This window comes from Pinus tabuliformis, chromosome 7 (assembly GCF_031772625.1).
Source record: "Pinus tabuliformis cultivar Carrire ecotype Pingquan chromosome 7, CPIR1, whole genome shotgun sequence".
In the NCBI taxonomy this organism is placed as follows: domain Eukaryota; kingdom Viridiplantae; phylum Streptophyta; class Pinopsida; order Pinales; family Pinaceae; genus Pinus; species Pinus tabuliformis.
In genome coordinates, this window is record NC_142293.1 from 1,783,689,742 (window position 1) to 1,783,978,099 (window position 288,358).

General features: G+C 38.4%; 1 protein-coding gene and 1 pseudogene across 4 annotated transcripts; both read left to right on the plus strand.

The window, feature by feature from the left end:
• Positions 1 to 16,807: 16,807 nt before the first annotated feature.
• Positions 16,808 to 169,531, plus strand: LOC149255493 (uncharacterized). 4 transcript variants are annotated; one of them, XM_089460498.1, is made up of 11 exons: positions 16,886 to 16,961; positions 24,505 to 24,831; positions 45,674 to 45,909; positions 46,010 to 46,114; positions 46,379 to 46,457; positions 46,569 to 46,644; positions 90,336 to 90,419; positions 98,949 to 99,097; positions 99,461 to 99,713; positions 144,044 to 144,107; positions 168,352 to 169,531. In XM_089460498.1, exons 3-11 carry the CDS (start codon positions 45,699 to 45,701, stop codon positions 169,101 to 169,103), a joined length of 1,773 nt encoding a protein of 590 aa, XP_089316624.1. In that variant the 5' UTR covers positions 16,886 to 16,961; positions 24,505 to 24,831; positions 45,674 to 45,698; the 3' UTR covers positions 169,104 to 169,531. The 4 variants fall into 4 exon arrangements, with proteins under 4 accessions (XP_089316623.1, XP_089316626.1, XP_089316624.1 ...); XM_089460497.1 differs by lacking the exon at positions 24,505 to 24,831 and having other exon boundaries at positions 16,808 to 16,961; XM_089460500.1 differs by lacking the exon at positions 24,505 to 24,831 and having other exon boundaries at positions 16,808 to 16,961; positions 46,016 to 46,114.
• A 28,158-nt stretch (positions 169,532 to 197,689) lies between these two features.
• LOC149255494 (COP9 signalosome complex subunit 1 pseudogene) lies at positions 197,690 to 198,118 on the plus strand (annotated as a pseudogene).
• Positions 198,119 to 288,358: the final 90,240 nt, after the last annotated feature.

The window sequence follows — 288,358 nt, forward strand, 5'->3', positions numbered from 1 at the left end:
CCTTGGCTTGGTGACCACATGGAATTATTTGATCTTGACATCCTTGGACACATATGACACAATGTAGCAACCTTGGAGGTGGAGGAATGCATAAGACTCGGTGATGGGCACTGGGTTGTTCGAAATTTGTTGGCGTGACACCTCTAGACCTTGGAGCTAAAAGACGAGTAGTTGAAACAAATACATATATCATTAGAATCAAAACCTCGTCGTGCAGCCTCTCTAGATCCATTGACATTGATTTTTCGCTCGTGGTTGCAATCTCCATGTTGTCAAGCTCTCTATAAAGGTCTAAATACTAGTATCCCACCCACTAGCCTCGTTCTCCCTCTCCCTCCATCATCCTGGCTGGTGATGGGCATGACAGAGGCTCGTTTGACCAGGGGTTCCTAAATCAACAATCAGTAGCCAAGGAGAGTAACTCGAAGCCGCTCCCCACCATTGTTGCTAAACTTGTCGATATGATGCCCTCTCCACAAGGCACTAACTCCTATGGTTGCCTCATAGTGGAAGAGACACCAGATGTTAAACCTCCAGGCAATTGGAGAGACGATGAAGTAGGTCCTAGTCCAATGAAGCTAGCTCCTTCAAGCTCCAAAGGCAAGCATGCAGCATGAGCATGTTCTCTTTTTTGTTTCATTTGCTATGGTCTTTCCTATGTTCTCTCAATGGCATATGCATTGACAACCACATTTGCAAACATTTTGGCAGAAGATTTTCCTATAATCATTTTTATTTATTTTAATTTCTGCATGGTTGATGACATTGTATCAAACTTCTATTCTCCTTAACAGACCATCTGGTTTCCTCTTTTGGAGTAGATGGCCCTCATTTAGTTATCGTCAGTTGGTCCCTAGCACTAGGCCTCACAATGATTCTCTGAATGTAACTTATGTACTATATTTTTTCTAATATAAAGTTTTTTGGAATAGGGCTTCTAAGTGATAGGCATGTCTATTTTGGAATAGGGCTTCTAGGCGATATGCATGTCTATTTTAGAATAGGGACTATATCAAGGTGTTTATTTTTTAATAAAGCTTTTAAAATTTCATTTTTATTATCATTGAATGGTAGGGATTTAATCTCCACGAAATATTTTATAATATTCTTAGTAATGGTAAAAAATCAAAGGTTGAGATTTATCTCAAAAGTAATTATGCCCTTTTTGTTCTTATTTAGTCAATTTAACGTTTTTAAATTGTAAGCATAAATTATCGACCAGGGTAGGTAAACTGATGAAGTACAAGTGCACTATATGTGCTAGAAGTTGTTTATGTCATTAAGGTGATTATGTTATTGTTATCTAAATTAATGTCAAACTCTAGAATTAGTGTTGAGATGATGTTATTATCTATACTAGGATGTTATTTCTAAGATTTGTTAATCGATTACTCTAAATGATATTTCTAGAATTAGTTCTGATTGAATTGAGCTTTTAGAATGGTTGGATAATGATTTTAACTCTTTTCAATGAATATGTTAAGTTAATCTTCTTTTCAACTTATCAATTGTTTTTGGATTTTTATGCTGCAGCTAAACAAAGCTAATTATGAAAGCATGAAATGACATAAAGAAAATCCTATTTTATCAATTTGGGAAAATGAAAAGTGCTTGAATTCAGATGCTGAGAAAGACTGTCACTCTTATCTTCTGCAACTTTATTTCAACGCAAAAAAAAAAAAACAAAAACAACAACAACAACGAGATTACTAAGCTATGAAATAATTAAGTTATGAATGAAATGAAATTATTGAGCTATGCTAGGTATCAAGCAAATGAAATTAATGATAAATAGATTAATCAAGTGAACCTAGTCGTGAACTTCATTGAACTGCATCTTAAAAATATGAAAACAGAGCATCCATGAATTAAATCTATGAAACAAAAGAAAATCTAATTTTAGTGAATCAAAGACCTGATCTGCGCGCAGGGACCCTCCACGAGGCAGTCAGTCTCCTTAAATCAACAACACATAAAATGTATGAACCAAGATCTTTGCATTAAGCGAAAAAGAGTTATACAAGATGCTCAAAATTACATACGGTGGCGCACCCATTACACAGAGCTACCATTGTTTTCTAATTAACAATATGAGAAATTCAAGCCTACACGACTTCGCTCCAATCCTTATCAAAACGAAATCATATCGCTTATTTGTCGATTTGCTATTGAAAAACAAATCGATGAAATCTATGGAAACTTAGACTCTATTCCAGTGCGTTGTCTTGCAGTTAACTGTCATGGTTGACTGTGTTGTAGTGTAGATATTCTGATGAATTAGCTCGAGTAAACAGGAAGAAATCCATGAGAGGATAATTCCCTATCTACCCATATACTCCTTTGTTGAGCTGACACATTCGAACCCTGCCAACAATGGAAGTAGCTGCGTATTTGTGGATTAGCTGCAGAATCAGGTCAATTCTATAGCTGCATATAAACTGTAATAAAACAATAAGGCATATTGACAAAATATGAAAAATAGGACATATGAATGTTTCCCTTATCAAAACCTTATGTTTATTCCATTTATTTGGATGATATCGATAAGAAAAAGGAGGTAAATATGGACAAAAAGAATGTCAAGATAAAGTAGTTATTGGACTCTACATTCCCCCACACTGGAGGTTTTATATGTCCTCATACAACATAGAATTGTCATTTTCCTGTATACTTTTGCCAGCACATCTAGGTTTCACTTTTTTCTTCTTCTTCTTGGCAGTCACTTCCATCCCTAGTTTCCTCATAAGGATCTTATACTTCAGGTTAATAATTTCTCTTTTCATGGCCTTGTTTTCTTTCTTCAATTTCTTGTTCTTTTTATACCATAGACTTAAGTGAAGAATGAGGTTATCACTTTTGGCAATTTGATATTTTGTGCCTTCAACGTTTGATTTTCAGTTTTGAGGTACCTGTTTAATGTCTCCAACTCAAAGATTTATTGTTTCAAGACATTAGATGATGGAGGTTCTTGTGGCTCATTAAATTGGTTACTTCCTTCTTCTCGGCTCTAAATTGATTATTTGGTTGATGGTTCCTTTCTCTCCAATGATTCTATGCAATCATAGATTTCTTGTTGAACATGATCAATACCTGGGCTTTGTATTCGACTCCTTGGAGATGAAATGAAGGGAGGTGGTGATGCCCTTGGTGACAGTCTCAGTGATTCTTTCAGAGAGTTCTCAAGATCTTTAGATTGCTCTTTTGACTCAAGATCAATATGTTCTGCAACTTCTGAGGATGTTTCTTTCACTGTGTTCAATCTAGTGCTTCTTCTGAAACGTATGGTTGGCAACCCTTGAGTTTTCTTTTCTTTAACTTTCAGATTTTATTTTCAAAGAAGGATTTTTGTTTAGGATAAAACATATGTTTCCTTGTTGGATTTCTTTCTTCTAAGACTTTCTCTGTTCATTTTTTTCAAAATTTCTACATTTGGTAGATCATCCTCTGACAATTCTTGTTGATGCTGTGGTTCTTGTTCTATTACTGTCTCAATTTTTCTCTTTCTTCCCCTTAGGATTTTTCTACCACTTGGTTGTTCAGGAGTTTTCTCTTCAAAGTGATTTCTTACTAGAAAATCTTCCCAATTATAACATATGCTTTGAAGATGAAACTTAATCACGATTTTTATTAACCCATGATGGTACATTGTGTTGTCTATAAGATGGATTTTCTTCCGAACATTTACTGACATTTTCTGAAGGCTATGCAACACAATGTATGGAAGATTCATTTGATGCTCTTCAAGGAAATTCACCGATAGCCTAATGTGATAGAAAAACATACACCAAAATCGGCCTTCACAAGTAACAAATTTTTGAAGGACAAGGACCATATTTCTCCATTTACTTTTGAGGGCAGAGCTAGGAATACTTTTTCTGAAGACAATAATATCCATGCTTGGGTTTTTCAAGAAAAATTTCCAATTTTCCCCTTCAATTCCTCTGTTCTTGAACCATTTTTCTCCAGCTCTAGGCAGTCTAATGGCTTCTGCAATCAGGGATTCTGTTACTGCGAACTTGACATCGCCTATTTCAACTTCTGTCCCATCAAAAGATCGTGAAAAGGTTTTTGTCACCTCCTTGTGGAAACCATCAAACTTTTCTATGAAATCTAACCACTGGACTTTCTGTAACAATTCTCTAGTCTGGGGGTATCCTTCCAAAAATTTCCTCCCTGTTAGTTCTATTCGAACAATAACGCCCATGGTGAGAGATGTTTCGTCTCAAGAAATGTTTTACTTGACAGGGAATGGTCTCTGTAGGGTTTCACTCTAAGATGGAGAGACTGCATGAATTGGAAGAATGAGAGAATGAGCAAGTATAATGAAGGTTTACGAGAATGAGTTAGCCGTTTGAGTGCATTTAATTCAATGATTCGGCGATCAAATCGATGGATTCGAAATGAGGACGCAATAGGAGTTAAAATGGTGGCAGACTATAATGGGTTTCATAAGGGATTATCATCCATGAACTGCAATGATTTCGATTTTTTCAGGTAATGTTATGTCCACATAATTCATATATGCAATATGTTAACCCCTATTATAAAATTAAAGTGTTACATACCTTAGATTTATTTGCTAACCTTTATTTGTCCTTTGATGTCATTTGCAGGTACTTTGCACTTTGAAAGTAGTCAATTGTTTCTTCAATTTGAGCCACCAAGTGTCCCTGTTAGATTGGCTGCATAAACTTGCTTGAGCTGCAGAAAGTCACTAATTCTGTAGCTAAATTTTTTTCAAGAAAGGGATGTTTAGAAAAAGGGATTTTTTTTAGAAAAATGATTAAGAGAAAATTTAAGGTGCCAACAAGAGTTGGTTTTCACTTTAAATTTTCTGCATAAGCATGCCAACAACTTGTTGGTTTTCATGTTTATACATTATTATATATTATTACTATTATTATTATTTATTTATTTATTATTATTATTATCATCTCTTTTTTTATATGAAAATAGAGAAAAATAAAATTTCTAAGGTGGAAAAGAATAATTCTTCTCAACCACCTTCAATTCTGAATTGTCTTGGAAAATTTTGACAAATTCTTCTTTTGTCAATGGATTTTGATAAAGTCTAAGTCGATGTCCATTCACTAAAAGAGGAATTTTCTCTTCATCAATAGTCTTGATTCTGACTGCACCATTGTCAAAGACATTTTCAACTTCATAAGGTCCAAGCCAGTGAGTTTGGAATTTTCCTTGGAATTTTTTGAACTTTGAATCAAAAAGTAATGCCCAATCTCCTGGATGAATTTTTTTTCTTTGATGTATTTGTCATGCCATCTGGATCTTTGTTGTTGAACTAGGTTGGTCTTTTGGAAGGCTTCTTGTCTTATTTCATCAAGCTCATTGAGTTGTCCCATCCTTTGCTTTTGTGCTTCTGATAAGTCAAGATCCAATTGGACTGTTGTTTTATATGTTTGGATCTGGAACTCTATTGGAAGTAAGACTTGCTTCCCATAAACAAGTTCATAGGGAGTATGTCCTGTAGTGCTTCTCCATGTAGTTCTATAAGCCCACAAAGCTTCTGAAAGATTTTATACCTAGTCCTTCCTATGTAAGTGTATAATCTTGGTGAGAATTGCTTCAATCACCTTGTTTGTAGATTCAACTTGTCCATTGGCTTGTGGATGGTATGGAGTAGATTTTTGATGCTTGATTTTGTACTGTTCCACGAGCTTTTGCACTAATCTGGATGTAAACTGTGTTCCTTGATCTATTACAATTTCTCTTGGGACACCAAAATGAGTGAAAATATCCTCAAAAAGAAATGAAACTATTACATTTTCATTAGCAAAAGGAAGTGATTTAGCTTCTACCCATTTAGTGACATAATCAGTACATACCAAAATATACCTTTTTTGCTTTGAAGGTGGATTGATTGGACCAACAAAATCTAGTGCCCATTTCTCAAAAGGTTCAATGAGTACCATAGGTTGTAATAGAATTTCATTTGAAAGAGTAGGTTTCCCCATCCTTTGATAATTGTCACATCTCTTAACATATTCCTTGGTATCCTTGAAAATGGAAGGCCAATAATATCACACGAGAAGGATCTTATAAGCAATTCTTCTGTTAGAGAAATGCCCTCCACATGGTTCATCATGGCATGCTTTAAGTATCTTCGGTATCTCATCTTCTCGAACACATCTTCTGATGATGAGATCTGGTCTTGTTTTATACAATTCTTCATTTATCCATGAGTAAGATGTGTTGGTGTGGATTATCCTCCTCTTTTCTCTAGGAAACAAATCAAATGGTAATTTTCCTGTAGCTAAATAATTAGCAAAATCTGCATACTAAGGTGATTTAGTAGATACTACAAAAAGATATTCATCAGGAAATTTATCCTCCACAGGTTTATCATTGTTATCATTCTGAATTCTAGATAAAAAGTCAGCAATTGTATTTTGTTTTCCGGGTCAATCTAGAATGGTGATGTTGAATTCTTGCAACAGTAAGAGCCATCTGGTTATTCTGCCATTAGTGATTGGTTTATTCATTAGATATCTAATGGCATAATGGTCTGTGTGAATGAAAGTTTCATAGCTAGTTATATAATGTCTGAATTTATTAATGGCATGAACTACAACTAAAAACTCCTTCTCAGTTACAATATAATTTAGCTCTGTTGGAGTTAAATTTTTACTGGTATAATAGATTGCATAAGGAGTAAGGTCTTTTTGTCCTAACACAACTCCTAAGGTTGTGTCTGAAGCATCGGTTGATACATGGAAAGGCAAATTCCAATTAGGTCCTTTTAAAATAGGTGCTTCAGAGATTTCCTTTTTCAAATTTTCAAAGGAATTTTGACAATCAGGATCCCAACTGAATTCACAATGTTTGGTAAGTATTTTGAAGAGTGGAGATGCAATTTTTGTGAAGTTTTCTATGAATTTTCTATAATATCCAGTGAAACCAAGAAAACTCCTAACATCTCGTTGACAATCTGGCACTGATAATTTAGAAATGACCTCTACTTTAGATGAGTCTACCTTAATTCCATCTCCTGAAATATGGTGACCTAAAACAATTCCTTCGTTGAACATCATAAAACATTTCTCATGACTTAATGAAAGATTTGTTTCTTTACATCTTATTATAATTTTTTTCTAAATTTTCAAGTGCTTCTTCGAAAGAATTTCCATAAACTGTGAAATCATCCATATATACTTCCACACAATCATGAATAAGATCAGAGAAAATTCTGAGGACAACTCTTTGGAATGTTGTCGAAGCATTGCATAATCCAAAATGAAGTACTCGGTAAGCATAAGTTCCCCATGGACAGGTAAATGTGGTTTTGTCTTGATCCTCAGGTCCTACCTGTATCTGATTGCATCCACTAAAACTGTCCAAAAATGAAAAATACTTTTTCCCTGCTAATGTGTCTAAGACTAGATTTATGAAAGGAAGTGGAATGTGGTCTTTTAATGTTGCTTTATTCAATTCCTTGTAATCGATACATACTCTCCATTTCCCTTTTTTTGAGGAACGATTACTAGGGGTGAAACCCACTAACTATCTGATATTGGATAGATGAAGTTTACATTTAGTAGTTTTTATAATTCCTCCTTAACAATTTCTTTCAGATATGGATTCATTATTCTTTGTGGTTGTCTAACTGGTCTCGCACTCTGTTCAATGTGAATATGATGCATACAAGTTTTGGGATTAATTCCTCTCATATCATTGTATTCCCATGAATAAGCAACATAGTGTTTTTGTAAAATTTCTACGAGTTGGTTTTTCTGTAATTCTTCTAGGTTTTCATTAATGTTAAAAGTTTTGCCTGGAAAAATTTCTATTGAAGAGTTTCCAAATTTTTCCATAGAGAGTAGAGACACTTGTCTAGATGATAGATATTCAATTCGACTACGGTCATAATGTGAGAAGGATTCATTATTTTCTATTAGATTTAAAATTTGGTCCTCCTCACTTACTTGTTCAGTAGTGAAAACAGGTTGTATATCATCATCATCATCTATCCATTCCTCATTCTCTATTTCTATTATTGTTTTTGCAGGTGGATACAATGTAAATTTATTTGTAGAACTTCCATATGAGATAAACATGTCACCTCATCTACAACCGATGAAAGCATCAACCGCAACTAACCAAGGTCTTCCTAGGATTAATGGATGTCCCCCTAGATTATTCTTGGGTTTTAAAACCATGAAGTCGACAGGATATTCCCAAGAATCCAAGGATACACAAACATCTTCTAACACACCATCAGGTTTAATTACAGACCTATCTGCTAATTGCAACAATATTGGTGTGTATTGAAGATTATGAAGCCTTAGTGAATCCATGATTTGTTTACTCACTGTGTTTATGGTTGCACCTAGATCAATCAATGTGTTTAGTATTTCAATTCCATTGATGTGAATTTTCACAATGGGGCTCCTTGGATCTAGATATTTTTGTATTGTTGCTTTCCCCATCACGATGTTTGCAATTTTCCCAACTAATTGAATTTTTCTTATGTCTTTTCTTTTTTCTTCCTGATCTTTGAGTACTCAATTCCTTGATTGTTTTTGCAAAAAATGTTATTTCTTTTATAGCTTGCAATAAAGGAATTTTTATACAAACATTTCTTAATTCATCCAGCATATTATAATTAAGTAATGTGATTTGTTTTTCTACTCCTTCATCAATTTTCAACTGTTCAGGAAAGGGTGGTCTAATGGATATTGAGGGTTGTTCTATAATAGGAGTATTATCATTTTCTGTTTGATTATTTTCTTTCTGAGGAAGAGATATTTCTCCTTCTTCAGATTGATTTTTATCTTTTTGAAGATTTGTCCTTGCTTCCTAAATAACAACAGGAGGTTTTCTTTGCAATACTCTACCAGACCTTAATTGAACATTATTGAGATATAATGGAGTTATTACATAGGTCTGAGGATTTTGCCCCTCCATATTATAAACAGGTTGTGACATTTTATTATTTGGATTCAGAAGTGTTTGAGCAGGTAATTGATTTGGTTTTTGTGAAAATGGTAGGGAGAGTTGTGGATTTTGATTTTGGATTTGGACTTGAGGTAATTGATTAGCTTGAGGAATTTTATTAGATTGAGGAATTTGACTAGATTGAGGTAAGAATTATGGTGGAAAATTAGGATAGGATGGTGAATATTGTTGATATTGAGCATAAGCCCCATAAGGATTTTGCCATCCTTGATTCCAAGATTGTGATTGTGGCTGAGCTCAAGGCTGCAAAAATGGATTCCAATTATTTTTTGAAGACTGAGCAAATTGTTGTGATTTAAAACCTTGTAGTTGATTTGCTTGAGAATTTTGCCATGGTCTTTTAGCAATAAAATAAAGAGGGTCTACTTGTTCTGGTATCCCTTCATCATTAAATACAACCTTAAGACTTGGTAGAGAAGGACATTCTTTAGTATCATGGTTATCTGCACATATGGCACAAGTTTCTATGCTTTTTAGATCTAAAGGACATTCTCTTAGAGCATGCTTCTTTCTACATCTGGGACAAAAGATGGATAATGCAACATTTTTGGATTTTTGCTTGTTTTGTATTTTAAGGGTGTCAATTTGTTCACTCAGACTCCCTAAAATATTTGTCTTAAAAGTATCAAGCAAACTTCCTAATTCTGCCCTACTGACTGTCCCAGCTGCAGATTTATTGATTCTTGATAAGAGAGGGTCCCTAAGACTTTTTCCATTCATCTCTGATAGATTTGAGTAGGAGGGCTTCAAAGTTTCCTCATCTAGATTATCCATTTTTTCCCTTTTAAGATTATAAACAAATCTCTCGACTAAGTCTTCAAGATTCTCATCTTCTTTCTGTGTCATTTTGAAGACTTCGTCCCTAATGTTGTGAGGCATACAATAGTCCATATATTTATCTAAGAATGATTCTTTCATTTGTGTCCATGTCCTTATAGAATTCGTTCCTAGACTCATGAACCATTTTAATGCCGAATCCTTTAAGGTAGCAGGGAACAATTTTAATTTCTGAGCATCATGTAGATAATCATATGATCTGCATAATACTTCAAATTCAAAGAGAAATGTCTCTGGGTCTTCACTTCTTTTTCCATGGAAATTAGGAAGAATAGAAGGTGAAATATTTTTCATTGTGAGGGTTGTATCTTCATCAAAGATAGGAAATCCAAAAGGGTCTTGATCTCCCCTACCTCTACCTCCTCCTCTGCCTCTATCTCCACCTCCTCCTCTACCTCTACCTCCTCCAATCCTATTTTGTTCACCATTGACATTGTGTACCTCTCCTCCTCCCTCTTCAACCATGATAACTTCTTCAGAACTAATATAAGGATCTTCTAATTCTTCTAGTTCCTCTATCAATGGATAATCAAGATAAGTTTCTTGTTTTTCTTCTTCACTCGGAATTTCTAATTCTTCTCCTAGAATTTGTTCACCAGTGGAAGATAAAAAAAGTACTCCTGTAATTGGGGATGTAGGATCTTCTGATTATAGCCTCAGTAGATGAAGTAGGTGAAGTTCTGGATTGGATTTCAGATCTTAAGATTTCAAGAAGTCTTTTTTGACCTACGAATGGAATTCGAGTTTAAGTGGGTGGTGTGGAACTTTGAAGTCGTGGTGGAGTGAGAGAATTTGTAGGATTTAAGATTCTTTCTCGTCCTACAAATCTACATCTAGAGTCTCTTTCCCTACGCATATCATGTTTTTATATGATGATTTTTTTAACTTCTATTTGCACTTCCCTCACAACGACGCCAAAATGTTTAGTCAATTTAATGTCCTTAAATTGTAAGCATAAATTATCTACCAGGGCACATAAACTGATGAAGTACAAGTGCACTATATGTGCTAGAAGTTGTTTACGTCGTTAAGGTGATTATGTTATTGTTATCTAAATTTATGTCAAACTCTAGAATCAATGTTGAGATGATGTTATTATCTATACTAGGAGGTTATTTCTAAGATTTTTTAATCGATTACTCTAAATGATATTTCTAGAATTAGTTATGATTGAATTGAGCTTTTAGAATGGTCGGATAATGTTTTTAACTCTTTTCAGTGAATATGTTAAGTTAATATTCTTTTCAACTTATCAATTGTTTTTGGATTTTTATGTTGCAGCTACAAAGCTAATTATGAAAGCATGAAATGACATAAAGAAACTCTTATTGTATCAATTTGGGAAAATGAAAAGTGCTTGAATTCAGATGTTGAGAAAGATTGCCACTCTTATCTTTTTGCAACTTATGTAAAAACAAAATAGAAACGATATTATTAAGCTATGAAATAATTAAGTTATGAATGAAACGAAATTACTGAGTTATGCTAGGTATCATGCAAATGAAATGACTGAGTTGTGCTAGGTATCAAACAAACAAAATTAACGATATAGAGATCAATCAAGTGAACCTAGTTGCGAACTTCATTGGACTGCATCTTAAAAATATGAACACAGGGCATCCATGAACTAAATCTATGAAACAAAAGAAAACCTAATTGCGGTGAATTAAAGACCTGATCTGCGCGTAGAGGCCCTCCACGAGGCAGTCAGTCTCCTTAAATCAACAACACATAAAATGTATGAACCAAGATCTTTGCATTAAGTGAAAAAGAGTTCTACAAGATGCTCAAAATTACATACAGTGGCGCATTTGTTACACATAACTACCATTGTTTTTATAGAGTTCTAATTAACAATATGAGAAATTCAAGCCTACAGGACTTCGCTACAATCCTTATCAAAACTAAATCATATCGCTTATTTATCGATTTGCTATTGAAAAAGCAAATCGATGAAATCTCTTGAAACTCGGACTCTGTTCCAGCGCGCTGTCTTGCGGTTGACTGTCATGGTTGACCATGTTGTAGTGCAGATATTCTGATGAATTAGCTCGAGTAAACATGAAGAAATCCATGAGAGGATCATTCCCTATCTATCCATATACTCCTTTGCTGAGCTGGCACACTCGAACCTTGTCAACAATGGAAGTAGCTGCGGATTTGTGGATTAGCTGTAGAATCAGGTCAATTTTGTAGCTGCATGTAAACTTTAATAAAACAATAAGGCATATTGATAAAATATGAAAAATAGGACATATGAATGTTTACCTTATCAAAACCTTATGTTTATTGCATTTATTTGGATGATAGTGATAGGAAAAATGAGGTAAATATGGACAAAAAGGATGTCAAGATAAAGCAGTTATTGGACTCTACAGTTCTTTTAGCTGAATTGATTAATTCAAAAGTTGGGGTGAATCTCCATAATTAAGAATCTTGTTACATGTTTTTTTAAATGTATATACTTAACTCGTATATTGATTTTTATAATTTATAATTAAGTTATAATTTTTTTTTTGGCAATGTGAGTGTATCATGAGGTAAGTGCTTTGATGCCTATCCATTTAATTTATATAGTTGCGCTAGTTATATCGGAATTTTGTTTTTATTAATAAAATTACAAACAATTTTTTTTGCCATAACTACAAATTAAAATTATTTTACCATATAAATTAAAATAATAATCCACCCCCGCGTCTAGGAATTGGTTAATGGGTAGAGAGACGTGTATTTGGTGTCCTACCCAAGATAGAGATCCAAGTCCTAGTAACTTTGCTAATTGATGGTTCAACATGGATTCTACATTCTAGACAATAAGAGAGTTGAACGAATTGTGCTCTAGCATGGATATCTCCGAAAAAGAGATAGATTACTAGTTCAGTGTCTAAAAAAATAAAAAACACACATTTCTCAATTTGAATCAAATTTGACTTACAGTCATAATCTCCTCAAGAATGAATTTGGAGATCAAATCATTGGACAATCGGGGTTTATTCACTTACAATATTTGGCCTACCTGACCAAAATAGATAGATGAATCAATTTGTTCTCTCCCTCTTCTTTGCTCATATTGTCCCTCCCTGTCTGTTCTGATTGAATCCCGATACTCTGTACATATAAAAAAGTAGGAAAGAGAACTCAAAGGACAAGTTTTGATAGTTGGACTAAGAATTCATATATATATATATATGGTATTACAACAAAGCCTATTTAAAGAATATGAAACTCTATGGTTGAAAAGATTGTATGTATTACTTTAAAACTATATATGTTTAATTCACATATTAATTTTTTTTATTATAAATAATAATAATAATTTAAAATAAAGTTATTTATTTAATTTTTGATAATTTTATAATTTATTATAAATTGACGTGTATCTATGGTCATCAACCATAATTTATATAACTACACCAATGTTTAAATAAGGCTTTTGAAATATTAATTTAATTATAATAATTATTAGGTAGATGAGAGAGATTTAACCAACACATAATCGTGCACATAATATTCTAGAATATTTTTGATGATGATGATGATGATGATGGTGGTGGTTAACGTCCATTGAGACCAAATTGGTCTATCGGGCCTATAATTTTCTTAGTTTTTAATTATCTGGCTCCTCGTCTTTCTTGGTGAGATTGGTGCTATAGCTTTCTTTTTTTTCTCTACGGTCTTCCAACTTCCTTTATCTTGCATCTCCTTCATCTCTTTTGGTTCTTGGGACATTGGTGTCTTAGCTTCGCGATCTATTGTGTTCGTCCTTTTGAAGATAATCAGAGAAGAAGTTTGGTCTACGAGATCTACTTTGCTGTTAAATGAAGATTTATTTTGTTCAGTATTCGAATCCTCATAACTGTTGATTTGTTGGGCGGGGCTTTCTCCTTGCTTGTCTTGAGATTTGTTTCTTTCTTGCCCGATTTCTTGTGATTCAGAGTTTTCTCTAGAGTATTCCTCTTTGATCACAGTGTAGTGTTCTTTTTGTGCTTCGTCCCACCATGTAGATCTGTGGTAGTTTTTTCTAGCAGAATTTTTCTGGGAGGCTTTTGGGCAATTTTTGGCTAGATGACCTGTCTCAAAGCAGGATCGACATCTGAAGAGGACACTTTCATAATCGAGTTTCTGGTTCCACGCATAGTCTTTACTTGTTAGGTTTATTTCAGCTGGGAATCCGACGCTGAAGTCCATTTCCACACAAATGCGTGCATAGGTGGTTCTGGCATATTCCTCTGTTTCTGGGCACCTGCAGTAAAATTTCCCAATTGCATTTCCAATAGCTTTTAGCGAGGAGAGATTCCAGAGATGCAAGGGTAGGCTTGGCAATCTCACCCAAACTGGTGCTGAGGTTATGACTACTGTAAAGGGATCGAATGATGGGTTCCATGGCTTCTTGAATAGGCTTGATTTTTCCCAAAACCAAGGGCCGGAATCTAGAATACATTGTCTGCTTTCAGGATTTTCAAAATCTACTATAAAGAAACCCCTAGCACAGGGGTCGATATTAATTTCATCAGAAATGACAGGCTTCCATACCTCCGAGATCCAATTGTGGAGGGCTGTTAGCCGTGGCCAAAAACCATTGAACCTGCAGATTAGGGCACTTTCGGAAAACTTCAAAGCCTCGTCAAGTGATCAAAGGTTGATATTTATCTCAACGATGATGATGATGGTTAATGTCCACAAAGACCAATTAGGTCTATCAGACCTTAAGAAGAATAGGTGATTACCTGAAACTCTTTAATATTGTATTTCTATGCGAAAAAAGAAGTGACATATATGTTCCAAGATCATTGTAGTTTGGTTGACTTAACAAGTCATGAAAATTGGTAATGCGACACATGTTTTGGAAATTGAACATATGTAAGGGTTGGGCATTCCAAGAGAAAGTGCTTCTCATCGTCAACTCTCCTAGTATCACAAAGGGGGCAAATTCTTCCAACACGTGGTTTCACTCCCAAGTTCATGAGAACTAGTTCTTATCTTAGCAATGTTCATTTTCTTCTTAGCACTCGTCAAGACCGAAAGATAATTCTTGTTAGTAAAAGTGAGGCTTATCTCCTCCTTATAATATTTAACTTTCTTTTCCCCATTTCTCCTTATCCTCCCACTACTTATCCATAAATTTGGATAAATTGTATGAATATAAGTTATGATTTTTTACGCATGTGATATTAGTAAGCCATAATATAACTAAGTCAATTTCCAAATTAAAAATCTCGATGATAAAATAGAAATAAATCTATATACTTAAAATTTTTATTACATATTTTTTTAAATATTTATGTATTTAAATTATATATTAATTATTGTTATCATCCATTATAATTAAAATTAAAATAACAATTAAATTAATTTTTAAAATCTTAATAACGTAAATAAATTGTTGAATTGAGGCTTTTGTGATCCATATCGTTTATGAAAAGAAATTTTCAGCGTAAATCACACTAAGATTTTCGGCGTAAATCACACTAAGATACATTTGTCGACGCGTTTCGAACCAACGAGTGTGGTTCATCGTCAGGATAAGTTGAAGAATCAGATCATGGCTACATGTTAAATAGGGAAAGCAGATACCCCAACAACTAGGTTTAACTGGAAAACGACTATATTAGATTAGGTTGGACAAAAGGTTATAATGGACCCAGAAAACGGCTAGTTTTGACCAATTGAATTATTTAATAATATAAATAAATAGTTATCAAAATGTTTTGGATTTTTAATTTTTTTTTTAAATTGAGTGTTATTAATCTAGGGATATAATGAATAATAAAGATTTAATATTAACTAAAATAATAGTAACATAAGATTTAATATTAACTAATATTAAATCATTATTATTCATTATATCCCTAGATTAATAACACTCAATTAAAAAAATTAAAATAAAAAATTAAAAATCCAGAACATTTTGATAACTATTTATTTATATTATTAAATAATTCAATTGGTCAAAACTAGCCGTTTTCTGGGTCCATTATAACCGTTTGTCCAGCCTAATCTAATATAACCGTTTTCAGTTAAACCTAGCCGTTGGGGTATCTGCTTTTCCTATTTAACATGTAGCCATGATCAACTTGTCGTGACGATGAACCACACTCGTTGGTTCGAAACGCGTCGACAAATATATTATTATTATAATAATAATATAATAATAGTTATTACTATTATTTTAGTTAATATTAAATCTTTATTATTCATTATATCCCTAGATTAATAACACTCAATTAAAAAAATAAAAAAAATTTAAAAATCCAGAACATTTTGATAACTATTTATTTATATTATTAAATATTTAATAATTCAATTGGTCAAAACTAACCTGTTTTGTGGGTCTATTATAACTGTTTGTCCAGCCTAATCTAATATAGCCGTTTCCCAGTTAAATCTAGTCGTTGGGTATTTGCTTTCCCTATTTAACATGTAGCCATAGTCGTTTTCCAAGTTAAATCTAGTCGTTGGGTATCTGCTTTCACTATTTAACATGTAGCCATGATCTGATTCTTCAACTGGTCCTGATGATGAACCACACTCGTTGGTTCTAAACGCGTCGACAAGTGTCTGTCTACATGTGATTTACGCCGAAGTTATTCTTTCAACTATTATGGATCACAGAAGCCTCAATTCAACAAATGTATCTTCGTGTGATTTACTTTGAAAAATTCTTTTCATAAACGTAAATAAATATTAAAATATATTAAAAAATAAAATACTCATAAACATTTACGGACCATCGAATTCTAACCACATTAGTTTACTTATAAAATTAAAATAATAACCATGAAATTCTACAACTATAAATCGCTCACTCAGTGTAAACCAACCATTTATACAAAACTAATATTTTCACTTAGTCTAAACCAACCATTTATACGAAGCGAATATTTTCATTTTGATTTTTACTTTTCTAACAATCAAATTTCGCACTTCAGAAGCGCGTGTTTTATTCGTTTCTGCAAAATTTCAAATCGCGTCCATATTTGCCACGTCAGCGACCGAGCAGATTGTTTGACACGTCATATATCTATCGTCACACGGTTCGGACAATTTATTCACTTTGTGGTAGAAGCACTATATTGCATTGCCGGATCGCTGCTGATGAAGTAAAGGCAGTGATAAGCGATATAATTTGCTGAAGCATCCGTTTTAACCGGGTAAGCTTCATAACGTACCACAATTTTTTTCCTTACAATCTCAAACTGTAATTTTTAGCTTGCTTCATTTCGACAATTTCTGGTCATATTCAGTGGTTAGGGGTTAAAACACTTTCTTTTAGGGTAACAGACTTTGTTTAGGATTTTATTTCGCAATGTACTTGCATTTCACAGTGCCTATTAACTCAATCAGCGGTCTCCTCAACAGTTTTTATTACCGGCAATTACAGAGATAATCTCTGGTTAGGGTTTCGTTTTATGTGTTCTTTTGTTGGTTTCCTCAAATTTCATTTCCCAGATTTTGTTTTTACGAGCTTACATTTTATCCCAATGCGGCAACTTCACCCTTGCCCAATCTGGGAGTATTACAGTTAATGTAGCCAGTTCCAAACAATACAATGGGAATCTTTCGGCTGAAACGTTTTCTTTTTCCCTGGCATGAATTTCATTCAGCCACTGGTATAACCCTTTTTCAGTGGTCTATATAAGACTTTTAAAAAGGCATTCAAGGTAACTTTTAGTCTGCTTAGGTTATTGAGGGCGTTTTTAACCGTCGATTATTCGTGTTACGGAAGATTAAATATCTGATTTAATAATTGCTAATTGAACCTGGATTTAGATTTGTTTTTGGGTAAACAAAATAGAGCACAAATATTTTTAAGATGCTTTTGAACATTATGCGCTTTTAGTTTTTTTTTTAAATGGTAACTGGTGTATTGGTAACTTCAAAGGAGTAATCTGGGCAAGACCCCGGATCAAATCACACTGGGCAAGACCCGGGATCAAATCACACTGGATGCAACTATTCACCTCAATTTCAAGAAATTCAAAGATTTCAAGAAATTCAAAGATTCCTGCCCCTTCGGGCTTATTATAAGATTTTTTCTTAACACGAATGTTCACAAGAATGTTCAACTTGTACAATTTGTCATGCGGGCTAACATGTCTCCGGAGAATAGAACCCGGATGTCTCTGGAGAATAGAACCCGGGTGGAGGGGGAATTAAACCCGCTACCTTCCACTTGAGCTATTGTCCTTCGACAAAATTATGTGATTTGCAACATGTTTCTGTTTTGAGTATTGAGCTGAAATTTTTGGATCAAATTTGAAATTAACATAGTATTTGTAATTTGCTTTTCTGTTTGAAAATATGAAGTTACAACTAAATTCACTTAGTTCTTCTTCTTTATATTCCATATGAGGAATGTACATTTTCTGGTCCTCTAGGGGACTATTCGTTCTCAACAACAAGGCTCTAAGCCATTACATCAAAGTTCATCATGTCTTATAGGAATTGAACATTGGTGGGGAGGATCTCAATCATTCCTCCCAACCACTCAAGATAAACCCAATTGACACACACACAAGTTCTCAACAACAAGGCTCTAAGCCATTTATCAAAGCTCATTATCTCACTTGCGGTAATTGAAACGTGGGTGGGAAGGATCTCAATCATTCTTCCCAACCACTTTAGATAAACCCAATTGACACACACACATGTATTTTTTTTGCATTCATGAAGTTTTTTCTGAATTTCATTGTTGCTGATCTTGGACATGAACACAACAGATGACTTTGACCTTAATTAAGAGATAATCTTCCTTGTTAAGTGAAATTAGATTAATGAAAAGGTGGTTAACAAATCTCATGACTCAAGATGGCTTCCTCAAATAAAACATAATATGAGCTTCATATAGTAGATTACTGTCATTGTCCACTTGGGCCTTTGCCATGATGGATGCTTTAAATGTTCATGTGCATTTCCAACCTATGTAATTCACTTTTGAATTAAGAGCTACTTCACTAGCTAATGATTTTGGTCATCTCATGTGAATTTTAGGAGAGCATGCACATTCTTTTAAGAACCTCGTTACCATCTATACCAAGCAACCCCTGCTTGGGAGCTTATTTTGATCGTTTTACAGAGCATTCCTAGTTTCGATTACTGCCATTGGTTGCTTGGGATTTTTCCATGATAGATGCTGTAAATATCCATGTCCATTTCCAACCTGTGTATGCTATAATGTTACTTTGGAATTAAGAACTACTTCACTAGCTAATAGTTTTTGTCATCTCTTGAGGATTTTAGTAGAGCATGTGCATTCTGTTAAGAACATTGTTACCATCCATATCAAGCAACCAACGCTTGAGGGCTTACTTTGAGTCGTTTTACAGAGAATTCCTAGTTTTTATTGTGTAGTTGTAGGCAATAGCTTATCCTACTTGGTTGTTCTATGCACCGGAATCTCCAATTGGCGATTAAGGAGGGCATGATCTGATTGTGTAGCATATGGTTGTAATATGGAGGTAGTTATTTGCGAAGAAACTCTCCCATAATTTTCAAAGTTGCTAGTATTATGTTTCTGTTTGTAGTTTCCAGAAAGCCTTTCATCACATGTTGCATTATTCTTATTGTTGGTATTATCTTTAAACATGACCTGCCCCTCTGTTGAGCATTGAGAGCTACATCCAAAGAACTTGTGACCCCTGTGTATTGTCCCAAGGGTATTTTTATCCTTAGGGTTGTAGAATTCAAAGAGAAACACTAACAATTCCCACAGTATTCTTTCAACTTTCAGCAAAGATAACAGAGTACCCAATGATGATGATAAGAGTAAACTTTTACAACATATCAATGTATCAATCTGCCACTAGGGCTGCTATACCAGTGGTTTTGTTTGTCCAACACAATTATAAATTATCCACAGCAGTAATCAACAATAATAATTCCACAACTACTAAGTCAACTTACAACTGATCTGTTCTACTGCTTAGCTTGATCTCTGTCTACTGAAAATCCTACTTCCTAACGATGCCCTAGCTGGGCTGCTGTCTGCCTTTCAAGCTTGTTAGGCAGTGCGTACCCAACAGTCTGTGGGGTAGTGTGGGTTGTAGCTTCCCCAGCCCCCTCTGCAAGATGATCTGTCACAGAAACTGTTCCACACAAGCTTGTTGTCAAAGAGTAAACTAGATTCCGCTGGTACAGGAGGGATTCCGTGGTAGGGATAGGGCTTTGCTGCCCCCTGGTGATAAATTTCAGACTCCCTGCTGACTTTCTGAGAATATTAGCCACCCTGAGTGATCTTGATTGACACCGCAAGCCCTTGCAAGGAGGCCGCTGCCTCACTCAACCTCAGAGATGCTGCTGTCAAGAGCTTAATCCACAAATGATGTCACCGAGGAGCCTCAAAGTATGACCTAGTGAGTGTGGATTGTTTGGACGCAATTCTGAGTGGCTTTAGGAGAGAAACCTGGCCGCAGATATGCCCTGGATGTACTGCCTGAGGTATGATGTCCCTCCGTGCCCTGGATGGAATGTCTCGGATACCCACTGTTCTGTTGAGAAATAGGGCATCAAGATTAGGTGGTTTCTCTGTTAATGATAACTGCTTGTGAATGCTTTTTACTTCAATAGATTAGGATCTTCTCTTTAGTTAGATTAATCATTATTATAGTGTTCTTTTTCATCAAACAACTACCAAAGCATAAACAATAAAGAGACAAGAGACACAGAATATAGGCGATCAGCCAGGGCCAAAACCTCTCCTACTTGAGGGGAAAACCCAAACGAATTCTTCTTCTTATAGAGACTTCAATTGACGAATACCAAGACCAAGACCCTTGACCTATTTGCTACTCCAAGACCAAGACACAAAGCTTCCTCTTCTTCCTTGAGTCAACGATAGTCAAACTCCTTTTTTCTTCCTCCTTTTCGGCTATCTTGAAGTGCTTCGGTTCCTTATTACAATTCTCGGCCTTATTTCAGAAACCCTAGTTGCAGCACCTTGTTACCACTTCGCTTGAATGGGGAGACTTCCTTCTACACTTCGGCTTGATGGTTGCAATGTCTTCTCCTTGATTCGGCTTCTAGAGTGAACTTACCAACCTCGGCCCTTCCTTGCAGCAGACAGTAATACTCTCGGCCTTTCCTGCAGCAGATGATGCCTCTCTTCTTTGCACGTGTGACAAGAAATAGCCCTAAAACAGATCCAAAGTAACACCAAAGACTTCGCTCTTCCTTCCCTTATCTTCGCTGGTCACAAGGCTCCTTTCCAAGTGCTTTTCGCATTCCTTATTGCAGACTTGCTTGACCGAAATCTTCTGCATTCAAATGAGAGTTGAGCTGCCTATTTATAGTGTTTTGTCCATCAAATAAGCCGACTTGAGTTGTGGGTGAGCCGACATGTCCTTTGGTGTAGTTCCATTATTTCATTTAAGGCCGACTTGTTGGAGGTGCTTTTGCTTGGTCTTGGAGGGCCTTTTTACTCTTTTAATAACTCATACAAATATGTAACATGCCCAAGAAGGGTCCTTCATATATATGACATTGACTCAATTTGACTTTATGACCAATCCTAAGGGCTCACAATGGGATCCATAATTAAAAATAAAATTCTTTGATCATAAAACTCATGATCCAAGCATTACAAAAATAATTTTATTTTCTTCTTTACATCAATTACATAAAATTATAATTACAGATGTCATTATGAAGACCGAACCTAGTTACACTTATCAACATGTTCAGCGTGATACTTCAATCCTTATTGCCAAAAATCCAGAGATAAATTTTTGGAAACTGTGCCAGACAATTGATGAGAAGGGGTGACTGACTAGTGTGGAATCTTTCACCGCTGAAATCAGTTGGAGAAAAGGGGATTAACTAGGGTGGAATCACCTCCCACTAGAACCGATCAAAGGGAAAAGGGGTCTTAAAACCTTCAGAGCCTTAGGGTCAAAGAAAACAGAGATAATCCAATCCAATTCAATGATAAATTGATTCTAACTCTCTTATTTATAGATTTCCTTGAGGGGGTTCTTATCCTTAAATTAATGTGAGGGTTACAAGTGTAGCCCCCAGTTTGGGCTTTTTGCCCCTGCTACCCCGAAATTTACCCAATGTTGCCCCAACATACCGGATAATGGGTCCCCCCTTTTATCAATGATTATACCCTATGGGGTTGGATAAGCTACTTTGTCCTCATTATGTAGCGTTGTAGGGTAATTTTAACCTAGAATCTTCTTATAAACACGGGGGGTTTCTTCAATAAACCTTTTTTTTTCCCAAATTGAATAATTCATGAACAGTCACCTAATCCATTCAATAATAAAGTCAATGTTCATAATTGAACTAACTGTATGCCACTTTTCATAAATTTAACCAACTGCACACCAATGTCATAATTCAACCAATGATGTTATGGTTTCAAAGACCTGTGTTTAATCCTAGATTCAACAATTTACAACTAATAAACTGTCTACAGACATCACACTTCTAATACTCCTAAAAAAACTAGTAATAATCAACAATTTGTTCAGCTCCATGGACTTCTTCAGCAAAGGAAAAAATAACCCTGTCACCGAGGATTATTGCACAGGTGACTTAATCCTACGCAGGAGCCCTTCAGCTGGACTTAGGTACTTCAGAAGACTTCTTTAACAAACATCGGTCAGCACTGTAATGCTCTGGTAATCCTCACACTAGTTCAGATGTCTCGTTCTTCTGCGCGGAGGGATTCTTGCTTCAGAAACTCAATGTACCAATTCTAAAGGTCAAGTCGGGTTCAAGTGACTTGTTCTTTTCAGACAATGTGCTGTTCTGCCACACTCAACTGTGTTTATTACTGCAATTCGAGTCTGCTACAGGTTTACACCAAAATGGTTAATTCCGGGCTTTCGCCAGAACCCCTGTTATTATGTTGAGGGACTTGCACCTTCCTTCAGGACATCGGTCAATATGTGACTATCACCGAGATACACTACGGGACCCACTAGATTTGTATTCGCTCAGCCAGAGAAAAATATGATTTCCGCTTGATTTTGCTCAGAAAAAAAATAACCCACTGCGGATCTGCGATACATTACCATTAGTCCCTTGCCTCATGTTGTTCCTTTCTTCATTCACAGAACAGAATTTAGTAAGAGTGAGGCTGCCTTTTTCACCGGAAATCCTGAAGCATACAGGACCTGTAATTGGACTGTAAATCAACCACTGAATCGCTAAAGTAGAAGTCGATCCGCTACATATCTCGCTGCTTCTGTGGCCAAGACAAGAAATTGGAATAGAGAATTTTACTGCCTTTCAGATAGCATTTCCTGTGCCAGAACAAAGAAACAAGGGCAAACAAATCTTCGTTGTCTCGCCAATGGTATTCCTGTGCCAAAACAGAGAGAAGAAAAATAAAAAATATTCTTATCAACTAGGGTGGAATCTTTCACCACTGAAATTGATAGGAAAAGGGCTCTTAAAATCCTTAGAGCCTCAGGCTCAAAGAATACAGAGATAAATGATCCAATCCAAGATGATTAAAATGAATTCATCCCACACATATTTATAGATTTTTTAGAGGGGTCTCTCCTCCATAAATGATTGAGTAAATTTCACTTCAAACCCTAGTTTTTTCTTTGCCCAGCTGCCCCAAACTTGCCCAGAATTGGGAATTTTGGGGTTTTTCCCCTTTATTGAGGACTGTAGCCTACGGGGATCCGTAGGCTATTTCGTCCCTTAGGCAATTAATTTCCTGGGAACATTACAGTCCCCCCTTCCTAACATTGCTTGTCCTCGAGCAATGGCAAGTTCTGTTGATGCCCTTTTTGTCTCCCTTCTTCAGTAACTTTCAAATTAGTGACACCTCCTGTAAATAAATAATATTTGATATTGTTCAATGCAGCTTCATACAGGGCTGGATGAAGGCTTCTAAAAATCTGAAGGGTATTACCACCTCCAAAGCATTTTTGAACAGAACGATTCTTATTGATGACCTCACCCATTTGCTTGTACTATGCCCCAAATTTGGCATGAGTCCCACCACAGCCTTAACAACTACTGACTTAGCTGAGTTCATTGCTTGTTTAATCTCATCTTTCTCAAATGAGATAGGGTCAACATCACTAAAGTCCTTAACATCAATCGCTATAAATTTCCTTCCAAATCTACCATCCAGAATATTAGTTTCAACAAGAACATGCAATTCAGGGATTTTTTTCTGCACCTTATTCTGTTTTACCAGCTCCTTTGCAAGTTCATTATCTGATTCCTCAGAATCAACAATTTTAACTCCATATTTATCACATAGATAAGTATTGCAAATGAGACCTCCCAGAACCAAATTACCACCTTTCTTGTATTTCTGTTTTAATGGACCAGTCTTAATATCATACTCTGCACTAGCAACAATTGCAACAAAGGGCTTGTTGGGATTCAAGACAGACTGCACATGATAAAGTTTGCGCTGCATGCATGGTCCCGCATATGAGGGAAGGTTTCTCACAGTATGGTATGTGGAACCATGAAGCTGCCATGAGTCAAATGCGTCATTAACATATACACCAGCTGGGGCAGAGAGCTGAATGACAATTCTGTTAAGATTCTTTCCTTTGTTTTCCTGTATTGTAGTAAGCACTGGTTTCTTAGATGAAGGGAATTCCATTTGGCTGGATGAGCATGCGGGAACAAGATCTTGCCCTTGCTGATAGCTCGACTTTGATTCAATCACATTTGTCATTGTGAGCTAATCTGCACTAAAATCGTCTTGTGTTACAGAAATAGAGGATGACGAAACCACTTCCGGTGAGATGTTTCCATCAACAATATGTCTGTTCTTGCTTTCCTTTTGCATAGGTGAACCAGTTGGAGAGACCTCTATTGGGCTAAACTTGACCAACTTCATCGATTCTGTATAATTTATCATCCACATTTCTTTCAGATGAGGATTTGTACATACATCTACAGCTTTAACATTAGCATTTGTAGATATGCTACAAGAAATATCAGTATCATGGTCTTGCTCTGACGTAAATTTCACTTCATCAATCACGACTACGGAATTTCCAATTCCACCAGAGTCCACCTTCTTGACAACCATGCAAGGTATCTACTGAGTTCTCAGTCAATTTCATAAGATTATCTATTGGATTGTATACCTTTTCTTTTGTACTGTGACTACCTATAACAAAGTTCCTTTTCTTGCATTTAATATTGCATAAATAATCATTGACATACATCCCTGATATGTTTTCTTTGTGCTCACTGGAAATAACATGTATATCCAAATTAGAGTCTGGTATGAAATCAAGTGAGTTGTAAACACTTTTTCCTTGCAGTTGATTTGATTGAATTTCAGTTTGATTTCTCTGAGATGTTATACTTGTCGAAATATTAGAAAACATGTCTGGTTTATTTTTTCCCACTTCCTTGGTAGCACAAGGATTGTTTTAAGGTTAGCATTTGTAGATATGCTACAAGAAATATCAGTGTCATGGTCTTGCTCTGACGTAAATTTCACTTCATCAATCACAACTACGGAATTTCCAATTCCACCGGAGTCCACCTTCTTGACAACCATGCAAGGTATTTCTTCAGAGCATACATAAATTGTATCTACTGAGTTCTCAGTCAATTTCATAAGATTATCTTTTGGATTGTATACCTTCTCTTGTGTACTCTGACCACCTATAACAAAGTTCCTTTTCTCGCATTTAATATTGCATGAATTATCATTGACATACATCCCTGATATGTTTTCTTTGTGCTCACTGGAAATAACATGTATATCCAAATTAGAGTCTGGTATGAAATCAAGTGAGTTGTAAAAAACACTTTTTCCTTGCAGTTGATTTGATTGAATTTCATTTTGATTTTTCTGAGCTGTTATACTTGTCGAGACTCGAAATATTAGAAAACATGTCTGGGTTATTTTGTCCCACTCCCTTGGTAGCACAAGGATTGTTTAAGTCTCTCTCATTTCCAACATTCTCTTTTCTTGAAGGCAGTTTCTCACCAAGGTCAATAGTCTCCTTCATATCAATATCATCACAATAATCCTGTGCATTCAAGTCCGTAACTTGGGTTATGTCCTTTGATCCTGAAACATTGAAATAAACTCCCACAGCTGATTCACAAGGCAGAGGACCAACCTGTGATAATATCTGGGGTTCCTGGGAAGAATGGCATTCCACATGATTCTCCTCTGACTGCTCTCCACTTGAAATAAGATTGCCTTTACAATATGATAGTGAGGAATCTGTGCACTTTACAACCTTTTCACTTTCGCCAATAACATTTTCCCCATCTCCTTTTTCTGTTTCATGGTCACAATCTGAACTGTTACTGGCCAAGTCTCCAATATTTGACTTAAAAGGCCTTGGTCTCTTTAAATGATCATGTCTTCTTCTGCTGACACTCACTAGAGTTTCTTCTATTTCAATCGAACCTTTTTTAGTTGAATTTCTTGTATTGCCTTTATCAGACATGTCCTTCCCTGTTATCTTGCCAGTTGACGGTATGACAGATGTGTTATCACAATCAACAATAGTGTCTAAAGTTTGATTATCACACTCCAGAGCAACATCTATTTCTGTAGCACCCGTGTGCTCAGTTGAGCTACCTACCAAGATGCTGTTTCCATTGTTGTCCACCTTTTGAATATGCATGTGTTAAAATTGGCAACTAGGGTCAAATTCCACCTCGGGACAGCTCATTTGATGGAGATGATGATTACATTAAATTCTCCTTTTCGAGAGGACCAAAATTGATATAAATATCATCTCATTTGGATGAACATAAGTGTGATTTTGAATTTATGCTCACATGTGCCAATTGTCAAGGTCGGCCACATCATCATGTAGGCTCAGAAAGCCCAATGGATTGTCACTTCACCCTTAATGACTTGTATAAATACAAGTGAACTTTTTCCTCATTTGGCATCATCATCACTCACACATTCTCTCTCCTCTCATTGGTTCATACAACTTTGGACATTCTCTCTCTCTCACACGTGTGGAACAGGAAGGACGAATTTCAGAGCTAAATTGCAAGGCCGAAAATCTCAGAAAACTCTGCAGTTTGACCAGTGTCGACATTGTTGACATTGACCTTCCAAGGAGAGTTTGACTTCGATTTTTTTGGGAGATTATCTGTTGGGGCAGGCTGCATCTTTTGGCACAGAAATCGAGGTATTCTAAGCACTTTTTGAGCGTTGACCAAAATTGCAAGTTGACTGCAGATTTCAGGACAGCAGTTTGACTGTTGACTTTGTCACTGCTTTGGGCTGACTTTGACCCCCTGATCAAGCTGAGTTTGACTGGGGAAGACCGAGCTGTTTTGAGGACATCTTATTGCTGTTTTGGCCATCTTTGACTTTCTGGTCAGGGCTGATTTGACCGCAGCTTTTGACAGGGATGTTTTGACTTTTAATTTGGCAAGTTAATTTGACTTTTGCACTCTCCCTCTCCGATGAACATTTGATATAATAATAAGAAGATTTGATCAAAGGGTTTTCCCCATCTTGGGGTTTTTCACTGGTATCCGCCAAATCTGGTGTTATCTTGTCTTGGCTTGTCTTCTACATATTGTTTCACGTTCTATCTACTTTTACTATCAATGTGATTAATGGTTAATGCGATTTCTATTGGAAATCTAAATTGGAAATTGTCATTGGGCTGCTAAAGAAACATTGAAGTAATTGTGCTCAGCATAGAACATACCATTGTTAACTAAAGTTAATTAAAGTTAACATCATGCCTAGCGGTACTTCATTTTCATCTGATTTCTTCACTTTCTCTTTCCATTCCTTCAAATCATCACCATTACTGCGCAAAGGATTTGCGTTCATTCTTTCTAATGATTGCAATTCTTTTTTAGCAGATGAAGAGGACAACTTAGGATCCATGCTATCATAAGTGTTAGGCCAGGAGGTAACTCCTCAAACTGAATTATATTTTTGCATTGAGATAGCTCATGGATATATATACAGGCAAGGAGAGACTCTTGGGCTTCACCTCCCAGCGTATCTTCATATTCCTATTCTCCATTATTTACTATTTACATATATTTACATATATTCACCCAATCCCAATGATTAGGTGTCAACATTCCCCCCCTTAATCTGAAGGGATGTTGGTGAGTCCAAGCATTGTTCTGAACTTTTCGAACTTTTCTCTTCCAAGTGCTTTGGTGAAGATGTCTGCAATCCGCTCATTAGTGGAACAATGGCGTAGATGGATTGTCTTGGCCTCAACATGATGTCGAATCAGATGGTTTTGTTTATTGATGTGCTTTGTTCAATCATGGAACTTTGGGTTCTTGGCCAATTTTATTGCAGAGGTGTTGTCAATCATGAGGTGAATGCACTTGTTTTACCTGCAAATCTTCCAGAATTTTCCTGAGCCACACAATTTCCTTTGTTGCTTCACCTGCTGCCACATATTCTGCCTCTGTTGTGGAATCTGCTGGAATTGATTGTTTGCGTGATCTCTAGGAGATAGCTCCTGATCCAAGACTCATAGCATAACCCGAAGTAGATACCCCAGTTACTTTGTCTCCATTGAAGTATGAATCAGAGTATCCAATCACGCTGAAGTCCCCCACATGTCTATACTTGAGTCCAAAGTCTTGGGTTCCCTTCAAATACTTTAGAACTTTTTTGTAGCAGACTAATGTCCCTCACAAGGCTTTTGCATAAACTTGGAGAGGATTCCAACAGAAAATGAAATATCTGGTCTGGTAGTAGTCAGTTAGTTGAGACTTCCTACAAGCTGTCTATACCTTGTTGCATCCTCAAATTCTTTTCCTTCAATGGATGTGAGCTTTAAGTTCTGTTCCATTAGAGTAGTCAATGGATTGCACTCAGCCATGCCAAACCTCTTCAACATATCTCCAATGTACTTCTTTTGAGAGATGAATATATATTTCAGATGTTGAGTTACTTCAATACCAAGATAATAGTGAACATAGCTCAAGTCAGTCATTTCAAAACCTCTCCTCAATTCCTTCTTTATGGATGCATTGTAGCTCTCATTGTTCCCTGTCATAAAAAGATCATCTACATATACCATAATATATGCTACTGTTTTGCCAACTTTCTTGACAAACAAAGTTGCATCATCAAGATAATAATGTTTGAAGTTGAGTTTTAGAAGATGTTCAGTTAACTTTTCATATCAAGCTCGCGGTGCTTGCTTGAGGCCATGCAAGGATTTCACAAGTTTGCATACTTTATGTTCATGTCCCTTCACAACAAATCTTTTTGGCTAGGACATAAAAACGTTTTCTTTCAAATCTCCATTCAAAAAAGCAATTTTTACATCCATTTGATGGATTTTCCAATTGTTCTGAGCTGCCAAGGCAAAGAATGTTCGGATGGTAGCCCATTTTGTTGTGGGGGTAAAAGTCTCCTCATAATCGACCCCTTCCTTCTGTGCAAAACCTTTTGCCACAAGCCTGGCTTTGTGCTTGTCAAGTGAGCCATCAGCTTTATACTTGTTCTTGTAGACCCACTTCAAGCAAATTGTTTGGTTCCCAATGGAGGATCAACCAGCTTCCAAATGCCATTCCTTATCAAGGCATCATACTCCTTTTGCGTCGCTCCATTCCATTCATCATGAGAAGCAACTTCTTTGAAGGAAGTTGGCTTAAAATCTGTAGACAAAATTTAGTTCACAATCATAAGAAACATCCATATTAACGGATGAATCAGAATCGTCTACATCACCTCCATTTTGTCTGGTTGAATTTCTTGTTCTTGTCTTTCCAACCTCATCAGGATGAACACTTTCAAGTGTCTTTGTCAGCCATTTTGGGCGACATTTCTGGGATGGTCCAGGCTACTCAGTTGATTGAGTTGGCACTGAATCAAGATTGAGTCTCCTAATTCTATCAATCAAATCACTCAAAGTATCATCAGCGGCTGAAGCTTCATGTGGGGGAGAGAGTGCTTCAAAAGAAGATAACGTTGATTTATCCAGTATAGGAATCCCCCCTTCAAGATGTGGAATCTGATTATCAAATTCTTGAAATGATTTTGCATGTCCGAATCTAGCCAAGCGATCAAGCTGCTGCTCAACAACATTGTCATCTTTGGAAGATTCAAGAAAAATTACATCTCTAGATACAACAAACTTCTTATTAACTTCATCATAGAGACGGTATGCTTTGAAGGTATTTGAATACCCCAAGAAGATACACTTTCAACTCCTTGCACCAAGTTTGTTTCTTTGTTCCTTTGGTATCAAGGCATAATAGGTGGAACCAAAGACCCTGAGATGCTTTACCGAAGGAATGTGGCCATACCACATTTCATAAGGAGTCTTGTTTCTAATAGCATTAGATGGACATCTATTCTTTATATACACAACACATAACACTGCATCAGCCCAAAACATCAATTTTACATTCTTGAAAAACATCATGGAACGTACCATATTTAAGATTGTCTTGTTCATTCTTTCAACTACTTCGTTTTGTTGGGGATTATAAGGCATAGTTGTTTGATGTTTGATCCCATGCTGACGAAGATAGTTTTCAAATTCATTTGAAGTGTATTCTTTTCATTTCAATCCATGTATGAAAGTTCTTGAATGTTTGAAAAGCATCAAATTTGTTCTTCAATATATAAACCCAACACATTCTGGTGTAGTCATCATATATTTATTTCCATTTGCAGAAGGAATAGGCATTGGACCACATAAATCTGAGTGAATGAGTTCAAGTTTTCTATGTGCTTTGGAATGTGAATCATGAAAATATTGTTTGCTATGCTTTCCTAGAATACAAGTATCACATTGCTTAAATTTCCTAGGAATTGTAGGCAAACCAATAACACCATTTTTCTTCAACAAGCAAAAGCTGCTATAGTTCATGTGTCCAAATGTAGCATGCCATAAAAGATTTGATGGAAATGTACCTTCATCATAATGATAACTGTATGAGAAATTATGTGCACAAGTAGAGATACCTTGCTGCTTCAGAAGTCTTTCTTCTTCTATCCCCGTCATGACAAGTGAGTGATCTAATGCTTTTCTGACCTCAACCTTGCCATCAAACATATGAATGGAGTGTCCTTACTGGCGGATGTGGACCAAGGACAACAAGTTTCTCCTCCGCTATGGGAGATATAAAATATCATGCAGAAGAAAGTCTGGAAGACTAGGCAATTTGAGCTTGATTGTGCTAAGCTTTGATTGCTTGAGTTTTGATTTGTCTGCAAAGTATACTACTCCATCAACATTATCAGTAAATTCTTCAAAAAAATCTTTTTTAAAAGTCATGTGGCAAGTTGCTCCTGAATCAAGCAACCAATCATTTTTCCAAGAAACAAGTGAAGCATTAAACAAGTCTTTATTTACTCCAATATTTCAATGTGCCACAACATAGTGAGCGGATTCAGGTGCTTTACCTTTCTCTTTGTCATTGGTTTTACCTTTGGCTTGATTTCTTTCTTGCTCAATTCTGTCCCAAGGCATTTACATGTAGATGCATCATGTCCATCTCTATTGCAACGTATGCAATGAAGATTAGGCTTTTCTCCTTGAGAGTGTCGGGCCCCCTTGCCTCTGAACTTTCTTCTTCCTCTTCCTCTTCCTCTTCGGCCACCTCTTCTTCTAGAAGAATCTTGAGCATGATTCTTCTCTATATGTGCAAGACACAAAACTTCTTCAGAAGACTGAGGAGTTGTCTTCTTCCTAAAAGCTTTCTCTCTCTCAACAAATTTCTTCACAAGGGAGTCAAAGGTAATCTATTTGAGGTTGCCACTTGCTTGCAATGACTCGAGATAATTTGAATAAGTGGGATAAAGTGCCTTGACAAAAGCTATAAGAGGAATGTCTAGTTCAACATTAGTGGCTTTGATATCATGCATAATAGATCTTACTTCTGATGCCAAAGAAAGATGATCATCGTTTTGTAATTCAAGATCGAACAATTTAATCATCAATTGGACAACTTCAAGTTCAAAGTGTGAGTCATAGAGTTCCTTCAACTTTTGTAAGGCTTCAAAAGCATTTGAAAATGGTGAAATGTTGCGACTCACCTCTTCATTTACAGATGCTGCATTCAAGGCATAGGCCTCGTTGTTCTTGTTTTCCCAAATGACGAACTCCTTGTATGAAGTGGGCTTTTTAGGTGCATTGTCTCCTACACCTTCATAGACTCTTTTCCACAACTCATTGAAAATGAGAGTGTGTTTGATCTTCCGAGACCACTCAGGATAGTTCTAATTGCTAGTGAGAACCACTCCAACGATAGATATTAATGAATGCATTTTAAAATCTGTAAACTGTAAAAAAATGTACTTCTGCTACAAATATATAAAAATTTGTACTTGTAGTGGTAAAAAAAAACGCAGTTCTAGTGGCAAAAATTGCACTTCTGATATGTATAGAACAGAGGTATTATTCGGAGAGGGAGTATATGGGGGAGAGAGTATTATGGGAAGGTGTATATGGAGGAGGGTTCATCAAACTGTGAATATTAATCCTTTATTGCAGTCAACATATTGAAACTAGTCTGCAACAGATCACAAATTCGTAACTCAAATCTATGCACATATTAGTGATAACACAAACATTTTAATATTCAGTCTGCCCTACAACATAGATGTACTCAAATATGCAGTTTATTTGTATTTGGACTTTGAAGGCGGTTTATGCAATGCCTGATAACTTCAAAGAGTACAAGCAACGGTGAGTGCGATTTGGGTGAAACGCAACTCTGTTGTCGATGCAACGCAACACAACTCTGGGAGTAATGGGCCAGCATATGGGAGCAATGGGCAATCGTATTAACTGGTGGAGGTATTAACGTATACCAACGCAAACTGGAGCAAACACATGGAATGGAGGCCAGGGGCGCAAGCCGTGGGGAGGAGTGACTGCTTATAAAGGCGACAGTGTGTAATGGAGCTGATGCAGTGGGGAGATGGATTGTTGAATAGTCTCACAGTAAAAATCAGGAGCGGTGAGGGGTGTGAGGGCTGTATACGGTTTAATGGAGTTGAAAATCAGGAGCGGAGAGGGCCGAGAGGCCGAGGCCCTAAGCAATGGTAGGAGCAACATTGAGTTGGAGCAACATTAATAGAAGGTAACGTTCAACATTAAAACAAGTGCAGGCCAAGACCAATAGCGCAACCGAGGTGCAGGCATAACGTATGGGGCGTTATACATTAAAATGAAAACTAGTGACTGTTGTCAGCGCATATGACAACATTCAAAAAACAAAACCTCAACCTTCACAAAAAAATTACCCACAGTGGATATTCTTTGCAACCTTGAGGAATATAAATGCACAAAATCTGGGAATATAGGAACAAAATATGGAAGAGAACTGACAACAGGTACAACACATAAACTAATTTGGGCGCTGGCTCTGATACCATTTCAGGCCAGGAGTTAACTCCTTAAACTGAATTATATTTTTGCATTGAGATAGCTCATGGATATATACAAGCAAGGAGAGACTCTTGGGCTTCACCTCCTAGCGTCTCTTCATATTCCTATTCTCCATTATTTACTATTTACATATATTCAACCAATCCCAATGATTAAGTGTTAACCTAAGTCATATGACACGAGGACACGAGACAAGGAGCACTTGTAAATACGAGTATTTGACACGAGACACAACGACCCTGGAAACAAGACATGAGGGACACGTTTTATATATATATATATATAAAAAAATACTAAAAGATAGAACCTGATCCATATACCATTTAGTAATTTACTAGTTAGTTTATTAATTTACTACAGCGATGATGTTCACAGTTCAATGTTCATTATTCATGTTATAACTTCTATTAATAACTTCAAACAGTTTCGATCATGTTCAAACTTCACATAAGGTAGTTTATAAATTATAACTTTATATTTGTTCAAACTTCGCTATTGACCAGAGCATTAATCGAGCTTTCCTTCCCTTTAGACCTCAAAAGTGTTGTGAGGAGTGAGCACATGATGGGGAGCTGGGCTTTTTATTTCAACACACGATCTATACGTGGTCATTGGTCATAAAATGTGGTCACTAGTGTATAATATAGTTAAGTTCCATAGTCTATAACACAACTTACAGGAAATTTAAATGCTCCACACTCTCAGCAAAGCACGTGAACTCTCGTTTCCTTCATCTCCAGGTCTAGGTCGATGTGAAGTTGTGAACTGTGCTTTCAATGTGAAGTTGTGAGCATTGCGCACAAATCTTATGGAATACCTCACATTGCACAACAAATTTGATTTCGGCAACAAGCAAACTCGACTTCGGCGGGGAACAATGACAGAAAAACCCAAAAATAAACCATGTTGCAGGTTTTAAATGTCACCTTTCATGGGACATGTGTCCTAAGAGCCAAAAACGTTAGAGAGCATTTTTGCCACATCCAAAACACGTGTCTTGATTGGAGGACACGAAGAAAAATGTTTCTAACATGTTTTAGGGCACGTTTCGTGTCTGACACATGAACTACGGAACACGAGACCCTGAGGGGCGTGTCCTGTGACTTACGTGTCAACAATAAAGGACTGTTGGTGGCTCAGAAATAATTTTACCAAGTGCACCTGTCATAAAGTCACACCCCTCTTTATGATCATCTACAAGGAATCAAGGATAATATCATTAACTTCAATTGAGTGGTGATCTCCTCCCCATGGACCTTTATCAATATATTCCTCTTGTTGAAGCTCTACACCAGACTCTTGCTTGCCACCATCCCTGCCAAAACTTTCAAAACTGAATGTTCCTTGTCTTTTTTGATAGAACCCTTAGTAGTTTTATGATCCCGATTAGAGACCAAGTTCATAAATTCGACACCCATATTTTCTTGATGTTTTTCTCCATTCAGTGGCCCATCCTCTGATCCAACAGAAAAGTCACTGCCAACTGTATGACCTTCACTGTGAAGTTGGCATTCCATGATTGGATAATCCATCACTATCTTCATTTCTTTCAAATAATTCTAATTGATTGCTTGCCTTCTCTTTAGGGGGATACAACCATGTCCATGCTTTTGTCTTTGCTTCAACTTTTCTTATACCCTGTTTTTCAAGCTTAGGCTTATGATCAGTGTCACTTCACTTGTTTTTCTTGCCATTATTCCAGAAATTGTCCCAACTTTTCTTTCTTATATGTCAGAGTATTTTACTATTTTGTTATAATCTTCCAGTCTTCTATTCCATTCTTGCATCTTGTTAATATTTCTGGCTTGCTACTCTTCCATTTTCCTAAAAATCTTTGCTTGTTGTTTGTCTAACTTTCTCCAAGAGTCTGCATACCCGTGCCAAAAATCTGGTATTGGTGGTTCCATTTTTAAATATCATCCAGGTTGGCAAGATCTCTGCTCTGATACCATTGTAGTGTTGTAGGGTAGTTTTAACTTAGAATCTTCTTATAAACACGAGGGTTTCTTCAATAAACCTTTTTTCCCCAATTGAATGATTCATGCATCAGTCACCAAATTCATTCAATAATAAAGTCAACGTTCATAATTGAACTAACTGTATGCCACTTTTCATAAATTTAACCAACTGCACACCAGTGTCATAATTCAACCAATGATGTTATGGTTTCAAAGACTTGTGTTTAATCCCAGATTCAACAATTTACAACTAATGAACTGTCTATGGATGTCACACTTCTAATACTCCTAAAAAATAGTAATAATCAACGATTTGTTCAGTCCCACAGACTTCTTCAACAAAGGACAAAAATAACCTTGTCACCGAGGATTATTGCACAGGTGACTTAATCCTATGCACGAGCCCCTCAGCTGGACTTCGGTACTTAAGAAGACTTCTTTAACAAACATCGGTTTGCACTGTAATGCTCCAGTAATCCTCGCACTAGTTCAGATGTCTCGTTCTTCTACCACGGAGGGTTTCTTGCTTCAAAAACTCAATGTACTAACTCTAAAGGTCACGTCAGGTTCAAGTGACTTGTTCTTTTCAGACGATTTGCAGTTCTGTCACATTCAACTGCGTTTATTACTGCAATTCGAGTCTGCTACAAGTTTACACTGTTGACCCTGCTGCCTACACCTACCTACAAGTCAGTGAGAAAAGCCTTCAATCCCACAAGGTGTGGTTCGTGGTAAGGAACTTAGAGAAGGGGCTGTCACACTAAAATCCCTTCACTCTCCGTTCGAGTCTGCTACAGGTTTACACTGTTGACCTTGCCGCCTACACCTACCTACAAGTCAGTGAGAAAAGCCTTCAACCCCACAAGGTGTGGTTGGTGGCAGGGAACTCAGAGAAGGGGCTGTCACACTAAATCCCTTCTCTCTTCGTTTAAGCTATCTCCTAGGTTAGCTAAGGGGGGTGGTCCCTAATGAAAAGTTAAGTTAAAAAGAGATGTGAGTTTCTAGGAGAATTGTTAGAGTTAAATAGATTATTTCTTTAAGATTTATAAGCAAAAATTGATATGAGCAATAACCATCATAAGATAAGCATGAAATACATAAACAACCAGTGCCTTCCAAGTATTTGCTCTTTAAGAAATGAAATTGTATTTTGCTTAAAACAAAAGTAGAATGCTTAAAAAATTGAAAGCAAAGCAATCCTGAAATGGAGACAAAGATGACATGAAAGAGTCAAAATGATAATCTACAATTAGTGTACAAGAACTAGATCAAGACATGCAAGTAGAACTCCATACTTGTCTAGTTAAAACAATGCTCTAGGTAGCAAATAAAATCCTTGAAAGCACAAGATATTGATCAAGAAAAATATTTAATTTAAATTTATGTGATCTTAGTAGGCTAGAGGAAAGGAAACTCCTTTCAAAATCGTGTGATGAGATCTTTGAGGCAAACAAATTGGGTCCTTCTATTCTTGCTCTTGGGAGTTAGTTCGTCTATTGGAGAGCTATGCCACACCCAAGTAAATCCTTCAACCAACTCTAAAGATCTCTACACACTTGGAAAAAGATGTCAGCAATCATAAGGGATTAAATTATACAATGGAGGAGAAGGCTAGAGATTTCACCAAAAATCTTCTAGTGCTCCTCTTCCTAGAGTATTTATTTAACCCCAAAACCATACAAGATAGCTTGCATGTGTTAATTCAAACAAGTGGCAAAATGATATCTAGCATAATCCAACATACATGTAGAATGTAAAGCACAACAATTGAAATAACATCACCTCAAGAAATGGAAGGAGAACACCGACACAATAGTACCCCAAAGTCTCTTTTATTATATGAAAATGAATACAAAATCTAGCAGAGTCTCCTTTAGCCCCAATAGCTCCTAAAAAAAATGAGAGTTCAAGACTCATTAAAATAGAACTATGGGAGCCAATCCCAATGAAAGATGAAATGACAAGTGTAGCAATGGAGATAATCCCAATGATAAACTAAGTTTCCAAGTGGCCACATGATTGAGATCCCAATGAAGATGAGAAATGGCAAGTGGCATGTTGATGATGATCCAAAGGAAATTCGAATTTGCTTAATGGCTGTGATATTTGACCAAGTGTCCAATGAATCTCTGAGTGTAGTAGTGAAAATCTCCTCTTTGGCTGAGCATAGATCCCTGTGGAGCAGCTGTGTAACAAGTGTGAAGAAACTAAAGTAAATTGAAGACAAATCATCCACCAAATCTGGAAATAACAGCCACTTCAAATTTGTGAATAAACTGTTGTGCATGTTCCTTCCTCCTTGCTGTACGTATCTCTTTAACTGCTGGTGACTGCGTGTTGGAATATGAACATGTGTTTAGAGGAGATGAGATAAGGGGAGTTAACTCCCACATAAAACTGCTGCTAACTTGCCACGTAAAACTGTTGTTAACTCCCACGTAAAACTGTTGTTGTGCGTATGGCTGAGGTAGATAACAACGTACAGGTGGATAGTAAAGTGGATTGTTGGTGGAAGCCATTCTCCACAAAAGTCTCAGCAAAATCCTTAATCAAATCTTTGATACTTGCGTTGATTTCCTTGCTGGCAGCGTTGACCACTTAATTCTGTTGCGTGGAGTTTCCCTTTAGCATGTGCGTGGAGCTCTTTTAATTTGCATGTGCATATTTGCCTTTGATAAACCATACGTAGAGTAGGAGGGTGAGGTGGGGTCCACTCCCCACTCACACTTTTAACATAAGACTTTGGCTTAAATCAAATCCATTATATTTGAATTAAATCACATGTAAATTATTAGCCATACGTAGCATTTCATGCACCTTACGTGATGCCTTTGACCATCCTTTTGAATTGCTTTGACTTTAGCCTGTTGTACCTTATGAGGTGGGCCTCACATGCTTGCCACATCACCTTTGACTCTCCACATAATTTCCATGTCAAAATTTGACCTATTTTGACTTTGGAAAAGTTTATAAATTTTTCCAATTATTCATTTTTTTCAAATTTTTTTCTCACTTTTGCTAGTATCATTTGAAAAATTGGCTTTTGAGGGGCTATAAGTCATTTTTGACCCCAAAAGTGGGTCTTAGGATGATGCTAGGCCTTTGAGGATGAATTTCGAGTAGTCACATGCCCCAAACATTTCCTAAGGCCACTTATTTATACCATTACATAAAAAATATTCAAAAAATCCCATTTTACAGGAAATTTTTAATTATTAAAAAATCCTACTTAGACGTAGCCAAATTCCACGAAATTTTTTGTGTGATCTAGTATGGTAATATGCATCGCCTCTAGACACTAAGATGTGTTAGGGGCTCAACCTTCAAACCCTCACCCCGGATTTGGGGTAAAAAGTGAGTGAAAAAACCCAGAAAATTATCCGCCTCTGAAAAAGAAGGGATAATTAACCAGATAAAAAAAACACTCCAAGGTGTACTTGTTTGCAACTTTGCTGATCGAGTCCCAACATCTTAGGCCTGTTACAGACTCAAAAACTCATCATTACTAGTATCACTTATTACAATTCCCCGCAGGGTGTGGAATTTGGGTACAAGAAAGATGATGAGAAGATAGAAGTAGAGTTAAAAAACTCTGTTGACTGATGATATATGATGGTACAAGTGTCCTCTGGATCATCTTTGGGCATGGAGTTTTCATATAATCATCAGGTGCCACCCCAGTGGTCAACATACACCAAAATGGTTACTTTCGTGCTTCCGCCGGAACCCCCGCTATTATGTTGAGGGACATGCACCTTCCTTCAGGACTTCGGTGAATACGTGACTATCATAGAGATATGCTACGAGACCCACTAGATTTGTTTTCGCTCAGCCAGAGAAAAATACGCGATTTCCGCTTGATTTTGCTCCAAAAAAACAAACCCACTGCGGATCTGTGATACATTACCATTAGTCCTTTGCCTCACGCTATTCCTTTCTTTAATCGTAGAACAGAATTTAGTAAGAGTGAGGCTGCCTTTTTCACTGGAAATCCTAAACCATACAGGACCTGTAACTGAACTGTAAATCAACCTCTGAACCTATAGTAGAAGTCGATCCGCTACAGATCTCGCCGCTTCTGTGGCCAAGACAAGAAATTGGAATAGAGAATTTTACTGCCCTTTAGATAGCATTTCCTGTGCCAGAACAAAGAAACAATGCAAACAAATCTACATTGTCTCGCCAATGGTATTCCTGTGCCAGAACAAAGAGAAGAAAAATAAAAAATATGTTAAAATTGGCAACTAGGGCCAAACTCCATGCGGGTCATCTTATTTATGGCAGCTGATATTTTTCTTGGATCCCTCTCATCGAGAGGTGTAGGATTGATCTAAAGATCATCTGATTCCGATAAGTGTTCATGGAGATATGGATTTATTTGGGTTATGGGACAATTTGTCGAGGTTGGCCAGCAACCAAATAACCCCCACGTGTGCTCAACGTTTTAGTATAAAAGGAGGTGACTTGATAGTCATTTGAACACACACTTCACTCTTGATTTCTCTCCACTTGTTTTTGGGTTTTAGTGGAAGAGAAGTCTAAGAGGAGGAAGCCCTAGATGTAGGAGGAAAGGAGACTAAACAAGGAGCCCTAGCCACAGTCTGGCCGCAGTCATGAAGAGGTCCAATACTGCCCTAGCCGCAGTCCTAAAGAGGGTGGTTTAGCCACAGTCCAAGAGAGGAGATCCCTGCTCCTATACACTGCCCAAACCTGCCCTAATACGCTGCCTAAAGGGATACCCTAACCGTAATAAAGAGGCATGCTCTAAACGCAGTCCTAGATGATGACCTAGCAGCTCTTCGCATGACCTAGATCTAGGACGCAGTCATATTGTGAAGAAGACAACCCTAACCAATACGCTGTCAAGGAAGACACAATCATATTGTGAAGAAGACAGCCCTAACCAACACGTTGTCAAGGAAGACGCTGTCATATTGTGAAGAAGACAACCCTAATCCTCTACGCTGTCAAGGAAGACAACCCTCACCTAATACGCTGTCCCAAGGGTGACCCTAATCGCAGTTATGGAGATGGCACCTAAACGCTGTCTTAGAAGAAGTGCTCTACACATGGAATGCCCTTGCTGTCATGAAAGGAAAAGCCCTCATCCTATACGCAATCATGAAAGGAATCCCCTTGCTGTCATGGAAGGAATGCTCTCACACTTGAACACTGAGATAAAGAAGCCACACCTTCAGCTATCCTTAACGCTGTTCTAAAGTAACATTATAGACAGTGTAGCAGGATGTATAGTGTAGCATAGTGCACATAGGAGCAACAAGGGTTACAGGATGTATAGTGTAACATTGTGCACATAGGAGCAGCAAGGGTTACATGATGTATAGTGCAGTATTGTGCACATAGGAGCAACAATGGGTACATGATGTACAGTGCAGCATAGTAGCAATGGGTACATGATATACAATGCATCATAGTGCACACAGTAGTGGTGCAACATGATGTAGCTTAGTGTTGCTGGACATGGTATGGTGCAACAATGGGACAACATGGTAATGATGGACATATTGCGGTAGCAAGATGATGAGGTACTGCAGCAGCATGATAATGAGGTATTGTAGCATGCATTTGGGTGCAGCATAGTGTAATGAAGAGCTCAGCGTAATGCAACAGTACAATGATGGGTACAATCTGATGAGATGCAACATAGTGATGATGGGTGCAGCATGCTGCATCATGATGATGAGGTGCAACACAATGATAGGTGCAGCAAGGTGATGGGGTCACCTTGGAGAATCAGTTGAAGCAGCATGTCTTCAACTGAGTTCAACTACCTCATGTATCATCTTCTTAGAGATGATATATGCTCTTATTTAGATAAGTCAAAGTGTTGACTTCTATTTTATATGTACTATCTCTCTCTCTCTCTCTCTCTCTCTGTGCTGAACTATGAAGAACATATAAGAAGAATTGATCAAGGGTTTCCCTACATTGGGGTTTTTCCTTGGCTAGCGCCACATCTTGTGTCATCTTGTTTTGGGTTGTCTTTTGCGATTTATGTTTATGTTCTATCTGCAATTTACTATTATGCTGATGTGATTGCTAATCTCAAAAAGATATTGAGCTAACTGTGAAAATTGAAATAAATTGCTCTAAGCATAGAACATACCTAAACTTAACAAAATATTTCTATCTACTAGGGGGGAATCTTTCACCACCAAAATTGATAGGCAAAGGGGTCTTAAAACCCTCAGAGTCTCAGGCTCAAATAATACAGAGATAAATGATCCAATCCAAGATGATTAAAATGAATTCATCCCTCACATATTTATAGATTTTTTAGAGGGGTCTTTCGTCCATAAATGATTGGGTAAATTTCACTTCAAACACCAGTTTTGGGTTTCTTTGCCCAGCTGCCCCAAAACTTGCCCAGAATTTGGAATTTTGGGGTTTTGCCCCTTTATTGAGGACTGTAGCTTACAGGGATCGATAGGCTATTTTGTCCTTTGGGCAATTAATTTCCCAGGAACATTACACCTTAGGGCAATTAATTAGAAAGGGACATTACACCCTGTCATCATATTCCTGCCCCAACCTAGCAGTGACATACTGGTTGTAGTATTGTCTATATTTAAGTGGAGAGTAGTTGCATAGCAATTTGGTGCACTTCATTTTATCAGCAGACAAATGCCAGGTGAGAGTCCTCATAGTTTTATGTCTGTTTCATGTTTACCCTGTTACCAGAAATAGGAAACAGGAAATGGAATGGGAAAAGGGAACAGAATGAGAGATGGTGCTGGCTGGGTTTTTGGGGAGAAAATTTGATTAGGAATGTGATGATGTAGTGTCAACATGGGTATGGCATAAGAATGAGAAGTGTTGCTAGAATGCTTTTCCTGGTCCAATTTCAGGTAAGATAGTTTTGCATAGAAATGTTTGTAAGGAATTTACATGCCATAAGGAGCATGTTTTTGGAGATTAGATAAATTACTTTAGAGTCAACTAAATAACTCCACCAAGTTAAGTGTCTGGGATTCTGACATATTTAACTTAAATCGATATACATTTGATACAACCTTCCCACTCAAGAAAAAATTTGTGATTTGATAAGAGGACAAAGATCATTTAACCAGTTGTGATTGATGAATGCACATGACCTTGTATAGAAAAGTTGTTATTCAACTACACCGCCTCGTTGAATAAGGGGCAAGTATGTTATGCTTGATAACATGGTTGCAGAACTACATACACCCTTTCAACATCCAACAGAATAATACTTGCGCCAATATAACATAGTGGATACTGGTCACAATTTGTGTTGAATGCTCATGTCAGACAATATCACTAAACCAAGTATTCTAATAACAAAAGTATTACATAAATTATCATATATCAACTTTTTTAAGAACATTATAAAGCAGTTTGATGGATTGATTTCGTCTGAGAATGTGAAAAAGTTAAAAAGTAAAATGATGTATGCCTAGAACTTAAAAGTTTCATTCATGGTTTTAGGTCATCAGAGAATCCCATTGCCACATAAATATGAAAATAAGATACATATGTAAGATGTCTAATATGTCCAATCATGTACATCATATGTTAACTGTTGCCGATTGGTAGCTGCTAAGCACCAAGAATCGAAATTGAAGAGTCCGAACAAAATTGCATATTAAACAAAAGGTCTAAATTTATCTACTACCCTCTGGCTCTTTTAGGGAGCCTAGTACTAGTCGTAGGTCCTCCATTAGCAGTGGTCTTGGGGCTGGGGCCTCGGTTTTTTTGGACTTGTGATGGTTGGTGTCAGTCATGCTCACTGGTTTCTACTCTTGGTCCTCCTAATCTATCCAGTCTGGTGAATCCTCAAAAATGTCTCTAAATTATCAACAATCCAAAATTAAGCCTCAACATCGGGTGGTTTCTTTGTCCACTCATACACAATCTAAGATTGGAGTAGGTATTTCATTTCAAGCAGTGTTTGATACTCCAATTACACTTGAAACTGCAGCACTACTAGTCTGTCTTGACTCTTAACACCCAAACTGCAAATTTTTGAAGACTTGGTTTTTGTCCATCATAGTTAGCCTATTGACTATCTACATAAAAGAACAAGGAAAAAGGAGAACAAATAAAATTACATATTTCTCCACCACTATATAAGAATAAAAAATCAAATAAAATTATATTGCATTATGCTTTCACCCCCCTCTGCCATTTCAGACCCAAATTATTTGGCATCTCTCGGATACAGCTGTAGTTAAATCTGTAAATGATGACATACCTTTGTAACTGGCAACATCTTGTGAGCAAAAGTAAAGAATTAAACCACATCCTCATTTATCTAAGTTAAAGCCGTGAGTTATAAATAATGCGTTCAAGGAAGGCCCAAAGTTCCAAGTACCAACTGCATGAAGTGGGTGATGGAGCATGTTGTTCCATTACAATCGAATCCTAAATCATGATGTGTTTGAGTTCTCCTTCCTCACTTTGACCCTCCACCTTGTAAATTCTTGGACAGCTCATTTAGCCCTATCCATGGCATCATTGAGGGCTTGTCACCATCAGTAAATAAAAGAACTTTTACCAAAGACTCACTGACCACATAAACCTCTTGTACTCCAACACAAAAGGAATCTCTGTAAATGGGTGAAGCAATAGGCTTCACTTTCTGTTTCTTGTTGAATGGATGAGTGTACCACTCAGCTAAAACAAACATCCCCTTGAACTCCATTTGAAAATTGAGGATGGGTTGAATAGAAATGAAGTTGGTAGTAAATGGCTGATGGCAGTGCAAATCTATTTAGTATTTTCCATTTTCTGTCAATGTTCTCAGAATGCTAAGTGTTGAGGCATGGTTATAAAGGAATTTTGTGATGTTTTTGCCTCCTCAACTACGCAATTAACAATGTAAACTTTACCAAGAGGCTTTAACATCATATCAAATCAATGGGCTGCAGATGGAGTCCAAAATAATGTGGATTGGCTGTATATTAACATTTTTCCACCTGCCATATAATATTAGTTGCACTCTATTATGACCTAGAGGCTAGGATATTAAATAATGTGAATCGGATTGTGAGCAGGTGTTTCTTGTGGGGTGACATGCTCTTGAGCATTGCAATAAATAATCAACCTGGATATAAGGTCCTTACTCATCCAAATAGGAAAGAAAAAAGAAGATTTGCATGACTAGATAGGAGTTGAAGTACAGTTTGAGAAAGGCAGGACCCCGCTAAATTTTCTAGTTTTTTATCCCAAGGAGGCAATGGATGGAAGATTGTGCCCCAGATTTTGCTTCAGAATGGAGAATAATAATGTGGTATTAAGATCAGGAAAAAGGCATGCAGAAGGCAAAGCATTTGAGGCGATATCAGTTACCATACCTCCTCCCCGCCTGGGTGTGTTGGTCTCCTTGCTATTCCACCTGCTGTAAAATCAACATATATTGCTTTTCTTCCTTTTTCTTCTTAACTTCATCAAGAGCAGCAATAGCTTGTGCTCAAACTTTAGGGTGACATGTGCACATGGCTTGGTATCTATGCCAGGGAGTTGTGCTTGGTGGGATTTTAGATGGTAAATCCCCTGAAAAGACATTGGGAAAAGTTTGCATTGGATAATCCCCTGTAAAAACCTTGGGCAAAGTTTGCATTTGATACTGACACAGCGTCCTTCAATAGCCATCCCACATGCTTAAAACATTTCCAATTCAATCAACACTAACAATAGTTAATCTACTACAAATAAACCGTATACTTATTGCAAAAATCTGCAAAATGTTGAGCAAAATTATTCCTGGGATATGTTTGTGTTAATAAAGTGGGAAGAGTTCCGTGAATTTTTGTGCTGAATCTAAATAAGCGTCTTTGTCTTTTCTTTGACCACGGCTAACTGCATCACAGAAAACAGGAACATACAGATTAAAATTTCCCAACAAAATGTGCTACTTATCCACAAAGCAGGTCAAAGCTTTTTGATATTATCAGTTAAAATAGATGAAACTTGCAAGATTTTTTTTTTTGTCAAATACATAATTCTGTGTTAATCATCCCTGCTTGCTGCTAAGAGATGTTCATGGACTAGTTAAGATGCCAAAAGACATGCTAAAAATTTAGGATGCTGGAAATTTGGGAAAAACTTGCTTGAATAATTATATGAATTTTCTACGTGATTTTGCTCAGGAATGCTCTTTAAACTCTTCATGACATGGATTAAAAATGCATGTCTGAACTAATCTCTAATTCAAGGGTTGGTTGCCTTGAGAGTGTTTGCAAAACTTGTTCAATACAATTTGTGCAAATTTTGCAATTTCTGGGTATTTTTGGTAAACTTTGTTTGAAAATCAACGTTTGCAGATAATGGATTTCTGTGCTAAAATCTCTGCATACCTAGTGGGTTCTGCAATTTTTTTTGAGTACCTAGAGGGTCCTGCAATTTTTCTGAGCAATAATTTGTAGAAGGGCCATGTTATGAGTCACACAGTCTGTGAGGAAAGTGAAGTTCTACAAATATCTGTTCACATATTTTCTTATACATAAAGATGAATAGATGATTACATTTTAAGAGGTTTTGTTTATTGTCATTGTTCATTTTATTGTTTACTTTTCTGATAAAGCTTGTGGGTGTTAATTTTTGCAGATTAACATTACCAATTGATAGCAAAATGGACTCTGAAGACTATATTGAACTTCCACCCATTCCGCCATCAGATAGTGAAGAAGGGTATGATGGGGATGGGGCTTCTATTTTTCAGAAAGTGAATAAAGAGGATTCCAATGGAGGGGAAGGTGATGATAAAATTGATCTTCATGAAGATAGTAATCAGTATGAGAGGAAGAATAGTCCGTATGTGGAGGACGTTGGCAAAGATGGAAGTAAGTAAAACCATGATATTTTGAAGATAGCAATCAAGGTGTTAAAACTTAATAAGATGCAGCAGAACATGAATTTGTGTCTTTAACCATTTCCCAATAGTTGCAGCTGGTGATTGCAAAGTGGACCATGTGAAATCTGGCTTAGTTGGAGAGAATGGAAGCCCATTTGTTAATGAGAGTGAGAGTGTAAAGGTTGACATAAGTCGTATCCTCTTTCCATATGCGTGCCTTTTTCATATTTTTCTCAGTTTATCCTTTAATAAAATTTTAATTTCTTAAAATGTAAAATATATTTATGAAAATTGAGAGCATCTTTGATGCACCCAATAGTTTAAATAATAAATAACTGTGTGCGTGTTCAGTTGTTTTCTGAAAAAGTTCTTATGTTTACATCTTGATTTTCACACTAGGTCTTAAGCCAGTTCTGATTAAATATGAATTAAAGAATTTCTTGACACAATTTAAATAGCTAGATCACTTAAACGGCCTCGTTTATCATATAGTGATGATCAGCCTTATGTTCATGTTGTTTATAACTATCTATCAAGGTTAGTGACTTCCATCCAAGCCAACAACAATATTTGCTTCTTTACTTGATTATTTATTGTGTTTTTTTTTAAGCAATTTGTTTGCTCTTTGACTTGTTCTTTTCATATCAGTGAAAGCAAGAAGAAACTATCTGAGCTGTTGCAGAATTGGTCTGAGTGGCACGCTCAACATGCTGCTAAAGTCAAGGTATGGCCGCATTGCAGTCTTCTATGGTTTCATTATGTTCTAGGTATCATCATTTTTATTTTGTTATGATTGTTTAGAGGGTTTATGAGATTCAGAGATTATTGGTATGGTTGGTGTTCTTACCTGGCAATTCCTAAGGGAGTTTGGATAACATCAGAAATGAAGCCACTGTCAGCTTGCTTGATCTTTCTCTCTTTGGAGTTAATGCTTGCTAATTTCTGGGGTATCCTATTTTATTTAAGGTATTAACTGCAAGTCAGTAAAATATTAGAAGTTCCGTTAGACCAATAATAGATTGCTGTTCTGTTTGTAATATCTGATTGAAGTATAGAAAACAGCAAGCCAAAAATCTCTAAAACTATCCCAAATGCATGGACATCAATGCAGAAAGTTAACAATGTGTTGTGCATGTAACCCAATTGAAATCTAAAATAAAAATGCTGAATCTAAATGGTCCGGATTGGATCAATATATTGCTTGTCATCCATCTCGATGCTTTGAAAGTGGAAAAAATGGAGGAATCAGCTAAGGGGACTGTTTTTACCAGCGGGACCCAGTTTGGCAAAACAGGGTTTGAAGCCTTCCGGGAGTGTTTTGAGGCATCAAACGACATTTTTTGGGGGCAAAACTTTGTTGCTTTAGCATAACACCTTTTTCATGCTATTCTACACACAGATCTTTCCAACGACGCAAGAAACACGTCAATTGGAGTTCGTATGCAAAAAGTTATGCCATTCAAAAGTTGATCTTCTTGTTTTCACCACCATAGTTCGACAGGTTGTCGCGTCAGCCCCCATTATTCATGGAAGAGGGGCTAGCCATGTGATTATGATGTAAAAGACTCTAGAAGAGTCTATATTGTAACTCTGGTTAAGAGTTGAGGTAGTTAAACCTAACCACTAGTGGGCTATTAGGTTGTCTTATAACCAGACCACTAGGAGGAAAAAAGATTCTATTCTTTTGAGTGCATTTGTTCCATAATTGGGCAAAAATAGGCAAGAGGGATAGCAGGTAGAACACACAAAGAGGATTTGTGCACTGTAGTAGCCCACGGGCTACATGCCATACTTCTTTGTACTCGCAACGATATTTCCAGATAGAGAAAGAGAGCGTAGTGACTTCACCTTCCAGTTGGGTTTTCTCTCGAAAGGGTTTCCCAGAGCATATCTTGTGTTATATGTGTGTGCAAGCTTTTATTTTTCTGTTCTCTATTTTCTGCATAATTTTCATTTGCATGCATGCACTATTAACAATACATGTCCATAATTTTAATAAAATTGTAATAGTGTAGAATTTTAGATTTTAAATATAATTTTAATAGATCCGTTGTGATGAATTGTCCAGTGGAATATCCACAACAGTTTATGGATCATATTGGTACTAGAGTAGGTTCTTTGGGTATTTTGTGGAGATTTGCAGAGGATCTAAATTGGCGGGGCCAAAAATCGTAAAACCCTAATCATGGCTGATGAATCCGTTAATGACCCTCGTGATCCTACAAAGGTGAGGTTTTCGCGGCTGGAACAACAAGTTGCAGATATAAATCGTAATGTAAACCTACTCATGGCGGCTGTGAGCAATAAGCTTGGGATATTTGGAGAAGATGTGGGTTCAAATGCAGAGGACAAATCGGAAGGGGGATCGAGAGATCGAGAAGAAACAAAGAACCAACCGAAGAAAGAACACGGAAAAGATCAACCCATTTCGAGTGCTGTGAACCAATCACAATCCCTATTTAAAATGGAAGCGAAGGTCGATATCAAGCCATACCATGGCAAGATAGATGCTTTGAAGCTGAATCACTGGTTGCAACAACTAGAAGTTTATTTCAACATCCATCAAATTGAGGAAGAATAAAAGATTTCATTTACGCGGCTTAAATTAGAGGGCCATGCAATGACTTGGTGGGAAAGCCACATAGAGAGCTTGAGAGGTTGGAGAGAGAGCCTCTAGTGACTAAGTGGGAGGACTTCAAAACCCTCATTAAGTCACAATGTTATCCCATTGGGTAGGTAGAGGACCAGTGGATCTGGTGGCATTACTTCAGGCAAAAGTCGGGCCAAAGTATGTAGGAGTACACCATGAAGTTCAAAAAGATGGCCATAATGTTGGTTATCTCCCCAAAGGACCTAGATGAACTCCTCAAGTATTTGGAGTGTTTGCATCGCCATCTACAAGAGCAACTGATGTTGTTCAAACCCAAATCAGTGGACGACGCTTGTGTGCAGGCACAGTATGTGGAGAACATAGGCCTAAAGAGAGCGCCATCAAGTGGATCGAATTAGAAGGAGCAACAAGATTCTTTTAAGGAGGGGAAGAAGAACCAAATCGAAGAGAAGATAAAAAGATGACAATCACAACACACCAGTGCAAAGATCCCAACAACCGTTGCAACATTGACGACCATATAGAGGAGAAGTGCTGGAAGTTGCATCCAGAGCTAAACCCGAAGAACAAAAAGAAAGATAATAAGAAGAAAAATCCCATGGCCACTGATTCGAGCAACCAAGTTGAAAGTAGCTCAGATGTGGATGAGAAGATCGTTTGTACATTAGTGCAAAAGTAGGTGAATCTAAGTAGCTTTCAGCAACAGGAAGAGAAAGAAATGACCAAATTCTTCCGTATAAATATGTAGGTCAAGAAGACAAAGATTGATGCTCTGTTTGACTCAGGATCACAGGCGAATCTCATTGCAGCAGAGCTGGTCAAGGAGTTGGGGCTGGAAGTTCGTGATCATCCAAACCCATATCCACTGGGATGGGTAAATAAGGATGCAGAGATGAAGGTAACAAAATAGTGCAAGATTAGATTTTCTATCAGTGCTATTTTGATTGATGAAGTAGAACTAGATGTGGTTCCCCTTGATGTATTTGGAGTCATGTTTGGGAGTCCCTACATGTACATGCAAGATATAATATTCATGCGGAGAGTCAACCAATACCGGTTCCTCATGGAAAATTGTTCATCATCAACGTGCACAAAGCCAAGTTGAAAATCTCACTAGTAAGTGCCAATTAAGCCAATAAATTGATCAGTTCCAACAAGAAGTATGTTTTATTGTTTTTAAGAGAGTCAGTCTGTAAAAGAGTTAGTAAGAGGCAAGGCATCCTTGGAGGGGAACAAAAACAACAACTGGAAGAGTTGCTACTGGCATACATGGATGTGTTTTGTGAACCTAAAGGACTACTACCTAAGAGGGAAGTGGAGCTCGAGATGCAGCTTTTGACAGACTCCCCATTCCCAAACATTGGGTTGTACAGTGAGTTTGTTATAGAAGCAAGTGAGATGAAGAAATAGTTGTAGCAGTTACTGGAACAGGGTGTCATTCAACCAAGGATGTCACCATGTCGGTTACCCATCATCATTGTGCCAATGAAAGACGAGACTTGGTGGATGTGTATAGATTACAAGGTGTTAAACAAAATCATGCTCAAGAACAAATACCCCCTCCCACGATAGATGATCTATTGGATCAACTGCAGCAAGCCAAATATTTTCACCACACAAGACTTAAAGTCTGGATATCAACAAGTTTGAGTCAAAGAAGAAGATACCTAGAAGATTGCCTTCAAAACCAGGCAAGGTTTGTATGAGTGGTTAGTCATGCCATTTGACCTATGTAATGCACTAACTACATTTATGAGATTAATGAATGATGTATTGTGCCCTTTTATAGATTCAGTTGTTATTTTTTATTTGGATGATATGCTGGTATATAGTGATACCTAGGAGGAGCACATCTCACATTTGACGCAGGTGATGGAGACATTAAAGAAGCACCGTCTGCTTGCAAATATAAATAAGTGTGAGTTTCCACAACAACCTTTGGTGTATTTGGGGTATGTGATAGGTGGAGAGCTGAAGATAGATTTTGCCAAGATGGAGGCCATCATGAAATGGCTGGTGCCTATTAATGTTTCTAAGGTCAGGAGTTTCATTGGGGCAACAAAGTACTTGAGGAAATTCATAGCCTCATTTTAAGCAGTAGCAACACTGCACCACGCCATAACAACAAGTAGCAAGAATTTCCAGTGGCGAAAGGGCCAGCAGAGGGATTTCGAGGAGCTAAAGAAGAAGATTAGTCAAGCACCAGTTCTGACATTGCCAAACTTGCAGGAGCCCTTTGAAGTGGACATAGATGCGAGTGGGTATGTTATGGGAGCAGTCTTGATGCAAGGAGGAAGGACTATATGCTACCATTCTAAAGTATTTCATGGGGCAAGTTTTAACTACCCTACCTACGACAAGGAGCTCTATGCCCTAGTGCAAGCTGTGAAGAAGTGGAAGCACTATCTAATGGGAAATGAAACAGTTATCCACACAGATCACCATTATAGACCCTCACAGACTACCCATTTCTGTGACACAAATATAATTCAGCAGACCAAGTAATTTGTAATAAAATAACCTAACCAAATAGTTAGGGTTATTCCCAAATCACATTTACATAGATTCGATCTAGAACACTAAGACTCGCCTAAGATGCTAGCGACAAAATCCATTCCAGCTTTGGGGTAAGACTGGAGGGGAAAACTCTGCCGACCATCCGAGAATGGATTGGTGAGACAAAAAACCTCCCAGAATGGAGATCGTCACTAGAAAGATAAGTTTACCTAGGTTGTTACATACAAGACACAGTTCTGCTAAGATTATTTACATCATATACATGTAGAATGGGTTTACATTATAACATGATGATCAAGTTGATGATGATAATTGGACGACACAGACACATCGATCAGGCGATATCCTTTTGCAAAAAAGGGGGTGTACTTGCTATGGGGTCATTAACACAGAGTGGTCAACAACTACCATCTCCACGCTGGATAAGCTGTGTTCTTAAAGGTGAGCGATTGCATGCTGCAACTGATCAGAGAGGCTCACACCTCCAAGGTTGAAGGGCACTTTGGTGTAGGAAAGACTATGGCCAACTTGCAGAGGTATGTGTATTGGCCCTAGATGGAAGAGCAGGTAGTTAGGTTCATAAGAGGATGCATGCTTTGTTGTACCAACAAGCCTATCTAAAGGAAATAAGGTCTATGTCATCCCTTACTTGTACCTACTCATCCTTGGGAAAGCATTTCGATGGACTTTGTGGGAGGTTTACGAACAACTAGGAAGGGACATGACTACTTGTTCATGGTAGTTGACAGGTTCAACAAGATGTGTGTTTTGATGCCTTGTAAAAAGACCATCAGTGGGCAAGAAGCAACAAACTTGTTCTTTGGACAGGTCTGGGTGCACTTTGAGATACCAAGGAGCATTGTTTCAGATAGGGATACACGATTTCTCAGTGCATTTTGGACTGCATTGTGGGAGATGGACACGAAGTTGAAGATATCTACAACATTCCATCACAGACAGATGGAGAGACAAAAGTAGTCAACAAGACTTTGGTGCAACTTTTGAGGGGATACAACCAAAAGCGTTGAAAGACTTGAAATGAAAATATGGTATATATACAACATTCTTACAATAGAGCAATCCATACTTCTATAGGAAAGTCCCCATTTGAAACTTGTTTTGGATATTTGCCGCCTTCACCTTTGGATATTGCATGTGGGCAACAAGGAGGAGTGAGGGAAGATCTTATAGGAGACGCCTTGAGGGCTAAAAACTTTATAGAGAAGATTAGGCCAATCCATCTACATGTAGAAGAGACATTGCAAAAGTCATAGGAGAAATATAAGGCCAGGCATGATCAACATAGAACAGAGAAATTGTTCAAGGTGGGAGACAAAGTATGGCTACAGTTGAACAAGGAGAGGCTACAGGGGCTTGGTAAGAAAATCAAGGCTTTGAGGTATGGTCCTTTCGAGATACTGGAAAAGGTGGGTGATAATTCCTATCGACTCAGTTTACCACCATATATGCGCATTTACTTAGTTGTGTATGTAGAGAATTTGAAACTCTATGAGCTTTCCATGCTAGATCAAGAAGAGGAACAAGTCCTACCTTTTGTGGAGGATTTAGAACTAGATGCTAAGGCAAAGTTGACAGAAGATACAATTTTGTAGAAAAAGTCTAGAACTACAAGTTTTGGCAGATTGGGTTGAAAGTACAGCTTCCAGGCAAAGCTAAATGGTACACTAGAAAAAAGGTGGAGGAAAAATTTCCTCACCTCATTCAGTAGAAGCTTTTGGAGATCAAAAGCCTCCCAAAATGGGGAGGTGTGATCCAGATTGGATCATTATGTTGTTTGTAATCTATCTTGATGCTTTCAAAGTGGAGAAAGTGGAGGAATCAGCTCATAGGGCCGTTTTTCCCGGCGAGATGCAGCTTGGCAAAATAGGGCCTGAAACTTTCTGGGAGCGTTTTGAGGCATCAAACGACGTTGTTTTCTGGTAAAACTTTACCGCTTTAGCATAGCACCTTTTCGTGCTATTCTATACACAAAGATCTTTCCAACGATGCGAGAAGCATGTCAACCGGAGTCCATATGCGAAAGTTATGCCACTCAGAAGTTGACCTTTTTGTTTTCACCACCATGGTTCGAGAGGATGCTGTGTCAACTCCCATTATTCATGGAAAAGGGGTTAGCCACGTGATTATGATGCAAAAGACTTTGGAAGAGTCTATATTGTAACTCTGGTTAAGAGTTGAGGTAGTCAAACCTAACCACTAGTGGGCTATTGGACTGTGTTATAACTGGGCCACTAGGAAGAAAAATGGATTCCATTCTGAGTCGAGAGGCTCATTCTACAACCCAGTGTGAAGGCGATGTGTAAGTATGTCTGTACTCAATGTGGATTTGACACATGTCCCTCTTAACATAAAAATAGAATTTTCTTTAAATAGAGAAACAATGTCAGCTATAATAAAAAACAAAAAAGAATATGCTATGCATGTTTAATTAGTTGTCCATATGACCTAATATAATTTCATGTAAAGTAATTAGAAGTAAAAAAAATATGTGAGTAAGATGTTTAAACCTTATACTTTTCAAAAATATTTTAACATGTGATTTAAATAAACTATTTGAAGATCTATGTTAACTAATTTATGTTGATATCAACTTCATATATATCTATATATAGAAAATAAATGCTAAAAGAAAATATTTTATTGTTATTTTTTGTTGTTGTTCTTTATTTTATTATATGGTTGGTCTTCATATTTTACAGTTTAGTTCTTTTTAAGGTATATGTTTTTTTTGGCGAGATCCAACAAAGATTTTTTAGACTTACAAGTTTAAGTTATGTAATTTTTATAGTATTAAAAAATACAACTTAAACAATGAAAAATTATACATTGTTTTTTGCACTTGAAAAAATTTGATCCCTCTCGGCTCATGTTAGATCCGTACTTAAGATGGATTTATGTTGGTTTGAGTGCATTTGTTAGATAGCTAAGCGAAAATAACTAAGAGGGATAGGAGGTAGAGCACACAAAGAGGATTTGTACACTGTAGTAGCCCACGGGCCACAGGCCATACTTCTCTGTACTCGTAGCCATATTTCCAGATAGAGAAAAAGAACAGAGAAACCTCACCTTCCAGCGGGGTTTTCTCCTGAAAGGGTTTCCTAGAGCATATCTTGTGATATATGTGTATGTGTGAGTTTTTATCTCTATTTTCTGCATAATTTTGATTCACATGCATGCACTGTTAACAATAAATCTACAAATCCAAAATTTTAATAAAACTGTAATAGTGTAGAATTTCAGATTTTGAATATAATTTTATCAAATATGTTGTGACAAACTGTCCATTGTCCTGTGTGTTGATTTCTGGTAGCATCAGATGTAAGTTTCAAAATTTGTAGGGAGGCTTAGACACATGCATTCTCCAATACCCAGAAATCGTTTTGGGAAATTCCACCCGGAGATAGTTTTATTAAACAATTAATTATTTTTAATGGGACCCTAAGTCTAAACTTAGGAAATTGAAATAATTAATGGGTATTAATCTAAACTGTGGGTGTAACTTCTAAAAGAAGACGAGGATCAAGCCAAAATGATCTAAGCCATTGATTAGAAGTTAATCTGGGTCGTTGGTTGTCCAATAGAAAGATATAAGAAGAGGTTTGAGGGGCACTTGAAGATACATAGAGGGGAGATCAGAAGTTTGATTTTCTGAAGTAGAGCTGTCGGAGAGATTTTCGATAGTGATCTTCTGTAGTGAAGGGCAGGGATAGTATCTGAAGGGAAATCTTTCCCGCTCGGAGAATACTCAGCAGAGAAGAGAGAGAGAGAGATCCAGTAGAGGCAGCCCAAAGCCAGAGAGGCTAACGCAGAGCCATGCAGAGGCAGCACAGAAGCCAAGAGGGAATCCGAAAATTTGCTGAAGGAATCGATTGCAGAAGCCAGAAACTGGGGTGTGAGACCGGGAGGTGCAAATCGAAGTTCTTGGGCAGCAAATCGATTAGTTGAAGGGGTGATGTTGGGCTGACGCAATGATTGCGTAGAGGCAGTTCATTTAGTGGTTGGATTAGCGAGGATTTCCGGTGATAGTGTGAGGTAACCTCACTTATCTCTCTGTCAGTGATATTATCTGTAACTGGATTGTCGGGAAGGCATCCAAAGATTGTATTTAGAAATTACTACTGCGTAATAATAAAACCCTCAAAGCTGTTGCACCGATTTTCCCGCATTGGGTTTTTCCGGGGACATTTGTCCAAAATTTATTGTGTCGATGTGTTGTATTTCTTTCTTGTTCAGTATCTTGTTTCCGCATTTTATTTAAATGGTGAAGGCTGTAGTGTATTTGTTTCAGTGTTTACTGTAGGAAACAATAAATAATTTTGTTCAGTAATTAACAAATAGGACAAACGTAATCAGTTGCTGCAGCAGGAATTTGGGCATCCAAATTTTCACACAGTGGAATATCCATGGCAATTTACAGATTACTAAATGTGGAAAACAGCATGTACAATGGGCTCTTTAGACTGTATTTATGACTTCAAGTGCAATTTAAAGCATTGTCTTTTAGTAATTTTGGAATTCTTATGATTCTTAGTGTATGTAAATTGAAAAAGAAGTATAATTTCTCTCTTTCTGCACAAAGATCGAAAATATGCAAGCTAATCTTTCTGTTTTATGATAGAAAAGTGAAAAAAATAAATTAAATATGTTTAATTTATATATCTTGAATGCACTCAAAATCAAGGTAAATAACTAGTTATTGGCTTTTCTTTACCAGTAACTTAATAGCTCAAGTGAATTAACCATACTTATTGGAGTTGAAATATGAAGGAAAGAAAAGTGCATGGGGTGAATGTTAGTATCTAAATCCTATTGATTAAGTAGCAAGTGTCTAAAGTACATTAGGAATTCTTACACATGAAAAATAAGGGATAGTCACCAAGAAAATGATTGAATGCCTTTATTACCAAGGGTTTTATCATTATTAAAGTCATTGATAGGCCCATACACACCAATAAGTCTCCATGATCTTTGGGAAGCCATGATGTGCAATTCCTCTACAAGATGGGAGAGGTACAATCATGATGTTGCAAAGATGTAATTCAACTATAACAAACACTTGAAAGTTGATGCTAGCTCTTAATCACTCTCTCAATAAAAGAATACCGGAAGCAATGAAAGGTACAAGGCAATAATCAATAAACTCTTGCTCTCACTCACAAAATCCTCAATAGTCACTTTCACTCACATTGCTTTTATGATATATAAATGATGGAAAGAGAGAGAGAATGTGGATAGAAGTGATAGAAAATAGAATAGAAGTAAGAATAGTAGTTTACCTACTTGGCTGAGTTGGTATTCTTCCTCGCCATAATTATTTAGCAAATATATGCTTGGACTAACATCGCCCACATTGTTTTACAACCATCGAAAATACCTGGTTCAAAAACTTAAATCATTCCAGTGCAAGTAAACTGTGAAAATAACTCACATAATGCATTTCAACACAAGCATGTCATTGTCGGTCTTCCTTTGTTCATGAAAACATATGCATCGACATCACATTAGGCCAAAGTTCCCATTGCTTGTGAGAGATTAAAGAAATGTGAATCTGGGCATCATTCACTATTGATTAGTTACAAACATCTTTATTCTTTTACAAACCAATTTTTACTTTCAAAATAACAATGATTGTGGCCCTACAACATTTTTACTCTAGAAATTACTACATGTTGATATGGTTCAAATTTAAATCAATGAAAACTAATGATTAAAATTTATAAACAAAAACCAAATTAAACAATCTACCAGTATAAGCTAGTCTACATTCCTAAGTAAGCATTAGTATGATGAAGTCCAGTTCTGCACCTAATTCTATCGAGCAAACTGAAATCACTACTACACTACCAGTTACAACTTACAACTAGTGAGCTTGTAGCATGTTTTTTTGGGCTCTAGAGGCCATCTCGAGCCTGATTGATTATGTATTTTGTTTCTGATTATGTTTTTTTTTTTCTCCTTCCTTTCTTAAATTTATTTATTAATTTTTGTTTAATTTGTTCTGCAGAAAAAAAAGCGTACTTTTCATTAAGAAAATGAACAATTACATTCTTTTGATGCACTAGGTGCATTCTGATAGTACGTACTGGCATATGCCCATCTGATAAAAAACTGGCAGTAACTTGCCCTAAAACTTAAACCTGTCCACTGTGGACAACATGCAGATTTTAGAACATTATAAAACAATTCATCTTGTGTGAGCTGATCTAACTATATCTATATGCAGCAGTACATAAAGCCTAACTGCATACAGCATAAAAACCCCACAAAAACAGATCCATCAGTGATATATACCCGAAAACAGTTTGTTACTGTTGCTGTAGGATGCTTTCATTGAAAGGCCCGTGATATTAAATATGTGATGTGTCCTCTAACTGTTCAGAAATCCTCCAAGATCCCAGAGACTGTGAAGTGCCTTCATTAGAGAGCTTGCCGGCCTCAGTGTTCTGTTGAGAAAAGGTACCAAGGAGGTGTTTCCTAGTGCTTTTGCCTTTTTTGCCTAGGAAAACACATTTGAACACCTTTTTAGTAAGTAACTTTATGATTTTTTAAAGTCATGCGACTTAAAGTCACTTTATGAGGTACTCTAGTACTATGTACATTATATTTTTAAAATCACTTTATGGTTTTAAAGTGACTTTATGTGGAAAAAGTTAGAAGGTACAAAAACAACAGTAAAGTGACTAGAGAGCTCATTAATGAGGGGGGAGACATAAAAACTGGGTCAAGTGAAGATTAGATCTCCACCATTGATTTATGAGAGCTGAGATCTAATCTTAGCCATAGATCAAAGGGTTAGTGTTTTCTCATCATAATGAGACTAAAAAGGTGGAAAAAGGCTAGAGAGCATTCATTCTTCAAGTGCATTTGTTGGAGAAGAGGAGGAGAGCAAGAGAAAGGAGGAGGCTGTGAATGCTAAGTTCTGCTGAAGGATAGGAGTACCTACAGCAAGGACACACATCATCTAAGGGCCGATTTTCTAAACAAGAGGTGACTGGTTTCAAACTCCAGGTTCTGTAGCAAATCCTGCGCAAATTTCGGGGCAGATTTTTAGGAGGCTCAGGCCCGAGATTTAAGGTGATTCTGGCCTGCATTTTCAGGAGTTTTCCAGCATGATTTTTGAGGTGACATTCAGGCCTAATCTTCAGCAGACACAACATGTCTCTGGCTCATTTTCTCATGCTGGAAACTTGCTGGCAGTGACATGCAGACTGAGAGATTCAAGTCTGTTTGACAGCTGTCTTGTGGAGCGGTGTTTGCTGAGTATTGGCACAAGGTTTTAGTGGGCAAAGCTGAGATTTTCCTGTGATTATCTGAGCGTAAATCCCAAGGCAGAAGTCTGATAAAGGCACTGCGAAAAGGTCTGACAGAGGCACATTTTTCTAGAAGGCTGAGAACAAACTTCAAGGGAAAGATAAGTACTTGAAGTGTATTTTACTGTGTAAAAATTTCTCTGAGAATTAGTAAATAAAATCCTCCTTATGACTGGTTTATCCCTTGTGGGTTTTTCCAGGGTTGGTGTTGACCAAGAATTCTAGTGTCTCATTTATGTGTGTGCTTGTTAAATGTTTCTATTAGCTGAAAAGTGTAATGGTAGTGGTATCTTGTTATGTTTATTTTGAAATTTGCTTTAAGTTTATATAAATCAGCATGATGATGTGGGGCTGTGGGCATTGAACCATATGCAAAGAAAACTGAAACTGGGGAGGGCTACAGGAAACTAAAATTTAGACATGGTATCAGTGCAGCGAACCTTCAGTTGATATAGAAAAGACAACAAGCATACCTTCTGCTAAAAACAGTGAGCAACAAACCAAAAAGCCTACATATATCCAGAGAATCATGGTTGATTGGGAGGCTAGTTGCTGATTTTCAGATTTGAGAAATTGTGTTATTGTGGTGATTTGATGGCTACTGGTTAAAGGGTGGAGAATAGGCTGAGTGGGGCTGAAAATTTTGGCCCATGGAAGGAGAGAATGATGTTGCTGCTTGAGGAAGTTGAGGTGTGGAATATTTTAGATAGTGTAGTACAACCTCCCACTGATCCAGTTCAGTTGGCAGACTTAACAAGTGTATTGGCAAGGCAAGGAGAATCATTCTTGATGCTATTAAAGACCACCTCTTCCCTCATATGACAGGGAAGAAATTTGCCCATGAGATGTGGGATTCCCTAGTAAAACTTAACCAAAACACCACTGAGAATAGGGAGATGGTGTTGTGTCAGAAATTAAGAAACAGCAAGATGACCAAGATTGACACGGTGACCTCATACCTCACCAAGATCACACAGGTGAGATGAGTTGGCTGCAGTGGGAGAGATTACCCCTGAGGACTAGTTGGTTAGGATGACATTGGATGGTTTTCCCAAGCAGTGGGATGGATTCATAGATGGCATTGTTGCCACAAAGCATTTACCTGATTGGAGGAGGATATGGAATGACTTCATCTAGGAGGAGACTAGGAGGAGTGCCAAGAATGACAACCTGCGTGGTGGGGTAGATGAGGAGGAGAATGTTGCGCTCACAGCTAAGGGCAAGAAGAAGGTCAAGAAGGGGTCTTCTAGTGTGCCCAAACAACAAAAGGGGAAGCAAAAGGCCAAAGAGAAGGACATGAGCAAAGTGAGATGCTTAGCTTGTAAAAAGATGAGTCACTATGCCTTTAAGTGTCCTAATAAGAGTGGGAAGAAGAAGGGCGTAACAACTTTAGTAGAGGTGGATAAGTTTTCCGTTAGGTTTGACTCTAAGTTTGCTTTAGTGGAGTCTTGCCACTAGTGTTTTGTCTTCCAGTGTTTGGTTTGTAGATAGTGGAGCTTCTTGCCATATGATTGGAATGAGGGAGCACTTTACGAGTCTTTGAGGATGATGTAGGCTTGTAGGTGTGCTGGGAGATAATTCCAAGGTTAGAGCAGTAAGAGTGGGGACTGTATCATTTTAGAGGGAGTCATCGCCTCCCTTGTAAGTCACTGAGGCACTATATGTTCCAGGGATGAAGAAGAACCTAATTTCAATATTGAGTATTAAGGACAAGGGATATGTATTGGTATTCCGAGATGGACAGGTGCTTATTTATCCTAAGGGATCCAACATCACTTGTGCTAGAGTGATTGGAGTCCACAGTGGGAGGCTTTATAGGTTCATGTATCGACCTACTAGAGCCTTAGTGGCACAAATTAACAACTGTGAGTTGTGCGAGATATGGCACAAGAGGATGACCCATGTCCTCTAATTTATGAATAGAAGCGAACATTTCTTGAGCTGCATCCAACAAACTATCGAGCACTATGCTTGCATTGACGTTCTCTTGTGACACCAAATTACTTTGCCATCTTTACACATGGTCCCAATTCCCCGCTATTAAGCACCGTAATATCAACTCCTCCCACTTCGAAACCTAAGTGAAACATTTGAATAAGCTAAGAAGCCATGAGCTTCAATATATAACCAAGGTCGAGACCTTGCCACGAGCTAGAATACAACGAATATACCAAAGTCATCTCCAAAACCTCACCAGGATAGGAAAGCGACACCGGAGGGATGTCCAAGACAGATGAAATAACTCCATTTCGTTGCACAATAATTTGGACATCGCGACTGAGGAGATTCGCCATAGATCCGTCCAAAAGTGAAATAAATAGACAAGATTGCCAAAGAGGAAGACACAAGAGAAACACTGCCACTTATTGGTCGCTTTAAGACACTAAGGGTACTCCATGCAGATCCGAGGTTGGAAAAGGATGGGTTGCTGGATCCTAAGGCCCCTCCACATTTGGAGGAGAGCCGAGAAGATGAAGAGGGCCAATCTCTTCCCGTTTTGACATGAATTATATTTGGTTTCCACTTTAATTATGTAATGATTACTTCTAGGGATTCCAAACGTGCTTGAAGGATGGAGAGAGATGACTGGATCCATCCCCCAATTAATCAGAATGCATGTTATAAAACCCAACATAACTAAGGGATTGGGAAGAAGCCTAGCCTGGTATCCAATTCTATTATGCCTTAGCCCAGGGTGACGCCTTTTTTAGCCAACACATTAGCAATTGAGTTCAAATGTTTGTAGACATGGAAGAATTCCAATTGTTCGAATTGAGAGGTGGAGGCGAGGATCCTTTGATTTAGGATAGAGGATTTAGAGCAAATCACCTTCTTGACCTTGGTCAATTGGTGGATGACTAGCATGGAGTCTCCAAAGACTAATAATTTGGAAATTTTATGGTCATTAGCTATTTCCAATCCCTTCCATAAAGCAAGATACTCCGCTTGATTATTTGTCGCTAATCTAAGGCCCCATGCGAATTGGGAAAGAATTTTTTCACCGGGGCCAAATAGTTCCCCTCTTGCTTTTGCCTCCCCCTTTTAGAAGGGGGCCAGATGCAACTCTAGGACTTCCTTGGAGGTCACCAATCCTAGTACTACTCTAGCCCAAGTGCGCTTAATTGCAGAGTTCTAATAGGATCCAATGCATTAACGCTAGTGTGATTGCACCCATTGAATCTGTCTTCTTAACTGCCATGACATGTGTGTATTTGGTTAGTCTATCCACGACAACAAATATTTTGTCCTTTCTGTCAAACATAGGCAACCTTTTGATGAAATCCGTCGAGATTTCCTCCCTTTTCCGATTTGGGATATGTAAGGGTTGAAGTAATCCTGGGGTTACAACATTCTCATTTTTATTCCTTTGACAAACATCCCATTTGGCGATGAATTTCTAGATTTATTTACTCATTCCCTTCCCATAGAACAACTGACGAGTGTTCTAGTATGTTTTGAAGAACCCAACATGTGTTGCTGTAGGGTAACTGTGTGTTTCTTTTAGAGCCTTCATTTTAAATTTGGATGATGGAATTAGATAAATTCTACTTTTATACCATAATATGTCATTTTTCCATTCAAAGTTTGGATGTTGATTGATGTTTTTGATTATAGAACAAGAGGTTGGATCCTTGGCATACTCAGTTCGAATTGCATCTAACTAGTCAAGAACTACTACCAATGTTGCACATGTTGTTATGTCTTCATTTTTTTTGTGAAAGTGCATCAACGGCTACGTTATCCTTCCCTCTTTTATGTGATACTTCCATGTCAAAAGTGGAGAGTTTCTCCATCCATTTTTGTTGTTCTGTAGATAATGTCTTTTGTTGTAACAAAAATTGAAGACTATTGTGATCTGTACGAATTGAGAACTTGCTTCCCAAAAGGTACTAACGCCATTTATTTATTGCTTGTACGATTGCAAGCATTTCTTTATGGTAAGTATTCTTCAAGCTTTCCCTTTGTTGAGCTTTCGACTTTTAAAAGCTATTGGGTGGTTGTCCTGCATTAATACTGCTCCAATTTGAAACCTTGAAGCATCACATTCTACTGTAAGGCGCTTGGAAAAATCTGGGCTTGCTAGTACTAGAGTAGATGACATTACTTCTTTTAATGTCTTAAAACACTCTCTTGTTTTGCAATCCTATTGAATGGAATTTTTCTTTAACAAGTTCCTCAGGAGTCAGGGGTTAGGTCAAGTGCACATAGTTTTGGATAAATCTTCTATAATATCATGTTAATCCCAGAAATCGTCTTAGTTTCGATATATTTCTTGGTTTTGGCCAGTGTCACAGGGTTCGCCGAACTTGAACCTTGAGGTTCGAAATTCGACGAACCTCAAAAAAAATTTCAGGTTTGGATTAAGTTCGATAAATTGCGGTTCATGTTCGATTTTTTTGCGTGCCTTATTTTACGTGTTAAGTTCGATAAATTTATGCGCATGTTCGATTTTTTGCTTGCCTTGTTTTGTGTTGCAGGGTACGTCGTATTTCAACTTTGGAGTTCCAATCTCTTCGTATTACAGGGTTTGCCTGCCATATAAGAAAAGACTGACCTTCGTTTAGGAAAATCTTGTTTCACTATTTCTAGGGTTTGACGTCATTCATTGTTACTTCAAATTCACGGTTTAAAACCATATAATAGAACGTTGGCCGTCGTTTGGAAATACGGCATTTTATATAAAGTAGTTTTAGGGTTTGACGTCATTCATGATTATCTCAAACTCACGGTTTTGATAAGCGGACTTGGATGCATATTGATAGCCTCGCTATACGCAGGCTTGGCCCTGTCACATAACGTATAAATAAACAATCACTGATATTTAATTGTGTTGGCGTGTCTGGTATGTAGACTGTCTTGGAATCTTTAAAATATCATATTAATATGATCCATCTGCATAAAAATTATATAGAAACATTATTTATAAAATTATATATATATATGTATTCGAATTTAATGGCGAACCTCATTCGAACTTTATCAAAAAATTCGAACTCGAATCGAACTTAATCATTGTCGAACTCGAATTCGAACTCGAACCATGTGACATTGGAACTTTTGGCCACTTTTGCATTGCCTTGATTCTATTGGGGTCTACCTTGACTCCTTCCTTGGATATGACATGACCGAGGTATTCGACTTCCTTTTTACCAAAAGTGCACTTCAATAATTTTGCATAGAACTGATTCTGTTCTAGTAAGGAAAGTACTTCCTCGAGGCGCTGGAGGTGCTCCTTCCAAGTTTTGTTGTAGACAAGGATGTCATTAAAGAAAACTAACACAAACTTTCATATGGATGAAAAGGCTCATTCATAGTTTCTTGGAATGTAGCTGGGGCATTTGTTAATTCGAATGGCATCACCTTGAATTCATAATGTCCTTCATTAGTTATGAACGCAATATTCTCGATATCTTCCAACCTTACTTGTATATGATAATAACTTGACCTCAGATCTAATTTTGAGAAATACTTTGCGCCATGGAGTTCGTCTAACAATTCATCTATGAACGAAATGGGAAATTTGTTTTTTATATTTATTTTGTTTAACCCTGTATAGTCTATACATAGTCTAAACGAGCTTTTGTTTTTTGTAATAACTCCATATTTTAGCAAATCTTGAATTAGCCTTTCTATCTTTGTTTCGTGATGATGAGGATAGTGGTATGGTTTGATATTAACTGCTGCTGCATCTAGTTTGACATGTATAATGTGTTCTATTTTCCTTTTTAGCAATAACTTCATAGGCAATTATTGAAATACTTTGTTATACTTTTGGACTAGGGATGCAATCTCTGGTTGTTGTGATTGAATTACATTTGTAGTTAATAATTCTATTTGTTGACATTGTGCAATATATACTGCTGCTCCTTTTCGAATAAGTTTCTTCATTTGTTGTGCGGACACAATTTGAGTAGGAGGTGGTTGGAATCCGAACAACTTATATCTTCTACCAACCCATTTGAACTTAATAAATTGCTTTTGATGATTTGTGGAATATGTTCCCAATGTACGACATCTACACCTCCCAGGGGTATTGTGTAGAAACTAGATTTCAATTGATAATCGCTTAATTGTAATTTAACCTTCTGACATTTCCCAACTCCATCTATTATTTCGCCGTTTGCCACCATGACTCTTATATCCGTTGCTGGGTACACAAATAGGTTTAGTTTCCTTCTAATGTTTACATCTATAAAATTATGAGTGATTTTTGTGTTTACCAACACTATGCCGTTCTCCTTTTTAATATGCCCTCTTAATTTTAGGGTTTGTGGTTGCGCTATTCTTGTGATTGCAGCTAGAGAAATCCTAGGCATTGCGTCTTCTTCTGGTTTTGTGTTTGGGGCTTCATTTTCCTCATTAGTCTCTTCATTTAAGTCACTGCTAACTGAGTCCTCCTCCTGTTCAACTTCATAATTGTAGAGTTTCTGTTTGTTGCATTTATGTCCTAGTGTATGTTTGTCTCCACATGTCCAACATTTGCCTTCCTTCTTTTTCTCTAGATTGGGGTAACAATTACCTTCTTATCATAATTGGGGAGGTATATACTTGTTAGATTTATCTGTGATTTTTTTTTTTTTTGATTTTTCTTTTGAATATTTACTCGATTTCTTGGCACTTGTGAATGATGTATTATTGAATCTGTTTTCTTATTCAATAAGCCTTGCCACATGTCTAGCATCTTCAATAGTTTTTGGCTTGCATAGTTTCAATTCAACACAAATAAAGTCCTTTTGTCGACATATATACATCTTTAATAGCTGCTGATCATTGAATCCACTATGTCGTATTGGTAATACTTCCCATTCATGGGTATAATCACTTACAATCCCCTTCTAAGTTTTGCTTGAGATGTATAAATTTATTGTATAGGTCGTCATTGTCCTCATCATAAAATCTCTTTAATAATGCTATAGTGAACCCTTTTCAATGAAAATAATGAACATCACACTTTTTCGTCCACTTGAGGAACTAGTCATAAACTTCTCCTTCTAAGGTGTTGGAAGTGGTCATTATCTTCACTGTTTCACCTAACTATGGATTTTCTTAAAAATTCCTCCCATCTTGTTGACCCAAACAATTGCTCCTCTGTGATCTTTATTGTCATATTTTGGTAGTTCATTCTTAATTTGCTGATGGCTTCTGTTTGGAATTCTAATGTGATATTGACTATCTGACAAGTATGTCTTAGGTTGCTTTGGTGAGTCATGCTCACTTGCGTTTTGTGGGCTAGTCATCGTCCTTTGATAGGGAAAAGTTTGAACCGTTAACATGTCCACCTTCTCCATTAATTGATTAAGCTATTCGCTATGGTCGTTAAGTCTTTTGGTGGTTTCGTTGGTTTTGTTCTCTCTGTAGTATTCTGTCCATCGTCTCCATCAACTTTTTTTGTCCTTCATTTAAGTCTATTTGCGAGTTTTCCAAGTTGCTGAGACAATATTGTATGCTATTGACTTTGTCTTTGCAATGATTTATGTAGGCGTGTAACTTCATCATTGTTCACCTTCTTGTTCCATGATGATGTTGGGTAACACGGTGACCTTGGCAGAGGAAGCGAGGTCTGCAGAGGAAACTAGGTGACAGTCGGTGGAGGAAACAAGGTGATTGTCAACCATGATACATGAAGGTGGTGGCTTAGTGGTGTTGGAAAGAAATGAAGCAATGGTTGACCGATACAGAGAATATGGAATGGTCAGTTGGTTGGATGGTGAGGAACAACAATAATTCAGATGGCGAGGACAAGGAACAATGTAGAACAGTGCGTAATGCGACGACTTGAAGGAATTGGCATATACCACAATGCAAAAATGTGTATGATGGACGTGGAGCTGGTAACAAACGTGGCTTTTATGGCTGTTCTATTCAAATAGACATGATAGAAGTATGATAGAACAGGCGACCAACAGATGGAATTGTGAGGGTTACAACTAAACATGGATGATGATGAATCGAGAATCTATCTATGCATGTAACGACGGACGACGGGGACAGGGTGAAATGCCAGGTACAGAGACAATGTACAAAGAGAAGCAAATGAGGAACAAATCAATTGGACGATGCAATGATCTGGCCAGAGCATTGAACCGCTCTTATACCATTGTAGCGAAAGCCATATGCAACTGTGTAGAACATAAATAGATATATAAATTTTATTATTTATTGAATAAATGACTAATGATTACATGCCTTCATGACGGTGTGCCTAACTAGGCATGGAATGGTCATGTCTAATAACTAGTAACTAATTATTAATGCTTGTTTATTAATTAATTAATGATTTTATTATTATTTATTAATTTTTATTATTTGTTTAATTTATTATTTTAATCATAAAATTGCTGTAAATAAGTGACAAGAAATAATTTATTGGTTAATAGTACTTTCTGGGTAACCATAATTTCATATTGTATCAGAGCACTGAAGTGTTAAGGTTATTTTTCTCTAGATATATTCATATATATCAGGGTTTATTGTTTGAGGGTTTCAAAAATGGCTTCAATTGGATTGAGGGATCAGGACAGACTTGATGGTGCCTTGAACTTTGGTGCCTGGAAATCCATAATCTTATTATTGCTGGAGGAGCATGGATTGAAGGAATGTGCTACTACAACTGTAGCTATACCAGCAGATTCGACGTAGTCAACAATTTACCAGAAGGAGGATGCCAAAGCTAGGCGTATTATTCGGGTTGGGGTTAAAGATCACATCGTTCCCCATATTGCAAAATTGGATACAACTAAGAAGATGTGGTATGTCATCTTGAAGTTGTTCTAGAATGCTATTGTAAACAAGAAGTTAATCCTCAGAGAGAAGCTAAGAAACACTGGGATGAACAAGGGAGAAGGCGTAGTCAGTTACCTCACCAGTATCAGATTTGTGAAGGATGATTTAGCAGTTGTCGGAGAGAAGATAAGTGATGACGGGCTTGTGAGAACTGCCTTAAATGGGTTCGCAAAGTAGTGGGACGTGTTTGTCCAAGTGATTAATGGACAACAAGACCTACCTGATTGGGATCATTTGTGGAGAAATTTCACTTAGGAGGAGCTTACGTTAGTCTTGTCAGTGGCAACAACAATTTTCCTATAAACATGAGGAGGATGAGAGTGTTGCTTTAGCACGAAAGGGTAAAGCCAAGAAGGGCTCAAGCAAAAGGCCTAACTCCAAGGAAGCAAAGAAGAAAAAGGACTTGAGTAAAATCAAGTGCTTTGGACGCGGTCAACATGGTCACTATGGCAGTCAATGTTTGAATAGAAAAAAGGGCGACAAGAAGAAGCAATTGACAACAACTTCAACAGATATTGACGAGCTATCTTCAAGACTTCAGATGAGTTCACTCTCATAGCTTGCTTATATAGCTTTACCTCCACAGGGGTCTGGTATGTTGACAGTGGGGCGTCGTGTCATGTGACAGGGGTTAGAGATTTCTCGAGCTATAAGGAAGAGGAGACTGGCTTCCAGATTCAGAGGGGAAATAAGTCCAAGTGCACTCCAGTTGGGAGTGAGACAGTTACCTTTCAAAGGGAGTTAGGCAAGAGTGCTCATGTTACAGATGTGTTGCATGTTCCAGGTTTAGGAATGAATCTGATTTCAGTTTTTGCTCTTCAGGATAAGGGATATGATGTCTACTTTCAAGGACAAAAGGTGTACTTAAAACACCAAAATTGGAAGTTAGTGATTCAAATTGGAGTTAGAAGCAACAAGTTATACAAATTATAGTTGGACGCTCTATTAACGCTTGAAAAGTTTCTCTTGAATGTAGGAGAGAAATTCCCAAGGTAACCTTTTCACTCCAACTTGTAGATTGAAGGCTAATCCCTTCAATCCAGAGAGGGATCTCTCTGACTTTCACACTATGGCTAGATCTTTAGATAGGTTGCATTGATGTAGGGTTTGGTTGGACCTGAAATCAATGGCTTATTGGATGATGGAGTCAAATAGTTAGGGTTTAGATAGGTTTACCAAGATAACTAGCTATCTGATCAGGATTGATAAAGGCAAGGTGGATAGCAGATCCTAAACCTTTGCCATTTGGTGTAGATGGATGAGGAAAAAGAAGAACAATCCACCACTATAGGGCATACACAATGAATCCTATGGTATTTTTAGAGGATCAAAATGGGAACCTTTGAAAAACTTAACTTAGAGCATCAACACAAAGTTGAATTTTGAATCAATTAATCTGTTCCAAACATTCAAAAGGAATACATTCATGAGATTATAAAGAAGAAACTGAAAAAAAATAGAGAGAGTACATACTAGAATCTACATGGATCTTTATATCACTAGTCAGAATCTATTGATCTTGGCAAATGAAATGAATAAAGCATTCAAAACACATAGACAATGACTATATCTTTTCAGAAAACCAACCCTTTCTTCATATTCTTGATGAAATATATAGAAAATACAATAGAGTTCAGCTCCTTGAAGTATGGTAGCAATAATTACAAAATATTTACATAATCTTTGAGAGTTTAATTGAAAAAAATCACATAAACCCTATCATTTGAGCTATTCGGATCCCTAATCTGGTACATAATCCCTGGTCAAAACAGAGTACAAGGCTGTTATATGCTCCTTGTGCTAGTATCCTGGAAGAATAACGAGCTATCTACTGCAAGATAGGATATGGAACAGTTTGCTGCTTTACATGCTTGATCTTTGAAGATAAACTTGTATTCCCTCCTTGTAGCCAACTAATGCATGAACCTGGAAATGATGCCAAAATTGTGTAACTGTCTGCCTTCTTTGTTGCTTGCTTTCCTCATGTTGACTCGTACTCCTTAGGCCACAAAAATATCTGATATCTTACCACAATATACTCAAAATAATTACTGCTTGATGATTAACCATGGGTGAACCAAAATGTTAAATATCTATTAGGGTTTGGTGCAACAAAATTAGGGTTTATTGTAACAAAAACTAGGGTTTATACTATACCTTGCCTCTGAAATCAATTGATCACCTTCCTATGTCTTTTGCAACTTGATCAAGGATATCTAACTTATCTTGACTCTTGGTCACCCTTTTGGTAAGTTTCTGTGGGCTTTTATCAATTTTTAGGGTTTTGCCTTTGTCCTTCTCAGCATACTTTGTTTTTCTCTGTCTTTTTCTACTCTTTGTAGTTTGCTCTGTCTTTTCTTCTTCATTAAGGATGACAATTGTTTCTTTAAATTTAGGATTCATTCTAGCTTTGAAATTCAACCTCAATTTGTTAGTAGGACGAGTGTGAGGTCTTTTACCCTGGACCCTAACCTCTGTCTTGGCTTCCTCATTCTCTATTTCAACTTTCTGTTTACCCTTTTTTCTCTTTGAGATTTTCTGTTTTGCTTTTTTCCAACCTGGGGTTGGCTAGATTCTCCTTTGGTCTCATGAGCTACAGCTTGAGAAGGAACTCTGTTTTGGCCTCTTTTTGATCTTCTAGGTACAAGTGGGTTTGGGTTCCTTTGCCTCATTTGCCTTAATTGTTCTACTTGCTTATTCAACTCATGGGTATATAAAATCTTAATGAGATTGTGATGACAAATATCATGAGCTTGTAATTCAGGTCTCTTCCTTGCTTAGTGCACATTTTCAACAAATTATGATGTAGGAAATATGGCAAATTCATTTTCCTAAAACCTGTTAAGTGACAAAGAAACCTCATGTGGTATAGGTAAGCTTTGGAATACCTACCTTCACAAGTGAAGAAAAGATAGACAGTTCTAAGTGCAGTAGCCCATTGAGGTTTCAGTTTGCTTTGGAGGACCCTTGCATCCCAATCTTGATTTTGGTAGTCTTCTTTCAAGAAGAAATTTAAATCCACATTCAACAACCTCTGCTTCTTGAACCACCTTTCACCTTCTGCTGGCAAATCCGTTGCTTCAGCAGTCGACTCTTCTGTGACAGGGAACTGTAATGTTTAGATTCTAGCTGTATTGCCATCGAAAGATAAGACAAAATCATGACACCAATTGAGGTTGTACCCATTAAAACGTTGAAAGACCGGTTCCCACCCTACACTTCTGAAAAGATCAAGCATTTCATGGTAAACTTCGAAGTACATGTCGTTAGGTTCGAACCTCTTCATGTGTCCAAACCGACCCATTTGCAATGCTCCAAGACCTGCAATACCTTCACTGACCTTGAAAAACCCTATAACAGAGGATTGCAAGACAACTAACACCCTTTTCGCACTGGAAAACAACAAAACTAGGTTTGTTGAAAAAACCGTTTTTAAGAAAAACAGGACAAAGTATGGTTTGATTTAAAACGAATCAAATGGGCTCAAAAATGCTAGCAAATGTCATATCATGTAGGAGGAGGACCATTATTTTACAAACCACCACTTGACACTCAAAAAATAATGACTTAACAGGTCGAAAAGTGAGCTTTAAAATTTTCCAAAAAGTGCTACGAAAACATTTCGTAGTGTCACCCGATTTTTTGCTATAAGTCAAATCACTAAGCAAAATTTTGCAGACTTAGGGTTAGGTAAAAGAGTTTTAATGACACATTTCCCTAGGCTTAGCAAACCTTATAATGAATACAACACCCCCCTTTACATTATTTATGACTTGCAAAAAGATGGATTGACATCATTGACTTGAAATGAAGGTGTAAACCTGATGCTAACACGCTCCAAAGGCACCGGTAAGCAACAATAGTAACAAAGATATGGGAGAATTATGGCATAGGGACGAAATCTTCAGTCGCTTCCAAGAGTTCAAGACTCTTGTGGAGAATTTGACAGGCATGAAGATAATGGTTCTTCAGATAGATAATGGAGGGGAGTGCATCAAGAAAGGCTTCAAGGATTTCTGTGCAAAAGAGGGGATCAAGAGAGAATGGACAACTCCATATAAACCACAACAGAATGGGGTTGCAGAGAGAAAGAATATGAAAATAGTTGGAGCAATGAGAGAAATGCTATATGACTAGGACATGTCGAGATATCTCTAGACAGAGGCATGTAGTGCAATTGTGTACATTCAGAACAAGGTCCCATAGAAGGTGTTGGGAAAAATGACACTCGAGGAGGCATTTATAGGGAAAAAGCCCGAAGTTGGATACTTCAGGAATTTTTGCAGTATCGCATACTGTCACGTTGCAGACAAAAAACACACCAAGTTAGATTCAACTACAGAGACAGAATATTTCGTTGGTTATAACGAAATGTCCAAGGCATACATGATATATATATATATATATATTCTAGGTAGCAGAAAGATTATCATTAGATGAGATGTAAAGTTCTAGGAGGAAAAGGCCTTCAGGAGATCTTGCGAGTTGCCAACAATTGATTACAGTCGGCCAACAAAAGCTTCAAGGTATGAACAAGGATCTCAAGCTCAGTGGACTAGTACGAGTACATTTACTAGTATAGGGGAAAGGAGAATTCACAACAGGTGGAGCAACTACAGTAGGATGAGGAGTTTAAAGCAACACCCACAACTAGTGGGAAAAGGAACAAAGAGGTGCATCAGACATTGAGAGATGCACAGGAGTTTGTGGGAGCTCTTAGATCGAGCACCAAGGATAGGAGATCACCAGAGAGATATTCAAGATATAAGGCGTTGATGAGTGAGCTCATTGATAGTGAACCTTCCAGCTATCAAGAGGTTGCGTAACACTAGGTGTGGCAGGATGCAATGGTGGAGTACAACTCCATCATGCAGAACAATGCTTGGGAGGTGGTGCCTAGGCCGTTGGATAGGGTAGTGATTAGTTCTTGTTGGATTTATAAGATCAAGCACGTTGTAGATGGCAATGTAGAAATATTCAAGGCAAGGTTCGTGGCCAAGGGATTTGCTTAAAAGGAGGAAATATATTATGAGGAGACTTTCACTCTAGTGGCCAGGTATGCTTCCATCATGACTGTGATCTCACTTGCAACACAAATGGGATGGTAGATCCATCAAATGGATGTCAAGACGACTTTTCTGAATAGAGTGATAGAAGGGGAGGTGTAAATTGAACAACTAGAGGGATTTGAGACGCATGGGAACGATACCCATGTATGCAGATTGAAGAGAGCCCTATACAGACTCAAGCAAGCTCCCAAAGCATAGTATGGTTGTACTGATAGTTACTTATAGCAAATGGGCTTCGTGAAAAGTTAGACGGACTCGAATCTCTACTATTTGATGGTAGGAGGTGAGCCTCTCATTCTTGTGTTATTTGTGGATGATCTATTCTGACTGGGTCCCCAAGGCTCATAGAGGTTTGCAAGAGGGACTTGGTAGTAGAGCTTGGGATGAAGGATTTGGGGCTGATGCATTATTTTTTAGGTCTATAGGTATGGAAAACATATGGGGAGATCTTCCTTGGTCAAGGGAGATATGATATGGAGATCTTGAAGAAATTTAGTATGCTAGACTGTAGACCCATGTACCCATTATTACCAATTGGAAAAAGATTGATGCATCTAAGCAGGAAGCATTAGACCCCACCTTGTATCTTATTGACTCTCTCATGTATCTGGTCAACATAAGGCTAGACATTTGCTTTGTGGTTAATACTTTTAGTCAGTTCATGGTGGAACCAAAGAGGGTGCATTGGACAACAACGAAACATGTGTTGCAATATCTACGAGGTAAATTCGAGTATGGGTTGAGATATGCCCGAGGTGATGGTGTTAGTTTGATGGCATATACAAATGTAGATTGGGCAGGTAGTGTAGTGGATTGGAAAAGCACTTTAGGGTGTTGCTTCAACATTGGATCAGGGTTTATATATTGGTACAATAGGAAGCAAAAATCGGTTGTGTTAAGTTTGTAGAAGTGGAATACATATCAGTGAGCATGGCTACATGTGAGGCTATATGACTTCAGAAGCTGCTAGTGGCACTGTTTGGTAATAGCATGGAGAAGATCAATATTTATTCTGATAACCAGAGTTGCATCAAGCTATCTGAGAATCTAGTGTTTCATGATCGGTTGAAGCACATAGACATCAAATATCATTTCATCAAAGATTGTGTACATGGTAGATGAATTTGATTACATTATGTTCCCACAGATTAGTAGTTTGCAGATATTCTGACGAAGGCCTTGGGTAAAGCGAAGTTCATTTTCTTCAGGGATTAGTTGGGTATTGTGGAGAACACCTTCCTCGTTAAGAAGGAGTGTTAGTTTGTGTAGTTTGGATGGTCTTTTTAGTCTTGAGAGGTGTCATTGAGGCTAGAGACATAGAGGAGTTAATTATCTCCAAGCCCATGTAATTTTTCCAAGGGAAATATCTTAATTAAGTTAATTAGTGTTTTTTTTAATTATTTCCTAAGTATAACTTAGGGAAAGTGAATAATTAATTGATATTAATTGGGATAAGGTCAAATTTTCTCTCGAAGCTCGTAGAAAGTTTCTGAGACAATCTTAGCCATTGATTAGATCAATTTTACTTCTAATCGTGGCCATTCATTCGTGAAGAAAGATTATAAAGGAGATTGATGGGTAGCTTTGGAGAAAAACATACATAGAGATATTCCAGTGGGTAATTTTTAGAAGACACTAGAGGGTTTCAACAACAATGACTGAGGAAAGATTTTTCAGAGATTCTTGCTATTAATATTTTCTGCAGGAGGCCGAGTTTTCCTAGTGATGCTGTGAGTTTTAGGAAGAGTTTGAATTGCTTATGTATTCGCAGGAGGAGGCCGAGATTATTTTTCGTAAGGCAGTGTGAGTCTTGTAGAGGTCAGATCGAGTTTTCCAGTGCCAATGCAAATTCACTAGAAGCCAGTGCAAATTTGTTGGAGGCCATTCGAGTCTTCTAGAAGACAGATCGAGTTTACTAGAAGCCAGTGTGAATTGCCAAAGGCAGTGTTTGTTGCTGGAGGTAGTGCGAATTGTAGAAAAGGGAAGACGTGGGGTTTTCTAGATTAGCAGAAATAAAGAAATATTTTGCTGGATCTTTGCTAGTGAGAGGCAAGCAATTGTGTTTCTCAAAAAGCCCTCAGATCTGAAAATTGGTTTTCTCCACATTGGAGTTTTTCCATGGACGATTTATCCAAAAATATTGGTGTAAATTGTGTGGTTGGTTTCTCACATTTTTTCTTGCATTTTCAGTTTGCGATTGTTGTTGTGTATGTTGTTATTTGTTACTTCCAGTAAACGAATTAATTTTTTGTAAATAAGTGGTAGGAAATGATTAATTGGTTAATAGCACCTTCTGGGTAACCAGAATTTCGCACTCCATGGGTGGTGTTATAGTCATGTAAGGTTATGTACGATATTCATCCTCATGAACACTTAGGCAATGAGTTTCCCTTTCCTCGAAACTGCGTCATTCCAAACCCTTTTTATTTTTTCTTTATTTGAAGCATAAAAATTGATAGCTTGTAGACTTTAAAGTAAAAATACATGAGGTATTTAAAATAATAATTTATATATATATATAATTGTACAAGTGATGAATGTTACAATGAGGACCCACATGTATATACCTAAGCAGGTGTCCTTTCGTGAATGGGCATGTCTTTTAGACATGCCTTTTCATTTAACTAATGACTTCTTAACCTAATCACTACTTGATTACTTAGTATTTATATTTATTTATTTTGTTATGAATTATATTTATAACATAGCCCCTTCTTTCAGAAGCTTTGTCCTCAAAGCTTGTTAACAAGGTTGCACGAAACGACGAAACGGGTACGAGTTTCCGAAACGGGCATGGGTACGAAACGTGACCTCCCCAAATTTTTGAAACGGGGAAACACGAATATATATATATATATATATGTGTGTGTGTGCAATCATAAAGCATAAATGATACATTATAATTTATTACATTTAAACATTATGATTAAATTTACATCACATTTACTCATGAATGATCACATAATGAAAATAAAAATATCGGAATATCCAAAAGCAACCTTTATTATATATCCAAGTTTCAAAATCAGCCTTTATTGATATTAATATATGAGGCTTCAAGTACAATAAAGACTATAAGGCTGAAAGAACTATAGAGACAAAAGACTAATCCTCATAAAAAATAGAAGCAATACAATGCTCAATAGTGGATGGTGGTGCTAAAGAAGATGATGCGCCAATTCCACTTCCAGACTCGACCTCAATATTCAGGGCAGCAAGAGAGATCCAAATTAGGATTTTCTTCATCCACATCCCATTCTTTAGAAGGACCACTGTTGTATTTTGGACCCCTACGAGATGCAAGGCGAAGGTTGGAGTGCGCATAAACAAGATCCTCTGCCTTCTGTGAGCCCAACCTATTGCGCTTCACATAATGAATAAAACCATAAGTGCTCCAGTTCCTTTCTGTTGATGAAGAGCTTGCCACTTGTGAAAGAATACGAATGGCAAGGTTTTGCAAATGTACACCATTTGCCCCATGACAAATCCACCACCTAACTGGATTCATGGTGCTTCTCTCCTCCAAAGCTGATATATTTGCATAATCATCTATTCCTGCCGCAACACTGGCAAATTCCTCCTTTACCTCCCTATGTAGATGAGAAGGAAACATTCTCATAAGGGCTTTTTTCACCCCATTAGCCACCTCTCTATCCTTATGGGGTGCCTTCCTCTTCCCATTGCTTTGAGCAATAAGCTCCTCATCATAAAATTTGGGGTTCAAAGCATGTGCTAAAGTGTGCAATGGAGTATTGAAATTGTTCCACCTATCAACAATGATTTTCTTGACTAAACCAACAAAATGATCATCAACAAAAAAAAGTTGTGGAGACTCTTGCGAAATGATTTCCATAGTTTTCTCAACCATGGAATCCATGCCATCATATACCTCTCCTAAGAAAGGTTGGTCAGTGTTAGCACTTTGGAGAAGCTCAAATGCAGGGGTTGTGAACTTTAGCAAGAAATCTACCTTGCTCCACCAATCCTCATCAAGGCACAATCTACGCACCATAGATCCCCGCTCTGAATCTGCTTGTCTCCAGTCAATCCAAAGTTGACTCACCACCATAGAAACTAATGCATGCTTAACCTCAACAAGGTGGCGCAACATGAGGAAGTTTGAGGCATATCTTGTCTCAACAACTTTTAACAACTCCAATTTGGAGTACTCTCGAAATATGGCTTGAGATTGGTGGTGGTTGGTGATGAATTTGACAATCTCCCTTGCTTCCCCTGTGAGTTCCTTTATCCAGGAAACTTTGTTGTCGATCTCCTCTAAGATCAGATTCAGATTATGGACAGTGCATGGTGTCCAGAAGATGTGGTCATACCTCCCTTCAATAATTAAACCTGCAGCTTTGCAAACTGGTGCATTATCTGTGATAACTTGCACCACCTTGTTAGGCCCTATTTGTTCAATAGCTTTTATAATAACATCAGCGATGAACTGTGCATCATTCACCTCTCCTGAGCAGTCTTCCGCCTTGATAAACATTGCTCCTTTGGGGGAAGTGGCAATGATATTTATCAATGGTCTGCGCCTTGTATCTGTCCATCCATCTGAGACTATGGTAACCCTAGAGCTACTCCAGGAAGAACGAATTGGGGATAAAATATCCTCCACAAGCTCCTTCTCATTTTTGAGAAGCTGAGTTCTGACTTTCTCATAGTTGGGCCCCTTGTACGCTTGAGGAGCTTTGTTAATTGCCCTTATCATATCTTGCCAGTAAGGAGAGCGAACAACATTGAATGGGATACCACATGCATAAATGCACCTAGCCTCTTTGGAATCAATTTCTTCTCTTGCTTGCACATTCATCGATTTAGCAATTTTGCTATCCTGAACTGAAGGGGATGCCCCTCTGGTATTTTTGGGTGCTGGTTGTTCATGTTGTTGAGTGGCACCGACTCTCCTCTTTCTTTCTTCAACTACAATCCTCTTTCTTGCTTCAACTACAATCCTTGGCTCAATGTTAGATGGAGCTTGAGGAGTAGCTTGAGTAAGCTCATCATGCTCTCTTTTTAATTTATTTTTGCAGCAATGGCTTCCAGCCAAAGTGCAGCTGCAAGTTCAAGCCCTAGGGCCAACCCAAGGGCTGAATATTATCCTCTTTGGAGGCATGTGACGAAGCTTCAAAGATGTGGAGGTGGTGGCTCATGGGAATGGCGATGCAATCTTTGCAATAATACGTACAAGGGCTCCTACCCAAGAGTGAAGGCGCATCTATTGCATGGAGGAGGACAGGGGATTTCAGGTTGCACAAAAACATCAGATCCGTTGGCAAGGAGGGCATATCAAAGAGAGCAAGATGAGGTGGATGGTACCAAGAGAAGGCATGATGAGCTTATTCAAGCTCCATCTAACATTGAGCCAAGGATTGTAGCTGAAGGAAGAAAGAGGAGAGCTAGTCACACTCAACAACATGAACAACCAGCACCCAAAAATACCAGAGGCCCAGGGGCATCTCCTTCAGTTCAGGATAACAGAATTGCTAGATTGGTGTATGTGCAAGCAAGAGAAGAAACTGATTCCAGAGTGGCTAGGTGCATTTATGCATGTGGTATCCCATTCAATGTTGTTCGCTCTCCTTACTGGCAAGATATGATAAGGGCAGTTAACAAAGCTCCTCAAGGGTACAAGGGGCCGAACTATGAGAAAGTCAAAACCCAGCTTCTCAAAAATGAGAAGGACCTTGTGGAGGACATTTTAGCTCCAATTCGTTCTTCCTGGAGTAGCTCTAGGGTTACCATAGTCTCAGATGGTTGGACAGATATGAGGTGCAGACCATTGATAAATATCATTGCCACTTCCCCCAAAGGAGCAATGTTTATCAAGGCAGAAGACTGCTCAGGAGAGGTGAATGATGCACAGTACATTGCTGATGTTATTATAAAAGCTATTGAACAAATAGGGCCTAACAAGGTGGTGCAAGTTATCATGGATAATGCACCGGTTTGCAAAGCTGCAGGTTTAATTATTGAGGGGAGGTATGACCACATCTTTTGGACACCATGCATTGTCCATAATCTGAATCTGATCTTAGAGGAGATCGACAACAAAGTTTCCTGGATAAAGGAACTCACAGGGGAAGCAAGGGAGATTATCAAATTCATCACCAACCACCACCAGTCTCAGGCCATATTTCGAGAGTACTCCAAATTGGAGTTGTTAAAAGTTGCTGAGACAAGATATGCCTCAAACTTCGTGATGTTGCGCCGCCTTGTTGAGGTTAAGCATGCATTAGTTTCTATGGTGGTGAGTCAACTTTGGATTGAGTGGAGACAAGCAGATTCAGAGCGGGGATCTATGGTGCATAGATTGTGCCTTGATGAGGATTGGTGGAGCAAGGTAGATTTCTTGCTAAAGTTCACAACCCCTGCATTTGAGCTTCTCCGGAGTGCTGACACTGACCAACCTTTCTTGGGAGAGGTATATGATGGCATAGATTCCATGGTTGAGAAAACTATGGAAATCATTTCGCAGGAGTCTCCACAACTTTTGTTTGTTGATGACCATTTTGCTGGTTTGATCAAGAAAATCATTGTTGACAGGTGGAACAATTTCAATACACCATTGCACACTTTAGCACATGCTTTGAACCCCAAATTTTATGATGAGGAGCTTATTGCTAAAAGCAATGGGAAGAGGAAGGCACCCCATAAGGATAGAGAGGTGGCTACTGGGGTGAAAAAAACACTTATGAGAATGTTTCCTTCTCATCTACATAGGGAGGTAAAGGAGGAATTTGCCAGTTTTGTTGCAGGAATAGATGATTATGCAGATATATCAGCTTTGGAGGAGAGAAGCACCATGAATCCAGTTAGGTGGTGGATTTGTCATGGAGCAAATGGTGTACATTTGCAAAACCTTGCCATTCGTATTCTTTCACAAGTGGCAAGCTCTTCATCAGCAGAAAGGAATTGGAGCACTTATGGTTTTATTCATTCTGTGAAGCGCAATAGGTTGGGCTCACAGAAAGCAGAGGATCTTGTTTATGTGCACTCCAACCTTCGCCTTGCATCTCGTAGGGATCCAGAATACAACAATGGTCCTTCTAAAGAATGGGATGTGGATGCAGAAAATCCTGATTTGGATCTCTCTCTTGCTGCCCTGAATATTGAGCCCGAATCTGGAAGTGGAATTGGTGCATCATCTTCTTCAGCACCACCATCCACTGTTGAGCATTGTGCAGCTTCTATTTTTGATGAGGATTGTTATGATGAGGATTAGTCTTTTGTGACTTGTCTCTATAGTTCTTGCAGCCTTATAGTCTTTATTGTACTTGCAGCCTCATATACTAATATAAATAAAGGTTGATTTTGGATTTTCCTATATTTTTATTTTCATTATGTGATCATTCATGACTCATGAGTAAATGTGATGTAAATTTAATCTTAATGTTTAAATGTAATAAATTATAATCATATAATGTAAATGTATCATTAATGCTTTATGATTGCACATATATATATATATTAGTAATTTTTAAATATTTTATATATATATATATATATATATATATATATATATATATATTATTCGCGTTTCCCCGTTTCCAAAATTTGGGGAGGTCGCGTTTCGTATCGCTTCCCGTTTCGGAAACTCGTTTCTGTTTCCCCGTTTCGTGCAACTTAGCACTGAAGCATAAAAATTGATAGCTTGTAGACTTTACAATAAAAATACACGAGGTATTTAAAAATAAATAATAATATATATATATATATATATATATATATATATATATATATAATTGTACAAGTGATGAATGTTACAATGAGGACCCGCATATATATACCTAAGCAGGTGTCCTTTCGTGAATGAGCATGTCTTTTAGACATGCCTTTTCATTTAACTAATGACTTCTTAACCTAATCATTACTTGATTACTTAGTATTTATATTATTTGTATTTATTTATTTTGGTATGCATTATATTCATAATATTATTCATTTAACCTTTTATGGCCTTTGCTTTTCATTTGCTAAGTCCTTTTTAGATATGCATCTGTTGCACAGGGCTTGGGTGATGTCCTCATAATGAGGTGTCATTATTCTCTTTCTTTGTAATAATTACATTTTTCTCTTTCCATTATTTTATTCACAATGCTGCATCAACCTCAAGCATTGAATTTTCTCTTTCTCATGGGATTTTGAACAATGCTGCGAACATTGTGATTGGGATTAAATCGGCGAGTGGAAAAAATAGGAAAAATCGGTAAAAATTGGGAAAAATTCAACAAATACAAAAATATTCATTGTTTTTCAAAATTTTTAATATCTAAAGCATCTACAACATACATTAAATGCATTGGCACCTAAATATGATAAAATAACTAATATATAAGATGCGTAATATCATTTCTATGCTACATCACACATAACAATGAATCATGTCCTGAATAGTAAGCCCTGAGTCCCAACTCAACCTCAAAATATCAACAAAAAATATAATAATGTAATTCATATCACGAGTCATAATGTTATATACTAAGTTGCATGAAATGGGGAAACGGGTACGAGTTTCCGAAACGGGCACGGGTACGAAACGTGACCCCCTAAATATTGGAAATGGGGAAACGCAATATATATATATATATATATATATATTAGGACATTTAAGAAATATGTGCAATCATAAAGCATATATGATACATTCTAATTTATTACATTATGGTTAAATTGTCAATGCATAAACTACAAGTCTCTGAATTTACATCACATTTACTCATGAATGATCACATAATGAAAATAGCAATATCCAAAATCAGCCACGAGAAATTACTAATTTCTTGTCTCGTGCTTGATTGGGAGTCTCCTCCTACATAATCGAACGACCTTAGTGCTCTTGATTTAATACAAGTTCCATACCCTAGTATCCTACGTGCTCTTGATTATTGGGAGTCTCCCCTGCATAGAGGGCTTGGTTCTCTTGATTAAATACAAGTTCCATACCTTAGTACATGACAAAATCCAATGGAAACATTGCAATCCCCCCAATCCTGAAATCCTGAAAAACAGATAAGTTTGCTGGATTTTGAGTGAGATCTAAAATTCTACTTTCTCCATATGAAATCTAATGAGAGCAAAACCACTCTCAAACATCCTGACTCATTTCATGGTAATGTTAAAAATTTAAGCAAAAGGATGAAAATGAAAAATAAAGGAGAATGTCGCTTTTACTTTAAAAATTTAACATTACCATGAACTACATATCAACACTAGGGCCATAGGCTTCAACATTAGGCCGCCCCACTCAAAAAAATCCTCTTTTTTATAACTTGAGAGGCATCCAGAAGATATTTTAGTCACCCAATAAAAAATTAGAAGCGAAAAAATAAAAAAAATACAAGAAAAAGTCAATTTAGAAGAGGAAACTTTGTCGTACGACTTGGAAACGTGTTTCCGGCCGTACTGGCCATGTTTTGTTAAAATTGGCAACCAGGGCAAAACTTCATGTGGGTCATCTTATTCATGGCTAATAATATTTTTATTAGATTCCTCTCGTCGAGAGGTGTAGGATTGATATAAAGATCATCCAATTCCGATAAGTATTCATGGAGATATGAATTTATTTTGATTATGGAATTATTATCAAGCCGACCTACAACTCATGTAGGCTCAGAAGCCCAACAGTTGCATCTATTCACTCACCATCGTTGTGTATAAATATAAGAGGACTTTTCCTCATTTGGACTCACTCATCTCATCACATCTCTCTCTCTCTACTGCGCAGATATGAGTCTCTTCTCTACTGCGCTGAAATGGGTCTCTCTCTCTCACACATGTGAAGTCGGAAGCTGTTGAATTTGAAGCTGCAACTGCAGAAGTAAAGATTGACTTGCGTGGCCTAGAAGATCTCCTCATTTGAACTGCGCTGTAGGTTCATTTGAACCTCCTTTGAAAGCCACAACTTTTGGTGGTGGAATGAAGTCAATCCGACGAACGGTTTGCAAGATATCGACTGCCCTAGTTTGAAGCCGGAAACTGCTGAAACTGAAGCTGCAACTGCAGAAGTAAAGATTGACTTGCGTGGCCTAGAAGATCTCCTCATCTGAATTGCGCTGTAGGTTCATCTGAACCTCCTTTGAAAGCCGCAACTTTTGGTGGTGGAATGAAGTCAATCCGACGAACGGTTTGCAAGATATCGATTGCCCTAGTTTGAAGCCGGCTGAAGCTGCAACTGCAGAAGTAAAGATTGACTTGCGTGGCCTAGAAGATCTCCTCATTTGAACTGCGCTGTAGGTTCATTTGAACCTCCTCTGGAAGCCGAAAATTTTGGTGGTGGAATGAAGTCAATCCGACTGTCGGTTTGTGAGATATGGTCTGCCCTAGTTTGATAATGAAGCCGCTAATGCTGATGCTACTGATCTAGGGTTTGCTACTGCTGATATGAATCAGATTTATTGTACTATTTCTCTCTGCTGAATTATTGAAGATAAAAGAAGATTTGATCAAAGGGTTTCCCCACACATTGTGGGGTTTTTCCCTGGCTAGCCGCCACATCTTGTGTCTCTTGTCTTGGCTTGTTTTCTGTCGATCGTTTAATGTTCTATCTGCACTTTACTTTATGTACATGTGATTGCTAATCGGTGGAATATAATAAGAAAAAGAAGTAAATTGTTATAAGCATAGAACATACCATAACTTAACATGTTTCCTCCTCGAGAAACGGGCCAATACGGCCGGAAACACGTTTCCAAGCCGTACGGTACGAGTTTCCTCTTTTCCATTTCGTTTGTGGCCGGAAACGGACCCTTCTCCAACGTTTCCTGCAACTTAGGTCATATACAATGAAATGACCCAAATAACTAATACCACTGATTTCCTCTGCCCCTCTTGCGATAAAATGTAATAGCTTTCCATCTAGATGTAGATGGCGAAGGAGTTGGCAGTAGACTTTGCTGTGCTCTAGAAGTTGAACAACTAGGAGCTACAGGAGGTAGACCACGTCCTCTACTGGTGACAGGAGTAGCCTAGGTAGGTGGTGTCACCTCCTCCTCCTGTTGCTCCTCTTCCTCCTCTTCCCCTTCCACTACCTTCTGCTCTAACCAATCAACGACAAACTCCATGAGAGGCCTCTCAGCCTCAACTCTCCATGCAACAATGGTGTCAATCACATCTAATGAGATGGCCTCCATATCAAGTGTCCTCTCAAATTGCCTCACCCACAATCGAAGATTGTAGTAGACGTAGACCATGTCATTAAGTTGCTAGGACTCCAACCTGTACAAGGGTCATAAAATAATAATTATAAAAAATATTATTTAATGAATTCAAAAAATTATTTGGAAATTTGGAATATTTTAAGTTTTAACTTGTTGCGCTTCTTGGTGTGTATTTTTTCAAATACACTCCAGTTGCTCTCGCATCTTGAGGAGCTACATGTTTGGCTGAGCACTCGAATGGCAAGCCTTCGCAGATTGGGTACTTTGCCACCATAGCTTCTCCACTATGCATCTACAACAAAATTACAAATAAGATAAACATAAGAAATAATGAAATTTGAAAGTTGAAGCAAAGTAGGAAGTTCTGAATTTGAAGAGACAATGAAATTTGAAACAAACTAAAACATACTTGGCATTTTATTCTTCTTATCAAACACAACCATGTCAAAGCTAAATGTGCCACCTGCCATCCTGTATATCTCCATTTCTTTGGAGATTTCTGCATGTTTTGTTGGAGATGGCACTGTCCTCTGAACATAGGTGAAGAATCCATCCATGACCTCAACATCAAATAAGAATCCACAGGGGTAAGCAAATGTGGGGTTCAAGTAGATCCATGTAGCATGAATGGGACAATGGAGTGTGTTGTTCCATTGTTCATCAATCACTTCCCATAGGAGGAGTTGTTTCTAAAACCCCTCATTTCCCTTATCATCATAATAGGTCCGAATGGGTTCTTTGGCCCTGCCCATGGCCTCATACAAGTAGCCCATTGTGGGCTTGTAACCATCAACTAATCAAAGAACCTTTACCAAAGGTTCAGTAATGCTGCACACCTCCTGCATTCACGCCCAAAAGCTTTCTTAGTATGAAACTAATTTGCATATGGCCTCTCCCTCCGGTTTGTGGCTAAATGCCAAAACACGCCACTCATCTGAAAGAAACATTCTCTTTACATCCCACATAGAATTCAAGAGGGATTGAAGAGATATGAAACTGGTGGCAAACTGTGTAAAGGCGGGGCACACCAACTCCTTGTTGTTAGTGAATGCTTCATCAAATGAAGCACAAATGCATGATTATATATCAATTTTGTAATGCTTTTTGATGAGTCAACAATATCATTGACAAAAAGAAATTTTCCTATGTCCTCCAACATCAAATCAATGCAATGCACAACACAAGGTGTCCAAAATAAGGTAGGATGTCTCTTCATAAGCATCTTGCCAGCATCAACATAATTTGCAGCATTGTCCATTATGACTTGGACAACATGCTCTGGACTCACCTCCAAAATAAACACATCCAACAAATCACATAATAATCATGCATCTTTGATATGTGCAGCTGCATCAACAAATTTCATAAACATTGTCCCCTTGGGACAATTAACCAAGAAGTTTATAAGGCTTCTACCCTTTTGATCGGTCCAACCATCTGACATCACAGTGCATCCTGTGTGTGCCCATGATGCTCTTAACTCCTCCAATCTCTTGGTGCAGTCAACCTTTTCATTTTGAAGAATGTGGCCTCTAAGGTCATCATAACAAGAGACTTTGTACCCTGGGCCAACAATTGCAATAGCATCAACAAGCTGGAAAAATGGATTATTCCTTGCAACACTGAAAGGAATATCACTCCAAAGAAGAAACTTGGCCAATAACTTGTCAGGTTCTTTTTTTTTTTTTTTTTAATAATTGAAGAGATAGATGATTGTGAACCAGGCGTGGTTCTATGAACAAAATATGATGAGGTAGCTATAGGGTTAGTTATAGATACTAATGCTGAAGTAGAACTAGTGCCACTCTCATATTCACCTCCTAACACTCTACTCCCTGCTAGTTGATTCTTTAGAGTTGACTTGGACAGTTTGGTTTGCTCTATTTCTTCCAATGATGAGGGATTTTCCGATGATTTCCGGATTTGTATTGGTGCAAAGCCCTACCTCATGTCTAGGGATTTGTGCAAGGTGATACTTCAATTTGTATACCTCCCCTGTCATATGATGCCCACACAACTTGCAAGTCAAGTTTGATTTGTCAAACCCTCCTTTAGGTTCACCAAATTCCCGTAGAGGGTCCAATTTTCTTGGCATGTTTGTCACTTTGTTGAACACTTGAGTTTTAATGTAAGATGAAGTTTGAAGTTGAACCTAGGGCACAAGAAGAATTGCAAGTTAAAAAAATAAAAATAAAATTTACATACAACACATTGAATTTTTGACAAAGAAAAACCTCAACTTAATGCAACAATAATGGAAAAAATGCACATTCAAACCCAAGCAAAAATGATGCAAAAAACTAGGGCACAAGAAGAAATTAAACATAAATCTAACAATCAAGTTTTTGCATTTTTGACTAAAATGAACCCTTTCCACTCTATGCAACAAAAATGAAAAATAAAACTCAATCAAATCCACTCAAAAATCTTTGAAAATCAATGGGTTATAGAAACCCAACCAAAAACAAGAAAAAAACCAAAAAAAAGGGGCCAAATTTGATGCCCATACCTGGAAACCATGCTTTGTTAAAGAAACTTGGTCCAAACTTGAAATTTTTTTGCTTGGGATGCTAAATTCTTTTGCTTTTCTTCTCTCTTGCCCTTGTAGATGACTTCTTCTCCTCCTCAACTCTTAAACTTGCCCACTGTTTGAAAAAAATGACACAAAAAAACCCAAAATCGGCCCTTTAAACGCGCTATTTCTGCCCGTCACGATTTTTTGGATCGGATTGCGATTTTTTTTTTTTTTTCTATTTATATCTTATTCCCGAAAAAATCGTGATTTTTTGCGAATAAAAAAATCGCCGAAAAAAATCGGCGATTAAATCGTTTATGCGAAAAAATTGTGATGTTCACAACACTGATTCTGAAGCATGAACCTATTTGTGTGACATATGACAACCAACCCAAAACGTGGGATACTGGGAATGGGAAAGATGGAGCATGTTATGTTTGGATCATAGTTTTCAAAACCGTTTTGAAAAACCGGTTACCGGTCTAACCGGTCGGTTAGCAAGGCCGCCGGTCTAAACCGGCCAAAAAACCCGGTTGGGAAGGCCATTTCGCCAGTTTTTTGCCCTAACCGGTGAAAACCAGCCGGTTTAGGACGGAACCGGCCGGTTTTAGGCACACCCACCGTAAAGTTAAAAAAGCATGTTTTTTTACTGTGTTTTAGGGGTTTTGGGGGGAAAGTAAGGGTGTTTCAACCTTAACAATGTTGGCAATTAATGGTAATGTTAAATTCTTAAAGTAAAAGTGACATTTCCTTTAATTTTCATTTTCATATTTTTACTTAAATTTTTAACATTACCATGAAATGATTCAGGATGTTTGAGAGTGGTTTCGACCTCATTGGGTTTCATATGGAGAAACTAAAATTTTAGATTTCGCTCAAAATTCAGCAGAGTTAATGGTTTTCAGGATTTCATGGTTTGGGGGTAAACAATAAATGCAATCGGAGCTCCAAATGATAAGCAAAACTCCTGATTTGGATCCCATTGTGTTGGACGATATTGATCCAACATCAGAATGGGTGGAGGAGACTGAAGAACCTGTGTTTGAGGCTGATTTTGATATCGACATGGCTTTAGCGGGGGATGACGCAGATTATGTGGTGGCATCAAAACTAGGATCAGTAGCGGCATCAAGGAAAGGCAAAGAACCAATGGAAAGCACTAGTCATGCAGGTCGACAAACTCGTGCTTCCATTAGGTCCACTTCTATTGTTATTGGTGGCATTGATACTGAGGTTGCAGATCAGGCTGAGGCATCGTCAGACTCTGAACCAGATGATGTCTATGTAGCTCCTAATGATGATCCTGTGTCTAGTAGTGGTGATGAACTTGATGATTGATCATGTGTACACTGTAGACTTGTAGTAGGCCAATGGCCTCATAGCTTGCAGCATTGTTTTTGGACTTTATCGGCCATTTAGAGCCTCATTTCTTATGTATTTTGCTATTTTGTCGATGATATGTATTGCACTCGGTGCCATTTTGATATATTCACCTTTACATGGTATATAAATGAGCAAAATTTTCATATTTTGTCTCTATTGGCTTGGAATCATGGTTTAGAATCTTAAAAATAGTTTTGTTTCATTAAAAATTAATTATTTAATGTCTTTTTTTAAAACTGGTTCGTTTAGACCAAACCAATCTCAGTTAGACTGGTTCCGGTCGGTAAACCGGTTCATTAGGTGGACCGGTCCGGTCACCGGTTCCAGTTTTAAAAACTATGGTTTGGATTGGGACATGGACACTTTATCTCGATCAAACTTCCCAGTAGAACAACTCTACCCAAGAGTGAGAATGCTTCACTGGGAGATGATGATGACTACCAATGTCACAGAGTTTGTCGAATTTGAATCATGAGGTTTGAAATTTGACGAATCTCAAAAAATAGTTCAGGTTCACTACAAATTCAACTAGGGTTCGATTTGAGTTCACTTTCCTCTTTCAAAATTGACCTTGGGCCTTTGATGAACAATCAAATGTGCCCTACGATAGGTTAAATGATGAATTGCTCATCATTGTCGTTCTGTGCAGGCTCTATGGCCTTGCCGAAACGAAACCCGCTTGAAGAACTGTTGCATTGACCTGCTGCGCGCCCGAAGAAGTGGTGCGTTAGACATTGGACATACAATCAGTTACCTAAGTTGCCGACTGTGAAGTGCAGTTTTAGTTTTTTTATATATATATATATATATATAGGTTTTATATAAACTTTTTATTAGATGTTTTATATATTAAATTTTCACATAAAAATATGAGAATGGGATTAGCATTATTCGAGTATATATATATATATATATATATATATATATATGAATGGGAGTGCTCCTTCAATAAAAAAAATATAATATAATATTTATATAAACTTATTATTAGATATTTTATATATTAAATTTTGTTATAAAAAATATGCTTATGGGATTAGAATTATTCTAAAGTAATTGTGTGTGTATATATATATATATATTCTCGAACCTAATGGCGAACCTCATTTGAATCTTATCAGAAAATTCAAATTCGAATTGAACTTAATTATGGTTGAACTCGAACTCAAACCATGTGACATTGATGACTACCAAGGTGAAACAAGACAAAAGGCATACATTCAAAGCATCATGATTCATTTCTAATTCAACCCATGATCAATACTTTCTTGCCAAATACATTTGGTATTAATGCTTAATATGAAGCAATGAACTGGTGCACTTCATGTGTATCAGGCACCATAATCATCAAATGATTGAGCTCAACATAATGTGGGAGGCATCTGTGGTCAACTATCTGTGGAGGACCCTGAATTTGATCATCAGGGCTGCTGTCTGTGATGGGGATCATCGAAGAAAAAATATCTGATCTAGGTATTCCTAGATATGAGGGGATAACAGTGTTATCTTTCTGTTCTTTGTTTCCTTAGCCATTAAAGGGCACATTGTAGCTGAATGGCCAGTTCCATGTCAAGCTATGCATCCAAATGTTGTGTTTTAAAAGTATAGCACTTTTTATCCATTTATTAGACTTGGACGTCCTCCGTTTTTACCACCAGTAAACTTCCATAGTATGGTGTCTTCTGCTTCTGCGGGATGGAAGAGCCGTCGTACTGCTTGAACGTCTCAGAAAAATAATGGCTTTGATGGAGTAGGGGTATCCATAGAATTGGGAGGCAGTGTGCCTGGAGGTCTAGGGTTTTGAGGTGGCCCAAACTGAAACACAGTGGTGAAATGAAATGATCTGCCTGGGAGTTGCATTGTGTCTGCTATAGCAGATGGAGCAATGACTGCTGTGGGTGTGGGGAGGGTGGCCTGGATGTTGCAACCACAGAATCATTGGAGCTTCAGTTACAATGCTGGAAGTGATCGAGATAACCTTTCCCTTATGCTTGAGGTTTCTCTGAACCAATCACAAAGAGTACACCCTGAGCTTCTGCATATGCCTTTGCTACAATTAAACCAGACATGTGAGAAATTGGAGCAAAGGCATATAGACCAGACACGTGAGAAGATGGACAACTTGTTGATGGATTGTTCTCTTGACTGCATTGACACCTTACAAGCCACTAGGCATCTTCGGACAATGAGATGAACCTTTTTAGAGCTGCTAAAGAGACAGATTCATGAACTAAAAAGTCATTGCACAACCAAATTTTTTGTGCAATATTTGCTTTTATTTATTAAATTTTAGGTAGAGAGGAAAATATATTTATATTTAAAATTTAACTTTTATCCTTATTTCCTAGGCTATTTAGAGGCAAGCATAGATATATAGCTACATATGCAAAATGTCTTATCTTCATTTATTTTATTGCATCTCTTCAAGTTCTGATATATCAGTATATATGTGGCATTTCCAAAACATGTACCTGTTTCAAAAACTGTACCAATTACCATTTTTCGTGTAACATAATTTTTTCTTGATTTTTTTATCTGTAGCTGATGTATGAGGTGCTGCTTAGGCAATCACTAATTTGAATTGTGTAGTCTGTCGGTCATTTCCAAGTCCATGGAAATCAAAGTATACAAAAAGTAATTTCTGTTAATAAAGGAAACTTATCAGTGGATTTTTGCCTTGGTACTCAATATAATTTTGTATGTTAATTTATATCCTTGGCATTTTCTGCCAGTTGAATTTGTCTCTACTCTTTGCAGTATCTCCATGAAAAATAGAACATAAAGAAATCATTCCTGTCAATAAGGGAAACTTGTTAGTGGATATTTACCTTGTACTCCATATGATTTGTATGCTAATTTATATCGTTGGACTTTTCTGCTAGTTATTGTCTATTACTCTGTTTGCAGTATGCATTCTTGATGGATACTCATTGCTGTTCAAGACGTACTACTGCCTATGGCTTAGTGTAGATATGCAGCATGGTTCGCCCTTTTTTACTCAATGGAACTTAATCTAATTGACCTTCATTGTCCTTCACAGGAATCAACTGAAGAGCCCTTGGAGAGTGGCGATGACATTTATTTCCCAGCATTGCATGTTGGTGAGGGGAATACATCAATGATGGTAAGGTTATTTGAATGCTCTTTTCCTGTCAGCAGTGCAGTTTATAAAGTTTAGTGAGGTTATAATCTGAGAAATAGTTTTTTATAAGTTCAAATATCAGACATCAGGTAAGAAGCTAATATTTATTAAATGGTCAGATAGGAATCACTATTCCTGGAATTCAACCCAATAAGACCGTCTCAATAATGGAAGACATGCTATTGGCTTTTGGGTTGGAATTTTTAATGATTGGGAACAGCAGTTGCTAATCTGTTTGGAACTGAGTTTTGAATTGTTCACGACTTACGAGTTGAATGGTTTTACTAGATTAAGTTATATTAAATTAATTTCTGTTCCTTGGCTGGTTTTTTCTGATTAGTTAATGGTTTTGACTTTTATCCTACATTGGCAATGTTTTTCATCCTTTTTGATATGAGCATGTGTGGACTTCTTGCCTGCTTCAACATTCTCCGTTATGCTTCTTGTCACTTGTGTCAAGTTAATAACTTCATCTTAACATATTCCTTGCAGATTCTAGTTTTTTAACTAGCTAAAATCTCTTCTTTGTCACTGCCAAAACCAACCCGTTTTCACTCTATGTTCATTTTATCTCTGATATCTGTCTCTAAGGTATGCTTGTTCCTATCCTTGCATGAGGCAGATTGTAGATGCTTTCTTACACACTTTGGTTCACACTAGAATGAGGATGTACATGTGCAACCTAATACTGAGTATATTTTATACTGGTCATATCTTGAATCATATAGATTAGGACATTAAGTTTTAGGAGTCCTAATAAAGTGAGTTAAGTATTATAGGCAGTGAGTTAAGTATTATAGGTTAACACATCATAAGTAAGATTGGGTCATAAAGTAATAATTTGTCACAAGTTATGTCTTAGGTTGAGAAGCCTTGTCTCTGTCCTCTTTCAACCTCAAATTTTGTTTCCAACATGCCTTATGGCTTTGCTTTTGCACTCATTTTGTACTTAATCTAACTATGTACTTAGCTTTTTTCTTGTTCTTGATAGAGTAGCAAAGGTGTTGAAAATGTAGTGAGCAAGGTCTTCTGTCCTGTGCCTTAGCCATAAAGACCACTAGTTTGTCTTTCTAGTATGAGCGCATCCTCATGCGTTAGACTTCAGTTAGGATGAGTTATTTCCAGTTTATTGGAATAATCATCAAGTTAGCATGTGTAGAGTTGGAGCTTCAGTTAAGTGGAAGGTTTCATCAGTTTGACTACAGAACGAGGTGGTAGTTACAAGTTCAGTTAGAGCGAGTTAGTCTTTAGTCTTTATTGAAGGAAGAACGAGTTAGTCTCCAGTGTTGATTAGAGAGAGAACACGTTAATACTCTAAGTGTTGATTGGAGTAAGGAGAAGAACTCTCAGTAAACTCCAAGCATTGATTGGAGCAAGGACGAGAAGAACTCTCAGTTAGTTTTCAATCAGAACACGAGTACTAAATTTGAACTAGGCCTCCTTGCATGTCTGAATTGGGTCTATAAAGAGGACGAAGGCACACGAATTAAAAAAAGATGTTTTGTGCGGAAAGGTTTGTGACAAGACAAAGCTCATGAGTTTGTGAGAGAGCCTTGATTGTGGAGAACGTAGGAATTGTGTCGTAAGAAATAGGAGGCACAAGTGCGCTAGGATTTAACCATAAATACGGAGATGCAACAGAAATAACACTTCATTTCATTAATATCAAATACTGAACTATCCTTACAAACAAAATGGAAATAAGGCTAGCTTGGGCAATGGTAGCTTGTCTCTTAGAAGAGATGTGGCGGCTACATGCCTCTGAACTGTGTTACAATGAGGCTCAAGGGAGTATTTATTATTGAAAACATGAGAAAGCCCTAGTCAACCAAAATCCTTACCCCAAGAGATGAAACGCCAAGAGCTTGTGGGCCCTGTTGGGGTTAGTTGGGAAACCAACTCCCTAGGGTCATAACTTGGTCATATTATCCCCGTTTGGCGCGTACGATACCCTGTTGGAAAGGCCTCTCCGAGTACGACAGGTTTTGCCTCAGGCCCCTGCCTATGGCTACAGCCTACAGCCTGCAACGAGCCTCAAAAAAACACTGTTTAGGGGGTCAAAATTGCTTTGGAAGTTCGAGATCCAAAAAAACTGCTAAAAATAGTAAATGCTGAAATAAACAAGGAAACAAATGAAACCCACTGGAGGTCTAGGTGGAATAGGTGGGTGGCCACCAATATCCACTTGGATCACAATAATGGAGCAAGATTTCAACATAAATTTAGCATTTAGTCATGGCATAAGCAAAAAGCCTACTTCAAACATACAATATGCAAAATATGAAAGATAAAGCATTAAACTTACAAAATATTCCAAAGAATCATTTTTTTTAATCTTAGAAAAACATCTCCATGCAAAAGACAATCTCCTCAAGAAATTCGTACAATAACAAATCACATCTTGCCTAATGTAGGGAAAGACTAATTCACTCTCTTAGACGAGAAGAGTGAATTTGTGATGATGAAATGAAATGAGGGGGGGCCTCTATATGTTTGAGGCTTATCTCCCTCATTTTTACCATAATACTTGTAAAAGCCTTAATTACAAGTTTAATTTGAGTGTTCCACAAGTGTGAGGTTACAAGCCAACCTCATAGCTCAAAAACATAACAATTAATGCCAAAAATGCCCACAATTGTAGGAGAAAAAACCCCTCCACTATGATGTCATCCTCTAAAGGAGCTCTAAGTGCCATGAGCGTCAAATGTGCTAATGAGTGCTCCATACTCTAAGAAGTAGCTCTAAGGTCATGGCCATGCCTCCAACGTGTCTTCATACCAAGATGCATAATCATAATCTGCTACATCAACCTCTAAAGGGGAAGAGAGGTGACATGGCACCAATCTATTCAAGCTTTGGATTTAAAAAGTGATGTGCAAGTCCTCCCTTGTCATCTCATGGATAACCATCATCATTCGGTCTCCAAAACAAGCAATGCCCATGAAACAATGTCAAGGCGAACTTGGAGGTTGTTAGGATATTCCGACACATAGGATATAGTTAAGTTCAACTTGGTCTAGCTTTACCGTTGTACATATTGTAACTTACAATCCGACAGTCACGATATGTAGTGATCACGGTCACTCTCACCTCGGTATTATCGACACTTGATCCGTGGCTTGACACCCGATTGGTCCATGAGTTCTCGCATGGAGGGTCATTGTTCGTGTAATCCGTGCATGAGAGAAGCTTATGTAAATTTTCATTCTTTGATTAATAAATTGTCTGTACCCACGTTGGGACAACTGTTTCCCTCCTTGCACTCTGAGGGTTTTAACCACGTCAAAAATACTGGTGTATTGATTTGAGATCTGGTTGTGAGCGGTGTCCTTTTGGTATTCTTTCTGAGGAACTTACCCTGTAAATTCCTACAGAGGTGTCCTGGGTTCAACACGTCATCACGTCATTTATAAATAGAACACCAAGTTTCACAGACTCAACGATTCAACATTTAGTTGTACCCCAGAGTGTCAAATACCATGTGGAATCATCATATAACCTAATGCTTTTCTTTGGATGGGCAATGTTGCTTCAAGAAGGTCATATCTACTCTTTGGAATGGGTAATGCAACCTCTAGTATGCTACGAAATGGAGTGTTAATCATATCTCCAAAAGCCTTTGCTGCTATGACAATACCGCTTGACAAAACCTTGCTCAAGATTAAGTGAAATCATTAATCATTAGGGACAATATTAATAACCATAAATGCGTCATAGTGGATAATACTTAATGTCAAGGGCACAATAATACTTCACACAAAGCTCACCTTCGAATGTCTAATGAGATCAAGTTCCGTAAACATGTTACCTCCTTATGTTAGGGATGGTTAGATAGATAACCCTATTAGGTGTTTCCAGCCCTGAACTTCATGCCAAGGTGCCATAGCCAAGTGACCAACTAATGGAGGTCCAACATCCAGAGTGTATATATGTAAGGAGGGAGCAATCATGGAGGCATGAGTTATCCCTTTCCTCAGCCTACTTTTTCCACCCCTTTGGTACTCCTTTTACTTCTTCATGATTTGCTTTGATTTGGGTGCATAACTCAATAGCCCAAGCTTGCTTTTTGAAAATTTTCATTAGCCCTTAATGATGAGTCAATTTATCACTCATTGGGGTGGGGACAATACAAGATGTCCTTTTATGGGTGAAGCATCATTTGCTCGAGGAACTGAGTGGTGGATAATGAGGGGAGTAGAGCTCATGCTAGGCTTTTGCCCATGCGCTAATCAAATGTCACAACCATCTTTTGCGTTTTATCATTTTCTTTCATTATGGTTTTGTTAGAAATCCACGCAACCTATGTCTGGTCTTTGCTCTTAGCTAGAAAACATAAACACATTAGTAGTGCCTAACTTCAAAACTTTTGCATAATGGAAACACACCCCAGGTCTGGTCTATTCTCTTAGCTAGAAAGCATAAACACACTGAAAATGCCTAACTTTAAAACTGTTTCACAACGGAAATTATACCAACAATTAGGTCAATGATAATACACAAGAATTAATGCCCAAAACTTGTTTTATTATCATTCCATTAACAAGAAAACCTAGGGCTCCCATACCAGGGAAAATGGCCCTTTACAATTCCTACAATGCAAATATCAGGTCTATCCTTTGAACAATACCCCAAGGGATGAGGCCAAGTCCCTTGGGCTCTCATTTGCCCAAAATACAATACTTGCAACTCGCAATTTCACTACTATAGCAAACTAGGGATTTAATTAGCCTTCCTTAAATTACCAAAAGAAAATCAACTCACCCGGGCATGATCCTTTAGCCCACGATCTTCTACTGTCCTTGCTGTTAGCCCTTTGGTAACACTACTGTACCTTGATGTTAGCATTTCCTTGCATGCAACAGGCCCAAACAAACTTCTTCTCTCCCTTACTTTTCTCTTTCAAACCCTTGGTTGTCCTTATCTTGTTGTGGTAGAGCTTACCAACCATCTTGCCTTGCTGTACTAGGCCTCGGCTAGGCCTCCCTCGCCACACCAACCTTACTGACAACCCTGACCAAGCCTTTGACTGCCCTATGGCCTTGCGAGTCGCGACCTTCTTTCCTCCTGGGTACATGCTCCTCTCAGTAGTTGCGACTTGATTTCTCCTCGCAATGACCTTTACTAGCCTTCAAACCAGGGCTACACGACTTCCAAAACAAAAGATACTCCACTCCTCGCTATTGTTGCGGCTATACTCTTCTCCAAGGCTTGCTGCCTGCGACTAGGTCCTTTAGCTTCCTTACATAAGAAGAATGTCGTTGTCCTTCATGTCAACTAGCCTGCCCTTTGGCCTTATTTATACTTGTCCAAGGGGTGTGAAACCCCAAGTGGTGTGTCCATTGGCCTTGCTAGCCGACCTAAACCGACTTGATCCTTAAGCCAACTCATAGTAAAATTATAATTATAAATGTTTTTCCTTGGATTCCAAGCCTACTCCTTTGGGTAAAAGCCCCAAACTCAAAACCATAAAACCCCTAGGGGTTTTCCACTCAGAAATGCCTTCCAAGGTACCAAATTTAAACAATGGGTCATTAATCTATGTAATATATGAGTATCAAAGATCTTCAACAGTAATATAATTCTTCAACCACACTTCAACAAGCTAGGGTTGATCCCCAATGAACAGTTGTAATCTATAGTATAGTTCCAATTTTCCAAGTCAATTTTAATAAACAATCAGTCAGTTGTGACTCATGCTAGTACTATCTAATTCTATTGCTATTATACTAATTGACTCACTGTCTATTTTGCTGCCACTGAATGTGTTTGTTGATGAGGGAGTGTTTGTGGTAGCCCTGTTCAATTCCAAGCATACACTGCTGTTGGAGCGAGCTTCTTAACCTTGCCTGTACCGACCCTGTTGCTGCCTTACTTAATTGCCCATTGGATGCTAACTGAACTCACATCTGTTGTGGGCTTCAAGATTCGATATAATTTGTAGTCAACTAAGATGGGTACCCGCAGCTGGTTCAGGAGGTAGACCATATATGATTGGAGCCCTTCTTTAGGATGGACCCTTAAAGACCTGACAATGGATTTGGGGTAGGCCTCACTGTCACAGATAGGATCTTTTTGCAACACTGCTTCACTTCAATCAGAGACTCAAGCTTCGATGGTACCATGGGCAATCACAAGAGGAAACCCTAGCGATTTGAATAGAACTCAGTGGCAGGGTAAATACAAAAATAATGTTGCTACCCGGATAAGGTCTCACTGGCCTCTACCTGCCTTAATTACAATCATTGTCCAGGTTACCTTCTCCTGCACAATATCAAATTGAACTCGGTCATAGTACAATAATAAGTTTACAAATGGGGCTGCTGCCTGTATTAGATGTCTATAGAGCCTCGTTCTGATCAAACAGACCCTAGAGGTTCCTCGTTGCTCCAATACTATCCTCATAACCATCAGCGACTAGACTTCCAGACCAAGGGAGGTCCTCGCTTGCATTAGGAGGAACTCATTGCCTTGCCCAACACTTCGGAAACCATTAAATTCCATAGAGGTAACCCTCGCTACTTGTGGAAGAGAGTCTTTGGTAGCCACAAGAAAAGTGTTTGCCTTCACTGTTCTTTGATCAATGAATTGCCACAGAGAGACCACATCCTTACATCCAACCGGACCAGAGTTGCTTCAGATTCTTCTTCCCTGCAATCCAAAACAAATTCGAGCTACTCCCAAGAGAATATATTGTGCCAGAATAAAGAAAGATGTGACTAGCTAGGTTGGGATCACCTCCATTGAAACAAGACAGGGGGATTAGCTAAGGTGGGATTTAATCTAAACTAATCAAGACGAAGGGGTCTTAAAACCCTCAAAGCCTCATGCTCAAGAAAAACAGAGACAATTCAAGTGAATTCAATGATGAGAAAGTGAATTCCAACTCTCCTTTATTTATAGATTTCCTCATCGGATTTTCAGCTCCTTAATCAAATGTGAGGGGTTCATGTGTAACCCCGAATTTGGGCTTTTTGCCTCAGCAACCAAAAAATTTACTCAATGTTGCCCCGAAACATGGGATAATGGGTTACCCCTTTATCAAAGACTATAACCTATGGGGTTGGTTAGGCTATTCCATCCACCCTAGGGCCATTAATCAATAGGGGATATTAGAAAAACACTCCCTGTAAGGCACCTAAGTTGTCACAACTTACTTTGACAAGTCAACTGAAGTCCATCAATGGAATCCACAACTCAACACTCAACATATTGTTGTGCACAGAGTTCTCCACCATTTCACCAAAACTCCCATCCTGCCACCCCAAGATGAAATAATCCACAACTTGTTGTCTGAACATTCTACTCCGTGTCTCACAAGGGATACCTAGCCAACTCTCTTGGCAAAACTGTTGCTTCTTGCAATAATCTCATAGCTCCCTACTTAAGCTGACACCTTTGCACACTTCTGACCTAATTTCTCTTGAAAGTAGCTCTGATACACGCCAGGTTTGGTTTATGCTTTTAGCTAGAAAACATAAACACACTAGCAGTGCCTAACTTTAAAACTTTTGCATGACGAAAATTACACGGGGAATTAGATCAATGACAGTACACAAGAAATCTTAGGGCTCCTATACTAGCGATAGTGGCCATTTACAATCCCTGCTATCCTTTGACCAATACACCTAGGGCTGAGGCTTTTGTCCCTTAGTCTCTCGTCTGCCCAAAATACAATACCTACAACACTCAATCACTATAATAGACTAGGGATTTTATCAGCCCTCCTTAAATTACCAAAAGAAAATCAACTTACCTGGGCATGATCCTTTAGCCCATGGTCTTCTGTTGTCCTTGCTGTCAGCTGAAGCATAAAATCTGATAGTTTGTAATAATAATTTATTATATATATAAAATGTATAAGTGATGAATGTTACAATGAGGACCCACATATATATACCTAATCAGGCGTCCTTTCGTGACTGGGCATGTCTTTTAGACATGCCTTTTCACTTAACTAATGACTTCTTAAAATGACATCTTACGTCCATTTGGTGATACATTGGCTGTAACTTCAAAGAGTTACAGCCATTGTAGTTTGTTCAAAGGTCATGTAGCTTAATGTGGGTTTTGATGTTTGAAATTGGATATTGCCTATTTGAGTTCTTTTTTGCAAACTAGGGTATTGAAATGACATGTTACATCCATTTGGTGATACATTGGCTGTAACTTCAAAGAGTTACAGCCATTTTAGTTTGTTCAAAGGTCATGTAGCTTAATGTGGGTTTTGATGTTTGAAATTGGATATTGCCTATTTGAGTTCTTTTTTGCAAACTAATGAACAATCCCTACACAGGTCCAAATTTAGTTTCTGGAGGAGATGCCATCTGGCATCTTACGCTTGCATTCAGGAGTGATTAGTGTTTGTTTAGTTATATTTGTACTGTTACTAGAATGTGGGATCCTAATGTGGATTTTAATTGCAACCATATTTCATCATCATGAAAATTTGTGTCATTTTACAAGAGATTCTTTATAGGATCAGTCATTAAAATACTTATTTTCCTGTCACAGACTTATTGGATGGACAAACCGGCAAAACAAATTCTGAAGGATCAAACAAAAGATTATTCTCTTCAAGGAAAGGAAGCCAGCATTCCGTATTATGATCGTGCTTGTGCGGCACCCTTGACAATTCAAGATGGATCAACGAAGTCAGAATGGTATCTTTTTTGTGTATTACTGTTTTCCTGGCAGTTGCTGACTTGACATGGGCTAGGATATTTAAGTTTCCGTTCTTACTCAAGTGAAATTCTTGTTTAGATCATTGTAAGCAATTTGTTGTGATGGAATGAATTGTCTTATTTTTATATTGTTGTAGTAAACAAATCTGCTGGCATGAGATATCTGCACATTAATTGAGCTATTTTGTGTGGTCATTGATGTTTAGTTACCACTCGTGTTTTATTAAATGTGATGCATTTGGCCAGCTCTATGTACATGTGCAATTGTTTAACTCATTTAGTTCCAAGTATTCATTCTTTGGCTGCTATTACTCAATAGTATTTGATTTACTTATTTTGCAGCAATGAAGTGCCCCCAAATGAAGCTTCTAGATGCTTTAACTGTGGCTCATATAATCATTCTCTGAAGGATTGCTCAAAACCTCGTGATAATGCTGCCATAACGAATGCTCGCAATCAACATAAGTCGAAGCGAACACCTGCTTCTGGTCCACGTTGCCCTCAGAGATATTACCAAAATTCTCCGGGGGGCAAATTTGAGGGAATCAAACCAGGAATGCTTGGAAGCGAGACCAGACAATCCTTGGGAATTGGGGTAAGTGGACGTGAAAACCTATGTTTCATGCATTTTCAAATCAAAGGAACATATCTTTGTGCTGGTGCTTCTATAATTCTAAATGTTTGAAAAAATGTGGTTTACTTTTAATATAATAATTTTCCCAAGTGCAAATCTCCAGTTGTGCTATTTTAATTAATACACAACTATCATGTGTAATTATTACTTTGGGGATAGATTATTATCTTTCCTCTGCTTAGGACATGACTTTGACACTGAAGAGCATTTTTCCTAGACATATAGCAAGATATTTTACCATCTAAAATTTCGTTGTATTATATTGTACATTTCTGAATTTTCCATGACAAGAAGGCATTGAATATTTTATGTTTTTATTTGATTTTACTTTTAACTTCTTTATTGGCCTTATTGTCTTGCATTATTCATAATCTTTTCTTGGTTGATGTAATGTTGAAAAATTCAGCCAAACATACAACTCCAGACACGTGAGTATCAGAGTTTTACTCTGGTCACAAGCCAAACGAGCCAAAATGGCATGGGGCAAATAAATGCGTAGAAATTGCCCTGTAGAAATTTTAAGAATCCGTTGCTCAATGCAAATTCAGAAATTTCACCTTGAACATGGGGTTTCCCAGATCTATTTCCTTTGGACTTTCAGCGTTGGGGTTGGATCTGAAATATTAAATTACAACAGGAAATACTTCTCCTCTTGAACTCAAATCACAAGGCAACCCATGAAAATAAATACCAATTAAGTAGACTTCAATACAAACAATGCTTCAGCCTATGTCACCTGGTTTGAATTCGAATTCGAGTTTGACGACCTTGAAGTTCAACAAAAATTCTCGGTGAACATTTTCATGATAAAATTCGGCATTGAATTTGACATATTTGTGTTGATTGGAGTAGAGAAGGAAGGGTTCTGCCTGCCTCAGTGCGAAGGCTACCACATGAAGGTTTTGTGTAGGGTGTTTGTGCTTGAGAACACTTGGTGGATTTTCAGAGCCTCTGTGACACATTTTTCGAAGAAGATACAAGGCAAGTAACAATGTCAATAGAGTAGATGAAGTATAAGACCTAGCTTTAATCTGTAAGACGAGGAAAGGTGGAAAGATTGGAGGATTTGTGAGGGGTAAGAAGGAAGAGTCGTGTTCCTTTGGTCATGATAAGGAAGATTTGAGTTATGTGACATATTTCAAGTGTCATAAAGAGTGTACTTTTTAATCAGTCTATTAAAAAGGAAGCAAAAGGCAAGCAATAACGGATGCAATTTGTAGGGAGTGCATAAGCTTTAGCTGGATTGCATATGTTAACACCTAAGCTTGAAACTGCTTTCTTTTAATTCATTCCTTTACACCTGTTGTCCACACAAATTGCACACCCAAAAATGTGTTCATTGTGGCAACGCTCAGAGAAGGGGCTGTCACCTATTCCCAATTCTCTTCGTGGCTTTCTCTTAGCTAAGCGAAGGGGGATAGACCCTAACGAAGATTCTAAAAGGAAATCTTGTTAAATCTAACAAGTTCGAGGAGATAGTTAGTAAACAAATTAGGCATTCACCATTCAAATAACTTGAATTATAACTTAAAATGAAATTGATTAGCAAGTACAAATAACTATGAGCATATAGCACCAATAATGTATATAGATCAATTATATTCAACAAGATATCCCACAAGGCAAATTGTAAGCAGACCAGTGCCAGTAATAATATACTTGCAAGAAATATATACTCAAAATGAAATCACAATACTTGCAATAAAATATAACTTTCAAGTTGCAAGAATGGGAAAGCTGCAAAACAAGTGTTAGTAAATCAAGACAAAACCACAATAGAAAAAATTATATATAACTTTGAGACATGAACAACTAAAATAGAAATAGAGCTTGCAAGTGAACAATATCTGTACTTGAAAGAGGGATTGCTCAAATATGATATAATGACATCAAAGAAAGCTTAATATGAGCGTGTAAATAAAATGGACAAGTAAAGTGCTTGCAAGTAAATGTAGATGCTCAGAATTCAACTTGTATGTATTTGAGAAAGAGCTTGAATAATAATCAATTACATGCAAGGTGAACCACAGTTGTAGGTGAATGTGTGAAGAAAAGTGTTCTTGGTTAATTTTATTAATGCCTATTTTAGGGTGTTACTTCCCATCAATTCTTTGAACTTGGTAAGTACTTGAGGTGTTTGCAAGAAGGATAAGTGAGGAAGCTAGGACTTCATTAACTATACCAACCTAGTTCTTCAAGACAACCCGCATGCCTTTGTTTCAACAAGGGACTTAGCCATGTAAGGGAACTGCGAGGTCATGTGTTTTAACTTTTACCTTTCCTCCAAACTCAAATTTTGGGAAATTGAATGAAAGTTAAGGAATATTTCCTAAAAGAAAATCAACCAAGCTTATGCTTGGAAGCAGTGTTACTTGGGTGCGGGAGTGACATTTTCAAAATCTCCCGGTTTGGGAGCGAATCCCGGAGCGATTTTTATATGATATATATATTTTTTATATTTTGATACATATATGTCAACAAAAACATGTAGAATGATGAATTAGATATAAAAAACATAAAAAAACATAGATTGATCATTGAACCATATAACAACAATCATCTAGAAGTTATAATCTTCATCAACCACGTCCACAAGTTAGTAACATACAACATATTGAGTCTCATGAATCATGATTCATCAACCTTAAAGTTTCAACTTCAAGCTTTCAAAATTGAAAATTGAATCTATAACATTTATCACCATTGATCACCAAAGTTGTACTTGTAAGCTAAGTTTAACCATTACAAGAAATAATATCTAACATGAAATGAAATGTTATAAAATGAAATGAAATGAAACAACTTTCACAAAGCATCATATTCATAATTCAGAATCATTACCAATGAGTTATAATTGCCAACTTCAAACTTCAAACTTAAATTGTCATATATTGTTTACAAAAAATATCATAATAAATATGAAAGAGTCAACAATTATGAAAACTAATAGAAACTAGAAAAGACAAGTAAACTGTAAATCTATTATCTACTACTTCATGTGGCCCTTGCCACGAGAAGTGTCTGATGTATGAGCAGGTTGTGGTGGTATTTTAGGAGTCTCCTCTCGCACAGACCAACGACCAGAACCAGAAGGAACATGCCCTCCATGTGAGGGTGTAGATGGAGGCGGCGACAACAAAGGAACAAGATTTGGAACTCGAGCACTGCTACTGGATGGTGGAGGTGGCATGGTTGTTGCTTCATCTTCCTCTCTCATAAGTTCCGCTTCCAGTTCTTCAAGATGTATAGTGCCATCCTCCAAATTATCATCCTCTGGGTGGTTGTCCCAAATTTTATATGTTGGATCCTCATAAGCCTGATCACATTAATGACTCAACAACCTCAAGTTGTAGTGCACATAAACCAAGCTTTCTGCCCGGTTTTCATTGAGTCTGTTTCTTTTCACATTATGTATGAAGCTGTAGGTGCTCCAACACCTCTCTGTAGAAGAAGTATTTACAACCTGTGAGAGAACTTTTTTTGCCAGTTTTGGCAAAAGTCCCTGGCTGCCATATGCTTCCCACCATCTGAGAGCATCAAATCTATCTCTATCTTCCATTGCATGAAAGGTACCAAACAAACGACAACTGAAGTATTTGCCTAATTCAAGACGCAGACTAGCACATTCCTCCATGTCAGGTATCAACTTGTCTAATGCTTGCAAATATCCTATAGATACCTCTTCATCTATATGCGGTTTGACCCTAACCCCACCCCCTGGTGCAGGTTGGCCCAACCAAGATGCAGATTAGTATTTTGGCGTAAGGATATATGCCAAGCAATGTAGTGGAACATCAAGTTTATCCCACAGTATACACACACAATTGTGAATCAATTTATACAAGTTGGGATCATTTTTATGAACAATATCTTTTATTCGCCCCAACATGGTATCCATTTGCTCATACACCTCGCCAATCACTGGCGTATCTGTATCTGCAAACAAAATCATGTGATAAACAAGCTTGGTGAAATCCAATACTTGCCTCACACGTGCCCAATGTTAGGGTCCTATAATTATAGGAAATTTGATGATTCAGATATTATTTGTTGCTCTCATGATGAAGCTTTTGGCTTGCTGACTCGCCCTGCTTCCTCTCCATTTTCCATCATCCTTTACTCAGCTTCCTGCTTTATCACCCACTTTCCTTGTTAATTCATCTGAATATTACCCCAACATAAGCCGAATACTTGCTTTCAAATCATTAAGAATAGGTTTGTGTGACAAAAAGGTTATATATTGTAGAGCTTCTGGTTTTAAAGCCTTGGATTTTATTGAAATTTGCATAAAAAATAAGCCTGAAAGCTTAGCTCCCGCTCCATCTCCATGCGACCTGCATTCACAATACCTAAGCCTAGCACACCTAACACCAAGCACAAGTGGGTAGCCTTGGGCTTATTTTGTTGAAACACAATGTAACTATGGGCTTATATAAACCATCATGAAGAATGTTCCCTTGTGAATGTGGGATAAATCCCATAAAGTATATATATATATATATATATATATATATCCCTCTTTTTACCCCTTACTTCACAAAACCCTATTAATATAAAGTTTTGGACTTTATATTAATTTCTCCCCGCAAGCCTATACTACCTCTTCCCCCTGCAAAGTCAACCAATGGCCCACCCCGCACTAAGAATTAAACCCCCTTCATTTTTATTTGCCTCGAGATTCGTAAAAATAAATGAACGGTTAAAATTCCATATCGCGCGCTCAGCTCATCCAACACTTAACACTCAAAAAGCACGCGAGATTAGTGGTTTTCCCAGCCCACCTTTTTGCTACATGGCAGCCCCACGTTATATCGCATCCTCCAAAATAATACCACCTACCACTTTAAAGCGGTGCGATAAACCATTAACTGTTTTGGTTTTGAATCTTATAAATGTTACGGGAATATAGGGTGGATTAATTTCAAGTGAAATACAGAGATATGAGAATGCAGTAATATTTCAGAGCTATGGGTGAAACCATACTTGAGGTAAAATTATATAGCTACAGGCAATATGAGACTAAGGTTGTGGAATGAGATTCAAAGGTAAAATGGTTTTACAGCGACACATGAATTTATCAGAGAAAATAAAAGGGAAAAGTTCACATGAAATTAATGTACAGGAGAGCAAAGATAACATTCATGTAAATGCATTTCACGATAGAAGATTAAGGTGAAATCAATTTACAGGCATGGTGAAATCAATTTACAGGTGTAAAATCATGTTGCAGGTGAAAGTAAAAGAGTAAAGTGAGAATACTCTTCCAACCATACAAATCAACACATGGTTTTGTAAAACCATCCAGGTATTCTACAAGGGTAAAAGGAATTTACATACAGATAAAATGAATTTATAGAGGAAGGAGTAATAGAAACAAAACTACACATGGTTTTGTGAATTCATGGAAAGAGAAAACAAAACCACGGATTGGAAACAACACATGGTTTTGTAGAAATTTAATTATAAATTTCATTTAAAATATTTTGGAAATATTATTCAAATATATATATTATTATATATTTTCCAAAATATTTTGTGACACTAATGGATGATAAAACAACAAGGCAGTCACAGGATCAACCATCAATGAGGGAAGTCTCAGATTATCAAGTCAGAGGATCAACAAGCAGTTGAGTGAATTACTAAGAAAAAGGGAGATACATTTGCATCTGCTAGTTCATCTTCCAGCACAACCACAAATTTGGGTCCACATCTTTCCTGCTCCCACTTCCACAGCAACAACATTTGCACAACACATTCCACCGGAACTATTAATCTGCAATAGTTAGAGCTTTTTAGTTCATCTGTAGTCTAAAAATGTCCTGTCTGTTAGAGACAACATTTATTGTAAACAATTTGTATATTTTGTATAGATACTTCTGCTTTTGAAGTATTAGGTGTGGATTGTTTGAGATCAAAAATATTAGTGAGCTGTTGGAGCATTGTAAGTTTTTTTAAAAGCACTGGAGCATCAATACTAAGCAGACCATTCATAGGATTCTTGTGGCTTAAATACTAGTGATGTTTTTCTTATGTTAAAGTGTTTCACTGTCATCTCTTCACTGTAATCATCTAAATTCCAATTGCAAAACAGAAATGTGATGAATAGGATTTACTTTTGAGTACCTTATTCTGGCTGCTTTTGCAATCTGTATGTTTTCTACTGAAGGCCACACTAAAGAATTCTTGATTGCTCTTTAGTTCTGCTTGATTGACTGAATGCCACACTAAAGAATTCTTAATTGCTCTTTAGTTCTGCTGAAGGTTTTCATTGTTCTGCCATCATCCACTTATTATTCTGAAAGATCCAGTAAATATTCCTAACTTGCCCTGAGTTTACTTTGTGAAAAATTGATGCAACCATCCAGTTTACCTTTTGACTCCATTGCCCAATAGATGCTAATTAAATTGAATACAATCAGTCTTCCAAAACCCAAATCAAAACCCAAAACCCAAGTACAATCATAACTAGTCTAAGATTTTCAAGCAACAAAGATAAATTTTACAGAGAGAGCCCTCTCTGGGATTGGAAGGGCTAGATTCCCATCCCGAAGTTGGTTTGATGTTACATTCTTGTGATTTGTCCTACAACCTTCAAATTACAGGGTGATAACACCCAAAACATAACATCAAGAGCGGTCTTCTCCACCTGTTCAAAACCTTGCCTGTCAGCTGCATTGGTAGCCCTTTCCTTTAATGCCTGCCAGTGTGAACTTGATACCATGCTAGCCAATGACTCTCTTACCTTCAAAAGGCGCCTGAAGGTGAGGTAATAGCTACCAAATCTAGTCCTCGCAATCTTCAACAACTCCAATCTTGAGTGACTGCGGAAAAGGCCATGGGTAGTGCTATGATTTGTAATAAATTTGATCATTTCTTTGCCTCTCTTGTACAAATCACCAATCCGTTTGTATTGTTCATTTTTGTTCTTAACAATATCATGCATCAAAAGGTTCATTGTGTGAACCAAACACCTAGACCAAAATATGTTGGGGTATTTATCCTCAATAATTGCTTCTGCTGTCTTACAATTAGGAGCATTATCAGTGATGACTTGGATGACATTGGATGACCCAATACGGTCAATTGTTTCAAGTAATGGTTCTGCAATGTTGATGTCAGTCTTGAACTTGTCTAAGTAATCATATGTTGAAAGAAAGATGGCACCACTAACAGACACAACAAGAACACTTATCAATGGCTTGCCTTTTACATTTGTCCATCCATCAGATACAATGGACACCCCATGGTTAGTCCAAGAACTTGTCATTCTACTCAAAGAATGTGATATTTTTGCTTTTTCATGATCAAGTCCAACGGTTCTAGCCTTGTCATACCCAGGGGCATCATTTATGGCAGAAACCATTTTGTGCCAATAAGGTGAGCGAAGAACATCGAATGGTATCCCACATGCATAGAGAAACCTGTAAACTTTTGAATCCACATCATTCCTACACCCTTCATCAAGGAAATCTAATATGCTTCTACGCCTTAAACTTGGTGACCTTGTGCCTCCATATTCACTGCCTTGGGAGGATGCTGAAGGAGTTCTTTATGCATGTGATTGTGAGCTTGGTTCAAAGAAACCCTTTGATTTTTTAGATTTGTATTGGGCTTCCTCCTCTTCTCTTATGTATTTGGCTCTATCTGCTGCTGACACACCTGTACAAGTTTTGATTCCTATTTGTTTATCTCCATCCCATGGCCTTTTCCCGCAGAGGTGCTTTCTGGCACAGGTGTATGACCCTGTGTAATTATCGTTGCAATGGGGGCAATGAAATTTAGTGGTTCCACCTCCTTTCCCTGCTTTAGGCCTATTAACATATTTCCACAATGGAGTTTGGTCTTGTTTATTTTTTTGAGACTCATGTTCACTCTCTTTTAGTTCCTCCTCTCCGAGGTTTTCATCAAATCCACTATGACCCACTTCTTCATATCCTTTTTTGATTTTCAACCCTCTTTTTTCTACTCTCCAACACCATAATAACAAAAAAAGGAACCAAGAAGAAGAAAATGCCAAGAAATATAGCCATGATGTTTGAAATTTAAAGTTTTGAATCTGCAAAAAAATGGAATGGGAATGGGTCCATGGCCTCCAATCTCTCCTTGCTCCTTGGAACTTGCTCTCTCTTTGCTCCTTGCTCTCACTCTCACTCACTCTCTCTTGCCCCTCACTCTCTCTTGCTCCTCACTCTCTCTGACTCTCTCTCACTCTGACTCTGACTCTGACTCTCACTCACACAATTTCTAAAATAATGAATTCATTGGAAGGAGGGTTTATTTATATTCCCTCCCTTCCTCCCTTTTCTCCCTTCCCTCCCTTTTTTTTCCCAACGACGTTTTTTTTTTATTTGTTTAATTCATTTCTTTCCGGCATAATTTTTTACTTTTATTTTTATTTTTGTTTTTTGTTTCTTTATTCCGCGCGACTTTGTTTTCCGCCCAATTTTTTGGCCGTCGGGAGCATTTTTTATAGCTCGGGAGTGGTTGCTCCTCGACCGCTCCCGGGCTATAAAAATCGCTTCGGGAACGATGGGAGCGACGCTCCCGAATTCGATCCGACAAATGGCAGGGAGCGAATTTTTTTGTTGTTTTTTTTTTCTTCCCCGGGAGTGCGCACCTGAAATCGCTCCCTTTTCGGGAGCGATTTTGGGAGCCCGCTTCCCCCCGGAGCGCGGATTGGGAGCGGGATTGAGGGGGGGGGGAGCGCTCCCCTACAACATTGCTTGGAGGTAAATTTTAGAGAAGCGAAATTGCAAAATGAGATGTAAGTCAATTCAAGTGCTTAATGACAAGATTGCTTATGAAGCTCAATAAAATGTCACACTTGCATAAAATAGTAAGATCTAAGATGCGAACAAATGAAGGATGAAACAAACGATGTACCGACAATATAATGAGTCATATTAGCAATGAATAAATCATATCTCATCTAGTAAATCAACTATGGGAATGTTTGACATTCAATGTGCTAAATAACCCAGTGCAAAATGCAAATTAGGGATTAGATCTAGAATGTAAATGAGCAATTAGATGATGAAATGAGCAAGAAATTAAAATAAATGAAACAAATTAGTCACCAATCACCCAAAGATCGTCCTTCCAAATGAGGAGACCGAGATGCCAAGGGGGGAAGACCCCAAGCTCCCTCAAGAAGAAAAGTTTTTTTACTATTATTATTATTAGAAATGCTTGCTTATAGAGAAGTGAGGGACTTAGATCCCGAGGAGGGTTTACAACAAGGAGCTTCAAGGATCAAATACTCCTCCTCAAAATACAAGATGTAAAAAAGTAAAATGCTACAATACTTATGTGTTACAATGAAGGGGTTCCTCAAGTGAGGAAACTCACTTTTCCTCCAATGGATCTCGCTCTAGGGTTTGACGTCCAAGAAACCCTCTTTTTATCCACGACCAAGGGTATGAAGAGGCCTAAAAAATGTTGATTTGATCCTTCAAGCCTCCTTATAGAACCCTTTAAGATGTTTTCAAAACCCTAGTCCTCAAGGCTCCGCAAAGAACTACGCAAGGATAAAAGTGGAAGATCAGATCGAATGCCAAAAAATTTAGTCATAAAAATAATGAGAATATACACAAAAATACAATGCAAGGCACAAGAGGATGAGGACACCTCTGCTCTTGCGCAAGCAAGAAAGGGAAAACCCTTCAAAAAGCTCTGAAAAGGTAGATCTTATTCATTAAAAGTGCATAAAATAAGCAAGTGGATTTAGATTTAATCATAAAACGTCTTAGAGAGCTAGGGTAAAAACTCCCTCTTAAATCTTTAGATCGACCTTTGAGAGAAATAACTTGATGTGGGTTCTTGCTTCTTTCCACTTGAGAGTGAGTTTGTTTAGCCAAAAACTTACCCCACGCTCAAGATCTGCTTCAGAAAATAAAATCTTCTACACACTTGGCAAAAATTTGTCAGATCCACAAGGAGCTAGATTACACAATGAAAAAGAAGGCTAGGGGTTCAACCAAAAACCCTCTAGTGCTTCTCCCTCTAGAGTGGTCCTCTAACTCAAATATCAATGCAAGATAGCTTACATCAATAGATCCAAACCTTGACAAATGGAAATAACAAATTGATTTAGCACAAGTAGAGCATTAAGCAAAAATTGAAACAATTATACTTGGAAAGAATAAGAATAGCACCAGATAGAATAAACCCCAAAGTCTTTGCTTTATTAGATCATGAGAAAATAGAGTACAAATTTTGTAGAGCCGCTAGCCCAGTAGTTCGTTTATGCATAACATAGAATGATTACAAATGAGGAGCCAAGGCTGTATTTATAGAGAAAAGGGAGTAGATCTCGATGATACCACACTTCTCCAAGTGATCCCAGGGCAAGACTTCTTTATCCCTTTCAAACGAATTGAAACCCTTCTTGATGTCTGTGCAGTCTTCAAGGGGAGAGACGTTGGAACAAATGGAATGATGGGTGGAGTGGTATGGGATCACCCTAGACGTTTTCCTTTAATTAACCTTGATCCAGCACCAATTGAATCTCATCAACTAGCCCTGTCAAATCAATTAAATCAACCCTCCTTCCTTAAAAATGTGAATCAATTTTTTTTTTGGTGGTTAACTTCCTTGATCAGTGGATTCCACATCACCTTTTTGACTTGATTTTAACCCTTGTGAATTTCCACCTCATTTCATATCATTTTTCACTTGGAGAGAATTTTTATTCTCTCTCAATTATTAATTTTTGGCTAATTTATTTGCCATTTTTCCCAAAACTTGGAAAAAATGGGTTTTGAGGGGTAGATAATCATTTTTTGATCCTCAAGGTGTGTTTTGGTAGAAATTTGAGGTGTAGAGGTGTAATTTTGAGTACTCATACCCCCTTAAACTTCTCTAGACAACACATTACATTTTACATCAAAATTTATTAAAAATCCTGTCTTGCAGGAATTTTTTAATACTTAAAAACTGTCACCTAGACTTAGCAAATTCCACGAAAGTTTAGAGATGATTTAGTATGGTAATATACATTGACTCTAGACACTAGGACTCAACTAAAACTCTACCATCAAGTCGCACTCCAACTTTGGGGTATATGTGGGAGAAAAACTCAAATAATTATTCATTGTTAAAACACACAAATAATTAGCTAAGGTAAAAAACTCCCTAGAGTGAACTCACTTGCTAGTAAAGTCCTAAGCTACCTAGGCTTATTACATGACTCTAATTTATCCTACTAGCATCATTTTTACAATGTCCCCGCAGGGTTGCGGAATTTGGAAAACAAAATGATGAGAAGAAGAAGAAGCGACTTAAAAGCCTTGATGAAGTTTGGATTTCTGACTGATTTGGTGATGCTGAAATGCTCTAAGTGTGCTTTGATCATGGAGTTTTTGACAAATCTTCAAATGCAACTCTAGTGGTCAACACCAACAACACCACTTCTTGTGTTGGTGGGTATGTGGATAGTAGAGCTTTGAAACATCCTACTTTCAACAAGATCTTTAAAAAATTTCAAGAATATGATGCTAACATACAAGTGTAGTTGGGTGGCAATATCATATGCATGCTTACTAAAATGGGCTCCATATTTTGACGGATGCCTTCATGGTATGTTTTAGATAAGCAAGATGTTCTATTTGTATGTAGTTTCACAAATAATCTTTTTTTTTTTTGTTTCAATAATCCTAGATTTAGGTGTATAGTTGAGTTCAATGATCAACATTACTAGAGGTTCCATCCAAGAATGTGGTCGAGTTTTGATTAGTGGAGTGCAAGAAAGGGGGATTTTATAGTCGATTCTTCGAAACATTTGTCAAAGTAAATGTTCAAGTAATAATAATCAATTAGATACTAGACATATGCATTAATAAAGTCATTTTAAATTTTAGGTTATATTATCCTTTTTTGTTTTATGACACTTTAGTGTGTATTTTGATCTGTCCTACATTCATAAAATGGATTGACTCAACTGGTATATAAATCTTTATAAGAATGGTCTCACTTCTCATTTGGTTAATGCAATACAAAGAACTCTCTTGAGTTATCTTGGTTTTCTGTATGTGTTCAATTTTCATGTTATCATTATATGGTATTAAAGCAAGGTGAGAGGTATGGAGTTGTGAGAGAGTGAAGACCTAGGGATTTGTTTTTCAATTGAAAATTATTAAATTTTTTTAGAAGAACCTTGCAAATCATGGTTTACACACACCACAACCCCCTGCAAAAAAATAATAATTGAAGGTAAATACATTGCGAACCAATTTGTATGACCATACATCCACCAAACGTAGTTACGAAGAGATCCACTAGGAGAATCAAGCTATGATACAAATGAAACTTTTGTTAGAATTTTGAGAATATGATTAACGATAACACAAAACACCAAATAACTTTACTAATCAAACCTCATATGCGTAATAACAATACTCAGTCATAAAATAAAGGAGATGGGACAAAATGAACATAGCAAATTTACGTGGTAAAACCCCTATTAGGGAAATATCTACGGGAAGGTAATAACATTTTATTATCTTCAAAAATCTCCAATCTCACAAAGAGCATCTTCATAAACACTGAACCCTTTACAAAGATAATAGTTTTATCTGCACTGCGTTGTGTGTTTAAGGAACTCCCTAATGTCTATTATATACCAAGAAATATGGAGGAATTACATCCCAGTAATACATGTGGGATAATGTGATTTCACCTCTTCATTTAAAAAATTATTGCAAGGGTATTTTACTCCATGTTGAATGTGTGGCATATACCTCTTTTACATAAAATTGGAGCTTCTTCTGACATAACCTAGACATTATTACCTTCCAAAGGGACACATCCCAATACTCCTTAATGATGACTAGTGAGATGGAACACTTTTGGAGGAAGATGTCATTACATCAACACTCCCCCTTGATGACAACTTCCTGTATTCCCAACATCTTAGGAAGTGTTACAAACTTCGCTTGAAAAAATAAACTTTTGAAGAAGTCCGAACACTATCACCAACAACAAGCAATACTCCTAGGAAGTTTGAACATTGTCACCAGTAACAAAGCAACACTTTTGAGGAATGTTGAACAATTAACACTCCTGAAGAAGTCTGAATATTGTCACCACAACAAGCAATACTCCTGAAGAGCATTGAACATTGTCACCAATATCAAAGCAACACTTCTGAGGAAGTTTGAATAATGTCACCAATAACAACCAATACTCCCGAAGAAGTTTGAACATCGTCACCTGTAACAAAGCAACACTTCTGAGGAAGCCTGAACAGATAACACTCTTGAAGGAGTTTGAACACTATTGGTAGCAACAAACAGTACTCCTGAAGAAGTCTGAACATTTTCACCAATAACAAAGCAACACTTCTAAGGAAGTCTGCATAGTTTCACTCTCAATGGGTGATCAACACAATTTTATAAATATGTAGACCTATATTTCCCAATAGTAGTGAACAATACATAATGGTATGAAGTCCTCAAGCATCTATGAAATGCATACCATGACCATTCATCACTACAACCATAGTCGACCTTGATAGTCAACATTGTTCCATGGTTCTGTCTTTTACGTCTTCGCTACAAAGATCTGAAAGCATGGCTTTCATGTTTCCAAGAGTATCGATTCCTCTGATTCTTGCAAGGATGGTGACGTGACCGTTCATAAAGGGACACCTGCTTGGTATATAAGCAACCCCCTCACTCTCAATTGTCATATATTCTCATTCATACATTTTAATATATATTCTTGTATCTCAAGGAGATCTACATATTCCAAGTCTTCTGGAGTATTTAATTTGAAGAACGAACTTTGTTCGTTCCGTTTGGTATTAGAGCTGTTCGGTCCTTTGGTTGCTCAACCGCTGCACAGAGCCAGTTTGACCCAGGTCTTTGACCATTGAAATTCATCAACTTCGTTGTCGTTGAAGTGTTTCGCTACAAGCTTTTGAAGGTTCTCCAGGTTAACGTCAGGCCATTGGCCATTAAAAAAAATGTCAATAAAAAAAGTAAAAATAAAAAATTAAATAAAAATAAAAATAAAAATATTATTAAAATAATATATATTTTAAAAAATTATTGAAAAAACAAAAGAGTGAGTAGTTATATATAGCAATTAGATAAAAAAATTTAAAAAATTATTAAGATAAAAAGGCTTATATATATATATATATAAGAATTATAAAAAAAATTCAAATTAAAAAGGAAATATAAATAAAAAATTAAAAAAACCACAAACCTCACTACCAACCAACCGCCATACGCCCGCTCGACAGGGACCCAAACTTGCACAACAGGCGAGGTTCTGACCAACCGCAACTCGTGCACAGAGACCCGTAACACTGTTGACTCAGACAACACCACCTAGCGTCGACCAGCGATCATGACGACCGCCATGGTCACAAGTCGCTACTGCATATTTCTCCATTGCTGCTATACTGTCGCCACTATTGCGAGTCCCTGCCACCATTGACGCAACTGCAGTTGCCCAGACATCGCCCACACATTGTCGACTACACCGTTACAGGGGCCGCACGACTCCCCACCGCCATCGCTGACGTCGCTTGACGAGAAAACCTTCCAGTCGCTCATCAATCAGCTACTCTTCCAATCCCATAATTCTGTGCCGTCTTCGCATTGCCAACTTACCGCCATATCTATCCGCCATTGGTTCCATCTGTGCCATTGCTTCTACACGACCACGACTGCACCCTTTCGAGCCGCCACATTCATTGTCGCGTTCCACAATCAACCACCACGAAATCGAAAACTAAATCGAATTCCAAACACCGCATCTGTGCTCTGCCACCAACATTTCCCGACCGACCTTTGTAGCTGCTAGCCAACCGTCCCTTGTAGCTGCTAGCCTGACCTCGTTTCTCAGCCACCTGACACTACCCAGCTTGATCTCATCTTCCCTACACCTACACGACCACCGCCGCACCCTTTCGAACTGCCACGTTCAGTTCGTGTTCCATTCATGCCACCATGAAATTCAAAACTGAATCGAATTCCAACCATCGCATCCGTGCTGCACTTCTGGAAGCCACCATCACGGTGCAAAAGACAACCCGTCCAAACCACTGCCGCTTGACTCTCTAAATGTCGCTCAACGTTGGCGTTATAGTCAACAAACACTACAGTTGTCGACCCCAATTCAGTTGTCGAACGACGAAAGAGAAACTGATTGCAAATTAATTACATAGAAGTGGCATTGTTGTCCATTGTTAGTAGCTCCAACTGCCAGGAGCTCGATTTTTTGCTTTTGACATGTACAAAAAATTGATGCGTACAACCCAAATTAACATAAAGTAATAAAAATAAATCTGGAAGGGCGTTGACCACAGGTCAAAGGGACGTGCCTTGTGGAATCTCAATGGTATTAAGGGATAAGTGATAAGAAGCTGTTAACATAAATAGTTAAAAATAAATGAGTGCTATTATATAAATTTATGAAGGTGCTTACAACTTAAATTGTCGCTCAACATTGGCGTTACAGTCAACAAACACTACAGTTGTCGACCCTAATTCAGTTGTCGAACGATGAAAGAGAAATTGATTGCAAATTAATTACATAGAAGTGGCATTGTTGTCCATTGTCAGTAGCTCCAACTGCCAGGAGCTCGATTTTTTGCTTTTGACATGTACAAAAAATTGATGCGTACAACCCAAATTAACATAAAGTAATAAAAATAAATCTGGAAGGGTGTTGACCACAGGTCAAAGGGACGTGCCTTGTGGAATCTCAATGGTATTAAGGGATAAGTGATAAGAAGCTGTTAACATAAATAGTTAAAAATGAGTGCTATTATATAAATTTATGAAGGTGCTTACAACTTAAATAAAAGTGAAATCGAAGTAGCATTTAGAGTTCTAAGTTTTTAAAATTGAGGAAAAAGAAAGTCAAGCATACTTTTATATTAAAAAAACAAAAACTATTAAAGAAATAGTTTTCAAGAAAAAAGTCAGAAGTCTGAATTTGAGAGGTTTTTATTTTGGGGTTAATTAAACTTATTTATACGCCAAGTGAAGCATTAATAAAAAGTTCAAGGATTTTATCTTTAAAAACCCTAAGCTCATTTCAACCAAGCAAAATAGAATATAGTTCAGAAATGAAAGAAGGAAGATTTTTGGAAACTTCATGTAATTATGCTTTAGTGCTATTTAGAATTAAAGGGCCTATTGCGGGAAAATATGTCACTATTGCTATCTCACCTACCGAAGATAAAAATTATATAACGCCTAAAATCGCAAACCAATTAGTGATTCCAGAGTCAAATATAATCGAAAAATTACACTGTTTTGGCAACAAAAAATATCACATACCCAATTTGTAGTTAAACATTGAGGATTATACATTTATATCGCAATTCTCAGTTCAAACCCTATGGAGCAATCAAGGTGACATTATTTTGGGTTCACCCTGAATGGAAACCTTAGGTTCCTCCATCCTGAATACGAAAAATAAATTTTAACATTTTCCTACAGGAAGAAGAAAATAACACTCCAGGATGTTGAAACCAAATTCAGTAACATAAGAAGACATACAATATATTTCAAAAATAATTTTTCAAGAAGGTAAAAAAGTACTGCAAAATATGCAAAGAGAAATTGACAAGATTGCCACTGACAAAAATGAAGAAGTTTCTCGGCTTAAAGACCATAGTGAAAAATTATTGACGCAAATTAAGAAGCTTAAGAAGGACAATGAGTCATTAGAAAACAAGGTACAACAACTCATCGAGAAGGAAGCATCAAATGTAGAAATTCAAGTTGACGAAAAGACAACAAATACCAATCCAATGAATAACACAACTCAAGAAGAGGACAAACTAGTTGAAGTAAAGATGCACTTAGAAGTTGCAGTTCCAACAACAAAAGGTTCAAGTGAAGATCCAGAAATTAACCATTCAACTTCCATAACTAAAGGAAATCAGGGGTTTCAAATAAATCAAGAAAACGACACAAACAAGATAAGAGAAAATCACTAGAATTCCGTATTGACACTCGAATCACAAGAGTAGACAACTCAATCAAGCTACGTATTTAGAACAAAAACAAGAACTGATGTTCCAAAGAATACTAATGTCAGTGCAATCCACTCATGTGATAACAATTCATCACAAGTTTCCAGTAATCAAAAGATTTAACAAAAGATTAATTTAGGATGGTCAGATCCTTCCTTTGTGCGACAATTTTATATATCACTCCAAGGATCATATCAACTTGTATCAACAAAGATGATTGTCTCGAAACTAGAAAACATTCGTAGCAAAAAAAAGATCAAGTAGAAGACATTCATAGCAGAAAAAGAGTTCAAACCCTTTCATCAACAAGCTTTGAGGACAAAGCTTTTTGAAGAGAAAGGCAATGTTATGAATATAATCATGTAAAAGTAATAAATATAGATAATAAATAATAAACATAATAATATGTAAATAAGTAATAATTAGTTAAACGAATAGGCATGTCTAAGTAGACATGACCGTTCATAAAGGGACACCTGCTTGGTATATAAGCAAGCCCCTCACTCTCAATTGTCATATATTCTCATTCATAAATTTTAATATATATTTTTGTATCTCAATGGAGATCTACATATTCCAAGTCTTCTGGAGTATTTAACCTGAAGAACAAACTTATTTCGTTCCACACTCTGTGCATTAGCAATATTTCTAAGGAAGTATGCAATGATTATTTCAATCATCTCATTAGTTTGCTCAACACAGTGGACAAAGGGTAACTTTTCCAACAACCCAGTTGGAACTCCTACAATTAAGACCTGCCGAGATTTAACATGACTAGATGTAGGCAGTGACGCAATAGTAGTATCTAGATGTGTGTATCTCAAGGGGGATAGGATAAATATGCCTTGTCCATTCTTCACAAACCTCTAGTACAACTCATCTTGCTCAACAGTCAGGACTCATACTTGTAGTGTGCTTTTTAAAGCTGGGAGAAACAACATGAGTAGTGTTCAATAAGCCATGCAATAAAAGAGAAACATAAACATCAACAGTCTTATAACGATATGGAGTACAAGCAATATCCTTAGTAGACGAGTTTGGCTGCTCAACATCATCAGTCTTTGTCTCAACACTTTGCAGATGACTAACTTCTATCCAAAGGTTATGTTTGCAGTCTTGCAGGTTTAGAATAGTCTGATCCTTTTTAGTCAATTGCATCAACAAGGAGTCATGATTGCCTTTCAAAGCTTGATACATATTTTTCAATCTTTCTTGCTCTATCTGTAATCGAGTAATAATAAACTATAAGGTAATGAATTCTTGACAAAGCAGATCAACAACCTTCCTTTCAGGTAATAACATCGTCAATCTTGTCATAGAGAGGCCAAAGGTTTCCACACCTCAACCGGGTTATCTTCAACTACTATATGTACCTATAGATTGTTTGAGATAAAATTTCCCAATGAGTTCTCCTGCATGTTTACAATGCTCCTCCCATACAACTAAATCTTTGACATCAGTTGGTTTCTTGCTAGCACCATTGACTATATGCTAGAGGTTCTCACTCCTGAGAATATCTATTACCTTTATTTTCCATGGAAGATAGTGCAAATCAACTTAGGAACTGAGACAACCTCTGAAGTCATGAGGAGTAAACTAAGAAATTGAGAATTTAATGTAAAGAGGTAAAAGAAAGAGAAGCCCAAGTAAGTTCAAAATTTTAATGAAGAACCGTTGATTGGGAAAAATATGTTTGTGCCAATGTGATTGAGATTGGTTATGTGAAATTTTGCTTTTGCTAATTTTCTAAGCTGAGCCATTATCCCGTAGTAGGAGCCCAGGTAAATTCAGAATTTTAATGAAGAAATGTTGATTGGGAAAAAATTGTTTATGTCACTGTGATTGTGATTGAGATTGGTTATGTGAAGTTTTGCTTCTTAACTAAGTTAAGAATTTAGTCGTGCTTTCATTTAGTAGATCAACAATCTCCCAGGTTAATGAATTGTCAGGTGCTAGGTTCATAGGAAAATTCACAATTATTTTATATGGTTCGTCAAAATTCATATATTAATATTATATGGGATTTAGACCAATAAACTTTGTTGACATCAACAATTATATATATATATATATAGTGGTAATATTATGATAAATATATGTAATTTGTGTAAAAACAGAAAAAAATAATGTTAAAATATCATACCATACCATATAACATTAAAATATCATAACATTAAGAGGTGTAATGGAGAAATAACCTTAACCCGACATATATTTGGTATTATTCAAATATTTATTATGATATAATAAATTTATTATTATAATAAAATAACTATATATGGACTTTAAATATATATGTTGTATATCAAGGAAAGTCGTTTATACCGACTAGGGTTAGTATATACCACAACGAATGTATATAAGCTATATTAATATTATATTAATAGATTAACACAAAATATATTATACCATGTATTGATGTGGTTATATGTTAAAAAATGAAACTCCACATATGTAACACTTCTTCCCATCCCTCTGTTTTGTCTCGGGTTGTGGGAGATGTTGCTTATGACTTAACCCGATCTCCAAGGTCTATTATGAAGACAGGGTTACAAAAATCCTTCTTTTCCAAAGGTTTTAGAATTAAATTCTAATGCCACAATCACGTCTGGCTCGTCGAGAACTTTCCTGCGATAGAAATTTTATCTTATTTTGATTCCTAGATTGAAAGTTTTGCCTAATTGAAGTTTAACTAATTAGATAATGACATGTTAGCAGGGGATCCCCATGTGACATCCAAGTGTATTCCATATGGCTTTAACACGTCATCAGAGGCAGATCCATGTCACTTGGCTCACCTACGTGGCATCCACGTGACTGCTGCTAGGTACCCGTGGTGCTTGCCACGTCAATCCCGGTATGCGGGTTCCACTAGACTAGAACCTTCGTGTTATACAAAGGTTTAACGTTATGTTCGATTTTACTTTTTGTAAACGAGAGTGGTTTTCACAAGGAGGTTCTTCAAAGGTCAACAACCAAGGGTGGTTTCCTGGGGGGTGTATACCCGATTTAGCAAAAAAGGTAGGGGGGCCCTGTGATAGATCAGGGTCGTCCATGTACCCCCTAGCATTAACCTAGGCGGTTTCCTCTGTGGCCCTAGTGAGCGATAATGTACTGCAAATTAGTGGGGGTCCATGATTTTGTTGGACTATAGATCTGATCCATACTCACATAGCACTGCTCAAAGCTGCGTGCTTGATAATGTAGGCCACCTTCGAGGTGAAGCCAAACATATTCGATGAATATGCTCCATGGTGTTGTCAAATGATAGAGAAATTGTTGTCTTCATCCCCGTACTCGGCCTGGCTATCGTGGAATTCGACGTGCATCGAGAGGTCTCAGGAAGGCCGATACATTAACTAACGAGCCTAATGAAGAATGTTTTCCCGTCTACTGTCGTGAGCGCTCAGTTGAAAAACATAACATTTCGATGGCGTCGACAACTACGGGCGGTCTTGTCACTAAATCGACTCGAAAAACAAAATCTTTGCGTCGACTGTTGCCACCACCCAAATGCAAAACACAACATTTTGATGGCACTGATGACAACGGGTGACCTTGTTGCTAAATGTACCCGACATATGGTAATTTCTTTCCAACATGTGCAGTCCCATGTCTTGGCCTTCGGACTTTGGAATAATACTAAGGTTTTGGAAGTTCAAGGAAATCTTCAGGGCCGATCCGAGTGTCTTAGTGTTGACGCTATTTATTAAGCGCCTTGGGCCATGTGATGGTTCTATGCAAGGTGAGAAGGCTAATGCCTTGAGCTATCATGATACACAATTGGGTATTAGCATTGTTATCGCCCAAACTAGTAGGGGACCTAAGGGGGATCCCTAAAGGGCGAATGCTAGACTAAGGGCAACAAATGGAGACTTAGCCCACCATCACCTCAGCTAAGGCTCCCTTCTATTTATGGACTTTCACTGATGGGAGGAGACTTGGTATATTATGGAGTCTTCGACGAAGGATAAGTCAATGAAAGGATGTGGAGTGACCCAAATAATCCTTTTTTCAAAAGAGTTAGAAAGATAGAGCTTGCTTTCTTTTTAAGCAAGGTATAATGTCTTCTAGGGAAAGGAAGGGAGGATTTGAGGGTTAGGTTTATGGGATATGACTTGGGAAGGAATTTCCCAATCCCTAAAATCCTTATTGAAATTGGTATCCTGAATGGTTCTTGAAGAATTGTCTTCTCGAAGGAACGGGACCACACATGACCAAGTGGACCCAGTCTAGGGTAGGGGAAAAGAGTATGGCAACCAGTGATGTCCTTAACTTGGACAAGGTATGGAAATGGATCAAAGAAAGAATATCCACTTAAAAGTTTGAATTGATGTACTAGCGTTTGGGGATGCTAGGGCAAAGTTTGATCCCAAAGCTAGGGTTTGGATTTTCTCACAACTCCACAGTCAAAGTGGCCTCATTTGGAGGAGGTCTTGAGGAAACACCAATGCAAGAGACCCTAAGAGATTGAGCTTTTTGGATGGGTAGTTCGTCGGGAAAATGATGCCCTAGGTGACCCAACTTGGATAGACTTGGGAAAAGGTGAAAATATATGATTTTAGGTGACCACCTCTTGGTAGATCAATGCCTTAGTCTTGGGAGAATGGAGTCTATGATGAATATGAGTGAGGATCTTTGGTTCCCAGTCAAGGAGGCCTCAAGACCACTTCGCTAGCCTTTTAGGTCAAAGAGAAGCAGTCTTGCAACTTTTATACTTCGATGTGCAAAGGAGATGGCTTATCAAGGTCAATTCGTTGATAGAATTACCCCTAGGAGATTTTGTTCACATTACATGGCCCATACATTGAGAGATGCTATAATAGAGACAAAATTCCACAATTTAAAGCAGTAAATGCATGCAACAATTAGCCCTAAAAATAACGAAAATCCTAGTCCAATGTATATGACAAAGTAAAACAAGAATAACATTAAAAGCATGTACTTACATGTAACATAATATATCCAATCATCCACAAAAGAGAAGTTCCAAGATAAGATAGACCAATATCCACACATCAAAATTCATCCATAAAGCTCCAATTCACCCTCTAGAAAAAGTGCGAAATTCTTAAGAGAGAGAAAAGATCCAATCCAAAGTGAGGATGAGATAATGAACTCATCTCACTTGTATATATACACTAATGAGGAGTTCAAATTAGCCTCCTTGGCTTACATAAGCCCCAAAAATAAAATAATGTTTTAATAATCCAACTTTTGGTGACAAGCCCACCAAACTAGCTCATAAATGAAAGAATAAGCCTCTCAAGAGGTCAAATAATAATCTATGCATGTCGTAGGGCCTTCTAAGAGGCCTAATGTGCTCCATGGGTGCCATAATGAAGAGTAGGACCTTCAATAGAAGTGGACAAGGGGTTGGCCCCTTGTAATAACTTGTGGTGCTCAAAATGAAATGTGGGGTCACACAAGTGTTCCCATGGGTCTCCAAACAAATCGAAGATGCCTGTAGATCGCATGCCTATAAGTCAAAGATGACTATAGGTGATGCCACATCATCGTGCAAGTACTGGATCATGTGCCAAGTGTATGGTGCAAATCTGGGGCCAACTAGGCATGATGGATTATATGCATCTTCCTCGTCCAATAAGTGAACCATGAGAAATCTCTGAATGACTGTGGGGATCCATGGGTGCTATCTGTTGTTGTGGAGGCCCATGGCTCTCAATGCACACCTTACATGTGCCAATGTGCCCTCTGGAGGATTAGGACCTGTTGACCAATGCCGACTACACCTACCTACAAGTCAGTGAGAAAAGCCTTCAACCCCACAAGGTATGGTCGGTAGTAGAGAACTCAGAAAAGGGGTTGTCACACTAATCCCGACTCTCTCCGTTTGAGCTATCTCCTAGGTTAGCTAAGGGAGGTGGTCCCCAATGAAAAGTTAAGTTAAAAGATGTGAGTTTCTAAGAGAGTGTTATAGTTAAATAGATTATTTCTTTAAGATTTATAAGCAAAACCGATATGAACAATCACCATAAATACATAAGATAAACATGAAATACATAAACAACCAGTGCCTTCAAAGTATTGCTCTTTAAGAAATGAAATTGTATATGCTTAGAATGAAGTGAAATGCTTTCAAATGGAAAGCCAAAATAATCTTGAAAAGTGAAACAATAAATTGTTAGTACAAGATATTATAAATGCTTTCAAGATGAATAAGTCTACAAATCAAAGCATGGAAACTATCTTGCTCAAAATGATACAAAAATAACTCAAATGTTAGACCAAGATGACAACATGTAATTAAGTTTGCAATCCAAAATAATAGTACTTGAAAGTGAAATCAACCATTTATGACAATAATTAAATCACAAGATGAGCCAATTTCCAAGTACAAGAAAAATTAAACTTGTTGCTAAATTAAAAAGAATTACAATGCTTGCATCCAAAGTGCCTCTTGAAATAAGATTTGCATGTGAGACGTTAGACCATCAAGATAGCAAGAAATTTAATAACTGTGCAAACAAAGCAAATATGATGGAATGAGTTCTTGGTTTATTTTATTAATTAGTGCTAAGGCTAAGACAAAGTTACAATTGAACTCTAGTTCTCAGACCTCATCCTCGCCCAAATGTTTGGATCTCACAATGAGGAGTCAATAGAAGTAGAGGGTCCTTAAAAGTTTATTCAACCAACTTACATTGGAGGTAAGTTTTAATGAGGCTTGGGGCCTTCCTATACTAAAATGCCTAGATGAAGTGCAAATTGTGTTAATTCTGGAAATTAAAATAACGCTACATGCAAATGCTTCAAAGAGATTGATTTACAATGCTTGAAAATGAAGTAGTGTTCAACATAAGTTGCATGTGTCTCATCAATGAATTTAAAATGATACAAGTAATTTGCTTGAAAGTAAAATTTGATTCAAATAGACAATGACAATAAATTGCTTCAATATTCAAGATAACAATGTAGCATAAAATTGAAGCATGCATTCAAGTGCTTATGAAACAATTTACCAAGGTAAATGGAAACGAATCAAAGTTTGTTAAGAATAGAAAATGCTTGCATGTAAAGGATGAATTGCCCAAAGTAAAGTGTAAGCTTGTAGCTTCAAGCAACAATGGGATAGAGAATGCAAACCTCAAATGAAATTGTAACAAACTTTAACTTAATGAAATGTGATAGTGAGGTTGTGTTAATTCCCAATTAAAACATGCATGTAAGTGAATGAAGTATGAAAGCTTAAACCATGCAAATGTCAATCCACCCAAGAGAAGCCTCCCTCTAAATGGGGAGATAGGATACCATGGGAGAAATCCCAAGCTCCCATAAGCAAATTAGATCTTTTATTATTACTACAATGAGAAGAGGGCCCTTCAAAATCCTCAACTAAACTTTAAGGAAACTTGGACACTAGACCTCCTTTCTTGAGAGAGTAATGACAAGATTTCACATAACTCATGTAAGGGAAACAAGGTGAAAGTTTCCTCCAAATGCCCACGGCTTAGAGAGGAAAATGGGAAGCCCTCTAGTGCCCTCATTTTGGCCAAAATAAGCCTCAAAAGGGCTCACGACATCCTTGGAAATCAAACCCCCAACATTTGCCAAAGGTCCTGCAAACACTTGTTAGATGTTGTGGGAGATTGCTCTTCAATATCTGCCACACAAGGGTTAGCAAACAATCCAAACAATGACTGCAAATTAAGTTAAGTATTAGGGAAAATCAACAAGATAAAATGTATATGTACAATTATAATTTACAAAAGGCTAAGCTAAATAGTGAGAGTAAACTCTCGTCTTTGCTTAGTCCTCTTCAAACAAATGAAAGAAATGAAGTACAATGTTTTTTTAAAAGAGATTTAAATTTAGAAGTGCTTGGCTTGTGTACAAGCTATGTGCCAAAACCTCTGCAAAACCACTTTGTAAGATAAGACTATGAAGACTCAAAGAACAAATGAGAGATCCTTTAAGAATGTATCAAGAATGGTTTGGTCTCTTCAAAGATTTCCCCTCACTCTTGATTCTATGATCCCAACAAGATGTTCCTTCTACAAAACTTCAATAAAAAATTAGTTCCATATAGATTTAGCAATAAACAATGATAAGAAACTCTAGAGATTTATTTAAAACCAACTAGAGCATTCTATACCTAGAGCATAATTTTAAATCAAATGTCAATGCACGATAGCTCTACATTAACAAATCTACAAGAGCATATGGAAATAAATTAGATCAAAGCATGAGTAAAAAAAATTATATCAATGATCAACAATTCATCACACTCCCAAAGGAGGAACACCTCATGAATGAAACCCTAAAGTCTTTATTGATATTTTTGAAAGTGTACAAGGCACCAATGCTTCCACAAGAACAATAGCTAGTAATAATTTGATACAAATGAGAGCCTATGGCTCTATTATATAGAGAGTTGGGAGCAAATCCCAATGAAGAATGATAATGACAATAGGCATTGGAGCCAATCCCAATGTAGAAATGATTAAACAAGTGGCATGAGGTGACAATCCCAAAGAGAAATTCGAATTTGTTGAATGGAGTTGCAATGCCAAGTGTAAAAATCGAATTCTGGCAAGTGGACATCATTTTCTTCTTCCCTTATGTGCCAAATTCGAATTTTATGATAGAATGACAAGTGTATATGGGTGGTAACCCATGTGGGGACAATCTCCACCAAATATTCTCCCAAATCCTCCCAAATATGCATTAATTTCACAAATTCGAATTTCCAAGTAAGTAGCTTTCTCCTTTAATGCCAAAAATTTGATTTTATTCGAGCACATGTCATTTCCTTGATTTTAGGAGTCCACGTCACCTTGAGACTTCACTTTAATCCCCCCCATAATTTTCCACCTCATTTCCACAAAATTTAGCATGTGTGGATATTTATTTTTCTCCATTTATTTAATTTCTGGATTAATTAATTGCCAGATTTCCCACTAAACTTAGGAAAAGTGGGTTTTGAGGGTTCAAAACACATTTTTAACCCCTCAAAGTGCATCATTATTAGAAAATTGAGGATGAGAGGTGTAAGTTTGATTACTCATATCCCATACAACTTCTCTAGGCTACACTTATTACAATTTAAAGTATAATTTTGTTAGCAGTTTCCGCATTGCGGAAAATCAAAAAAATTAAAAAATAACTACCTAAACCTAACCAAATTCCACAAAATTATTTGTGTAATCTAGTATGGTAATATACATCGACTCTAGACACTAAGATGTGTTAGGGGCTCGACCTTCAAACCATCACCTCGACTTTGGGGTAAAACGTGAGTGAAAAAACCTAAAAATTATCCGACTCTGAAAAAGAAGGGATAATTAACCAGATAAAAAAACACTCCAAGGTGTACTTGTTTGCTGATCGAGTCCCAACATCCTAGGCTTATTACAGACTCAAAAACTCATCATTACTAGTATCACTTATTACAATTCCCCGCAAGGTGTGGAATCTGGGTACAAGAGAGATGATGATAAGAGAGAAGTAGAGTTAAAAAACTTTGTTGACTGATGATATTTGATGTTACAAGTGTCATCTGGATCATCCTTAGGCATGGAGTCTTCATATAATCATCAAGTGCCACACCAGTGGTCAACAAGATGCCGTATAGGGAGACGATGGAGACCATCTGCAATCCCGCATAAGATCCAATGCCTTCCTTAGCCTTCCAGTACAACAAGTCATTAGGGAATCGAGTAAATGAGCTTACCAATCGTGGACCACCGGGGGGACTTCATAATGGCCTGCCCTTCCATAATGGGCTTCAAGATGCGCCATTGTCTCCTAAACTCCAAATTGGGTTAACCAAGAATCCTATTAGGTGGTTTCTACTTCTAAAGGGGATAATATATTCAAGGTACATCCTTCAAAAGGTGGTGGCATGTGACAGATAGGTGAATGAAGTAGGGGATGAAAAGGGGCAGCCTTGGGTTACATGTTGGAGTACAAGGGTAGCTAATAAGAGGGAAGCCCACACTTGGGTTTATAATGTATAGGAGGGAGCAATCATGGTACACGAGGTGCCCCAACCTTGATTTTTCCACCCTTCTTTATATTCCTTTTGCTTTTTTATGATTTTCTTTGATTAACTACTCGAGGTTCAAGGGGTAAGAGCATGATGTATATGATATAATAGTGAATACCCCCTTTAAAAGTAGGCCTGTTCATTTCCCACCAGGGGTTGGGACAATCATGGGTTTCTATATGATGAAGGAGGTTCATAGAACCTGTAGGAAATGGCCACGAGGATGGGGTAGAGCTCATGTAACAGTGAATACCCCTTTTAAAGGTAGGGCGGTTCATTGCCCACTAGGGGTTGGGACAATCATAGTTTCCTATATGATGAAGGAGGTTCATAGAAACTGTAGGAACCAGGGTGATGGCCACGAGGATGGGGTAGAGCTCATGTATTGGATTTTTCCCATGTGCTAAATGTGTTTGTCCTGGCCATATTTTGCATTTTGTGGTACATTTTCCTATTGAATGTGGCCAAATATGATTTTATCTTTCTTTTTAGCTGCATCAACCTCCAGGCTTCATTCTAGGCCATGATCCAAGATGTGGGCAAGGGGAAGGGGCAAGCTAATCCTATGTAGACCTAGTGGAGGAATGTGGACCCAGGTGGGAGAAATGATGAATGGGGTAATAATGAGTGGAAAGAGACTAATATAAGCGGATAAGGGAGCGGGACCACATAAGTAAAATTGGGGTTTCCCATGAAATACCATCCCTAAAGCCAAATGGTCAGTAAAAGATATCTCGTGGGACTAGGATGCAAGATTAATATCCAAAAGGGGGCTAAGGGACAAGGGCACAAGCCTAACCCATTCTTTCCGCCGAATCCCCCCATTAATCCATGCCCTGAAGTGTCCATGATAAGCAAACTACAATACTCAATTATCAAATGACAAGGCATACCTTTAGGATCGGGAGGCCCACTTTCAAACATACGATCATGGCAGAGGGGCGAGAGACCACATGGCTGGCTTAGGCAGTGGAGAAAAGGCATAATGAGCTAGCTGGTCGCTGCTGGCTGAGGACCATCTTGGACAACTTTTTTCTCCTAGGGATATCACCCACAAAATGGTGGGTAAAAAGGATGATCTAATTACACGAGAACCTGAATGAGGAAGACACAACTCCAAAGGTTGATTACACAAGTCCAAGCGTTCCAGCCTTACTGTCTATTGTACATCAAATGGTTCCTCCAATGAGATACAAATTCTCAATTCCTCATCAAGAGGACTTGCAAGTTTACATGCTTATATAAGGAGCCTAGAAGTTCGACTTTGAACATTGAATCTTAGAACATATAACAATAGGTATAAGTATGCATAAACTCTCAAAATCATCTCGTCATTCATAGTATTAACCAAACATTTATGTAACACTCAACATATGACATAGTTTGTAATTGCCAAGCTCTATAGCAGAATTAAGAGTACTAGATATTCATGTAACCATAGACATATAAAGTAGCTTCAACCTTGGATAGACAATACTTTCATGCACTCATTCATGGATCATACAAAAGCATATATGAACATATTATCACATTAGGCATAAATCATCATTCATAAATAAAATATACTTATTTGAGTAAGTTATAATTCTACTTATTTGACTAAGTTAAATCAACTGACAATTGGAGAAGGGACTTCCACTCTCCACCCAACCATAGGCCAACTACACAATAATCTTTCTTGCAATTGAACACCTCCGAGTTGGATCGAGAGTCTGAGGGGGATGCTTGCACAGGGGTATTTCACACTAGTGGATTGGTGAAACATTCAAGAGTTGGAGTCCATTGTCCAGGTGGTTTGTCAACTACTCTCTGGCAATAAGCACCTTGACTCGCTTGCTCTCTGAATTTCAAACATAGGGGCTTCACCCAAATTATAGAGGGAAGTGTGTTGTTCAGTTTTCAAGGATTAAATTCTCTATGAAGGTGCTTCGTCAACTAGCTAGCAATCACTTAGCAAGCACTATGGTTCATCAACCTAATTGCAAGCACCCAATGGTTTAACCCAGGGATTGATTCCACTATGACGCTGGTTCATTAGCCAATTAGTAAGCACTTAGCAAGCAATAATTGGTTCATTCACCTAACTGCAAGCGCCCAATGGTTTAACCTAGGGATTGATTCCACTGTGAAGGTGGTTCATCAACCAGTTAGCAAACACTTAGCAAGTACTAAGTGGTTCATTAACCTAATTGCAAGCACCCAGTGGTTTAACCCAGGGATTGATTCCACTATGAAGGTGGTCCATCAACTAGTTAGCGAGCACTTAGCAAGCGGTAAGTGGTTCATCAACTTAACTACAAGCACCCAGTGGTTGAAGTCAATCACGGGTCTGCACACCAACAACAAAAGCTCACACAAGGATTTAGCGGCCTTAGTCACAGTAAAGGTTGTTAACACCTAAAGATACATGGCACCTGTTGAAGGTCACAGAGCCTTTGAATTCAGAACGGGAGAAAGAATCCAGTTCCATTAGAAGCTTTAAACAGTGAATTGCTGAGGAACTACCTTCTCATCCAACAATCAGACCCAACCCCAAATTCGTTTCTACTGTGTATGTCTGGAATTCCTCTTGCTTTCCTTTGTGCAACTGAGAAGGCACTGCCTTAGCTCTTTTGTTTCCTTCGCCTTTAGGGTTGTCTCTTCGATTTGCGAAAGGGAGGGATGAGAATGGGCACCACCCACTCCAATCTCCGCTCTTCATAAATGAACTATGAGCAAAATATGCCAACTATAGTTCGGCCCCAATTGCATCACATGAAAACCTGTTTGTAAAATGGCTTTTCTCAATTGTGAGTGGTTCCAACATTTAATTTGGCTGGTTATGGCTTTCCAAGTTATGCAACGAAAAAAAGCAACATCCCTTAGAACTCCAATCTGTAGGTTGTTCCTTCGTTTAGTGAGTTTAATTAAATTTTATTAATAATTAACAACCGTTAAAACAGAGGTTCAACTAGCTATACTTCCCTTGAGCTATAGTCACAGTTACATTTGAAATTACAAAAGCAGGGATCGAAACAGGGGATATTACAATGTAATTAGACCAAAACAATGCTACAAATTGGAGACAAACACCCCCAAATATGACTACTTCAATAATCTCCTAGAGGGAACTACTAGCTATTTACAAAATAAAAAAATACAACTCAGAAACACACCAGGTGTAAACACAACGAACTCCAGATCTGAAATTGAACTTCTTGTCGCACAAAATGTACCGCGACAACGACTCAGATCGGGGGCTGTCACCCTGATCCCCAATCTCTCTGTTTAAGCTGTCTCCCTACAACAAGCTAAGGGGGGTAGACCCTACGGAAAAGTGGAATGAAGAAGAACTGGTTGGGAACCAACCAGTTCGGGAGACACAGTGAAGCAATCAAGTACTTGATTAGGATTTAGCAAGACTTATAGGATTTGATTAGATTTTAAACAATTGATACCAGTGCCTTATGGAGTCAACGATCTTGCTAGGGAAATTAAGACCAAGTAATGGATTAGCAACTGCTGCTTAGATGAATGACTATTTTATATGAAATGCATATCCTAAAACTAATGTGAGATGCAAAAATCTTGGTTAATTTTAGTTAGATGCCTATTTAAATGTGAACCCTTCAATCCTTTCTGTGTTGAGCCTGATTTCGTAGTAATTGGTAGAGAGAAGATCAGGAGAAGCACACTAAGGTGCGATTAACGATATCTCTCCTAAAATTCTAACATACCCGGTGCCTCCGGCGCTGCAGAGAACTGTGGCTCTGACGACTGCAAGGTCACCGTTTCAAGTACTATTAAAATGGGCTTCTCAAGAAAAGATAGATGGAGATCTATTTGTCTATCGACCAAGCTTATGCTTGGAAGTAAATTTTATCTATGCAAAGCTAACTTATATGCAAATTCACCAGATGATGAGAAGATGAGATGAAGTTAGATTCAAGGATGAAAAGATGCTTATGTCACAGAAACTTCCAATACCCAAATGAAATGTTCGCTTTATTAAATGAAGACTCAAAATTAAACCCCTGAAGATATTACAATTAGAACACAAGCTTATTTCAAATATTTCTGATATAGTTATAGCTTAAAGAGAACAAAAACAACTTTGCAATTCGATATCAATGTCAACAGATGCTCAAAAAAAAAATACTCAGTTTATGAAACAAAGGATATGCATTTTATCACAATTCCATGACAGAGTACTTAATTTTCAAAAATTAATTTTTAGGACAGCAGTAAGAAAAAATTTATGACAACAATATGACAATGAAAACAGTTAGCTATCAATGATATCTTTATGCCAAAAATTTATCGAAATTTTTCCAAACTTGCCCACATGAATTATAAAAAAATTTCAGCTTGTTGTGATGTGATTTCCGGAATTATATTAGATCTGATATACTTATTACAACGAGCAATTAAAACATGAAATAAGCCTAATGATGAATGCCCAACTCAAGAAATTAGTTCCTTAATGTATTAGACAACTTAGGAACTGATTTTAGGGTAATTCACATGAAAATTTTCCATTGTTATATTTCAGACTTCAGAAACAGAGTTATTTAGAGATAACAGTGACCCAAAATGTAGATCTAGGCCAAATTCTTGATACATATTAAACATAAATGATTTATTAATGTATTTAGCAAATTTTTAGTTAATTTCAAACCACTTAGATGTGTTTTTCACTACTATTAGAAAGGTATATGACCGTTGTAGCAAACGGTGAGGAAAATGATGGTTTAGAGATCAAACCCTTAGGCCCTAGGCCTTGAAGATCACTTGCCCAAGTTGCCAAAAAAATTTCAATATCTGAAACACAATTTTTTACCAAATTTTTTGCAAAAATCCACCAATGATTAGCTTCAGAAAATCAAATATTCAAATAAAAAATGGAGCAAGGGGAATCAATGAGAGCTAGCACTTGGGCTAAGAGAAGGCAGATCTGGGCTTAGGAGCCCCAAAACTTGAAACCCTTGCTCTGAAAAAATTATTTTGCTTCAGATCTTCAAATTTATTGCAAAATCTTTAATGGTTGGCCTTGTAAAAAGATTTGGGATAAGATATTGCCCTCCAGGGCCTAGATCTGTCTCAAAACCCTTAGATCTGCTTGAAAAATCTCAATTCTGAAGATTTACTTGGTTGACTTTTCAGATCTATTCCTACAAACAATCTTTGAGCGCAGATCTTGCCCTCCAGGGTCTAGATCTAGCTCAGGTCTGAAGATTTTCTTGGCTAATTTCTTAGATCTATTTCTGTATAAGTGAAAAGAGAAAAACTCAATACCCAATATGTACAAAAATAGAGAAAATCCCAAAAACCCAAGTGTTAAAATTCAAAATTATGTTACAAAATTTCAGATCTACACAAGTAAATAACAGAGCTATACAAATAATTTATAGATCTATACAAATAATTTACAGATCTATCAGATCTAAGGAGTATGAGTCCAACTTCGCTCCCAGATCTGATAATCTAAGACTCTTAATAGCCAGATCTAAAGCTCTTATATGAAGTAGGCTCTTCAGAAAATATGTGCTGAGAGTTGGCTGGTCCAACCGAGGACTATCCCCAGAACCTGAGAGATCTTCTGCAAACATTGTATCAACCATCAAACCAAGTAGAGAAATAGAACAACAATAAAATTTTGAAGAAATAGAGATACCTGCTACTTCAATCAAAATAAAAAATGTTACTCTAGATCCAACAAACTGAATAAGATACCTGTATTTAGATTATTCTAAGAGAGCTATTGATTGATAGTTTTCACATAATATTAAGAAAAAATTAAAACAATGTTACCATAAATTCATGAAGAGGAACACTACAGTACGTTGAAACCCCAAAGACTTTTGCATTAATTCAAAAAAATATACAAGAGAGCTTGAGAGCTTAGTACACGATCCAGAGATCGGATGATCTCAACTGACAACTGACCTCCTATTTAAAGATAAATCTTCCAACGACTAGTTCGAGTGATCATTGTCAAAGTAATCTCGATCGTTGATGATGATCAAAATTTCTTTTAATCTCATCTGAATTTTAATTATTGAGGAAATTTCGAATTTTTCAATTAAATGCATTTTAATTAATTCAAAAATTAAATTTTTGAATTAATTCCCTCAAAATTTTGACTTTGACTTAACCCCAGGGACAAAAAGCTTAAAATTTAGCAAAATAATCAATTAACATTAGTCCTTGGATCTCTTAAAATTTAATTTTTAAAGGACCCACGAATTTTGCCTTTGGAAAATTTAAATTTACCTAGGACCTATAATTAATTAAATTTTTGGGTTAGGATTTTAATTAATTTTGGCCAAAAAATTTAATTAATTAACCTATGAGGGGATAAATTATTTTTCCAACCTTCAAGACACTTTACATCTTGATTTTTACAATTTTTATTTATTTATTTATTATTATTATTTTTTTTTTGTTTGAATTTTCTACTCCTATATTGATACAAAAATATTTTTACAAAGAGGCAGTGGCCTCGAGAAGTCTAGCCTAGAGATGCGGCATGCTCACATTACATAGCTGAACACTGACCAAAAAGACTTGCTGAACACTGACCAGAAGAGCTTCTAGGACCATGACCATGACTAGTTCATAGAAACAGAATACGCCAATATCGAAACTGAAGACTGACCAGAGGTAATTCAAAGACCAAAATAGGTTGACTGGGCCCATACAAATAAACAGGGAAGCGCTGCCCAATTCAAAACTGAAATCTGACCCATTAAACAACTATAACCGTAACTGAGACCCAAAGACACAGTCAGAAGAATGCCGCCCACGCAGGGGAAACCGACAATTTAACTTTAGAAAAAAGGTCTGAGCATGAGAACTGTAGAGCATATAATGACTATAAAACAGGAGGGAATTGAGCACCTTCGAGCAACAGAGAATCAAAAACCATTGAATGCAGACCTGATTGAGCTTCATGAGAGGTGGAAGGCGACTCTTCAATGATGAGACACCATATTTGTAGGGATCTTCATCCTCAGAGGGATGGCCCTCTTTGCCTGAAGAACTGCCACCAGTAGGGACGCTCAGACCAGCTTGAATGTTCATGTCCTGGGTTGCAGTGCCACCAGGATCCTTACTCTGCTTGTTGTCAATCTGAGAAGTGCCATGCTTATCTTCCGCCCTCGTCTCCAGAGTCACCCCTGGTGTCATAGCAACCAGACTAGAAATATCCTCTTGAAGCTCAATGGTGACTAAAGCTATGAAGGAGAAATTATTGAGTGTACAGGGGAACTGAAAACAAGCGGTGTGAGATTGAGAATTATGAGAGCGCTCTGCTGAATTATGCTGCCCACGCAGGGGAAACCGACAATTTAACTTTAGAAAAAAGGTCTGAGCATGAGAACTGTAGAGCATATAATGACTATAAAACATGAGGGAATTGAGCACCTTCGAGCAACAGAGAATCAAAAACCATTGAATGCAGACCTGATTGAGCTTCATGAGAGGTGGAAGGCGACTCTTCAATGATGAGACACCATATTTGTAGGGATCTTCATCCTCAGAGGGATGGCCCTCTTTGCCTGAAGAACTGCCACCAGTAGGGACACTCAGACCAGCTTGAATGTTCATGTCCTGGGTTGCAGTGCCACCAGGATCCTTACTCTGCTTGTTGTCAATCTGAGAAGTGCCATGCTTATCTTCCGCGCTCGTCTCCAGAGTCACCCCTGGTGTCATAGCAACCAGACTAGAAATATCCTCTTGAAGCTCAATGGTGACTAAAGCTATGAAGGAGAAATTATTGAGTGTACAGGGGAACTGAAAACAAGCGGTGTGAGATTGAGAATTATGAGAGCGCTCTGCTGAATTATGCTGCCCACGCAGGGGAAACCGACAATTTAACTTTAGAAAAAAGGTCTGAGCATGAGAACTGTAGAGCATATAATGACTATAAAACATGAGGGAATTGAGCACCTTCGAGCAACAGAGAATCAAAAACCATTGAATGCAGACCTGATTGAGCTTCATGAGAGGTGGAAGGCGACTCTTCAATGATGCGACACCCATATTTGTAGGGATCTTCATCCTCAGAGGGATGGCCCTCTTTGCCTGAAGAACTGCCACCAGTAGGGACACTCAGACCAGCTTGAATGTTCATGTCCTGGGTTGCAGTGCCACCAGGATCCTTACTCTGCTTGTTGTCAATCTGAGAAGTGCCATGCTTATCTTCCGCGCTCGTCTCCAGAGTCACCCCTGGTGTCATAGCAACCAGACTAGAAATATCCTCTTGAAGCTCAATGGTGACTAAAGCTATGAAGGAGAAATTATTGAGTGTACAGGGGAACTGAAAACAAGCGGTGTGAGATTGAGAATTATGAGAGCGCTCTGCTGAATTATGCTGCCCTCGACCCCATCCACGACCACTCCTGGTAACGGGATAGCGGTCAGAGCAGAAGTCCGAGGAATAAGACGTGGAGTCCAAAGTAGAGGAGGAGGGCTGGCGGATAACTCGCCCACGGGAACTTCCCCTCCTGCAGCGCATTCTCTGGCGCAATCTAGGCATAATGACAAGAGCAGGAGGTGCTGAACAGGCAGTAGTACTGTGAAGGAAGGGGGGGACTAAAAGGGGCTTAGCTTCAGCTCGCAGAGTAGCACTGGGAAAGACTGAGGACGAGCGACAACTGAATTTGCAGAATGGGCTTTGTGAAACATGAAATCCTGGCGATAAATCAACATAGCATTCCAGAGCACAGCGTTTCCCTGTGCTGGTCCGAGAACGAGGCTCTGCAGCAGCAAGGGAACAACACGAGCGCAGGGGAGGAGCATGAATGAATTCTTGGAGGGGCGCCATGACAGATGAACTTGCAGGCTAGTGTGGAGGGACGAGCTGCATTAACGCAACATTGAAGATGTTAGTAGAAGACTTAAAGACTGGCATCACGCGAGGTCGGATGGCGGTGGTAATAAGCCACGCGCCAACCCACCAAGCCGCCCACGTACAGATAACAATGTTACACACCCGCATCCGGGAGATTTTTACATTTTTTACATCTCAAAGGAGAAAACCCATTTGCAAAAGACCCTCACAGACTACCCAGTTCTGCGACACAAATATAATCTAGCAGATCAAGCAATTTGTAATAAAATAACTTAACCAAATAGTTAGAATTATTCCCAAATCACTTTTACATAGACTCGATCTAGAACACTAGGACTCCCCTAAGGTCCTAGTGACAAAAGCCATTCCGGCTTTGGGGTAAGGCTGAAGGAAAACTCTGCCGACCATCCGAGAATGGATCAGTGAGACAAAAATCCTCCCGGAATGTAGATCGTCACAAGAAAAGTAGGTTTACCTAGGTGATTACATACACGACACAGATTTGCTGAGATTATTTACATTATACACATGCACACTGGGTTTACATTATAAGATGATGATCAAGCTGATGATGATAGTTGGATGACACGAACACATCGATCAGGCACTATCCCTTTCGCGAAAAAGGGGGTGTACTGCTATGGGTTGTTGACACGTAGTGGTCAACAAAACTGAGCAGTAAAATTGTGAGGAATGGCACAGGCACAAATTTTTTTTTGAAAATGGGTGGCAGCTCCATCAATGTCCGCGCTGGTGAAATCGCTGAGAAAACATGTAGAGAAATGGCGTGAAGAAACACGAGGAAGCATCCAAAGAAAAATGCACCCACCAACCATCCATACACAACAACAAAACTATTCGTATGCAATAGCAAAACCACTTGTGCAATGAAAAACACTAGTGACCCACACGATTTGAGGCTCGTAGCTCTTAGCAAGAAAAGAGAAAGATCTGAATTTGAGACGCAAAAAATGTCTGGAACAAACCCCAACAAACTCAATTGTACGGATTCTGTACAAGTCTAATGGTGTACATATATAGGAGAGGATGTGCCCAAGATATTAACATCAGAGGAAATTGTTAGGCTCAGTGAAAAAAGCTGGCTTGGTAAAAATATTAGGCTTGGTAAATACCAAAATTAAAAAGTGCCAAATAACCTTAGTTTAAAAAAGTTAAATTTACCAATAGGTTAGGAAAACTAATTAAAAAATGGGCAGAGCAAAGACAAATTTAACAAACTAGTAGTCAATTCTAGCTGTTTTCATCGTTCTGGAGCCAATTGTGAAGGTAGAATTCAAAAAAAATATAATATTGAAGAAAAAATGCCTAGATCTAAAGAGAAGACTTTATGTCTACCAGATTTGACGGCCAATCTACATAATAATAAGTGCGCAAATTGAAGAAAGTGTTGTTACAAAAAATGTTTACTGAAGGAGGTAGAAAATAGTAACCCAGTCTGAAACCATGTAAGAATATTGAGAATATGATTAATCATACAATAATACAAACACCATAGAAATTTACTGATCTAACATACTATGCATAATACCAATCAAATAAAGGAGACAAGGGACAAAAGAATGAACACACCAGATTTATGTGGTAAAACCCCTATTGGGAAAATATACATGGAAAGGTAATAACGTTTTTATTATCTTCAAAAGTCTCCAATCACACCAAGAGCACTTTCACAAATACTTCACCCTTTTACAAAGATAATACTTTTATTTTCAATATGTTGTGTGTTCCATGGGACTCCCTAATCTCTATTATATACCAAGAGACACAGACGAATTACATCCCAATAATACATGTGAGATAATGTTATCTCCCCTCTGTATATAATAAGTTATTACAAGGGTATTTTACTCCATGATGAATGTGGGATATACCTCTTTTACATAAAATTAGAGGTTCTTCCAACATAACCTAGACATTATTTCCTTCCAAAGGGACACATTCCAACAATTTGAGCCATCAAGTAGAAATTAGTCTAGTGTTGCAAGGTTCAAAAAAAATTGCGATAATATCACCACATCACGATTTTTTTTGGGTTCTGATTTTATCGTTCGAAGAAATCAGCGATTTTTAAGTCCAAAAAATTTGTGATGAATCATAAAAATCGCGAGTCAATCCAAAAAATTGCCTTAAAGTTACTTTTTGCTTGATTTCTTTTTTGGTTTTTTGTGTATATATATATATATATATATATTTTTTTTTTTTAAATTTTGCTGATGTTTGCTGGTTTTTACTTTATATTTTCCTGATTTTCCCAATTTTTTTGTTTTCTGGACCATTGCCGATTTCAGCAACATTGGAAATTACTGTGAAGGGATGTGATGGAAGCCTTATGGGCGAGTCCCCAAGAAGAATTTCCGTTGTATGTAAATGGAATTTGATCATGCGATGCTGGAAATCAAGATGCTAAGAGAAATTTCAAGCTGCCAAGAGAAATTTAGTTGCTATGTTGGTGATTTTTCAGTAGATCCAAGAGCATATTTATCAAAATCTGTGATTTGGTGCTATTTTTGGGCAGATTTATCAAAAATATGTGTTTTTCAGCCATATGTGGCTACTATGGGTGTTTAAAGCGAGTATGCAGATGTTCTTACTCAAAATTGTAGATAACATATTTTCACATTTGTTCTTTTACTTTATTTAATTCATCTTTTCACTTTCCACCATTCCATGAAGCTAACTCTGGTGTGTTGAGAAATCTAGGGCATGAATAGTTAAAAGATTTCTCTACTTGATAATTGCTTGTGATATATTTTTACTTCTTAGCTTATAGTCTTTTCTTCATTATGTTATTATTGTGTTCTTTTCATCAAGACAATTACCAATATGCACAATAAAAGACAAGTGACACAGTGTCTAGGCTTGTCAGCCAGGGCCAAAACCTCTCACCTCTTGAGAGGATAACCTGATCAAAATTCTTCTTCTTTATCTTCAATTGACGCGTACCAAGACCATGACACAGACCCTTGACTCTAGTATCCTCCCAAGAACCTTGTCATTAACCTTGATGCTCTGCCTCTTCCCTTCCTCGACTTTCTTCTTGATCTCAAACTGCTCTCCTCGGCTCCTTCTAGAGAAACTCGGTCTCTATTCTTCACATTGCTGCTTTTCGGCTTCTTCTAGAGAATCTCGGTCTCTAGGCTTTCACTGGTCTTCTCTAGAGAAACTTAGTTTCTAGATCTCTATCTCGATCAGCGAGAAGAATCCTTCTTTGCTGCCCCAGAAGAAACCTTCCTCGCTGCCCCAAAAGAAACCTTCTTTGCTGCCCCAGAAGAAACTTCTCTTCGCTGCCTCGGAAGAAACTTCCTTCTTCGTTGTCCCAGAAGAAACTTCCTTCTTCACTTGCCCAGAGGAAACCTCCTTCTTCGCTTGCCCAAAAGAATCCTCTTTCTCACTTCTTCACACTTCTTTGTAGCCTTCTTCTTTGCACTTATTAACCGAATGCTTGACGAGTTGCTTGCTCTAAGTGAGGCTGAGTGTGGCGTATATATACACCTTTCCTCATGTCCTTTAGGCCGACATGATCACTTGTGGTTAGGCCGACTTGTTCTAACAGTTTCTTCCATCATTGTAGGCCGACTTGAAGAGGATAAGTGACAAGGTCTTGGAGGATACTTTACATAGACAAGTTTGACCTTTTATAAAGTGTAGCATGACTTCATTACATGACAATGACTATCATTTTATGACTAGATGACAAATGATTCCTAAAGACTCTCAATGGGAGTCTTGACTCAAAATCAAAATCTCTTGCTCAGGAAACCCATGAAGCAAATCATTAATAATTTTATTTTTCTTCTTTACATATCATTATAGAAAATGATAATTACATGTCATTATGAAGACCAAACCTAGTTATACTTCTCAACACTCCCTCTTAACTAGGGAGGTATTCATAATGGTACTTCGACTTTCTCAATCTGAAGAATTTCTCATGAGAAGAATTCAGATTTGTAACTCATTTGTATAGCATCATATTAACCAACATTGTTACATAGCAAGGCCTTGACTAACAACACCTCATTTCCACAAGATTTGAGCTCAATGCTGGTGAGACCAATGATTTATAGACACTCTCATCATTCTCTCTCTTGGAACATCCCTGCCCGGGTACTCAGGGTGTGTTCCATAAGGACTATTCTTATCTTGGACTCCCCAACCCTCAAAGAATATCGATCCCCCACGACTACTCTCCTATTGGGTGCCCTATCTCATCCTCAAAGAGTATCGAATGCCAAATGATTACCCAATCCTCCATTATGTCTTTTGAGGTGAAGACTAGAATGACATGTCTATCTCTCCCTCTCAAATTCCAATAAAGGGATGTACTCATTCCTACCAAAAAGGAATGTAGCTAAGCTCCCTCTTGGCATAGGAATGTCCGAGTTTCTTCCAAGTAAGAAACTTCTTTTCAGGCTCCCTCTTAACTAGGGACCTACAATAGCTCCTCATGCGAAACAACCTGCTGCTTGAAGAACTCTCTTCTTCGATGTCATAAATTTCTTTTGTCATGGAGTCTTCATCTATCGGGGACTTCTTCATAGGGCACAAACCATCCATCACTTTCATCCATGAGTTAGTCATGCCCTCATTTTTGTCAGAAAGTGATCCATCAGATCTCCATCCGGCTTTGCTTCATGTCATTTTGCTTTCATGCCATACTTTTCGGAAGAATCTTACATCCTTCAATATGGCCCTCTTGGAAGTCATCGACAGATGTCCCTTTGGCAGTCCTACATAAGCCCATCCAGATATTAGTTCAAAAATAAGGAATGAACACTTAAATCAAAATTACCTTTGTGATGGTCTTTCATCATGACATATTCCTGCAGGTATCAACACCCTGCATGCAGATTGACACATTTCCCAAAGATATTCATTGTCAAGGGTCTCCATCTTTTTCTGACTTCCATGAGAGTTTTCATATCTTTCCGGGAGATATTCCAGTCAAATCTTCTTGGACTTCAGATGTTGAATGCCTTCTACCTTTGTTGCATATTTTACGATCTCTTACTTTCTTTTCACACTTCATTCCCAGGAGCTTTCAATCAGAGTTCCTCAATTGTAGTAAGCTTCTTCATGATTCATATGAGAACATATTATGTTTATTTCATATGGTGTGACTTATGCCTTTCTGCAATCTTTTGGAGGAGGAGATCCCTTCTTATTTTTGATCATATTTGCCAAGATGGAAATAGTGATCCATATTATCTGCAACCATATGACGTGACTTTTCATAATATACTATGTAAGTATACACACCTCATCTTTTCTTTCGGTCATCCGTACTTGTAGCAGCTTCATTTGATCGAAAGGACTTTATCCTTTAGACCTGCTTTCCTGTTATGTCATCATACCATCATCCTTGAATCCCACGAGTTGGAATTCCTGATGAAACTCTTGCTTCCTTTCTAGATCGGTGAATCCTTTAATGAGGATGCCATCATAGAAACTTGAGGATTTTTCATATCCTCACTTGGTAGATGTTTCCTTATTGACTATTGTATGATGATCTCAACCAATGATGACCTCTACTTCTTTCTATTTTAATGAGGTTTCCAAGAGCCCTTATTCTTTGTAATCAATAGAATTTACTCCAGACATCCTTTCTGCTTCCCATATCAAGAGCTCTTGCTTCAAATGCTTCTATCATGATGCTATTCTTTAATATAATGCATCCAATCTTATTGCTTTCTATTTATAAATTACAAGTGAAAAGTACCTTCTAGTGAAGAAGATCATCTCAGTGATAGTAGAGATCTCTTACTTCTTCATTCTTAAGCTTCTTAGTCTCAGGCTATTTCACTTCTTCAGTAATATGGGCTTCTTCCCTTTCCCTCTTGTCCTTATTGCGTTTTGGACAATCTCTTCTATAGTGCCCAAGTTCTTTACATCCATAGCATCTTATTACCTTAGCCATGTTCTTCTTTGTCTTTTGAGGACCAAACTTTCCTTTTCATCTTGCCATAACAACATATGCTTGATTCTGCTCATTTGGTCCAACATCAACCTTTTCCTTCAGTCTGGTTTCTTCGATCTTACAGAGTGACCATAGATCTTGAAATGGAGTAGTCTCTTTCTTCCCATATAAACTTGAAGTGAAGTTACCCCATTCTTCCGGTAGTGCATTCGGTACTACTGTGGTCATCTCTCTATCAGACATGACTTCTCCTAGCTCTTGTAGTTGATCTCGAATTTCTGATATCCTCATAAAGTATGAGACTATTCCATCTTCCTTGGATATCTTTAGTTTGTATAGTTTTTGCCTTAATGAGATTACTTCTCCTGCAGTACTTACAGAAAACAACTCTACCAATTTGTCAGTTATAGCTTTTGCAGTCTCCAACTTTGATACATATGGGATTGGAGAGTCTTTTATAGATTCTATAAGAATCCTCTGGGCTCTCACTTCTCCCTTCACGAATCTAGCATGTGCTTGGGTATCTTCCTTTGGAGGCTGGGTTATCGATCCCTTGATGTGATTTATGACCACATTCTCAATAAGATTTAGGTCTGTACTTTCCTTCCATGCAAGGAAATTTGTAGCCCCAACCAATTTATTGCTTTCCTTGCAAAAAGACATTTTGTTATTATTAGATATAGTCATAGACTTGAGAGATTGATGCTTGCTTCCTCCTTAATCTTGATGTTGATAAAGGATTTGCTTCTTGAGAGTTTGATAAGAGAGGGCTTGATTCATGATCTTCCTTAAATGATTTATGCTTCCTTCCTTCTTGAAGATAGTTTCAAGATTCTTGCTAGTGTAGATTTCTTCAATCTAGGATTTTGAAGATCTTGACCTTAGTTGGCCTTGAATTTGCTACGATCGCTGCTTGATGTTTTCTTGATTGAATGCCCCTTCTTGACTTCAACACCTAAGCTTTGATACCATGTTGAGAAATCTAGGGCATGAATAGTTAAAAGATTTATCTGCTTGATAATTGTTTGTGATATACTTTTACTCTTTAGCTTATAGTCTTTTCTTCGTTATGTTATTATTGTGTTCTTTTCATCAAGACAATTACCAATATGCACAATAAAAGACAAGTGACACAGTATGTAGGCTTGTCAGCTAGGGCCAAAACCTCTCACCTTTTGAGAGGAAAACCCGATCAAAATTCTTCTAGATCTTCAATTGATGAGTACCAAGACCATGACATAGACCCTTGACCCTAGTATCCTCCCAAGAACCTTGTCACTAACCTTGATGTGCTGCCTCTTCCCTTCCTCGACTTTCTTCTTGTTCTCGAATTGCTCTCCTTGGCTCCTTCTAGAGAAACTCGGTCTCTATTCTTCACACTGCTGCTTCTCGGCTTCCTCTAGAGAATCTCAGTCTCTAGGCTTTCACTGGTCTACTCTAGAGAAACTCAGTTTCTAGATCTCTATCTCGGTCACCCAGAAGAATCCTTCATTGCTGCTCCAGAAGAAACCTTCTTCTCTGCCCAAAAGAATCCTCCTTCGCAGCCCCAGAAGAAACTTCACTTCGCTGCCCCAGAAAAAACTTCTCTTCACTGTCCCAGAAGAAACTTCCTTATTCCCTTGCCCATAGGAAACCACCTCCTTCGCTTGCCCAGAAGAATCCTCTTTCTCGCTTCTTCACACTTCTTTGTAGCCTTCTTCTTTGCACTTTTTGACAGAATGCTTGACGATTTGCTTGCTCTAAGTGAGGCTGAGTGTGGCTTATATATACACCTTTCCTCATGTTCTTTAGGCCGACATGGTCACTTGTGGTTAGGCTGACTTGTTCTAACAGTTTCTTCCATTGTTGTAGGCCGACTTGAAGGGGATAAGTGACAAGGTCTTGGAGGATACTTTACATAGACAAGTTTGACCTTTTACAAAGTGTAACATGACTTCATTACATGACAATGACTATCATTTTATGACTAGATGACAAATAATTCCTAAAGACTCTCAATGGGAGTCTTGACTCAAAAACAAAATCTCTTGCTCATGAAACCCATGAAGCAAGTCATTAATAATTTTATTTTTCTTCTTTCCATATCATTACATAAAATCATAATTACATGTCATTATGAAGACCGAACCTAGTTACACTTCTCAACATGGTGCAGATTGTATTTCTTACACTCAATTTTTGACTTGATTCTGTTTTTTTACAATGTATTATATAATTGTATATTTTTCTTTTGAATTTATAATGCTTTTACTGCCCCTTTATTATGATTCATTTAGATTTAATTCTAAACTCTGTTGTTCTTAATCTGTGATGTTGTATGTTTATCATTATTCCTTCGAGTTTGATTACATATCTATTTCCATTTTGTTTTACCAATAATTGTAAGGCTTTTCCGGTAAACAAACTTTCAGAAATAGTAATGCATTAAATGGACTCTACAGTATTCTCTCTCTCTCTCTTTCTCTCTTTTAATTTAATAAATTAATTCTGGCTGCTATCTTCCATTGCACAGGAGTTGGATCCACCTCCATGGCTTAATAGAATGCGTGAAATTGGTTACCCTCCTGGGTACCTTGGTAAGTTGACAATGTGCCTCATTTGTCTTATTTCTATTCTTCTGTTAGCATTGAAGTCTGATGAGCATTTCATTTGAATGAGTTGAAGATAATTGCTAACCTTGTCAAAGTAAAAGTTGTTCAAGGAATTCACGCATTGTATGATTATCTTCAAGGCAATAAAACCTAAGCATCATTTCTAGTACCAATTAGTCTGTTTTGATGGCAATTTTAATTTTTAATTTTTAAATTTATTTTATCTTTTCTGATGTTTCCTAAGTATTATGGATTTCGTAAGATGGCTACATGCATCTGTACCTTTTTTTCATTAAATATATTGTTTCTCCTGCCCTTCTTCTGCAGTGTTTACTTTTATCCGGTGCTCATTCTGCAGCGTTTGATCAGTGTTTCTCTTCATGATGATATGCTCTTCAATTTCATATCCAGACTGCAACTTATGTTTGCTTTTTTCCTGGAGTAGTGTCTTGTTTTTTATTGGCATTCTTCAATGTGCTACTTTCCACAATAGTTCCTCTTCATTCACTGCTTTATTGGTTTCATTCTTCCTATGTTAGGGTGTCACCTTTTGCAGGTTATATCTGCACTATTTCGATTTCTCTTCCTCCTTGCAGTTATGCTGTTTACTTCTAGGCGACCATGATTTGCAGTCTGTCCCAAGAGGTCGACTTCCAATGCCTTCAATGCCAGTTTTGTGGCTCTGTAAGCTTTAATTAAATCATTCAATCTACTGGCTTCCCATTGTTGTCTGTTTTGGGTTTGTTGGCTTTCAAATTCCTGTTTTTTTTTGTTTGAAGTTAATCCTTGTGCCTTGGGAATTAGTACAACAAAATCTAGTACTCCCAAAGTGTAAATTCCCATGCACAAGGTGTTAGCTCTGTGCAACATGGGAAGGCTACCCACTGTCACCTCAGTGGCTCTTCATCTCTCTTTTGGTTAGCTCTTCTCCATCTCAAGGGGTCCTTCCCTGAAGGTAGGACTCTCATGGCTATGGAGTGGGGGTTCAAGGTGAAAATGAAGGGTAAGCCTTGATAAGAGTTTGAAACAAAGTGTTGTAGTATAGTGGGTGTAATTGGAAATAGGAAAGGGGTTATGGGAAAGAAAGGAAAGGAAGGAGGGTAAACACTTGAAATAAATGATGGGGGACCTATGCCTATCAATCCAAGGGCTAATGGAGTCGTGAGATATTGCAAATGAAGTGGAGTTATTGGACACTATCAAATACTTTGAGTTAGGCTATGAGGTAGAATACTAGAAAGACCACTTTGGTATCCCCCACCTATAAAGATGAAAGATCTAGTTTGATACCTTCATTAATTAATTTTGGTACCCAAGTAAATTAACTTATTTGATACATTGAGCCTTAAAGTGCTTGCTGGAAATTATGATGTGGAAAGTGTTGAGAAATCTAGCGCATTAGGATTAGGTGATTTGTCTTATAATGATAACTGCTTGTGAATGCTTTTTACTTCTTTAGATTAGGTTCTTCTCTTGACTTAGATTATCATGGTTTTCTTCTTCATCAAACAGCTACCAAATCATAAACAATAAGGAGAACAGAGACACAGAATGTAGGCGATCAGCTAGGGTCAGAACCTCTCCAAGTTGAGAGGAAAACCCAAACGAATTCTTCTTCTTATAGAAACTTTAAGTGACGAATACCAAGACCAAGACTCTTGACACAACAACCTTTCCAAGACCAAGTCACAAGACCCTTCTTCATTGCTTCTTCTTCTCGTCAAATCAACACTGGTCAAACTGACTTCTAGCATTGTTAACTTCGGCTATTCTGGTGTTTCGGACTTCCTGCACAGATCTGCAATTTTCGGCTGCCTGAAATCTCTGCAAAATCACACGTGTGGGCTGGATAATGGACCTTTATGATGTGTTCCTCCTTCGCTTGGCTTGAGAGCTTCCCCTTGCAACTTTGGCTAGCAAGGTTGAAGGTTGGGTGACCTTTTACTTGGCTTCTATAAGGACTGGAGAAACCCTACTGCAAAAGCCATAGTTTCTGTGACACGTGTGAGGAAGATGACCCAAAAACAGTCTCAAATTACTTCACTCTCCTTCTCCTACTTCTCGCTGGTTATATGGCTGCTCTCCTTCTGATTTTCGTGCCTTTTCTCTTATTTCAGGTGCTTGACCGAATTCTGCCTCAAGTAATGCCCAGTTGCTCTATATATAGTGGACTGCCCATGTGATATAGGCTGACTTGACCTTGTGCCTAGGCCGACATGCCATTCTGGAATCATCTTAATTTCCTTTTGTAGGCTGACTCTAAGTGGTACTTGTGACATGGTCTTGGAGGGTTAATGATTCAAACAAATTCTCTTTTTACAATGTATAATATGCCCAAATGGGTCTTCAATCCTTGACATTGACTGATTAGACTTTTATGACTTGATGACCAAACCTAATAGCTAACAATGGGAGCATCAACTAAAAATAAAATTCCTTGAGCATGAAACCCATGACTCAAGCATTACAAAATAATTTTTATTTTTCTTCTCTACATCAATTACATAAAACCATGATTACACGTCATTATGAAGACCGAACCTAGTTACATTTTTCAACAGAAAGTAACCTTGGAGGGCTTATTTGCCATACATTAATTAGATAAAGGTGCTTTATACTATTTGAATTATTGTCCAATCAAACAACAATATATGATAGAAGAAAGGTATTACAACTTAAAAAAAGAAATATGGCAGCACATAAGGGAGAACCTCCTGACATTGCTTATGGTTATATGAGTAGTGTTCTTATTACTAGGCCTTTATGTTACAATGAAAGCAATAATTTCCTACAACAGATTTACAATAAATAGATAGCAATAGCATAACCATACTACATAGTAACAATACCTTTCTTCTTGATTAATCTCCAAGTTCAATACACAAGGGAGCCCAACACCATCATCTCCAATTGATTCTTTACCTCCACAATCCTCTAGTTGCCAATTACACTTTACACCAATGAATGGAGAAATAACCCTTTATATAGAGGGAGTTTCTTCTCTCTTACAATAAAATATAATATTTGCTGACTAACTTGACGACAAGTCAAAGAAATAATAAACTAATGAAGTAGTTAGATCATGTTGACCACATCAAGTAGATAGTGTGGATTTTATTCTCTCCAAAGGAGGTTGCCCATACAATGCACTCTCTAAGGTGCTAGATCAACAAAGTACAAAAAATAATCCTTTACATGGGAGCTTGTGCTCCAAGGTCCACCTAGAAAGCCTCACTAAGTGCGCCCTCCTAGATTCATGAGAGAAAACAATAAAACAATCCTTTACATGGGAGGTTGTGCTCCAAGGTCCATCTAGAGGCATGAGAGAAGTTCAACAAATGATGAAGTAATGTAGTTACAACCTCCAACATGCAAGTGTCCATGAAATAATAAAATATTCTCCTCCAAAGTGCGCACTCTAAGAAGAAGCTCCAAAAATGGAAGTAAGACCAACTAAGTACTTGCACAAATGCCACGTGTGGCCCTCCTCAAGCTCCAAGCCTATACAAGGAGAAACTTGTCCTCTTAATATACCACACACCCCTCCATAAAGGTCCTCCTTTACAACCTCCAAATGATATATTATTAATGCTAAGTCAAAGAGGTGAGGGCACTTACCAAGAGAAGTAAATTGATGTCATGTAGCTAAAATATCCATATTTGATCATGCGACAATGGAGTAACTGAGAGAGGTGTTCCGTAAAAGATTATACCACATAGCCACCTCATACAACCACCAACAATAAAATATTAACGAAAACAAGTGTCCCCTAGGAGATTGTGCCAATGGTAGTTACACTCTAATATATGTGCCAAAGATGTGTAGTTTTTCAAATCCATCAACCAATTCCCCGAACTATGTGCACAACAGAATGATACCATAGATAATATAGTTATATTAATGTCCAACACATCACCATTAAATTAGGTCAATAGGACTGTTAAGCATAATGATGTTGATAAAAAACATGAGTACCAATATGTCTCCTATATAGAGAACAAGAAGAAGGAGAACATGAGGTCTATATGGTAGAACATGGAAAACCCTAAACTCCATGTGCAGTGGCCATAATAGGAGGGGGATGTATAGAGAAAAGGATCAAGGTACTATGTTGTGGTTAATTAGATCTCTCTCTTCTAACATTCAAGGTGGAATGAAGAAAACTCAAGATAGAATGGTGACTCGAGGAAGAGTTAGGGGAAGATTTGGACCCTCTACCATTGATATCTAGGTGATCTTGTTTGGTTATTGGTAAGAGATCTAGTCTGGCCTGTAGAGAAGGGGAATGGGAATGGTCCCTTGAGTCTGTATAGATATGGAGTGAAAGGTAATGCTAGTATCATTTTATTTCTTTGTGCCCATAGTTGATGGGAGCATTGTAAAGAAGGAAGTAGTCTGCTAAATGGGATTTGGTCTAAGATGTTGGAGAATGTGGGCATGAAGTTTGAGGGCCTCCAGGGCATGACAACTCTGGTTGGAGCATCAAAAGAAATTGGATAGGGTCTGGATTCCCTTGAACAAACCATGGAATCTCTCATTGATCTCATAATATACGGGGCCATAAAGGATGAAGTGCTTGTTACCCACCATTTTGTGGGTGATATCCCCAGGAGAATTTTTTTCTCCAAGATGGTCCTCATTTAACAGCCAATAACCCCTTGTAGCCACCAACTAACTCGTTGTGCCATTTCTCCGCCACCTGAGCCAACCATGTGGTCCCTCACCCATCTATCATAATCATATGTTTGAAGGTGGACCTCCCGAACCTAAAGGTATGACTTGTCATTTGGTAATTGAATATTGTAGTTTGCTCATCATGGACACTTCTGGGCATGGATTAATGGGGGGATTCAGCGGAAAGAGTGGGCTAGGTCTGTGCTCTTGTCCCCTAGACCTCTTTGGGATGTTAACCTTGGACCCTAGTCCCGTGGGATATCTTTTATTGACCCTTGGGCTTTAGGGATGTTACTACATAGGAAACCTTGATTTTGGTTGCGTGGTCCTGCTCCCTCATCCATATATATTACATCCCTTCCACTCATTATAACCTCATTCATCATTTCTCCCACCTGGGACCACATTCCTCCATTGGGTCCACATAGGGTTAGCCTTCGCCTTCCCCTTGCCCTCACTTTGGGTCGGGCTTGGAATGATGCCCTGAAGGTTGCTGCAACTGAAAAGAAATGTAAAAGTATAATTGGCCACATTCAATAGGAAAAATGCGAAAGATGGCCTGGACAAACACATGTAGCACGTGGGCAAAAGCCAATACATGAGCTCTACCCCATCATCATGGCCATCACCCTCGTTCCTACAGGACCTAGATGAGCCTCCTTTATCATTCAAGAACCCATGATTGTCCTAACCCCTGGTGGGCAATGAACTACCCTACCTTAAAGGGAGTATCCACTACTATATCTCACACATCATGATCTAATCCCTTGAGCCCCAAGTAGTCAATTAAAGAAAAATCATAAAAGGAAAAATGCATATAAAGAAGGGTGGAAAAATCAAGGTTGGGGCACCTCATGTACCACGATTTCCCTCCTATACATGGGCTTCCCTTTGTTTAGCTACCCTTGTACCCCAACATGTGGCCCAATGCTGCCCCTTTTCATCCCTACTCCATTCATATCTTTATCACATGCCACCACCCTTTAAAGAATGTACCTTGGACATACTATCCCCTTTTGAGGTATAGAAACCACCTAATAGGATACTTGGTTAACCCCATTTGGAGCCTGGAGACATTAACACATGCCAAAGTCCACTATGGAAGGGCATGCCATTAGGAAGTGCCCACCTGTTGTCCATGGTTTGTAAGATTTTTTATTCGATTTCCTTGATGACTTGTTGTACTGGAAGGCTGGGGGACTCATTGCATCTTATGCAGGATTGTAGGTTGTCTCCATTTGGGTTTGGTCTCCCTATACGGGGTCCTAACTCTCAAGAGGGCTACATTGGCACATGTAAGGTGTGTGTTGAGAGCCATGGACCACCACATCAGTAGACAACACTCCATCCCCAAAGATGTTCAGGGATTGCTCAAGATTCACCTATTAGACAAGGCAGATGCATCTGGTTTGCCTTTGCCCAGCCAGCCCCACAATTGTATCATGCACTTGCTAGATAACCCAGGACTTGTATGCTGATGTGGCATCATTTATACCATCATCTGAGCCCTTACAGATGGTCTACAAGCATCTTCAACTTATTTGGAGACCCTCGAGGTCACTTATGTTCCCTCACACCCATTGGGAGCACCACAAGTTTATATGTGGAGAACAAGGGGCCAACCCCTTGCCCATTATTTTTGGAAGTCCTATTCATTATTATGGCACTTATGGACTTCATCAGGCCTCTCAGAGGGCCCAACGACATATATTATTGATCATTCGACCTCTTGATGATGTTCAGGAATTGCTCAAGATTCACCTATTAGACAAGGAAGATGCATCTGGTTTGCCTTTGCCCAGCCAGCCCCACAATTGTATCATGCACTTGCTAGATAACCCAGGACTTGTATGCTGATGTGGCATCATTTATACCATCATCTGAGCCCTTACAGATGGTCTACAAGCATCTTCGACTTATTTGGAGACCCTCGAGGTCACTTGTGTTCCCTCACACCCATTGGGAGCACCACAAGTTTATATGTGGAGAACAAGGGGCCAACCCCTTGCCCATTATTTTTGGAAGTCCTATTCATTATTATGGCACTTATGGACTTCATCAGGCCTCTCAGAGGGCCCAACGACATATATTATTGATCATTCGACCTCTTGATAGGCTTGCTATTTTGTTTATGAGCTAGTTTGGTGGACTTGTCACCAAAAGTTAGTTATTTGCACATTATTTTTATTTTAGGGGATAATGTAGGCTCAAGTAGCTAAATCGAACTCATTAGGAGTGTATAAATACAAATGATGAGAGTTCATTTCTCATCATCACTTGGTTTGGACTTGTATCTCTCTTGAGATTTTCGCTATTCCTTCTTGGTGGATGAAATTTTGGAGCATGGATGAATTTTGATGTATGGATTGTCTTTTCTTATCTTGGAGCTTCTTGATTGGCAAGTTTATTGGTGGTTGGATATATTCTCTTACATGTAAGTACAAATTTAATGCTATTTATTCTTTTACTTTGTCACATACATTGATGATGAGATTTTCGCTATACTAGGGCTAGTTGTTGCATGCATTTACTACGAAATTGTGGAATTATGTTTCTATATAGCATATCTCTATGTATGGGCCATGCATGTTGAACGAATTCTCATAGGGATAATTCTATTGTTGAATTTATCTTTACAAGCCATTTAACCTTGCAAAACGAAGTGTAAAAGCTTTAAGGTCACTCTCCTTTGCCCTAATGACGAGTGAAGTTGTCTTTGAAGCCTCCTTAACCTAGAAACGAAGTCCATCTCCATATTCTTCTTGATTCTAATCTCCCCAAAGGATGAAGCACTGGTCTACCATAAGGTGATCAGTTAAAGAATTATTTTTATTCACCTCTCTTTCTTTATTCTAGGTCTAGCTACATTAGGGCTCTTATGACATCATTTTCTCGGCAAACCACCCATCAAAGAACTTTGATCTCTTGGCCTCTATTGCGCTGATGTCTCTCCTAAGCCTCATCCAAATTTGAGGGAATTTCGATGGTGTGGTTGTGAGATATCCCAAGCCCTAGCCTCGAGATTGGTTTTTGCCGTAAGTTTCCCTAGACTAGTTCCTCATAGGGATCATTTTGCACCTTTGAGTGAAAATCACTTCTTTGATCCCTTTCTCCTCCTTGTTTAGGTCAAATCTATCATTGGTTGCTAAACTCCTTCCTTTTGAACTAACCTGGGTCTACTTGGTCTCGTGTAGTCCCACACCTTGTCAAAGTCAACTCTTCAAAAACCACTTGGGAAATCAAGTTCAACAAGGATTTTATGGTTTTAGAAGCTCCTACAATTCACACACCTTAAAACTAGCCCTTGAATCCTCATCCCCTTCTCCTAGAAAGCCTTGCACTTTGCTTAAGAAGCAAGCAAGTCCCATTATTGAGCCTCCCCTAGGAAAGGGTCCTTGAGATCACTTCACATCCATCTTAGTTGATCTATCCTTTATAAGTGATTCTCTATATATAGGGTCTCCTCCCATCGGTGAAAGTCTGTAAAGAGTAGGAAGCTTTAACTGTGGCGACAATGGGCTTTAGCTTTATTGTTGTTCTTGACCTAGCAAGTGCCTCTCTAGGACCCCTTGCTAGTTTGAGTGGTAACAATGCTCATTAGTGTCAATCTCTTTGAGATGGCATAGTTGACAAATCTTGTTTGATTGGTCAATCTAGTGGTTTGCCTCAATCCATAGTCTACGAAAGCCAACTTTGAATTGTCACAAGGGGATCCGAAGGGTGTGCATCCGATGATGAAGCGTGTGAGCTGGTCGGATAATGAGTCCATCTCTTATCGTCATGAAGTCCTTAACCTAGAAGGCCATCTTTGGACATAACCCACCTTGAGATTTATCTAAGTGAACTGTACATATTGCATGTAGATATCCCTCTTGGATTATTGTATTTGTAAAAATTTCTGTTTTCCCACCCCGGTTTTCAGTTTCTCCTTATTTCTCCCATGTAGTTAAATGCCCATTCCCATAACCATACATTTAACAGACTGAAAAAAATAAATATTGCTGAAAACACAAATTCTGGAAATTTTTCAGAATGCTGGAAATTGCAGAATTAAAAATCAGCAATTAAAAACAGCCATTAAAACACATTAAAACACTGATATTTTTGGTCAATTTGACCCTGGAAAAACCCCCTACAACTCTTGGGGAAAACCAGTTTGAGAGCTCTTCTTTATTTCTGAAAATTGTCTTTTTACAGTGAGAATTATTCAGCAAAAAATCAGCAAACAAATTTACAACTTATCTCCTTTCCCGTGCCTCACAGCAATCTGGAAATTACAGCAAACAGGACAGCAATAAATGCTGTACGACCTCCGTTTTGTGTGCAGAAAAATCAGCAAACTGCTCCTCGATTTTTGTGCAAAAATCTGCCTTTCACTATGTGCTGAATCAGCTGTACAAATCTGCTCAACTGCTGCCTTGGAATGTGTGCCAAGCCGCTGTCTCCTTCTCCTTCCTGCTCAGAAATCTCTCTTGCTCTCTTGCTCTCCTTCTCCCAATCTGCTCATGAAAGAATGAATGACCTTTTCCTCCTTTTCCTCCTTTAATATAACTCCAAGTGACTTTTGGGTGGGTGATCTCTAAATCCAATGGCTGAAATAGATTTAGATCAATGGTTGAGATTAAATGCTCATTTAAATCTCACTTTCTATTTTTTAATTCACCCCACTTTAATAAAGACCCACTTAGTCATTTATTTCCAAAGTCACTTTTCCTTTCTAATTTTTCATTGACTTTATAAAAGTCACTTTAAAATTAGACTTAATAACTTTATCACTTAAAGTCACTTTTAAGTTAGATTTAACTTTATAAAATTATAAAGTCACTTTAGGAGAAAAATTAAATTCTTTTGGACACTTTTCCCTAGGCCAAAGATCAAAGCCTAAGGGAACCACCTGTCCTCCGGTACCAAATTTCAACAGTATTCATCTCCTTTTTGGTTGGTAAGAGGTGGTGGTTGGAAATACTGAGAGGGGGGTGAATCAATATTTCACTTACAATTAGTCAATTATTAAATTTTAGAGCATTAACATCAAATCAAAACATAAATCGTCAACATATCACAAGAGCAATACACAAGATTTTTAGGTGGAAACCCTTCTGGGAGAAAAACCGTAAAACACTTTTCTAATATAATTTATGAGTACAATATTTCTTAGCTCCAACTGAAGGGGAAGCTTGAACTTCCTAGTGCTCTAGAAAAACGTTCAATTTATTAGGAAGCTCCAACTCCTGAAAGGATGCTCTTACACCCTAGTTTTACTAGCTCCAATTGGAAGGACTCCAACGCCCTAGTTTTATCAGTTCCAACTGAAAAGATGCTCTAACATCATGCAATCTTCAACTTGCCCTAGCACCACCCTGCCACCTTGAAGTATTTTTAGGTTACAACCTGAGGGAGACTTCACTCTCCAACCTTGCATCACCTAACCACCTTGAAAATATAAAACTAGAGAACCAATTTGTGGGCTCTTGTGCCAGGGACAATGACCCACTTATAAAGATATATAATGAAGCCCTTTCTGATGATGCATATTAAACATGCAATGATGTAATATCAATCATCATCAAATTGCTTCTTGAAGACCTGCTTAACAATCTTTCTCACACATCTTGCCTCAACACAAAATTGAACAATCTACAAGACTTGTCTCATACCTTGATCCATTTGCAAATGAGAGATGTTCCCTTGAATTGCTTTAGAATGTAACACGTGTTCTTCCCTGAGAATCACTCTTGAAGACCACTGCTAATACTACTGATGTATGCTTCCAATTTCCTAGTCAAATCTTGAAAACTTCAAAATTGTCTCTGCCATAGCTCAATGTTTTATAGCTTTCAAATCATAGACAAAACTCACTCTCGAAGACCACTGCTAATATGTTACGAATAAAATATATATAAATAATGTAAAATAATGTAAATGATAATAAGCATAAATAATTATTAGTTAATTAGTAATTAGGTTGAAGAGGCATGTCTAAATAGGACATGACTCTCCATGAAGAGACACTTGCCTGATATATAAGCAAGCCTCTCGTTTTCATTGTAAATCATATTCTTATTCATATATTTAATATAATATTTATATCCTCAATGGATATCTTCATATTCCAAGTCTTCTGGAGTAATTAATTTATAGAAGGAACTTTGTTCGCTTCATTTGGTATGAGAGCCACGTTTGGCTTCTCACTAGGCCTTTGGCCATCGACTTGTCGTCAACCTTGTTGCCATCGTGACTGTAGCATTCGCTACACAAATTGGAGTTTCTCAATCGTCGCCAATAAGCCCTTGGCCATAATAAAAAAAATAAAAAATAAAAAATTATATGATAAAAAAAGAAGAATATATATATATATATATATATATATATATATATATATAAAACAAAATTACAAATATATATATATATATATATATATATATATATATATATATATATATAATTTTATATATATTTGTAATTATATATATATATAAATAAAATTATAAATATATATATATATATATATAATTCGCTTGTCGTCTAAATTCGGGGCTCCCTGGGGTCGATGTCACTGTCTGCCAGCAACCACCACGTTCGGTCGCCAGTCGAGTTCCATCCCTGTCACACAAGCTGCGATCGCCACTTTCCATTACCTTGTTGTCTATTCCCACGCAGTCGTTACTCCGTCGCTACTCACCCATACTGACCACCCTCACACATACTGCCCACTCTCACCAGCAACCATCGTGCCTATATATATATATAGATATATATATAATTCGCTTGTCGTCTAAATTTGGTGCTCCCTGGGGTCGATGTCATTGTCTACTAGCAACCACCACGTTCGGTCTCCAGTCGAGTTCCATCCATGTCACACAAGCTGCGATCGCCACTTTCTATTACCTTGTTGTCTATTCCCACGCAGTCGTTACTCTGTCGCTACTCACACATACTGACCACCCTCACACATACTACCCACTCTCACCAGCAACCATCGTGCCACCATCTGCCTTGGAGCGTTATCCGCTCGACCACCTCTGCACTCTGCTTCGAACATCCTTCGAGTTTCAGAGACATTTGCTCGAGCCTCCAACCTTCTCTCTGAGCGCTCGACATTCAACTAAGCAGACACAACCGCCACCAACCGCTTGTGCCAACATCACTGCTCCTAAACCGCTGCTCTGCCATCCACCAACGCCTAACTACCTATCATCACATCGTCGCCGAGCCCTCTACTGCTTTCCTCGACAACCTAACTCTCACCTGCCCACCCTACCACCAAATCACATTTCACATTCTCCTTCGTCTTTCGCGTTGCAGTTGGCACCCCGTCCTGCATACATCCGCCTCTGCACAGTCATCGAGATGTCCTATGACTGCCACTTCCACCGTATCTCCTACAATTCTTGTCATCTTCCTTACCTACCCAACAACCACCTTTTGTATCCTTTGCCGCTGAATAGCCACAGCCCGACCAACTGCAAACTATATGCTGCCAGTAGATACTCAATATTAATTTTAACGTGGAACCTGTGGAGGCAGTGACGCGTCATTGTTTAAAAAAATAAATAAAAATAAAATCAATTAAGTTATTGAGAAGCATACAACATTGTGGGTACCTATAGCCTAACCAAAATCACCACAAAAATTTAAGAAGTCATCGCAACCCTTGACAAACCATTGTGACTGTTGTCGCTCAATTAACTTACGAGTCATCAACACCTTATAGTATATAAAAATTAAATTAAAAGTACTCAAAGGTTAGAAGGGGATTCAAGTTTCCAAGGGAAAGTTATAAAAGAAACTTATTAGAGGGTTATTTAATCTAATATTATTGATTGAAAAAAAAATTACGTAATATTATATTCGGGCATTATACTCCCAAGGTTAGGAAATTTTTGGAAAGTATAAAGAAATATCAATATTTTAAATTAAAAAAAAAGTGATTTAAAAGGTATTTAAATATTCAAGAAGCAAACGGAGTCTAATACAAAAATGAAGGCCATAAGATTCCCAGAAACCTTACCTAGAGATGGTAAAGCGCTATTTAACATTAAAGGAAATCTCGCAGGAAAAGATGTTATTATTTCTGTTTCTCCGGCAGAAGATGCAAATTATATAACACCTAAAATCGCAAACCAATTAGTGATCCCGCAGTCAAATATAACTGAAAAATTAGACATTTTTCGCAATAAGATATATGACATAGCCAATTTATAGTTAAACATTGAAGATTATACATTTGTATCACAATTCTCAGTTCAAACCTTACGGAACAATCAAGGTGACATTATTTTGGGATCAACTTGGATGGAAACTGTAGGATCTGTCATCTTAAATAAGAAGAACAAGTTTCTAACATTTTCTTACAAGAAGAAAATAACACTCCAAGATGTTACACTGAAACTAAATTCAGTAATGCCAGAAGATATATCAGATATTTCAAAAATAATTTCTCAAAAAGGAAAAAAAATATTACAAAATATGCAAAATGAAATTGACAAAATCACTTTTGACAAAAATGAAGAAGTTTCTCGACTTAAAAACCATAGTGAAAAATTACTGACGCAAATTAAGAAACTTAAGGATGATAAGAAAGCATTAAAAGACAAGTTGGAACAATTCACTCAAGAAGAAGTATCGAAATCCATAGTCGTAACAGTTCAAGTTGATGACAAAACAACAAATACCGATCCAGTGAATGTCACAACTCAGGAAGAAGACAAGCAAGTTGAAGAAAAGACGCGCTTGGATGTTGCAGTTCAGATGATAAACACCCCAAGTGAAGGTTTGGTAACGAACTCAACAACATCATCCCCTGAAGTAAATCAAAAATTTTTCACACACTTAATAAGGGAAAGTCAAACAAAAAAAGTACCCTATCGGGAACCGAATCATGAAAGTAGACAAATCAACCATGCTACATATTAGGACCATTCAAACCAGAAACAACAAATTGATGTTCCAGAGAAGAGTGATGTAACCTCAATCCAGACTTATGCTAACAAGTCGTTACAAAATTCCAGTGATCACAATACTACACAGAAGATTAATCTAGGATGGTCTGATCCCTTCTCAGTGCGACAATTTTGTTTGTCACTTAGAAGATCATATCAGCTTGTATCAACGAAGATGATTGTTCCGAGAGAGAAAGTCATTTGAAGCCGAAAAAGAGATCAAGCCTTTTTCATCGACAAGCTTTGAGGACAAAGCTTTTTGAGGAAGAAGGCAATGTTACGAATAAAATATATATAAATAATGTAAAATAATGTAAATGATAATAAACATAAATAATTATTAGTTAATTAGTAATTAGGTTGAAAAGGCATGTTTAAATAGGACATGACTCTCCATGAAGAGACACTTGCCTGATATATAAGCAAGCCTCTCGTTCTCATTGTAAATCATATTGTTATTCATTCTTATTCATATATTTAATATAATATTTATATCCTCAATGGATATCTTCATATTCCAAGTCTTTTGGAGTAATTAATTTATAGAAGGAACTTTGTTCGCTTCATAATACTACTGATGTATGCTTCCAATTTCCTAGTCAAATCTTCAAAACTTCAGAATTGCCTCTGCTATAGCTCAATGGTTTATAGCTTTCAAATCATAGACAAAACATACTTCTGATTGATGATGTCACTAATGCCTTCAAACTTCACTTCAACAATTCCTTAATTTGAACAATTCACATAACATATTTCATACCTCAAGTCTGCTGATGTGACGGTGCCACTCACTGCCAAGTGTTGTGTTTGAAGACGCCCTCAAGTCTGCTGAACTCTGCTACTGGAATTAGTCGAATGTACTGCCCAGAAGATGCCACTGATTTACTTCAAATTTCTCAAATGAATCTGTTGTTGATATAACCTTCTTAGCCAACCTGTGCCAAAACACCTTTAACTAGACAGGCCCTAAGACTGCCTTAAACAAGGACTGAAGATGCATCACACAGAGAGCTCATATATAGTGCCAGGATCTGCCCATATTCTTTAGTAACAGTGTCTAAGTGATGTCTTTAAAAGAGGGCCGAAAAGCTTCAATGATATGTTTCTAGACGTGCCTTTTAGTCACAGAGAATAACTCATCAAAATGCTTCCGAATATTGTCCTTAGTGGATTCAAAATCTAGCCTAAGATAGTCTGCCTTGTTTGCCTCTGATGATGATATATTAGGGCTCATGAGCAGAGAAAGATAGACCTATGATTTGCCTCCAAGTGGCCTCACTCCAACCTCTGATCCAACAGAAGAAATGACATGATGACGCTCCTCTCAGAAGTGTTTACAACATGGCTCAAGCTACTACCGAACAAATTTCATAAGGGCTGAAGTAACTTTATATTAAGTGCCACAAAGGGCTGAATTTGTCTCAAAACATAGCTGCCTAAATCCTCGACAAGTGCCTTAGGAAAGGGGTGTTCGAGCCTCAGAAAAACCGACCCACAGAGGGCTCCGAATTACCCCACGTCTTGCTTTAGACAGTCCACAATGATCTTCAAGGTCTGCACAGAAACTACCTCCGAAATTGCTCACAAAATTATCAGTTAGGGCTCATATTTGCCTTACCACAGAAGGTCCAAAACTTAAGATGTATACCTCAAGGACCAACGAAAATTTTGCCTCAAATAATCAACAAAAGATGCCACAAAAACTCAAATTTAAGCTTTAGGAAGGCTGCAGATATGCTGCCTTGGAGGGCTGAGAAGACCTTAGATAATTCTGCCTTAGAGCACCCACGAAAACCAGATACAAAGATAAAATTTATGCTCAGAAATTTCGCCCTCCCACATAAGAGTAGACGTGAATGCCGTTGGCCTCATATCAGATTATAAAAGATAGATATCTCATTGATAAAAATGATGATCTAGGATGAATCTGAGCCACTATATTTATACAAGAGGAAGGGGCTTCTAGAGGGGCCAACTGGCCCATGCAACCTTGAGGCCAACTTGAAAATTTCAAATTTGAATTTTCAAAATGGAACCAAAATTAACCACATATTGAAGCTGACTTGATGTGGATATGCATTGCTTGAAGGAGGGCTGATTAGGGTAACTCAAAGGCCATACAAATTAAAAAGTATTTTTAATATGCATACTATCTTAAATGCATGAAACGACCAATGATCAAGCTATCGATAACATCACAGTTAGGGGACCTTGACCAAACTTTTGGGGCACAAACTTTGATCAAGCATATCTCCTCAACTGTGAGTAGTTATGAGACGTGCCACCTACCGTTGGAATCAACACAATGAGGAGAATCAAATGAAGATGGTCTTGATCCCAAGAATACCGATCTTCCTTGTCATTATTGTCACTTAAGGCGGCGGGGCTTCTTTTGGTTGCTGCTTGGGTTGACATCAATGACAACCAAGTCTCATGTATGCCAAAATGCCTTTTGGGTTGATGAATGTTGGAGCCACCTTTCAGAGAGCTATGGATATAGCATTTGTGGGAGAGAAGGACAAATTTGTCCTTATCTACCTTGATGACATAACAATATATTCCAGCAGCCATCAAAATTATTTGCAGCATTTGGAAAAAGTTTTTCTAAAGTGCAGGAGGATTGGAATTTCAGTCAATCCCAAAAAATCACAATTTGCTTTAGAAGAAGGCAAGCTGTTAGGGCATATTGTGTCTGCTGCAGGTGTTCGAATTGACCCAGAAAGAATAAAAGCGATATAGGCTTTGTTCGTCCCGAGATCAAAGAAGGATATCCAGTCCTTTTTGGGCAAAATTAATTTTGTAAGGAGGTTTATTCCAAATTTTGCAGAATTGGTTAAGCATGTGACCTCCATGTTGAAGAAAGGATCAGAGGTAAGATGGACTGATGCAGCAAGAAAATCATTTGAGTTTATTAAAAAGGCCATTATGGAAGCTCTCACATTAATAAGTCCATATTACAGCAAGGAGTTCCATATATTTTCTTTTGCCTCTGAAGATACCATTGTAGTAGAGTTATTGCAAGCAGATGAAGAAGGTTCAGAACATCCAATGGCATTTTTCAGCAAGAACTTGAGGGATGCTGAACTAAGGTATGATATTATTGAAAAACAGGCATATGCTCTTATCAAATCTTTAAAGGCTTTCAGAGTTTATATCTTGCATTCAAAAATACTTGCATATGTACCTTTTGCTGCAATTAAAGATGTCTTGACACAACCTGATGCTGATGGAAGAAGGGCAAAATGGATTGCAAAGATGATAGAATTTAATATAGAACTGAAGCCCACCAAGCTGGTCAAAGGTCAAGGTCTTGCCAAGTTATTAGCTGAAGAAAATTGCAGATCCTTAGATATTGATTTCCTGTGCACTATTGCAGAAAATGGTCAAGCAGAAGAAGAGGAAACAACTGAACCACAGAGAAGGCAGTCAGTGGCTGAGAATCTAGCTTCTTGCAATTGGTATTCTGCAATAATTAATTTCTTGCTGAAGCTAGAAATCCCTTCAGGACTTGCTCAAAGCTAAGCTAGAACTTTAAAACTTAGAGCAGCAAAATATTGTATCAATGAAAATCTGCTCTACTGGAGGGATCCATTTGGAGTGCTTCTAAAAAATATTGTATCAATGAAAATCTGCTCTACTGGAGGGATCCATTTGGAGTGCTTCTAAAAAATATTGTATCAATGAAAATCTGCTCTACTGGAGGGATCCATTTGGAGTGCTTCTAAGGTGTCTGGACAAGGAACAGTCAAAAGAAGTCATGTAACAGTTTCATTCCAACATGTGTGGAGGGCACCATTATTGGAAAACTACAGCCCATAAAATTCTCAGAGCTGGGTACTATTGGCCCACTTTATTTTCTGCTGTATTTGCTTTTGTTAAATCTTGTGACAGGTGCCAAAGATTTGAAGGAAAACAACAGTTGAGATCTCTGCCCCTAAAACCAATTCAGGCAAAATGACCTTTTCAGCAGTGGGGCTTGGATTTTATTGGAGAAATCAATCCACATTCCAGTGGCAAGCACAGATGGATATTAGTAGCCATTGATTACTTCACCAAGTGGATTGAAGCAGTCTCTACTAGGAAGGTTGATCATAATGTGGTCATGAAGTTTTTGACAGAAAATATCTTCAACAGATTTGGTTGTCCACACAAATTAGTCACAGATAATGCAACAGCCTTCAGGGCAAAAGAGTTGGTGGAAATGTGTGATTCAATGGGCATTAAACTGGTTCATTCCACCTCTTATTACTCTCAAGGAAATGGTCTAGCAGAATCCTCTAATAAAAGTCTGATCAGAATAATTAAGAAGCTGTTAAAGGACAACAAAAATAATTGGGATTCTAAGCTCAAGTATGCACTGTGGGCTGACAGAGTGACCATTAAGAAATCCACATGGAATTCTCCTTTCAAGCTGGTATATGGTACCGATGTTGTATTCCCAATTCAATTAACTCTCCCTGTGGCCAAATTCCTTCAAGAAGAGTAGGATGAAGAAGAAGACATGGCAAATAGGATCACTGATTTAGCAGAGGTACATCAGATTAGAGAACAACTGGTTGAAAAGGCTGCAACACATCAGAGAAAGATCAAGGAAGCCTTTGACAAGAAGGCAAAAGCAGATAATTTTCAAGTTGGTGATTTGGTTTTGAAATGGGATGCACTAAAGGAAAAGAAAGGCAATCATGGGAAATTTGATGCTTTCTGGACATGATCTTTCATCATTTCACATATTCAAGGGATCAACACCTTCATACTGAAAAGTATGGGAGGAGAAGTAGTTTTTGATGGCCCAGTTAATGGACGGTTTTTGAAAATTTATGTGGTAAATATTGTGTTTTTATCAGTTTTAGTATAGATGCAGTAGACTCCATGCCCAATGGAACACTAGGGATTTTGGCTAATTTGTTTTCAGCTGGAAAGTCATTGATCTGCAGGTTCTTGAGACCTCACAGGGAGGATCTCATCCCCAGAAGGAGCCAGTGTTAGCTCTGCTACATGTTGCTGATTTTCTAGGAGAAGGAATTAGTCTGGTCTTTGGTGGTTGGTTCAGAGATGGTTTATAATGGTTATCATTGTCTCTCCCTTTTCTCCCGCTACCTCCATTTCCTCCTTCCCTTTGAAATCCTTCTTATTCTCTTTAAACCCCTCTATCCTTGTTTTGGTCTCAAAACCCTGTCTAAACCCTGTTTTATCAACTCCCGAGCATATTTTGTGTTTTAACACTACTAAGCCCTGCTAACCCTTTATAAAAGCTCGATAACCTTTTAACCCCGCATAAACCTTTAAAACTGCATTTATACGCATTTTTATTTTTATTTAATCCCCGGCGCTAATGCCCTAACCCTTTTAATGCGCGTATATAATAAAAACATAACTTGGCGGGCCCTTACCTGTCACATCACCCCGAGACATGTGCGTTAAATCCTGTCCTTCCAACCCTCCGCCTGTTGATCCAACGCCATTTGCTTCCCTCGCTCCCATAAACTGCACGTCATATAATCCGCAGGGAAGTGGTTTCCTGCTAGCCACGCGACACAATATAACCTCGTACGTAAACTGCCCTCTGTCGAAAAGTGGTGCGGGGAAACCGCCTGCCTACAAAACCGCTGCCTCCCCGCCCGTTAACCCCCTCGTATTTTTTGCTCCTATCAGCGGTCAGATCTGCCCGACAGCGATCCGATGGCCATCGTTCATCCATCCTCGTTTCTCCCCGATGGCCTCCAAAATTTAATCTTTGTCGTCCAATTTCACGATCTGACTGCTGTTATTGATCCCTGCAGCTCTGTGTCAACCATTGCCTCCCGTCATCAGATCTAGGCCGTCCATTTTGCCATCCAATGGCCAACGTTCATCCTCGGCTTTTCGTCCATTTTTGATGTATTTTACTGTGTTTTTGGCCTGTTTCGTGCGCGCGAAGAAGGAAGAGATGATCTGGTACTCAGTGCGTTAAATCCTCAACTACCTGCATTCATGTAATAGCATGACCAAGGACAAAAAGGATGATCCTCGAGCAGTGCAATGACTGCAGCAGTTATTGAAAGTCATGTAGATAATACTTCACCTGTTCAGGAAGAACATCAAAGTACAGAGAGAGCCATTTTGTTTATTAAATACAGTCAAAATTCATTCATTGAATCAGCAGATTGTATCAAAGACCATATCTAAATTGTAAATGCGGTTGGTGGTCCATTAAGACACTTCCACACATAGCCTAGCAGAGCAATTTTGTAAACAGACTCTATATATACCCAGAGAAACGTTGTAATCGGGTTGATGAGTGTTATTTTGTTGTAAGCTTCAACTTCTGGAGACTGTAACTACTGTGATACCTGCAGCGTCTGATCTTCATTTTTAGCTAATACAAGCTTCTTTTGCTGTTAATTGCTCACTTTCCACTTCTTCTTTGTTCCAAGCTGTGCTTGTTATGCATTTATTCATGTGCTGTTGATGTTTAGCATCAGAGGGGCTGTCAACCCACCTCTGTGTTAGAATCTAGCTGTATCATTGAATTTGTATGCAGGTTTCTGTGGTTTTAATGCCAGAGAGTTGTCATCCTGTCTGTGCATTAGGAAATAGATTTACAGACCTTTAAACTGGTTGCAGTCGGCCATCACAGGGTCCTGTGCATGTGCTGGTGTGGTCAGGCTTCTCCATCATCACATTTTCCTTAAACTATGAGTAATTGGTGGTCTAAAGCCTTGTAGTTTGGGGGTGTTCACCCATGTCTAGGGTTAAGCATAGTAGAAGTGGTTATCTGGCTTGAATATGCAGCATTTCTTTCATTCATCCACCATTTTTCCAACATTTTGTTGAGTTTGTAATGTTCCCGAGCATCTCCGACATACAACCTAGGAGAGTTTCTTGGGGTGATAACAGTTCCTGCTGTACAACCAAATTCATTGCAGAGATGGGCCGAAGTGGGCTTAGCTGGCTGCTAAATTGGCTTGTCAGCAAATAACTTGCACTTCTTTTTGGCTATACTTGGCTCTCTCTCTCCCTCCTCCACTTGGCTCCTTTCGACCTCCACTGAGCAAAATTCCTGCCTCTCTTTGGTCAAGTCAAGTTGCTCTTGAGAAATTTTCCTCTCCCAATCACTCAATCCCTAGAATTTATCACTCACCCTTGTACTTATACTTTTCCAAAGGGTGAAATACCATGGGTCTATGACTTCATCCTTTCCTTAGGTTCCTTTATAATTTTCCAAGATTAAATCCCTCAGTCACTTAAATAATTAATTATTTATCCTTAAATAGAACATTAGCCCATGTCTACATTAATCACTTAAATAAACAATTTACTTTTCCGGAAAACTTAGTAAGGAAATCATATTAGTTTCTCCTCGTGAACAACCACCTAAGGAGGACGTCTCTTCCACATGCTAATACACCAAGTCCATGTGGAAGACATTCCAATGCAACAGAAATCAACAGGTAATAGGGTCATTTGCTTCTCAAAATAAGCTTTGCATTCACTGTGATAACTTTGGATGAGAATGAATGCATGTCTAACTCTCCCTTCCTAAAGTTAAGGGCTCTGTATGTATGTAACTTAACACTTGGCATGCTCTAAATTGCCTTCATATAAGCCAAGGTTTACTTGCATTAAATTAAAGGCGTTTAAGTTATAGTAAAAAAAGTAATTTATCTCATGTCTTTTAAGTTATAATAAAAAATATTTTCTCTTATGAGTGACTTTAGGAATAATTATAATATTTATGTGGCTTAGGAACCATGTCTTGGTTCTACCCCCTCACTTGAGGTTAGGCACAGAACTTGTTAGGGCACAGATCTGGCAGACAGGAGACTTCTCAGGTGACTCAAAAAAGATTTCCTGCGAGCACCTCATTGTCTCCCAAATTCCTTCTTAAAAAGATATTAAAGAAAGACAATTCTCAATTAGAAAAAAGATAAAAGTATACCTAAACCCTATGGTGGAACCCAGAATGGAAATTGACATGGAGGAGAGCATAACTATTAATAACCAAGAATATTTATCTAGTACTTACATGGCCTCATTTGTCTACTTCCCATTAAAAAGTGAGCCTCAACAAAGCTGGAGAGATAATTTCTTGGATAGTATGTTGATAGCGGACTTAGCAGACTTAGAAAATGTTGAGTGAACCCGAACCAATTGATGGAGATATTGAGATGGAGACCTAATTTTTGGCTATGAAATTGAGTGTTTAAACTCCAAGAGTCCAAAGTTTTCTAACTTGCAGATTATTTTTGTAATAGCTATGGTCTAGATTCCTTCTTTTAATTTATTTTCTCGTGACTAGTGGAATTGGCAACTGGCGCAGTCTCATATTCATGTGACATGGGGTCAATTCCATCCACTACCATTATAACCACTAGGTGCACCACGTTGCTCATAACGTGCACATAGGTAAAAGGGGATCCAACCAAGGACCTCATAATATTTTACATAACACCATAACATGCTTTTCCAAGTGAGCTACACCCCCAGGGGCTATAGTCTAGACTCTTATTGGACAAACCTATCTTTGATTGATGCCATGATGTTATTATATAGACAATTGTTCAATGTTCATTGTTCATTATTTTATGATTTCAAAATTTAATTTCGAAATTTGATTTTTTTTTTTTTTTAATTCACATCATAGGTGATGTACCTCTACACCTGTCTGTCCTAATATCTAGATTTCAAAATGGTGTATCCATACCCTACTGGTACTGGTACCGATAGCCACATTCGTGGCGACTATGATTAGCACTGGTGTGGCTGTTATTGCATCTCTAGCCTTAGGGGTAGGTTTTGCACATCTCTGTATGCAATTGAGGCTATCACCATCAAAAGAGATTGGATTATCTCTTAATATTGTTGTACCATAAAATGGATTGTTGCATAAACCACATCTTATTTTAGTAAGAGTCTCTCTGCTAACATGCTTTCAACTTCAGTTGCAACAATTGTTGCCTTCCTATCAAAGGTGATGGGAAAACATTTTTGTAATTGTTCACATTTCCTCTTGGTAGAAATATCAGTTCTTATGCGATCATTGCCATGGTAAGTTCTGTTCAGAGCCTTTCCCAGAAGGAAGGCCCTTACATTCTTGGAACAATTGATTTCTCTGTGTTTTGATTTATAATTTCACATGTTATACTCTATTTGACGTTGAATAATCAGATAAGAAAATTTGCAATTTCATTAAGGCAGCGAAAATCTATTGTATATGAAATTATGCTATACGTTGTAATGGAATACGTTTTTGGTGGGGCCAAAACCCTTCTAAAACTTTTCAAAATCTTGTTGCTAATTTTTCGTTGTGAAGTATAATTATGAACCTTTTGTATAACTCCAGAGCTTCATAGTGGATACACTGTAGAATTTACTACAGGGATTCCACTCCAGGAAAATGTTTCTGATTACATAAGAAAATGCATTGTCTTCCATGAAATCACTTGCTGGAAACTAACCGGATGAAAACTGTTTATATTACCATGAAATGGCAAGAATATCTGAAATATTCTCGCTGATGGTAGAAATTGAAAACGTGTGCAAATCCCCAGAACAATGAGAAAATACTCCATAGAAGTAAATACTAAAATCATTACCTAACGTTCCTCTTAGAGGCTGATGATGTGCTAAAGACGTGTCCGACTTCCTTGGACAATTTCTTTCAATTATCCAATATACGACATTTGGATTAAGATTGCCTGGGAAGTTGCAACTCCAAGCCTTCTAAAGGGTATATCTTAACGGTATTGTGGATCAGTGTTTTTGAATGAATTGTGTGCCAAAGCATGGGCCAATTGAGGCATTATTTGTGTTTGCACTTTAGACCATGAACTTACCTCCTGCACAACTTTGTAGTCTATGCAAGGCATCTATGCCAAACTTTGACAGGTTCAAATCTTTTGCTCTGGAGATGAGGTTTCTCAGGTATATATCATAATATTGAAAATTTTCAGACTCAATGTCTTTGAAAGCTTCTCCTTAGAAAGTCAATGGTGCTATGTTGGTGTTTAATTCATTTCTTGTCACCTCGAGTTCCCCTTTCCTGACTGTTGGATCTGCTGCCTAGCATTGATGTTCACTTGTTTGCAGATGTCTGTTAGATGGATGGATTTGTTGCTATTTCTTCTTTTCAAGTCTTTTCCTTTTAGCATTTGCAAGATAATCCAATTTTATCATTATTATAGAACATGGATTTTTTTGTTTTTTGTTTTGGTTTTCTCCCTTGGAAAAAGTCGTAATTTTCATTAATGAGGAAAATTACATTTTGCAGATGCCAGTGGCATACACTGTACTATGTGCTAGAAGCCTATCCTGTTGAGTATTCAAAAGAGGAGGTGTACTCCACGCAGGGAGACACTGTTCTGTGCTGTGATTTTCAATATGAAATATGTACTTACTCTAAGCAGAGAGTATCAAAAAATAACTGTCATGTATAGGACTGCTTGAAAAAACATTTATGTAATATTATATAAAGACAACAAAATATATAACAAAAACTTATGTGTCCAGCTCCCATTGAGCTTAACTATTCTGATATTTCTATAAAAAGTCTATGTATTATAGAACATGGATTAAAAACAGGGATAAGGCAATTTACATGTCAAGTTTCTTGATGTTTTCTAAATTCATGCAGATTCGGATGGGCCAGATGAGCCTTCGGGAATTATAATCTATAGGGATGATGAGAATATGGAACTGGAGGAAGAGGGAGAGATCGTTGGGGATGAACCCTCAAAGTTATCAACGAAAAAGATGATGACTGTGCACTTTCCTGGAATAAATGCTCCCATACCTGAAAATGCAGATGAACGGCTCTGGAATAGTTCTTTTTCTGGTCCAGACAAGTCAGATTCTGAACAAACGCCATGTTCATCAACTTCTGTGTCAAGAGGGCACCGCTTTGATCAAACTAGGGCATGGGACTACAACAGTTCACCAGATGAACAACCTCCAGGAACTGAACGTGTCGGAAATAGTGCTTTCGGTTCTGATTACGCATCAAGAAGCATAGGAGGGAATAACACTCCGAGTCCAAATTACTCAAGTCGAAATCACTTTCCCCGGAGCCCTAATCTGACCAGGTCTGTATCTGACAGTGGACGGAGAACTCCTATTTACGACAATTCTCCAAGAGCCATGCATGGCACGAATGCAAACTTAAGACATGGTGAGCATAGTTGGAGCCCTTATGGACAGTATTCTTCTCACACTTCATTACAGTATTCATCCCCAAGTCCTGGCAGGTATTCACCTCAAATTCAAAGCCCTGGTAGTTCAGATTATATGCCTCCAGAAAGAAGGCATGCATGGTCTGAGGCTTATGCTGCACTTGATAGGACACACAGAAAAGAGAGGTCTGAAGTTAGCCATCATTATAGAAAGTGATTTGAAGTCTTGGTGATGGTTGGTTGTAGGTGCCGTCGAATCCCTGTTATATTTTGAATGTTATTGATCTGTAACATGTGATTTGCATATGTATTTTCGTACGCTTCCAAGGAAGTGTGCCTTGATGTATCATCCACAATACACATGGCACTGTGCTTGAAGATCAAATTTAGCCATTTCTTGATCTTACCAGATTATATTATTTGTAGTATTCGAGGAAACATTGGATCATGAACTTCTGACTTTAAAGTAACCATTAATTGTTGGGATTATTCGTGACATCCTACTACCACTAGATTTTCCTTTTTTGGGCGGGAAGTATGTGGAGTAAAGAAATTGAGACGACTTTTAGACAAATTACCATATAGAAAACCATTGACCTGAATAAGTAATTAGTTCTTATGCAGTAATGAAGTTCTTTATCAGTTCGTGTTGGCGTGGTCTGTCAATTACACCATAACGTGGATATTTTATGCATATTTGTCTGAAAATTTTCAAAACCAATGCAGGAAATTCTCAATAGATAACTTCTTTATTTGGGACTAATTATTCAAGTCTTCCAACATTTTTGTTCTTTTTCATGCCGAAGGTTCTATTTTTCCCCCATAGCACTGCTTATAGAGTGCTAGTAGTGTCCAGGCATGAGACACTACGAGTATAGAACTTGTAACATGCCTCTGGCCATTTGACGGTTTGAACTTTTTGTTATAGTATTGGGTTCATTGTATACCATTTTAATTCAAACATCTTTTAAGTTGTAGCGAGCTTAGCTAAGGAATACGTTGAATTCGTCTCTCCAGAAGGAAAACAAGGGGTGGTTCATACAGGGATAAAAATAAATGGGAAATATACTGAGCACATTACAAATGCTGCTCAGTAGTATCAAAACTTTAAAAATTTATTATTATGTATATGTCTGTCTGTCATTTTTTTTTCTTTGAAGAACTTGATCTTTTACGAAGTGTCATACCATTAAGAAGCCTTCAAAATGATATGAAGATGAAGGTGAATAGTAAAAATGTAACAATGTTCAATGATGCATATAATATATAACAAACAGATTATGTAATAAGCAATCTCAATTTGAATAATTCACAGTTATTAGCTTTCCCATCTTTTCATATCATTTCATATCACTCGTATGAGAAATGATGTTGATTTTTAAAATTTAAAGACTATATAAACCTTTAATTCAAGATATTGTAGTGAAGTTCATGCACTCTCTTGCTTTCAGATATGAATGGTTTATTCAATTTTGATTTTTTTTTTATAACTTTATTTACATTATATTATTTGTTTTTACTTTTTATTTTAATAGATTGTATATATCTACGTATTTTATCTATGTTATATCTTGATAATATAATGGTTTTAATGTGCAAATATTAACCAAAAAAAAATCACATCCAAACACATAGAGCGGGGTAACTGACTATCACCCAAAATCTCTTTTGCATCATGGTATGTATTTTGAAATTGCTTTGTATGGTGTTATTGTTGAAGGCATTTCACTTGATAACTTGCGACTACCTTGACTTTGAAATCAATTTTTTTGGTATTATTTTTTCCATTTCTACATTGGATGAGTTTTTACTCTATTAGTAATGAAATTGATGCACTTTATTGTTTTGCATTATTTTATTGTTCATTAGTGTTCTAAATCATTTTTTACTGTATCATTATTGAAATAAATTGTGTTATATTATAAATGAAATCAATGCAACTATTTGATGCTCATGAATTATATTATATTGTTGTTGAAACGAGTACAATCATTTTGTATCATCACTAAAAACCAAAGACTATTTGTTTTATATCATCATTGTTAAATTTAATTGGTTTCTAGCCATTATGTAGTTATTGAAATTTACATTTTTTGTGTTATCCTTGGAAATTTAAAATGATGTTTAAGACGCTATTTGTTTTATATCATCATTATATTATATTGTTGTTGAAACGAGTACAATCATTTTGTATCATCACTAAAAACCAAAGACTCTATTTGTTTTATATCATCATTGTTAAATTTAATTGGTTTCTAGCCATTATGTAGTTATTGAAATTTACATTTTTTGTGTTATCCTTGGAAATTTAAAATGATGTTTAAGACGCTATTTGTTTTATATCATCATTGTTAAATTCAATTGGTTTCTAGCTATTATGTAGTTATTGAAATTAATGCAATTACATTTTTTTGTGTTATCCTTGGAAATTTAAAATGATGTTTTTTTTTTAAGCACATTGAGGGTATGCATCATATAAATCATCTTATCCAGTATTATATTATATTGTTGTTGGAATGAGTACAATCATTTTGTATCATCACTAAAAACCAAAGACGCTATTTGTTTTATATCATCATTGTTAAATTCAATTGGTGTCTAGCCATTATGTAGTTATTGAAATTAATGCAATTACATTTTTTGTGTTATCCTTGGAAATTTAAAATGATGTTTTTTTTTAAGCACGGGTATGCATCATATAAATCATCTTATCCAGTATCTTTATTGTTGTTAAATGGTGATCATTTAAATAGTTAAATTGCACAAATTATCATTTAAATTGCACAAATTTGATAATGAATATTATTATTCAATACAATATTGAGATTAGTGATTTATGACATTAGGGGGCTAATTATTAGATTATTGAGAAAATTATGACGAGTCAAAATGAATTTACTTAATTTAGTTAATCACTCGTCAATATTTCAGAATTTTATTTACTTAATCACTCATGGTTTAGATTTTTCATCCATTTTGGTTTTTTTTTACTTGCATATTTAGTTTTTTTTTTTTCATATTATATTTTATAATTTAAGGGTTTTATGTGAATTTATATATATTTTTTGAACTTCAAATTTTATGGTTTTGTTGGGTTTAGAGATTATTATTTATTTTCATTTTTTAAATGGATGAAATTGTAATTTTAACTTAAAAAATATAATTTTTAACTATAAAATAATGTAAAAGTTAGAAAAAATAATAAGTTGTTGAACCCAAATAAATATAATTGAGTGATTTTTGTGGTATTATTGAATAATAGAGTTTACTATCATAATTATGTTGAGATGTCCTCTTTGTTGTCATTGATGGCCCAAACAAAAGGAGTCTGCATTGAGTAAATCTGATAGGTACACATAACATTGCAAACTCTCTGTTCAAGACGATACCGCAATCAAAATGAACATTACTATTGGGTGTTATAGGATATGGGTTTTTAATTGTTTGAATTCTGTTTGAACACGTAAAAGCATACAATCAGTTGTAGATAAGCAAAGGCTTGACTGTGGAGGCCTTGAAACAATTATTGAGAATGTCTTCAAAGAATTAAAAGACAAGGAATTTGAATTGGCTATGCTCAAAACAAGTCGGCTCAAAGTAAACACAAGTTAACCTCCTCCCATAGACATGATGGTTCACTCTGGATTGAACTAGTATAAATAAACAATTCATCTCCCACATTTGGCAACTAATTCGGTGAAGCAAGAGAACTTGGTCAAGAAAGGAAGAGTCTCTTCGGATTTGTGGAGAAGAGGACAAGGTTCCATATGCACATACTAATTGTGATAACTACAATTTATCCATTATAGATCTTCACCAAAGTTATGCAATTTGTGGGTAGGACCTTTATTTGACATGTTGTTGAGAGCTTTGTGACGGGTTACAGTTTGGAGGTACTTTAGCAAAATCATCCAAAAAATAGTGCATGAAGAGACTATAGGCTTACAAAGGAATAGATGGGTGCAATCCTATGACGTTACATATAACATTGCAAACTCTCTGTTCAAGACGATACCACAATCAAAATGAACATTACTATTAGGTGTTATAGGATATGGGTTTTTAATTGTTTGAATTCTGTTTACAAACTGTCGAACACGTAAAAAAATACAATCAGTTGTAGACAAGCAAAGGTTTGATTGTGGAGGCCTTGAAACAATTATTGAGAATGTCTTCAAAGAATTAAAAGACAAGGAATCTGAATTGGCTATGCTCAAAACAAGTCGGCTCAAACTAAACACAAGTCAACCTCCTCCCATAGACATGACGATTCACTATGGATTGAACTAGTATAAATAAACAATTCATCTCCCACATTTGGCAACCAATTTGGTGAAGCAAGAGAACTTGGTCAAGAAAGGAAGAGTCTCTTCGAACTTGTGGAGAAGAGGACAACGTTCATATCTCGTGAACCTAACAACAATTTGAAGAAAGATACTTGTGGTATTATCTTTGTTATGGTTTAAGGGTTATTGAAGTGTTATCTAAATGGTCTTTAAATCATTTTGGAACCATTCATTATTGAGAAATCGACTATTTGTGGAAAAAATTTCAGTGTTTTGGAAGCATTTTTTTTGGACAGACCTTGATCTCTGTTGAGGAACAAGCTCGACTTATCTTACCTCAAAACCCGGTCTTGTAGTGACCTATAGCTAACTCATACTATCTTCACAGATCTCAACCCTTGTACACGAACCGATTTCAGCCTATGGAATCCTTGGAACAAAGTTCAAACTTGTGGTAAGTAACTTGGGTTGTTCGCTGAACAAAACTCAAACTTGGATCTCAACTTGTCTTAAAGTAACTTTTGAAGAGACTTTTAAAGTGAAATTGAAGTAGTTGTAAGGACAAATCTATTAGTTATTTGCATCTAGTTGAATAAGCTCTTCAGAGTCTCAAAATTTGGAGGAGCCTAAAGCATGGAACATCTATGTGAAGATCTGTGAGGAATGCTATCCAGGAAACATTATATTGAGACCAAACATTGAAGCAACTTTACAACAATTTTTGAAGACCTTTTTTGAAGGAGCTCTTGAAGCGGATTTTGGTCTAGCACCTAAAGATATATATGGAGAATTAAGACCAACCTTAGAGCATACCTTGAAGTAGTCCTTAAAAGTAACCTTTGAAGTAATTATAAAAGTAGTCCTTGGCGTGACCTTAGATGAGTCTCTTGAAGAACTATTGAGCAGCAATTAGAGATCATGGAGCAACACTTTGCATACGTTTATTGAAATAGAGTTTGGAGAAGGATTGAAACCACTTATATGACATATTAAAGCAATATTTTGATAAAGTTTTGGAAAATACTATTTAAGGTTAGAGCCTTGTGAGAGACCAGGTTAGAGCCAAAAACATGAAAGACAATGAAGATGAAAAAAACATCGAAGTAAACGCTGAAGTAACCCTTGAAGCAAAAGTAATGGCTGCTCTAAAAGAAATAAGTAGATTGACATAAGAAAATAAAGAGCTTGAAAAGAAGAATCAAGACTTTGACCATACAAAAGAAGAAGTTTCTCTCCTAAGGCTCCAAGAAGAAGAAACATCTAAAGACTTTAGGAAGCCTGAAGCAAAATTGCATAAAAAAGGAGGAGGCATGAAGAAGTCATCTCACTAAGGTTTTAGCTAGAAGAAGCAAATAAAATGTAAGCAACTAAGATACAATTGATGAACAAAAGGGAAGTCTATGAAAAACTTGAAGAAAAAATTGTCTCATTAAAAATGAAGTCGACAAGCTATGCAAAAGTCTCGAGAGTTCTCATTCATTAGATGACATTCTCAACCATCAAAGATCACCATTTAACAAAAGAGGAACTGCCTATACAGGAGAATCCCCTTGTAAAGAAGATACAACACTGAAATCCTCAAGGGATAACTTTGAATAAATACCTGAAAGCAGTGTCATTATCCTTCAAAGGTCAAATCAAAATGAAAGTTAGGAGAATGTTGCAAGTGCTGCTTATTCAAGAAGCTATATCGATGTTCCTAAGGAATCTTCCTCCAATGCAAACCACCGTGAGAATCGACCAAAGATTGAACTTCCACCAAGGCAAAACAATTTCATAAATCCATCAAGGATCTACTTGTCTAGGTATCAAACCATATTCTTTGGACATTGTTTTTCATGTACTAAATTTGGGCATAAGGAAAGAGATTGTAGGGCCTATACCAATAATGATTATAACAAAATAAGTCCTTTTCAATCTCCCATAAATTAGTTTGCAAGCTATAAAATTAGAAGACCTATTAACTACAACAAACGCTTGAATCACTTGCTTCCTTGTTCATGAACAATATAGAATGCCATAAATGTCACAATTTCAGACACAACATGATATTCTCGAAGAAACATGTTATGGTATCCTAAGCTTGTCAAAGAGGAAACAAGATGAGCCAAAATTAGATGAACATGATTTTGTTCTAAACTGTTGAAGCATATTCAAGGTCGAGTGCTCCAAGGTACCAATTAGTTGAGAAGACTCAAATTATCGGGACCCATGAGAAGCAGGATTCCTCGTGTAAGCATAATATCCCACAAGCTTTGCAATCTCTGCGCCAGGGTTTGCAATCTCCGTGCTAGGCTCTTGATCATGCTACTATGATCCTCAAGTCTAGTCACAAGGACATCAAGTTGTTCAAGGCTTCAGAGAAAAACAAGCTGCAGGAAAAAACTACTTACTTGGAGTAGACCTCAAGTGGATTGGCTTATGAAGAACTCAGATCGTTAGAATAAGTTCAAAAAAGAGGTGTCACTTGTACATGCACAATTCAAGAAAGCTAAAGGAAGTATTGACACACCTCATTTAAGTACTATCCTGCCTCAGAGAAGTAACAAAATCAGTCTTAAGAAATTTAGGCTCAAAAGTAATCGAATATCGAGACAATCATTCAAGAAGAACCTAAAATATCCAAGAAAGTTGATCTTCTTGCAAGTGAGAAAAATGAATGGCAATCTAACATATGCCTTGTTGAGGGAGAAGACAAAGATGTTGGGCTACACCATTTCAAGGACAAATTATATTCCTGTGGGGATTTCTACTCTATATGTCACAAGGTGCATTCACATGATGAGAAAAACTTATTTAAAGCTGAATGTAATGGGTATCTCTTACAAATGTAATAACTGCAATACAACAACAATGTGCTCAAAGCTTCTGGAGACTAACAAACCATACAACAAAGGCTTGACATGTTCTTCAAGCTTGTAAGAGGAACTTGCAACACAATTGACCTTTTTTTTGTTGTCTTTTCAACAACTATTTCTCCAAATTACCATGACCAAAAAGGGGTATCCTGACTAAATCATATGAATCATTTTTGTTCCTATCATTGTTAAAGACATAATAACCAACACTGTCATATTTACACAATTGGAAACAATATAGTCAAGCAAACCATAGAGCTTCCTATGATTACCGAAAATCCTTATTGTCATAAAATAGAAAGGCGTATAAGTCAGTCCAATGGAAATAAGTGGCAACACTTTGTGCTTTGTTGTAAGTGAATTGAAAATGTTAAAATCTATCAAAAAGAAAATAAAGAAATGATATCATCATTTTTGGGTTGGGCCTTGTCTTATCATCCCCTATTCATTTTCATTTTGGGTATATCTTGTAGGTTTCATTACATTTCCTCTAAATCACATGGATGCCACGATGACATTGTTGCAAACCAAGACAATATATTTGTCACACTTGTTGACATAAATAGTTATTTGACATAAACCATTGTTGAGATGTCTAATTAATTGTACTAAGTATACATATGCACCAGGAGATAATACAAACAAGGGGAGTCGTGAGTCATATGGAGAAGATGCAGAAAAGGGGAGCTTCCCATTTTCCATTGATGTCAAAGGGGGAGAGAACACTGAAAGGGGGAGGAATGGAAGAAGAATTGGCATAAATGACAAAGGGGGAGATTGTTGAGATGTAATCTTTGTTGTCATTGATGACCTAAACAAAAGGATTCTGTATTGAGTAAATATGATAGGGTTCATTATCTCCAGTGTCTAATTTGTAGTGCCTGTCTTGAATTCAAAAAGAGAAAATGCTGGAACAGGAAGTGGAAGCTAGTATTCAAGGATAAACAAAGCTTGGAGGTTTCCAAGGATGTGAATCCAAATGAACTTTTTTATTGTGATAAATGTAATATATCCATCATAGGTCTTCACCAAAGTTGTGTAATTTGTGAGTATAGCCTCTGTCTTACATGTTGTCGAGAGCTTTGTGATGGGTTATAGTCTGGAGGTACTTCAACAGAATCATCCAACCAATAGGACATGAACAAGCTACATGCTTACAAAGGAATAGATGGATGCAATCCTATGATTTTACATATAACATTGCAGACTATTCATTCACGAGGATACCATGATCAGGATAAAAATTACTATTGGGTGTTATACGATATGGGATTTTAATTGTTTAAATTTGGTTTACAAACTGTTGAGCAAGTAAAAAATTACAATCATCTGTAGATAAGTAGAGGCTTGAATGTGGAGGCCTTGAAACAATGATTGAGTATGTCTTTGAAGAATTAAAAGACAAGCAATTCGATTTGGGTATGCTCAAAACAATTTGGCTCAAACTAAACACAAGTCATATTCCTATAGACACGACGGTTCACTATGGATTGAACTAGTATAAATAAGCATCTCATCTCCCCCATTTGGAAGCCAATTCGGTGAAGCAAGAGAACTCAGTCAAGAAAGGAAGAGGCACTTAAGGCCTGTGGAGAAGAGGAAAATGTTCATATCTCATGAAACTAACGACAATTTGAAGAAAGATTCCTATGGTTTTATCTTTGTTATGGTTTAAGGGTTATTGAAGGATTATCTAACCAATCTTAGAAGCATTTTGGAACCATTCATTGTTGAGAACTCGAGTATCTTGTGGCAAAATTTTGAATCTTTTAGAAGCAATTTTTTTTGGACAAACCTTGACCTTTGTTGAGGAACAATATCAACCTATCTTACCTCAGAACTCGACATTGTAGTGACCTGTAGCTGACTTAGACTATCTTCACAGATCTCGGCCTTCGTACATGAACATATTTCGGCTTGTAGAATCCTTGGAACATAGTTTGGACCTGTGATAGGAATCATAACTTAGGCTTGTTTGATAAACAAAACTTAGATTTGGATCTCAACATGTCTTAAAGTAACTTTTTAAGAGACTTTTAAAGTGAAACTGAAGCAATTTTAAGGAAAAATATGTTACTTACTTGCATCTAGTTTGTTATGTAACTAGCTCAAGAAAAGATAGAAAAGATAGATCAACGCCTTAGAATTCAGCCTCTTCGAGGGGGCAACCTCCTTTACATTACATAAATGAACAATTATTTGATGATTCAAATGATAAAACCTCCTTTCTATATATAGGAGTCTAAGGAGTCACAATACAATCCAGCCGACCTAACAATAATAATATAAAGCCACAAAAATAACAATAGAGGGATTCTATGGAGCACAGTAATAACAATATGGGGGCAATAGGGGCACAACAATATTAATAAGGGGTATAACTACAATAGTAATGGGGTAATCACTAGTATTATAGGGACCCAACATGCCCCTCTCCTTCAAAAAAGTGTTGTCCTCAATGCTTGAGTAGTTCTAGATACTTATGCATAAAATTCTCATCCTCCCATGTGGAATCTTCAGCGGATAAGTTCTTCCACTTGATAAGATACTCTGAAATTGATCGATTTCGTAGCTGTCGGGTTCTTGTTTCTGTGACTGCTCGAGGTTCCAATATGATTTTTCCTTCCTTTTCAATATCTGGCAATATTGTTTGAATTGGGATCTTTTGCAAGTTTTGAATAAGTGGCCATACTTCTTTGTCCTTTTTCCATTCATCCCTTGCTTCGTTTATCCAATCTGGTTGGATAATAGAAATAGCACAAAACAATGCTTCCACATCCTCATCCTTGAAGAGTCTTCCCATTTGGTAAGGTCGCCATTTTTTAAGTGCATGTAGTATTGCCAACGTTTCCTTCTCATAAATAGCTTGCTTTAGATGTAGCAGTAAAAATACCCAATCACCTACATCAAAACATTTTTCACTATGATGTTGATCTTCCTGTTGTTTCATTTGATTTTGCACCGAAGTGGCGCTATCCTTTAAAAGTTGGAGAACTTGTTGTTGATGCTCGATGTGATCTTTCACTGCTTGAACCTTTTTCTTCTTGATATGTCCTTCTATCTTTAGATTTTGAGGAGTGGTAATTTCTTCCAATCCTTTACGAGATATGGTCGGATTCATTTCTTGACGCTCGATGTGATCTTTCACTTCTTGAACATTTTTCTTCTTGATATGTCCTTCTGTCTCGCTAGTTTGAGGAGTGGTAATTCTGACCAATGAATTAAAGATATGGTTGGATTCATTTCTTCTTTCTTGATGTGATCTTTCACTTCTTGCACCTTTTTCTTCTTGATATTACCTTCTATCTTGAGAGTTTGAGGAGTGGTCATTTTTGCCAATAGTTTACAAGATATGTTCTGATTCATTTCTTCTTTCTGTGGGGTCGGGTCCTGGCATATATCCTCTTCTTTTGATGTTTCTTGATCCTTTTCTTCCTCCTCTTCATACTCTATGTAAAATAATTTCTTCTCAGCACACTTATGACCTTTAGTGCATTTGCTATCACAATTGTAACAAAGCCCTTTTTCTCTTTTTTCTTCCAATTGTTGTGGTGTAACCCTTGTAGGTTGTGGAAGGCTAGGAGGAACAACACGTCCATCTTTATAGTTGTGAGGGGTAGACTTCCTTGTTTCCATAATTTTACTTTCAAATATGTCACAAAGCCCTTTTACTCTTTCCAATTGTTGTGGTGTTGCTCTAAAGAAGGTGTTGCTCTTTGTATCCTCATAATGTGCTATCATTTCCTCCCTGAGAATTGACCATGTAACAAGTTTTTTACGAGAACAAAGCCCATTATACCATAAAAATTGATCCGGTTCTAAATATGAAGATGCAATACATACCTTTTGTAACAGTGGTACACCATGTAGATCAAAATATTGCTCCATCTGAAGTATCCAATTTACCGGATCCTTGCCATCAAACTTCCTCATCTTTCTTTTTCTTGATTTTAGGACCTAGAACTTGAAACAACTGTAACTCTGTACTTGCGGATATTTAAGTTCTGAAATTGATACCTCTAGTAGCCCTCTGTGTCCTCTTTCCAATGCCACCAGTCTGATCCAAATTGGATTCCCCAAATAAGAGTTATGCACAATCTCCCAAGATGACCTGATTATAGACCTTTCCAGAAGAGCGAACTTTTATGAAGTGCCACGTGTCAATTTTTTGACATATGGATCTGAAAAATGCATACAAGAAACTACAGTCCGTCCTCTTTCTGTACCTTCTTACGAAATTTCAATCCAATGCTTAGAGAGAAAGTTATGACTATTTTCCCTAGGTCACCTATTTTGAATGTAATTCAGGAGTCTGCAAAAAGACCAACTTCCTCAGATCATATCTCCGGAAATATCGCGCGAAAGGCTCTGAAATTCGGACCCAAGGTTCAGCGCGATTTCTTCTCAAATGGGTTTTTTTTTGCGACTTCTGAAACGTCACAGAAAAAAGTTATAGCGAAAATTCCACGATGACCTATTTGGAGCAGCGAAACCCTAGAATCCAAAGCTCTGATACCAAATGTTATGGAACCAGCTCAAGAAAAGATAGAAAAGATAGATCAACGCCTTAGAATTCAGCCTCTTCGAGGGGGCAACCTCCTTTACATTACATAAATGAAAAATTATTTGATGATTCAAATGATAAAACCTCCTTTCTATATATAGGAGTCTAAGGAGTCACAACACAATCCAGCCGACCTAACAATAATAATATAAAGCCACAAAAATAACAATAGAGGGATTCTATGGGGCACAATAATAACAATATGGGGGCAATAGGGGCACAACAATATTAATAAGGGGTATAACTACAATAGTAATGGGGTAATCACTAGTATTATAGGGACCCAACATAGTTGAATAAGCTATTTAGAGTCTCAGAATTTAGAGCAACCTAAATATTGGACATGCAGTAAAGACTTGTAGCGTGGAACACCTATGTGAAGATCTGTAGAGAATTCTATCTAGGAAAACATTATATTGAGACTAGACATTGAAGTAACTTTAAAATTTTTTTTGAAGACCTTTTTGAAGGAGCTCTTGAAGCAGATTTTGGTCCAACACTTGAAGATGTATATGAAGAATTAAGACCATCCTTGAAGTAGACCTTGGAGTAATCTTTAAAATAAACCTTTGAAGTGTTTATGAAGTAGTCCTTGGAGTGACCCCAAATTAGTATCTTGAAGAACTATTAAGCAACTATTAGAGATCATGGAGTAGCTCTTTGCAGACATTTGTTTAAGAAAATTTTGGAGAGCATTTTGGAGAAGGATTGAAACCACTTAATGACATCTTAAATTAGTATTTTGATAAAGTTTTGGAAAATGTTTGTTCAAGGTTGGAGCCTTGTGAGAGGCTAGGCTGGAGCCTGGATTTATATTTGAAGGTTGGAGTCCTCATACAAGGTTGGAGCCTTGTGAGAGACTAGGCTGGAGCCTAGATTGATATTTGAGGAATTGAGTCCTCATTCAAGGTTGTAGCCTTGAAGAAGTTGGAGATTTTGTTGTACAAGTTGAAGAGGATTGGAGTCCTCACTTTCTTTATTAATAAAAATATTTATTATTATTTATGTGTTATTGTAAATTGTGCTTCTAATCAAAGAAAAATATTAACTGGCTAATTGAAAGAAACATTGATTCACCCTCTTAGTATTTCCAACAAATGGCATCAGTGCCAATTCCTTCAATACCAACCTAAGAGTTGGAAGGAAGACCCCCCTAGATCAAATGGAAAGGTTGATAAGGAAAGTCTCCAAATGCTCTGAAAATATTTCCTTAGTCATGAAATCAAATGTTAGTTAGGTTGGAAAAACTCCCTTGTTTGATGAAACAAATGGAGCTCAAGAATGGAGTTATTTTTTATGGCTCTTGGTAGTGAAGTGTGTGAATGATTTGTTACTAGAAGCACAACAATAAAGGAGTCAAAATAATACAATACAAAAGCAATGAAGGCAATCTTGAGTGGTCTATCAGATTATGTAAAAATCAAGGTGGGTCAATGTTATTCAACTAAAAGTCTTTGGGACAAACTACAAAAACTTTATGGAGAATTTGGCTTTGTGTCTTTTGAGCCAGAACGATAGTATGTGGAACAAGAACACAAGGATGATCATGAATCAAAGGAAATAGTTGAAGGCACCAACAACATGAAAGACAATGAAGATGAAAAAGACATTGAAGTAGTAGTGGCTGAGGACTGAAGTGCTTTACCATGTGACAAGTCTGGATCGAGAATAGATGGTCGAGATTATCGAATATTTGTTACAATACATAGTAATCATGATATCATTGCTGAGGTAGGCATACCGATACTCAACATATAAACCAATTTACATGTACATGTATAATAATCATAATCACGTCCACTGATGACAGATTGTGGATCCATGCTTGTATATCTTTTTGATTGATCATATCCATCATACTTTGTAATCTTGAATGAATCTTGAAATCGAAACTCAGATGGATAAAACTAGATTTGAGGTCTTCTACCTAGTCACTCAATAGTGCAAGTCTAACCATGTGAATAAATGTGTTTGAGTCAAACATGGTAGTCACCATATGATTACTGGCCAATGATGTGAGCCATTAATAGAGGTGAGAGGAACCACCGATAATGATAATGGCCCTCAAGGTTTTACAGTACAATCTATGCGATGCGAATAAATGAGCTAAAGTCAAAAACCACACAGAATATTCCGGTCGAAGGCCAATGATGAGAAACTGTCACCGAAAGTGAGGAAACTTTCCATTGAGGTATGCAAGCTCCAAGGAACTGAAGGGATTTTCTACGTCAACTTCCTGGACAATGTGTTGATGTTGACAGGAAGTGACCCGTCGCAAGAGGGCCTTAATGTATTCCCCATCAAAGATGCGAAACATGTATCAATATTTGAGACAGAATGTGATGATGCAGAGCTGGTTCAAGAGTGACAGAAATGAAGTAAGGCTTAAGGGTATTATAGCAAATGTCAACTGAGGGTGGAATTTCTCTTGAACATATCAGTGACACTGACATGGAATTGGCAACATTGACTCAAAGACCTATCATGAAGATTTTCATTAAGGTGATTAACAAAGAGGAAAGAAGATTGACCAACCCAAAGCAGTCACGAAGATGAAGTGAAAGAGTGTCATGTTCAAGAGCAACTCGCTGCCATAAATAAGTATGATGCCTTGTTTTCCCAATTTTCCAACCATTTTTGGCCAATACCTATTTATTTTTGACAAGCTTGAGGAGGACAACATATGCTTGATCTATAAGTTCATCCGTTGGATGAATCCTTCTAGGTATTTTTAACAAACCCTAAGAAGGATTGGTTTGGTCTCACCATGCTCGACGAGTCCAACAATGTTTAGTAATTTTATGAGTCCAACGAACGCATAAATCGACTTCTTTTTCATGTTTAGAGAGTTTAAAAAATAGGAGAAAAAGAAAAATCCAAGATGTTCCTTTTCGTAAATTTGTCCCTTAGGCCCGAAAAGGCATAAAATAATAACCAGGAGAACCTTTTAGCCATGTTTGACTAATGTATTCCATTTACGTAAATAGTATATCTAGTCCAAAAAAGGTTTAAACTTATACTGGGTAGACATCCTTTCATTTACTTTAACGAGTTCAAAAAGACAACCTCTCGACAATTTTTTCATGTTTTGGGTGTCTGAAAAGAGCTTAAAGAGGACTCCAGGGGGTTCCTTTTTCGTAAGTTTAACGAGCCCGAAAAAAATGATAAAAGTATACTCATTCATCAAAATGACTTATATTTTAAATGTAACCTGCATTACATCCTTCAGTTATCATTTAACCTGCTCAAAGCACCATAAAAACATAAAAATACATGATATATGGTAAAATTAGGTCAAAAACATTAAAAAATATTAAAATAATGACTTATTTTGACCATAAAAGTGAAAAAAGTAATTTTATTTCTTACCATTGTCATTTTACCAATTTGAGAGAGCTCTGAGTGGTTTTTACCTTGAATCTTTAGCAGGTGATTGTAGCCAATCTGGTGGACCATTTCTAGTACTATTAGTTCTAGGTAGGAGGTCTATACTTTGTCGTCATTTTCATGGTTTCAGTTTCTTGTCTAATCCATTTTTTGGGATTTTTTTTGGGTTTTTAGAACTTAGAAATTTCCCTGGGTCCATTGCACTCTTCTTATATCGAGAGGTGCGATGGGTAAGCTAAGTTTATATTAATGAATGTGAACCAACACACTTACTAGGGAGGGTAAATGTGATGGGTCACTCTGTTCATGAATGAATAGTGCGATGGGTGCAACAAGGATTCCAAAAAATGAGTTTTAAGTTATTTTTTCCCAAAATTTTTCATATTGCTAATTTTATGTGTTTTTCATGTTATTTTGTAGATATTTACTAGAGTGAAAATGGATTTAAGCTGGAGAGAAAGGGAGCATGAGGCTCAAGACATGATTGCTGCAAATGATCCAACAACAATGCAAGACTTAAGAATTTGTGGGCTACTGAAGTTCTTCCAGATTCCGTGCATGAGGGCCCAGTTAGAGTTGTTGGAATATTTGGTAAGAGCCTGGGACGTATGGGGACAATACTTCAGGATTGGAGAGCACATTTTCAAGTGAGGGATTACATAGCTATCCATTGTCAAACTCACTCTCAAGAAACTAAGGATGGGAAAATCGAGATAAAGGATGTTATTCAACTTCCCCTCAAGACAATCCCATTTACTATTACTCAGTTGGCCGACAATACTGCTCTACATTTAACTACCAAGTCCCAAATGCAATATGCATTAGAATGCTTGGCACCTATGATCTTCAATTGGCGTGAACGGGTCTTGGTCAATATGAAGGAACAAATCAATAGAGTAAAGATCGAACGATTGAAGAAATTTGGGTATGGTTCTATCATAGTGTCATTTCCTTTATAGAGGGAAAAATTACTACAACCTCAACGAATATCCCATGAGCTACCTGAACCTAGAGATCCTCACATGAGGTAATGGGTAGAATTGATGGTTCGACACATAAGAGGGCCTATGATGACATTCAATCCTACTTTCTTGAAATGGTTGTGAGAGTAGCTGATTATGATCGAGGACTACTCTCACGCTATAGCTAGTTTCTGTGGAGACCCAGAGCTCATTTTACTTGAATTCAAGCAATGGAGTGATACAGGTAAAAGAAATGCCATTTTGGATATTTTTGGTTCTTTTAAGTTTTACAATTTATTTTGTTTTTTATGAGTGTTAGAGACTAACTATTGGTTTCACATGCAAATATCAGACTAGTGAGACTAATGGGCATGTATCCACTTCATCGACGAGTGCAACCACAACTGGGATAGGCTAGACCTGATGGGGCAAATGTGCAGGAGCTAGGAGATCCAGACTTGGTAGAGACATTAGCCAAGTTTGAGCACCATGTGGAGGGCTTGAGCCACCATGTTCTAGATACTGGGGTTGATGATATCCCAATCCGTTTATAGAGATACACTATAGGGGTGCCAACTCAGATCAACCAACTGCGATGCAAGGTTGTGGTCGTGTGTTATCGTGATCACCACTGGGATTAGTCACCTAGGGCTTTAAAGCCACATTTTGTCTTTTGCATGTATTCAGATATTGTAGGCCATGAGCCATATGTGTCTTAGACACAATTTTTGTAAAACTCAAACACTATTTACAGATCTAATCTATGGATGTTTTCTACTTTATTATGTTATCTTGTACAATATGTGATGATGATTGTATATTTACAAATGTTGCAAATGTTTGTCTAAAACATAATTAGCCAATGCATCTGTTAATGTATTTAGACTTCTAGGGACATGTTGATATGAAATATAGTCAAGATGTTTCTCTAAAAGGCGAAATCTAAAAAAAATACTCAACATAGTTGGACTTCTTACTGAATAAACATTATTCAGATGTAGCACCATGAGTTGTGAATCAAGTTTGACGACCAAATGATGAATACCATGTGAAATGGCATCAGCCAATAGTTCGATTGTTGTTCTATACTTAGTAATATTATTAGTTGAGTGACCGATGCAAATTCCTTGCAAACTCACTAACTTGTCATTTGGAGCATAGATTGTCCTTGCAAATTCACTAACTTGTCATTTGGAGCATAGATTGTCCTTGCAAACTCACTAACTACGACTAGCGCCATCAACATAACCAACATATGGTTGATGGAACACTTACATTTGAAAATAATATGTAATCCAGGTGGTAGAAAAGTTCTTAAGAAAACACACTGCAAACACACCAACAAACCTATACAGTATGTACACAGTGACTATGTAAAAAAATTCTAAGCATAGTATCTTTTGAGGTACAACCCATTGCGAGGTTGTGCCAAGGGAATTTCATCAAAGTCTACAAGCTCGTAGGCCCCTTTCGCAAGAACATGTTTAACTATATATGGACCTAACCACATTGGTTTGAGTTTCCCAGCTCCTAATTTATCGGCTTCTTGGTCATACAAAAGGACCAGATCACCCTCCGAGAAGGCACGAGGTTTAACATTTTGGTCATATTGTGCTTTGACACATTTTTTGTGAGCTTCGTTGGCCATCACGACATCGCATCGAGTCTCATCTAGACGAGCTAGGTGAAAAAACATTCTTCTTCGGCAGATGTAGCAGGAAGAAGTTTGATGACAAGTTTTAATGACAAAATTTCACATTCAATTGGAAGAACGACTTCCATACCATACACCAACTAAAAAGGTGTGAATCTAGTTTCGGTTCAGACAGAGGTGCAGTATGCCCACAAGGATGAAAAAAGAATAGTAGGCCAATTCATTTTATGAATCCCTACCATGTGTTGAAGCATTATTTTCAAAACCTTATTAATGGATTCTACTTGATCGTTGGCCTGTGGGTAGTAGGGAGTTGAGCTATCATGTTGTAAGCCCAACTTGGTAGTTAGTTCAAGCATCATGTAATTGCGAAAATGTTTGCCATGGTCTGTGACTATAGCTTGTGGCGCACCAAATCTTGTGATAACATTATTAAAGAGGAACAATGCAACAATTTTACCACTGTTGTCATATGTAGGCATCACTTCATCCCATTTCATAAAATAATCTACTGCAACGATTGTGTAACCATGCCCCCCTGGCCGAGCAAGGGTTACTGGTCATGAAGTCAATGCCCCATTTGGAAAAGGGTATAAAAATGACAATTGGATGCAAAGGAGCATGTGGAGCATGGGTTTTACAGTTATGGACTTGGCATGCATGACACTTTTGGATTGCTAGGATACAATCTCAGAACATAGTCGGCCAAAAGTAACTAGCACATAAGATTTTTTGGGCAGTAGTATAACCGGACATATGTTTGTTGCATGCTCCAACATGACAATCATTCAAAGCTTCCTCGGCCTCCTCATGAGTGAGGCACCGTCAGAAGATTATATTGATAGCACACCGATAAAGGGTGTCTCTCATTATGATATAATGATGATCCTGGTACCGAATACGATGTTGAGAAAAACAAGTGGTTTCAGGCCAAAAAGTTTGGCTTTGGAGATAGATGATGATATCTCTATACCATGGATCAGAAGGTCTATCAAAAGCAACATTTCATCAGGGATAAAGTTGTCAGTTGTTGATTCTAACGTAGAGGAGGGTAGGTCGAATATTAGTTCGATAGATACTAAGGATTTCTTGGACTTGGACTTGGACTTAATGAAATCTAAATCAAACTCTTGTAGGATAAAGATACACTTTGAGTATTTTCCCCCTAGAAATTTACGTGACAAGATGTAGGTCATAAGGCTGCAATCAGAAACTACAATAGTCTTATGAAACATAATATAGTGGAAAAATATTTGAACAACTTGCACAACTACCAAAGATAACTTTTCAACATGAGAGTACTTGACTTTAGTGTCAGTCAACGAATCAAGTAGTAGATAGGGTGTTCGTCTCCTAAATCATATTCTTGTACCAATACCATAGTGATAGTGGTAAAAGCCGCAACAAGATACATGAAATAGTCTCGATGATAATAAGGGAGATACAATAACAATGCTTGGGTTAATACACCTTTCAAGACATCAAAATCCTTTTGAGCAATATCATCCCAGTGAGAGGGAACCCCATTTTTCAATGAACGAGTAAATCCTTTGGTAAGCTATGCATAATTAGGAACGCAACGTCGTAGAAATTTAACCTTCCCTTGCAGGCGTTGTAACTGAACAAGAGTGGAAGGAGATGAAAAATAGAGGTTTTCCTGAACTTTCAAGGGATCAATACGGATTCCTTGTTTGGACACAATGAATCCTAGAAGTCAACTAGATTGAACATAGAAGACACATTTATGCAGGTTTAATCAGATATTATAGTGTCGACATTGTAATAATATTTTTCTGAGATGCATTGAATGGTCTTGACAACTCTTAGAGTGGGCAGACAAATAATCAAGGTATGGTTGCACAATATGCTTAATATCGTGAAAAGCATAATTCATTGCTTGTTGGAAAGTTTCTCCTACATTCATAAGACCAAAATGAAGTTTGTGATAAGAAAATGTACCCCATGAAAAAATTAACACAATCTTATGATGGTCAGATGAGAGTATGTTGATTTTATTGTAGCCGAATAAGCCATCCATAAACGAGAAAATTTCACTCTTGGTGCAATAATCAACAATTTGGTCAATGAAAGGGGTTGGGTAGTTGTCCTTGGGACAAGCTCTATTAATATCCCAATAATTGACACATACTTGGATCGTACCCTGTTTCTTCATTATGGGAACAATGTTTGAGACCCAATCAATTAAAGGAACAAGATAAATGAAACCATCTTGAAAAATATTTTTAACTTTTGCCTTAATCGCAACAAATTTCTTAGGGTGGACTAGACACAAACATTGTCTAATGGGCTTGACATCCAGATATGTTTTAATTTTGTGCACCACAATTTTTGGATCAATGCATGACATCTCTTCATATGTCGAAGCAAAAACGTCACGAAATGATTGAAAAAGGGCTTCTTAAATCTTAATCTCATATGGAGAACAAGAGGCACCTATATAAACATTTTCGATAATGTCGGGATTAACTGAAATGTCAAGGGGAGTCCTCAATATTTTCCAGGTTTTCTCAGAATTCACCTCATAAATGGAGATGGGGTTCTGAGGTTCCTTAGTAAACTTGGGGTAGAATTTTTTTTCAAAATCACTCTCAAGAGTGTTAGGCTGAGGAAAGAAAGATGAATGATGATTTCTATCGTCCCAGGGTTTCTCATATGATATCATTATCTCCATGATGCTTTTGTTGGTGGGAAAGGTATCGCCGAAAGGCTCTGATTGCGAATGTTATGAAACCAGATCACAAAAAGATAGAAAAGATAGATCAACGCCTTAGAATTCAGCCTCTTCGAGGGGGAAACCTCCTTTACATTACCCAAATGAACAATTCTTGGATGATACAAATGAAAAGACCTCCTTTCTATATATAGGAGTCTAAGGGATCATAACATAATCAGAGCTGACATAACAATAATAATGTAAGGGCACAATAATAACAATAGTGGGCTTCTATGTGGCACAATAGTAACAATATGGGCACTACATGGGTACATCAATATAATAAGTGGGTTGTACTAATAACAATAAGTGGTTACACTAGTAGTATAAGGGCCTAACATGCCCCTCTCCTTCAAAAAGCGTTGTCCTCAATGCTTGAGTAGTTCTTGATGCTTTTGTATAAAATTCTTGTCCTCCCATGTGGAATCTTTAGCGAGTAAGTTCTTCCACTTGATGAGATACTCTGAAATTGATCGATTTCGTAGCTGTTGGGTTCTTGTTTCTGTGACTACTCCAGGTTCCAATATGATTTTTCCTTCCTCTTCAATTTCTGGCAATATTGTTTGAATTGGGATCTTTTGCAACTTTTGAATAAGTGGCCATACTTCTTCATCCACCTTCCATTCATCCCTTGCTTCATTTATCCAATCTGGTTGGATATTAGAAATGACACAAAACAATGCTTCCATATGCTCATCCTTGAAGAGTCTTCCCATTCGGTAAGGTCGCCATTTTTTAAGTGCATGTAGTATTGCCAACATTTCCTTCTCATAAATAGCTTGCTTGAGATGTAGCAATAAAAATACCCAATCACCTACATCAAAACATTTTTCACTACGATGTTGATCTACCCGTTGTTTCATTTGATTTTGCACCGAAGTGGTGTTATCCTTTAAAAGTTGGAGAACTTGTTGTTGATGCTCAATGTGATCTTTCTCTGCTTGAACCTTTTTCTTCTTGATATGTCCTTCTATCTCTAGAGTTTGAGGAGTGTTAATTTCTTCCAATCCTTTACAAGATATGGTCGGATTCATTTCTTGATGCTCGATGTGATCTTTCACTTCTTGAACATTTTTCTTCTTGATATGTCCTTCTATCTTGATAGTTTGAGGAGTGGTAATTTTGACCAATGAATTACAAGATATGGTTGGATTCATTTCTTCTTTCTCAATGTGATCTTTCACTTCTTGCACCTTTTTCTTCTTGATATGTCCTTCTATCTTGAGAGTTTGAGTAGTGGGAATTCTTGCCAATGCTTTACAAGATATGGTCTGATTCATTTCTTCTTTCTCTGGGGTGGGGTCCTGGCGTATATCCTCTTCTTTTGATGTTTCTTGATCCTTTTCTTCCTCCTCTTCATATTCTATGTAAAATAATTTCTTTTCAGCACACTTATGACCTTTAGTGCATTTGCTATCACAATTGTAACAAAGCCCTTTTTCTCTTTATTCTTCCAATTGTTGTGGTGTAACCCTTGTAGGCTGTGGAAGGCTGGGAGAAACAACACTTCCATCTTTATAGTTGTGAGGGGTATGCTTCTTGGTTTCCATAATTTTGCTTTCCACTATGTCACAAAGCCCTTTTACTCTTTCCAATTGTTGCGGTGTTGCTCTTTGTATCCTCATAATGTGCTATCATTTCCTCCTTGAAAATTGACCACGTAACAAGTTGTTTACGAGAAAAAATCCCTTCATACCATAAAAATTGATCCGGTTCTAAATATGAAGATGCAATACATACCTTTTGAAACAGTGGTACACCATGTAGATCAAAATATTGCTCCATCTGAAGTATCAAATTTACCAGATCCTTGCCATCAAACTTCCTCATCTTGCTTTTTCTTTATTTTAGGAGCTTGATCTTGAAACAACTATAACTCTGTATTTTCGAAACTTTAAGTTCTGAAATTGTGACCTATAGTAGCCCTCTACGTCCACTTTCCAATGCCACCAGTCTGATCCAAATTGGATTCTCCAAGAAAGAGTTATGCAAAATATCCCAAGATGACCTGATTAGACCTTTCCAGAAGAGCGAACTTGTATGAAGTGCCACGTGTCACTGTTTCGACCTTTGGCTCTGAAAAATATATACAAGAAACTACAGTCCGTCCTCTTTCTGTACCTTCTTACGAAATTTCAATCCAATGCTCAGAGAGAAAGTTATGATGATTTTACCCAGGTCACCTGTTTGGAATGTAATTTAGGAGTCTGCAAAAAGACCAAATTCCGCAGATCATATCTCCGCAAATATAGCGCGAAAAGCTCTGAAATTCGGACCTGAGATTCAGCGCGATTTATTCTCAAATGGTTTTTTTTTTAGCTTCTGAAACGTCGCAGAAAAAAATTATAGAGAAAATTCCATGATGACCTGTTTGGAGCAGCGAAACCCTAGAATCCAAAGCTCTGATACTAAATGTTATGAAACCAGCTCACAAAAAGATAGAAAAGATAGATCAACGCCTTAGAATTCAGCCTCTTTAAGGGGGCGACATCCTTTACATTACACAAATGAACAATTCTTGGATGATACAAATGAAAAGACCTCCTTTCTATATATAGGAGTCTAAGGGATCATAACATAATCAGAGCTGACAAAACAATAATAATGTAAGGGCACAATTATAACAATAGTGGGCTTCTATGTGGCACAATAGTAACAATATGGGCACTACATGGGTACATCAATATAATAAGTGGGTTGTACTAATAACAATAAGTGGTTACACTAGTAGTATAGGGGCCTAACAACGAAACTAAACCTGAATCTTGAGAGGAATAATAAACCAAGTTTAATAAGTTATTATTTTCAGAATTTTCCAAACATGATAGGTGAATAACATCATAAGCTAACTCAACAGGGTTGAGCGACATATGGTCGGAAAAATATTCAATGTTGGAATTTTTAGGAACTATATGGAGATCATATGGAATAACACTATATAAAATCATGTCTATTGGAGAAACCATAGGGGGAATGTCAGGAGGAGGAAGCACACAAGTTCCAAATAAGGATGAGTCTTTTAATAATCCTACTCCAACATTTTCAAAAGGTAGTGGGGTCTTTCCCACAAGAGGTATGTTTCCAGTAGTTTAGAAATCAACAACAAAAAAAAACAACCTCATCAATGACCATAATGCCCTCCTGGTGGGGGAAAGAAATCATCCAAAAATAGGATGAGACTACAACTTCCATAGCATAAATCAAAGTACATCCCTGTCAGGCCAGGGTAACTCCAGAATAGGCAGAAGAAAAATTGATATGCAATTTCATTAGAGAACTATTGATTATATACAAAAAGGAGACAGAACAGTTCATCTTCTTGATGACTGTTCACGTTCCAGTTCACCCATCCGTTGAGGATTAGGTGTCAACATTTCCCCCCCTTAATCTGAAGGGATGTTGGTGAGTCCAAGCATTGTTCTGAATCTTTCAAGCTTTTCTCTTCCAAGCGCTTTGGTGAAGATGTCTGCAATTTGCTCGTTTGTGGAACAATGACGGAGATGGATTGTTTTGGCCTCAACATGATGTCAGATCAGATGATATTTAGTATTGATGTGTTTAGTACGATCATGGAACTTTGGGTTCTTGGCCAACTTTATTGCAGAGGTGTTATCAATCATGAGTGGAGTTGATTGTATTTGTTTTTCCTGCAAATCTTCAAGAATTTTCCTGAGCCACACAATTTCTTTCGTTGCTTCAGCTGCTGCCACATATTCTGCTTCTGTTGTGTTATCTTCTGGTACTGATTGTTTGCGTGATCTCCAGGAGACAGCTCCTGATCCAAGACTCATAGCATATCCTGAAGTAGATACCCCAGTTTCTTTGTCTCCATTGAAGTCTGAATCAGAGTATCCAATCAAGTTGAAGTCGTCCACCTGTGTATACTTGATTCCAAGGTCTTGAGTTCCCTTCAAGTACCTTAGAACTCTTTTTGCAGCAGACCAATGTCCCTCACAAGGCTTTTGCATAAACCTGGAGAGGATTCCAACAACAAATGAAATGTCTGGTCTGGTAGTAGTGAGGTAGATGAGGCTTCCTACAAGCTGTCTATACTTTGTTGCATCCTCAAATTCCTTTCCTTCAATAGATGTGAGCTTCAAGTTTTGTTCCATTGGAGTAGAAAGAGGATTGCACTTTGTCATGCCAAATCTGTTTAAAAAATCTCCAATGTATTTCTTTTGAGAAAGAAATATGGATTTTGGATGTTGGGTTACTTCAATGCCAAGATAGTAATGAACATAGCCCAAATCAGTCATTTCAAAACTTTTTCCTAATTCTTTCTTTATGGATGCAATATAGCTTTCATTGTTCCCTGCCATTAAAAGATCATCTACATATACCACAAGATATACAACTGTTTTGCCAACTTTCTTGACAAATAAAGTTGCATCATCAAGATCAAAATGTTTGAAGTTGAGTTTCAGAAGATGCTCAATTAGTTTTTCATACCAGGCTCGTGGTGCTTGTTTGAGGCCATACAAGGACTTCACAAGTTTGCATACTTTGTGTTCATGTCCTTTCACAGCAAATCCTTCAGGCTGGGACATAAAAACATTCTCTTTTAGATCTCCATTCAAGAATGCAGTTTTTACATCCATTTTATGGAATTTCCAACCGTTCTGAGCAGTTAGTGCAAAGAGTGTCCGGATGGTGGCCCATTTTGCTGTGGGGGCAAAAGTGTCCTCATAATCGACCCCTTCCTTCTGTGAAAAACCTTTTGCCACAAGCCTAGCTTTGTGCTTGTCAAGTGAGCCATCAGCTTTGTACTTGTTCTTGTAGACCCACTTGCAGCCAATTGGTTTGGTTCCAAATGGAGGATCAACCAGCTTCCAAGTGCCATTCTTTATGAGGGCATCATACTCCTTCTGCATCGCTTCTTTCCATTCATCATGAGAAGCAGCTTCTTTGAAGGAAGTTGGTTCAAAATCTGTAGACAAGTTCAATTCACAATCATAAGTAACATCCATATCAACAGGTGAATTAGAGTTATCTACATCACCTCCATCTTGTCAGTTTGTATTTCTGGTTCCTGTTTTTCCAATTTCATCAGGATGAACACTTTCAAGTGTCTTTGTCAGCCACTTTGGGGTTTCTTTCTGAGATGGTCCAGGCTGCTCTGTTGATTGAGTTGGGACTGAATCAAGATTGAGTCTCCCAATTCTATCAATTACATCACTTAAAGGATCATCCGGTGTTGGAGTTTCATGCACGGGAGATTGTTCTTCAGAAGAAGATTCCACATGTTGATCTAGTATAGGAATCCCCCCTTCAAGATATGGAATCTGATTATCAAACTCTTGAAATGATTTCGTTTTTGTGAATCTATCCAAGCGATCAAGTTGCCGCTCAACAACACTGTCAGATTTGGATGATTCAAGAAAAATGACATCTCTAGATACAACAAACTTTTTATTTACTTCATCATAGAGACGGTATGCTTTAGAGGTGTTTGAGTACCCCAGGAAGATACACTTACGACTTCTAGCACCAAGTTTGTTTCTATGTACCTTTGGTATTAAAGCATAACGGGTGGAACCAAAAATCCTGAGATGTTTTACCGAAGGAACATGTCCATACCACAATTCATAAGGAGTCTTGTTTCTTATAGCACTAGATGGACATCTATTCTTTATATATGCAGCACATAGAACAGCATCGGCCCAAAACATTATCTTTACATTTTTGAAGAAAAGCATGGATCGTACCATATTCAAGATTGTTCTGTTCATTCTTTCAGCTACACCATTCTGTTGAGGATTATAAGGCACAGTTGTTTGATGTTTAATCCCATGTTGGCGAAGATAGTGTTCAAATTCATTTGATGTATATTCTTTTCCATTATCAGTGCGAATAGACCCAATATGAGATTGTGCATCATTTTCAATCCATTTATGAAAATTCTTGAATGTTTGAAAAGCATCAGATTTGTTCTTCAATAAATAAACCCAACACATTCTGGTGTAATCATCAATAAATGTCATGATATATTTATTTCCATTTGCAGAAGGAATAGGCATTGGACCACATAAATCTGAATGAATGAGTTCAAGCTTCCTATGTGCTCTTGAATGTGAATCATGAAAAGACTGTTTGCTATGCTTTCCTAGAATGCAAGCATCACATTGCTTATGTTTTCTAGGAATTGTAGGCAAACCAACAACACCATTTTTCTTCAATAAGCGGAGACTGTCATAGTTTAAATGTCCAAATCTAGCATGCCATAATAAACTTGATGGAAGTGTACCTTCTTCATGATGAGAAATATATGAGAAATGTTGTGCATGAGCAGAGGTTCCTTGCAGTTTAAGAAGTCTTTCTTCTTCTATTCCCCTCATGACAAGTGAGTGGTCAGATGCCTTTCTTACCTCAAGCTTTCCATCAAACATATGAATGGAGTGACCTTGTTGGCGGATGTGGACCAAGGACAACAAGTTTCTCTTGAGATGTGGGAGATATAGAACATGATCCAGAAGAAAGTTTGGAAGACCAGGCAGTTTAAGCCTGATTGTGCCAAGCCCTGATGGCTTGATTTTTGACTGATCTGCAAAGTATACTGCTCCATCAACATTGTCAGTGAAATCTTCAAAAAAATCTTTCCTATGAGTCATATGACAGGTTGCTCCTGAATCAAGCAACCAATCATTTTTCGAAGAAGCAAGTGAAGCATTAAACAAGTCTTCATTTACTCCAATGTTACATTGTGCCTCAATATAGTGAGCGGATTCAGGTGCTTTACCTTTGTCTGTGTCATCAGTTTTACCTTTCTGCTGATTTCTTCTCTGCTCAATTTTGTCCCATGGTAGCTTGCATGTAGAAGCATCATGTGATCCATTTCGTTTGCAGCGGATGCAATGCAGATCTGCCTTTTCTGCTTGAGAATGTCTGCCCCCCCTGCCTCTGAAGTATCTTCCTCTTCCTCTTCGTCCACCTCTTCCTCTTGTAGAATCTTGAGCAGGATGCTTTTCTTTATGAGCAAGGCAAACAGTCTCTTCAGAAGATTCAGGGACTGTTTTCTTTCCAAAGGCTTTCTCTCTTTCAGCAAACTTTTTCACAAGAGACTCAAAGGTTATGTCTTTAAGATTTCCATTTGCTTGTAAAGACTCAAGATAATTGGAGTAGGTAGGATAGAGTGCCTTGAGAAAGGCAATAAGAGAGATATCCAGCTCAACCTTAGTGGATTTAATATCATGCATTATAGACTTTATTTTAGATGCAAGAGCAAGGGGATCATTATTTTTCAGTTCAAGAGTGAAGAGTTTAATCATGAGCTGAACAACTTCAAGTGCAGAATGTGAATCATAGAGTTCTTTCAGCTTTTGTAAAGCTTCAAAGGCAGTGGAATAGGATGAAATATGACGACTTACTTCTTCATTTACAGATGCTGCGATTAATGCATAGGCTTTGCTGTTCTTGTTTTCCCAAATGACAAGTTCTTTATCTGATGTAGGCTGCACAGGGTCTTTGTCTTCTTCTCCGACACACACTCCTTTCCACAACTCATTGTAGATGAGGGTGTGTTTTACCATCCGAGACCATTCAGAATAGTTCTCCTTGCCAGTGAGAACTATTCCTACCATAGAAATGATTGAATGCATTCTGTAAAAAAAAATACTTCTGCTAAAAACACTTCTGCTGATAAGAAATTTCTGCTGATATAAAAAACTTTTACTGATGTACAGTGAAATTGTACTCAAAAGATTTCTGTGGGAAATAACTTTGGTTGTTTAAAAAATAATCAGTCATTCACCGCGAGCTCTACAAAGTTGGAGCAGCAACGGTATTAACCGCGAGCTCTACAAAGTTGGAGCAGCAACGGTATTACAATTTCAAAGTTCACTGAAAAGACTAAAAAATCACCATAAATCCCTTTGATTCTCTAGACCTGAGCCCATAACCAGATTGACTCTCAGCCCTTACAAAAACCCCCGCATTATGGAATAATGTCAGATTACACTCATAAATGATGTACTCACTAAAAAACGTTCAATGCAAACCATCCCTGTGGGTATTAACAGCAAGCTCCCAAGAAGCACATAGCAAACTCACATGCCGCAACATAAATGGATTTTAAATCACTAAGTAAATCGATACCAAACACTAATGCAGTCCGTCCAGTTGCTTGTAATGTTCACTTGAACGGACGTCTATAGCAGGTTCCAAGTTAACTAATAACATAATTTAATAGATTACTGCAGAATTCACCACAATGTAGTCCGTCCAGCAGCTTAAAAGTCGCGAAGAGCCGATTCCGCTAAGCCTTCGATTTTAACAGATGAAGCAGAAATTCCGGCACAACATCGACTTCTCAGGTCGAGTACTACATGCATGACCAGGGATCCCAACTCGTTCCGCAGAACTATGTGGAGAACACCTTCCAAGATTGCTCTGCAAAATGATTTCGGGGATTTCTACTATGCACATGGGTTGCTTGCAGACGCCTTCAAGAATTATGTCCGAACGCGTGACTACTGCACCACTTCGAAGCACATTATCCAAATGTGTTTGAATGTGATTCTGGTTAGCATTGAGATGGGTCAATTCATGCACGCTTCCAGTTATGTGACCAAGGCGGAACAAACCCCTGATGTCCAGGATCAACCTGTTGTGGTTGCCAAGCTAAAATGTGCTGCAGGTCTAGCTCACCTCGAAAGCAAGAAATACAAGCTAGCTGCTCGCAAGTTTGTTGAGACAAAATTTGACCTAGGGAACAACTATACAGAAGTTATTGCTCCACAGGATGTTGCAACTTATGGAGGCTTTTGGAGAATTGTTCATAACAGGCTTTGATGGTCAGGTCAAAAGTCGATTTCGTCGTGGGAAAATTTGTTTGAAAACGGTTACCAGCAGATGCGCAGGGTATAATGAGGCGCAGACAATCAATGATGCGCAGAGAATTCAATGAGGTGCAGAGAATCATGCAGATGAACGTTGGAACGATTTTGGACAGAGCAGGTGTGGTAGATTGACATAGCCGTTTGAGGACAGAGCGCTGGCAGAGGCAGAGGAGTTACAAGGCACGCCAGAAAAAGGGACCTGGGACCTGTGCTCTGATACCATGTCAGGCCAGGGTAACTCCAGAATAGGCAGAAGAAAAACTGATATGCAATTTCATTAGAGAACTATTGATTATATACAAAAAGGAGACAGAATAGTTCATCTTCTTGATGACTGTTCACGTTCCAGTTCACCCATCCGTTGAGGATTAGGTGTCAACAATCCCAATAAGAGGTTGTAATCTATCTGCCCATCGATGACCTCGACTTCTACTGAAACTATCTTGCTTGCTAATCCAAATGGAAAGGAATTAATAATTCCGTAAGGTTTAAATTCTCTTCCATAAAAATATTTGAGCATTGTCGATGACTAAGTAAGGGAAGGAGAACCTAAATATTTCCAAAATGACATCGACATGATGCAATTAGGGGCACCTTCATCCACAATGGTGCATATACATTTTTGCCTCTGCCCACAACTTGAATTATAAATGCAAGTTGGGGTGGAATTTTAGGTGTATAATTCTTATGATTGAACACAACAAGACCCAAACATGAAGGATCTACTCCTCTGATGGTTGCTAATAGTGACTTCCTCTAAGCAAGACAATTATGCAAAAAATCAAGAGTAAACATAGCCAAAGTATCTTAGGCTAAATCTTCAACTATATTATAATTTTTTGTAGTTCTCACTGTTGAAAAGTGTGCAACAAGAAATGCTTGTTGAGAATACAACAAGATGATGGAGCTTAGTGAAAAGAGTCGCCTTCACTAAGTGGGCCCGCAGGCTATTTTTGGCGCAAGTCTATTTTTAGACTATGTCTATTTTTAGACATATGGATCATGTCTATGGATTGCAGGTTGCTGTTTATGGATGATTGGTCAAGTTGGGAAAAATAGATGGACTTCTATTTTTGATCAAAATGTGAATGATCACAGTGTGAGTGATCAAAGTCTATTGGTGCCTAGAACATTGAAGGGTTGGTGCTCTCAACTATTATTGTAGTTATTATTTGAAAAAAGGATTGAAGTCCCCTCTTAATAAAGTTATTTTTATTATTCTGATTATAATTGTGAAGAATCTAACTAGTAAAAAGAACAATTGAAAAGAAATACTGATTCACCCCCCTCTTAGTATGTCCAACAATTGGTATCAGAGCCAACTTCTTCATTATCAGCCTAACAACTGGAAGAAGGATTCACAAGTCACAATGAAGAATCAAGAAATGACATGAAATATTCCCTTGTTTGATGGTACAAACTTTGGTTTTTGGAAGAAGATGATGTCCTACTATTTAATGTCTCTTGGACATGAAGTATGGCAATCTATTTTTCATGAGTACAAATATCCTCCCACTCTTCCGATTGATCAAGATAGAAGGAAATATTACATTGAAAATTCCTAAGCATTAAATTCCATAACTAGTGGAATTACTGACTCTGAATTCACAAAAGTCATGGGCTGTGATTCTGCAAAACAAATGTGGGACAAGCTCATTGATTTATGTGATGGGGACTCCAAAGTTAAGAAGGCAAAGCTCCAAACTCATAGAAGGAAATTTGAGTCTTAAAATGGATGATGAAGAAGACATTGCATCATTATTTCTCTGAGTAGTTGAAGTCGTCAACTCACTTAAAGGCTTAGATGAAAATATTGAAGAAAGCACAATTGTTCAAAAGGTCTTGAGATCTCTTCCAGATAGATTTGACTCCAAGGTAAGTGCCATTGAAGAAATGAAGGATTTTGATAATTTAAAAATGGATGAACTTCATGGAATTATCATTGCTTATGAAATGAGAAAAGGGATCCCAAATTCAAAGGACGCAACATTCAAAGCTTCAAAATCAAAAAATAAGGGGAAAAATTGGAATACAAGTAGTGATGACTTCGATACTGAATCTGAACTTGCACAGTTTATACGAAAGCTAAGAAAAGGGTCCAGGCTAAAAGGTAAGTATCCTCTCATTTGTTTTAAATGTGGAAGGATAGGTCATTATGATGCAAAATGTCCTCATAAATATGATAGTGATGATGAGGAGGAATATAAAAAGGGGATGTTCAAAAGTAAAGTTTTTAACAAGAAGAACTTCTTCTCTAAACAAGACAATTCTGATGAAGATGAATTCATGATCACCAAGAAGAAATCAAGTAAAAATATCACTTTTGACAAATGAAATGATGATGAGTTAGATGAGGAAAATGACTATGTTGGAAGCAAAGAAGTATTATTCATGGCATTTACAAATGATGATGAATCCGAACAAGAAGGCGAAGGAAATGTGGACGAGTTACTAATGAGTGCCATTGAATAAAATGAGAAATTATGAAAGAATATTATTTCTCTCAAATTAGAAAAGGAGGAAGAAAAAAGGAGGGAAGATTTCTTGAACAATAAACTAAAAGAGAAAGAAGAGATTTGCGAAAAATGTGAAATTGAAATTGTTTCGCTAAGAAAATAATTGGATCAAGTTAAGAGGAGTTGGAAAAGCTTTCAAACACTTGATATCATCCTTATTGCTCAAAAAACTCAATATGAAAAATCTGGGATTGGATTCAAAGGAAAATTATCAAGTAGAAAGGAGAATGTGAATAAGGAAATCCAAAGAAGCTATGCTGACATTATTTCTAGTCATCCAAAAGAAGAGGAGTCATCTCACCAAGAAAAAAAAGTTCACCTTTATCAATCCAAGAAATGAAGGAAGGACAACTCCAAGGAAGAATACTACCTCAAGTGAAGGCTATTCTAACTAGTACAAAACAATCTTTCTTGGTTATTGTTTTTATTGTAAAAAATTTGGTCATCAAGCCAAGCATTGCAAGGCTCGTAAGGACAATGCTTCAAGAAATAAGAATCAACAAAGCAAGCCACTTGGCCTCAAAGAACAAGGACAAATCAAGACTTACAACTCTTTTGATGCTTTGGATAAGTATGATCCAAGTTGCTCGTTATGTAATGATTATGGTCACGATGAACAAAATTGTCCATTCAGAAAGGAAGAACTACAAGAGGATGAACCCGCTATTGATAAATGTGGCCTAGCCTTATGTGCTCATAGTGATGAAAATCAATGGTTTGTAGGCAGTGGATGTTCAAGACAAATGTTAGGTGACTGAAAGAAATTTACCTCCTTAATCAAGAAAGATGGAAATGTATCTTTTGGAAGTGGATCTGCCAAGATATATAGAAAAGGGACTGTTGCTCTCATCAATGGATAAGGAAAAACCCAAAATGCATTGTTGGTAGAAGGACTCAAACACAATCTTTTGAGTGTAAGCCAACTTTGTGATCAAGGACACAAGGTTGTCTTTAGTACAAAAGATTGTGAGATAAGGAGCTCCTCCTCAGGTGAACTTATAGCTAAAGGAATAAGAACACGAGATAGTGTATATATTTTGACCAAAATTCAAGAAGATAAATGTTATGTAAGTCGAGCAGATGAAAGTTGGCTATGACACAAATGATTGGAACATATAAGCTTTGAGAACTTGATCAATATCACCAAAACAAATGCAGTAAGGGACATTCCAAAAATCATCAAGCGGATGAAGTTGTCTATGGATCATGTCAACAAGGAAAACAAACAAGAACCAATTTCAAGACTAAGGAGTTCTCTACATAAAAACCTTTGGAGATCATACATGCAGATTTATGTGGACAACCAGAACTCCAACTCTACAAGGTGAAAGATATTTTGATTTATTTGTTGATCACTTTACTAGAATGATGTGGGTATACTTTATAAAATTCAAATCTGAAGCTTTTGAATGTTTCAAAATTTTTAAAGCTCTAGTAGAAAATGAGAAAGAATCAAAGATTAAATGCCTTAGAACAGATAGAGGAGGAGAATTTACTTCAAAAGAATTTGATGAATTTTGTAAAGTACATGGAATCAAGAGAGAGCTCTTTGTTGCTAGAACTCCCAAACAAAATGGAGTAGTAGAAAGAAGAAACCAAACTGTACAAGAGATGGCAAGAACAATTCTACTAGTAGCTGATTTGCAACCCAAGTTTTGGAAAGAAGCAGTTAGGACAACAGTTTATACCTTGAATCCAACTCAACTAAGACTAAATAATGACAAGACACCATACGAACTATGGAAAGGGAGACCTGCTTTGGTAAAAAACTTTATAATCTTTGGAAGAAAATGTTTTATGAAGATCAATGATGACTCACTAGGAAAATTTGATTCCCGGGTCGATGAAGGAATAATCCTTCGATATTCTATAAGAAGCAAAGCTTAAAAATGCTAAAATAATCGACTATGAAAAGTAGTAGAAAGCATTGATGTAAAAGTTAATGAATCTCTTTTAGAAAAATAAATTGAAGTCCATGAAGAAGATCCTATCCTTGAAGAATTAGAAAAAGAAGAGTCAGCAAAAGAGGAAAAAGATCAAGAAATACATAAAGAACCATCTAAAACTCCTTCAAAAGTGAAATTCCTCCAAAAACATCATCTGGAAGAGCATATTATTGGTAATGTAGATGAGAGAATACAAACCCGGAGAAGGATGACAAGTACACCAAGGAAAGCTGTTGTTTCTCTCTTATCTATGATAGAACCATAAACTTTTAGTCAAGCAAGTAAGGATCCTCATTGGGTGGAAGCCATGGAAGAAGAAATGTCTCAAATTGAGAAGAATGAGACATGGGAGCTGGTACCTCGTCCAAAAGATAAAAATATTATTGGAACCAAGTGGGTGTTCAAAAACAAAACGAATGAAGATGGACAAATCATCAAAAATAAGGCAAGGATTGTTTGTAAAGGTTATTCACAAAATGACGTAATCGACTTTGAAGAAACCTTTGCACCGGTAACTCGAATGGAATCTATAAGGATGTTTTTGGCATTTGCTTGCTCAAAAGGATTCAAAGTCTATCAAATGGACGTAAAATCAACATTTATGAATGGGGAACTCAAGGAAGAAGTCTACATGGAGCAACCAGAAGGGTTTGATCTAGCATTAGGAAAATAATTTGTATGTACGTTGAAAAAGGCATTATATGGGTTGAAATGAGCCCCTAGAGATTGGTATGCAAGATTGGATCACTATCTACAACAACAAGGCTTCAAAAAGGGGTGGCAGGAAGTAATATCTACATGAAGATTTACAAGGATAAATTATTAGTCACTCTTGTATATGTTGATGATCTGATTTTTGCTTGAAATGATGATGAGATGAGCCATGAGTTTGCTCAAAAAATGTCAGAAGAGTTCGAAATGTCGACGATTGGTGAGTTATCTTACTTCCTTGGACTACAAGTTTCTCAAACCACAACAGAAATGTTCATATCTCAAGCAAAATATTTTAAAGACATGCTTAAAAGATATGGGATGGAAGAATGTGAACCTATGAGCACACCGATGACCAAAAATTTCAAATTGAGCAAAGATGATGAATCCCCCTTAGTAGATGCAACTCTTCATAGGCTAATAATTGGAGCTCTCCTATACTTAACTGCTACAAGACCCAACATTATGCAAGAAGTAGGAATGGTGGGAAGATTTCAATCAGCTCCTAAGCAATCCCATATGTTGGATGTGAAAAGAATTATCATATACTTGAAAGGAACTCCTAACTTTGGTATTTGGTATCCTAAAAGAACAAATATTATAGCGACAACTTACATCGATGCTGATTGGGCTGGAAGCATGGACGATCGAAAAAGTACTAGTGGAAATGCATTCTTCATGGGAGATTGTCTAGTATCTTGGCTCAATAAAATGAAATCATCTATATCTATTTCCACATCTGAAGTCGAATATATAGCTGCTGCATATTTTTGTACACAAATGCTATGGATGAAGGAAGCTTTGAAGGATGTCAACATAGAAACTAAACAACCAATCGCCTTCTATTGTGACAACACTAGTGCCATCAGTCTCTCAAAGAATCTAGTAATGCACTCAAAGACCAAACATATTCCAATCAAATATCACTTCCTCCGTGAACAGGATGCTGAACAAAACATCAAGTTGGAATACATCAATAAAAGAGCAAATTGTAGATATCTTTACAAAATATCTTCCAAGAGAAGCATTTGAACACCTTCGCCAAAATATGGGGGTTATTGATCTTGCATCACATTAAATAATCATATTCACAAGAGTAGGAGTGACATGTCAAGGGGAGAAACATGACAAAGGAAACAGTTTGATAGGGGGAGTACTTGGGCACCCCATTTTCCATTGATGTCAAAGGGGGAGAGAATGGAGAATTATTTCCATCAATGGAAAAGGGGGAGATTGTTGGTAAATAATTGTCATTGATGAAATATATATTGTTAATCTCTCCTAGTAAATGTCACTATGAAGCCTTACATTTCCAAATGGCCTTACTTTCCATGAAGCCATTCTGTCCTACCTCCAATTATGCACTAATTGATGACCAATCACATTAAAAAATGTTTTTCACTACCTTAGAGGAAACCTATCAATATGATACCTATACCATATTTAAGAGCATAATTTTTCCTTTCCAATGAGCTCTTACTTAGCCCAAAACCATAAATATTAAGGGAGATATAATTTTTTTAAGTTAATGATATTATTCTGGACAAGTGAGCCGACCTATACTAGCCTACTCATGTTGGCCTATTTGTAGAGACATGAAAACTATATATTAGGCATACATATTCATTCTTCACTCATTAATTCGATCATCAAGAAGAACAACAGGTAATAGTTCACATCTCGTGAAATTTAAGGAAGGAGAAAAATAAACTAGAAGAAGAGGAGCCCAAAACTTGAACAAGAGCTATCTTTCTAACATGGACAAGGATTAATACACCTTGACAAGCTCATTTTAGAAGACAAAACCTCAGACCTCCTGAAAAGTGATTGCAGATACCTCGAATTTGTGAGGATTGATCTTCGTAATGTACCTTCACCTTTAAAATCCAAACTGTGCAACATTACAGACTTGTGATGATACATCTTCGGACTATGGTTCCACTGTGATTCTCGACCTACTCTTTCGGACTGTGGTGTAGAAGCTCAGTTCTGTGGCTGTGGTGTGATCTCCTTACTCGAACTATGGTGTAGAGGCTCAAATCTTTCACTGTGATATGTTCTCATGGCTCAGACTATGATGTAGTAAAGGGCAATGACCAATTTGTACAGTGGCTTGGAGCTGGTAATGTAGCTAAGCCATGGTATTATGAACTGAGATTGCAACAACAATGAAGTCTAGCGGTGGACAAGGTACAATGAAGAGTAATAAGTTAATCTCAAGTATTTCTGGAATAGTGAAGAATAGTGTCAAGACAATTCAAGTAAGTACATCTCACATTCTCTATTAAAAAGACACAAGGATTGGTGTCCTAGGGGTTAGTGCCTCTAAACAGAAGGTTGGAGCCTTAAGAAGAATAAGGTCGAAGCCCTAGAGGTCGGAGCCTCATTAAAAAGTCCAAGTTGGTGCTTGGCTATAGGTTGGTGCTTAGAACATTGAAGGGTTGGTTCCCTCAACTATTATTGTAGTTAATTATTTGAAAAAAGGATTGAAGTCCTCTCTTAATAAAGTTATTGTTATTATTCTGATTATAATTGTGAAGAATCTAACTGGTAAAAAGAACAGTTGAAAAGAAATATTGATTCACCCCTCTCTCAGTATTTCCAACAAGAGAAACAAACCATACAAATAACATATACTAACATCTCTAAACAATGGTTCAAGAAGGAATTGTTCTACATACGCATAAATGAGACATAAGTATAGGAAAACAACACACTTTTTATATTAATGAATGTAGGAGAAGATACAACCCTTGCACATATTGACCTTGTAAATGTCTCTCAACTACCTGGTCCTTCCTTTTCCACAAAGAAATCCTTCAATCACAACTTAAGTGCATGGATGTATAATGGATCCCTAGGAACAAAGCAACGACATGAGGGCATAACTTAGAGTCTCCAAAAGCAAACCCGGATTCTATGGGAGGCTGTGAATTTATAGGGTAAAAGAGGTGGTTTGGGATTTACCAATCTAGGACTTAGATCCACATTAGAGGGAGGATAAGTTCTAGGGATAAGAGGTAAGATCTCAAGAGTAGGAGTTCGAGATCTAATCCAACTATTAATAGTTAACACCACTTAGGAAGCTTTTAGAAATAAAAGATTCAATTTTTTCTTTAATTTTTACCGAATTCGAGGAGCCATTGCACTTTTAGTGAAGGAAACATGCAATGGTCAATGTAGTTTCTTTGTGTACAACTTGCAACATGGCAGTTTGGATGAAGGATAAGTGTGATGGGGCCAAAAATTAGGGTTTTGAGCTGCTTAACCCAAAATTCTTGGAACTTTTGGAGAGAGGATGCTCTTGGTTTTGTAGGGGATGAATGAAAAGTGTCAATGGATGTTGATTCAGCTAGTTTCAAGGCCATTTGATTGGATGTGATAAAATGACCTTTAACAAGGATTGAAGCCACTTAGATGACATCTTAAAGTAGTATTCTGATAATTTTTTTGAAAATATTTGTTCAAGGCTGCAACCTTGTGAGAGACTGGGTTGGAGCTTGGATTTATATTTGAGGATTGGAGTTCTCATACAAGGTTGGAGCCTTGTGAGAGACCAAGTTGGAGCCTAGATTGATATTTGAGGATTGGAGTCATCATTCAATGTTGTAGCATTGAATAAGTTGGAGAAAATGAGAAAGAATCAAAGATTAAATGCCTTAGAACAGATAGAGGAGGAGAATTTACTTCAAAAGAATTTGATGAATTTTGTAAAGTACATGGAATCAAGAGAGAGCTATTTGTTTCTAGAACTCCCAAACAAAATGGAGTAGTAGAAAGAAGAACCGAATTGTACAAGAGATGGAAATAACAGTTCTACTAGCAGCTGATTTGCAACTCAAGTTTTGGAAAGAAGCAGTTAGGACAATAGTTTATACCTTGAATCCAACTCAACTATGAACAAATAATGACAAGACACCATACGAACTATGGAAAGGGAGACTTGCTTCGGTAAAATACTTTATAATATTTGGAAGAAAATGTTTTATGAAGATCAATGATGACACACTAGGAAAATTTGATTCTCGAGTCGATGAAGGAATACTCCTTCGATATTCTATAAGAAGCAAAGCTTAAGAATGCTACAATAATCGACTACAAAAAGTAGTAGAAAGCATTGATGTAAATGTTAACGAAGCTCTTCCAGAAAATAAGAAATTGAAGTCCATGAAGAAGATCCTATCCTTGAAGAATTCGAAGAAGAAGAGTCAGCAAAAGAGGAAGAAGATCAAGAAATACAAAAAGAACCATCTCAAACTCCTTCAAAAGTGAAATTCCTCCAAAAACATCATCGAGAAGAGCAGATTATTGGTAATGTAGATGAGGGAATACAAACCTGAAGAAGGATGACAAGTACACCAAGGAAATATGATGTTTCTCTCTTATCTATGATAGAACCAAAAATTTTTAGTCAAGCAAGTAAGAATCCTCATTGGGTGGAAGCCATGGACGAAGAAATGTCTCAAATTGAAAAGAATGAGACATGGGAGCTGGTACCTCATCCAAAAGATAAAAATATTATTGGAACCAAGTGGGTGTTCAAAAACAAAACGAATGAATATGTACAAATCATCATAAATAAGGCAAGGCTTGTTTGTAAAGGTTATTCACAAATTGAAGTAATCGACTTTGAAGAAACCTTTGCACCGGTAACTCAAATGGAAGCTATAAGGATGTTGTTGGAATTTTCTTGCTCAAAAGGATTCAAAGTCTATCCAATGGATGTAAAATCAATATTTATGAATGGGGAACTCAAGGAAGAAGTCTACGTGGAGCAACCAGAAGGGTTTGATCTAGCATTAGGAAAATAATTTGTATGTAAGTTGAAAAAGGCATTGTATGGGTTGAAACGAGCTCCTAGAGCTTGGTACACAAGATTGGATCACTATCTACAACAACAAGGCTTCGGAAAGTGGTGGCATGAAGTAATATCTACATGAAGATTTACAAGGATAAATTACTAGTCACTCTTGTATATGTTGATGATCTGATTTTTGTGTTGATGATCTGATTTTTGTGTTGATGATCTGATTTTTGCTAGCAATGATGATGAGATGAGCTATGCGTTTTCTCAAAAAATGTCAAAAGATTTCTAAATGTCGATGATTGGTGAGTTATCTTACTTCCTTGGACTACAAGTATCTCAAACCACAAAAGACATGTTCATATCTCAAGCAAAATATCTTAAAGACATGCTTAAAAGATATGGGATGGAAGAATGTGAACCTATGAGCACATTGATGACCAAAAACTGCAAATTGAGCAAAGATGATGAATCCCCCTCAGTAGATGCAACTCTTTACAGGTTAATAATTGGAGCTCTCCTTTACTTAACTGCTACAAGTACCGACATTATGCAAGCAATAGGAATGGTGGGAAGATTTCAATAAGCTCCTAAGCAATCCCATTTGTTGGATGTGAAAAGAAATATCAGATACTTGAAAGGAACTCCTGAATTTGGTCTTTAGTATCCCAAAAGAAAAACTCTTATAGTGACAACTTACACCGATACTGATTGGGCTGGAATTGTGGACGATTGAAAAAGTACTAGCAGAAATGCATTCTTCATGGGAGATTGTCTAGTATCTTCGCTCAACAAAAAGCAATCATCTATATCTCTTTCCATAGCTAAAGTCGAATATATAGCTGCTGCAAATTTTTGCACACAAATACTATGGATGAAGGAAGCTTTGAAGGATGTCAACATAGAAGCTAAACAACCAATCACAATCTATTGTGACAACAATAGTGCCATCAGTCTCTCAAAGAATCCAGTAATGCAATCAATGACCAAACATATTCCAATCAAATATCACTTCCTCCGTGAATAGGATGTTGAACAAAACATCAAGTAGGAATAAATCAATACAAAAGAGCAAATTGCAGATATCTTTACAAAATATCTTCCACGAGAAGCATTTGAACACCTTCGCCAAAATATGGGGGTTTTTGATCTTGCATCACATTAAATAATCATCTTCACAAGAGTAGGAGCGACATGTCAAGGGGAGCAACATGACAAAGGAAACAGTTTGATAGGGGGAGTACTGGGGCACCCGATTTTCCATTGATGTCAAAGGGGGAGAGAATGGAGAAATACTTCCATCAATGAGAAAGGGGGAGATTGTTGGTCAATAATTGTCATTGACGAAATATATATTGTTGAGCTCTCCTAGTAAATGTCACCATGAAGCCTTACATGTACAAATGGCCTTAGTTTCCATGAAGCCATTCTGTCCTACCTCCAATTCTGCACTAATTGATGACCAATCACATTAAAAAATGTTTTTCACTACGTTAGAGGAAACCTCTCAATATGATACCTATACCATATTTAAGAGCATAATTTTTCCTTTCCAATGAGCTCTTACTTGGCCAAAACCCTAAATATTCAGGGAGATATAAATTTTTTAAGTTAAGGATATTATTCTGGACAAGTGAGACGACCTATACTGGCCTACTCATGTTGGCCTATTTGTAGAGACATGAAAACTATATATTAGGCATACATATTCATTCTTCACTCATTAATTTGGTCATCAAGAAGAACTACAGGTAATAGTTCACATCTCGTGAAATTTAAGGAAGGAAAAAAATAAACTAGAAGAAGAGGAGCCCAAAACTTGAACAAGAGCTATCTTTTTAACACATACAAGGATTAATACACCTTGACAAGCTCATTTTATAAGACAAAACCTCGAACCTCCTGAATAGTGACTTCGGATACCTTGACTTTGTGAGGATTGATCTTCGGATTGTACCTTCACCTTTAAAATCCAAACTGTGCAACATTACAGACCTGTGATGATACATCTTCGGACTATGGTTCCACTGTGATTCTCGACCTACTCTTTCGAACTATGGTTAGAAGATCTGTTCTGTGACTGTGGTGTGATCTCCTTACTTGGACTATGGTGTAGAGGCTCAGATCTTTGACTGTGATATATTCTCATGGCTCAAAATATGATGCAGTAAAGTGCAATGACCAATTTGTACAGTGGCTTGGAGCTGGTAATGTAGCTAAGCCATGGTATTATGAACTGAGATTGCAGCAACAATGAAGTCTAATGGTGGACAAGGTACAATGAAGAGTAGGAAGTTAATCTCAAGTATTTATGGAATAGTGAAGAATTGTGTCAGAACATTCAAGTACATCTCACATTCTCTATTAAAAAGACACAAGGATTGGTGTCCTAGGGGTTAGTGCCTCTACACGGAAGGTTGGAGCCTTGAGAAGAATAGGGTCGAAGCCCTAGAGGTTGGAGCCTCATTAAAAAGTCCAAGTTGGTGCTTGGCTATAGGTTGGTGCCTAGAACATTGAAGGGTTGGTTCCCTCAACTATTATTGTAGTTAATTATTTGAAAAAAGGATTGAAGTCCTCTCTTAATAAAGTTATTGTTATTATTCTAATTATAATTGTGAAGAATCTAACTGGTAAAAAGAACAATTGAAAAGAAATACTGATTCACCCCCCTCTTAGTATTTCCAACAAGAGAAACAAAACATACAAATAACATATACTAACATCTCTAAACAATAGGTCAAGAAGGAATTGTTCTACATATGCATAAATGAGACATAAGTATAGGAAAGCAAAGCACTTTTTATATTAGTGAATGTAGGAGAAGATACAACCCTTGCACATATTGACCTTGTAAATGTCTCCCAACTGTCTGGTACTTCCTTTTCCACAAAGCAAGCCTTCATTCACAACTTAAGTGCATGGATGTATAATGGATCCCTAGGAACAAAGCAATGACATGAGGGGATAACTAAGAGTCTCCAAAAGCAAACCCGGATTCTATGGGAGGCTGTGAATTTATAGGGTAAAAGAGCTAGTTTGGGATTTACATTCTAGGACGTAGATCCACTTTAGAGGGAGGATAAGTTCTAGGGATAAGAGGTAAGATCTCAAGAGTAGGAGTTCGAGATCTAATCCAACAATTAATAGTGAACACCACTTATGAAGCTTTTAGAAATAGAAGATTCAAATTTTTTATTTATTTTTACTGAATTCTAGGAGCCATCGCACTTTCAGTGAAGGAAACATGCAATGGTTAGTGCAGTTTCTTTGTGTACAACTTGCAACAGTGCAGTTTGGATGAAGGCTAAGTGTGATGGGGCCAAAAATTAGGGTTTTGAGCTGTTTAACCCAAAATTCTTGGAACTTTTGGAGAGAGGATGCTCTTGGCTTTGTAGGGGATGAATGCAAAGTGTCAATGGACGTTGATTGATCTAGTTTCAAGACCATTTGATTGGATGTGAAAAAATGACCTATAACAAGGATTGAAGCCACTTAGATGACATATTAAAGTAGTATTTTGATAAAGTTTTTGAAAATATTTGTTCAAGGCTGGAGCCTTGTGAGAGATTGGGTTGGAGCTTGGATTTATATTTGAGGATTGGAGTTCTCATACAAGGTTGGAGCCTTGTGAGAGACCAAGTTGGAGCCTAGATTGATATTTGAGGATTGGAGTCATCATTGAATGTTGTAGCGTTGAATAAGTTGGAGATTTTGTTATACAGGTTGAAGAGGATTGGAGTCCTCACTTTCTTTATTAATAAAATTATTTTTTCTTATTTCTGTGTTCTGGTATATTGTGTTTCTAATCAAAGAGAAATATTAACTAGACAATTGAAATAAATACTAATTCCTCCCTAGCCCCAAGGGTTAGCTCAGTTGGTCAAAATCAGTGCCTCGCTATCGAGAGGTCACAGGGTCCATTCTCCCTGAAGCCCTTGGGGTTAGGCCTTGCTAGTGGGTTGTGGGGCTAGATTCCCTACGGGGTCGATTAGCCCAGATTTTTCTGTGGATGTAGCGCCAGCCATTGACCAGGGTGTTTGTGAACCACAAAAAAAAAAAAAATACTAATTCCTCCCTGCCCCCCCCTCTTAGTGTTTCCAACAAATGGTATTGGAGCCAATTCCTTCAGTCTCAACCTAATAGTTGGAAGAAAGATACCCCTAGATCAAATGGAAAGGTTAAGAAGGAAAGTCTCCAAACACTTTGAAAATATTTCCTCAATCATGAAATCATAAGTTAGTTAGGTTGGAAAAGATCCCTTGTTCAATGAAACAAACTATGTATTATGGAACTCAATAATGGAGTTCTTTTTGATGGCTCTTGCTAGTGAAGTATGAGAATCAATTGTTACTGGAAAGACAACAACTGTGGAGTCAAAAGAATACAATACAAAAGCGATGGAAGAAATCTTGAGTAGTCTATCAGATTCTGTAAAAATCAAGGTGGGTCAATTTTCTTCAACTTAAAGCCTTTGGGAAATATACAAAAACTTTATGGCCCAATCTGGCTTTGTGTCTGTTGAGCCAGAACTAGAGTATGTGGAAGACAAACACAAGGATGATCATGAATCAAAGGAAATAGATGAAGGCACCAAAAACATGAAAGACAATGAAGATGAAAAAGACATTGAAGTAAAGGCTGAAGTAAACCTTGAAGCATAACTAATGTTGCTCTAAAAGAAATAAGTAGATTGACAAAAGAAAATAAAGATCTTGAAAAGAAGAATCAAGACTTTGACCATACAAAGGAAGAAGTTTCTCTCCTAAGGCTCCAAGTAAAAGAAATATCTAAGGACTTGATTGAGGATCTTTTAAAGTGACTTGGCTTGTAAAAATGTTCAAGCGTATAAGATAAAATTTAAACCAACATAATAATTAAATCAAGCATGAAATACTTTAAATGAAGCTACAACTAAAAATGAAATATAAAAGTTTGAGATGAGAAGAAAATCAACACAAAACCAATTGATAATGAAGTTTGTCCAGTGTGGACTATGTCTTCGGGTCCTGCCTCCATGGGAGTGGTATCTTGAATATTCTCCCCAAAATCACAATTACAAAATGCCAAAAATGCCTCCAAAGGCTTGCTACACAAACTTCCAAAACTTTGCACTCCAAAACTTCACTTACATACAAAATAAACCGGCCAAAATATGGCTTAAGGCAACCTCGGCGCTATAATTTTCACAAACCAAACTCTCATGGCTATGGCTCAATGGCCAAAACCCCATCGGTTTATATATAACATTGGCATATTATAAAAATAGTACATATTGATTGGTTTTTTGTTATAACCAAAATACATATATGGCATATGGTTTTAATAACCAAGCCACATGTTATCACTGACCCCTATATAAAAACTTTGTTACAAACTATATGATATAATTCGACGACATATGATAAATATGGCATGCTGGTTATAATAGTAGCATATTCCACTAACCAACGTAACCAAATGGCATATGTTATAATAATATTTTGTTATGCCATATTAAGTCTCCATGCCATATGTCAAAATGGTATACGTCCTAATAAAAACCATATGATATGTATGGTGTATAAGTTATAAAGTCCACATTATATTTGTTATATATGGATCTTGCTATAACCATATATCAATGCCCCAATGTATAACAAACATACCATAAAGGTAATGTGAGTAAACTTTGGTTTAATTCTCAAACGAACACGCCAATCACATTAACATATTCCGTTGGTGTATTTTACTTGCGTTCCAATTAAATATGTACGCAGGGCTTCTTTGTTGGCAGATTTTTCGGTATTCCAACTTGGCAGGGCCGCCATATTTGGTGGTTCCACCCCCCTTTTTCCCATACCAAAACATACAGTCTCTAAAATATAATATTGGTGGGATGTATTAACAACCATATTTGCAACTCAATGGTAGAGTCATTGCACTATATTGAGGTTACGGGTTCAAATATTGTAGATGTTGATATGTTATAAAATTTGGAAAATAAAAGAGAGACATGTGTTGCTTATGCTGTGGGTCACATGGTGAGCTTTCCACTTGCCAAGTGTCAAGCATCTTGTTGTGCCATATCACTTTTCAACTCCCAAGTGTCAGTGTCTTGTTGTGCCATATGTTAGTTTTAGATATATCACTTTTCAACTCTCAGATGTGTGCCATGTGTCATTTTGACTTTGATTTAGTTTTAGATATATTACTTTTCAACTCTTAAGTGTTAGTGTCTTGTTGTGCCATATGTTAGTTTTAGATATATCACTTTTCAACTCTCAGATGTGTGCCATGTGTCATTTTGACTTTGATTTAGTTTTAGATATATTACTTTTCAACTCTTAAGTGTTAGTGTCTTGTTGTGCCATATGTTAGTTTTAAATATATCACTTTTCAACTCCCAGATGTGTGCCATGTGTCATTTTGACTTTGATTTAATAAAATAGAGACATGTGTTGCCTACGCTGTGGGCCACATGGTGAGCTTTAGATACATCACTTTTCAACTCCTAGATGTGTGTCACGTGTCATTTTGATTTTGATTTAATAAAATAGAGGCATGTGTTGCCTATGCTGTGGGCCACATGGTGAGCTTTCCACTTGCCAAGTGTCAGCTTCTCGTTGTGCCATATGTTAGCTCTAGAGATATCACTTTTCAACTCCTATATGTGCCACGTGTCATTTTGACTTTGATTTTTTCCCAATGTCGCAACAATTATAACTACAATAACTTTCACATACAAAGTCAGATTGATGCCACTCAAATTGCATTGGAATCGATTTTCCAAGCTCTACATAATGACACTATTTCCATAAAAAGTTGGGGAATTTGAATATTAGTCCATTTTAGAATCCTTTAGATCAAGACTTTAGCAAGCTTGAAGTAAAGTTGCATCAACAAGAAAGGAGACATGAAGAACAAGTCATCTCATTAACATCTCAATTATAAGAAGCAAAGAAAATGGAAGAAGAAACAAAGATACAACTGATGAAAGAAAAGGAAGACAGTAAGAAACAGGAAGATGAAATTATCTCATTAAAAAATGAAATTGATAAGCTATGAAAAATTCTAAAGAGTTCTCAATCATTAGATCACATTCTTAGCCATTAGAGATCACCATTTGACAAAAGAGGACTTGGATATACAAGAGAAACCCTTTGCAAAGAATATACAAACCTCAAATCCTCAAGGGATAAATTTGAAGAAATGCATGAAAGCACATCCATTATCCTTCAAAGGTCGAATCAAAATGAAAGCCAGGAAAATGTTTCTAGTGCTACTTATTCAAGATGCTATATCGATGCTCCTAAGAAATCTTACTCCAATGCAAACAAATATGAGAATCAACCAAATATTGAACTTCTACCAAGGAAAAACAATTTTAGAAATCCATCAAGGAAAGTCTACTCATCCGTGTATGAAATCATGTTCTATGGACATTGTTTTTCATGTACTATTTTCAAGCATAAGGCAAGAGATTGTAGGGCCTACACGGAGAGTGATTATAACAAAATAAGTCCTTTCAATATTCTAGAAATCAATTTTCAAGATATAAAAACAGAGGACCTATTGACTACAATAGAAGTTATGAATCACTTTCTTCCTTGTTCATGAAGAATATAAAATGCCATAAATGTCACAATTTTGAACACATTGCACGATACTATCGAAGCAACATGATATGGTCTCCTAAGCTAGTCAAAGAGGAAAATATACCTACTAAGCACAAAGAAAAATCCATCATGGTGAGCCTTCCACCTGCTAAGTTTCGACTTCTCATTGCACCATGTGTTAGCTCCAGACGTACCACTTGTCAACTCCTAGATGTGCCACTTGTTACTTTGACTTTGAATTCAACTTTTTTACCATTTTCGCAAAAATTCTAACTGCAATAAATTTCACATACAAAGTCATATTGACACGATTCAAATTGCTTTGGAATAAGTTTTCCAAGCTCTATGTAATGACACTATTTCCATCAAATTTTGGAGACTTTGAATCTTAGGCCATTTTAGGATCCTTTGGATCAGGAATTTAGCAATCTCGAAGCAAAGCTGCATAAAAAAGAAAGGAGACATGAAGAAGTCATCTCATTAACATCTTAGCTAGAAGACGCAAAGAAAATGAAAGAAGAAACAAAGATACAATTTATGAACAAAAATGAAGACTGTGAGAAACTTGAAGAGTAAATTATCTCATCAAAAAAAGAAGTCGACAAGCTATGCAAAAGTCTAAAGAGTTCTCAATCATTAGATGAAATTCTTAGCCATCATATATCACCATTTGACAAAAGAGGATTTGTCTATACAATAGAATCCCCTTGCAAACAAGATATAAAACTCAAATCCTAAAGGGATAAATTTGAATAAATGCCTGAAAGAAAAGTCATTATCCTTCAAAGGTCGAATCAAAATGAAAGTCAGGAGAATGTTTCCAGTGCTACTTATTCAAGAAGATATATCGACGTTCCTAAGGAATATTCCTCCAATGCAAACAACTATGAGAATAAACCAAATGTTGAACTTCCACCAAGGAAAAACAATTTCAAAAATACATCAAGGAAAGTCTACTTATCTGTGTATCAAACCATATTCTTTGGACATTTTTTTTCATGTACTAGTTTTGGGCATCAGGCAAGAGATTGTAGGGCCTATACCAAGAGTGATTATAGCAAAAGAAATCCTTATCAATCTTCCAGAAATCAGTGTGAAAGATAAAAAAACTAGAGGACCTATTGACTACAATAGAAGTTATGAATCAATTGCTTCCTTGTTCATGGACGATATAGAATTCCATAAATGTCACACTTTCGAATGCATAACAAAATACTACCTGTTAACACCCAGGTTGTTCCCTTTGACTCTAAGGGAATACGGCCGGGGTAACCACTAACCAATCTTTGGATTACAGTGCCTAGCCACACTGTAATCAGAGAGGGCTCTCTCTTTATAATTTGTCTCTGTTTTGAAATGATTTTAGGCTAGCTATGGGTTCAGGTTTGTTGAAGGTCTTTGTTGGATGATAATTTCAGTCTAGGTTCTTATGCAATTTCCAAAGTGTTCTAGTCCATTGGGCTATGGAGTCAGTGGTCCTTAGGTCTTTGGTGTGCTGCTTTGATGCTGTAGTGATGCTGCAGAGCCAGATTAGTGTCTGAGAAGAACGTTTATATTTAGTGATTGAGTGGAGTGTATCCAGTTAATGCAAGGCAATGAAGAATCTTGCAGTGAACTGCTGAAGAAACACAAAGGGAATACTATCCTAGAAGCAATTAAGAATTTCTAGGCAATATTCATACGTATAGAATCAATACAGACATGAGCAGTCAAGAATTCATGTGCATAGTAACCCTGAAGACAAAACATTCATAGCAGTAAATTTTGAGTGCAAGGTGTAGTGAAACAAATCTTGTACTATTCTTTTCCTTTACTGCTAGCTTAGTGTAACATGATTATGATATGACAAAACATAAGAAAACAGGAACAAAGTTTGAAGAAAAAAACTTGTTATTTCATTAGACAGCACATGAATTCTGCATCAACACATGGAGCATCCTCCAGACATCAAATATTTCAGGAAATCACTGAGCTCATCCAGCCCTTTGTATTAGATAAATCTGAAAGTGTACAATACAAGTGTTCTCATAGAGAAGATTACCAACCCCTTATGAGTTACTCAGGGGAGTTTATATACAAAATTTTACATCAAAAATATCAACGAATGAGTTAATATCTCATTTATGATATGCTAATCTCCAGAATGCAGTAGCTGAAGGAGTGAATGCTGCAGTAATTCCTTAATGCTTCAGCTATCAAAATAGTCAGAAAATATTTGGACTTTATGGCTGTTGGAGTCGGCTGGAGATGCGCTGTCCAAACTTGGCTAGTTGTCATGTCCGTGTGATGAGTCACTTTTTTAGCTGCTTTAACTGCTGACATTTGTCATGTCATTTGTCTTGTAGTGACCTGGAGCTGGCAGTGGCCGAATGACTGAAGCTATCGTGGCAAAATCTGAAGCATGAATTGCCACCAATCCTCCTTAGGCATTTGATGTCTGCGCATCTTTATCAATGTTTCCTCGGCCTCTGTATGCTTATAAAGATTGGGAGGGGTCTCAAACAGGTGATTCACTTCATTCTCAATGAAGAACAGGCCTTCAAGTTTTTCATATATGCTCTGTCCTGTGGGAGGCCCTGCTTGTTCAGATGAACTGCCAGATGCAATAATCTGATTTTCTATAGTGGTTGCCATTCTGTTGGCCATTTGATCTGGAGAGATCAGTTTCCCTGCACCACTTAGTAGGCTGGGCAGGCCTTTTCCTTGCAGCACTCCCATTTTGGCTTTGTATTCCTCCACATCTGCTTGCATCTCATAGTACTTCCTCTCTACTGTTTGTATATAGTTCCTGAGGGTAAGCACTTTCTTAGCAGAGAGGACAGCCTCTGTTCTGTTGGGAATGCCTATGGCTGCCAATTCCTCCCTTTCTTGCCTGTTCAGGAAATCAATCATTCTGTTTGCCTGTTCTGCTCTGTTCCCTAGCACTGTCTTGGCCTTCTGAATTTCTGCATGAGCTTGGCCCATTAAATCCATCTGCTCATGCATTATTTTTATTGACCTCCATTGCTGTCTGATGGATTGGCCAATCTTGGCCCATAGGATCCTCTTTATGTCGGCCATAGCAGTCTCCAGGTTCAGCTCTTTCTCTAATGCCTTGATCCTTTCTTTTTGGGCCTTTATTTCTCTGCCCTGTTCTGCTACAGTCACTTTGGATTTATCATACTTGGCATCCAGTTCTGCCAATTTCTCCTTTGCTTTCTTTATTTCGTCAGCTTGGAGCTCCATTGCCTTGACAGCCTTGGTCAATTCCTCTACACTTGGGTTGGCATCTGGAGCTGCTGTTGTTCCTGCTGCTTCTGTTGTGGGGGTCACTGCTGCCCCTGAAGTTGCTGCTGTTGTGGAAGTGGTTGGAGGAGCTTGGGAAGTGGATTCTCCCTGTTTATCCTGTAGTGCTCCTTCCAGCTCTTTCTCCAATTCCCGGATCCTCTGATCTTGCTGCATTAGTAGGTCTAGTTGGTCCTCAGCCTGTTTCTGCTTTTGAAGCTCTGCTGTTTGAGGGTGCTCTGTGGGCTGCAGCCTCAACCTCTTCTTCAATGCATTCAGGTCATCATCTTTCTTCCTCATGAGGGCCTTTACACCTGTTGGATCACTAGGATCATGTCCTAGATCAATGATGATCTCCTCAAGAGACTTTATTCTATTGTCCTTAGCCTGAGAGGACATTCTCTCAAAATCCAACTGGGTGTTGGTGTTTTTTAGGGACTCTTTCAGCTCATGGGCCATGGTGGCCTTTTCTACCAAGGTGGCATAGACCATCTCCCCAGCTTGCTTATGGAGTTCAATCTGATCCATGGGATGTAAATCTCTGGCTAGGACCTCCACCCTTGTTTTTACAAAATCTGCAGCTGTCTTAGGCTGCGGCCCTTTGGGCTTGAAATGACTGAATATCATCTTTTCTTCCTTAATGTCATAAACAGACATTAATCTCTCTTGCTGGGCTGGTGTAGCATCTATAAACTGCTTGTAGACCTCAACCCTTAGTAGCTCATTCTGAGCCTTGATTTCTTTGAAAGAAGCCTTGGTGCTCTTGGGCTTCTTGGTCTGCTGGGAAGAAGATGACACCTCCAAACCAAGCTGCAGGCCTTGCTCCTGTTGGAATGAGCTGGTACCAGTGTGCTGGCTTGCTTCCCTGTCTTTCCTTGAACTGTCAAGGAATTCCTCAGTGATGTCTTCAACTTCTGGAGAGTCAGCCCTTTGCCTTTTGGCCTCTGGCTGGTGGGAGGATCCACTGGGAGGAGTGGACTCTTCTCTTTCTCTTTTCGTCCCCCTTTCTTCATGTGCTGGGGTTTGCGAAATTGGGGCAGTCAATGGCTTAGTTTGAGGTGGTGGTGTTCGCGTTGTAGGGGTTGCTGGCAGCACAGTTTGTGGTAGGACAGTTTGTCCTTGCTGCTGCTCTGGCTGCTGCTCTGTTTGCTGCTCTGTTTGCTGCTTTGTTACAGGGGCAGACTTTTCCTTCACTGCTTCCTCCTCTGCACCCATTATACCTTTGCCTTTGTCTGTCACTGGTGCTGATGTAGAGGGTGCCTGTGGTGCAGTCCTTATAGCCGAGGTCCCTTCTCCCACTGTATTAGGCGGTCTGAAAGGTACCTGCTGCACATAGTCCAGGTCAATAGTTTTCTCAAGCTCCTTCATATTCTTAAGCATTCTCTCTTCCTCAGTTAAATTTTCAACTAGAGTATCCAGCTGCCATTCTTGCAAGTTGGCATATTTTTCAATGTGTGGGTACTGGCAATGCTTAACACCTATAAGCCTATACTTATTTCTCCTAGCAGTGATGAAACCTTGAGGGTCATAATGGACCCACCGAAAACTATAGGATAGCTTGTATTTATCCTTAAGGATCAGGTCTGCAGCTTCCCACCCTTCTTTCTTGTTCATGATGAAGGGGCCCAACTGATGTTTGAACTTGAGGTGGGCCTTTTTCTTGGAGCTGTGGAAATGGGTGAGGTCTGACTGAATCAATTGCCTGTAATACTCCAAGGCAAATAACCTCATGGGTACATATTTTGGGAGCCTGTATGGGCAAAGCTCACAGCCATAGATCCTAAATACAGTATGGTGTTCATATAGGTACCAGTCACCTATTTTATATTTTTTGGAGAGCTGCAGAGCTTTCTTGATCTCATTTGATATTCTGGGAGGAGGGGACTTCATCAACATGCAAGAGACTGGGTATACAAATTGGTCTACAAATTCACAGTAGGTATAGGGTGAATTTGTGACTTTGTGATAAACAGAGGTCCAGAAGATGACAGATCTTCTCTCCCCTCTATGATCCAACCTTTTGATGTAGCATGGGAAGGCTTCAGAATGATAGAACATGAACAGGTGGTAAATGTAGGCTGAGTACTTGAAGACCCCCTGTCTGTCCACTTTGCTCAACTGATCATGAATCTTGTTGGCTATGAACTTAGCAAAGTTATATTTTCGGGCAGGGGGCTGGCGTGGGCTGTAAACAGACAACAATACTAGCATTGTTTTATCCAAATGCTCACTGTTTTTGTATCCCAACACATAGGCAATCATGTCTAGTAACAACCTGCCTACATCATTGAAATGGACATCCAGGTAAGGAGGTGGCCCTGTAGGCTGGCACTCAGGTCTCATGAAGGTCCTGGTGACCTTTTGAAGCTCTTCACTGGTCATCTTGTCACCAGCTTCCAACAAATAGCTGATGGAGAATGGGATCAGCAACTCTGTCTGATCAAAATGTAACATATTGTTGATGGACTCAGCATTGATGTAGAAAAGGATCCTCCCAGATGGAGTGCTGACAGCTCTGTGCTGCACATCATAGTTTTCAGCACATAGGTGAATAATTTCAGGGAGGACATTTACAGCTGGGAGACAGTAATAAGGCAGGTTTGACTCCCATATCCCATGTGTACCATGACCATCCTTATAGTCCTCTCTTAGTTGAGTGAAGGTCTGCAAGAAGTCCCTGTTACCCTCAAAGTCTTCAATGAGATAGTCCTTGTCAACAAATGCCAAGGCCTCCAGCTCCTTATTTGGTTGATTTAATGGAGCAACACTGAGGGATGAGGATGCAGAGGCTGCCATGATATAATCTGAATTTGAATAGGTAGTGGCAATGGTTTGAAAAGTGTCTTCAAGAGCTTCAGTAGCAGGTCAACTGCAGTCAATGTCTGAACTGTGTCTTATAATGAAAGAGCACGCAGTCTTGCTTCTGCAGTTTTTAGCAAGTTCCCAGGGATTGTGAACTGCTCAGGGCAGTTTGCAGAGGGTATGAGGAATTATTTAGGTGAAAGGCTGCAGCTGGTGTGTACACCCGGCAAAAGGGAACAATGTCGGGCGTTTCAAAAGTAATTTTGACAGTTTTTTACCCGCAAATTGATTGTATTTTATGTTGAATTAGAGGGCTGGGGCAATGCAGGTTGTCTTGGCTTACTTTAGATAACAGGTGTGGAGCTTATATGAATTTCAACAGGTATTTTAATGGCAATTCACAGAGAATTGGTAAGCATGGGCCAAACAGAGGAATCACGGTGAATACCTGGACAGATCGCTTAGACACCTCGCGGGCCGAACTGTGGAGGACAACTTGATGAATTTGGATGGTTGAATTTTGAATTTGGAGGTCTGGAGTCACTTTGGCAGCTGCAACGACTATCTCCTCTTTCACGCGAAAATAAGATTGAAAATGACTCAAAACATGACTTTAACGATAAAATTCGGAAAAATAGGGTAATTGGCGCCTTTCCGCCGATGACGTCAGCATGACGTCATGGCGGGGCCCGAGTACGGAGGTGACGTGGCTGCTGAGGTGTAAGCCAGGGTGGCAGGACACGGTGGCGGGTGGATGCGGTGGCAGGGCTGCGTGGAGGGCCACGGGACGCGGGGGCGGGCAGAGGCGACATGACGTCAGGATGACGTGAGGGCGATGTGGCTGGCTGGGTGGTAATGGGGAAGCGGTAAGCGGGTTCCCCGCACCACCTTTGGGCAAAGGCGGTATCGGGGAGGGGGGCTCCGAACAACCTCACCGCCTGCCACGCGTCCCTGTACGGGGCGGAAAACCACTTTCCCCGGACGCTAAAGGTCGGCAGGTCGGGGAGCGAAAATGACCGCCCACCGTTAGATCTGGGCGGCGGAGATCGGACGGCTGGCGGGTCCTCCGACGGATCGTGCAGGTTGGGGGGGTCCCGCCGGCCCATTAAAATATTCAATTAAATATTTTGGGCGGAGAACCTTAGGATTGAGGGTTTTCGTGAGTCTTTGGGTTTTTTGGGTTATTTTGTGGAAAAAGGGTTTATGTAGGGTTTTAGCAGAGGTGAGGTTTAGGGCTTATAGAGAGGTTATTACTCCTAACCAGTGGTTAGAGTAATCCCTTGACAGGGTTGAGCATAGTCCCAGGTGGACTAGAGTCTCCCTTAAACAAAGTTATTTAGCTATAATGCTAAAAGGAGGATATTTATAGCATGTTTGGGGTTTATACACCATGGTGTTAATAATACTAGGGAAAGGGTAAGATAGGGGATTTATATAATAAAATTAGTGGTTAATATGGATGAAATGAGTGGATGAGGGGGGGATATCACTAAGTTTATTTGAAACTCACTTAGTTTAGGGAGTAGATCAAAATGAAAAGAATCTTAGACAAGAAATGTGGCCTTTAAAGGATGAAGAACCTCCATGAAACCATAAGTCCTTCCATGAATCTCAACTGATGAGGGGATGTTAGTAACAAATGGGAAAAGGGGAAGAAGGGAGGTTAGACATGCTTCTTTGCTTTGCTTTTCTCATCTTGACCATCAAGGTTAAATCTGAAATGAATATCACTTCTGCAACCCCATCTACTTACCCAGCTACTTGGCCTAGCATTTTTATTTCTTCTTGGAGGGTGCATTTAGACTTGCAGACCCTTTGTGTGCCTTTTCTTTTCCTTTGGATTTTTCCTTTGATCATCTATCTAAGACTGCCCTTATTCCTTCCAAGGCCCCAGATTAAGCAGTTGGGAACCTTAATTCTCTACCTAGCTACTTGTCTGCCAAGATTAGACTGTTTGGACAGACTTCTTTCTCTATTCTACAACAGAAAATTTAAACATGGCATGGTCCAGGTTAGGCTGTTGGACCATCCATCAAAATTTGAGTAAACATGAACCTATTCACATACCTTGCTGTCTTGAAAATATGGGATCTTTGTACCATCAAAGCAGAGCATATTTGGCCCTTGAATTTGCCAATCATGAAATATGAAACCTATTGATATAGGTACCTAACAGTGGCTCCACATGGGGATGGTTTTTCTTCATGAAAGACCAAGAACAGCAGGTCAGAATGCCTTGGCTCTTTGACTTCTCTTTTAGTACAATTTGGGCTCTTTTCTTCTTTGAAACATCAAAATTGTCAACTGTCACATTTACAAAACTTGCTGAAATACAGCCCTTGCTTGCTTCTGCAAAATCCTTGAAATTAAGTTATTTACATGCTGAAAGGAACACTACATATAGTAAATTATGTACAAGGGAGTCACTAGGCTATATTCATGGAAGGTAATCAAAATAGTGCTTCAGCATCCTGCCATTTACAGGACCTTCATCCAGATCAGTTTCATCAAGGTTCTTAAGAAAGTATGTGTTGTTTCCTTGTACTGCTTGGATGATAAATGGTCCTCTCCAAAGGGAATCAAATTTTCCATGTTTACCTTTATCTTCCCTTCTTGAATCCCATTTGAGGACCTTGTTCCCTATAAAAAAGTCTTCAGCTTTGGTTCTTCTATCAAAAGCTTTCTTCAGCTTCTCTTGAAGGATTTGAACTCTGTTATAAACTTGGTCTCTGGTTTGCTGTAAACAGATAATTTGATTGACCCTCCTTTGCATATCATTGGGTTCAGCTTGGCTTTCTTGAAGAAGTTTCATAACAGGCACTCCTAGTGATGAAGGAAATTTGGCCTCTAATCCATAAACCAACTCATATGGGCTGACCCCAATGGACCTTTTGGTTGTTAGCCTATCTGCCCATAAGGCATTCACAAGTTTCTTATGCCAATTCTTCTTGTTTTCTTCTAACACTTTCTTTATAATGTTCACCAGGCTTTTATTTGATGATTCAGCTAGACCATTCCCTTGAGGGTAGTAAGCAGTGGAGTGGCCCAAAGTAATCTGAAATTTGTGGCAGAAGTTGACCATCTTCTTGGATCTAAAAGCAGCAGCATTGTCTATTATTATCTTGTTGGGGCAGCCAAATCTAGACAGTATGTTGTTCTCCAAGAACTGAATAATTGTTGAATCATTTGCTTGTCTACATGGGATGGCCTCAACCCATTTGGTAAAGTAATCTGTGGCTGTGAGGATCCATCTATGTTGGCCTGAAGATGAAGGATGAATTTCTCCAATGAAATCCAAGCCCCATTGCTGAAAAGGTCTTTCTGTTGCAATAGGCCTCAAGGGAAGTGGCAGCAGCTTTCTTTTTCCCTCAAATATTTGACACTTATGGCATGAGGTAGTAAAATTCTTAACATCAGAGAACATAGTGGGCCAATAGTAACCAGCCCTCAGTATTTTATCCACAGTGGACTTCCAATATAAGTGCCCACCACAATCACCTGCATGGAATTCTTCCTTGATCTTGTTAGTTTCATTTTCAATCAAGCAGTTTAGTAAGATACCCTCATGATTTTTCCAAAACAAATTGCCATTCATAACACAGAATCTTGAGGCTTTCATTTTCACAAACCTACATTTAGTTCTGGACAGTCCTGGGGGAGCACACAGGTTTTGTAACACATAACAGATATCAGAATACCAGGGGGATTGTTCAAAGGCTACATTGATCTTTGGAGTCGCCAGCTCCTGTTCACTGTCCAGTTGGTTGATGTCCAGGGCTTGGAAATTTGTTTCAGACATTAATTTAGCCAAGCCCTGCCCTTTTATCAGTTTTGTAGGTTTTATTTCAATATCAAATTCCAAAATGTTAGCAATCCATTTTCCTCTTCTACCCTCTAATTTTTCTTGAGTAAGTATGTCTTTCACAATTGGGCTTGGTACATAGGCTATGACATGGGAGTATAGGATGTATATCCTAAAGTCTTTGATAGCTTTGACCAAAGCATATGCTTGCTTTTCCATGATTTGGTATTTCAAGGGTGCATCTCTAAGAGCTTTACTAAAGAAAGCAATGGGTTTCTCATTTCCTTGGTCATCTTTTTGTAATAAAACAACAACAATTGTGTGTTGAGAGGCAAAGGAAAATATGATGAATTCCCTATCAAATTGTGGATTTGTTAGAACTGGGGTTTGGGTAAGGGCCACCTTTATACCTTCAAATGCTTGACTTGCTTCTACTGACCATTTCACTTTTGAATCCTTTTTAAGCATGTTATTGAGTAACCTACTTAATTCGGCCAGATTTGGGATAAATCTCCTTAGGAAGTTGATTTTCCCCAAGAAGGCTTGTAATTCCTTCACATTTCTTGGATGGGGCATTTGTAGGATGGCTTGGATTCTGTCTGGATCAATTCTAATACCATCCTTTGAGATAATGTGACCCAACAGCTTACCTTCCTCCAATCCAAACAGGGATTTCTTGGGATTTAAGGAAATTCCATATTTTCTACAAGTTATGAATATTTGTCTCAGATGTTTCAAATGTTCTTGGTCAGATTTGGAAAAAGGAGTGAGGTCATCTAGATAAATGACAAGGAAGTCATGAATCTCCTTGGCAAAAGCAATATCCATTGCTCTTTGGAATGTAGCCCCTGCATTTTTCAACCCAAAAGGCATTTTAACATATTTGAAAGTTCCCCATGGAGTTGTAAATGCTGTTTTGTCCTGATCATCAGGGTGAACTAAGATCTGGTTGAAACCTGAGAATCCATGAAGTAGAGAAATTCTGGAAGCCCCCACTACTCTCTGCAAAATGTGATCCATCTTGGGTAAGGGGTAATTGTCTTTCAAGGATACTTGATTCAAGTTCCTAAGGTCAACACAGAGCCTTATTTCACCAGTCTTCTTTCTTGTAGGGACTAAGTTAGAAATCCAATCAGAGAACCTGATTGGTGCTATGATGCCAACTTTAAACATTTTCTGTACTTCTTGCTCCATTGCTGGGAGAAGCATAGGATTGATTCTCCTAAGCTTTTGTTTGAAGGGCTTTTGATCTGGCTTGAGGGGTATGGTGTGTTGAATCACAGAGGTGTCATAGGATTTTAAATCCTCATAACTCCAAGCAAAGACATCCTGAAATTCCTTGAAAAGATCAATGTATTTAGGCTTTTGATCAGGTGGTAAGGCAGCAGACATTTTTATGATTTTGGGCTGTTCAGCAGTCCCAATGTTGCACTCTTCTATGGTAGTGTTGAGGGGCTGCATTTTTGGTTTACTGGGAACATCATTTGAATCAAAAATATCTTCCAATGGAGCTAAACCAGTGGGAAGAAAATTGTCCTTTAATTGTATCACCTCAGCTTCATCATTAGCTATCTCTTCTTCATCATCAATTTGTTGGATTTCTAGTATGTTGTCTTTGTTAAAAATTGTGGGTTTTAACATTTGTTTAGCTGTTTTGGGTGATATTGCTTTGTTGTCCTTTTCACACTGTATTTGTGATTGACTTGCTCTATCATGTATTTGTGATTGACTTGCTCTATCACTGTCAATCCTTGTTCCTGAAAATTCCTGCTGCAGAGTCAAGAAGTTATTTATTTGCATGTCATCATCAAATACCTGCCAATCCTTGACATTGTTTGGGACAGATGGTCTGTGCTTAATCTCAGCTGTGAAGCTGTGGTGGGGTTCAAAAGGTAGCTTGCATGTACTTGCAAATGTGGCCAAGCTATGAGCATGAAGGTTTTGAGTCCTAGGAATTTTAGTAATCTGAAATTCAGTGAATGAATTTAACAGTTCAGCCGCAACAGACCTGTAGGACCTCAGTCTTTTGTCATTAGTGACAAAATTACCCTTGACTTGTTGGATAACTAGGTCTGAATCTCCTAGGATTGAAATTTTTATGGCTTGTAAGGACCTTACTAGTTTGAGACCTAGTAAAAGAGCCTCATATTCAGCCATGTTGTTGGTGCATCTGAAGTTCAATCTATAAGCTCTGCCCTCTGCATGACTGTTTTGTTTATTATGTATCCAGATTCCAGCCCCTGCCCCTAACTTGTTGACTGATCCGTCAAACTCCATAAACCATAAGATTTCTTGTTGTAGGGGAGTTTTGATAACTTGTCTATGGTCTGGGATTGAGAGTTGGAGTTCTGGTTTTTTATTTAGTTCGTCTTTTAGGATAGTTTCATCACTTGTTTGGATCATCTTTACTTCTAGAGCAGCTGTTTGTTCACTACATCCCTGCTCTGGTCTTGGTGTCTTAGTTTCATCATTATCTGTTAGACCTGAGTTGTTATTGAAGAGAATGTATGAATCTATATCAGAATGGACAGCATATATGGGGAAGTTTTGAGGTTTCTCTTCACTGCTGACCATATATTTCATGAGGGATTCTCTATATAGTCTCTTGGGTTGACCAAAGACTGTGATTGTGGCATATGACATGTCTAACTGTAAGGATCCTTGGAGTTTAGCCCCCCATGATCTTGACAACAGCATTCCATATTTGGGTGGGATATCAGCAACTACAACATCCATCAGGATTGTTTTGTTTGGGTATTGGACAAGGGATACACACAAGTCTTTTATCAAACCTAAACACTTAACTTGGCTGGAGTCAAATGAAAATAGGTCCTTATATGGTCTTGTAATGTCTAGATTCAGTCTCTCCATCACTGATTTGGGCATGAGGTTATGAGAAGCTCCTGAATCAAACATTGCATTGTGCAGTATCTTGTCATGCACATGCAAACTAACATAGAAAGGTAATATCCCTGTGACTGCTATTTTCCCATCAACCTCTGGGCCAAACAGCAATTCTGGGGTGTCATCCAACACATTAACATTATCTTTACTATGAGTGAGTTGAAGGGATTTCTTGATCTGCTGTTTATAAATGTCATGTTTGGCCAATTCTGAGAGAGGAACAACCACTTTCAGTTTGCCAATTTCAGCCTCCAAATCAAAAGGCTTTTCAGTTTGCACCTTAATGTTGTGAGCAGCAACCTTGTCTTTGTTTACTGTACTTTCCTCTTGGTTCTTACCTTGATCTTGGGCCTTGTTCTTTACCCTCATGTCTTGAGGAAGGTCCCCTGGATTGGGCTGTAAAGAAGGTGCAGCCAGTGGCTGTTGTGTTGAGGACATTTGTTCAGTGACCTCTTCCACAATTGCCTCTGTTGTAGGCAAATCAGTTGTGTTAATTGGTTCAGTGACTGTGGCCTTTTTGGGCTGCAACCTGTCCTTTGGTTTCTCAGGCTGTGTTATATTTACCGTTCTGCTCCTCAATTTATACTGTTTATGAACTTCATAAACAGCTGTGTCATAGCCTTGTTTGAAGTCAAATGACTCACCTGATTTGGTTTGGAATTGTGGAAAGTCATCCTCTTTTTGATCTTCTCGACTTAGGAAAACTTGATGCCCATCATTCAAACCCATCAAGTTGATGTGGGTATCATCTTCTTGCTCATTTGAAGCAGATGTTTCAGCAAAGTTTTCTTGAAATGGAGGTCTGACTTCTGGATCAGCATTGGCCCTGCCACTGTTTGGGTTTGGGTTTCTCCTAAAATTTGGATTCCTTATGGGGTTGTTTTGTGGTGCTTCCCATGATGCTTTTCTTTCCACCGACTCCACCCTATCACCCAATCTCTTCATGCCATTGAGTATGGCATCAAGCTTTTGATCAAAGGCCGTAGGTTCTTCTTTATATATGCTTCTCTTTTCTAACCTTGCCCTGTTTCTTTTGGCAATTAGGTTTGCTTCTACTGTAACAGCTACCTTTTGGGCTTCTTCTAGGCTTTCAGGGGCTCTTTCCTTTAGCTGAAATGCCATATCAGGGTCAAATCCATCAGGGAATTTGTATAAGGCCAAATCAGGAGGGGGTCTTAGGTTTTGTGGTATTGCATTGTATACATTGTTGAATCTAGCACAATATTCCAGCACTGTCTCTTGAGGACCTCTCTTGATTGTCTCATATTCACCAAGTATATGTAAGGGATCTTTCTTTTTCTCCCATCTTCTAGTGAATGCTTGATAGAGCTCATCAGGGGTTGTGATAGTATTTGCAGCAAGTGATCTGAACCAGGTTCTAACATCACCTGTCAAGCTTTGGACAAAGATTCTCATCCTCACACTGTCATCATCTATTTCATAGTTTTCAAAGTGATCTTGCATCCTCTTGGCATGTTGGATGGCAGAGTAAGGGCCAGTGGAGTCAAAGTAAGTGATCTTGGTTTGGTAATCCTGAGGCAAAGCTGCAGGATTGGCAGGCAACTGCAAGGGTGCATATCTTGCCATATTTACAAGGTGTAGGGGGTTAACAGGGGTGGCTAAGCTGATAGGAACAGTGGGTGTGACAGGGGTAACAGGTGAGGCTGAACCTAGAGTGTGGTTCAAGGGAATATGTGCAGTGGATGAAGATGTGGGAGGAGGGCTTTGAGATGAGGATGGCGAACTAGGGGAACTTGGAATAGACCGAAAAAGGATCTTAAATGGAGTAGAAAGGCTTGGATAATCTGTATCTGAGGTCAAATCTACAGGTTGATCTTGCCTTTGTTGCTTCCTGATGTTTCTAGGGATGGTATTTGGATTATCAACAATGATGGGTGGATTAGGGTCAGGATTTGCCCTAGTATGCCGTGGATTTTTCTTAGGAGCCAGTTTCTAACTGTTTTTTAGGATTTTACAGGAAGTTTTTATATCTGCAAGGACTGGATGAAGATTTTTGGAATGGCTATATATATTTCAAAGCTAAGATGAATATTCCCTAAAAAAGCTCCTCCCTTAAGCTGTCAATGTGATACAGAAACAGTTTAAAGGCCTCTTGACTGATTTCAGGCTTGATAGTAGCTATGGAAGATAGATAGTAATTGAAAAATCTCAAGCAGTCCCCAGTGGAGTCGCCATTTATGTTAACACCCAGGTTGTTCCCTTTGACTCTAAGGGAATACGGCCGGGGTAACCACTAACCAATCTTTGGATTACAGTGCCTAGCCACACTGTAATCAGAGAGGGCTCTCTCTTTATAATTTGTCTCTGTTTTGAAATGATTTTAGGCTAGCTATGGGTTCAGGTTTGTTGAAGGTCTTTGTTGGATGATAATTTCAGTCTAGGTTCTTATGCAATTTCCAAAGTGTTCTAGTCCATTGGGCTATGGAGTCAGTGGTCCTTAGGTCTTTGGTGTGCTGCTTTGATGCTGTAGTGATGCTGCAGAGCCAGATTAGTGTCTGAGAACAACGTTTATATTTAGTGATTGAGTGGAGTGTATCCAGTTAATGCAAGGCAATGAAGAATCTTGCAGTGAACTGCTGAAGAAACACAAAGGGAATACTATCCTAGAAGCAATTAAGAATTTCTAGGCAATATTCATACGTATAGAATCAATACAGACATGAGCAGTCAAGAATTCATGTGCATAGTAATCCTGAAGACAAAACATTCATAGCAGTAAATTTTGAGTGCAAGGTGTAGTGAAACAAATCTTGTACTATTCTTTTCCTTTACTGCTAGCTTAGTGTAACATGATTATGATCTGACAAAACATAAGAAAACAGGAACAAAGTTTGAAGAAAAAAACTTGTTATTTCATCAGACAGCACAGGAATTCTGCATCAACACATGGAGCATCCTCCAGACATCAAATATTTCAGGAAATCACTGAGCTCATCCAGCCCTTTGTATTAGATAAATCTGAAAGTGTACAATACAAGTGTTCTCATAGAGAAGATTACCAACCCCTTATGAGTTACTCAGGGGAGTTTATATACAAAATTTTACATCAAAAATATCAACGAATGAGTTAATATCTCATTTATGATATGCTAATCTCCAGAATGCAGTAGCTGAAGGAGTGAATGCTGCAGTAATTCCTTAATGCTTCAGCTGTCAAAATAGTCAGAAAATATTTGGACTTTATGGCTGTTGGAGTCGGCTGGAGATGTGCTGTCCAAACTTGGCTAGTTGTCATGTCCGTGTGATGAGTCACTTTTTTAGCTGCTTTAACTGCTGACATTTGTCATGTCATTTGTCTTGTAGTGACCTGGAGCTGGCAGTGGCCGAATGACTGAAGCTATCGTGGCAAAATCTGAAGCATGAATTGCCACCAATCCTCCTTAGGCATTTGATGTCTGCGCATCTTTATCAATGTTTCCTCGGCCTCTGTATGCTTATAAAGATTGGGAGGGGTCTCAAACAGGTGATTCACTTCATTCTCAATGAAGAACAGGCCTTCAAGTTTTTCATATATGCTCTGTCCTGTGGGAGGCCCTGCTTGTTCAGATGAACTGCCAGATGCAATAATCTGATTTTCTATAGTGGTTGCCATTCTGTTGGCCATTTGATCTGGAGAGATCAGTTTCCCTGCACCACTTAGTAGGCTGGGCAGGCCTTTTCCTTGCAGCACTCCCATTTTGGCTTTGTATTCCTCCACATCTGCTTGCATCTCATAGTACTTCCTCTCTACTGTTTGTATATAGTTCCTGAGGGTAAGCACTTTCTTAGCAGAGAGGACAGCCTCTGTTCTGTTGGGAATGCCTATGGCTGCCAATTCCTCCCTTTCTTGCCTGTTCAGGAAATCAATCATTCTGTTTGCCTGTTCTGCTCTGTTCCCTAGCACTGTCTTGGCCTTCTGAATTTCTGCATGAGCTTGGCCCATTAAATCCATCTGCTCATGCATTATTTTTATTGACCTCCATTGCTGTCTGATGGATTGGCCAATCTTGGCCCATAGGATCCTCTTTATGTCGGCCATAGCAGTCTCCAGGTTCAGCTCTTTCTCTAATGCCTTGATCCTTTCTTTTTGGGCCTTTATTTCTCTGCCCTGTTCTGCTACAGTCACTTTGGATTTATCATACTTGGCATCCAGTTCTGCCAATTTCTCCTTTGCTTTCTTTATTTCGTCAGCTTGGAGCTCCATTGCCTTGACAGCCTTGGTCAATTCCTCTACACTTGGGTTGGCATCTGGAGCTGCTGTTGTTCCTGCTGCTTCTGTTGTGGGGGTCACTGCTGCCCCTGAAGTTGCTGCTGTTGTGGAAGTGGTTGGAGGAGCTTGGGAAGTGGATTCTCCCTGTTTATCCTGTAGTGCTCCTTCCAGCTCTTTCTCCAATTCCCGGATCCTCTGATCTTGCTGCATTAGTAGGTCTAGTTGGTCCTCAGCCTGTTTCTGCTTTTGAAGCTCTGCTGTTTGAGGGTGCTCTGTGGGCTGCAGCCTCAACCTCTTCTTCAATGCATTCAGGTCATCATCTTTCTTCCTCATGAGGGCCTTTACACCTGTTGGATCACTAGGATCATGTCCTAGATCAATGATGATCTCCTCAAGAGACTTTATTCTATTGTCCTTAGCCTGAGAGGACATTCTCTCAAAATCCAACTGGGTGTTGGTGTTTTTTAGGGACTCTTTCAGCTCATGGGCCATGGTGGCCTTTTCTACCAAGGTGGCATAGACCATCTCCCCAGCTTGCTTATGGAGTTCAATCTGATCCATGGGATGTAAATCTCTGGCTAGGACCTCCACCCTTGTTTTTACAAAATCTGCAGCTGTCTTAGGCTGCGGCCCTTTGGGCTTGAAATGACTGAATATCATCTTTTCTTCCTTAATGTCATAAACAGACATTAATCTCTCTTGCTGGGCTGGTGTAGCATCTATAAACTGCTTGTAGACCTCAGCCCTTAGTAGCTCATTCTGAGCCTTGATTTCTTTGAAAGAAGCCTTGGTGCTCTAGGGCTTCTTGGTCTGCTGGGAAGAAGATGACACATCCAAACCAAGCTGTAGGCCTTGCTCCTGTTGGAATGAGCTGGTACCAGTGTGCTGGCTTGCTTCCCTGTCTTTCCTTGAACTGTCAAGGAATTCCTCAGTGATGTCTTCAACTTCTGGAGAGTCAGCCCTTTGCCTTTTGGCCTCTGGCTGGTGGGAGGATCCACTGGGAGGAGTGGACTCTTCTCTTTCTCTTTTCGTCCCCCTTTCTTCATGTGCTGGGGTTTGCAAAATTGGGGCAGTCAATGGCTCAGTTTGAGGTGGTGGTGTTCGCGCTGTAGGGGTTGCTGGCAGCCCAGTTTGTGGTAGGACAGTTTGTCCTTGCTGCTGCTCTGGCTGCTGCTCTGTTTGCTGCTCTGTTACAGGGGCAGACTTTTCCTTCACTGCTTCCTCCTCTGCACCCATTATACCTTTGCCTTTGTCTGTCACTGGTGCTGATGTAGAGGGTGCCTGTGGTGCAGTCCTTGTAGCCGAGGTCCCTTCTCCCACCGTATTAGGCGGTCTGAAAGGTACCTGCTGCACATAGTCCAGGTCAATAGTTTTCTCAAGCTCCTTCATATTCTTAAGCATTCTCTCTTCCTCAGTTAAATTTTCAACTAGAGTATCCAGCTGCCATTCTTGCAAGTTGGCATATTTTTCAATGTGTGGGTACTGGCAATGCTTAACACCTATAAGCCTATACTTATTTCTCCTAGCAGTGATGAAACCTTGAGGGTCATAATGGACCCACCGAAAACTATAGGATAGCTTGTATTTATCCTTAAGGATCAGGTCTGTAGCTTCCCACCCTTCTTTCTTGTTCATGATGAAGGGGCCCAAATGATGTTTGAACTTGAGGTGGGCCTTTTTCTTGGAGCTGTGGAAATGGGTGAGGTCTGACTGAATCAATTGCCTGTAATACTCCAAGGCAAATAACCTCATGGGTACATATTTTGGGAGCCTGTATGGGCAAAGCTCACAGCCATAGATCCTGAATACAGTATGGTGTTCATATAGGTACCAGTCACCTATTTTATATTTTTTGGAGAGCTGCAGAGCTTTCTTGATCTCATTTGATATTCTGGGAGGAGGGGACTTCATCAACATGCAAGAGACTGGGTATACAAATTGGTCTACAAATTCACAGTAGGTATAGGGTGAATTTGTGACTTTGTGATAAACAGAGGTCCAGAAGATGACAGATCTTCTCTCCCCTCTATGATCCAGCCTTTTGATGTAGCATGGGAAGGCTTCAGAATGATAGAACATGAACAGGTGGTAAATGTAGGCTGAGTACTTGAAGACCCCCTATCCGTCCACTTTGCTCAACTGATCATGAATCTTGTTGGCTATGAACTTAGCAAAGTTATATTTTCGGGCAGGGGGCTGGCGTGGGCTGTAAACAGACAGCAATACTAGCATTGTTTTATCCACATGCTCACTATTTTTGTATCCCAACACATAGGCAATCATGTCTAGTAACAGCCTGCCTACATCATTGAAATGGACATCCAGGTAAGGAGGTGGCCCTGTAGGCTGGCACTCAGGTCTCATGAAGGTCTTGGTGACCTTTTGAAGCTCTTCACTGGTCATCTTGTCACCAGCTTCCAGCAAATAGCTCATGGAGAATGGGATCAGCAACTCTGTCTGATCAAAATGTAACATCTTGTTGATGGACTCAGCATTGATGTAGAAAAGGATCCTCCCAGATGGAGTGCTGACAGCTCTGTGCTGCACATCATAGTTTTCAGCACATAGGTGAATAATTTCAGGGAGGACATTTACAGCTGGGAGACAGTAATAAGGCAGGTTTGACTCCCATATCCCATGTGTACCATGACCATCCTTATAGTCTTCTCTTAGTTGAGTGAAGGTTTGCAAGAAGTCCCTGTTACCCTCAAAGTCTTCAATGAGATAGTCCTTGTCAACAAATGCCAAGGCCTCCAGCTCCTTATTTGGTTGATTTAATGGAGCAACACTGAGGGATGAGGATGCAGAGGCTGCCATGATATAATCTGAATTTGAATAGGTAGTGGCAATGGTTTGAAAAGTGTCTTCAAGAGCTTCAGTAGCAGGTCAACTGCAGTCAATGTCTGAATTGTGTCTTGTAATGAAAGAGCACACAGTCTTGCTTCTGCAGTTTTTAGCAAGTTCCCAGGGATTGTGAACTGCTCAGGGCAGTTTGCAGAGGGTATGAGGAATTATTTAGGTGAAAGGCTGCAGCTGGTGTGTACACCCGGCAAAAGGGAACAATGCCGGGCGTTTCAAAAGTAATTTTGACAATTTTTTACCCGCAAATTGATTGTATTCTATGTTGAATTAGAGGGCTGGGGCAATGCAGGTTGTCTTGGCTTACTTTAGATAACAGGTGTGGAGCTTATATGAATTTCAACAGGTATTTTAATGGCAATTCACAGAGAATTGGTAAGCATGGGCCAAACAGAGGAATCACGGTGAATACCTGGACAGATCGCTTAGACACCTCGCGGGCCGAACTGTGGAGGTCGACTTGATGAATTTGGACGGTTGAATTTTGAATTTGGAGGTCTGGAGTCACTTTGGCAGCTGCAACGGCTATCTCCTCTTTCACGCGAAAATAAGATTGAAAATGACTCAAAACATGACTTTAACGATAAAATTCGGAAAAATAGGGTAATTGGCGCATTTCCGCCGATGACGTCAGCATGACGTCATGGCGGGGCCCGAGTACGGAGGTGACGTGGCTGCCGAGGTGTAAGCCAAGGTGGCAGGACACGGTGGCGGGTGGATGCGGTGGCAGGGCTGCGTGGAGGGCCACGGGACGCGGGGGCGGGCAGAGGCGACATGACGTCAGGATGACGTGAGGGCGATGTGGCCGGCTGGGTGGTAATGGGGAAGCGGTAAGCGGGTTCCCCGCACCACCTTTGGGCAAAGGCGGTATCGGGGAGGGGGGCTCCGAACAACCTCACCGCCTGCCACGCGTCCCTGTACGGGGCGGAAAACCACTTTCCCCGGACGCTAAAGGTCGGCAGGTCGGGGAGCGAAAATGACCGCCCACCGTTAGATCTGGGCGGCGGAGATCGGACGGCTGGCGGGTCCTCCGACGGATCGTGCAGGTTGGGGGGGTCCCGCCGGCCCATTAAAATATTCAATTAAATATTTTGGGCGGAGAACCTTAGGATTGAGGGTTTTCGTGAGTCTTTGGGTTTTTTGGGTTATTTTGTGGAAAAAGGGTTTATGTAGGGTTTTAGCAGAGGTGAGGTTAGGGCTTATAGAGAGGTTATTACTCCTAACCAGTGGTTGGAGTAATCCCTTGACAGGGTTGAGCATAGTCCCAGGTGGACTAAAGTCTCCCTTAAACAAAGTTATTTAGCTATAATGCTAAAAGGAGGATATTTATACCATGTTTGGGGTTTATACACCATGGTGTTAATAATACTAGGGAAAGGGTAAGATAGGGGATTTATATAATAAAATTAGTGGTTAATATGGATGAAATGAGTGGATGAGGGGGGGATATCACTAAGTTTATTTGAAACTCACTTAGTTTAGGGAGTAGATCAAAATGAAAAGAATCTTAGACAAGAAATGTGGCCTTTAAAGGATGAAGAACCTCCATGAAACCATAAGTCCTTCCATGAATCTCAACTGATGAGGGGATGTTAGTAACAAATGGGAAAAGGGGAAGAAGGGAGGTTAGACATGCTTCTTTGCTTTGCTTTTCTCATCTTGACCATCAAGGTTAAATCTGAAATGAATATCACTTCTGCAACCCCATCTACTTACCCAGCTACTTGGCCTAGCATTTTTATTTCTTCTTGGAGGGTGCATTTAGACTTGCAGACCCTTTGTGTGCCTTTTCTTTTCCTTTGGCTTTTTCCTTTGATCATCTATCTAAGACTGCCCTTATTCCTTCCAAGGCCCCAGATTAAGCAGTTGGGAACCTTAATTCTCTACCTAGCTACTTGTCTGCCAAGATTAGACTGTTTGGACAGACTTCTTTCTCTATTCTACAACAGAAAATTTAAACATGGCATGTTCCAGGTTAGGCTGTTGGACCATCCATCAAAATTTGAGTAAACATGAACCTATTCAGATACCTTGCTGTCTTGAAAATATGGGATCTTTGTACCATCAAAGCAGAGCATATTTGGCCCTTGAATTTTGCCAATCATGAAATATGAAACCTATTGATATAGGTACCTAACACTACCAAAGCAACATGATATGGTCTCCTAAGATAGCCAAAGAGGAAATATATTGACTAAGCATAAATAAAAATCCACCAAAGTTTGGAAAAGGAAATAAGAGGAGCCAAAAATAGAGGAACATAATTTTGTCCTACTTTGTTGAAGCATATTCAAGGTTGAGTGCTAAAAGGTACCAATTAGGTGAGAAAACTCAAATTATTAGGACCCATGAGAATGATGGATTCCCTGCTTGAGCATAATATCCTATCGGCTCTACAATCTCTGCGCTAAGATATTCATCATGCTTCTATGATCCTCAAGTATAATCACATGGACATCAAGTTGTTCATGGCTTCAGAGAAAAGATGGTTGTTGGAAATAAATATCCAGTTGGAGCAGACCTCGAGTGGCTCTTGGTTTATGAAGAACTTGGATTGTTAGAAGAAGTTCGAAAAATAGGTTTCACTTGTACATGAAAAGTTCAAAAACGCTAAAGGAAGTATTAACAAACCTAATTTAAGTATTGTCTTTCCACAGAGAAGTAACAAAATCAATGTTACAAAATTCAAACTCAAAAGTAATAGAATGTTGAGACATAATCATTCAAGAAGGACCTAAAATGTACAAGAAATTTGATCTTCTTGCAAGTGAGAAAAGTGAAATGATAGTCTAACATATGCCTCGTTGAGGGAGAAGAAAAAGATGTTGGGCTACACCATTTCAAGGAAAAATTATCTTCCCGTGGGGATTTCTACTCTACATGTCGCAAGGTGCATTCACATGATGAGAAAAACTTATTTAAAGCTGATTGAAACTGGTATATCTTACAAATGTAACAAGTAAAATACAACAACAATTTTCTCAAAGGCTTCTGGAGACTAAATCTTCTTCAAACCATACAACAACGGATTGACAAGTTCCTCAAGCTTGTAAGAGGAACTTGCCGCACAATTGAATTTTCATTGTTGTTGTCTATTTAACAACTATTCTTTGAAATTACCATGACCAAAAAAGGGTATCCTAACCGAATCATATGACTCATTTTTGTTCCTATCATTGTTAAAGACATAGTAACTAACACTGTCATATTTACACAACTGGAAACAATACAACCAAACAAGCCATATAAATTCCTATGATTATCGAAAATCCTTACAATGCTTTGTGCTTTGTTCAAAGTGAATTGAAAATGTTAAAAACTGTCAAAAAGAAAACAAATACATGGAATCATAATTTTTAGGTTGGGCCTTGTCTTACTATCCCCTATTTATCTTCATTTTGTGATCTAGGTCTGGGTGTGACAAAGGACCCTTCCAAGACCTTTTACTTTCGTGATGTGTTAAATTGCATTTTTAAAAGAACATAAATGAATACATATGCATGCTGTAAAGAAGAGGAACTGACAATCATCAACAACATAAAATAACAAGACGTTGATAATGGAGTTCGTCTAGGAGGGACTACATTTACGGGCCCGATGTCAAGATGGTGTATGCCGCTGCATTAAGTGCTGTCAATAATGATGATGTACATTAGAGGTGACGTCACTATCATACAAGGAAAATTCCCTCACACAGGAGTGGATCCAAGAGATGTTCCGCTACATGAACTCTCAGTCAAAATAACTCCTATCAGTATGACATAAACTCATGCATGATGAGCATCCCGCCAACATCGCATAGAAGGGATCTCAATGCAAACATAAATGGAAAATGTTAGTGTCAGCCTTTCCAGCCTTCCTCCAGTGATCAAACGTGCTCTTACAAAGTGGTTTTGAAGTGTCAAGGTCAAATTTTGTCATTTCAGTGAGTTTTCAAGCAAAATTTGGTCACTAGGCATTAGGTCTAGAGTTTGCTTTCACTCCTTTCAAAATTGCCCAAATGTCAGTCTATGTCACTATTCAGCTGAGCCTATCATCATTCATAGGGTTGTCATTATCATGTCAGTGTCTAATGAGTCATTTTACACCTTGTTCATGCTTTAGTTGCGCCTAGGTAAGGTCATTTCCCTCTCCTAGGGTTTTGAAGGCAATTTCTCTTGGGCGGTCAAATCATCGGCAAAACTTGTATCCTGATGTTCATACACCTTCCCCTCTCCTTAAAGTACCTTATCAAATGCTTCCCATCACTGAGATCCCCCAAATTCCTCATTTTCGCGCAAACCCTAGTTTCTTGCTACAACTTGGCAATTTTCTAGGTTGGGCCTGTGTTTTGCCCTTTTGGACCCCTTCCCCTCACTCGATCTCCGCGATTCCACTTTCCCCTGCTTCCTAACATCCCTCCCTACTTCCAAAAATTTCCCCAAGAATTTAGAAGCCCCTCATCCCCTTCATTTCGCTTCATTTCGACAAAATCCCTTGTTTCACACATCGGGCTAGGTTTTACTCACATGATGTTTTTGAGAAATAAAAAATGAATTTGGGAAAACTGAGAGAGGTTTTTGTCCACAACATGTCCAGGAAGAAAAACCTCCTTCAATTTTTACACAGGTGTCATGGTTTTAGAGAGATGTCAAAAATACCGTTGCCTCAGGAGAATCGAATGCACCTCTGAAGTGACCTTGGGAAAATCAAGTTTTCTCCTAGCTTGGTTGGCCAAATGACTTTCTTGATGAGTCAAATGCTAACTAGACACAAAGATATTTCCAATGAGCTATCATGAGCTCAATTTGAAGTTGAGGAAGGCATTCAAAAGTTGACTGTAACAGCACTCTGCCTTGAGGCAGCCTCATTTGGCACATTTTGACCAGTTTTGGGAGATTTGATTTTTGATAGGGAAAATGAACTTCAAATTGAAAAATTCCAATTGGGTTAGAAAGTAGACTCAAATAAATTTCCAACGAGCTATTTTGCGCCCGATTCAGACACCGGGAAGGCCTCCAAAAGTCATCTGAAAGTCGCGCTACGCGTTGAACCAGGCGCGCTACGCATCAGGAGCGGGCTACGCATCAGGCCACATTTCTCAGTGCAAAATTACAAGTGCGCTACGCATCAGAGGGGCGCTACGCGTTGGGCAAGGCACGCTACGCGTTGGGTTTTTCGCCCAGTCACCTGCCTGCAAGCTCTCAAAATCCTCTCTTAGCTCAAGACAATACAAGTAAGCTTCTTTCCATGGCTAGTTTCAGTTTTCCAAGATGAATATGAAAGAAATGTGATAAAGATGCCATGCAAATTAAAAGTAAAAACCCTAAATTGCTGTGAGAAATTTAAAGTCAAAGTTTCTGCTAGGGTTTCAAACAATAAACGCTGCCCAAGGTTTACCATTTTAATCCTTCTTTTTTTTTACCCATATTCACCAGCATTCTCCTAAAGATGTCCCATAAAATCCTATAATATCACTCTACAAAAATCCCAAACCCTACTCAATTCCCAAACCCTACTTTATCTCAAAACCCTACAATATCATAATTTCATATGTTTTTCCCCTCCCTAAACTCCTTGTTTATTTTTATTGTCGCTTAATTCCCTCATGTTCCCTTTCCCTAACAATTCCCTTGTATTTATGTCCCCTTGGTAACATCATTTGAAAAAAGTCAAAAAGCAGTTAATTGTGTGCATAGTCAGCATATACAGTTCAGCTATCTTGCCTTCAAAACTATGACAGAAACCAAAACAGATTATGAGCAGGATTTTGATAGTGATTCTACACCGGAGGTAAGTGTGCCAAGGAGGTATCACAAAGGTGACAGAGGTCCAGTTTCATCATGAATTGGCTCGTCTCTTTGTCTTGCATTTACATGGAGACCAATTTACCTTAGCTGGAGTCAATGTTACTCTTACACCGGAAGCAGTTTCATTAGCAACAAGTCAGTAAGGATCGAGAAGCTAATATTGAGAGGGTCAACATCCATTTAGAGAAGTTGTTGGTGAAGGCCAATCACTTGAAACATCATTATTAGGCTCGCATGCATGTGTGCAAAGCAAGAATGAAGGTACTCAAAGGACGATTGGCCAAGGCACTAAAATGGAGGAAAAGGCCCGATCCACTTCATATTTTGGCTGAAGCCTCCTTGAAGGAGCATGGCACTCAATGATACACCCTCAGCTCAAATTTCAGAGAATTTGGAGCAATTTTGGTCATTTTTGAATTTTTTGGTCAAAAAACAGGTTTTTGCCCTCAACGCGTAGCGCGCCGCGCGCTACCCTGAAGATGGGCAAGTCCATTCCTCAAAAACTCAGCATTTTTGGATTTTTCATGACAAATTACACTTGCTCAGCAATTACCAAGACATTTCATCAGGTTTTGAGCCCTCAGAAGGTCAAAAAACATGCAAAAAATGACTTTCTGCCACTTTTTGGACACACAGGGAGAAGTCTCGGGAGATTGCAATTTTGGAGTGGAAAATGACCACCAAATTGAGAAATTCCACTTGGGCTGGAAAGTAGACATCCATACCTTTCCAACAAGCCTACTTTTTCCTCATTTGGATGCCAGGAAGTGCCTCAAAAGTTGGCTCAAAGGTGCACTACGCGTTGAGGATTGGGGCGCTACGCATCAGGGAAGTTTGCCAGATTTTCACCTACAGCTCAGCAAAACGCAGATTTGACTAGTTTTGACTTTTTGGAGTGATTTTTCATCCTCCTTGATGTAATTGATGTAATTTTATGATGTCATGGCACTTATTTATCTCTTCTAGAAGATTCATTCATAAAAAGTAAAAAATTTAATGAATGAATTGGTTTCCTATCTTATAGAGGCAAGTTGTTTTGATTGCCTAGATTGTAGTGCTCAGTTTAGAATTGGTTGAAACAGCTCCTAGGATGATGAGCTCGACCCCTAGAGGCAAGGAAAGGTGTTAGCTTGCCTATATTATGTATTTTCTTAGTCATTTTCATGGTTGGACTCTTGAGGGATAAGCTTCTATTGTATTACACTTTGTATCTCTGCAATTTTGGCAAAGGAAAGACCAGGGTTTTGCAGCACTATTTGGGATTCCTGTGGTTATTTGTGTTGATGGTGTGCTTCTCTCATGTACTTGTAAGATTTTTTATGTGTATCAATTTCCTATTTCTCTTTTCTGCACATTAAGTAAATGAAGTGTTAAGGTAGAATTCATAATTTATATGCTCTGCCTTTAAGTTTGCTTAATATCTATGTTTTCCTCTGTCTAAAGAGAACTCTCGATGGTTTCTTGCTCTCTTTAGCTCCTCACCGGTCATTCCTATCCATTCACTTAAATCAAAGGCATCAAGACAATCTCCTACCTTGCCCCAAAAAGACCTCTGCAAAAGCTGTGTCCCATCCCCGCACCCAAAATTGCTCTCCCCCTGTTTTCCACCAAAACCCTAAAAATCTGAAATCAAACCTTCTCAATCAGTTTACTAGCCTAAAATCAGTGTTCTTTATTGGTCATCTCCGCCCTTTGAAGACCTTTTGCCGAGATAGACCCAGAGAGAGCCCTCTCCTGCCCCGTAGGGCTAGCTACGAGGCCAAGTGGTTTGATGTTGCCTTGGATTTTGTCTTTTTCAGCCTAAGGCCAAATTCAAGCGCTAACATATTGGCAACCATACTGGGGAGAACAAACTTGTTTGTGGGTTGATGTGTTTGTTTTATAAGCTACAGACGGAGCCTGAAGTTATGCCAGGTAGCCTTCGAAACGCTTTTTCTTTGCATAAGCAGAAGTAGATAAACGCTACTTCAGTCAATCTCCGGTCTAGCTTGTAAACGTGACATCTAACTTGTTAATTACCCCAGTACATGTATCAAGTTCAGATCTGATTGTTGATGGTGAACAATGATCAGACACTGACAAGGCTGAAATCATTCACTAGCGACTCCTTCACTGAAAACTCCAGAGATCAGTAGCTTTGAGCTTTTCAAGATGGATCGGATTGCAAGAAGATACGTTCCCCTGAGCCGAGATCACATCCCAGGTTTTCCAAATAAAATTCCGAAGGTAGATTGGTCAAGGAATCTGCCTACATTTAAAGATGATGGTAGGAAGGACGCGGCTCTACATTTGGTTAGATTTTACATGCATATTCGCAAGTTGAAGGTTGATTTTCCTGAAGATTACTTGATGAAGATATTCCTAGCCACTCTGGAAGGTGAAGCCCAATCCTGGTATGAAAATTTGCCGCTGGCCTGTATTTACTGTTTAAAGGATTTTCATGCCTTGTTCATTGAAAGATATCAAGCATCTTATCCATCATTAAATTTGGTTCATGACTGTTGCAAACATGCTTCTACTTTTATTGAAAGCCTTGAGAAATATTATGAAGATGATAATTTTATGGATGTTGAGATCATGGAGGCTCTGTACGAGAATCCATTTCAGCAACATGAAGAGAACCTAGAGGATTCCCATAGAGACGATCATGAAAATTTGCAGCAGGACCAAGATCTTAGTACGGTGGGAAATGAAACAATTTCGCATCTTGACAGTCAACAGGAATTGCATGAAATGGATCAACAGTATGAGGAAAATCTGTATACTCCTTCACTTGAAATCAATGAAGACACTCACTGTGTGAACAAAAGAAAACAAAAGGTATTATCTCCTCTATCTGAAGATGAGATAGATCTACTTTTGAGAGGTCTTGTTCCAGCTCAAGTTAACGCAGATCTGCAGTGTGCACATGGTCAAGAAGATGATGGTGGACCTTCTTCCTCTTTTGAAAAGGATGACAGCCCTATAAGCAGCTTTATAGATCAGCAGGTTGAAATTTTCTATATGGCTGAAATTGATGAAAGAGAAGAGCTTATTTCAGATCTGCCCACAGAAGAAGACAGCATGCAGATTGAAGAAGACAGGACAACTACTTCAGTTCTAGATTCAGATTGTGATGACCAAGCATACCTTGTGCTGAATCCTGAAAAGGAGGGTTTTGTTGTTGAGACCATAGACAGAGTTTTTGATCCAAATGTTCTCATGCCATCAGAACAGAGCCTGCATGAGGAGGTAATTCAGTCAGTTCATGAAAAGCAAGATGACATCTTCATTCAAGTAAGTGAAACAGTTCCTTTGGATGAATTTATGGTAGATGATAGAAATGTCATTTTTGCACTTCAAGAATCAGCTGAAGTTTCTTTCCTTATGATTGAAGAATGTAATAAGGAACTTGATAATTTGGTTATGATATCATATGAAGATGACCTACCATATTTTCAGACTACAGAAGATCAGAGCATACAAGATTACCTTTTAGATTCTTCATATGTTTCATGTGTTGAAATGTTTTTACAAGAGGAGATCTGCTCATCTACCTGTTTAGAGTTTTTTGAAGCCCAAGAGCATACTTTTACTGAAGTACATGATAAAGACAGATCAGAATCAGAAGAGAAAGAATTGTTTCTTCAACAGGAGATAAATCTTCATGTTTTTCAGGATCCAATGGCAGATTTGTTACAGTCAGCAGTGAAAGTGATTATTGCAGTGTTCAGTGATGAAGGAGATCATGGTCAGCTATGTTTTTGGATGCCTAGTTATCAGTTTGTATTGTTGACCAGAAGATCTGATCAGGAGAATCAATCAAGAAGGCATCTGCTTGATTGGTTGCATTGGCATTTTGATATAGTTTGATGGTATATTGTCTTGTAAGAAAACACAGGTGGTTGTCATCATGATTTCAAATCTTGATGGACTGGTGCCCTTCAATAAGCTTTGTAAGTTCTTGTTTTCGTTAAGTCAGTCATGAGTCAGTTTTCAGTAATGTTGGTTTCATAATTATGTCGGTTTGAGTCAGGTTTCAATCAATAAATGAGTCGAAGTCTTGTGTCGTTTGCCGAAATAATGGACTCCATAGCCCAATGGACGAAGGCACTGGTCTTCTCTCCCAAAGATCTGCCGTTCTTGGCACCTCCAAGGAGCTACCATCCCCATTGGAGCCAATGTTAGTGTCAGTCTTTCCACCCTTCCTCCAGTGATCAAACGTGCTCTTACAAAGTGGTTTTGAAGTGTCAAGGTCAAATTTTGTCATTTCAGTGAGTCTTCAAGCAAAATTTGGTCACTAGGCATTAGGTCTAGGGTTTGCTTTCACTCCTTTCAAAATTTCCCAAATTTCAGTCTATGTCACTATTCAGCTGAGTCTATCATCATTCATAGGGTTTTCATTATCATGTCAGTGTCTAATGAGTCATTTTACACCTTGTTCATGCTTCAGTTGCGCCTAGGTAAGGTCATTTCCCTCTCCTAGGGTTTTGAAGGCAATTTCTCTTGGGCGGTCAAATCATCGGCAAAACTTGTATCCTGATGTTCATACACCTTCCCATATCCTTAAAGTACCTTATCAAATGCTTCCCATCACTGAGATCCCCCAAATTCCTCATTTTCGCGCAAACCCTAGTTTCTTGCTACAACTTGGCAATTTTCTAGGTTGGGCCTGTGTTTTGCCCTTTTGGACCCCTTCCCCTCACTCGATCTCTGCGATTCCACTTTCCCCTGCTTCCTAACATCCCTCCCTACTTCCAAAAATTTCCCCAAGAATTTAGAAGCCCCTCATCCCCTTCATTTCGCTTCATTTCGATAAAATCCCTTGTTTCACACATTGGGCTAGGTTTTACTCACATGATGTTTTTGAGCATTCAAAAATGAATTTGGGAAAACCGAGAGAGGTTTTTGTCCACAACATGCCAAGGAAGAAAAACCTCCTTCACTTTTTACACAGGTGTCATGGTTTTAGAGAAATGTCAAAAATATCGTTTCCTCAGGAGAATCGAATGCACCTCTAAAGTGACCTTGGGAAAATCAAGTTTTCTCCTAGCTTGGTTGGCCAAATGACTTTTGTGATGAGTCAAATGATAACTAGATACAAATACCTTTCCAATGAGCTATCATGAGCTCAATTTGGAGTTGAGGAAGGCATTAAAAAGTTGACTGCAACAACACTCTGCCTTGAGGCAGCCTCATTTGGCACATTTTGATCAGTTTTGGGAGATTTGATTTTTGACAAGGAAAATGAACTTCAAATTGAAAAATTCCAGTTGGGTTGGAAATTAGACTGAAATACCGTTCCAACGAGCTATCCTGCACCCGATTCTGACACCGGGAAGGCTCCAAAAGTCATCTGAAAGTCGCACTACGCGTTGAACCAGGCGCGCTCCGCATCAGGAGCGCGCTACGCATTAGGCCACATTTCTCAGTGCAAAATTATAAGTGCGCTACGCATCAGAGGGGCGCTACGCGTTGGGCAAGGCGTGCTATGCGTTGGTTTTTTCGCCCAGTCACCTGCCTGCAAGCTCTCAAAATCCTCTCTTAGCTCAAGACAATACAAGTAAGCTTCTTTCCATGGCTAGTTTCAGTTTTCCAAGATGAATATGAAAGAAATGTGATAAAGATGCCATGCAAATTAAAAGTAAAAACCCTAAATTGCTGTGAGAAATTTAAAGTCCAAGTTTCTGCTAGGGTTTCAAACAGTAAATGCTGCCCAAGGTTTACCATTTTAATCCTTCTTTTTTTTTACCCATATTCACCAGCATTCTCCTAAAGATGTCCCATAAAATCCTATAATATCACTCTACAAAAATCCCAAACCCTACTCAATTCCCAAACCCTACTTTATCTCAAAACCCTACAATATCATAATTTCATATGTTTTTCCCCTCCCTAAACTCCTTGTTTATTTTTATTGTCCCTTAATTCCCTCATGTTCCCTTTCCCTAACAATTCCCTTGTATTTATGTCCCCTTGGTAATAGCATTTGAAAAAAGTCAAAAAGCAGTTAATCGTGTGCATAGTCAGCATATACAGTTCAGCTATCTTGCCTTCAAAACTATGTCAGAAACCAAAACAGATTATGAGCAGGATTTTGATAGTGATTCTACACCGGAGGTAAGTGTGCCAAGGAGGTATCACAAAGGTGACGGAGGTCCAGTTTCATCATGAATTGGCTCGTCTCTTTGTCTTGCATTTACATGGAGACCAAGTTACCTTAGCTGGAGTCAATGTTACTCTTACACCGGAAGCAGTTTCATTAGCAACAGGTCAGTAAGGATCGAGAAGCTACTCTGGAGAGGGTCAACATCCATTTAGAGAAGTTGTTGGCGAAGGCCAATCACTTGAAACATCATTATTAGGCTCGCATGCATTTGTGCAAAGCAAGAATGAAGGTACTCAAAGGACGATTGGCCAAGGCACTAAAATGGAGGAAAAGGCCCGATCCACTTCATATTTTGGCTGAAGCCTCCTTGAAGGAGCATGGCACTCAATGATACACCCTCAGCTCAAATTTCAGAGAATTTGGATCAATTTTGGTCATTTTTGAATTTTTTGGTAAAAAAACAGGTTTTTGCCCTCAACGCGTAGCGCGCCGCGCGCTACCCTGAAGATGGGCAAGTAGATTCCTCAAAAACTCAGCATTTTTGGATTTTTCATGACAAATTACACTTGCTCAGCAATTACCAAGACATTTCATCAGGTTTTGAGCCCTCAGAAGGTCAAAAAACATGCAAAAAATGACTTTCTGCCACTTTTTGGACACACAGGGAGCAGTCTTGGGAGATTGAAATTTTGGAGGGGCAAATGACCACCACATTGAGAAATTCCACTTGGGCTAGAAAGTAGACATCCAGAGCTTTCCAACAAGCCTACTTTTGCCTCATTTGGATTCCGGGAAGTGCCTCAAAAGTTGGCTCAAAGGCGCGCTACACGTTGAGGATTGGGGCGCTATGCATCAGGGAAGTTTGCCAGATTTTCACCTACAGCTCAGCAAAACGCAGATTTGACTAGTTTTGACTTTTTGAAGTGATTTTTCATCCTCCTTGATGTAATTGATGTAATTTTATGATGTCATGGCACTTATTTATCTCTTCTATAAGATTCATTCATAAAAAGTCAAAAATTTAATGAATGAATTGGTTTCCTAGCTTATAGAGGCAAGTTGTTTTGATTGCCTAGATTGTAGTGCTCAGTTTAGAATTGGTTGAAACAACTCCTAGGATGATGAGCTCGACCCCTAGAGGCAAGGAAAGGTGTTAGCTTGCCTATATTATGTATTTTCTTAGTCATTTTCATGGTTGGACTCTTGAGGGATAAGCTTCTATTGTATTACACTTTGTATCTCTGCAATTTTGGCAAAGGAAAGACCAGGGTTTTGCAGCACTATTTGGGATTCCTGTGGTTATTTGTGTTGATGGTGTGCTTATCTCATGTACTTTTAAGATTTTTTATGTGTATCAATTTCCTATTTCTCTTTTCTGCACATTAAGTAAATGAAGTGTTAAGGTAGAATTCATAATTTAGATGCTCTGCCTTTAAGTTTGCTTAATATCTATGTTTTCCTCTGTCTAAAGAGAACTCTCGATGGTTTCTTGCTCTCTTTAGCTCCTCACCGGTCATTCCTATCCATTCACTTAAATCAAAGGCATCAAGACAATCTCCTACCTTGCCCCAAAAAGACCTCTGCAAAAGCTGTGTCCCATCCCCGCACCCAAAATTGCTCTCCCCCTGTTTTCCACCAAAACCCTAAAAATCTAAAATCAAACCTTCTCAATCAGTTTACTAGCCTAAAATCAGTGTTCTTTATTGGTCATCTCCGCCCTTTGAAGACCTTTTGCCGAGATAGACCCGGAGAGAGCCCTCTCCTGCCCCGTAGGGCTAGCTACGAGGCCAAGTGGTTTGATGTTGCCTTGGATTTTGTATTTTTCAGCCTGAGGCCAATTTCAAGCGCTAACAACAACAACATGAGTATCCCATCAAAATGAAGACAAAGGGATCTCAAGCAAAACATGACGAATCATGACAAAAAGTACATCACACAGATGAGTCCGCGTCACATCAAACCTGAATCATGAAACAAGTAAGAAAAAGGATCCCACATCAAACATCAAACAGGGATCTGTGCAACACAATGCATAGCAAAAGAAGTACATGAATGCACTGCATATACCTCACATCCAGGCCATCTGAAGAAAAGAAGGATGTCAAGCTGCTGAAGCTGTTCGTACCATCAATCTCATGATGTCGAATCACATGGAAATGATTGCTCGCACATGAATGCTGACACCTGCATTCCACTTAGAAAAGTGGCCAAAAAATGAAACGAGCAAATGGAAAATCTAAATGCACCATCAGATTTGTGGCATCGAATAGTGCAAAATCGACTGTCAAATTTCTGAATTCTGTGAAAGTGAAAATCTGGGGCTCAAGGAATCTTTTAGATTCCCCCTAGATTCCTCAAAGATTCTATCCTCCAGATCCTCTACAAATCGGTTGCTCAGATCAGGAAACTGACTGCGCCATCAGGTTCGTGTTGCTGAGAGGTGTAAGATCAACATAAAATTTTTCCAATTTGGACACTGCAACAATTTCACCCTCCTGAGAATTTTGGTCTATCATGGTTCCACCTGCAATAAATTAATTAAAAACTCTGCCTCGGTTTCCATGCATGCTCCTACTCCTCCATCATGCTGGGCACATTGAAAAATGAGGTTTTTTTATATAAATTTTTGGGTAGACAGACCAAGGAAGACAATTTGACATTGTGGTAAAAATTGAAATTAGTTGAGGAGGGGTCGAGGGGTCAAATCCCACCCCTCCCGAATTACCCACATAATAATATTTTGTTAACGTTTTAGGGTGGCGGGTCCACTGTCTTGGGTCGCCTACCCCCATTTTCTCCGACAATTATGGTGTACGCGGGAGGTGGCGAGGGCGGCGAGGTTGACAACCCGCGCCCCCACCTTTAATAGCCACGTTTGTTTGAGCAGCTCCGGGGGTGGCGGGGTCATGGCCGCCCACCCCTTAATTAATCTTGTTTGGTGGTTGAGGGAGGGTTGGTGGGGGTCATGTCCCGTCGGCCCATAATTAATATTTTTTTTATTATTTTAATACATGAGAAATGAGGGGTGGCAGGGTTGGTGGCCTGCCACCCCAAATTATATATTTTTTGTTTTATTTAAACAAAAATTAGACATTTTTGAAAATTCAAAAAATGACCGAAGGAGACAAATTATACAGGCCACAAATTCACCCAGAATCTGTCCCAGGTTGGCTGGAATCCGGTGGTTGTATTTTGACCAAAATGTTGCCTCCTTAAGCCTTCCCAGTCAGCAAAAGTCAACCAAAGTTTGATTGGCTCGTTCTCCCTCATACGAGCTCGGATTGACGAACTGTTCACATCGTCGCGATCAGGACGACGAGATCTATGCTCTGGTCTTGGTTCAAAAGCATTCTGATCACTTTGATTTTTGAGATTTCATAAGCTCTCTGTCCTATTTGTGTCTCTAGAGCTACCTGGATCATTTTGGGTATATATTCTTGTAGGGTTCATTCAATTTTCTCTAAATCACATGGATTCCATAATGACATTATTACAACATACAAGAAAATATAGTTGTCACACTTGTTGACCTAAAGAGCTATTTGAAATACCATAAACCATTGTTGAGATGTCCAATTGATTATACTAAAAATACATATGCACCATGGGATAATACAAACAAGGGGAGTAGATGGCATACCATATGGAGAAGATTCATATAGGAGGAGTACCCCATTTTCCATTGATTTCAAAGGGGGAGAGAGAATACTGAAAGGGGGAGGAATGGCTAGAGTATTTTCATTAGTGGAAAAGGGGGAGATGGTTGAGATGTTGTCTTTGTTGTCATTTATGGCCTTGTTGATGGTGTTGGACCCACCAACATTTAGGGAATATCCCCGATATGAAGCCCCAATCGGACCTCACACCATTTGGTATAGGAGTCCCATCTGATATAAAGGCCCTATTTTAAAATCCTTAAATATTTTCCTTGGTTGTAACTATCAGAAAAGAGAGTGATGCAATGGTATCTTCGAAAAGCAAGGCGACTGTGCCCAGTGAGTGCAGTGCAACTGTGTCGAGGTTATTCTACTACAAAGGTGGAGAGAAAAGTGAGCCTTTAAGTGAGAGGTAATAGTACTACCCAGGAAGAGACACACATGAACCAGAAGGACCTGTCCAACATCCAACGGAATAGTCCACAATGGATGCGACAATCGTTACAACCAACAAACGAGGGAAGATCCGTCTAACATCCAGTGGAACAGTCCACATCGAATGCAACAATCATTTTAATAATAAACAAGGAAATATCTATCTAGTAACCTTTGGAATATTCCACAAGGATGGGACAACGATAACAACCATTACAACACATTCTCAACAAGATAAGCACTAAAATAACGTAAATAGTTCAACTATCTTAGTACATGTGACGAAAACATGAAATACAAACGTCCACAAAATAGTCTTACAAGCATTCAGAGTTCATGCATGAAGAACACACTGGCCTTAAAATTCTTCTGATATTAAGCAAAAGTTCCAAGACATATATTCACATTGTACATCACTAGCCCCAATAGTGGGACATTGGATCCAATCCTTGCTCCTCAAATAACTAGCCGATATTTCTAATGCCTTGCGGTAGGAGCCAAGGTGAAATGTCCTTTGCTCATACAATGAGGGGGTATATATAACTAAATGGGTGATGCTTTCCCCTTGTGACTCTTTGACTACCCTCATGACTGTTCAAATTCCTATGACTTTTCAACTTACATGACTCTTCATATTCATGTGTGTCCTTTGGACTTCCACTTTATAATACATTTGATTACAATATACATGGTCCACATTAGTGATGTGGCATATGAAAACTCATGACACGACTTGACATGACATTGCTGACATGGATTGGCTTGATGATGTGGCAACGTTAAGTCACTATTGCTCCTAAGTGCTAAATGTGTTCTTAGATATGATTTCTCTTCTCCTCTGCATAGCTTGATGATATAAGGTCTTCAATGATCCTCGGTCTTGGAAGGTGGTTGCAAACTTGTGTTCCTTTGATTTCTCTTGATAGTTCCACTCGTAAGTTTAGCTACAAGTGAGTCTTTAGGCATGCTTCCCTCCTTCTTCTCCTTCTTCATCATCTCGTCACGACATGATAGTGTACTTGTTCCTGCAATTCAATCATGACGGGATGACATCAATCTGAAAACTCCCTAGTCTATGCTGATGCATTATTATCCATGAAATGAGCCCGGGACAAGTCACAAACTAGGAGGAAGGGATCAATGAGTGTACATTGTGCAGTTGGAGCTGACAGGGAGAGATCTTGATCACTGAGATTGCGCAGAGCATAGCTTAGGCTTGACTAAGGAAATATTCTGCACATTCCTCACTAAGGAGAAAAATTGCGCAGTGCCCACTAAGGGTCAGAATTGCACAGTTCAATTAGGAAATGGCTACTACAGGATGACACCTTGGGAGGACATACTGTGTAGTTTTAAGAGGCAAGGGGGGACTAGGAAACAGAGAGGCCTGAAGGGAAAATATGAGTAGTTTCTGAGGGCAGTGAGCTTTGGCTAAGGGAAGAGCACTAGAGGAGCATTTGCATAGTTTTGGAGGCCAAGGGAGGTTGGGATCTCTGCGCATTGCACAGTTCCAATAGGAAAGGGAAAAACTTGAGGATTGAAGGTGCGAAGTGCACAATTCAAGGAAGAATGGGAGGCACAACTGCACAATTCTGGAGGTCAAGGGATACTGCTGGACTCTGGAATTGTGTGGAACCACAACCCTGGAGGACAGTGACTGTGCACTGTGCAGTTCTAGGAAGCAAGGTCACATTAATTAGGTTTGAGATTGTGTAGTGTGCAGCTTAGTCCGAGCCCAATGAAGCTAAATAGCTCGATCGAGAAGATTTTCTGAAAATGGATAAGTGTGGGAAGGGAAATAGATTCATGATGAACTTGACTTTCTGAATACACACTTAGCATACTTTGAAAACAAGACAACATAGATCATTAGAACAAATACACAAAGAATCTCCCTCTATGTGACCGTCTCATGACAAGATGCGACAAGTGCGACACTTAAGATCGACTTTGGGATGACGATGACAAAACTTGTGCAACAATGTTCAAGACTTTGTGTATCAATACAAAAAATGTTTACATGGTTAGGAAAACTAATTTACACAAAAAATTGACCTTCGAACCCACTAGAAAAGGCTCGCAAACATTACATAACAGTCAAACATGCCAAAAGACAACAAGTAATCCAAAAAGTAAAAGGGGAAAAAGAAATTCTAGAAAGCTCATGGGATGAACTTGAGTGTTTTCAAAAATCAAGGAAAAGACCAAGGAAGGCTCCGAAATTTGAGTGCAATCCAAAATTTTGGAGGGTGTTGCAGCAACTACAACACTTGGCGACACACTGGTTGAATTCCAGCTTCTCTGTCTTGGTTAGTTTCTTTTGTGTAGGGCCTTGGTTCCTCAGGGAGTATTGATTCATCGTGTAGATCATTCTGGACTTCCCACTTACCCCATGGGAATACATTGTTCCCTCTATACCTTCTCAGTTGGACACAACATAAGATTCAACGTAATCACAATGTTTCGAGTTTGGAAGGGTAGTTTAGCTCACATGTTTAAGATTTTTAGAGTATATTTTTTCATGTTTGGTGTTCCTCCACTGCCAGTGGGCCTAGACAATACCACGAGAGACTCACTCAAGAACATAAACGTTTCTCCACTTCCAGTGAACCTGGAAAATACCTCGACGAATTTTTTTGCTTCACTTCTCTGCGTAGGAAGCCTTTCTGTTATTTCACATTTATTTATTTATTTAAAGATAATTTTGCATCAACACTTATTTATTTTGGGGAGGAAGAGGGATCTCGATTTATTGAGAGCATAAGAGGTTGTTCCTTCAGAGAAGCATATAAAGACCTCTGATTCAGGTTTGCTCATTTAGATTTTCCCCTTCTCCGTTTCTACTAATTGGATAAGCTTGAGAATACCAACTAGGTATGAAGTTTTTGGACTAGCCATGGGTTCATGGTTGGACCAAAATTCTCCTTACGGACGGATAATATTTTCCATCGGAACTTCATTGGCCAAAATATGTAACCAACACAAGGAATACGGCCAAAAGGTTAGCTAAATGTTGGAGTGTCACAAGACTCTTTAGATTTCATCCACACACACATTTAGAAGTCACAACGCAATCAGGCACAACATTGATTCACATGACAAAACAACACAAAATTCAAGCAAGGAAACAAACGATAAACAACAAAATACTATGTACATAGTGCGGGGTGCAACTCTAGATCTTCATTGAAAATATTGTTTTAAGTCTTGGCCATTGACGGGGAGAGAGTCAGTCTTCTATCAAGTGATTGAAGATGATACGTGTGCTAGCCAAGCTTCTCGTGTACTGTGTATGGACCAATCCACAAGGATTGAAACTTAGTGTGTTTTCCTTTGTCCTCATGGGATTTATCCCACTTTAAGACTAAGTCACCCACACTAAAGCTATTTTTCCCTGCAGACTTCCTGTCAAACCACCTCTTGATATGACTCTGGTGAAGTAATAATTTTTCTTTAGCTTTCAACCTTTCTTCCTGTAGCTTGTGCAAAGTGTCCATCCTACGTTGAACTAAAAGACATGGCTTGCCTTGGGACTCTTGGGATAGTTGGAGAGTGGGCAAGTAGATGTTCAGTGGGAGGATGGCTTCTTTTCCGTACACTAAGAAGTAAGGGGAGGTGTTCAGAGAGGGTTAAGATGTGAATTGGTCAGCCATAAGACATTCACCAAAGTAGAGTGCCAGTTTCACTATTAAGAGAATATGGTAATTTTGACGATAAAAATGAGGTTATTGTTTGTGGATTCAACAAGACCATTTCCCTGCGGATAATAATTAGTAGAGTGTTTCAATATAATACCATTTTCAAATGAAAAATCATAAAGTCTTAATGATGAAAAATATGTTGCATTGTAAAAACCAAGTGATGTAGGAACGTTGAACCTGGAGAGGATGTTCTGTTGAAGAAAGATGATGACTTCATGATCGTTCACTTGTTTTAGAGGAACTGCCTCTGTCCATTGCGTAAAATAGTATGTAGTAGTCTGAAGACGGCGGTGTTGCTTTGATGATTGCAAGAAAATTTCCCCAATGATATCTAAACCCCACTTTTGAAAAGGTTCTTCCACTGCAACAGGCTACAGAGGGGCTGTTGACTTTTGATTTCTTCGGCACACCTTTGACAGACTTGACACTTGCTGGCATATGCATGATCATCTTTGAATAATTTAGGCTAATAAAATTTGATGTGCATAACCTTGTGTGCTGTAGTGTTACCTGCGAAGTGTCCCCCGACTGGTCCGTCGTGGAGATCACGTAAGACCTTTTCTAAATAGTGTGCCTCCAAACACTTGAGTAGTACTCCATTGTGGTGCTTCCTAAACAACACCACATGCACCAACTAATATGATGATGATTTAAGTAGGAGTGCCCTCTTCTGATGTGTAGATAAGTGAGAAGGAACTATGCCATGCTCGAGGTATTGGCGCACATCCGTGTACCAAGAGTCTATGTCTGTAGTGGGGGAGGCTCGCTTAACGTTGTACATTTCAATTTATTGCTCCCATCCTAAGAGCTCTTCCTCTTCCTCTTTTGTGTTTACTACCTCTACTGCTAATTGGAAAATACCATGACCCTTGATCATGTGAACTGGCTTGATGTCTAGATCATATTCCTGTAACCCAGTCATACAGTTAGACCTCCTTTAACCCAACTCTTGTTGAACAAGCGATGATTTGACTTCTGGGTGTGGAACAAAGATCACACAACGATTCTTTAACATATAAGGTCTGAAGTGATTTCCTGCCTTGTACATTGCATAAGCTTGTTTGTCCATGGTGGGGTAGTTGAGCTCTGGTCCTTGTAGACTTTCACTCATGAAGGAGATAGGCAGTTCATTGTTCAACTAATCCTTCTGAGTAAGTACAACAACTAGAGAGGTGTCAGAAGCAAAAGTGTAGAGAAAGAAGTATTTACCGAAGTCTGGGCTGTACAACGCAGGTGCTTCTGCTATAGCTTGTTTGATACGAGAATTCGAGTCTTTTTCTATCTTATCCCATTTATAAAATGTGTCCTTCTTGATCATCTCCTGTATTACTTTAACAATCTGGGCATATTCAGAGATGAACTTACGAAGGAAGTTGATCTTCCCTAAGAACGCCTGCATGGCTTTCTTGTTCACTAGGTGGGGAATCCCAGGTCTACCTTGAACCCACTTTTATCAATGATGTGTCCCATGAGGTTACCTTCAGATACTGTAAAGATACTTTTCTTGGGATTCAAGGATATCCTGTATTTACAACATCACTCAAAAATATTCTTCAAATGGTGCAGGTGGTTTGACCTCTGTTTGGAGAATACTGTCACATCATCAAGATAGACCACTACGCTCTGTCCAATATGCCCACGACAGGTGATGTCCATAGCACATTGGAATGTTGCACCAACATTGACTAGCCCAAACGACATTCATTAAAATGTGAACATGCCCCACTTCATCCTGAAAGTAGTTTTTAATTTGTCAGGCTCTGCCACCAGAACCTGGTTGTATCTTGAGAATCCATCAAGAAAAGAAAACATTTCAGCCCTCGATACTATTTGTAATATTTTCTCCATGGAGGGTATGATGTAGTTATCCTTGTTCGAGGCACGGTTGAGATTTCGGAAATATACACACAGGAAGATCTCCCCGAAATTCTTTCTCATAGGAACCAAGTTTGATACCCATGTTGAATGTCGCACCTTGTAGATGATTCGAGCATCCAACAATTTTCTCAACTCATTTTGTATGAGGGGCTCAAGCATTGGATGAAATTTCCTTAGTTTCTGTTGAAATGGCTTTGCCCCTTCCTTGATTTGTATTACATGCTGGATGATTCACGTGTCATATGTCTTGAGTTCATCATACGTCCACGCGAAGATATCATAGTACTGCTTGAATAAGCTGATTAAGGCTTGCCACTCTTGTGGTGTGCAACAAGTACCGCGATTGAAATATTTTGGATCTTCCTAAGTTCCCAAGTTTATTTTCTCATGCGACAACATGGAACTGTGGGTCATGGTATTAAAGGGCCCCCGGAAGCGGTTCTGCAGATCATACAACTTCTCTAATGATACCACACCCTTGGGGATGAGGTTCCCTTTACTTACATTGGTTGTATCTTGCAGTTTCTTTTCGTGCTCGTCCTTATCGATGGTTGCATCTTTGAACATGTCACCGTTCGACATAAAATACAATATCTATTGGTTGTCATAAAAAACGCGTAAGTTAGTGATATTATCCAGGACAGAAGGTTTATATAAAATTTCGATACAAAATATGTCCCTTAAAGGTGACATCCTAGTAGAAATGTTTTCCAAGGCATCCGTGACTACATTATGCATTCTTGGAACTGAAATAATATTAAAATCTTGGAAGTGAGAGATGAGTTACCATACCTCTTGTTTATAACTTTTAAGATGAGGTGACACACAATGTATAGTGTTACATACTTGACGCACCATGATTTTAGAGTCACCTACCACTTTTAGATTGGCAACATTGGGGTCGATGACCTTTAGTAAACCCAAGACGAGTGCTTCATACTCTACAGTGTTATTCGTGCACTTGAATTCCAAGAGGGTAGAGATAAAATGTTTTCTCTACAACGGGTCTATTAAAACGCAACCAACTCCAGAGCCTTCCTGTGTTTTGGATCCATCGAAGTACATAGTCCACATATCATATGTACAGGGACTGCTAACTACACTCGTACTACTACCACCACTACTAACTATACAAAATTCATTATCACCAATTGGACATGGAAGGAGATCCAATTGTGTCTGGTGGAACTGGGGATGGCTCTGCAAGATAGCACCCCAACTGTGTCTCCAGAAAATAATTGCCAAATAATAGTTCTTTGAAATCAATTGGCACATTACGTCGATTCAAGGGAGTCATCGTGTGCTTCATGTATCTCTCTGACTCTACCTGGATTTGATTGTTCCTTCCGTTGTATGGAAGCCATAGGTGTGACCAGTCTATGGAAAAGTAACCTTGAAGCTTGCTTGACTAGTCTTTGCTCAGTAACACTCCTTATGCTCCAGAATGTTCACAATCACTATTTTTATACATTGGTGAACTCGTCCATCAGATGATAAACGGATGATGACACCTATGAGTTCACAAATTGCCCAGACATGAATTCTATCCAACTGAATAATCTGTGCATCTGTCTTTTCCTATTTAGCATTGATCTTCTTGGCAACAAATAGTGGCATGACATTCACCGATGCACCCAAACAAACAAATTCTGCATTGAGTAAATATGATAGGGTTCATTGTCTTGAATACCTAATTTGTAGTGCATGTCTAGAATTCAAAAGGCGAAAATGCAGGAGTAGGAAGTGGAATCTAGTATTTAAGGAAAACCAACATAGATATTGGAGATTCCCAAGGCTGTTACGAATCTAGATGAACATGTTGACTATGATAACTACAATATATCCATCATAGGTATTGACTAAATTTTTGTAATTTGTGAGTATGACATTTGTCTTACATGTTGTTGAGAACTTCATGATGGGTTATAGTCTGGAGGTACTTCAGTATAATCATCCAACCAATAGTACACAGAGACTACATGCTTACAAAGGAATATATGGATGCAATCCTATGATGTTACATATAACATTGTAGACTCTTTGTTTAAGAGGATACCACGATCACAATGAACATTACTATTGGGTGTTACAGGATATGAGGTTTTAATTGTTTGCTTTTTTTTTTACAAATTGTTGAGCAAGTGAAAAATTACAATAATTTGTAGATAACTATAGGCTTGAATGTGGAGGCCTTGAAATGGTTATTGAGAATGTCTTCGAAGAATCAAAATATAAGGAATTTGATTTGTTTATGCTAATAACAAGTCAGCCTAAATTAAACACAATTTGACCTCCTCCTATAGACATGATGGTTCACTATGGATTGAACTAGTATAAATAACCAACTGATGTCCCCCATTTCACAACCAATTTGGTGAAGTAAGATAACTTGGTCAAGAAAGGAATAGCATTTCAGACATGTGGAGAAGAGGACAAGATTCATATCTCATGAACCTAACAATAAGTTGGAGAAATATTCATGTGGTATTCCCTTTGTTATGGTTTAAGGGTTATTGAAGGATTATCTGATTAGTCTTGGAAGCATTTTGGAACCATTCATTGTTGATAACGCGACTATCTTCTGGCACAAATTTTAGTATTTTAAAAGCATTTTTTTTGGACATACCTTGACCTCTATTGAGGAACAAGCTCAACCTATCTTACCTCAGAACTTAGCCATGCAATGACCTATAGCTTACTCAGACTATCTTCACAAGTCTCTGCCCTTGTACTTGAAAAATTTTTGGCCTGTGGAATCCTTAGAACATAGTTCAGACATGTGATAAGAATTAGAACTCGGGCTTTTTTGTTGAACATAACTTAAACTTGGATATCGGCTTGTCTTAAAGTAACTTTTGGAGAGACTTTTAAAGTGAAAGTGAAGCAGTTTTAAGGAAAAAATTGTTAGTTACTTGCATCTAGTTGAATAAGCTATTCAAAGTCTCAAAATTTGGAGCAGCCTAAAGAATGGACCTATTGTAAAGACTTGTAACACGTAACATATATGTGAGTATCTACGGAGGATGCTATCTAGGAAACATTATTTTGAGACTAGACATTGAAGCAACTTTAAAGCGGTTTTTGAAGACCTTTTTGAAGGAGCTCTTAAAGCAAATTTTAGTCCAACACCTAAAGATGTATATGAATAATTAAGACCATCCTTGAAGTAATCCTTAAAAGTAACCTTTGAAGTATTTATGAAGTAGTCACTAGAGTGACCATAGGTCAGTCTCTTGAAGAACTATTGAGAAACTATTAGAGATCATGGAGCATCCCTTTGTAGACATTTTTTGAAGCGTATTTTGGAGAGAATTTTAGAGAAGGTTTGAATACACTTAGATGACATCTTAATGTAGTATTTGATAAAATTTTGGAAAATATTGGTTTAATGTTGGAGCCTTGTGAGAGACCAGGTTGGAGCCTTATGAGAGACCAAGTTGGAGCCTGAATTGATATTTGAGGATTGGAGTCCCCATTGAAGGTTGGAGCCTTGAACATTTTTGAGATTTTGTTGTACAGGTTGAATAGAATTGGAGTCCTCACTTTATTTATTAATAATTTTTTTTTTATTATTTTTGTGTTTTGGTATATTATGCTTCTAATCAAAGAAAAAACTTAACTAGATAAGTGAAAGAAATGCTGGTTCACCCCACCCTCTTAGTATTTCCAAAAACTTACCCTCTTGAAAAATGCTTCTCCCTTCACCTTGAAACTGGCTAGTGAGGCTACCATGAGAACAAATGACATACACAATTATTTGAAGTATAAGACTTAGACTTAGACTTCGTAGCCTCATAAGAAATCACCACTCTCTAAAAATGGTTATATTTTTTAATTTTCGAATAACAATGAGAAGGTAGCTTGAGTTTTATTTCTATTATAAATCTATTTCATTTTCATTTTTTGTATTGACCATGAAAAACATCATAATATGATCAATGCAAATGTGGAAGTGGCCTATTTTCAATTGTATTAGAAATATATTGTCATTTTTTCTATTGATTAGGGAAAATGTCAAAATCCAATAAATATTGTCTTTTTAATTACTGTGATAGGTTGTGATAGATTCCAAAACATCATACATAATAGATAGATGAGATGTTGCATCATGGTGCAATTTTAGAATTGTGAACTCCACAAATTATTGGGTGGCATGGAGACCAAATTGAAAGATGGTTGTTGCTTTTGCAGTGTTTGCTTTTACTGGTTCAACATTAACATGGGATTGTAACAATATATTCCATTCAACTATTCGATGAGTGTGCACTGAAACTTAAATTTTTGAATTACCCTATGGAAAATTCAAGTTTGGAAACAATGAAAGTGATTCAGGTATTTACAACAAACCAATATTTATAAGGAAGAAAATGGAAATGTAATTGTAGGTAGAGAGAATTAGCTCTTCCTAAGTTTGTTGTTGTCTAGTGTAATGCAAATGATATGCAATTTCTTATAGCTATTGTTATTTTTGGTTGTCATGTATGTACATATTCATGTTATCTAACAACATTTCCTATACTAGGTTGTAAAGGGCCTCTTTGCACAATAAACACTCCTACACTAGTGGAGACTGTTATAGCATCATTTAGCACTCCTGTAGACTTGATGCTATTTTATGGCCCTGGGAAGTACCCTTTTTCCATACAAACTTGATCTTATATTAAAAAATATTTTTTTCAAATTCCAACACGTGACTCTACCCACACTAAATCGCGTACCGTACGTGGATCCTAAAACACTACACCCACGTATACCATTTAAAATATGAAAAAAAAAATGCTATTTTTTGATCGAGGTTATGGGTTTTACCAAGAGCCCACCTACAAGACCCCATGGCACAACTGAATTAACTAATTTTAGGTGGGATATATACACCCCTTAGGTAGGCCTAATTCATACAAGAGAAGGGATACTGACATTATACCCATTTTTCTCCTAGATTAAGTCTATTTTTCTCATGCTTCCTTCACTCCCAGTTTCTAGGAAACCCTAGTTTCGTTTACAAAGATGTTCATCATCCTTATAGCATCTCCTTGCACTTGTTAGAGAGGTTGTCTTCATGGCTCAGGCTGGACAGATCCATAGGAAGGATTCATCAGTGCCTTTGGTCTGGATTAGGTTGTACCTTTCCTGCACCTATTGATGTTAATCAATACAGAAGCTCATGTCTTGATCCTTATATGTTATTGTCTAATGAATAGTAGTTTAATTTCTTATATATGATGATCTAACATATCCTTTATGTATGCACATTGAATTATCGATTATGTATATGCTTCTGTGAATTGAATTGCCGGCCTGCTCATTCTGGAGGAAGTAAAGGGTTTGGACCCTATGAAAACATCATCAAATGCAAGACCTTCGGGTATGTTTCCAAATCCATGTTTAATAATTCATATGATTGTCATGCTTGTTTGAATACTCTTTGTTGATTATCTTGTTCTGCTTTGTTGAGGTTTTCAACCGTTGCCTTATGGAATTTCTGTAAAATTGGTGCCTCTGCTGGGGAATACCATCAAGTATTTCCTAGAAGGGTTGTTGTTCTTTGATCTACATTTGGTTTGCTGTTTCTTGAATTTTTCTAGCCTTCTTGACTCTTAAGAAATCTAGTCATTCAGCTTGATCTCTTGGATCAGGGTTGTATTTTTATTTTTCTCTAGTTTTCCATTTATACATGGTTTTTATTGTAGACAGTAGTGTATATACGCAGTTTATTCCAAAGAAACCTGCGTATACGCGAGTTTCTTCAAATACAGTCGCGTACATACACAATTATGTAGTCAAACAATCATGTACAAATATGAAAAAAAATAAATTTTTTCATTGCTGGATTTTGCTAGTGGTTTGACCAAGTTTGTTTATGATTTTCTAATATGAATGAAGCTTGGAATTATCTTGTTGTTAGCTGTTGTCAACGTTCTTCATATTGTTTGTGAAAATCCTATGTCAACCTAGGGTTTGCAGTTTTTGAATCTTTTGGTGTTTGAAGTTGGGTTCCAGATCTTCTTTACAAAGTCTAACTATTCCGTGCTTTTGGAACAAGTCTGTTTGTTCTAAAAATTATTTATAACTCAGAATTTGAATTGCTTCTTGTGCAACCTTGAAGTTGGCTTATTTTTTCTTTTATTTCTTTATTTGTGGAAGGTGGTTGTAATTCTTGGATGAATGAGAGATTCCAGTTCTCTGAAGTCTTTCTGATTTCCAGAATCTTTTGTATCTTGCTGATCAAATTATTTAGGGTGATTAAGTTTCTTATTTCACTTTAGTCTTTTATCCTTGAGATCATTGGTGACTGGATGGATTTGGGTCTTTTTCATGTTGTTAGTATTAAAATAGATACTTGTTTTACCTTTCTCAACTTGTTTTTTTTATAATCTTTTGAAGAAAAATAAAACATTTTCTTTGAATTTCTTTTGTCTTGTTTTTGGTTTTTTGGAAAAGGTGTGAATTCTTGTTTTAAGGCTAAGAATATTTTTGCTTTGAGGAGTGTTTCTTCTTTGGGATTTCCTTCTTTTTGCTTGGTAAATTGGCTTTTACTTTTGGGTTCACATTTTTTTTTGAGCCTTACTTTGAATCTTTCATTTGCATTCTAGTGTGTATTAGGGTAGATGCATTTTAGACATAATCTAGTATTTTTTGTTAGGTGTTGAATGTGTGAGTGCTTAAAAAAAAAGAGAGTTTTTTCTTTCTTAGCTTTCTCATAGAACCCGTGCACAAATAATTTTCATTTAAGGAAAAGAAGTGTTGCATTTGCATGTAGTCTAGGTTTTCTATTGATTTATTTTGCGTCATAACATTATCAGTTACACTTCCTCTTCGCTTGTCTTAAATAACAACCAACTAAAATAAGTGCTTAAAACTGAAATGAAATAGACTTTTTATTTTTACCATAGCAACATCAACTAGTCTAGGACATTTAGGGCCTTGGAATAGGTGTGTGGAGAGTAAACTCTCCAAGGCCACTTAAATTGAAAGTATGGAAGTTTATTAAAGACTAGAAATCCAATATCATTAAGCTATCTGGGAAATATCCTCTAACACAGGAGTTAAGCACGATGACGTGTGAAGATAAGGAAAGATAGATACCCCCTCTCCTACTTGTTGGATCGTGGGCCCACCACTGTTCCGCCCGACTTATGACCACAAGCTGGTAACTTTAGTTTCCTCTCCTAGGGACCAGACATGTGACCGTGGGAGGGGGGATGCCCGTGGTACCTAAGGAAGACATTGCATCACTTTCATAGTACTTCTTAACATGTTAGTTTGCAGATGTTGCCAAATTTTGTATGCTTTTTGGTGTCCATATGCATAAAGGAATAATAGTTTGGATATAAAAGAACTCAAAATTTTTGGCATAGTGCACATTCCAGGGGTATATAGAATGAAAATTGACAAATGTAATTTACCATTATTTTGATGTATTTGTTGCATCCACAACGCAATTGTTTAGTAATATAAACAATTTTCTTCCCTTTATATGTGTGTGTGTGTGTGTGGTGGAGATGTAGTAGATGTTACATGAAGTGTTAAATTGAAAAATAAGAATAGTAATAATATCAACTAAATAAAAGAAGAAATAAAAATAATAAATTGATTCAATTCAATTTTTTATATTGTGATTTTGTTTTTACTAATAAAATTATAAACAAGTTTGTCCATAAAAAATCATAATAAGCATATCATACTAAAATAAATTAAAATAATAATAATTCATATTCATATTCATAACCATGATATTTTAGAACATATAATTAATAAACATAAAAAAGCTTGATAAATTTAATAATGAACATATAATTAGAAATAAGTATATATAGAGACATGATTATGTTTGATCCTTCAACTGTTAATTGAAAAAAAATAATTATGATTAAAACATTTTATTGGTGTATTGCTCAAATTGAAGGAGATGAATAAATCTTCTTATGCACATAGTGCGTGTGTGTATGTGTGTTGATTAACCATGATTCTATCAAGCACTTAAGTGAACCAAATTTCTATGGGTGCAAACCTTTCTTCAAGTTTTTCACTCTAAAATATTTTTACACCTCTAGAGATTTGATCCCCCCCGGCTAATTCAAAAGTATAAATTTAAATTTACTATAAAGACGACTTGTATTTTTTTACTTTGACATACATTTTTAAAAAAAATAGATATTTGTTATTATTATTAGTGACATTGTAAAATTAACAATCTTTTTCTATTTCTAGTTATAATAAAATGCGTAGATTTAAATTCACTTTAAAATTGAATTGTAATTTTTTAATCTAATTTTTATTTTTATTTTTTTAATCTAATATTTTTTTTTAGGGAAGAAAAAACCATTGGTTTCATATTTGTAGGTTTTAACCCCATACAAAAATTACCTGCATACAAATTCTAAAACACAGAAAATAAACAATGCGAGAGCATAACACATAAAACACATATACACAGAGATTTTCCCCTGGATCCCAAAACCGAGACTGCCAGCTTGATTTTTCATTATGTTTCTTTCAATGTTACAATACATATTTATACATGCCGAAGCATCCAATACCATGGACTGAAAACCATTGCGTCCAAAACCATGGACCGAAAACCATCGCGTCTAAAACCATGTGCGGAAAATCATGCACAAAACCATAGGTAGGTCCGCCCAACCTAATGTAGGGTCCAAAAACGAAATTTTCTGAGGCGCTGCCCCAGACCCTGTAGAGTGGGGTTACCTTCACCCCTCAAACCCCCTATGACTCCCCCCGCTTTGTAATCGGCACAAGGAAGGGGGGGCTCCGCCCCCCTTCTAACCCCTCGGTTAACTATGTGGGCTACTCGTGGAAAGAATATAACGCAACCCAACATTCTCCCACTTGTTGTTTTCTTTCCACAGGGGGACACAAGAGAGCTTAGTCATTTATCCAGCCCTGCAATGCCCATTGTTTCTCTACACCAAGAGAACTTCTCAGAGCTCACAAATTTTGTCAATTCATCTGCAGTATTCTTCAAAGTGTCCAACTTTACCAGCAACACCTTTGTATCTTCTATCATATCCCTCACAAAGTGATACCGAACATCGATGTGCTTTGTCTTTGAATGATATGCAGGGTTATTTGCCAAGAAAATTACACTTTGGCTGTCACAGTCTATCCTTATAGCTCCCTGTACTAACCCCATACTTAAACACAATCTCTGCAACCAAACTGCTTCCTTGCTTGTATGAGTGGCTGCCATGTATTCTGCCTCTGTAGTTGATAGTGCCACTACAGATTGTTTCTTACTCATCCAACTGACTGCACCTCCAAATAGGTTAAACACATACCCACTTGTAGATCTTCTCTGATCCAGATCTCCAGCCCAGTCTACATCAACAAAGCCATGAATATTCAACACTCTGTCCAGTCCTGGTCTTCCTTGGTAGCACAAAAAATAATCACTAGTGCCATGCAAATACCTAAAAACTCGCTTCCCTGTTGTCCAGTGCTCCTTCCCTGGTTTTGACATAAACCTGCTCAATACTCCCACTGCATGTGCAATGTCTGGTCTAGTACAGACCATCGCATACTTCAGGCTACCGACTGCACTTGCATATGGAACACGGGACATGTCCTCTTCCTCTTCTTGTGTCTTGGGACACTGTTCAACAAATAACTTTACACCTATAGGAATAGGAACCTTCACCAGTTTATTATCCTGCATATTAAACCTCTGCAATATTTTCTCGACATACTTCCTCTGGTTTAACCAGAGCTTCCTCTTTGTCCGATCTCTTTTAATTTCCATGCCCAAAATATAGTTTGCAGCACTAAGATCTTTCATGTCGAATTTGGAGGACAAATGGGTCTTCAAATCCTGGATAATTTCTTTGTCATTTCCAACTAGCCACATATCATCCACATACAAGACCAGATAAATAACACAGTCACCAATTAATTTAAAATACACAAATGATCTGATTTTCTTCTGGTGAAGCGAAGTCCCCGTATAAATGTATCAAATTTCTAATACCACATCCTTAGTGACTGTTTTAACCCATACAAAGACTTCTTTAATTTGCATATCAGTTCTTTCTTACCCTTCACCGCAAAGCCTTCAGTTTGCTTCATGTAGATCTCCTCTTCCAGATCCCCGTGAAGAAATGTTGTCTTCACATCCATTTGTTCTACCTCAAAATCGAAAGCAGCAAAAATAGATAAAAGTAATCTAATAGAAGTTACCTTGGCAATAGGAGAAAAAATATCACCAAAATCAATTCCTGGCACCTGGGAATAACCTTTTGCTACCAACCGAGCTTTGTATTTCTCCACCTTTCCTTATACATTTGTCTTCTTCTTGAACACCCTTTTGCTGCCAATGGGTTTCCTTCCATCTGGCAACTCCAACAGATCCCAAGCCTCATTTTTGTGCAAAGATGCCATTTCATCAACCATGGCCTCTTTCCAGAGTTTTCCATCCTTTGAATCTACTGCTTCCTTCACAATTCTGGGATCATTGTCAGTAATAGATAAAGAAAAATTTGAATAGAAAGCATATGGAGTATACCTTTCTGGCTGACTTCTTTCTCGAACTGATCTTTTCACACCTGGAGTTTGTGGCTCTTCATCTTCTAATTCCTCCTCTGCTGTAGAGTCTGATTCTTCCTCCTTAAGCTCAAACTCTATCTTCTCAGGTTCCTTTGGTTGGACTTCATGTTTAATAACATCTTTTAACTCTCTGAACACCACATCTCCATTGTACAAAACCTTCCTTGTTATTGGGTTCCAAAGCTTATAACCCTTTAAACCATCCTTATACCCAATAAAGATGCAATTTTCAGATTTACTATCCAACTTGGTTCGTTCCTCCTTTGGAACGTGTAAATATGAATCACATCCAAATACCCTCAGATGTGAAAGAGAGGGTTTCTTACCAGTCCATACGTCTTGTGAAGTCTTATCCTCCAACGCTGATGAAGGTGATCTATTGACCAGGTAACGTGCTGTCTCCATCGCCTCTGCCCAAAATTCTTGTCCTAACTCGGCACCACTGAGCATGCTTCTTGCCCTTTCCATCAACGTCTTCTTCATTCTTTCTGCAACTCTATTTTGTTGAGGTGTATATGGAGTAGTCTTCTGCCGTGCTATACCACACTTCTTACAAAATTCTTCAAATTACTTACTGCAAAACTCTCCACCGTTATCTGTTCTCAGCACCTTTATCTTCTTCTCAATCTGGTTTTCCACCAAAGCCTTAAATTATTTAAACCTGTCAAAGACTTCAGATTTCTTCTTAAGGAAATATGTCCATGTATTCCTTTAGAATTCATCTATAAATGATACATAGTACACAAACTTACCCAGTGATGGAACCTTCACAGTTCCAAACACATCACTGTGCACAAGCTCTAATATCTGTTTCATCCTCTTACCACCAGAGGGGAAACTCACCCGATTCTGCTTCCCATATACACAATTTTCACAGAAATCAAAATCCAGAGAGCTATTACTCATACCTTCTACCATACCTTTACCATGAAGTATTCGAAGGCCTTTCTCTCCAATGTGTCCAAGCCTTTGATGCCACAGCATGGTCTTCTCTTCAAAGACCACTAGATTTTATGCTCCATGTTACACAGTAATTTGTCACTGTCTTCACTCCAGTCTTCCTACTGTGTCATGTGTCCAAGTTGTACATGCAAATGTTCTCAGATGTTGCCAAATGACCCACTTTTCCAAAGGTTTCTGCATCATCGTGTCTGTTTGCCAAATAAACGCGCTGATGGGCGCTCCAAAACAGTCCACAAGCGCTGCCATCCCAGAAGTACACGTGATTCCCATGATGGTCGAATTTCATGTGCCAGCGCAACTGTCGCTTGTAGTTTCCCGCAATGACATGACTAGCTATGTTATTCAGAAGCGATGTCAGTGTGGCAGACCAGTTATGTGCCCGCGATGATCCATATTGGGCTAATTTGTTCCGACAGTCGGCCTTCCAGATGACTCCAGACTTGGTTGTTGGCCTTGTTTATGTCGCCCTCCTTTCTCTGGCATGGCTGTTCCGTCATTTGTGCTACCTTCCTTGGAGATAAGCTCATCCTCCCACCTTTCATGGAGACTCCTTCTCCTATTTAAGCTCTCACCATTGCTATGGGCTGCTAGTTTTTGGAATTCTTAGTCTTTGGAGTGTTGCTGATAGTACTGTTAGTAATTGTGAGCTTGTTAGATAGCTGGTGTGAGTGTGAAAAGTGTGGAATTGTTGATATCTCGAGGAAGGTTGTGAAGTGCCTTTGATCTTGTGTAGAACTTGTGAGTGAGAGAGACTTGTGTATTGGGAGATCCATTTTCAAGAGTGAATGCTTGAGGAACACGCTGGCTAGACCCTCCTGAGAAGGCTTATGACGTCAAGACTTTGGTTGTAAGCTTACTCTTATTTCATATTTAATGCAATCAATGATGTTTTCCTATGTCTTGTACGTGATGTACTTGATAGCTCATGACTTCTTGACTTTATGAGTAAATAGATCATTTGTTGTATCCAGTTACGTGCTTTGTTGTATTTCCTTTGCTTTGTTTCAGGTTGATCACTTGTTAGGAGAAGGAAGCGGAAGTTGGAGCAGCGCAACGGAACTCCATCGACCACCGGTTGAGGTAGGCCTCCAACTTGAACTATTTAAGGAAAGCTATTGTTGATTTGTCCTTGTTTGTGACTAGACCCACTCTAGGGCTAGAGGGGTTGCCTTTGTCCACAGAGGGAACACTTTCCTACATCACAAAATGGAAACTCCACTGGGAAGCTGGCCTTTGTTCTTTTCTTGTTTACTATTGCCTTGAGTTTTGGTTTTGGTCTGTTTTGGAGTTTTGGGGATTAGTTATCTATCTTCTGGGTTTCCTGGCCTGATCTAGGAAATGTCCTTATTTGCTAAGATTGATTGTCTTTGATTTGGGAGTTTTTGGTTCGCCTGTTAGTGTTTTTGAACATCATCGCGCTTTTTAATTTAACAGTCGTGCTATCATTGCGTTACCCTTTTTGTAATATCCTGTTCATCGCGTAATTACGCTTAACAGTCGCAATGGTTCTGAAATCGGACCATTGCGGAAAAGTCGTGTACTTCCGTGCTGACATCGATTTGTTGCTGCGTATTTTTCTTTATCAGCGCTTTATTGCCAGTGTATTGCCCGTGCTGATTGCTATAGCATTGAATTTTTCAATTTTTCCTCGTGAATCCGTCAGTCTTGCTAGCCCCTTGCTGTTCTCACTTGTTTGATGACTTGTTTTTCACTGTTTAAAGGTTGAGGCACTCTATTGTGAGCTTTGTTGAGCGAATCTTGTCTTTTTGCTTTGTGACCTAGCTTTATTATTTCAAGTCCTTTGGATCATTTTTGCTTGGTTTCTTGTTTGCAAGGTTTCATTTGCTGCTTGCTATTGGTTTGATTGAGCCTTCCCCTTTGCTTACTTTTGGTTGATTGTTTAGTGATTGTTATTGGACCAATCTTGGCATTGTTTCGATTTCTCTTCACTACCCGAACATAGATTACAATTGTTTGGATCAAACGTTTTTCCACATTTGTTTGTTGCTTATTGGTTTCTTTTAAATTAAAGGCATCAAAATAAAAAAGATTGCATTTCATTTAGCATGCGAAAGTGAAAGTAAATTTGCATTTCAAGTTTCATATTGAAAAGAGAATGACTAGATCTCTCATTAGTAGTATTCGTGCACTTTAGGAATTGATGTCTGCTTGCATTGAGTGACTGTTTGTTGCCTTGGTTTTCTTGGTTTGGGAATGATCTCTCTACCCTCCCATAGGTAGGTGTTCATCGAAGAAAAAGGATATTTCATTCATTCTAGTTGCATCCTAGGCTTTGATATATACATACGGTAAGGCCTGAAAACTGAAACATAATCCAAGATCAACTTTAAAATGAACTGAATAAATCTAACAACGCATTGGAACATAACGCACACATTTAGAGGTCTAGGCTAGAGACGTGCTCTGGCGTTGTTAAACCTAGTCACTTTTGTTTCCACTCAAGGTTGGGTGATTCCTCCTTCTGTGACTCAATAGTGGTCTAGTACGGAATTGTGCTCCCACGTACCGTCAAGTATATGGGAGACCCCACTAGGTTATCATCCTTTATCCATAAGAAGCCGTGTCTACCACCTTACAAGCCGTAACGCACCGAACACAACATTCAGGAAGATTGACTGCCGTACATAAAGTCCTTGGTTTTCATATGACTTCTAAGGTGTATATGCAGTTTTATGGATTTGTCTAGTAAACCCTTTTTGCCTAGTTCTCCAGAGTAGTCACTTTCGTTCCTTTTCAGACTCCCTAAAAGAACAGGTCCATCTGAGCACTTGTCACTTCAGGCTCATTAAATATTCGAAGGCAACTAGAGTCATATTTTTTCCTTTTCTCGACTCTTTAAAGATGAAAAGGTCAAGTTTTGTTCCTGTGTCTTAAAATTTAATCGGCCACGATTCACATTTACCCGGTTAGATCTTGTTTGCGTTAGCTTGAGTAGGGTCCTTTCTCGTTAGTTTCCCTAGGATATTTTGAAGTCATCATCCTGGCGGAATCACCGATCCCGTCTCCCATTCCGAGTGACCAAGGGTCTCCTTCTTCTGTTTCTCTCGAGGTACCGGTTGTGAGTGATACTCTCCCTGTTATTCCGAGTATCCAACTGATTAACTCTCACAATCCAGAGGACGAGACTTACGAGCTTCACTGGAACCCCATTTTGGAGCCTTCCAAAGAAGATATCCTTCCTACTACTCCTGGTGTTTCAGTCCCAATGTCTTCTTCTGATATGGAGGACACATCCCCCGTCACAAGTGAAGAATCCATTGCGATGAGCGGTGAAATTCCCACCTCAACGGAAACTCCACCTTTTCGTATCACCCCTCTTGGTGTTATGTTGCCTTTACGCTATAAGGCGCTAAGGGATGTTATGTCTTCTAGGACTTCCCCTACGAGTTCTATATGGTCACACACCATCACTCCGACCTCGGAGTCCTTTATTCCTCAGATTCACAATGTCCCTGTCACTTCCGTCCTGACTATTCCAACTGTTTGTATGGCTTCTTCAACCCCCGTTGTTGGTGCCAATACTGCATCCTCAGTTGTGACCGCTGTTGCTGGACCTTCTTCAAGGTCAGCTAATAGTGGCCCATCGGCATCCATACCCAGAGATGTTGACCCTACACTAGGTGCCCCACCTTCTGTTGGTTCTATCCTAGCAGGGGGGGCATATGATGAATATTTGCATGCTCTTCAAAATGCAGACCCTCAAAATCCGTTTCATTATTATGATTCTAGAGGAGCTCATATCTATTACCGCAGACCTTTGCCACCTCAGCCTACGGTTGAGGTCACGGTCCCGTTGTCCATTACTTGGACCCCCACTCATTATGGCGGTGGCCAAGTATCGCCTGCACATCTTCAAGGACCACCTAATCAAGGCCAACCGTCTTACATGCAAACCTCTCAAGGGCAGCAGTATTACAGGCAGTCTTATTTAGGGCAACCTAGAGGCCCATAAGGACAACCCTTTTAGGGACAACCTTCGGCCTCTGGTGGTTCGTCTTTTACCTATTTTGCGCAACCTTTTGGTAATCCAGGACAACCTTACATGCAACAAGGTCAACCTGGTGTCCAGCAAGGTTATCCTTCGGGGCAAGTCAGTAAACCTTACGTTCAGCAAGGCCAACCCACTTTCCAGTATGGTCAAACATCTGGACAAGTCGGTCAGCCTCAAATCCAATCAGGTCAACCAACTATCCAGTCCGCTCAGCCATCCGGTCTATTAGGACAATCCTCAGTTGTGCAAGGACAGCCCAACACCCAGCAAGTTCAACCTTCTAGGCAGATGGGCCAATCTCAATCTCAACTAGGTCAACCTTCTGGCCAGATGGCTCAGCCTCAGTTTTCTCAAGGACATCCTTCTAGGCCTGCTCAACCGGGCACTCAAATGATTGTTGCTTCTCAAGCTCAACCCGGTTTTCAGCCCCAGGCTAGGCCCCAGACCCAATCCAGTCTTCAAATGCAGGTTGGATCTCAAACCCAACTGACCTATCAAATGCAGCCTACCTCTCAGGCTCAGTTTGGAGCCCAGCTGCCTTATGTTTTCTAGCAATCCCAAGGGCAAACTCAATTTGCCCCGTATCAAAATTATCAACAACTGCATGTGAGTCCTTATCAGAATTACCAACAACCTTATGTTGCTCCTGCAGGCCAAGTTGGTTATCAATGGAATGCTGGGGGGAAAATCCAGGGAAAACCATCCTATAACCCCTATGGACAAAATCCCTACGAACAAAACCCTCCGGGGCCAAATCCGTCAGGACAAAATCAATGGGGGCAACTTCCAACTGGCTGGAACTCTAGTACCCCTTCCTATACACAGCCCCAGATGTCCTTTAACCCTCAATTACCCTTTTTAGCGATGTTGGAATTACCGGATGTGTCCAAACTGACCAATGATCCTATTCTTCATAATCCGTATTGGCCCCCGGTTCCAACTAAGATTCCTGGTGATTGTCCCAAATTCGATGGTAAAGCTAGAGAAGATCCCCAAGCTCACGTCATGACTTATCATCTATGGTGTTCATCGAATTCGTGGCTTGATGATTCAATCCGGCTCCGCCTTTTTCAAAGGACTCTCACTGGCTCTGCTGCTAAATGGTATATTGAGTTATCTCGCGGATCTTTTCAAGATTTTAACTCGTTGGCTATGGCATTTTTAACTCATTTTCAATTGCCGATTCGATATGAAATGGGCACACACCTCCTGACATCCTTAAAACAGACAACGGCTACGCATATCTCTAATCATATCCATGAATGGAGATGACGTCGTCGTTTGATTAAGTTTTGGATTCCCGATCAGCTTCTCATCGACTGGTTCACGAATTCATTCGTCGGTCCGATAACATGAGACATTGCTATGGGGGCATGTGTAACTGAAGAGCAAGCTATTGCGCGCGCTCAGTACCTTGACTTAGTTTACTCCCAGTCTAGTACGCTATATGATTATTTGCCTAATGCCCCGAGACCAGGAACTTCCAAAGCCCCGCCAACACCATCTGTTGATGGTATCATCGATTCCGTTAATCTGCCTTCAAAGAAAACTTCCGTGAACCCTGGGAAGCAAAAGTCGAATGCTCCGAACGAAAATACTTCTCAGGTTATATCCAATTCTGGTAATACTTCCAAGGTTAACGTCGTCCATTCCACCATGGCGGACAAAGCCTCGAAAGGAAAGAAGAAGGGAAAAGGAAAGAATAAAGCAGATCAACCTAAGCAGGATTCCCCTAAACCTCCACCCGAGGACGACGCCAAACGCAAGCCCAAGTACCCTTGTCTTATCTGTGACGAGGATCACTATACCAAAGACTGCCCAAGGCGGTCTGAAGTTAGTCATTTGTTGAAAGGTGCTCCCGGGACTCCTGCTGTGCTCAAAGAACCTTTTCCCTCACAGCAAACGCAAATGGTGGCTGATCCATCTCAACCCTCTTCCTCCTTTTGTTCTCAAGTATTTATGGCTGGGACGATTCTCGTCCACATCAGTACCTGGGCAAAAGAGTATTCGTCGCCTGCCAGGAAAGAGCCTGAGGTCCCCTCTAGCACTCCTCCATCCAGTTCTGGCCCGATCCATATCGAGAGACCTAGCACTGAGACGCCCGTCCGACCCCCTCCGAAAGGTGTACTCCGGAAATCTTCTTACAACCCTAATGCCCGTGCTGCCCAACACTACAACATCATTGAGGACTTAGCCCAGGCTCCGTCAGTTATGTCTGCTTTAGAAGTTCTCTAGAGCTACCCGTCTCAGAGGAAGTCCTTGCTATTGGCCATCGGTGGCATAGACCCGGCCAACTCGGATCTGATTACTTTTGACCTAGAAAGCCATATACCGAGACTGCCTCACCAAATTGCCTTCCTCATATAGGTCATCATCAATTCCAAAATGATTCATTGTACAATCATTGATGAAGGCACTTCAACTTGCATCATGTCTGTTTCCTGTTGGAAGGCTATTGGTTCTCCGACTATGAGCCAGTCTCCTACAAGCTTGGAAGCCTTTGATGGGAGAGAGTCTCACCCTTATGGTATCCTCCACCGTTTGCCCATTACTTTGGAAGGGAAGACGATCGAAGTGAAAGTTGAATTTGTTGATTCTAATCTTACGTACAACCTCCTTCTGGGACGTAGCTGGACATACGCCATGCGAGCCGTGGCTTCATCTCTATTTCGTGTCATTCGTTTCCCTCATCAGGGGAAGATTGTCACTATAGACCAGCTGTCCTTCTTCGCCTCCTCTTCCGAAGGCAACGTGCCTTTTGTGGAGCATACCTCCACCCCATATGAGAGTGTGGGAGATGGAATTTTTAAAGATCCTGCCCTCATGGGTGTGTTTTCACTCCCACCTCCTAACGTCGCTCCTATCAATATGATTTCCGTTCGCTCTGATCCGTGGGTTCTTCCCCCCGCTAATCAGGTAGAATATTGGGGCGATGAGATGTCGTTGAGTCCTGCCGAGCTCAACTACGTCGAAATTGTTTCCGCATCAGCTCCCCCTTCTGAACCTGCTCCTTCGAGCAGGGCTCCCGACTCGTACGCTCATTCCCCTTGGCTTGGAGATGACGCTTCTTCGGATCCTTTAAAGGAAATATTTCCTTCTGATGAAGCCATTATCGAGACCATGTCTCTCGAGGAACCCCCTTTGTCTGATCATCACCATCATTCCTCGTTTCTCCCTGCCCACTGGGAAATGCTTCCTTGTCTTGAGCCCTTTGCTCCTGGTTTCCCCTTGCACCCTATTGATATGATCGACCCTTTTGCTAAACGGGGCATTAATTACATAGCCTGTAACCCTCGCTCGGCCGGGGGGCATGGGTATATCATCGGTGCCGTTGATTATTTTACACAATGGGCCGAGACGACGCCTACATTATCTAGGACGATCATACAATGGCGCAACGGGACAAGCCCCGAAATGGGTTGTACTTGAAAAAGTACTATGCGTGAATTCCATGCACTTTGGTTTGTACATACGTGTGTTTTAGCAGGTGTGTTGTGTGTGTGTGTGTTTTCATGTTTTTGGCTTGGTGTGAAGGTGTGATTGCCACTTATTGTGTCTTTTGCTTCTTGTGCATATGTCTGGTGCACCTTACGTTGGTTTCGTTGACGGTGCCTGCCGTAGTACTCGTAACTTGTCCTCTGCGGCGTGGGTGATCTACAATCCCCATGGTGAGTTGATAAAACTTCAAGGTGTGTGTTTAGGTTGTACCACAAATAATGTCACTGAATATAGTGTTGTGATTGAGTTACTGGCCGAGGCGATTAATCTTGGCATTTGTGCATTGGTTGTGAACTCGGACTCTCAACTTGTCGTCCACCAGCTCAATGGTTGATATTCCGTCAGAGACCATCACATTTTAAGGTTGTATTTACATGTTAAATTGTTAGAGAGAAATTTTGATTTCATTACATATCAGCATATTCCACGACGATTAAACATGTTAACTAACGCATTGGCTAATCATGTATTAGACAGACATTTGCGTAACATATAATCAAAACATCATACAAAAAAGCATGTAAAGCACAATAATAGACCATAGGAATATGTATATATATATATATATATATATATATATATATATATATATATATATATATATATATATATATATATATATATATATATATATATATAGTGTGGCGCACCGAGGCGCTAAAATATAAGTGTACATGTCTAAATAGAGTATGTGTTCTCCGTACATCTAAGACACATGTCTCTAAAAAATAACCAGTAGGAAATAAAAACCTAGGTGTCTACTGCGGTGGGTTGTGCTCCTTATAGTGCATCGCCACTCGTGCCACCCGCCTCAATAGGCGGTGCATCCTAGATTCCACCCCTACTATGTGGATGTGGGACACTCTGGGGACCTCCTCGATCACCATATAATCTGGAATCCCTGCTAGTAGGCCCTCAAGGTTCTGGATCACTGTCTCCATCGTATCATCTTTTGGAGGAGCCAAGGCTAGTGCTGCAATGCCCTGCGCGTCCCTCTGCGCCTCTGGAGCCAGTCCGAGGGGTCTCACTGGTCCTACATCTACATACCATAACATTCGTCATTAGGACATGTACATGAAAAAAACAGAAAACATCATAAAAATAAAAATCAAAAAATGAGATCAAGTGTCTTACCACCGTCATCCCATTGCTCTCCAGCGGGCAACTGCATGTCAGGATCTCCGCGGAAGTCCATGGCGGCATATGGACAATCCTCCACAAATATCATTTGTCACTCTAGCCACTCTCGGAAAAATGTCCCCCACGCCACTGGTCGTCCGCCACCTCCTCGTGGCATGACGTGAGCCCATCGCGTGGCCCTCGTCTCACGTGGCCTGGGTAAATCAAAATCCATGTCTTGCAACTGCAGTGCCAACACTCGCTCTAGCATGAGCGGGACTAAGATGGATCCATAACCAAACTGCTTCGTCTCTCCTCGACGGCAGTTGGTGAGTTGCCTCTTTATGTTTGCCGTCACCATCTCTGCCCAGATAAACATGGTGGGATTGAGACACTCGAGAGCCAGCCAGAGCTGAGTCTTCGAAGCCTCATGTTGGGCTAGGGAACCTGCTGATCGTGTCACCATGAAAAGCATAGCATGAAGGATTACGTCGTCCACTGTTGGGATTGCCACCTTCCCACTCCTTGTCTTGTGTGCCCGTGGACACACTTGAGCCATCAACATATCTAAGGAATAACCCCCGGGTCGTTGCCCCTCTAGAATGGCCCTCTCACCTCGATGGGACAATCCGGTCAAAAAATATATGTCTGTAGAGTCAAACTCAATATCCTGGCCTCGGATGATCGATTTCCCATTTGTGGGATTCCAGGCCCTGATCAGTAGCTCCAGCAAGTCAGGTTGTGACCGCAGGTGTGGAGTTAGGAAGAATTTGAGCAATCCGCATGCCCGTAGTGCGTTTCGGCACCCCACATCAACAAAAGCTTCTATATTATTGTTATCATGCATGCGTTCTTGCAAGATGAATGCCATTATAGCCTGCAGGATGAGAAAAGCTGAATTAGCACTTCATTTGGAAAATTCAATGTTGAATTTGCATAAAATCATAAGTTCACGGCGTCATCGCGTCTGTTTTAAAAACATACGCAATGGCGCAAAGTCCCTAGTTCAGACTTTTCGTGATCATCGTGGAAGTACACCACTTTTCCACGATGATTGAAGCGCGCCTAGTGTAAAAAAGGTTCGGCCATCGCAGACCCGTAGGGTAAACCCGCGATGACCGAGCAGTGGAACACGGTTTAAAAACCCACCTAAACTACCACTTGGAATGTTCAAAATGCATGAAAGAAGTATTAAAATGAAGCGCAGGGCAACGTGTGTCTACCTTCGCTCGCCAACTTCAGTGCTCCAAGTTGCTCCACGGTGAATTGAACAGTGCTATGGTAAAAATGAATGGGTTAATTCTTTTTATAGTGATTTTTGCAAATTTAAAAGTTACATTTTATAAATGTGGGTTTTTCTCATTGTTTTACATAGTCAAAATATGGTTTTTTAGCTATGTTTTTATGAGTATTGTTCATTTTATCTCGAGTGGGTTTACGTGTGACGTGTTTTTGTGCAGAGGTTTAGGTAGCGGAATTACGACAATTTCATATACACTTGATCCCGGACAATCATTTTAAGCTCTTTTCCGACTTGAAACATGAAAATATGGCCGAGTTTTCCTCTTGACTCGTTAAAAGAAAAGAGAGGCGGTCGCCTTTAAGCTCTTTTTTTCGACCGTTTAAACACAAAAAAAATTGCCGGGCTTTTGTCGTTTCAGGCTCGTTATTGGTTGCGAAACGACATGCTTCTGACCACTTTTTTACTTTTTCAGGTCGAAGTTACTACTTACGAAAAGTACTCCTCGATCGTAATGGTCGAGCGGTTCTTTCAAGTATTGTTTTATACCTTTTCGGGCTCGAGAGACACAACTCTACGAAAAAGGACCCCCCTGGAGGTTTCTTTTCCGTGTCTTTTTTAGACTCTCTAAACATGAAAAAGACTCCGAGTTTTACCTATGTCAGACTCATTAAACCCTGACGACATTGGACTCGTCATCATGACGAGACTCGAGCTTATCCTTCCTAGGGCTCGTTAAACTATTACTAGGTTGGACTCAACAACAGGTTTATCATTGATTGTCTATGGAAGCTAGTCACTCTTGAACATCGACACTTTTGCTTCTTGTCGGGTTGGGACATCCATACATCGTCATTTGGCCCTCCATGGGTTTGGGTTGTCATTCTAGCCTCATTCATGCCGTCTCCTTCGAGCCTCTGATCCATTGATGCCTGAATGCTGCCACACCCCCCCTCTAGAGTCGTGTCACTGATATGTTCAAGAGTATAATCCTTCTGCAGTTTACACCCTCATCTTCTCCTCTAATACTCTGTTTCGCCATCTGCCTCTTGTTCCTTATCTCGTGTCGTTGATGGGGGAAAAATTCTGGCCCTCCTGCGACGGGTCGTCTCCTGTCGACTTCAGCTCATTATCCAGGAGATTGATCTAGAGATCCCCTTTGGTACCTTAGAGCTTGCATGCCTCAATGGCAAGTTCTTCGCACCTGACGGTCGACTTTCATCATTGGTCGTCGATTAGGTGATTCCACGAGTGTTCGACTTCAGCTCCTTTTTCACACTTTGTGGATTGTGCTAGACAGTACCTTGAGATCCATTGACATTATTGGTGGTTTCTCTTGTGCTTGTTAACGGTTTTCATCATTGGCCGGTAATCAAGAAATGTTCTATCATGCTCGACCTCAACACATCTATTTGCATGTTAGGATTTGTACTATGATCTGATGGGTTCAAGACCCCGAACTCAGATTACACATGTTCGGGCTGCGTGGATTGGTTTTATGATTAGATGACTCATTGATGGATGGATGCGACCATACCTTTATCATCATCATGGTCTCACTAGCTGGATGGCTGCATCCATAACACAGACCTATTTCGTATGTCTTTTGGATGGCTGCGCTCATGCTTAGACTACATGTAATTCATTATCAGAGATATCAGTTGTACTTGCATTCAGGTTCTTCCGGATGGTATTCCAGTTTAGTCAGTTTCGTAAAGCATTTCACCCCTCCCACTCTCTCGGGCTTCATACTTTAGGGGGCATCTGTTACACAGTAATTTGTCACTGTCTTCACTCCAGTCTTCCTACTGTGTCATGTGTCCAAGTTGTACATGCAAATGCTCTCTGATGTTGCCAAATGACCGACTTTTCCAAAGTTTCCTGCATCATCACGTCTGTTTGCCAAATAAACGTGCTAATGGGCGCTCCAAAATAGTCCAGAAGCGCTACCATCGGGGAAGTACATGTGATTCCCGTGATGGTCGAATTTCATGTTCCAGCGCAACTGTCGCTTGTAGTTTCCTGTGATGACATGACTAGCTATGTTATTGAGAAGAGATGTCAGTGCGGCAGACCAGTTATGTGCTCACGATGATCTATATTGGGCGAATTTGTTCCAACAGTCGGCCTTCCATATGACTCCAGACCTGGTTGTTGGCCTTGTTTATGTCGCCCTCCTTTCTCTGGCATCGCTGTCCTGTCATTTGTGCTACCTTCCTTGGAGATAAGCTCATCCTCCCACCTTTCATGGAGACTCCTCCTATTTAAGCTCTCACCATTGCTATGGGCTACTAGTTTTTGGAATTCTTAGTCTTTGGAGTGTTGCTGATAGTATTGTTAGTACTTGTGAGCTTGTTATATAGCTGGTGTGAGTGTGACAAGTGTGGGATTGTTGATAGCTTGAGGAAGGTTGTGAAGTGCCTTTGATCTTGTGTAGAACTTGTGAGTGAGAGAGACTTGTGTATTGGGAGATCCATTTTCAAGAGTGAATGCTTGAGGAACATGCTGGCTGGACCCTCCTGAGAAGGCTTGTGACGTCAAGACTTTGGTTGTAAGCTTACTCTTATTTCATATTTAATTCAATCAATGATGTTTTCCTATGTCTTGTATGTGATGTACTTGATAGCTCATGACTTCTTGAATTTATGAGTAAATAGATCATTTGTTGTATCCGGTTACATGCTTTGTTGTATTTCCTTTGCTTTGTTTCAAGTTGATTGGTGGGCTTCAGTATTGTAGCAATAATGCTACAACTCCTGGGGCTTCCTATCTCTAATTTTATCAACCCGGTAGTTCGTACAAACTTGGAAGCGACGGTGCTGTATGCACAAGTACTAGCTCTTGTCGCAGCTGTCACTTGGTCAGCTGGCACAAGTCCGCTAGGGCTCAAGCCAACTTCTATATGCTCTCAGAAGAAGATTTCTAAATGATGGACGAAGGCTATCTCAAAGGAAATTAATCTACTTTGCAAAAATGAACTGAAAGCCAACCAAAACATGGAAACCCTAGTAAACCCTAATCTGACTAGTTTAACCTCTATGGTGCAATAGTGAGAGTGCAAATGTCTAAAAATGATGCCATTACTTCTAATGATGTGAAATGCATGAACTCAAACTACTTCCATGAAAAAGAACATTGTTTTTGTATTTTTGCTTAAGTGGATGGAGTGATTATGAATTTGCTTCTTATTAGGGTTTGGCTGTGCAGAGGTGGTGCGAAGGGAGAGAAAGCTTGGGAAAGGTCAGGAGGGCTAGGAGAGGTCCCAGAGGGTCCCTAGCATCAGTCCACAGAATTCTACAACGTTCAGGTGCTCGGCAACCAAGTTTGCAGGCTTCTACAGGATGTCTGCAGGGGATCCTACAGGAAACTAAGGAATTCTACAGGAAATCTGCTAACTTCTACAGGATGTTCTACCGTGGGAGTTTTGGGTGATGGTGAGGTGATGGAGCGGTATGGGTGGATAGGTAAGGTGGAGATGGAGCTTGTGATGACTCAGGGGCAGAGAAATAAGATGGAGAGAGAGTGCACGGAGTTGGTTGGTGAATAGAAGGATGGAAACAACGAAAGGTCAAAAAGATGGAGCTACGTGGGCAATGGAAGAGTTGGAAGGTGAACGAGCTGAACAGAGGTCGAGTAGGTGGATTTAGGCGTGGTTAAGAAGAAGAAGAAGGAAGTGGAATGATACTGAGCAGTGTAAATAAAACAAATTTCTTATGTCTTGCACCAAAAAGGAGCATCCATTAACCTGTGCTATTAAACCAATGAACAACAATGTAAATCATGAAGAAAAGTCGTGCATGGAATTGTAATGAAGAAGTATGGCTCAAGAGCAAAATGCATGGAAGGATCCATGATTAAAACAACTGTGTTGCAGCTTGCATAAAAGTGGAGAAAGACTGCGTTTTTTTTTTTGGTGGTTGGTATGGGCTGCACCCCAATCCCTAAACAGAGATGGCAGTGAAGGCACTAACAACCTTTTCTTGGAGCTCCAGTGAATTACAAAACTCCTATTCTGATCTAAGCAACTGAAAATGATTTAACCATAAGCTAATCCTACTCAATCTTATTAAATAAATCAAATCAGCAGACTGTGTTCTTGAAATGCATATCGAAACAAAGAAACAAAGTGCTGGAAAGAAAGGCAAATAACACTACAAGAAGAGGAGATCTATTGCTCTCAGGTTGGGCCCTAACCTGAGAGCTATAGCTCCCTTAAAAGCTCAGAATTAGATTCAAATCTGCTTGCCTTTATTCATAATCAAGAGTCTAATGTCATGCCAAAACTGGCTTACAAAAACAAACACCGAGCTGTGCTCAGAAATTACAATATCAGTCCAAAAGTTCAAAAAGCTCCTAACAAAGGCTACGACCTTCATATTTATACAAAATGAAGATCAAGCTGGCTTCCTCCATTCGTGGAGCTTGGCTGTCCAACTGAAAGTCAAACTGTTGTAAAACTGCTGATCCTGTAGAACGTGTTGGCTGCCTTTAAGCTCGGTGGGGAGAGCTGTTGGAGCTCGGAGTTAAGGTGAAAATCACGAGGAAGGTCATCAAGACCGTGGACAACCTCCCTATGAACCCGCAATGTCACCTTTGCTGTCTCCTTGTCTCCTTTTCCGTGGTCTTTTGCTCTCTTTAATGCCAAAAACCTGAAATCATCATGTATTAGCCACATAGATATAATGCCTGCCCTTCTTCCTACAAACAACATGAATATACTAAGAAATGAATGCATAAGTGATAAAAGATGAATGGTTGAGCAAGGTAAGTAGGCCAATATGAGTACCAAAAATTGGGGCTCATCATCACCCCCCAGCTAAAATATTTGCTCATCCTTGAGCAACTTAGTCCAAATCTTCATCCTTCATTACTTTTACTGCTTCCCTTACATCCCAAGGCTCTGTGGTAGTGTCCTCCTTGCTGATATGAAACCCTGCTTTCCTGTTCACCTCTTCCCATTGTTCACTGTCATCCTCCTCTGTATTGCCTTCAGTCAACCCTAGCAGTAGAGGTGGGTTGAGTTTAAGGCCAATCCAGCTGGCCTGGAGGCTTTGCATGGATTTCTTGTAAAGGTTTACCCTTGCCAAAGCTTCCCTCATCCGAATTGGGGTATGGTACTCTCGGATTTTCAAACTGTGTGCCAAGGTATTCCATCTGCGTGTACATGCTTGGGCAGCACTTTCTCCCAACAATCTTTCCATGTCTTCAAAATGAGCTATGGCTTGGGCCTGTTGGTCCATAAATCTTAGGGAAGCTGTGGGATCATTAGACAACTGTTGGTGTGCTGAGATGAGTGCAACCGGATCCTCTGCTTCTGCTCGAATGAACAGTGGCTCGCTCAATTCTCGGTTCATGACCGATTTTGCTTCAGCTGCTCTTTGATCCTCATGGTTCAACCATGAAGCGAACGCCATCAATTGCATATCACCCAAGGCAATATTGGGATCCTAGGAGACTTCATTAGGCAAAGCCAAATTGTGGAGGTAGAATTCTGCTAATTTGGCTTTGTCTTCTGACGAACTAGTACTGCACAATTCAGAAAATTGTTGTGGGTTTTGGATCTGAGAAATACCTCTTTGTGCCAAGGTATTTATTTGGAACTGCAGCCATTGATCTTTTAAGTACAATCCATAGGATTTTGCAGGTTATCTGCACTGGATTGCCTCCATGGCCCAGCTGGCCATGCAGGCCAATTGTGCTTCCTTTTGTTGCAGCTGTTCTTTTAGAGCTTGCACTTCAATTTGTGCCTGCTGTCCTGCTTCCTGTAGAAGTGTCATTGGCTCTTCAAGACTGGTGGTCAGCTCCTTTTTGCCTTGTTGTTCTTCTGTGGTGTCTTTGGAGGATGTACCTGCCCCTGCCCTTAGTTCTTGTAGCTGTAATCTCAGCTTCTGGTTTTCTTCCTGTAGAAGCACACGTTGGCAATTAGCCATGCGTTTAGCCATGGTGAATTCACTCCTGAACTCCTTGAGTTGCTCTTGTAAAGGGCCTATGTCCGCCACACCCTTTGACTTGGCGATCTGCATCCATGTGTGGGAACAGACTCTTTCTTCCTCTAATGCAAAAAATAGGGGTACAGTAAATTTCTGCGGTATGATTTTGCCCGCCTCTAAAAAGGTGTAGTATGAACTCAGACTAGGCTGAGGGCTGGGCTCTGGTATATGTACTTCTTCTGCCTCTTTAGGTGGCTCTACCTCACCCTCCCTTCGTGGTGATGAGGGTCCTTCTCCTTCCCTCTTTTCCGTTTCCTGTAGCCGGGCCAGAGTGTCCTGTAGAACATTTTCAGCTTCCTGTAGCCGAGTTTTTTCAGTCAACAGGTCTAACCTTTCTTGCCACGTATTTTTCTTTGGACTCCCCTTCTCGTAGGTGACTGTTATCCTTGAGGGTGACTTTTCCTTGGGAGAATCAGGGGTATCTTCGATGACAATCGGGCTGCTGGACGGAGGCTGTGGCTTGCCCGTCTTTATCCTAACACTTCTTCGAGCTTTAAAGTATAGAGGGGTCTCCCTCTTCCTCTTTTCTTTTGGCTTAGGTGGCGTGCTGAGGCCAGCTAATACAGATGCTGCCTCCCTTGCCAGAATGTCCACCTTTTTCTCCTTGGGTTTCACCTTTTCAGGGCTTCCTGTAGAAGCCCCTGTTTTGGTAATTTTCGGGCTTCCTGTAGAAGACCCTTTTGCCAATTTCGGGCTTCCTGTAGAAGACCCTTTCTCTGTTTTCGGGCTTCCTGTAGAAGCCTGTTTCTGCTTTCCTGTAGACATGGGTGTCACCACCTTTGCTTGCTTTGCTGCATGGGTTTTGCTTTTTGGTTTGGTTGCAGGTGTTGATGAGGTACTTGGGCTGATGTGGACCACCTCAGCTTTGTCCGTTATGCTTTTCAACCTCTTTTCTCTTGCTGACAAGATGGGTGTGTCACCTTTTCCTTTGTCATCCTTTTCCTGATGCTTCTTCTTTTGTTCTTTCTTCTGCACTGTGGTCGGGGTCTTCTGGCCTTTTTCTTTCTTTCCCTCGGCCACTGCTTCTTTTTCCTCACTGCTGGAGGAACCCGTTTCTTCAATCAACATTTTTATGTCTCCATCTCTTGTCAAATTCCTGAATGATTCCCATGAGAGGGGAACCTTATATGAATGAAGCGCATCCTCCACAAGAAGTTTGATCAACCCATGGTGGGCTACCTGATCTGGTATGCCTTCTTTTAACTTTGTGGCACACTCAATTAGGGACTGTAGCAGGAAATAAGGAATGCTCAGTTTCTGTTCTACAGGAAGATCAATCCGGTGCCTCAATTCAGTGAGCAACCGAAAGTGATATGCGTACACGATGCTAAAACGGCCTTCATAGGTTATATACTTCATGATTTGCAGGTTGACTTCATTCCATGGTGGCAGCAAGCTGGTTCTTCGCACCCCATTTTTGTCCTCCGAGAATTCATCCTCAGGTGGAAAGAATTCTTTCTTGGCCTGCTGGCTCAACTTCCTTTCCTCCTTATCCCATGGCAAACCCATTGGAAGTTCAGTAATTCGACGGATATATTGCGGGGTGAGCTTGAGGCTTAGACCTCTGAAGTTCACTGTGGCCAGTGTCTTGGATTTCGGCTTCAGAGCCTGCAAAAATGCTTCTGCCACTTCATCATCGTAACCCTGCAACTTGTCACAAAAAGATATCCATTGAACCCATGTGAAGAGCTCCACCACTTCCTGGTTTTCCCTCAACTTGGTGGAATCAGTGGGTTCTCGTCTAATAAACCCACCCGGCATGATAAAACGGTTTCCTTAACCAGAGGTGGTGATTGTGGAAGAAATTTGGTTTACTGAGACAGAGCGTAGAATGTCATGCACATAATCCACAAAACTTATCCGTGAGGAACTTAACACAGTTTAATTACTCGACATCCTGTAGAATGACAGTATAGGCACAACATACAACAATTTCACCGTTTTTCTATGACCAGACTGTGGACGACAATCCTGCCACCTTTAATAACCAGTGCATGAGGAGTTCAGGGTTACCTTTTTAATTGGCCACCTTTTTACGTGAGGCACCCGCTTTCCTGTAGAAACTGCGTTCCTGTAGGATGACAGCGTTCCTGTAGGATGACATCATTCCTGTAGAATGACAGCGTTCCTGTAGAATGCAGCGCGCGATTGTCGGGAGAGACTGCAGTCAGTCTGCGCCTTGGGTGTGCTTCTCAATCGTTCTGATAGCCAAAGGCTCGGCGTATCAAACTGCAGAAGGATCAGGATAGCCGCTCGAGTTTAAAACGGTGGATGATAAATGCATGAGTGCAATCTAGCCGATTAGATTTTGAATTCGGCGGAATCCGTGGCGCGGGGGTGAGCTGTCCCCGCCGGACCGTTGGGTGACATCATCCCATCATTCAACTGCGCGTTCACTTACTGCCGCATCAATTCCCGCAGATCTGCCGCCGCCTCTTCGGTTAAACTCTTTTTTTCGGCGGGATTGCTCTCACGTGCGTGCTGCTATTATTTTTGTCATGGCCACCACCCACACATCCACTAGACCATTAACTGGCCGACGTGGCCGGCCAAATGGCCATACGGCCGCTCAACCCATTCACCTTTACACTTAGCAATCAATCAAAGTAACATTCATGCAATCTGATGGAAGGAAGGGTCGAGACACTTACCTGCGTGGCTGCACACGATGTTTCGGTTCTTTGGACGCTGATGAGTGGATTTACCTGCTGCTGGCGAACTTACACAGGCCCGGAGGTCCATGTTCACAAGTTGCCGACGATGGATGGAATGCTTTAGTTGCATGCGCCCACGTTTCATTTCATATGGCCTGCGCGGTGAATGGTATCCACTCTAGCAGGCTTAACTGTTACAGGACTCCCGCGGGATGTCTTGGAACAGTTCTTCCTCCTTGGGTGCATGCTGCACGACGATGGATGGCCTCACGATCACGCTCCCGGAGCTTCTGGATGACTGGGATGCTCATGGTGTGAGATCTCTAGCGTTTTTTCATTTACAACTTGCTTTTTCTCGAGACTCATCGATCTGCTTTGCTGGTGCAGGTAAATTTGTTGAATGTGTTGAAGGATGGTGGAACAAGATAACAACAATGTGCAAGGTTGACAACAGTGGCTTGCATGCGTCCAAACCGATCCTTAGCCATTAGATCTCCTCATGAAATGAATTCTGGCCCGTTCTGAGCTCCTACAGGAAGTTTCCTGTAGAAATACAGAGCTTCCTGTAGAAAGGTTGCGTTCCTGTAGAGAGTCTGCACCTTCCTGTAGAAAATCTGCACCTTCCTGTAGAAACTCTGCATCTTCCTGTAGAAAATCTGCGTCTTCCTGTAGAAGACTCAAGCTGTAATAAAATTGCACATACCTTGGAGAAAATGAGTATTCTTGGAGGAGGTGCTGGTGAGGTGTCCTGACTGCATGATGAGGACCCTTGGCTTTGAGTTGAGAGGCTTCCTCTCCTCCATAGAACACCTGCATGCAATTTTACATAATGAATCTGCTGACCTTGTTTTTCTTTTGTTTTTTTCCTTTTTTTTTCTTTTTTTTTTTTTGAAAGATAACAGGGGCGCCTCATTGAGGTTTTCACCCTTGCCATCTGCCTCAAGCGCCTCAAAGAGGTTTTCACTCAAGGATCTTTTTCCAATCTCTTTTTTTTTTTTTTGAAAGACAATAGGGGCGCCTTCATGAGGTTTTCACCCCTACCACCTGCCTTGGGCGCCTCAGAAAGGTTTTCACCCAAGGATCTTTATTATTATTATTATTTTTAGATTCTTCTGGGTATGCCCAAAGCAGAGGCAGAACCCTTCTCTATGACCAACACTGCCTTCTCCATAGTTTTGATGAACTCTTGTCTTGAGG

Excerpts from the sequence above, each read along its gene's own strand:
- LOC149255493 (XM_089460497.1), top strand. The coding sequence starts at position 45,699 with ATGGACTCTGAAGACTATATTGAACTTCCACCCATTCCGCCATCAGAT. Across the intron at positions 45,910-46,009 it reads GGACGTTGGCAAAGATGGAA|TTGCAGCTGGTGATTGCAAA; the intron begins GTAAGTAAAACC and ends ATTTCCCAATAG. Across the intron at positions 46,645-90,335 it reads AACATGCTGCTAAAGTCAAG|GAATCAACTGAAGAGCCCTT; the intron begins GTATGGCCGCAT and ends TGTCCTTCACAG.